This window comes from Lepidochelys kempii, chromosome 15 (assembly GCF_965140285.1).
Source record: "Lepidochelys kempii isolate rLepKem1 chromosome 15, rLepKem1.hap1, whole genome shotgun sequence".
In the NCBI taxonomy this organism is placed as follows: domain Eukaryota; kingdom Metazoa; phylum Chordata; order Testudines; family Cheloniidae; genus Lepidochelys; species Lepidochelys kempii.
The window spans coordinates 20,587,427-20,831,219 of NC_136394.1; the positions used below are offsets into that span (position 1 = coordinate 20,587,427).

Sequence of the window (243,793 nt, forward strand, 5' to 3'; positions counted from 1 at the left end):
CTATTGATTTAAATCAGTTAGATGCCTAACCCTGTCAGGTGTTTTTGGAAAAAAATCTCCTCAGAGGATGATTACATCTTTAAGTGCCCACATATCATTAAAATCTGAACCTGGGTGACCACATATGCCAAGTATCAGCAGAAAATATTCTGGAAACCTATTATGGATCTGAACATTCCCCTCCCTGCTCTTAAAAGTACACTGCTTTCCTCCATTGGGAGGGAAAACGCCATCGACAGCATGATTTGTTAATTCTCTCTGTTTCTGATTAAGAGTTAAAGCAATCCCATAGGTTAGCATTGCATGCACAGGGATGCTAATGGTGTGCTCTGCTTACCAATAACCAACCAGAGCTTGTCACTAAACCTATTATAAGTAAAATGATTATGGAATTCAGGACATACTGAGCATAGGAAGTTATTGTGTTTGGTTTTTTCATCCCAGATTATAGACTCTGACCATGAAAACACGCCAAGCATGACTCTTCAATTGGAATTTTGTTTTGGCTAAAGATTTATGGTGCATATTTAATATTTTCATATGTTAATTAGAAGAGATAACACAAAATTATTTATCCCTCATGTAATGGATTGGAACCAAGGCAAGCTATGCTTTTTAGGACATGCACCATATGTTGCAGGTACATCTCTAGCCTGTGAAGGATATGACATTGCTGCAATGGAATAGCATTGACAGTGTGTGAGAATAGCCTTGTAGGTGAGTGGGAGAGATTAAAAACAGCTGTCACTCCTCCAGGCTAAGTCTACAGTAATACTGGAGTCACTCCCTTCCTGCCTCAGGGGCATTGCTAACAGATGTGTAAAGGCTTCTGAGCTTGGTGGTGGTATTCCTTAGGGAGCTTAGAAGAGAGACTATACTTTCCCATCTGCTGTCTTGCCCTCCATTTCTGTTCTTAGCTCACTAAAAGCTCATGCTTGGTTAGTTATGTCTCTGTTAAAGGAAATCATTTTTATTTATATAATTTTTTTGACAATTTTGTCTCAGTGTCATGCCTACACTGCCAGAAATATGGCCACCTCTGGGGTGGAGAGTGGCATTTAAACAATACACTGGCATATAGTGCACTAAATATGAGTGAGGGGAGAAGTTCTGGCTCAGGACATTAGGTCAAACCTCTTAATGAAAAGAGCTGCAAGATCATTAATTCCCATTCAGAGCAAACAAACATGTTTTTTAAGGTCATCCTCAAAAGTCCTAGATGCAGTGAACTTGAGAAGGGTGAAGGGTTGAGATAATTGCCTTTTATGATGAGATTACTGGTTCTGTGGATGAAGGGAAAGCAGTGGATGTATTGTTTCTAGACTTTAGCAAAGCTTTTGACACGGTCTCCCACAGTATTCTTGTCAGCAAGTTAAGGAAGTATGGGCTGGATGAATGCACTATAAGGTGGGTAGAAAGCTGGCTAGATTGTCGGGCTCAACGGGTAGTGATCAATGGCTCCATGTCTAGTTGGCAGCCGGTGTCAAGTGGAGTGCCCCAAGGGTCGGTCCTGGGGCCGGTTTTGTTCAATATCTTCATAAATGATCTGGAGGATGGTGTGGATTGCACTCTCAGCAAATTTGCGGATGATACTAAACTGGGAGGAGTGGTGGATACGCTGGAGGGGAGGGATAGGATACAGAAGGACCTAGACAAATTGGAGGATTGGGCCAAAAGAAATCTGATGAGGTTCAATAAGGATAAGTGCAGGGTCCTGCACTTAGGACGAAAGAACCCAATGCACAGCTACAGACTAGGGACCGAATGGCTAGGCAGCAGTTCTGCGGAAAAGGACCTAGGGGTGACAGTGGACGAGAAGCTGGATATGAGTCAGCAGTGTGCCCTTGTTGCCAAGAAGGCCAATGGCATTTTGGGATGTATAAGTAGGGGCATAGCGAGCAGATCGAGGGATGTGATCGTTCCCCTCTATTCGACATTGGTGAGGCCTCATCTGGAGTACTGTTTCCAGTTTTGGGCCCCACACTTCAAGAAGGATGTGGATAAATTGGAGAGAGTCCAGCGAAGGGCAACAAAAATGATTAGGGGACTGGAACACATGAGTTATGAGGAGAGGCTGAGGGAGCTGGGATTGTTTAGCCTGCAGAAGAGAAGAATGAGGGGGGATTTGATAGCTGCTTTCAACTACCTGAAAGGGGGTTCCAAAGAGGATGGCTCTAGACTGTTCTCAATGGTAGCAGATGACAGAACGAGGAGTAATGTTTCTCAAGTTGCAGTGGGGGAGGTTTAGATTGGATATTAGGAAAAACTTTTTCACTAAGAGGGTGGTGAAACACTGGAATGCGTTACCTAGGGAGGTGGTAGAATCTCCTTCCTTAGAGGTTTTTAAGGTCAGGCTTGACAAAGCCCTGGCTGGGATGATTTAACTGGGAATTGGTCCTGCTTCGAGCAGGGGGTTGGACTAGATGACCTTCTGGGGTCCCTTCCAACCCTGATATTCTATGATTCTATGACCCTGCCAGGATGTGGTACCAAAGCAACCAAGTATTGAAATCTGATGCTTAGAACACAACCAGCTGTCCTGCTTACAGGGTATGATGCATTCTGACTATCTTATCCATCTTCACCCACATCAGTGGTGGAAGCCTCTTTCTCCTTGCTGCTCATGTCCTTGCCGCTTTTCCATCTTTCACCATAAATATGTCAAGTGTGTGTGGGGGAGGGGGATTCAGAGAGGTTGCTAAATTCTGTCTCCCCCTCCCTTTTCTCCTGGAGGGGGTGGTACATAAACTACCTCTCTCCTCTTGTCTCATGTTGCATCAACAGAAATGTTCTGTGATGGCCACCCTCCTAGTTCTGCTGGTGGATGCAAACAAACGTTTGTGAAATTTCACCTTTTCAAGCCCTCACCCTACCACCACCGCATGATTGTTTGCTTCCTAACTTCTTGTTTATAGAGTGAGTTGCATGTTAGTAATGCTTGAGGCAACATAATTCCTGAAGTGAAATTCTGCAAAGATGTCACAAGTGTTACTGTCAATATTTGCACAGAGCCAGTCATAATTCTGAAATTAGACTGGTCTAGTGCTTAAAGTATGATTTAGTTGGGGCTGGTCCTGCTTTGAGCAGGGGATTGGACTAGATGACCTCCTGAGGTCTCTTCCAACCCTAATCTTCTATGAAAGTAGGAAATGGGGGATCAGAATCCCGTGGTTATCTTCCTGACTTTGCCAGTGTGACACAGGAACTCGCTTAACTTCTCTGTGACTCTGGTTTCCTCACCTGTTAAATGGGTATTACCATAACACTGACCTATGCAGTGAGGCTCAGTTAATCGGTGTGTGTAAAGTGACTTGAGATCTTCAGTTGAACAGTACAAAGTATTATTATAATGATATAATGGCAAGGGTTTATCACAGGTTCCCTGGCAACAGACTATGCTGTTTTAAGAACAGAATTATAGTTTCATTGTAGGATCAAGCAGAAAAAAGCTGGACTTCAATTCAAAGACTCAGGTAGCTCAACAGTAGAAAAGGGAAATTTGGAAGAATACTAGCTAAGTACCCTTGTTTGGTAGAGCTTAAATATGAAAGTCAGCTGTTAACGCAGTCCCTAGAAGCAGGGATTGTTTCACAGCAAGGAATTATGTACAACACTCAGATTAGAGCAGTGGGCTTATAGAACCACTGTGTAAACCCCCCCCCCCAAAAAAAAACCCAACTCTGAATACAAGAGTCTGGGCAGGAAGGAGGGGGGAAAATAACTGACACTCAATATATTAGACAGTAGAATCCAAAAAGCTAAGGCAACTCCATTAGAAGCATGTTAGCAATTTAAAATGAAATAAGTATTAAGAACAACCTGTACTTTTTGTAAATAATTGCTTTCCCACCCCCAAACAAGAGTAGAAATGAACCTTGCTCATTGCTTTGTAATTGCTGTTCACTTAGTAATGTGTGCTCTGCTCTGAAGGTAGCAATTTCAGGCTGCCATTGGTTTGGTGACAATGCCTGAAAACTCTGAGTGCTTGATTGACATTAAAGGTGGGTGCAAAGGGCTATGGGAATGAATGTTTACTCACTGGATGACTGAGAACCTAGTATTTAAAGAAAAGGAGGACTTGTGGCACCTTAGAGACTAACCAATTTATTTGAGCGTAAGCTTTTGTGAGCTACAGCTCACTTCATCGGATGCATGCCGTGGAAAACACAGTGGGGAGATTTATATACACAGAGAACATGAAACAATGGGTGTTACCATACACACTGTAGAGAGTGATCAGGTAAGGTGAGCTATTACCAGCAGGAGAGCGGGGGGGCGGGAGGGGGTGAGGGGAAGGAGGAGAACCTTTTGTAGTGATAATCAAGGTGGACCATTTCCAGCAGTTGACAAGAACGTGTGAGGAACAGTTTGTGGGGTTGGGGGGATTTAAAGTATTTAAAGGTTTTTGCATTATGCAAGTAGAGCACTATATTTGACATTGAGCATTCTTATTGTCCTATTTCTTGGAAATGTGGTTCCCCACCACACATACATTCCCCAGTCCCCATTAGGTTGATGAGCATATTAAAATGCAAATCAAAGAAAATCTCACAGAAGAGTTGATTATCTCATCATATGTGAAACAGCTGATTTAGAAGCATAATTGAAACAGTCCTAAAAAGCTTCTTTAATCTGAAGGGAAGAATTCTCATACTTAATGGTGCAAGAGGGTCTTTTTTCTCCTAGCATAGTAAAAATCAAAGTAGATTACATGTACTTTGCACCTCATTCTGTTGTCCTTTCCTTGAGTAGTTCCATTGACCTCACTGGCACTGTTTGCATGTGTAAGTTCCACGATGACTGGGACCAAGAGTGTTTTTGGGGTTTTTTTTCCCCTGATCAGTTCTTCTCATCAGTAAGCAGGAGGTGAAGAATCAAGCACTGTGTGTACGTAAAATATAGCTTTGGTTTACTGCTGTTAAGAGGTGAGGATCATCCACATACAGGGTTAGACGTTAAAGAGCAGAGGCTACTCATGTGATGTCTCATCTTGACTAATTGTTACCATTTTGACACATGGAGCTTGATGTTCTGAAGCATATCTTTCAGTATGTCGAGGAAGATGCAGAGCTCTTCCTTCCCCTTCTTTCAGCCCCCCACCAAACTGTAAAACACCAAATACCACACATTTTAAAAATGTGCCTGTGAGCAATATGGGTTTAAAACTTTTACCAGACCTTTTTTTGTGGCAGGGAGGGGAAAGGAAAGGGAGGGATGCTCTGGCTTTCTTTAAGTGGATCTTGTTTCCTTAGATAACTTTCTTCCAGGGTTAAAAGATTCATAGGCATACTGAACTTAAAATCAATGAGATATGGAAACACTATAAAATCATGGCTAAAACTGAATCCCATCCATGTCTGGATGCTAGCTTATTCCACTTAGACCTATAGTGTTTAGTTTGGCTCACCCACCCTCTAGCCCAGGGGTGGGTAAACTACGGCCCATGGCCCCTGCGGGGAGGGCAGAGGGCTCCACGCGCTGCCCTTGCCTGCAGGCACTACCCCCCGCAGCTCCCATTGACCAAGAATGGGGAACCACGGCCAATGGGAGCTTCGGGGGAGGTACCCACAGGCGAGGGCAGCATGAGGAGCCCTTTGCATCCTCCTCCTCCAGGGGCCGCAGGGACATGGTGCCGGCCGCTCCCGGGAGTGGCGAGGGGCAAGGGCAGGTAGGAAGCCTGCCCTTAGCCCTGCTGTGTGCCTCTGCCATCCTGGAGCCGCTCCAGGAGAGCGGTGCAAGGCCAGAGCCCGAACCCAACCCCCTGCTCTAACCCCCCTGCCGCACCCCTTCTGCACCCCAACCCCCTGCCCTGAGCCCCCTGCCACACTCTGCACCCCCTCCTGCACCCCAAACCCCTGCCTTGAGCTCCATCGTACACCCCGCACCCCTTCTCTTCCCCAACCACTTGGCCACAGCCCTTTCCTGCACCCCCTCCCACACCCTGCATTCCCTCCTGCACCCCAGCTCTCTGCCCCAATCCCTACATTCATGGCCCTGCATGCAATTTCCCCACCCAGATGTGGCCCTTGGGCCAAAAAGTTTGCTCACCCCACTCTAGCCACTTCAGAGCAAGTAGCACCATGAACAGAAAACACGGATGCATTTCACTATCTTTGCTGGGGAGATAGTTTGCTTGTTGGCTACAAAGAGGGAAATGTACATCCTGAACCTGGAGGTTTGACTTCTGGCAATCAGTGACTAGGACTGCCTGGCCTATGCAGGGATCTGGGATTGTCCCGTGGAGATGTATTAGCAATTCCACGTAGAGGTTCTAGTTCAGGAAAGCACTTAAGCATGTACTTAAGAAAGCACATGCTTTAACTTTAAGTGCTTTCCTGAATTGGGGGGCTGCTCTGGACTGTGTTACAAGTCCACAGAGTTAGACCAATAAGAGAGGGGAGCAGTTTGGGATTAGGTCCCTCATTTGACAGGCAGCTATAAAAAGAAGCTGTTGAGGCAGAACATTCACTCTTGAAACCTGGGTGTGCCTTTGGGAGGGCTGGAAAATAACATCCCTCACGTGTAGTGGGAGCACCTGCACCATTGTCCATTTCTCCCACAGGAACAGGCTGTGCCAGGGATACACACCATTGTGCCCCAGTTGCCTCCACCCCAGACGTGGAGGTCTGAATTGGTGTATTCTTCCCTTACCTGCATTTAGCAGTGGTGCCTCAGCAGAGGTCACTGGTCTCGTGGGAAACTCTTGGGATCCAAGCAGGTGCAAGGCTTCCTTGGTGAAACCTCAAAGTGCTACTGGACACCAGCCTTCCTGGGGTGGGGTCCAGGTGCCACGGTGTGCATGCAGGAGTTTTGTCAATAATTCTCTGCCAGCGTGTGTTCAGCTTCTGTAAATGCCGTGTGGCCTTGTTCATCCCCTAGATGTATCTGTTTGTCTTTCACTGACCACCTTCCCTCAGCAAAAACACGCTGGAGAATTGTCAGCATGTATCTGCAGTTTGTATCCAGCCAGTCATAATGCATTTACTCTTTGTGTGTTTCTGCCCTTTGGGCTATGACTGAAGTTGGCTAAATGGGGCTGAGTGAGTCGACACTTGGGTGGGAGGTCTCCAAGGAACACTTTAAGTCTTGTGGGAAGTGGGTTTTGCGGAGTTGGTGCTCATCCTTCTAACTCAGTACTGAGCCAATATTCCAGCAATAGAGGACAGAGGGCTGCCACGGGTGCTGTCTTTTGAATAGATGTAAAACAGAGATCCATTTGCATTCACTAATGATCCCATGGCTACTTGTAAGATTCACAGGGTTTGAGGCCATTAGATGATTAGTCGGACCTGCTGTATAACAGAAGCCATAGAATTTCACCCATTTCCCCCTGTTTTGTGTTTGACTAAAGCATATTCATTGTGTGTGAACTTTGGAGCCCTGACTAAAGTTCATCTTGAGTAATATCATCCTACCTATTTCCTCTGTGTGTTGTAGTCTCAATTTCTTTGCACACCTGATCTTCAAACATCAGTAGGGCATAAAGGGCATTATGGGAGCAGTTCTGAGAGGATGTGTTCTTGAAGCCTGATCCTCATCATGCTAATAAGTCACTTATTTACAAGCTCCATTGTCTGGTTTCAGTCCACGAGGTGGGAGTAACTTGCCTGCTATGCAGCAGCGTTCTCATTAATGCTGTACGAGGTTTGCCTGCATGTATTGTCCTACCTAGTGCACACATTTGCAAAAGGTGAACTAAGTGTAACTATTCAGCAAAAGCAAACTTCCAATTAACTATTCTATTATAATGTTAGAACTTGGAGCTATGTTGTTTGGTTACATAAATGACCCAGTCAGGGAGCAGGAATGATGTACAGTATGTAACTTACCACCACTGCACAAATTTAAAATATTTGCAGTTGAATTATTGATGCAAGGGAAAATGTGTTGCACAAAACAGAGTGAATAGTATTAGAGAACTGAGAAATTTGAGCAATACTGTAACCTGCTCACAAATGTCTGACACGCTTGAAAAAAAAAAAGGAGAAACTCAATGAGTAAATTGTTTGTTTGCTCAACTCTAATAATAAAGAATGGGAGCTACCAGTCAACGCTTTATGGACGTTCCTGAATAACGTAAAGCTACAAAGGAACTTTCCTCCAAAGGAAAGTAAGTTAGGTTAATAGCTACACTCTGAGCTCTGTGAATGATGGAAGCGCACAGAGATATGTCGTTGATTAGTAGAACTAATACATTCAGCATGCCCTTTTTGAACCATAAATGGGGAGTGACATTTTGCAGTGTGGTGAAGTGTTGTATCTAGCAATTGTTATCTAACCTGTCATCTTCCATCAGTTGCTTATAGAACACATATGGGAAATGTTTTGAGGGAACGGTGTATAAGTTGCTAGGGAAACACCATTTGCCACTAACTAGTAAAAGGACAGAAAATGAAGATATCTCTGAGAACTTGGCAGCGAAAGAGCTTTTTAATATGAAACAGCATCCATTGTTAGCATTAGGCTCTGCTCCAGTTAAACTGAATCCTATTGCAAAATGATGCAGGGACTTTTTCTCATTTACATTAAGGTCCCTTCCCATTAGTAGGGAAGTGTAAATGGGACTTAAAGTGGGCACTTTTACGCCCCCTTTACATTGGCAGAGCAGTGTAAAAGGAGACTTAATATATATGGGAGACAGGCCCATGGTGTAGTGATACAGCAAGTGTGATCCATTTTTGAGGGCTATATCCCCATGGTTAGAACATTCAGCTGTCTCTTGGTGGCAAAGATAAAGACCCAGATTCAGGAAAGCACTTAAGCTTATACAATCATAGAACTGGAAGGGACCTTGAGAGGTCATCTAGTCCAGTCCCCTGCACTCAAGGCAGGACTAAGTATTATCTAGACCATCCCTGACAGGTGTGTGTCCAAGCGGCTCTTAAAAATACCGAATGACAGAGATTCTGCCACCTCCCTAGATGATTTATTCCAGTGCTTAATCATTCTGCAGTTAGGACGTTTTTCCTATTGTCCAACCTAAACCGCCGTTGCTGCAATTTAAGCCCATTTCTTCTTCCCCTATCCTCAGAGGTTAAGAAAACAAATTTTCTCTCTCCTCCTTGTAATAACCTTTTATGTACTTGAAAACTGTTATCATGTCCCCTCTCAGTCTTCTCTTTTCCAGACTAACCAAGCCCAATTTTTTCAATCTTCCCTCAGAGGTCATATTTTCTAGACCTTTAATCATTTTTGTTGCTCTTCTTTGGACTTGGTCCACATCTTTCCTGAAATGTGGCGCCCAGAACTGGACACAATATTCCAGTTGAGGCCTAATCAGCACGGAGCAGAGCAGAAGAATTACTTCTTGTGTCTTGCTTACAATACTCCTGCTAATACATCCCAGAATGATGTTCATTTTTTTTTGCACCAGCATTACACTGACTCATATTTAGCTTGTGATCCACTATGACCCCCCAGATCCCTTTCCTCAGTACTCCTTCCTAGGCAGTCATTTCCCATTTTGTATGTGTGCAACTGATTGTTCCTTCCTAAGTGGAATACTTTTGCATTTGTCCTTATTGAATTTCATCCTATTTGCTTCAGACCATTTCTCCAGTTTGTCCAGATCATTTTCTATTTTAGTCCTATCCTCAAAAGCACTTGCAACCCCTCCCAGCTTAATATCGTCCTCAAACTTTTTAAGTGTACTCTCTATGCCATTATCTAAATCATTAATGAAGATATTGAACAGAACCGGATCCAGAACTGATTCCTGCGGGACCTCATTCATTATGCCTTTCCAGCATGACTGTGAACCACTGGTAACTACTCTCTGGGAATGATTTTCCAACCACTTATGCACCCACTTTATAGTAGCTCCATCTAGGTTGTATTTTCCTAGTTTGTTTATGAGAAGGTCATGCGAGACAGTATGAAAAGCCTTACTAAAGTCAAGATATACCACATCTACCACTTCCCCTTATCCACAAGGCTTGTTACCCTGTCAAAGAAAGCTATCCATTTGGTTTGACATGATTTGTTCTTGACAAATCCATGCTGACTGTTATTTATCACCTTATTATCTTCTAGGTGTTTGCAAATTGATTGCTTAATTATTTGCTCCATTATCTTTCCGGGTACGGAAGTTACGCTGACTGGTCTGTAATTCTCCAGGTTGTCCTTATTTCCCTTTTTATAGATGGGCACTATATTTGCCCCTTTCCAGTCTTCTGGAATGTCTCCCATCTTGCATGACTTTTCAAAGTTAATTGCTAATGGCTCAGATATCTCCTCAGTCAGCTCTATTTGACACTGGTGAGGCCTCATCTGTAGTACTGTGTCCAGTTTTGGGCCCCACACTACAAGAAGGATGTGGAAAAATTGGAAAGAGTCCAGTGGAGGGCAACAAAAATGATTAGGGGACTGGAAAACATGAGTTATGAGGAGAGGCTGAGGGGAACTGGGGATGTTTAGTCTACGGAAGAGAAGAATGAGTGGGGATTTGATAGCTGCTTTCAACTACCTGAAAGGGGGTTCCAAAGAGGATGGCTCTAGACTGTTTTCAGTGGTAGCAGATGACAGAACAAGAAGTAATGGTCTCAAGTTGCAGTGGGGGAGATTTAGGTTGGATATTAGGAAAAACTTTTTCACTAGGAGGGTGGTGAAACACTGGAATGCTTTACCTAGGGAGGTGGTGGAATCTTCTTCCCTAGAAGTTTTTAAGGTCAGGCTTGACAAAGCCCTGGCTGGGATGATTTAATTGGGGATCGGTCCCGCTTTGAGCAGGGGGTTGGACTAGATGACCTCCTGAGGTCCCTTCCAACCCTGATATTCTATGATTCTATGATTCTCTTTGAGTATTCTAGGATGCATTTCGTCAGGCCCTGGTAATTTGAAGGCATCTAACTTGTCTAAGTAATTTTTGTCTTGTTCTTTCCATATTTTAGACTCCTGATCCTACCTCATTTTCACTGGCATTCACTATGTTAGATGTCCAATTGCCAACAAACTTCTTGGTGAAAACTGAAACAAAGAAGTCATTAAACACCTCTGCCATTTCCACATTTTCGGTTATTGTCTTTCCCCCACTCATTGAGTAACTCTGTCCTTGCTTCTAATATATTTGTAGAATGTTTTCTTGTTTCCTTTTATGTCCCTAGCTAGTTTGATCTCATTTTGTGCCTTGGCTTTTCTAATTTTGTCCATACATACTCATACTTAACTCTAAGCTAGTGCTTAAATTACATTGACTTCAGTGGTACTTAAGCATGTGCATAAGAGCCCTTCCTGAATAATTATGCTTTCCTGAATTAGGGCCATTGTCTTAGTGTGGTTGAATTAAAAGACAATACACAGATGTGTGGCCATTCTCTAATATATTGTAATTTCAGCCCAGAGGATCAGAAGTGATGTGTTCAAAGGTTTGTGTTTCCATTTGGAATGGGGCAGATAGGTGTAGAGGAGATTGATATGAGACTAGGAAGACACCACCATCTTAAAGATATTGCCCTGGGATAAAATGCTTATTACTTTCAGCTGTGTGCAAATGAAAAAAAGTGTGTGGAGGGGCCAAATTTATTAGGGTGCCTGAAAGTAAGCCAAATTCAATACTGTCTCCAATGCTTAACAGATTCCCTTCCCTAATGAGCCAGGTTAATGTGAAATGCTGGGACTTGAGCCAAGATATCCATAGATTTGGAAGCAAAGGCCAGAGGTGAACAAGCGGCCACTGCTTGGTCTAATATATTGGAAACTCAGGCTTCTACAAGTTGGGACCAAAAATAACAATACTGAAGAATAGAATGGTTAAAAAAAGAAAGCATAGTTATGTTTCTCACAGCATTCAGAACTGATTCTGCCATAGGGGAAGGTTTTGAACTAAAGAAAATAAAACCCCAACAACAGAGTTTGTCAGACAGATTGAGGAAACCGGTGATGATGGAAGAAAGAAAATGTTTAAGAGTCACTTTCCTGTTTATGGGTCTCCCGTAGAAAATGGCAATGTCTGCAAGCAAAAAACGATCAATTTCCATCCTGAATCGTGATGAAAAGTCAAAGATGTGAAGTTTTTCATGGGAAGGGGTTTCTGGAAAAAGTCCATTTTGGGAAAACAGAAAAGGACTTTTTCAGTTTGCACCTGCCTGCATGGAAGGCCCTTGTCAATTTCACTCAGTTTGCCTTGTCTCCAGCTGATAGGCTCCCTCTTTCTCCCCCAGCCCTGCTGGAGAGGCAGAAAGTGAAACTGACAGCCTTCCAGGAGGGAAGCCAAGGAGCTATCAGTTTGATTTTTTCCCACTGGAAACATCAACATGTTTTGGAAAAACTGAAATTTTCCAGAAGAAATATTTTAATTTTATTTTATTTTATTTTTTATTTGTTTGTGAAAAGAACATTTTCCGTTGGAAAATTCCTGACCAGCTCTAGTCTACTGCCATGTGGGGTGTACTGTGTAAGAGTGGATGACTTTGGTCAGATACAACTCAGATAGCAGAACTACTGATGTTTCAGAGTGAGATCTCCAGTCAGCCTGTGTGCCAGTGCAGGGTACTAATTGGATCTAATTTAGTATCTCTGTGCTCCCTTGCATGGGCTATGCGTATTGAGGAGAAGCAATATGATTCTATGAAGCAGCCTTTGTGGGGCTGCTACTTTCTTTCCTGCATAGGTCGGTGAGGAGAGGTGAGCAGAGTTGGGAAGGGGACATAGACTTGCCTTGCCTGTCCCTTCCAAATATTAGGGTTGCCAACTTTCTAATTGTACAAAACTGAACATCCCTGCCCCACCCCTGCTCACTCCATTCCCCCCTCCCTCCATGGCTAACTCTCCCCCACCCTCACTCGCACCAGGGTGGGCCTGGGGGTTGGGGTTTGGGAGGGGTGAGGGATCCAGCTAGGGGTGCGGGCTCCAGGGTGGGGACAGAAATGAGCAGTTCAAGTGTGGGAGGGGGCTCTGGGCTGGGATGGGGTTGGGGTGCGGGCTCTGGGAAAAGGCTGGGGATGAGGATTTTGGGGTGCAGGAGGGGGCCCCAGGCTGGGGCCAAGGGGTTTGGATTGTGGGAGGGGGTACATAGTGCAGGCTCCAGGAGGGAGTTTGGGTGCAGGAGGGGGCTCAGAGCTGGGGAAGAGGATTGGGGTAGGGAGGGGATGCGGGGTGCGGGCTCTGGGAGGCAGATAGGGTACGGGAGGGGGTTCTGACCTGCGGCAGGGAGTTCAGGGTGCAGGCTCTAGCCTGGTGCTGCTTACCTCAAGCAGCTCCTGGTTGGCAGCACAGCAGGGCTAAGGCAGGCTCCCTACCTGTCCTGGTTCCACTCAGCTCCTGGAAGCGGCCCGCATGTCCCTGCAGCCCGTAGGTGCTGCCCCTGCAGCTCCCATTCGCCGCAGTTCCTGGCCAATGGGAGCTGCGGAGGCGGAGCTTGGGGCACGGGCAGCATGTGGAGTTGCCCTGATTGTCCCTGCACCTAAGAGCCACAGGGACATGCCAATTGCTTCCAGGAGCTGCCTTGGTTCCGCTGTGCCACCAACCAGACTTTTAATGGCCTGACATAATTTTGTACTGTAGACATGGCCTGAGCCACATTCTGTTCTTGATATAATCCTGTGGCAATGCTACTAGGTGCTGCCTCTTACTCACAATTAAGCTTTTAGTCAGTAACCTTTAGGGTGGCCCCATGGAAGGGGGCGGGGGCATAGGTTTTGTAGAAAGAAGGGATACTTGGTTCTGTAGTATAAAAAGCTTTAGGGAGTGCTTGAATCTTTCTGTGCCTGCTATAAAATGCCATTTTGCTCTTACTACACTAATACTAACCATCAACGTAAATGGGAACTGAAAAACTGCCTTCTAATGTATATAATCAGGCTTGTGTTAATTTCTTATGTGGATTTAAAGGAGATCAATATATGCAGATGGGGATACAGTGCTGAATCCATGGGGAAAATTCCCAAGTTGTCACATGAAAATCGTGTTGCTCTCTGCAATTACAGTAAGTGCTTTACCTTTTCATTTTGCACGTCATTTGTCAGTTGATAAATGTGGATAAGAGTTTCCCACTCTCAGCTGTTTGGATTACAAAGTAGAAGCTGGCATAGCAGTATGTCAGTTGTTGAAGCCTTTATAGGCAATGCCCTTAAACCTATGAACTTTTTTTTTCTTCAAATAGCCTCTTCGTTAAACCTAGACTCCAAGAGTAAAGAAAGGTCTTGAGCAATAAGGTTTTCATTTAGCATCATGCTGTTCTTTGATTTGCTGTTATTGACTATGGTGGCACTGCAGGGATGAGATGGTAATGTGGGTATGTTGACATTTAACAGGTGCTTTGTGAAGTGAGCTTTAGGGAAAGCTACAATAGAGCACAGACTGTATCAGCAACAATAGCTTATTATTATTGTACTACAGTATAAGCTATATTTCCCAATCAAAATCAGGGTCCATTGTAGAAAACACTATAGCATGAGACAGTCCCTGCCCAAAGAGTTTACAGCAGTGGTGGGCAACCTGCGGCCATGGGCCACATGCCGCCCATTAGGGTAATCTGATTGTGGGCCATGAGACGTTTTGCTGATGTTGACCATCCGAAGGCACTGCCCCCAGCAGCTCCCAGTGGCCATGGTTCTCTGTTCCCAGCCAATGGGAGCTGTGGGGAGCAGCAGCCAGATTGTCCCTGTGGCCCCTTCACCTGCAGGCTCTTCCCACAGCAAGGTGTCTGTAGCAGAGCCAGGAAATGAATATAGATCTCCTAAGCCCCATTCTATTGCCTTAATTGCAAGAACACATTTGGGATGTTAACCCTTCTTGTCCCACAATTCTCTGTTCAGGGACATTGATTGAAAGGGCAACTAGGGATCCCACTGTAAACCTCAGCCCAAGCACTAAAATGAATATGAAATTTTAGAAATCTTGTGAATTCTATATGGAGAAGTTTGCACCTTTACTTCCCCAATCCTCAGACAGACTCACCCTGGCTATGCTCATATCCGCTGCAAGACTTCAGCAGGCTTAATACAGAGCTGCATTTCAATTTCGCACACACGTGTTCAATGATGCAAAATGCAGGAGCAGACTGAAATATGGAATTTCCAGCCTGCAGAAAATTCTGGTATTTTGACATTTGTTTTCCTCCCAAGTTGGGATGAAAGTTTGAAATATTAAAACATTTTGTGGAATGCTGAGCTGAGAAAACGTTTCCAAAATAAATTTTATTTTTTATTTCATTTTTAAACATTTTGGCATTCCTGAAATGGTTCATTTTAGTTTATCATTTCTGATCCTCCTCTGTATCACTGATGCCCCCTAACTTTATCATCAGAAAGTTTCATTAAAGCGCACTCACTTTTTGTGCCAAAGTCATTAATAAAAATACTGAACAAGATTGGTCCCAAGATTGATCCTCAAAGAAGTCCACTAGTAACTTCACTCCAATCCTATAGTTCACCTTTCAGCACAACCTAAAGCCTTCTCCCTTTTCATTGGTTCCTTATCCAACCTACAATTCTTGTTCTAATCCCCATCGTCTCAAATTTAACTAATATTTTCTCGTGTGGTACTGTGTCAAATGATTTTTGGATTTCCATAAAGATTTCCCTTATCTAAAATAAATCAGTTGTTTTATCAGAGGAGGAAATCCATTTAATCTGGCTTGATCTACCTTTGGTAAACCATGATGCATTACATCCCCTTTTCCATTTACTGTTTTGAATTTAATTATTCTTTCCTTCACAATTTGTTCCAAAGTCTTGCATACTTGAGATTATACTAATAGATCTGTAATTGCTTGGAACATTTTTTCCCTTTCTTAAATATAGGTACAATATTAGCTATTCTGCGGTTAGATGGTGCTATCCGTGAATAAATGTATTAAGAATACTTGCTACCAGACTAGCAGTCTCATGTTCTAGTTCTTTCAGTATTCTGGAATGGAAATTGGGTTCCCCTGACTTGTGTCCTGTACATTTTGTCCTTATTTTTCCTTCAGCTCTAGTCCCTGGCTATCTCCATCATCTCTTCCTGTCTTCTGGGCAGCCTCATCTTTTCACTGCTTGGTTCTGGAAATGGTCGGTCTTTGTGCAAGACTCTGTCGTCGTCTTTCCTGAACTGACCGTCCTATTCAGAAAAAATATCCTGTGCATAACACACGGTCCTCATTCATTTCTGTTCCGTCATCCACTACCACCTTTGTAGAGAGAGGGTTTTGAATATTTTCTGTCAGCTCATTCTTAATTGGGTGCCCAATCGAGCTTGTCATGCATGGTGGGCATATTTTATCCACTCTTCTAATAGTAGAAAGCTCAAGCATAACCCCATAGGAGCATTGTTGGCCTGAACTGATATTTGGGATAAAGAAATTGGAACTATGAATGGGTCAAACAGAAAACAATATTTGAATAAATTAGCAGAGATCCTACCAAGAGGATAGGGGTAAAACATCTGTATTAAAGTGCCTGCCTTATCTTATGGTCCAGGAAATCTAGATACAGAGCACATAGAGCAAAATACAATTTAGACCTTGATCAAGAGCATCATTGTCATTTAGCTACACTCAGACACTGAGAGTCAGAAGCTAAGAAACTCACCCATATTTCTTGAAGCTGAAATTGTTTTCCTACAGGATGTGACTAGAAAGATATTGAGGAATATTGCTTTGCTGGGACATAACTCATGCACTGACATGATTTCCATTTTGAAAAATTTAGTAAGCAAAAAATCATTCCACAAATTACTGTTCCGAGTGACTCTTTTTTTTGGCATAGCTTATTAAGAAAGGACAGATTGCTGCAGAAAATAGGAAACTAAATACTTACAAATGTTGACAAATGGTTTAGCTACCTTTTTTTTTTTAAAGCCCTTCTTGGGAGGGCTGGTGGGGGAGCACTTTTATTTACCCATGCCTATCATTTAATTCTCCATCAAACATTGATGGTAAGCCAAAAATGCTGAAATCACTTCCCAGTCCTGCAGATAGCGGAGGATGGCGTGGCCTAGGATGTGACTAAAACCTAAGTACTATAGAGACACTCTGCGAGACAGGCTGTCAGTAGTAGTTTGCCATTTCTTGATGATGCAGAAGGGGTTCTTTCCTACAGGATCAGCTCATCTCAGTTACAAGTGCTTATAGAGAAGTTATTTGAAAACATTGGTGTGTATTTAATAGAGCAGGAATAAATTCTACTGATAAGAGTGAACCAGGTTATTTACATAGTCACCCCACAACACTTCAGGGTATTTGGCAGGAGCTACGTGGTAATTATATGGAAGCTCCACTGGAAAAAATGGCAACTGTGTGTTAAGTTGTATTACCGCTGCTGATAATTATGTAAATAACTAGCATCGCTGAGCTTTGATATTAAGGGAAAACTGCCATGCAATTGAAAGCATATTCTGATCACTACATCTAATTACAATGAAGGGTGCATTACTGAAAATGTTTAAGTGCTAATTCTTTTGTATTATATTTAAGATAATCAGTGAGTTGTCATGTTTAGCCTGTTCTAGAGAAGGACTAAGAATAATGAACTGATTTTTGAATCGTCAGTATTCTAAGATTCTTCCCTTGTGCCTTCAAACTCCCCCCCCCCCCCCAAAAAAAAACTAATTGACCAAAACCACTTTTAAATTAACAACAATTTTTCTTTAACCCTTCACCCATTTACACATACTACTTATAAGTCCTCCATAACCTGTTCAAATAGGTTTTGCATTCTCTCTAGCCTGCTTTACACCAGATTGTGAAGATGGTAGCTTCTTACCATACAAACATGGTTACAGATTCCAGGAGGGTGGTGATATTTATTATCATTATTACAGACGTACCTAGAGACCCCAATGTGGTAGGTGCCGTACAAATACAGAGTAGCATACAATCCTTGACTGAAAGTGTTTTCAGTCTAATGCAGGGTTAGAGTCCTCACCAAACATGGTTCCAAACTCTGTTAAAACTGTGATCTGAAGCCATGCTATAGTCAAACAGTGCACTCCCTAGGGTGCTTCAATAGAATACGTTATAATGTTAGATAATAAAGTGAGTCAGGGAAGGAGTGTTGGTGGTGAAGTGTGGAGAAGACACAAGCACCTGAAGCAGATACAGCTGCGCTATAATGGGGACCTGGGACCTTGCCAAAGTAACCCACCCAGAAACTCAGCCAGCAGAGTACAATGGGGCCTGATCTTGATTGGGGTCCCAAGATGCTAACTAATACAAATAGTGTGATGGCATGAGGAGGGAGATGACCTACAGAAAACCACATATTTAAGTCTGTACTGAATTCATATTCAATCTGTAGTCAAACAAACTCCTCCAAGTGCATGGATTGCGCCCTCCAGGCACCCTCAGGGGCATTCCACATGGATGTATAGGAGAAGGGGGGTCATACCCCTGCAGCCCCAGCCTGTGGAGCAGCAAGTGGATTGTACTGCATTATCTGATGGGGCTGATGCAGCCTTGGGTATCCTCTGAGCACACAGTCCCTGCTGGGGCTGCCCAAGGCATGGTGCAGCTCTGCACTGCCCACTATCCCTGCATGAGTCCTGGGCCCATAAACTATCATTTACATTTCTTTTCCAGTTTTGTTTTAAGTTAAGAGTGTGCGGGAGGGGTTATCCTACAACCTCCACCCCCAAAAACAAACCAAAACACCCAGCTGATTTTACACTATAGGAGGCACTTGGTGCAGGAATCCTCAGATATCCACCTGCTTCACTTCCCTCCCCTCCTGCTGGCAACCGACAGGATCTTTCTTTGCCATCTTCCTGTGTCTTCCCTGTGGTGTTGTGTGTGTGGTGGGGTGTTCTCCACTTTTACACAACTGTAAGCTCAGAAGCTGATCTGTGGTTGTGAAACTGGCAGACTGTGACCCAAACTAAATAAATTGAGGTTGTGTTGCATAGTGGATGGAGCACTAAACTGGGACTCAGGAGATCTGGATTCTACTCCTGATCTTCCACAGGCCTACTGGGTGACCTAGGGCAAGTCACTGCACCTCTGTGCCTCAGTGTTTACCTTTTATAAAGTGTTTTGATATCTACTGATGAGAAGTGCTATGTAAGTCTGAGGGGGTGGTATTATTATTATTCTCTTTAAATCTTCTCTTTAAAACTTTCTTTCTGTTATCCTACAGTTGACTCTCTCTCTCTCTCTCTCATACTGCGCATTATGAGAGTCTCTATCAATGCTTTGCACAATTTACATTGTAGGGGCTATGTAGTACTTTTGCCACAAGTCCCAGGAATGTTGCAATGTGAAGCTTCACTGCCCCAAGTACAGGGGATCAGATGGTGACACCTGGGAGCCATAGTCTGGTGCCAGGTTTCTTCTTTGCTCCTTTACTTGGCACAGCTTACTGTCACTCTGCACCTGCTCAGTTGTGCTGGCTGGTGCAACCGGGATAGAATCAAGGCTTCTCCCTACATGGAGAATGGGATGCAGCTGCCCCACGGAGGCTGTTTTGTCCCACATGGTGCTGCCCACAATACAGATAAATTATTACAGTAGTGCATGGGGGGCTCCTTGCACCCTGTTAATCCCCTGTACAAGTGCATTGCTGGAGTCAAAATTATGTCTCAGGGGTACTCCTGCCCCAAATGTATTTGTGCCATGTACAAGTGCAATCAGTGCATACTATTAGTAAAGCCAAATAAGAGTGAGCCCCAAATCATTTCCATTGATCTGAACACCCTGAATTCAAATCTGGATTTGATCTCTTTGGAATGGTCCCATCTCTAATGTGTATGTGTTTCCCATAATTCAGAATTTTGCTCTTTAACTTCATTTCTTGCCCCACCTCTGCAGAGCACAGCTTTCAAGATGTTTCTTAATGAAGCAATACAACTTATTTCCCCTCTTCTTGTTACTTTCTATTGACTCTGTAGCAGATTTATTTGATGCTTCTTTCATTGATCTTTGTCTCTTTTCTGCGATCAGTTGTCATATGGAAGGAAAAAGTTTTGTTTGCTTAGTAAAGTCATTATAAATATCGTACTTTGCTCCATTTTTTTTCTTTTGTTGCGACAGATATTCTGGAGGTTTACAGGCTAGTGGTGCCACCATTTTGTCAAATGGTCATAGGTTTTTTTAAAAAAAGGAATTGGCAGGATTCTACGTCTAAAACACAATCCATAGATTCTCAGATAAATTAATGGGATAGTGCATACACAAATGTATTGTTACTCCTATATCACATTTCCCTTAGAATTAATCACTATGTCTTTACTTCAGCAACTTTGTATAAATAAAGTTTATCCCACAAAACTCTTACATGCCAGGATTGTCATGGTGTGGACTAGGCCCAGAGGTCCCCTGCTGGAGGCCTCACGGTTCTGCCACACCCATCCCAGGGAAGGAGCAGTGGAGAGGTCCAAGCAGGCTAAAGTGGCTGCAGAGGAAGTAGCCAATCAGGGCCCAGGAAAGCCATATAAAAGGAGCTGCGGAGCAGTAGTTAGTTGTTGGTTGGAGTAGGAGAAGAAAGGACTGCAGGCCTGGTGCCTGGAAGAGCAGCAGGGCTGTGGACGGTTTGCTATCAGGCACCGGAGGAGCATTGAGGGAGCGCCTGGCTGGTTGCTAGGACTGAGTAGGGACTGAGCCTGGGGAGGACTGCAGGAAGATAGTGTCTCCAGGGAGGAAGCCCTGGGGATACAGCCCTATATACCATGGCTGGACTTCTTAAACACCACAGCGCAGGGAAGGCTGGGGAGAGACACCACCAGAGGGATACTAAGATAGGCCGTGGTGAACCGTTTACCACGGAAGGGGTTTGTGCTGGTTAACATGCAGACAGTGTAACTCAGCCAGAGCAATGTGTTGTTGACAAACCCGCCTGAGAACCACTGAAAGGGGTCACCAGAACTAAAGAATGCAGACATGCCCAACCAGAAGGGGGCACTCACAAAAAGTGGGTGCCAATGCCGTTACAAGGATTCATATATTTACGTTTTGCATGCTACTTACTGCTATTCCGTTTCCTCCATGGCTTATGTGTGCAATTGATTCCTCGTGCTGGTATCCAGAAAGGGAAAAGTGTCATTGGTGGTGTTAGTCCACATGGAGGCTGCCCTTTACCTCAGCAAGTGCAGATTTAGTGCATATTGATTATAGGTTCTCAGAAAGTACCGGTTAAACAAATCCCGCCAGACCATTTTATTAAAGTCAATTTGGCAGCTAAAGGTCAGTCAGTGTTTTAGAAGAGATCATTAAAGCCACAGGAGTCCTCCTGCAGTCTATCTGCCAGCAGTGCAAATTCAAATGCTGCTAGCTAGCAGGGCCCCGGGAGCTGAATTGCTCTTGAGCAGATGTCTCTGGCTGTGTGGAGCAAAATCCCTGTGGCTGAGCCATGGAGTGTGCCTTCGAAATCTGGATTAGCCTCCTCAGCTTGAATGAAGTGCATGTTGGTTTGACAAAGAGGGGAGGGCCTTTGCAGATAGAAAAAATGTGGGAATGGCAAGATCCCAAATTTCTATTCCCTCCCAACTTAAAAAACTTTAAATATGTGCTGGTAATGATCAGACTACTGAGAAAGAATAGCCACCACATGTAATAAATTATAGCCAGATTTCCTGATTCTCCTTAAAACAAAGCAAAATTCTTCTTCCATGCTGAATCTCGGCACCGAAATTGGTACTTCAGCCCTTAAATACCACTATTATTAGGCTGTAAACTAGATCTTGTTTACCAAGTAACAATTTACCTGTTCAAATGACACTTTTGGGTAACCCTAAATATTGATCTTAAAAATCGGCCTGTTGTGTGTATATATAGCCTAGTCAGGAGAGAGTGAGATCTCCAAAGTTTCCTTTTTATTGGAAAAAGGACAAAAAGTTCATGAAAATAACTGGAAAGAAGAATCTAACAAAAGTTATTGGCTAACAATTGCAGCTTGATTCAATGGTGTACAAGTGCATACATGGCACACTTGTTTGTGTTATTGTCCTTTACAATATTTCTGAGGAAACCTTGGAGAAGTAGATTAAATTCAGAAGCAAACAGAAAAATTTTTACAAGGCAAAGCTGAAATAGGGAGCTACAAGAAATTGTCCTAATTTTTATGAGAATCACATCGAAGTGACTGCAAATGGCTAATTTTAATTGGCAGATACATTATGACATAGGATTTCCAACCAAATAAAGAGAGCATATAGTGGCATTTATGCTACGCTTTTGATTTCTGGCTTTATTTATTCATTAAGTTAGATGCTTGTTGTGAGAGCACTGTGGTGTAGTGATGCATGTGTAATCAGGTATTGTTCACTTTTATTTTATGAAATGAGAGTATGCGTGAAATGAGATAAACAGGTGGGGGAAATGGGAAGCCTTCAGTGGAAAGCAGCCAAACTCCCAATACTGAGTGTAGAAGCTTACTCAGGCATGGAATAATTAAAGCTTGGTGAGGTACCAAGCAAACCAGCGTTCAAGGCTGGCATAGTCTGAGCTGGCATGCCAATGATTTGCTGAAAGCAGGACAAACCACTTTAAGAAGTTGAGAAGATGAGGACAAGTCAGCAGTTCTGGATAATTGTCACTGGTTTGTGAGGGCTTGTTTTTTGTTTTTAGCCTAAAACTAAAATGGGGTAGAATAGTGGAAAATGAGAGAAGTTCATATGTCTAGTTTTCTAGGTCAATGTCACCTGAATTGCAGACAGCAGGGACTTTCCTCTGATGCAGCCAGTTCTGCCAACAGTCAGACACAGGATACCTGGGTCCATTTAGTATAGTATCTCATCTGACATGGCAATTCTTATGAATGCCAACAATGAGGGATCTGGAGTTCAGTTCAGATGGTTACCTGAGACGTACCCAAGCCACCTGAACATCTTGGGGCTGGGAATCTCAAAAGAAAAGGTTTTCTTTGTGGTTTTCTTGTACTTCTGCTGCTAGTCATTATGGCTTCGGCTGGATCTTTATGTTGAACAGCATGGCAGAAAGGTTCTTCCTTTTAAAAGAATTGCTTAATCAATACAGGAAAACTTATTCTTTCATCTCTCTTTGATAATTTTGCCCTTTTTAGTTTCTGTCTGCAAGACTCCTCCTCCTACCCAAATCACCACAACTTTGTCATGTTGTGTGGTAATAAGCTCCAGCATCCTGGGAGCATAGCTTCCTATCGTGTTCTACTTTTACCTTGAGTATAAGCATTACAAAGGATGCTATCCCCTTCCCTTCACTTTAATTTCTTCCTCCTGCACTGCTCTGTAGGGTTGCGAGGGGGGAAGATGTGCATGACAGGAGAATGTTTGTTTAAAAGGGATCAAGAAAAGTAAACGCTAAAGTGAAATTCTGTGTGTATTATGGAGTACGGTTTGTTGAGTAATTGACAAATCAAAGGACTGAGAACTTGTTAACTGACAAGAATCCACTTTCTTTCTTGCACTCTGAAATAGAGGCTGACACTTCTAAACTCCTTTGGGGAACAAGAAACTATTTGCTTTAAATTTCAAATGAAAAATAAATTTAAATAATGTGAAACATGTAACTGAAACTTAGCCTCTAGACAAAAATCGCCAGAGAATATTTATCCATAGAGAATAATAAGGCTGTCACTTTAAAATTATATTCACACCGGAATAGTTTGCCTCTTTAAATACTTAGGCAGCTTTTCATTGATAGATGACACAGAACAATGGTAATTGTGATTATCTGAGCAGAAAATTAGATTTTTTCCACCCCCCACTGAAAATTGATCAGCAGAACTCTACTCAGGTGGATCAAGTTGTTTTTTTTTTTTTAATTGTTTAACATGAAAAGACTTAAAGGGATCCTGTCAAATTGAATTCTATTCAAGAATGAAATATGAGTAAAAAATGTTAGGTGTTGTCATGATACATGAAATCTCAGCCTGCCTCAAACAGGAGGCATTTATTAAAGACAACAAATACAAAATAGACACACAAATAGGTTTGCTTTACAGTTTCCTTTCCTTTCTGTCTCCTTTGTTTCCAGAGACTACATCCTGCCTGTAAATCTATTCAGCATGCACAGAGACATCTATGGGCTCTCTAACATACTATAATTAAACATATCACAGAATATGCTCTAAAAAGAAAGCTCAGTATACACACCTTAACATACTTAAAACCACCTTCTCCAAAGAAGGACACTGTCAGAAAAGTAGATCGCATCATGGAATGGGCCAGACAAATACCCTGAGAGAACCTGTTTCAATATGGGGGGGAAAAACAACCTTGGATTGCAGATCCCACCATTGTCACCTACCACTCCACACTGGAACCCCGATGGGGTATCATTTAAACAATTACAACCCATATTCAATGAGGACCGCATCCTGTAAGAAATCTTTCCTGAACTCCCACTTTGGCCTTCAAACAACCCGCTAGCCTCACCAAGCTCATCATCAGAAGCAAACTCCCCAAGGACCAGAACGCACCAACGCCCAGTGGCAGCAGAGCCTGCCATAACAGATTCAAAACCTGCAAACCTCTTCTCTACTACAATGATCAATACCCCCTACAAAATGCCTTTCAAGATCCATAGGTCCCACATGTGCCTATCGCAACGTGTGGTATACCTCATCCAGTGCACTAAATGCCTCAACAATTGTGTGGGTGAAAACAGACAATCACTATGCTGTTGAATGAGCGCATACAGAAAAACAATAAGATAAAAACACCATATCATCTCTGGGCAAACACTTCTCACAAAACGATCACTCTATATCTGAGCTCTGTCTTTGTCGTGAAAGGAAACCTGCACAACACCTTCAAAAGACAAGTCAGAGTTTAAATTCATAATTTTGTTAGATGCTAAAAATCATGGACTTAATAAAGACACTGGATTTATGGCTTATTACAACAACCCACTAACCCTCTTTTGTCCTTGGATTGCAGAATTAATGTCCCACTTCACCTTGAATGGTCTCTTACAATATGCTAACTCCTTATGGTAAACAATCTGTTCTACCTTGTATTTAGCTGTTGATGTGCTGAGTACCTTTCCCAGACCTGAAGAAGAGCTCTGTGTAAGCTCTATAGCTTGTCTCTTTCACTAACAGAAGTTGGTCCAATAAAAGATATTACCGTGTGTCTCAATATTATGAGGCCAACATGGCTACAACACTTCAAATGTCATTACACACATTCCTGTTTGAGTTCCCCTGCCAATTTTTGTGATTTTTAGCCACTGACATGGGGTCTTTCACCACACTGGCACCTCTTGCTGGGTGTTTCAGGAATTAGTTCAGCCCCACTGGGCATGTCCTAAGGTAATGGTGGCTGTCCCGTCTTTGTCTCCAGACCTGTTATGGCTCCCTTCTCTCAGCCTCTGCTTCATGGCACAGCCTTCCGGCCGTGTCACCATCTGGTTTTCTCTCTATGCCGGGGGACTCCTCCAACAAGAGTCCAGCCACTCCTCGCAGCGGCTTGGCAGACCACAGCTGGGCCACTCCTTCAGTGGCAAGTTGAGGGGTGGGGGTACCCAGGCCTGCCCACTACTCCAGGCTCTGGCCCAGGGACCCTGCAAACAGCAGCTTCCTGCTGCCTTTTCCTTTCAGCTCACTGTCTCTATTCCATGGGCCACTTCCCCACATCCTCAGTTCCTTCTGCACCTGCCTCTGGCTCCATCTCCTTTACTCTTTTCAGATGAGACAGCTTGTACTTAGTCCAAATTCCTGGGCCATTGATAGTACTGATATTAGCCACTAATATTCATAAGAAGCGTTTGTTAGATCATTGCATGTTGACTCTTCCCAATTAGTTACTTGCTGAAACCTACTACTGACTGGAGACTTCCCATCTTTAAATGTGTCATAAGACAGGTTGTCGTCTGAGACACTGGATCCACCTGATCAACACATTTTCACTTAGGCCTTGTCTACAACAGCAAATTGACTGGAATCAGCTATTCCACAATACCTGTTCTGAAACAGTTCTCTGTGTGGACCCTCTGTTCCAGGATAAAAAATATTGTATTCCATAATAATTATTCCGCTTTGGAAGTGCATTAATTATTCTAGGAAAAAAAGACTTTGATTGTTGAAGTGTGTGTCTACTCAAGGAGCTTATTACCTCAGTAACTATTCCAGTTTATTTCACGATGTAGACAAACCCTTATTTAGACCCTTTCTAACTGAAAAGGAAAAGAAAAACTATATCACTTGTAGTGTGAATACATGTGTGTGTGCCCAGGCATGTACACTGAAGCTATAATCTTTAAACCACAGTCCTCAGCATGAGAGCTGACTCACAATCTTATCTCTCAGCTGTGTCTCATTAGTAGGAACAACACTGATTTTTAGTTCCCAAATTTATCTGCCTCCCACACAAATCTGCTGCTGTTTGCTGTTTCCCCACTAAATTATGAACATCAGAAATGCAACATTTAAGAAACAATTTTTTACAGAAATCTTAGTCTCCGTTAAAATAATAAGCCTCTCAAATTTCCTCCTGTTGTTTTTGTATCTGTGTACTTCACTTTGTGGTTTTTGTCAGACACATTAAAAAGGCCAGTGTCATTTGGGATTTGGAGACTCGAGTTATGCTCTTTGTCTTTAGAGCTATGGAAATATATATTTAAATTTGCAGTCAGAGAATCCATTAGAGAGCTATCATTTGATCATATTAAATTCAGTTTTTCCTACAACTGACTTTGTGATGTGTTTGATAAAACTGCCCCTCTGGACCTGCCCTGGCAAAAAGTGTTTTAATTAATAAAATAAAGGCACATATACATGGGTAAAGTCCATTATTTAAAAACAGCTCTGCTACTTACACTGCTTAGTTCCTTTTCAAGGGACATATATAATTCTGTAAAGTAAAGGCAGTTCCTTTCTGTTCTAAAATAGATTTGAAAGAAAGGACAGAAAAAGGATTTTTGAGCAGGGCATGAATGTGTGGCATGACTGGATAAATGATAAAGGACTGAAAACCTGATTTTCAAAGGTACTTCGGTGCCTACAGATGCAGATAGGCACCTAGTAGGATTTACAAAAGCACCCAAGCAGGTTAGGTGCCTAATTCCCATTGATTTTAGGGAGGTGTTGAGAGCCCATTATGCCCACTTAAATCAACAAGCCTGGAATGTGTTTGGTACCTCTTGAAATCAGGCTCTTAAAAACTGCACCCCCCAACCCCAAGAAGGTCAAGCTTGGTGGTTGTCAACCTTTTCCTTATGACTCCATGCTACAACAGTAATTACTTTTGTGGCCGCATCTCTAATGTCCCAGATTGAGAGAGGGTGGTCTCATGACCCCTTGGTTGAAAACCTGGGATTCAACATTCTGAGGGTTTTGAATTGGTGGGCTTTGATGTTAAACAGAAGCTACCAAAGTGAGACATTTTTAAGTCAGCAGGTCCAGATAACTTGCACCCGAGTTTTCAAAAATCTCTCTGAAGAGCTATCTGAACTATTAATATTGCTTTTTAATAAGTCTTGGCTTGCTAGGGAAGTTCAGAAGACTGGAAGAAAGCTAATGTGGTGCCAGTTTGTAAACAGGGGAAACAGGATTACCTGTGTGGTCATAGGCCTGTCAGCCTGACATTGATCCCGTGCAAGATAATGGAGAGGTTGATTCAGGACTTGATTAATAAAGAGTTAAAGGAGTGCAATGTAATTTAGTGCAAATCAACCTGGGCTTGCATCTACCCTGGATGGGGCACTTTTCTTCAGCTCATCTCTGTAAATGAGGGAGGTGGAAGAAAATTGGGTTTTTAAAAATATTTTTTTATAATAAAAGGTTTGAAAAGTAAATGCAAATGAAATAGCCAGGAAAGCTAACACCTGGGCAGAGGGTTAAAAAAATAGGCTTCGCTGAGTAGTGACAGATGTAATAAAAGTTAAGGATGATGATTAAATATTGATATAGTGACATAACTTTTCATGGTGCTTTTGTAGAGAGTTAAAAAAAGAGACTGTCCCTCTTCAAAAAGCATACCACGTACATCAAGCAGAGCTAGAAAACCAAAGAAAGAAAGCAAAGGAAGGGAAAAGGAAAGTAGTGGATGCATAGGTGCCGACTCCGTAGGCCTGGGGAAAAAGTGGTGGGTGCTGACCACCCACTGGCAACTCCCCTATCAGCTCCCCTCTTCCCCCCCCCAGCATCTTCTGCCTGCCAGCGGACCCTGGCGATTAGCACTTTCCCGTCTCTCCCTGTACCTCCCACCCGCCGAGATCAGTTGTTTCACGGCATGCAGGAGGCTGTGGGGGAGGAGAGGGGAAGAGGGGAGGAGCGAGAGTATGGCATGCTTGGGGGAGGGACCAGAACAGGGCAGGAAGAGGCAAGGCATGGGTGTAGCGGGGCTGAGAAGAAGTGGGGCAGAGGAGTGGGGACAGGAAGAGGCGGAGCAAGGGGTGGAGTTGGGGGTGGGGCCAATGGCAGAGCTGGGGTCGAGCTCCCCCCGGCACATTGGAAAGTCGGTGCCTGTGAGTGGATGGAGGTTTGAGTAATAAAGTGTGGCCCAAACTCCGTCTAAAATTTTTTATTTAGAGGAATAGTCTTCAGTGCTGAAAATGTTTGGGTCAGGAAATGTAGGGAGTTTAACAGTGTCTCCCAGGGAGAAACTTGAACAGAAGGAGCCCTTTTCTATAATCACGTGCATCATCTATGCTAAAGCATGCTAAATATAGGAATTGTTGTTTACATTAATACACAGGATTCACAAATGCTAGAAAAATATCATGATATCATTCCGGCTCACACCTCCTGGTACTGTCGGTGGCCAGTGATTTGTTCGATGTAGATGTCCCTGGACCATTGGATGCTGTCCGAGACCAAAAGAATGTGCGGGAAACAGAGTGAGAAAACATTCAAACCAGCCTCCCCCAGATATTTGTTATTTGTCAATAGATGGTTCCTACACTAGCTGTTCAGTCTTGAAAATCAGGTAATTAAACTGCTGAGTATCCAGTAAGTTTGAAGTAATCAGTTTATCAAAGATAGATCTTGGGGAAATTCAGCAAATTACAAAGCTAATCTTGAAAATTAACTTATCAATAAAAAGAAAAGGAGGACTTGTGGCACCTTAGAGACTAACCAATTTATTTGAGCATGAGTTTTCGTGAGCTACAGCTCACTTCATCGGATGCATGCCGTGGAAACTGCAGAAGACATTATACACACAGAGACCATAAAACAATACCTCCTCCCACCCCACTCTCCTGCTGGTAATAGCTTATCTAAAGTGATCATCAAGTTGGGCCACACACACACAAACTCACTCTCCTGCTGGTAATAGCTCATCCAAAGTGACCACTCTCCCTACAATGTGCATGATAATCAAGGTGGGCCATTTCCAGCACAAATCCAGGTTTGGCCCACCTTGATTATCATGCACATTGTAGGGAGAGTGGTCACTTTGGATGAGCTATTACCAGCAGGAGAGTGAGTTTGTGTGTGTGTGTGGCCCAACTTGATGATCACTTTAGATAAGCTATTACCAGCAGGAGAGTGGGGTGGGAGGAGGTATTGTTTTATGGTCTCTGTGTATATAATGTCTTCTGCAGTTTCCACAGTATGCATCCGATGAAGTGAGCTGTAGCTCACGAAAACTCATGCTCAAATAAATTGGTTAGTCTCTAAGGTGCCACAAGTACTCCTTTTCTTTTTGCGAATACAGACTAACACGGCTGTTACTCTGAAACTTATCAATAGTAAGACTTAGACAGATGGTGACATGACTGGTACTTTGAAAATAATAAGATACTCAATATTTAGAAACTGCAAATATTTCTCTCAATTATTTTTAAAGGTCTAATTTAAATATAACAAGGCATTAAAACTGAGCAGGATATAGTAGGGATCTGCGATTATGTTGTATTTGTACGTGTGTTTCGGTGCTTAAATATACAATCAGCCTCGAAAATGGGATATTGGAATTTTAATAAAATCATTCAGATAATACCTTGCGTTTACATCAGTGGTGGGCAACCTGGAACTTGGGGAGGATATTGAGACAGTCTTGTGAAAACTGCTGTAGGATTTGCAATGACCTTAAGTGGTCAGGTCCTCATATTTATGTTTTGTCTGAGATCCCCCTTCCAGAAGCATAGTTCTGTTAGTCATGTACAGTTAGTTATTGCTCATTATGTCAGCTCTAGTGTTTTCTAACACTGATTTTTGGTGTTAATTTCTTTTATAATGGGATTTTAATAAATAGAAAGCAAATTATCTCAGTGGAAGTGTTTAAGGATTTAATCTGTCCGTATAAAATGCTCATCATCTCAGCCATTCTTAATTTTTATGACTATTTTTAAGGCATTAACTTTTTGTGGTTGTAACTGGGAGTCTTTGGCTTCAGTTTGGAGTCAAGGCATGTAGACATTCGGATAAACTACAATATACCATTTCAATTCATTGTGATTAGTGTTTTGCAACCATTTAATCAGGAAGTTGCAAGTGCAGTAATCCATATTATGATCTATCATTCCAATAAGTACCTAAAGATATTGAATCAATGCTTTTGCTACTTCACATAGGAATGGCTCTGCCAAATATGTATGCATGAAGATATTTAATATAGCTATAGATATCAATATAGAGTTTCAAATCCACATGGTAAACAATGCCCAGTATATGTGTTGGCGTGCTAAAAAGTATGATGGAAAATTTAATTGTACAAAGCAGCTGTTTTTCTTTAAACCACTATATTTTGACTAGTTAAATTCTTAGAACTGAATACTCCAAATGCACAAGGCTATACTATCTATCCAGTGTAGCTACATTTCTGAGACCATAGAATACTTAATAGTTGTACAGGGTACGTGATAACAGTAAGAACTATTCAGTGACTTAGCTACCTGGTGTGAAGGTAGACCATCCATGAGGCATCTATAGAGACCTGTAGTGAATCCCGAGGAGGAGACCATGGTCATGGTATGTATCGCTACCAATAATACATGAAAGTGCAAGAAAGAGGTACTGAAAGCTAAATTTATAGTCCTAGGAAGACAGCTGTTCCATTTTTCATGTATAGGGTAAACTGGACAGGATGAATTTTAATGTTTCAATCCAGGGATAAGAAAGAAGCATACGGAAGGAGTTAAATCTGTTTGGTACTGGGTAATTCTTTGGGAGACGCTGTGCAGAAGGGACGGGGCTTCACCATAAGAAAAGTGGAGCTACACGGCTGGCACATTGATGATGTTTGGGAGCATGAAATTAGGACCTGGGGGCTGGTTGCAGAGCATCAGGAGTACTCTGGTTGGATGAAGCCATCTGTTAAGGATATCACCAACAAAATTATCTCCCTCTCCAGCATTAAAGGATAGGTTAGGAATTACAGCTGGAGTGAAGGAGGAGACAGCATTGGACTGGAAACAAATTATGGAAAATTTAACACTCTGTCAGGCTAAGGAGTCAAATAAAAGTAGGCAAATGGCCAAAACTGTGAAGGTCTTATCCAAAGCCCATTGAAGTCATTGGGAGTCTTGACTATGTTGACAAGATTTGCACTTGCTTAAAGCCATTTTTTTAATCAGCTAAATGCAGAACTTCCACTGATTCGATCACCTTTTAAAACTACTTTTCCCCTCACCTTTCTTTCTGGTATCTTGCTGTTGTCTCTCTCCCTTCACAATCAGGTCTTGGCCTCTCTACCTAGTTGGAAAAGTGCTGCATCATTTTTTGTGTGACTGCCCGTCATGCACAAGAAAGCAGAGAGAGAGCATTGAGTACTGTGTGTCTGAACACTGCTAGCATTCTCTCCACTGGGGACTGAGATTCTTCTTTCAAACTCATTCAACTGCTGCCAAAGCACAGAGCAGAATGCCACTGGGGAAGCAACTATTTTTAAAAAGGAAATCTTGTACCTGTTACCTCAGACAACATTTATGAGTTTGTATCCCTTATGGACAAGTCCTGTAGAATGTAATGGGATGAAACCAATAAAATTTCCTGCAAATTTATTTACTTTTAATAGTGTATATACCCCTTCATTCATTTTTTGTAACCATGTTTTAGAATTTAATACCCAGAATATAATTTTTGATTAAATTTGATAGGATGGATCCAAAAACTTGTTATTGTACAGAATATAGAATAGAAAATAATACATGTCCTATATATACAAATGTATAATACCTTATTTTTATTCACTTTACACCCATACACATTGGCGTATGTATACTAGGTGCGGCAAATTGCCGGTACGATTATCATGGGTCCTGCACTTCCTCTTCTTTGGAGGTGGGAGGGGGTTCAGGGCACAGTTTCCTGCCCCCTGAACTAGGGTATTTACTGTCCCACTAGTAACCCAGAGAAGGGTAGTGGAGAGGGAGGGACCCAGGCCCGCCCTCTACTCTGGGTCCCAGCCCAGGGGCCCTAGGGATAGTGGTAAACCACTTGAAGTGCTTCCTTCCCCTGGGCTACTTCCCTTTCCTGCTCTTCAGCTTGTGGGGCTTCCTGCCATCTCTCTCTGCACAAGCTGGGTGTTTCTTTACCTAGGGTCTTGGTCTTCTAGCCAGCCACAGCACTTCTCCAAACTGCACTCTGCTCCAACTCCTTCCCTGGCTGATTGAAGCAAGGGGGTTTTAATCAGGTGACTAGCTTCAGGTGCTCTAATTGGCTTCAGGTGCTTTTAATTAATCTATAGAAACCTTTCTTCCCTCTATAGGGAATAAAACTTCTTCTCATCCTGGGACTTACATATCTGTCCTAAATCACTCTCCTGCTGCCTTGTGGTCACATAGGGTAGATTTTACAATTGCTTAGCCTACAACTAGGTCAAATTTTTCAAAGAGCTCAGCATATTGGGTTTCAATTTCTTTCTAAAGTCCAGTAGCTTCTGTAGATGCCCAGTTGAGAACTGAGCTCTTGAACATCCGGTCTTTATAATCTAAACTGAATTCCTAGAAACTTCAGTGTATTTTGTTAAACCATCTGTGTGGAAAAATTCTATATAATTTAATAGAAAACATTATTTCTAAGTTTTGATGAACCATGCTGTAGAATTTAAGGGAATTGTATCCCTGCTATAGAATTCTCTGGGATGATTAAAATATAGAAGTTAGTCTCTATTAAGAATAATTTCTGTAGCACCCTATTGGTCTGCATGAGCATGTGTTTACACACCCACACACACCCACACACACAAAACCCATAGGTTTGTTAGGTTGGTTGGGGGTGTTTGTATACACACAGAGTGAAATATATTATATGAACTATAAAAAACTCTTCAGATGTAAATATGAACGGTTATGTAAGAATATAAATTACATACATAAGATAGATTAAAATCTTGATTATATCAAGGATGACTTATAAATAAAGTTTATTTTCACCCAAGTATAAACCCAATTTCCAAGACAGGAAAAAAATACATTTGTAAGTATTGAAGGGCTCAATTTCAGACACAATGAAAAGACACTATATTTGCAAAATACTGTAAGGAAGGCTTGATTAATGCTAGAAAGCCTTAAAACACTCTCCTAATCAGCTTAGCAAACCTCAAGGGAAGTTCTACAAGTGTGTACAGTGCCACTGCAAGCTGAAGAGGATGGCTGCCCTTTTTCAACCCAAGCGCTAGCCAAAGTTTCGAGCCCTGAGAATGTTCCAGTTGGGAGTAGAAACTGGTGATGGCCAGGTATTTCTCTTGCCACTTTGTTTATTTACAAAGGCTGTATGAAGACCTGTGTTTCTCAACACAGAAAGAGTCAAATAACAGAAAACTGCTTTATTTTTGTTCCGGCACCACCAGCCAACACCAGATCCAAAAGCTCTCACTCTTTTTCCAGGATTACGCTGTACTCACAGGCTGCTGCTTGGCTTTCTTCCTCCTCCGAGTTTCTCTGTTTCCAGCCTCTCTGTCTGTTATTCTCTCTCATGAAATACTCAGCAAAACCCCACTGCCCACTCTGTCCAAACTCCTGGGTGGATTCACAGTCCCTTTTTGTCTTAGATGGGGGAATTGCTTTTGATGAAGTCATTCTGGCTGGCAGTAATGTTACCTGGAGGGTGCATTCCCTCCCACCCAGTCTGAAAGAGGTTTGTGATTCAGACAGTCACCAGTACCTGTTGGCATAACACTGCCCCTTACGTTAGCTCCACCCATCACCCCGATGGCATCCCAAATGGTGATGCTCTGTGTGACCCATCCCAAAGAAAATAAACTGTTTAGCCAACTAAAAATTATACAAGTTTAACTATCTACAAAGGTACAATATCCTTCTGTCAAGATGTTTTCATATCCACAACCCAAATTGATTTTTATACCCACCCAAATTCCTGTGGGATCTTATGCTCCCAGAGGACTTTTTCAATCACCAAGGAGCCGCCCCTTTCATTCAGCCCCTGAGGAAGAGCTGTGGATTCTGTGGAACTTGCTGGCTGAGGCAGACCCCACCCATTCTGTCTGAATGGGGTATTCATCTCTGTAGCAATTTTTCTAGCCTCAACTTCCACAGCTACAGCCTCAGATTCTGGGGGGCAGCCAAACTGAATTTTTGTCTCCTGAAGTATAAGCACTAGCATCTGTGCCCAATATGAAATGGGTATTGAAACATGGATAGGCCAAGACAAAAGCAGTCAAAGAGCCTTTTTCAACTTTGAAAGTGCTAAATCAGCCCCTGCTGACCACTGAAATGATTTCCCTTTCTTACTCTTTGCTGCTTATCAGAAACATTCAGCAAACGCACAGGGATCGGTTCTTGTTTGGCATCCACAAAAGCGTTAGCAGCTAAGATTCCCCGGAGACCGTGGATCTCAAAACAGGTTTCAACCACTCCTCATCTCTCCCTCTCTCGAAACCTACCACAGCATGTAGCTGTTATAATGGTTTCTTCTGACCGTACTTTTTTCTCCCAGGGCAGGACATTTCATTCACAGCAAACCAGTTGCTGAAACCATTTGTCCCACCTTTAAAGGGAATTTCCATAGACTGAATTTGTAAGACACCTTTCCTGGCATTGATTATGCAGTTATTAGCCATAATGAAGTCCAACCCAATTATTAGCTTATCCACTATTTCAACCACCCAGACTTCCAGCACTAATTCCAGATGTCCAATTTTCAAACCCAATTTTTAGATGGATGCCCTTGCCCCAGTCACTGTCTCCATTTGGGACCAATTAGGTGGTTCAGCTTTGGATCCCCGACCTCTAGCCTTTTAGCATGTCTGGTTTGATGACTGCTATGTTTGAGCCAATGTCAATCACCACTGTGCATTTTACAGATCATATTATACACTCAGTAGCCAAACTCCCATTATTGTTGTTGAACTGCCTAGATCTAAACAAAATCTGCGGGGCTGACCCTTGTGCCTCCAAACATTGCCCTTTCAGCTTGGTGTTTCCCCATTTCCCAAACTTAGCAAGAGACTATCACTAGAGATTTGTGACACCCTGTCTTGATCTGTCTTAAATTATTAACAATTGTTTTTGTGGCCAATTTTGTTACAGTACCAGCATTTAACTGAATTGCTTTCTTTAGTTTATTGCCACTTTCCCTTCTTTTGCAAACTAAATTTATCATTTGTTCTAATTGTTCAATACAGTCATGAACCAGATTAGAATCCCTTCTTTCATCATACACATTAGAGACAGTTGTACTTACAGGACTTATGGCAGTCAGTTTCCATCTTCCTCATTAGCAGCTGCTTCCAGTGAACTATTGGAAGAAAAGATTAAAATTCTGTGGCAAAATCCACAGACTCTGAGTGTCTTTGTTCACCTTTTGCTGATCTGTTCCTACAAGCCGAAGTCCAGCATCTATACGTTGGTCCATTGCCAGTCTATCCTGGAAGGCCTCAGTAGTTTCTGGGTAGGCCAGAAGCCCAGGTCTCCACAGATCCTCTTCCAGTTCAGGTGGGTTTTCTTCTTTCCCGCTCCTCTACCTCTTTGCTGTGCCCTGGCCAGCTGAGATTGATGGCTAGCTCCAAACTTAATGTCAAAGGCTTGTACCAGGTCTGGATAACTCCATCTCTCCTTTGGGGGGGTAATTTCTGCAGTGCTATCAGTCCAGGGACACCCAAATTGGCTGATAGAAACCCCCCTTTCTGTCCTTCTTTCCAGCCATTCATTTAATGTATAAAGTTGAATTAAGCCAAATAAGCCTCCCAGAGTTTTTGCATCACTTGAGCTGTGACAACCTGGCCTCTTCCTTCTGGGTCCCTATAAATTACAAATGGAGTAGAAAACTGTTGTCCAAGTCCTCTGATTGGCCCAATTCTTCATTCAGGCAGCTGCCATCCACTGTGGTCTTGTGACCTTTTGATATCCTGCAGCTGAAATTTTAGTTCCTTAAGCTGCAACCCATCTTGGTTAGCAGGTTTCAAACTGGTCAAAGCCTGCTTGGTCTCTGCTATTTCATGGAAGATCTTCTAGTCTATGACAGTCAGGTTTGTTCTCATCTCATCAATCCATTTTACCATTCCAGCCTGGTATGTTGCAGTTGGGTTTCTGAATCTGTCCAGGCACTTTGTAGTTGCTGCTCCAATAGAGATCTCATCTCAGCTGGAAATCCTCTCTGAGCCCTTTCTGGAAAACCTCCAGTTCTTGTTTTAATTTAGGTCATGTCTTAATTCCTTTTGTGAAATCTCCAGCTCATGTTTTAATTCCTGTTGGCCATTTCTGATTTCTGCAAATATCTCTGTTATTTGTTCCATCTTGTTCAACAGGAACACCAGGCTTACAATCTCTCTCCTTGGAAACTGGATCCCACTACTGGCAATAATGTTGCCCCATTTTGACCCAAGCAACTAGTCAAAGATTGCGGTCCTGGGGGTGTTCCAATTGGGAGTAGGAATTGGTGATAATCAGATATTTCTCTGCAGTTTTGTTTATTTACAAAGAATGTACAAAATCCTATGCCTCTGAACGCAGAAGGCATCAAATAGCAAGAAACAACTTCTTTTGTTCACATCACCAAGAACACTCTTCAGCTAACACCAGACGCAAAAGCTCACTGTCGTAAGCTTTTTCCAGGGTCACACTATGCTCACAGGCTGCTGATTGGCTTTCTTCCTCCTACAAGTCTTGCTCAGTTTCCAGCTTGTCTTTTACTTACATCCCACCCATGCAACAAAACCCCTCCACCCACTCAGTCCAAACTCCTGGGCCAGTTCACAACCCCCTTTTGCCTGGGGTGGGGATGAGATTCTAATTAACTCACCCTGACAGTTATATTAATTGAAGTGTCCAGCCTCAAAGAGGTTTGTGCTTCATGCAGTCACCAGTACCTCTCAGCCTACCAGGGGACTTGAGACCAGAACAATATCTTCTGGGAGACCTGCAGTTCTTAATTGTGACTGATATCTAAAATAAATGAAAACTTTAGGCCATGTCTATGCTAGTGAACTTACAACTGCACAGCTGTACCAATGCAGCTGCACTGCTGTAAGATCGCTCGTGTAGCTGCTCTATGCCGATGGGAGAGAACTCTCCTGCTGACATCATAAAATGACCTCAATGAGTGGCAGTAGCTATGCCGGTAGGAGAGCTTCTTGCTTACAGACAGCCCCCCAACCTGAAGTAAATACTCACCAGCAACTACACACCACACAACAGAACCACTAACCCAGGAACCTATCCTTGCAACAAAGCCCGTTGCCAACTGTGTCCACATATCTATTCAGGGGACACCATCATAGGGCCTAATCACATCAGCCACACTATCAGAGCCTCGTTCATCTGCACATCTACCAATGTGATATGTGCCAGCAATACCCCTCTGCCATGTACACTGGCCAAACTGGACAGTCTCTACGTAAAAGAATAAATGGACACAAATCAGACGTCAAGAATTATAACATTCAAAAACCAGTTGGAGAACACTTCAACCTCCCTGGTCACTTGATTACAGACCTAAAAGTGGCAATACTTCAACAAAATAACTTCAAAAACAGACTCCAACGAGAGACTGCTGAATTGGAATTAATTTGCAAACTGGATACAATTAACTTAGGCTTGAATAGAGACTGGGAGTGGATGTGTCATTACACAAAGTAAAACTATTTCCCCATGTTTATCCCCACCCCCACCCCCCACTGTTCCTCTGACGTTCTTGTCAACTGCTGGAAATGACCCACCTTGATTATCACTACAAAAGGTGTCCCCCCCACCCCCGCTGGTAGTAGCTCACCTTAAGTGATCACTCTGGTTACAGTGCGTATGGTAACACCCATTGTTTCATGCTCTCTATGTATATAAATCTCCCCACTGTATTTTCCGCTGAATGCATCCGATGAAGTGAGTTTAGCTCACGAAAGCTTATGCTCAAATAAATTTGTTAGTCTCTAAGGTGCCAAAACTAAATAGAAAGATTTTTAGGGATTAATGTAGCTAGGAACGCTGTGGGGAGCTGTGCTGAAAGATTCAGGAGAAAAGCTGAGTTGGGGAAATATTGTTGTCTTTGCTTTGCAAAAGTTCTGACCCTCAAATTTTAAAAATTACTGAGATGGTTCAGCAAATGCTGAGAAAATTCTCAGACTGATGGCTAGGCACGAAAAAGTCTTGCCATTTTAGTTGCTTGATGTCTTGAATGGGAAACATTTTTGCATCTGAAAGTTTAGTTTAGGTCTCATTGATTAAAATTGAATATTTAAACTAATGTTTGCAGTGTTGTTGCAGCCATGTTGGTCCCAGGATGTTAGAGAGACCTGGTGGGTGAGGTAATTTATTTTATTGGACCAACTTCTGTTGGTGAAAGAGACAAGCTTTTGACCTGAAGAAGAGCTCTGTGTAAGCTTGAAAGCTTGTGCCTTTCACCAACATAAGTTGGTCCAATAAAAGATATGAATTTAATAATATCTTAGTTGATGGGGTCATCATTAACATCTATCTTGCTCTTGATTTTTGCAGTATCTGCTTCTATGCCGCTGCAGGCTTCATCTACCCATTCTTGGATAGAAGGAATCTGCTATGCATCCTCACTTGCCCTTTCTTATTAAACCTCCCCATACTTGTTAAACTCAAAAATTACTATTCCCCGTAGGCCTTTTCTGGAAGCAAGGAGATAAGATCTGTCTTTGAACATTGTTCAAGGGCACCAGGTTACTCATCTGTTCAGATGGGATATGTGTGGCATAAATAGACAATGGATACTGGATCCAGAATGCAATATCCATTACATGACAACCTGTTATGTTATATTGTACTCCTGTTTTAGGATTCAAAAGAACAGTGTCTCAGTTATAGTCTGTAACAGATTATGTAATTAATGGAAGCAGGCTGAGCAGCTGCAAATAGCCTTTCAAGCCCGTAGTATTGCGCTAGGTGGGGAGAGGGTAAAATGGGAGTTATTCAGGACCACCTTTCCCGTAAGACCTGTGGACCAGAATTGTGCAGGGGAGGACACCATGGGGGCACCAGAAGCCATACGGCACTTCTCCAACCCCATGCCATGTAGGCTTTGGGAAAAACACTGCAGGAGGGAGCCAGCCAGAGACTGGAGCAAGCAGAGTAGCTGAAGCTGCAATTTAGCCAGGACCGTAGAGCACACATAAGGTCATTGGGCTGCTTTCTGCAGTTACCACTCCAAACATTCTCTTCCCTGTGGCCCTTGGCTGTTCCAACTCTTTACTTTCCCCTTCCTCATGGCCTCCAGCTTGCTCCCTTCCTCTGTTTTTCCACCCAGCTATCCAGAGTGCAAATGTACATAGGTGCTGTGGTGTTGGGAACCCATGTGGATAGATAGTATTTTTAATATTAAAATAATTAATGGTGTATAAAGAAGGATAAACTTCTGCTTATATTTACCCCTTCCTATAATACAAAATAACAGGGCACTTAATCCAATGAAAATTCATTACATTTTAAATGGATAGAAGGAAATGCTTTCTTGAAGTGCTTGATCTGTGGAATTCACTGCTGCAGGATATTACTGAGTTAATGTAACTTGATAAATTTCAGAAATTTACTAAACTTTACAACAAGGGTCAGAAGCTTACTTTTACTGATTCCAATGAGAGTTTCACCACTGACTTCAATGACAACAGTATCTGGTCTTTACTAGATGTGGAAAAGAATATTGTGTACTATGATACTAGCAAGTATAGCTGTTTTAAGGGCTGTCAGTCCCCATGCTTCAAAGCTTAACGTGTTAACTTGATCAATTTAGGTATGATCTACAAAGTTGTTAGAAAGACTCCAATTCAATTTAAGGGGAGATGGACTGAGGAGCTTCCCAACATTGGTACAATATTATTCAGTTGGGTACATTACTGGGAGGAGAGGGGGATTAGGACCTTCTTTTGGCTACTCAGAAATAGGATGCTGGACTAGGTGGGATTAAATTTATTATGGTGTGACAATTCCCAAGGTAAGACTGCCATCTGTGTGGTATTTGTAACTCATATTTACATCAAATGAACATGAACAATATCTTTTAAAAAAAGAAATAAAAGAAATTCAAGCCAATTCTATCCAGCGAAAGTTTGTAGCCCTGTAAATAAAGTAAAAGAAGCTGCAAGCTGCCTTATATTGCCCTCACATCCTCACCAAATAGTCCTGTGGCAAAAATCACCATTCAAGTGTCTTAACCTTTCACTAAAAATTAAACCAAAACATGTAATATTCAGCCTTGAACTTGTCTTTAAGTTTCCAAACATGGAAGGAAGGTCTCACAATCTGTTTCCCAAATGCCATGTAAAATAAAAGAGGGTTTTTTTAGCACAGTTTTTTCCTAAGATAATGAAGCTACATCAGATGAATTCAATATGATGTAATAGAAAGTCTCCTTGCCCTTAGCTGGATTCTGTAATTTAGCTCTTCTTTTTCAGGGCATGAATAGTACTGTCTGAGCCCCTTTCAGAACTTTAAAGACATAGGAGTATGATTTAAACTAAATGGTTTTGAAGAAACCATGGTTTAAATTCTAACTGCCTGATTCACATCTCTTTTTAAAATCTGTTTCTGTATGGTACTATATGGTGCCTATTGGAGATCATTACCTGGTTTTGTTAATTTTTTATTTGTGTAGGTTCAATGTCAAAACATCTCTTCTCATCTCAGTGTGCCTAGTTTCCAGGCGACTGATCTCAGACCCCCACAGTTAATGGCTCTTGAAAAGCCCAGGTTCAGCCTCTGAATTGTGACTTATTTGATATCATAGATGATAATCTAATAAAACTGCTTTTATTCTGAAGCTTCCCAACCTCACCCCCAAGGAACAGCCAAAATCCCTACAAGGAACAAGTCTTCACTGTTCATAAATGTTTCAGGATAAGGCTTCTTTTAAGTCAGGCATAGTTTGGTTTTTTTAACTTTGTTTTGTTCAAGCACTTCCTGCTTGAATCAGAATATGGGGGAAAATGCTATGATAGCCACTGGCTCTCATTCTCCTATGATCTTACTGGTTTGTGTACATGTGTATCACTGCCCTCTGCTGATCGTAAATAAGCAGGTCTGATATTCATCTATCAGCTGAACAAGGAAGCAGACACTTGACTAGGTAGGAGCTCAATCCTCATAACCTTACCCATGGAAGAAATAGGACCGGTGTACTTGCACTAATAAGAATTCCATGATCAACCCTAAAAGTCCAAGTTTTTGAAAGCAGGAGTCTTTAGTATGAATCTCATTATCATTTTTAGAAATGAGTGATACTCCCTCCTCCTTCACTATAGTAACATATATTCACACTTAAGATAATTAACTGTCACGTATATATTAGTTGCAATAAGTACAGCCACCTGTTTGTCCTTTGGCATAAGAAGCAGGCTTATGAAAGGAATACTAGAAATCCACTGTGCACAGATAATTAAATAATAATAATGTGCAATCTGTGAGCTTTAATGCATAACTCTGACCTACAGCTATAACATTATAATGTTAACTGTTACGGCATAGTGATGCATAGTACTGAGGTGTACTGAGACACCTTATTTATGACTTCCTCCTGATGGGATAGCACAATTTGAGTGAAGTAATATGGGCAGGTGTAGTAAACATGGGTCCCAAAGGACATCACACAACTTCAATTCAAAGGTCATCACTCTTGCTTTGAACTGGTCTAGGGCCTGAGCCAAAGGCTATTGAAGTCACTGGAAAGGCTCCCACGGGCTTCAGTGACCTTTGAGTCAGGCTCTTCGTAACACAGAACAGATGCACACAGACCTCAGCATGATAAACAGCAAAATGCATACTTCTACAGCCATCCTCTGACCCAGCGGCTGTTTCATTAACATCTGCCTGAACCTACAAGACCTTCTACCAGTTATTGGCTTCTAATATGCATATACAGTTTGGGGTTTCTTTTGGCAGCCCCTCATGTCTTTTATTATGCAAATTAATGTCCGTCAGATTCCATTGAATGTGGTTACATTCTTTTCCACATACCTGAGGAACACGATTCAGCTTCTACAGAAATGGTTTCAGTTTCTTCCCTTTGAGAGGTGATGCATTGCCATTCTGTTCAGTGTTGAATCCCTGGCTGCTGAAACACACATTTAAAAATCATGTTAAACCATATTTCAGATCATGTCTTTGAATCTCCATTACTTCCAGGGGGATTTGTTACTTTGGCTTAATTTATGCTGTTACACTGTGGGCAAAATTCTCCTCTCATTTACACCAGTATGATTCTATGTTGATAGAGTGACATCGTTGTTAGGTGGGAAAGGAATGCAGCTCTTTGTGACGAGGCTAAGGAAATACTCTGAAGGAAACTACTATGAAACAGCTAAGGGCTTGTCTACAAGGTGGGGCAATGTGCACTACTGGGGTGTGATTTCTAAAGTGCACTAATGTGTTGCTCATTAATTGGTCCAGGTAGATCCTGATGGTGCACACTAAATGTTCCCTGCTGCACTTTATCTAGTGCTGTAGCGCGCCAGTGAACATTTAAAGTATGCGCCAATTAATGAACAACACATTCGTGCGCTTCAGAAATCATACCCTATTGTGCGCATTGTCCCACCATGTAGACAAGCCCTCAGAATAACGTAATCCAGAAAAGTTGATTTGCAATGTTGGTTTGACGAATGCTCACGCAAAGTAAAGGCGCACGTGAAACATAATGTTATAATGGATTGTAAGCGAGATGCGTGTTGAAAGGAAACTTCCGTCTGCTGCTGATTAAATAATATTTAAGCTTTTAGAGCTTAATTTGTATTTGCCTTTTAGTATTTAAGCCACAGCTGCTTTCCCTTCCCCCTTTCTCTGGCCCCCCGGGATAGAACAAGTGTTTAGAAATATTTATAGTAGAGCTTTCTGAACTGAGCCATCTCAGACACTGGAGAAAATAACCATCCTAAAGGAAATTGGAGTGCAGATGAATAGCTGTTCAGTTCCTTACTGCCTTCATCTACTTTGTGTCTGAATCATGTTCCATCTTGAACTTTTGTATTTCAGGGTACATTCTTGGCCCCAGGAACGACTTCACAAATCATAGTTGTAGGTAGCTGTACACAAAGCAATCCAATCTATTCAAGTGTCAACGTGTACTTCATATTCAGAACTATGGGACTCTCCGGATGGTTCTTGATACAATAAATGGATAGTCACTAACTCCTGGAAAGGAAGAGTGTAAGGGTTTGAAGGGTGGGAGATGTTCATAAGGTTCTCATAGGCCTTGTCTGCAATCCCCTGCAGTTCGGACTATGGGGGTATGAAGAGCAGTCTGCACCAAAGTGCTGTGCTGGCAACTCCCCTATGTGATGCTGTGGGCGTGAACTAAAAAGTTCCTAGTCTGCATTAGTGTAGTCCTCTTCAGACAGGAACCAAACCCCCAAAATACCCCAAGCAGAATTTTTACCCTGAAAAGGGAAGTGATCCAGAAACTCCTTGAAACCCACTAGGGACTTCAGTATTGCTTATGATTTTACACGGAAGGCACTCAGATACTACAGGATGGGTGGCTGTATAACTCTGAAGAGAGAGGTACTGGTGTCTTAGGAGTGGAGCATCTTTCTCATTCTGTGTCAATAAAATCTCAGTCTTCATAAGGGCTGACTTTTCAGCCCTAAATGTACCTACTGAAAATCAATTAATTGAACTTCTTTTATATTGTATTTTTTTGTTCAAGTGGAAGCATAAATTATGTATAAAACCTTTATTCTCTTCTCCCAGTAAACACGTTTGCAGCAATGTTGATGGTGAGAGCACGTTTACCAGATTCACATTTTGTCTCATTTCTGTGCTGTGTTTTTCCACATATTGTTTTTAATGTCTATGTGTGGACTAGAAAACCTTCTAAAATTTTGTCTGGAATACTGATGCTGAATTAACAGTTCTTGCGTAATCATGCAGTGGTTATATTTTTATTACAGTGGTTTTATATATATATAACAGTGGTTATATTTTTATATATCCACAGAGTGTATATATTAATAGCACACTGTCACTTTAAGAGCTGAAGTGGTTACTTTTGATATTGTATCCACATTGTTTTTGCAAATCATCCCAATTTTTGAATGATTTCCTATGCAAGTGATGTTCAAAACTCCCTAAAGGTTTATGCAACACAAGAAATGGGTTCAAGGTTCGCTAGTCAAATATTGTTTGAAATGTTTGAAAGGAGGAAAAGTAGAATATTTCAGCAGATACATTTGAATGATGATGAAAGGTATTTCTCTTCTTCACAGAGCTGGGTTATGGTGATAAATACATTGAAGATTTTGAGGCACTCAAATATGATGGTAATGGGGGCCATATAAATATCTAAGATCTACATTTAGCGCGAGACCTCAAGCACATGCTTAAGTGCTTTCCTGAATTGGAACCAGAATCAAGATGCCTTACAAAAGACTTCCTCCAAGTGCCTACATCACTTTGGAAAATATTTAGGCTCCTAAGTCACTTAGGTGCTTTTGAATATTTTGCTTGCTATCTTTCTCTGAATTCAAGTGGCTGTGGGCTTATAGAGCAAATCTAGTTATCCCATAATGTTCTGCTTTGGGAAACAAAACTGGTGGCTCAGTCCTATCTATTGCAAAGGCACAACCATGCTGTTTTAAGTACAGTGCTTAGGCTAGGCTCCTAATGAAGGTAGGAAGCAAAAGCATCTTTGAAGTTTGTACTCATATGAGTAGGGAAAGGAAATGCAAATCCAATTGCTCTATGCAGTGCCCCCCAAGAGGGAGACTATGGTATGTCATGGGACATGTAGTCCAACCAGGGAGCCTGGCCTATAATGGAAAATGTGAACAGAGGCACCCAAACTACAACTCCCATGAAACACCATTTCTGAATCTAAATATTTTGGTTTTCCATTTTTCACCAAAATGGCAACATTTTCCATAAGGATGGGGGAACATTTTCCAATAAGTTTCATTTAGGAATCATAGTAGGAATCGGGGTGGGAGGTGGAAGGTAGGGGGAGGGACTACTGTTTGCTTAAAAATTGCTACTGTTGCCTTAAAAATTCTCGAGAAATTTTTTTTTTTAAAAAGTGTTCTATTTTTCTTTATGTAGTTGTTGTTTATTATTCTGCATGATTACAAGCCTAAATATATACTTCCCGGCTTATATGTATGTAATGAACCATGGCTGCATATATAGAGCTATCATTTACAAGGATTGAATCTGAAACTATCAATACTAACAAGCTAAGCTAAGCTTTTACCACTAGAGCTCCAGGGGAACACCTTTAGCTTGAGAAAATAGCAGGCTGTTATAGTCACTGGGGACCATAATTAACAGGAGAGATATTCACATGCACTGGACCAGTGTATTATATGGATTTTAAAGTACATGTCTGGCAGCAAAGTTAATTGGAAGACGAAAGTGGTAGGAGAGGTATCATTTACTTTGGTCATTTGTTCTCTTTCCGGGCTATTATATGGAGACTGGAAAGTAAAAAAATTAAGAAATCTGGAAAATCTACACTTGCTTAACCAAATATTAACTTGCTGTAAGCAGGAGCAGCTGTGATTGATGGCATGCACTCACTCTAGGGATGAATGTGAACAAGGGGATCTCTGTGGATGTCTTTTCACATTTTAAATTGGTGAAATTTTCTGATACAGATTGCTCAATATTTATGATTTTTCACCTGCCTTCGCATGAAAAGGGGAGAAATTTAAAACATTTAAAAGTTTTCTTCTTAGGCTGTAGTGTAGACATAGCTTATGTCCTCTAGGGTGTGAAAAAACTACACCCCTGAGCAACTTACGTTACACTGACATAAGTGTCGGTGTGCACAGCACTATGGCAGGAGGAGAGCTTCTCCTGTCTACACAGCTTCTGCCACTCGCGGAGGTGGTTTTATCATGCGATGGGAGAGCTTGCTCCCATGGGCATAGAATGTCTTCACCAGATGTTCTGCAGTGGCACATCTGTATTGGTACAGCTGCACCGCTGCAGTGCTGTGCCTATAGACATGGCCTTAGTTTCTGCATTTTTAAATGTGGACTTTTAACTGTGTCAACCTGAGGCTCTTTAAAAGCTAGGTGACTGTGTCATATGAGTTAAGCCTAGTGAAAAGGAGTTACAATTTCCAGGCTGAACAAATGATCTGACTCTGATAGCTACGTTTTGTGAGATTTTCCAGACCTCTGATATAAGGCCAGCTGATACCCAAAAGAAAATGAGGACACACTTATTTTGTTACACAGAAAACAAGAAATAGTATTGGAAATTCAGGAACTGCAGCTGTAATGAGATCTATTGTATCCGTTAAAGCAGTATCTTAAATGTGAGGTTATTTCAAACTAGAAAAGTTTTCTGATCCCATTATGTTAGCTAGCTTGGAGAATTGCTGGCTACCTTTATTATTTATTCTCTGCTAGCTAATTGAGGGATAAATGATTGGGATTTAACAGCTTTTCAGCACAACATGTATTATTTATTATTTTTATTACCATAGCACCTAGGAGCCCTAGTCATGGACTTGATCCAGCATTTGCAAAGTGCAATACAGAGAAACTAAATTACCCCCCCGCCCCCAAATCAGTTTAGTTTTAACATCATTTGTAAAATCCTCACTTGCTGTTAGAGGCAAATGGGCTTTCTATTTCTCAGAAGACTAGCTTAAGGGGAACAGAATTGGAAAAGAGAGGCAATATGTTTGGGACACTTTCCAAAAATGAGTGACTGTTTGCGTAGAAGCACACCTTACAATATTGCAGTCCAGTGTTTGGAAATCTGAATCATACATGCGATGAAAATGTTAGGTAATGCAGGTAGCTAATGTTGTTTTTATAGAAGGAGTTCTGAGAATAAAAGCTTTGGCTCGACTCTGTAAAGACCCATTTGTTTGCTAGAAGCCACCCTAGATTGTTGGTTCAAATGCTAGCAGGTGGGCAAGTATCAGTGAGAAGGGGTGAGTTGAAGCTTGCAAGCTAGAAGTTGATTTATTTCCAGGATATTGCTGAAGGTGCCAGGACTGGACTAAAAAGACACCCCAGGCAAGTCTATATGGTACTGTAGGAGTCCAGGCTACTGACAAGGTGGCACTGAGACCATGTTCAGCGGACATAGGATCCAACAGCTTCTGAGTAGAAAGTCTGAACTGGGATCTATAATAAGACTTTTCTGTGCTTGAGTGGGTAAAGAGGGTACCTCTCGATGAATGGTAAATGAGTTAGTTCGTGAGTGTACCTGTAATAAAGTAAGTGTTTGATTGTTACTCAAATCTGGAATGGAGATGTGGTGACTGAGTTTTCCTGCAGTGGCCTAGGAAAAGACCCAACATTTTCATCAACGAGCCTCCCACCCTTGGGGTCAGTGTCTTTGCCATAAGGGGGAAGAATGAGGGGTGACATGATATAAAATTTCCAAGTATGAAGGTGGTGGTGGCAGCAGGTACCTAAGCCCGGAGCGTAGCAAACCTGAGGTCATGAGTCATGACACATGTATTATGTGCATATTGCGCACAGATTAATTGGGATATAGTGTAAATATCATTTTGCTAATATTAATCTTATTCCCCATGTATAACTGAATAATTTAAATATTATTGGCTCTTCACTTTGGGAAGATTAAATTAAGACAGGCAGAATATATGTATATGTTGTTTTGTTACGACTGATAACTGCAGCTGTTCATGGCGTCAAGTGTGTTGCTTACATATCGCAATGATGGGGACTGTATTGTGGTGCAGAGAGAATCAGCCTGTGTGCATGCAGGGGCAATACTCTGTTTCATGCAATGATGCAGAGGTCATTTGGATTTTTGCTAACATTTTTGCCTCATTAAGATAACCAGTCAGCTGTGACACGACTACTTTGTGAGGAAAAAGACAATGTTCAAGGTACATTTCCTATTCTTATATGTCGGATGGTTTTATAAAAGGCTGCTCAGTCATCCAGAACGTTGCCACTTCAATCCTCCACTGGGCTCCTAGATCATTTTATTTTGTTTTGCATATGTAGGACCAAACCCCCAGATTGTTATTCAATCCTTGCTCTGGCAGACTCTCCCTGGTTTCCATAGGAGTTTTCCAGAGTGAAGAACTGGAATTTGGCCCCTAGTTTGCAATAGCATCCTCACTGGCCATTTAGTGACGTGCCATACTGGAGTTGGCCAGTCTAGAGATGCGATGATCAAGTGGGGCTACCTCACTGGCCTGAATATCTGTGACTGCATCAGAGAACCTCAAAATATGAAGCATTTCCTGCGATGCCAGCTGCTTGAATGCAAATTATTTTCCAGTGACCTAGCAGAGTGCAATAATAGGGGAATGACATGCACATGCATGTGGTGGGAAGCAGCACGAGGACATGATAAGAAGTAACTCATCCGTCTCCAATGGGCTTTCAAGCCCCAATTCCATAATTACATTTTCCAACTGTATGTGAATGGATTGGCATAGGGTAGCTGCTGAGCTGAAAAATTATCATCCAATTAAATTCAAGATCACTTGAGGAAAGTCTAGAAGTCTCCTAGCAAGTCCATGTTTAGGACCAGTGCCATGAGTGACACGCAGAATGTAATGCTAGCAGATGGTACTTGTCTCTTGCAGAAGTCCCCCAGCAAGAGTCTTCCTAAACAGACAACATACAACCAACGTCACTAGTGACTTTGGTGCATTTAGCTGAGTCAGTGGAACAGATGGTGGCACAGCTGTTCAAGCAGTTTCAAGTGAGAGCTGGACACCCGGTGGAGATGAATGTGGGACAGTCCTCAAGTGGTAGTTAATTCTGTAATTCCGACATGTGTAGAGTGCTTTCCTACTACATGTGCATATGTCTACATAGAGATTAACGCTGTTGTTTTCAGGCAAAGGATAAGTAGGCTTCCAAAGTTTTGGTGCTTGGATTCTGAAACTGATAGTAACACTATAACTTGTATTTCATTTTAATTGTTCTCTTAATAAGTGATTGAATCCTTAATACTGCTGCTTTAGGATTCAATTAAGTACCTAAATAGAGCCTTGAGAAAAAGAATAAGAGTTAAACTGTAATGGAAATATTTGATCAGATATAGAGGTGTTTCACATCTTATTTAAATTTGGTTTTGTTTGTTGTAAATTTTATGAGTTTTGTAAGTGTTATGTAGATTTAGTTGAATATGCAGTGCTTTAAATTCTTACAGGAATTACATCATCTGAAATACAGTGGTGACTGAGGCATAAAAACCTCCTCTTAATTAAATGGGAAAAACCATCTCCCTTCCTCCTTTGCATTTGTCTGTTAAGCAACAAATCTTGATAATTTAATTTCTTTCTATGTGACTACAGTAAATATAAAAAGCTTTTAAGAAGCAGCAGTCTATCTTGTTTTGCTTTAAAGATCATCAAATTTAAAAAGTAATTTAATACATATAGTAGCTGGACTTGATATGCCATTTTCAGTTGTTCTCACTGTGTTATGGATAGCCATGACGTATACAATGCAGGACAGGGAGCCAGTTCCTATTTTTGTTGTTGTTAAAGCTGATCTGAGGAGACGAAAAATGCTGCACATAGTCTGTTGAGAGAGAAGTCTGAAAAGCCCAGTTCTGAAGAGCTCTTTACCTAGGGTGTGCAAAGATTTTGGTGTGAAATCTCCATAAAAATCAAGATCTGGGTGTTGAGGCAAAAGAACATTTCTAAATTCATTCTCTTCTTGATCCGACCCGTAAAAAAAAACCAGTTTGATTTTTAAAGTTATCAACTTTGCTTTTGAAAACAGATGCTCTCTCTTTTATCACTATATCTTCTCCAACTACCTTAAGCTGTGATCACAACAGATCTCACAAGATGAGAGTGGAGTCCGATAAATGCTTGGTTGGTGCTTCGGTGGAAGACCTTTGAGGAAATATCAAGGCGCTACAAGAAGAGGTGTTGGTGTCACTCTTTTCTTTTGGGGCTATATTGATGTATGTGTCCCAGCTAGGTGTGCAGGGGACAGTGTGCTGCTTGAGGCTTTTTTTGGGGAAGAGGTCCATGTCCTTGTCAAGTTCCTGACCACTTGATCATGAAAGACACCTGTGGCCCTTTTTGTGAGGGGGATAAAAATTGCAGTTTTCTCTATTGTTTTTAGCCTATGTATATTTTTCATAGCATTTCAGCTGAAAACAGAATTCTTTATTGTGTTCTAACCTATTATAATGTCCTGCTCATATTTTGCAGCTTGCAAGGAGGAAAGAGGATGTCCTCTTCTGTCTTGTCTCCCCAAACTCTTTATTGTTAACATTAACAGTAGAATCTGCACAGTTTATTAGGTGAGTGCTTGCCACCAACTTAAATCTTCATTGAGGGCTTCAGCATTTGTTGAGGGCTCCTGGAACTGGGTTCTCCTGAGATGTTCATATTCAGGTCCAGATACATTTAAAGGGTTCAGTCTTGCAAAGCACTGAGCACTCTGACTTCAATCCTGCCATGCACATCATCATATAATTAATATATGTGAATACTTGGTTCCACTGAAATCCATCCCTTGTGCTTTAAAACTTTCCTGGGTTGGGGCCAGAGAGCTCAGCATCTTGCAAAATCAAATCCAGAGGCACTACTAGAAAGGGGTTAAAACAAAAACTACCAACCTGTCTGTAATGTTTCTGCTTCATGTACCTTTTTGGTTCATTGCAAGTGTTTTATGAAGAGTATATTTAAGGTGGAGTTAATTTCTCTGAGTTTGGTAATGGATTGATCTTCTTGTCTATGTCCTTCCATGCTTCTGATCCTAAAATCTATTAAATGGACCCCAAAGAGCCCTATTGCCATCATGTCTGTTAGGGATAAAGAATACCTCTGTTTAAATACTGAGGATGCTTGCTGCCTGTTGAACAAGCCATCATCTCTAATTACAAGTTTTGATTAGAAGGGGCAGATGTTTCGAGTGTTCAGGATACAATTGGATTACCCATGTTTATTGAATTTCATTCTTAGAGTAATGTATATTCTGGGGGGAAAAATGCCCACAATGATGCTGGTGTCATTTCCAGTTAGGTGCAGAATGCCATTATGTACAAGGCAACTAATGGACATCCTTAAGAACAGACTTACAGGAGACCATAATTGAGGCCTTAATGATCACAAGGACAATACTAACCATGTTAACTATGTCATTTGAACTCCTAAAGGGAAGGGCCAGAAAGCCATTGGCAGGAGAACCGATTATATCTGCTGATTTCAGCTAGTAAAAGCTGTATACTTGCTTAAAAGGGTAATTTATCATAGGATCACTGACTCACAAGGTAGCATCTGTCATTTTCTACCACATAAGCTCAGTATTAAATCATCATCACTTAGATTTTGCTTTTTCATAACCAACAACATTTTCTCACTCTTGCAGCAGGAGTCCTGAAGAGATGCCTAATATTAAAAATAAAATGCTAATGGCTGAGGAATTTGAATATAATCACTTATTAATACAACTGTCTAACAGAGACTGATGAAAGTCTGAAAATTAAGGTCCAAAAAATCTTCTTTGTAATTAAAGGATTTAATGAACCTGTACATCTTAAGAATAATTTATACAAGAGGAAGAAGTGCCAAAAAAATTCTATAGGAGAGTGGAAAGTTGCCCCCCACTTTTTTTTTTAAGCTACATTGTGGATGGAGTAAGTTGCATGCCAAGATTTTCATGAAAGAATGTCTAACATTTTTCTCCGAAGTCCATATTTAGGAACTTATATATGTGACCCAACACTCCCAAAGTGCTGAGCATCCAGAAGGTCCCATTCGTGCCAGTGTATGTCTACTAAAGTTTAACACGAGGCTAGTGTGTAAAATCTAGTTTAGACAGAACTCAAACCTTTGTACTTATGCTGCAGCTTAGAATTAAGTGCAACTAGAAACAGACATCTGTGTCCCGTCTACAGTAGAATTTGATTTTGTGTGTGTTAATACAAGTTAAAAACATGATTATAATGTCACGGGTAGATATGGGACTTAAGAACACAAGAGCCATTGATTTTGAAAGGGGAACTGTGCTCTTAAGTCCCTTAGAATCTTTCTAAAATCATACCAATACCCTCACTGAGAGTTGCTGGGTGCCTATGAAAATCAGGCCACTCACTTAGGCTTCTAAATATGGATTTAAGAGCCTAAATTTGAGCCCATGAGTTTAGAAGAACCATATCCTGAATCAGATCAGCTAAATACTTCGGTAATACAAAAATAACATTTCTGCCACAACAGGATCTCATAAAGCAACGACTGAATCAGGAATCATTAGAAATGTTGCTTTCCCCCTCCTCCTCCTTTTCAGAATCTGAGCATATAGTGCCATATAAAGAAAAAGGTTCCCTTTGTCCTTGAAATGCGATTATATTTGCTAATATACTTTTGTCTGCATACTCTTACTTTTCTTCTGACCTCCAAGCAAGCAGACTGTTGTAAGCCCTCCAGAAAAATAAGGGTGTTGAATAAAATTGCATTTACTTTGTGCAATCTCTCTCCATATTTATGGTGTTCCTCAGCCGTACATTCTCACATATGTTCCAATTATACAAAAAATTGCTTAAAGGAGTTTATATATTTTTTAAAAGGGCAGATGAAACATCACATACAATATTATCAGAAGCTACCACCATCCCCTCAGAAAAGAATAAAAAAATCTCTATTAAAATTGCCATAATGTTCCTGGGAAAAGGTTCATGCTGATAGTGCATTCACCTGTATTAACTACCAATCTTTGGCTATTCTGAGGTGAATGTCTGTCTCTTCCTTGTTTTCACGAATAACTCTCTGAAAGGTTTTGGTTTTGTCCTGAAGTAGAATAGGGGGGAAAATTTAGAATCTTGAAAATTTTCATGGGATGGGAAAACCTTTTCCTGCCCCGCTATATTAGTTATGTCTCATGTGTGTGCTATTTTAAAACATACAGTTTTTACTCCATGGTACATTGTTTGCTTTAAGTACAACTGGTATGGCTAGCAGCTTTATCATATCAGTGCAAATCTCTTCAGGGCTTATGCCACAGTAATAATTTATTTTTACATCTTCAAAACCCCACAAAGTTTTCAGACCAAAAATGCCTTATATTTTTTTATTTGGCGAAGTTTTTTCTGATCAGTTCAGCTCCCAAGGGCTATTGATCCCATGCTAGGATAATATGTTAGACCCCATATATGCATAAAAAAGGTATGTCTGGACCATATCTCAGAGAAGACCCATATGAAACTGTTATGAAAAAGTGTACTATTGCCTTAGGTATGTGGCTGGTTGAGCGGATTGGGCAAATTGCTTCACCTCTATTTTCCCTCCTAGCCTTTGTCTTTTCTACTTAGATTGAAAGCTCTCTTGAGCAGGGACTGCCTTTTACATTTGTACAGCACTTGGCACAATGGGGCCCTGATTTCAGTGGTGACCTCTTGGTACCCCTGGAATACAAATAATGACAGGTAGGAGTTGGGAAAGGTCCTAGGCAGAAGCTCTACTGTGAGGACGTGGGGAGGGGAGAGAGAGAGACTGTAGCTTTAAGCATATTACATTTTCTTCTATGAGAATAAAATTCCTTGTTCAGTGTTAGAAGAAAATGATTTCCTGTGATTCTTTACTGTTTGTTACCTAGTTATCCGTCATCTGTCCTGTTTTCTTTACTGAAACGGTCAGCGGTCAACAATGCAGACTCCTCCCTTCCATTCCAAATGCCAAGGGCAGGGAAGCTATATTTTTAGGAATGCAGTCATGGTTTAAAAAAAAGGCATCCAGATAGATAACATTGGCCATATTGGCAGGTAGGAAGGCATGGAAATAAGGTTGCCCACATATATAGTAGTATGATTTTTGTGGTTGAGCAAAGGGCAGATAGAAAAGATGATATAAGAATTTGATTCCACCAGGGCAGTGTTCAGTCAATTGAGAGTGAACGACGAAACAAAAGACAGAGGACAGCACCACCTAGTGTTTCTGGAAAAGTCTAAATAAATGTGCATTTCATGAACTTGTCTAGTACATTTTCCGTCAGTGTGGACGTTTAAATACATTCTTTCTAACATGCTGTTGATCTACCCATAGAAAAACAGTAGGTCAGATCCTCCAATGTGTTGGGCTGCTTTGCATTGCCCCATTGGCAGACAGTGTCTGCATCATTACCTGGTGCAAGGGGGGATGCTCTGCTGGAGTACAGCCAGGGTAGAGGATCCTTTCCAATACCTCTCCCTGCTGCTGGCATATGGGATATTTCATGGCCAAAGTGAATGGGGTCGGAGAGCCCCAATGCTACTCCCCAGTTACCATTTCAACCTCTTAGGGTTGTCCATTGGAACCTGTGTATTCATTACAGCAGTCCTTAGGCTGGTCTGATTTATACTGGGGGATAGGCCCTATAGACTCTTCAGTGCTGAGACAGTACAAAAGTAAGATTTTATGCAATGTTTGCACCACTTTGCGACTCCTCCCCTACACCTCAGCCCAAACTGCACTTTTCAAAGTTTGGCCAGACCCAAGGATCTGGTCCCAAAATCATGCAGTATCCTAGTAGCATAGTTAGGTCCCCCAGCAGACTCATGTAGGCAAATCCTCATGACTGTTACCTTTGTAGCTAGTGATGCTTTATTTTCTTGCCCAGAATGCTTAGGAAAAGGAAGCAGAAAAAAATGAGCTAAAAGCAAAGCTTCAATCTTGTCTTTGAATGTCTTGCTTTACTGTAGATCTGGGTGTGCCGGATGGTGTGTGAAAATAACCCTTTGCATGTAAATGCCAATATATTTAGTGGTGGCTTATTGGGGGTCACATGACTGTCATGGTAGAGTGAGGAATTGGACTCTGTGAGCTCTGACTCACCCCTTCCCTAATTTTCAGCAACATTTGCAGCAGAGACCTGCCATGGGATCTAATGCCTCTGATTAGATCTGAGGGAGTCCAGGAGAGCAGGGGACAGGTGAGAATAGAGTGTAAGGGGCAGGACCAGAGAAGATCAGACTAGGGTGGAGGCCTTTCCTCCCCAGCCACTAACTGGAGCTACACTGTCAGCGCTGCTGGAGGCGAACAAGAGGCCCACTTGCAGCTGGGATATATAGGGAAAGGCAGTGGTTTCACCCCCGCCCTTACCTGACAGTCTGGTAGCAGGACTCTGAGACAAGCTCTCCCTGTTTGCTGGGAAGATTTAAAAAAGAAGTGAACACATGGCCCATCTCCCTCCACAGGACTGCAAGGACTCTCTTCCCCTTTTTCCTCCAGAACTTCTTGATCTTGCAGCCAGCAAGAGCCTGCTTTGTTCTCCTGCCAGAAAGCTGAGGAGTGGAGGGACTGGGAGGTCTACCCTACTTGGAGATTCCAGAGAGCAGCAGCAGCTGTGCCAGAATATATAGAGGGTAGGACTGAGGGGTACAGCAGGTGGCCTCACAGTTAACATCTATCCCAGAAATGTGGGCAATGGCTGGCAACTCTGGAGGAAAAACACAAAGAAGGAGAAAGGAAAGGAAAAGAAAAGAGGATAAATGTGAGCCAACGTGTCGGAGCTAGAAGAAGATGACTCAGCAGCCATGGGGGTTGCTAATAAAATAGTGGCACAGATTACTGCCAGCCTAAGTGTGGTGCTGGAAACACAGTTCAGCAAGTCTGAAGAGAACGTAAAGGACAAACTGCACACAGTGAATAGTCAAACGAGGAGTAGCCTTTGCAGACACGGACATTAGAATCACCGGCATTGACGAGGACAGGCAGAGTCAGGAGGACAGATTTGCTATCAGTCACTGGAAGGTGGTCACTCAGGCCTAGTGGTCAGAGCAGGAGTCAGCAGTCAGGTGCCTGAGCTAAGAGTCAGAAGCCAGAAGTTGGACCCCAGAGTCAGAACTGGGATCAGAGGCCAGATGCCAGAGACAAGGGTCACGGCCCAAAGTCAGAGATCAGAGTCCAGGGTCAGGCAAGACAGGAGCGGGGCGGGAGCCAAGCTGAGAACAAGCAGGCACAGAAGCTTTAGCAGCCATGGACAAATGTTCTGAACAGCTACTGATCATCTGCTACTGCTGGGCTTAAGAGACAGTCTGCAATCAAACCTTCAAACCAATCAGGTGGTATAGCTAATCAGGCAGCCTACTACAGTCCAGCTGTGCTTGTTAGGTTGCCCAGAGCCTGGCTCTCATTCCTGAGACTTGCAGCCCTGGAGTCTCAAGTCAAAACATTGACTGAAAAAGTGGAAGATCTGAAAAATAGGGGCTGTAGAAAAGATATTAGGGTTGCTGGAGGGGGGAAAAGGCAAATATCCCATAGAATACTTTGAAACATGGATCCTGCAAGCTCTGAATCTGTTGGTCAAATCAGATAAAATTAAGATTGAAAGGACACACTGGATTGGGGATCAGTGCACAACAGAAATTTGACTAGCCCAGTTCCTGTCATAGTATGGCTATGTGACTTCAGATTCTTGACACAGCCAGGAAGTTGAACAACTGGAGGGCAAATGAGTCTCCTTCTATCAAGAGTAATCTATAGGTGTACAGAGGAAAAGGCTGATTTATAGAAGTCCATAAATAGCTCCTTAGGGGAAAATCTGTCATTTGCATTTATTTTAAAGCAATCCTGAAACTGTAACAGTGGCTTATTGCACTGATGGCTAGCAGTGCGGCCATAATAGGGTTGTGGAGGAGCAGAGGACTATGAACCTCCTATCCTATGTTCTAATCTTGTTTGTCCTTCTGTATAGCTTTGATCAAAGCAAGGCCTGGTTTTCAGAGTTGTTCAGCACCTGTAACTCAACTGCAATTGGTGGGATTTCAGCACTTCTGAAAATCAGGCTGTTATAGGCCAGCTGAGACATTGTCTCCACTGCTTTGCATCTTATGTAGCCATTTCCACCAGGGGAAGTGGCAAAACTACCATTCTAATCCAGTTACTCGTGCTTGGCCTTTGCTTTGCACAAATGTAAATAATTAGGCAAGACGCAAGGCAAATGAGAGTGGCAGTGTCTGTTTCTTCAGACACAAAATGAGGATAGTGACTGTCACAGAATGGAGATACTTTTTATGAAGATTTTCATCCAAAAATCTCCATTTTTTTCCTCCTGTTGGAAAAACTTCAAAATTTGGATTTTGGATCAACTCTAACACCAACCTCCTGGGAGTGTTTCAAGGCTGAATTAATTCGTATTTGTTCATAAACACTGAAGAGTTTGTGCACAGAGTATTAGTATTAGCTAATAGGCATGTCAGGTTCTTTATTCCAATCCCTGTTCCTTCTCCTATGTTTTTTTTTTTTTCGAACTCATCCATTGGTAATATTCAGTCCTCTTGGATTTTCAAGTACGCATCAAATGCAGAAGAAGCATTAGCTATGTGACTCTACCCACTTAACAGCTCAACCCTGTGTGTCATTCTCCCATCTGTCTGCTGGTAATATGCACATGATAATGAAGCAGCAGTGGAAGAATGCCAACCTTCAGACTTTAAATTTAAAGAAATGAGATGAAATTGAGGTTTCTATTAAAGTGTTACTAACATAGTTCTATCCTGTCAGCAACAGAGAGAGCAGAGTAGCGTATCTCCCAAATTGGCTATTGGACTTCTTTCTCTGTGGTTAAAGACCAGCTGTTACTCTTATATGAGTGTGCCTCATCTACTTAGAGAGGAATGAATCAGAATTAGAATGAATGCACTAAGAAAAATTAGGTCACCTTTAAGTGTTGTGCTTTTTAATGGGTCTGTTTAGAGATGAGCCCCAGTTGAAACCCTGACTCAAAGCACACCTCAGCTTGGAAGTTTGGTGCCAGATCAGATCATTGTGGCTAGTCCCTCATGGGCTGAACCAACCTGTGCAGCCACATACCTTGAAACTCTGGGAAAGAATAAATTTGATGCTGAACTTTTTTCCTTGAGCTTCTCTTTAGTCCTGTAATCCCAGATAAGTACTAGAGACGTTGCTCTTCATTACCGAGCCCCGGAGTAACACAACAGACCACCATGGTGTAGTAATAAGCGATGAGTGAAATTCACCCCTCTGCTGAGGATCAACATTCATGTGCCACTCAAATCCTGATCATGCCAATATTTGAGGGCTTAGGATAGCTGTGCTGACCCCACTACAAAGGCATGAATTTAATCCGTAATCTTCAGTAGACCCGTCTGAATAACAACAACAAAATGACTGGATAATTTTGCAACTAAAAGTGCTGAGTTCAGTTTGCTGTGCTTGATGGAGGACTATTATTTGGGTTTTGTGAGGATTCTCAAGACCCCATTTAATTCAGGAAAATGTTTGTGAATCCCAATATCTTCATAAAAGTTAGCAATGAATGGTTATTCCTACAAAAATTCTTAGCTATTCATTATTCTCCCACTTAAAAAGTTTCAGCCATCCAACCAGAGGGCAAAAACAACATCCATGTGACTTGGGTGATCAACTGCACAACACAATTAATGCATAGCAAACAGCCTAAGTGACCAGTTCACATACAACTCATGGTCTGAAAATTACTCATTCAAAACACTCGGTGGACATATGAGGATAACAAATATATTGGAGGACCAGGGAGGATCAGTGAACAGCTGGCTAACAAAAAAGGCTAAATTAGCACTGCAACATTTCTAATTTCATATTAATGATTACAGATGAAGTCTCCTTTTTCTGTTTGTTTGTAAACTCTATGCTAGCCAGGTATATTGAGGCCTGATTAGAATTTCAATGAATTGATCACTTCAGTTAATTGATTTTAAAAAACAATAACAACAGCAAAAGCCAATGAAACTTGCAAACTAAAAAGAAAGAGAAGAAAATACTGTCTGAAAATTTTTCCTTTTCCTAAACTGTATAATACTGCCTTAACTGTTCGGTCTTGATCTCTAAGCAAGTAGACGCTTTGGTAGACTTTGAGAGATGTTAATTGATTCCCTTTGTTGTTGCTTGATTGTTGAAATTCATTATTTTTAAGTTTTCTGACCTGTGTTGTTTACATTTTGTTTCTGTTTGCATTTATCGGCACACTCTAAGGCACTTTCTAAGGAAGGTACAAAATGTAAACCACAGCATTAATCAAAAGTAGTCAAACAAATGTGAAAAAATAGACTGCATGGAGGAACCTCCTATACCCTGATGAGCTCCAAGCCCTAAAAACGTACCTCAGGCAGCCCTCTCCATTTCCCGCACCAGGGCTAGGCAAGTTTTGCATCTTCATTAGCAGCTCATGGGGGATGAATGGGGAAGTTGGCACCTCTCAAAGCTGCTGTCCCAGACTCTCTGCAGCCTCATTTAGACTCCTGTGCATCTGTTACAGCTGGTTCATATTTTTTCAGGTGTTCTTCACCACTGCAACAGCTTAGAGGCTTACAACTGTAATGACAGCCGAAGTACTGGAGAACAAGACCGAGAGGTGCCAGTTGAGTCTGAACCCTGTTGCAGGAAGGATAAGAACCCATTCCAGGGCCTGCTCCATCAGAGGTATGTGCTGGGGTTTAATACCTCTTATTGTTTCCATGTGATCTGTGTTGTATGGAGGCCTGGCCGAATCTTTGTGTTTGTATTTTGTGTGGATTAAAGATATTGTGTCAAATCCTTGGATGGTACTTAGGGTATATCTGCTCTGCCATTGGAGTTGTGATTGTAGCTCAGGTAGACATACTCCTGCTCGCTTTCATATAGCGAGTGTGGTTAAAAATAGTCGTGAAGAAGTAGTGGCATGGACCCTGCCGCAGGCTATACAAGCATTGCTAGTCCACTCTGGGGTCTCTGCTGCCGCATTTTCACTGTTATTTTTAGCTGTGCTAGTTAGATTAAAGCTAGCAGCAATCACACCTCTGATTGCAGTGTAGAACTACCCTTTGAGCGTGGGTAGGTGCTATCTTAAATTGTAATGAACTAATTTCATATACATAGCAGTACAAATATCTGTCTTGTCACTTTTGGTCACTTCAAACCTGGCTGGACTTGAACCAGCTTAATAGATTATTACTAACTTCCAAAGTCAGCCAATCCTCTGCTCTGTTCTAATTGAAATTTGAATGTGTTTGAGGCTAGCAATTGTGCTGTTTTATTCCCTTTTGGTTAAGGAATCATCTTCCTTTTCTATACTGGTGAAGCTGGATCTGTTCTAGAGTGGTGGTTTTTGTGGTAGTTTATTTTTAAAGTAAAAATTGAAAAGGTATCTTGGTGTTTGCTGCTTTAAGCTGCGTTTGAACTGCAAAGCACCTTGGGTCTGTCTCTGAAGAGCACTGTGTAAACGTAGCGGTTTATTATTTATTTATAAATCACAACACAGCACTGACAAGCTACCTCCCAATTACAACAGTAACCAATCTACCTCAGCACCCTTGTCATTTCAGTTTCCCATATATCTCTTCCCTATGTCTTTAGTCATGTCTCCTTAGCTCACTGCTATGGTTGCTTGGTAACATTAAAGTTATCAGTCTGGATCAAAGGTACCAAATCCACCAATGCAAGCTCATTCACCTGTTAATTTCCGATCGTTTAACACAGAGTTTTCAAGTGCCACTTTTTTTTTTCTTTCCCATGAGAATTTTGGTGACCCCTGCATAGTCTGTTTACTCATTTCTATTCAAAATGTGCAGGGACATTTTAGTCCTATGTTCTATAATGCCAAGACTGTGTTCCTAATATGACATTAAAGATTTACTGTATTAGAGATTTGCCATTGCAGCCTAGTAATTTATCATATTACACTTCACTTCACTTATAATGTGCATGATTAAAGCAGACAATAGGTTAGAGCAGACAAAAAACAGATTTACCAGACTAATGATTGGAGGTGCTGACTGGGGAACTAATTACATGTGAGTGACATCAAAGTGGAGAAATGCTTGTTGCATAGAGGCAAAGAGATCCAAGAGGTATGCCTTGAACTTGGCTGAAATATTAGTAATTCTGCTATTCCACTTGAGGTTGTAGAGATTCTTTAGGCAATAATCAAATGAGTTTCAAAGATTTCATGTACTTTTTATGAGTAAAGGAAGAACAGTTACCATATCCAGCTTTGGGTTTGTCCTTAAAGCAAAGTTCCATGAATCTCCTTTTAATTGAACTCAATTATTCCTCGTGGAGGATCATGATCCACAAATTGTTGGGAGTGGCTGAGGCAGGGATAAGGTTATTCTTTCAAAGGAACCATGGGCCCTGTAAGATGATGAAATGACCCAGAAGGAAAAAACATAGTGGCATTCAGCAGGGTTTTCTCCTTTAAAGACTGTTTAGATCAAGAAAGCAAAGTAAGACTAAAATAAACAAAGAACAAATGCTCCACTACAGGGTTCAACGCACTCCTATCAGCCCAGGAGTTGGATTTCCCAAAGGCATTGTTGTTGCTGTGTCTCCCAAGCTTTCACTGTTATAAACCCTGCACTGAGCATCTGTCTGCAATCCCTTATTCACCAAGGAAAACTTAATGCCTCTGCACTGTCTCCCTCTGCCACGCTATGCTTAGGGGGGTAAAACTTTGGGGAAAGCCATGGAGTGTCACACGGTGAAAACTGTCTATGTATCATTTCTACTCCTCCCCCTCTTGACCTTCCTGTGTACTTCCTATGTGCTTTGAGCAGGGGGTTGGACTAGATGACCTCCTGAGGTCTCTTCCAACCCTAATCTTCTATGATTCTATACTCTAGCTCGAGCCAAAAATTCATGAAGTCAATGGGCTCAGTGGGTAAACTCCATACTCCCCAAATGGGAAATGGGGGAACTCCATTTCCTGTCAACTACACTACTGAATGGGCTGCATTATAGAAAGGGGCACAGTTTGCTTCCCTCTCTTCTGCAGGCTAAATCAGCACAAAGACAAAAAGATTTAATTTATGCTGTAATCATTGGATAACTCCTTTGCTGGTCACACAGTTGGCTTAGCACCTCTGCTTTTATTGTACCAGCTTTCTGAAGTCAAGACTCAAGAACCTACAAGTTTAAGCTTCAAGATCAACATTTTTAACTTCTGCTCAGCAACATTCCAGATCCAGCCAGTTAATGTATCTGCCTAATACGACTGGCCATAACTTGGATCTCTTGATTTCTGTTGCTCCCAGAACAGATCCACGTTGCAGCAGCAAAGAAGGCAGTTCAGATAGTCTTATTCCTTAGTTTTAAATTTGATTCTGATTGCCACATAGCCATAAAAAATATAAATCCTACAAAGATTATGTAAATTGGATTTAAGTTTTAAAAACTACTGAATGAGCAATAAAACTTCTAATTTAAGCCCTGGACTTAGTAACATCTTGTAGCACTCGTATTACATAAAACATTATATTGCAGTATTAATTCTTCCCAATATAGTAGAGCATTTCCTCAGCAAAATTATTTTAGGAATTTTGCTCTGCATAATAATTATACTACATCGCTGTTCATTGCTATCGAAGCAAAGTTAATTACACAGGGAGTCTTATTGCTCTACTGGCTTTTCATAATGTCACAATTTCAGAAAAATTAAAGGAGGTGTTTCACATTATACTTTCCTGCTAAAAGGAAGCAAAAGGTTATGGAGTTACAGGCAAACTGTATTATTACTGTATGGAACTATCTAAGTCAACTGGATGTGGTGAATAGCTTTGAACTATTACTTCCAGCTTTCCAGATTGTCGTGCTGTAGTGCCCAGGGTATGAGTACAAAGTTCCACTGGATATTATTTGGCAAAATTGAGACTACTGTGAAGAGAATGACTTGGAACGATCAGGAAGCGAGCTTTTGAAATGAACTGCTCTAGTACTTGTGTGAACCACTTTTTGTGGTATTTGCCTCTCCCGCTATTAGTTATCTGTAACACTCAATGCTTTTCTCCAAACGTCGACCTTTATAGAAAAATAAAAGGGGCTGAACACCTAAGCCTAAAGATAAGCGTTGGTGCATGTTTGCTGATAAATCTAGCTGAGATTTTTAATGTTTGGTAATATAAATAAACCATTTCCACCATTACAAACAAAGTACAACTGTGCGATCAGTGTTACCTGCAAGCTAAAGTATAACTGTTCTTTAATAGACTGTATCCACTGTACTTCACAGTACTTCAGCCAATTTAGAGAGAACCTTTTCAATAAAACTTCTGGCAATTAAACTTTAATAGAAATTGTATCAGACCTTTACTGGGCTAGGTTTGAGCTGTCCTGAGGGCAGACTTTCTTTTTTTCTACTGCAGATGTTGGAAACTCATTGGAATGGAAGGATCAATGATATTTCATAACTTTGGTGTTTCAGTTCCTAGTATAGCCATCTGCTTTGGAATTGAAACAAAGCATAAAACAGCTTCTGTTGGCACTGCCTCAAACATCAGAGAGTGGTTGTAGTTAATTCTTAACTCAATTCTTCTTGAAATAAGACTTTAATTATCTGTTATACCACAGGTTTCAGAGTAGCAGCCGTGTTAGTCTGTATTCGCAAAAAGAAAAGGAGTACTTGTGGCACCTTAGAGACTAACCAATTTATTTGTGCATAAGCTTTCGTGAGCTACAGCTCACTTCATCGGATGCATAAAGTGGATGAAGTGAGCTGTAGCTCATGAAAGCTTATGCTCAAATAAATTGGTTAGTCTCTAAGGTGCCACAAGTCCTCCTTTGTTATACCACAGAGTCTGCACAGGCCACAGTCTGTGAAAGAAAGACCTTTAGCAACTAGCCAAATACAGGTAGAAACTTTTTTTTTTGTTCTGTGTTTGTACAGTGCCTATACAATGGGGTCCTGGTGCTACTAGGTCCTACTACAATATAAATAAGAATAACTTAGCATTTCTGTGGTAAAACTTTCAGGAAGGCAGCAGAAGGCCCAGGAGATGGAAAAAATAAATCCTATTTTCATATCTGTGACACCATATCTATAAATGACTTTATGCACAGGGAAAACCTAAACAACTTTTGTATTTTAACCAACAGGGTTGATGTATGTAAATAAATAAAATAAATGCTGATTATTTGCTTAGCTGTATCTCAGGACCTTGCTCCTGTCTCATAGTCAACAGCAGCAGCTCCATAGCTGTCATGGAAATAAAAAAAAAAGTACATATGAAAAATCTGCCAATTCTTGTTCCTCTAATAAGAAATGCCTAAGCGATAACATTTCATACAAAACTAACAAGCATGTGGAAGAGTAGGGCACACTTTGTGCTGTGGATGTTTTCAGTCAAAATGTTTTTTGTGTAATATCTTGTATGATCTTTCAAACTTAAACAGACAAACTGTGAATAAGGCTGTAAATGCATCTAGGTCCTCATGACCTCACAAAACTATTCATTTGTCACTTTTTAACTACTCTAATCTATTTTGGGGGTTGGTTTTTGTAGCCATGTATGGCATATTTCCACTGCAGAGCTAAACCAGGTGTTCTGCACTTGGTGTAATCAGCCACAGTACAATGTTCAAATCGCTCTGTCCTCACCGGCACTGCACTCACCTCTGTGTATCACTAGGACTCATGGGGGGTACATCCTATGGTTCCTCATGCTGCAGTAATCTGAATTGCTTTGATTCTTTCCCAGTGAATTGTGGGAGGACTTGTCTGTCTTTCTGGGCATATGGGGTGGATTGTAGGAAAACGATGGAAGATCAGAACTTGAATGATTTTAGGCATGATCTACACTTAAAAATTAGATCAAAAGCTATATTGCTCAGAGCTGCGAAAAATATTATGCCCTGTGCGATGTAGTTAGGTCAACCTAACGCCCACTGTGGACACAGCTAGGTCGATGGCAGAATTCTTCAGTCGACCTAGTCACCACCTCTTGGAGAGGTGGATTACCGACATTAACAGGAAAAAAAAAAAACCCTTCTGTCAATGCAAGGGGAGCTGCAGCACCATAGCTGTGCTGCTGTAGTGTATACATGGCATTAGCCTGTGTCCTCACTGCAAATTGGGGGTGGGGGGTGAGGGGTTAACCACCCTGAGGGAAAGCAGAACCTCGGCATTAGCTTATAGCCTTGGACAAGCTTGCTGACTCAGGTGGAAAGCACCATCAAACTCGCCTCAGAGGGTTTTGTTTGTGGCTGAGAGGTCGGGCTAGGGATAACACCTGAGTAAAAGCCCAGACTAACTCTGCAGTGAAGACTGATCTAGATTGCGCTGAAGCATCTAGAGCTAGCTACTGTAAAGAACACGGTGAACATACCTGTACATTGATTCTGTCACGGTAAATTCAAATGAAGTCCTGTGCAGGTAGCGTTGGTAGGATTTTTCCCCCTTGCCTTGGATTCACTTCAGCATGTTTGTGGAATAAAGACTGAAAACTCAGTCAGTCTCAAGTCTCGAGCACACTTGAGAAAAGGTCTCAAAATACCCAGACGAAAGATAGCATACATGGCGCTGATAAGAAGAAAACAAAATGCATAACAACGTTGAGAATACTCAGTGGCCCGAAACTCCCCTGCAGCCAGCATTGTTAAAGCTGATTGAGCTTGGGGGAAAAGGTCTGCCTTGTGTACAGGTGCCTACTCTTGCTCTTTAAATAAAGAATTTCCAGCTCACGCGCCTCGGGGAACAAATTAATTAAAACCAACAAAGGATTTAAACATGGAAAAATTAAGGTGATGTGAAATAATAAAAACATTTGGGGCCAGACCTTCAGCTAGTTTAAACCTCCCTGGAGCTATGTCAATTTCTCACCAGCTGGGGCTCTGGCTCTTGCAGAAATGTTCGGGACAAGCATGTTGCTGTTCAACACTGACTCCAGGGTTGTGATTCTGCATGTCAAGTATAGGAATTGCCTGGTAGATAACCGTTTAGATTAGGGATGTATTTGAACCTCACCTACAGAGCTAGATACAATTTTTCCAGAAGTTTGGGTCTAAGACCTGGGACTTGGGGGTCATGCTTTTTCTAGGTTGGTGAAATAATCCTTTCATCCCCCTTTGCCCCCCCGAGAAATGTGAAATTCAAAATGTTGCATGGCTGTGATGTAACAAGAACTGATTTCTTTCCAAAGTTAAATTTTCATATTTTCGAATGCAACGTTTTGAATTTTTTTGCAGTCAAAACTTAGAACTGATTTCCTAGTTTGTTTTTTAAACTAAATTAGAACATCTTTGAAAATATAAAATAATATAAAAACTTTCTTTGTGAGAGTTTCTCCTTTTTGTACATTCCTACTCTGCGGTTTTCCTATCATTAATGAATGTAGTGTGTGCGAATTACCATCAGGAAATATGGGCCACTACCCTTTGAACAGCAGAGCATACTACCATATGCTTGGTCACTTTGTGTAATGTTGCTGACAAGAAAGCTAGAAATGCTCCTTCAATAGATGTTTGTTAGGGTTCGTTCGTTCTTTCTTTCTTAGCCAGTTACATTAGACAGGATCAACAATTGGTAAGGGATATAAACCGTGATGCTTCAGGGTTTCAAGCATCCGCTAAACTGCCTGGGATTAGGTAGAAACTTTTTAAAAATTGTAACCAGATTCTCAGTAATGTAATTTACTGCAATATCTGGTTTGTGAGAGACATCTCTGCAGTCATTCTGGCCTGTTGAGTGCTGCATTTTACAGCACTGTGGGATTCTCATTAAGAGGGTTCTGTCCTGTGTTATACCTTCCTGCCTTGAACTGACATTGCCCCCTGTGCTTATCACTGTCAGGGTCAAACTGTATCAATATCTGCACTGTACAACCAGTAGCAGCAGTTGAATCTCTGAGATGAAAGTGTCCTATGTTTTACCTCATTAATATTGTGTCCATTGTTTCCATATTACTTGCTTGTTGGGTTTGTGCCACTATTCCCAGCCCTGCTGAGTGTTGCAAAGAAATTCTGGAGGAGGCATACCTTGCCTACTTTGACAAGGCAAGCTAAGTGTCTTGTTTCGGAAAGTGTTACACAGGGGACCTTCCTATGCTGGTAGCATTTTCTTGTTCCTTAAGTAGGCTTCCAGGAAGGAGACAAGGAGCCTGATGTTTGTTTTCTGAAGGGTATTTTTGACAAGTACACTTCAGTGCCTCTTAGCTCTGCCCTACAGTTTAGAAGAAGAGGAGGAGGAGGAGGAACTACTGGATATAAAAGACAGCAGGGGACAAATGAAGATGGCTTGCTTGTTCTCATCTTTTTCACTATCCTTCTCATGATCCATTGCTATCTGGGGCAGCAAACCACTACTTCATATATTGGCATTCCTCTATTTTTGTCGATGGATATTGTGAGGAAGCAATGGTTAAATACCACTTAGAGCACAAAGTGGAGTTGTACTGTAGAAGATAGACTTTGCAAAAATTTGTACATGTAGCAGCTTTGTGGTGTTTCCTGGGGGAATCCTCCAGAATCCAGAAATACAAGTGCCTCTACTGTTATCAGCTCCCTGTCTTCTTTGAGATATGAATCCAGATGTCAAACCAGCAAACAGATGTACTACAACATATATATATATATATATATATATATATATATATATATATATATATATATATATATATAAAACTTACAAGAGCTACATAATTAATATCAGAGTAAATTCCCAGCTCCGTTCCACCCTACCTCTGCCATCTCGCTCTCATCCATGTATAAATAATTTGCTTCTTCCTTTAAAGAAAAGAAAATCCCATTGCAATAGCTCACATTCTTGTACTCCAATGTCTGATTCTTCCTCCTAATAAATATTTTGTATAAGGCAATAGAACACTGCTGTTCAGAGGCAACATCTGGATTATACAACAGATTATTCCATGCCATCACTACCCATTTGTCTTTACTATTTATAGCATTCCAATATCTTCTGTGAACTATTTCCAGTAAAGACCGTGTTTGGCACCTTAGTTCCTGTCTTACTTTTATAAGGGTAGCACAACACAGGGAAAGTTTGGTCTCATCTTAGCTGTTCATTTGAAAGGCTGGCAAACAGTCGGTACTCTACAGAGGCTGTAGTAAGGAGAGAGAGCCTGGTATGAGGCCTAAGGCCTGAACTAAAGTCAGGTCCTGCTAATATAAAGCAAAGTTAGCAAGAGTCAGACTATGAGCAAAAGTCAGGCCCTGTTACAAAGCAGATGTCTGCTTGCAGGTTCACTGTCCAGTATGTGAACTTGGCACAGGAACTGGTAACATTGCTAAAACACACTGAATATGTAAACACATTCTAACAGGCTAGCACAAGTACACCCCAACCTAGTGCGAGATAAAATGGTTTGACAGAAGTGATGAATAGGGATGTTTCATCTGAAACATAAGGAGAAAGGTACAAGGGGAGGTAACAAAAATGTCATGAAACACGTAAGGTGGGATGTACGCTGTTTATCCCAGATTGAGACAAATAATCTATAAATGTTGGGATGCCTTGCCTTAAACCTTTGGCCTAGGGGAGAACAGAAAGTCCCACAACTTACTGAGTTTGTCCATTGTAACGGGCATACATGTCTTAGTATAAGGTGCTATTACCATGTTTCGTTGACAATAAACCTGGCTGAGCGCATTGAGCTTTGATAAAAAGGCAGGAACTGAACTTCCAGGGAGAAAACCTGGGACTGGAAGGGTTGGCTTGCTATAAGAGCCAGAAAGAACTCTGTGGAACCCAGAAAGGAGCTGGGGAAAAGATCCTAGCAATAACCAAGGTAGGAAGTCATCCAGGGAAGCAGCAAGGAATATGAGGGAGCAGACCATAGTTGCTTGCTACAGGTCTCTAAACTGGAACCCAGAGCAGAGGGAGGGCCTAGGTTTTCCTATCAGTCACTGAAAAAGGTGATGTGAAACCTCCTGATATAACGGGATAAGGGCTATTGAAAGCCGAGAGCAAGAGCTGTAAGGAACCCTGGGCCCAGACTTGGCGTAAGGTTCTTGGGTCGTTATTTGTGGGACTCTGTTATCCCAAAGGTGTGGGACTGAATGTGACCTGACCACATGGCCAAGAAGTAGATGACTACCACAGGGCCAGAGTAGCTATTGGCAAGGGGTGCCAGAGGAGGAGAGCCTCAGTACACCATGCCCAGCCATGAGGGAGCATGCCAGCCAGGGACATACTCTTCTACAGAGGGGCTCATTCTCCAAAAATGTCCTCCATTTTTGAATTCCCTTCTCTTTTCTAGGTAGGGTCAGGTTTCTTTATTAAATCTGCTCTCCAAGATGGAGAGTTTGGGGTTGACCAAAACTGCATTTTTGGCAATTAAACTACTCCAGAATTTTTTGCCCAGCTCTGTTAGGTTTACTTGCCCTTGCAGATCATTAAGATGAAACAAGGTCTTAGCTCTTTCATACCTACTGTGTGTTCTTTTTTTGGAAAGTTGTTGTTTGTTGCTTTCAGTGTGTGAGATCTCTGTTATTTTGCTTCTTATCACTTTGGCTGTGTCTCAAAGCATTTCATCTGTTCCCGTGCTGTTATCATTGTTGTCTAAATGGCCCCGCTGTGTAGCTTTTAGATCATTAACATTACGAGGGTTTTGTAGTAAAATTATTTCTCCACCTAAGTATCGTATCTTGCTGGTTTTTTTCAGTTAATGAGATTGATAGTTTTATCAGGGCACTGTCTGATATTTTAATGCCCTTTATTTTAAAATCTTTTACCCTGTGTGTCTGTACTTGATAGGTTAGTAATAGATCTATTCACAAGTATAGGTGCAGAATGTGAATATACATTTCAGGCTGTAATGAAGCCTTGCTTTTTAACATATTAGATAATTAAACTCTTATTCATTTACTTTTGGCTCAGAAGGGCTTCTTTTTGTATTCCCAACTGATAGAACTTGCAGAAAATATGCTTCTCTCATTAACTGTTATAGCTACCTCTTTTTGCTGTCCTTCTGGGAGGTGGAGGGGGGTGGGGAAGCAAAAACTAACCCAAGAAAACTATCAAGTAGTGAAGGCACAAAATGTATGATGTGTAATAAATCCATTCCCATCAATACAGTCACTTATTTTTTACAAAAGCTACTGTGGCTAATATTCAGATGGTTTACATTAATATCCTACTAGCATTTGCAGATGTATCTAGTGGCATGTTCAAAACTTCAGGTACTGTAATGTGCCTACCTGATGGCACTGATGCTCTCGTGTGGTACACCAGAATTATTTCACATGCAGAACTTGGTAGCATACCATGTGTACCATGACACTCAGGCATCAGCTAATAGGCCCTCTATGTTCTAAAACCTAGCAGGCTCTCCCAGTGAGCGCTAAGATGCCTGGCTCAAATGAATGGTTTGCTTATTAGGTGTAGCAGAAAGAAAAGGTTGATAATACCTACCATATGTGGCTCCTATCACCATAGTGTCTGAGAACTTCACAATCTTTTAATGTATTTATTATCCTCACACCACCGCTGTGAGATAGGGCAATGCTATTTCACCGTTTTACAGAGGGGAAGTGAGGCACAGACAGGCTAAGTGGTTTGCCCAAGATCACACAGGAAATCTGTGGTGGAGTGGGAACCTGAATGCAGATCTCCTAAGAGCCGAGCTAGGTCCCTAACCACTGGACCATCCCTCATATCTATATACCGTAAGTATCCTAGGTACAGTGGCTTAAACAGAGTTAAGACAGTGATTTCTAAGTTGGCCTCTGGGAGGCAGCCTGTAGTGGAGTATGCATACCCCGTCCTGTTTCAGGGTGAGGTGGAGCTGAGATATCACTGCGACTACTATCTTTCAGACGATCCTTAGGCTGAAGGCAGCATTGCTCAGTGGTCAAAGCCAAGATGGCTGCCCTCAGGCAAAGGGCCTGATGGCCTAATTTCTGGACTCTATATAGCTGCCCTAGTGGCCAGAGTAGTGCAGCTGCCCTTGAGTTCAGGGCTGTGCAGCCTAATGGCCAGAGTCAGTGAGGTGGGCCCCCCACCTAGGGGTAGGTGGTAGCTGGGGTAGGGGAACCTGGGCCCTCCCTCTCCACTGGGCTCCGGCCCAGGGGCCTGTCGGCAGTGAGTGTGGTCACCATCCAGTCAGTGGGGATACTACCACAACACGCTGACTTTTGTCGGATGGGAGATGCCACTCACTCCACCTCCCTGGGCCACTTCCTACGTGAGTCCTGGAGCTGGGGTCCATTCGTCATCGGGGTCTCCGAGCTTCCCAGTGCTGGTAGTTTGTTGGGACTCTGAGTCCTGTCGGCTGGCTGTAGGCAACCGGTCTCCTGTCTGGGCCACAGGGTCTCTGGTTCCTGCAGTCAGAGGCTGAAGTGGCTCCTGGGATGGAGCCTCCATTGAGCATCCTTTCTCCACAACGGTCAGCCCAGAATGAGCTGGGCTTTTCCCTTTTATACAGAGGCAGCAGCTGGAGCATGCCCAGCATGGTCTGAGGGGCAGGACTTCCACTGCCTATAATGTGGGATTAACGCTATCTTGCCTAGTGCGGGGTATGCACACCCTGTCACACAGCCCAAAAGATGGTTATGGCTCCTGAGGCCAAATACTTTGAGTGCCTCTTTTAGTCCATTCCTCTGTTCAAGGATACTTAGGAATCACCCTGAGGTCCCACTGACCAGCGTCAAGTTCTTCACTCTGTTAGTTTGTTCGGCGCCTCTTCAAACGGCTATCCAGATATAGCAGCTGACACGTATCTCTTGCCTGAAGGCTGCTTTCCCTGTGGTGACAAGTCAGCTGCAAGCCCCACCCTACAGTCCCTGTTATGGATGCCCAACACATTGGCCTCTTTCCTTAGGGCCTCATGTACTGTCTGATCACACTGACACTTTCTAGATCAATCCCCTTTGTTCTCTTGGCTATCTCAGCTTATTTCCAATAACTGCCCCTTTAAGAGCCTTTGAAGGCTGTTGCCTATGTGCTCCTGTGAACCCCTTTCAGGACTAGTCTTTTCAGCGGTCTGGCTCCATGGTCCCTGTCCTACTCTCTGCTGCTTCTTCACAGGTTTGTGTTATATGGCTGGCAGAAGCTGGTTCCCCTGCTCTGCTATCATTTTCTCATCTGGTCCCCTAGGCTTAGGCTGCCTCCTGTTGGTACTGTTGGATTCCCAGAGAGATTTCCCTTCCTATGACAGAGCCTTTTAAAGCATTTCCACCATGCTCATTCTATGGCTGGATCCTGATATGACCCTGGGTTGTGAAGGGAGAAAACAGAGTCTTCTGCTCAGCAGATTCATCCAATATGAGAGAGAGAAAAAACAAAAACAGAGTATTTCTGTCACCTTGGGGAGTCAATCCTGCAATTCCTTTGTGCACAGACCTCCTTTTGTCAGTCCCACCAGCTGCTCATATTTGGATTTCCCACTGATGTTAATGGAAGCCTTTCATTACCTTTTACTCAATTCCTGCAGGTGTTAGTGACAAAAGTAAGCCTGAAAGTTCTTTTTTGGGAAAAAGACTACAGGATTTGTCCCTACACAAGCAGAAATTGTAACGGCCAAGCACAGTCATAAGTACATAAATCTGTGGAGTGTGTGTGTGTGTGAAATATTTGAACAGTTATATACAATTTTAGGAAGATATAGCACAAAAGCTAAGGGTTGGATTTCTTCAGGTGGGGAAGGATACAGCCACATGTCTTCCCCTTGTTGACCTTTTGGATCTTCCTGGACAGTTCATATAATAATTCGAATACGTTAATTTAAAAAAAAGTCCTCTTTAGTCTCCTAAATTAATACATACATTACTATTTTGCACATGTCCCATTTCCAAACTGTTTCCTTTTAGATTGATTGTCCTGTATAAATTCTTAATGTCTAATGGTGTACTGTGAAGAACATGTTGTGCAGAAGATTTTTTTCCCCAATAACTTCCGTAGATTTCTATTTTTATTCACCAGGAACCATTGCAATTACTCTATTACATTAGAGAAAAGTCACAAGAACCTAATCTATTCAGAACTGAACCTGTGATTAGGCAATTTAGGTAATTGTATGGATTATCTTGAGTTAAAGGAATGTAAAATTTGAGGTGGCTGTCTAATTCACCAGTATAACTGTATGTTGAACCCAGCACAGGTACTGTTGATTAAATTCTGCCTGTAGTTATGCCTGTGCAACTCCCTGGATATCAATAGGGGTTTAATGGTTGTAAGTGAGAGCCAAAACTTGGTCCTGGGGGTCAGACTAGTGAGATTTGGAAGAAAAAAAAATGAAAGAGAAAATAAGCTTCAAGCTTTGCAGCTCCATTTTGGATTCATTAACCTCATATTTCAGATCAATGGAGGAAAAGAAAGAAACATTCATTTAAGCACCTCTTTATTTCATATCCCTTTCTTTGCCTTTCATTTATGTCTGTGTGTGTGTGTGTTCAAACAGAATATTGAATTGGAGATTTAAGTAACTGTGAAAGACCTAGTTAGGGAGAGAAGGAGGATGAAGGATGGTATCAGAGCTGAATGACATTTATAATTTTGGTTTGTGGAATTTTCCACAAAAGTTGTTCTTGTTTTTGCATGACTTTTCAGCTCCTCAAATTACCTTTGATTCACAATTCCAATGATATAAGTGTTTTGGTATCTAACGTGGACATATTTCTGCATGGTCTTTAGTGCAAAAGTAACTTTTGCTTGAAAAATGGATCAGTTTGTGCGAGAAGGTTGTATGATGATTTGGTTTTTGTGATTTATTTTCTTCAAACATTTCTATTATTTACGGAAGATTGTTATGGAAATCATTTCTGCGCTGGGTGATGAAATACAGTGAATCTTTGGTTTTGAATAGTTTTGCATTTTGTCATCAACATTCCACATCGGTCTAGTTGGGATATGGAAAAAGGTGGAAACACCCCCAAATATACAAGTAAACGTCCAGATTTTGTGAGGCTTATCTGAACCAAATCCTTTGAGGTTTGCACTTTGCTAGGGCCACTGGAAATCTGTGAAAAGATTCTGCAGACTTTCTTTTCTGAAGAAAAAATAAATAATACATAAAATTGAAAAGCCTATGGGATTTTTCTTCTTTTTTATAAAAAAGAGCAGATCCACTCCAAACCAATGGGGGACTGATGCTACAAAATTCAGCTCAAGATCCAGGGTCAGTGGAGTTATATCGACAGATAATTTTGCTCCAAGATTCTGAATTCTCCAAGAAGGCAGAGCAAACCTTCTGGCGACTAAGAGTCATGTTTTCAGTTATTTTGTTTAGTTTGTGACCTTTGTTGTAAACAATAAATGGTGCCCTGAGGAAAGGGTCCTAAAAAGTATGTATTCAAGGGCTCATTAATCTAGAGGAGAAAGCTAGAACATGACCAATGGCTGGAAGCTGAAGCCCAACAAATTCAAAGCAGAAATAGTGCATAAATTTTTAGCAGTGAGGGTGATCTAATACTTAACCTGCCAAGGGAAGTGGTGAATTCTCTATTGTTGATGTCTTTCCATCAAGACTGGATGCCTTTCTGGAAGACTTGTGTAGTGGTCCTATTTGGCCTTAAAGTCTGTGAATAAAAAGGACCTGGGCACAGAGTTGCTTCCCTTCCCTGGCTAGTGAAACATCCACCAGGCTATGTATAGCCTGTCTGTTTTTTTTTTAAAGAATTTCTCCCCAGCCTTCATTGAACTCTTTCATTTTCCTCTTTGAGACGTTACTCCTGAAATCTTCTACAAGTCTATTACCAGTCCTGTGTTCCATCTATTTTCACCTCTTGAACAGAAGTCAAATTCAACAACTCCTTAATTTGTGCTTGCTGACATGCAGATTTGTGCATGCCGAGTAGGAATTCCACCTTCACTATTTTCAGAGACCCCCTCGATTCTGAATTTGTTTCTTCTCTCTCCATTTTCTGTATTGTCCATTTGGAGCTGCAGATCCATTTCTCTCTCTGCTGTTTCTCCCAAATCAGTTTCCAGCACAGTGGGTCTAACTTTCTTTTCACACTTCTTTGTGATGGTATAAGTGCATTTGTGCCAAAGAAGTTACTCTGGTGTAATCAAAAGGAGCATCCAGCCCAGATACTCTATCCTCCTTCTCTGCTCAAATCTTGTATTTAGAGATTACCTCCTTGTTATCCATTTCAGTGGTCAATCAATATTCTTTGGCCTTCTCAGTTTTGTCTGTTTAAGCAGCCAAGCCTTCACTGGCAAATGGACAGGCTTCTCACACTGCAAGCCTGAAGCACTCTTGTGTGTGAAATAACTTTTTAATTATTTTCTTGGGACATCTGTCTGCTAGAAGTATATATCTTTGGGGAGAGGAGGTGTGGTTTAGGGGATCATTGGAGACAGATTCTTCTGCTGCCTGCACAGGCCTTCATCAACCATCATACAGCAGGCCCCACCTTTTTTGGTCCCCCTCAGTCTTTTTAAAATATTGACTTTATGCCATGTGCAAGGCTTTATCATCCCTGTTGTCTTGGATAATCATTTCATTGCTTTCCAGTGTTGCCCCAACTCTCATGACTTTTACTGCAAGTCTTTTCATTTTTGGTATTTTTTCTTTAAAGCCCAGTTCCTAGAATTAGGTAATTATGTGAGGATCTGAACTTTTTGTTTTAAAAATATCTAGCCCCCATGATTTCAGAGAGAACGTTGAAAATATGAACATTAAATGCTCAAAAACCAGAAGGCAAATAAAATCTATTTTAATGCAATTTCATTATTGGGGGAAGAGCTGATTCATGGTGTTTGAACTCTTGGGATTGGCAAAAACCTAGGATCACTTGTAGGGAAACCTTATTTGGTGCAATCACATCCATCACAAAATGTAAGCAAGGTATCTGAGCCTGGAAAGCTTGGCAAACATTAGGAGACCAGGAAAAATTCCCCTGTGCACAATATTTTTTCTTAAGAACATGGCACACTATATTCTCTTTTAACTACTGTGTCAAGGCAAATTGTATCATCAACTCAAAGAGCCTTTGCGAAGTGTTTCTGACACTATTCACTTTATAACTACAGTGAATTCACTTCCCTTTGGTTCACACTGATTATTTCTCCCTTCCATTTTTCAGAATAACGTTATAAAGTAAAGTTGTGCTCCTGGGCCTTCCAGTGGGTTATTATTGCCATGATAAATGTTTGCTGGCATCTGTCTTGGAAATGTAGAATTATTAGAGGCAACCACCTTCCTAGATGTCCTTATAACAAAATTTATGAAAAATGAAGAAAGAATTTGTTCTTGAAACAGCAGATGGTATAATTCAAGACACATTATTTAGGGACAAATAATACATGAAACAAGTGATCTTTATGCTTCATTCGAGGATCATTTAAGGGATTGTTCATTTCTTCTTTGAGCTCCACCATACTGTGAAGATCTGATGATGGAATTGGCTGTGATGTGTAATACACCTAAAAGTCTAGCATGCGGGCTGCTTGCTATTATCACTTAATTCAAAGGCCAGTAATAAGATACCAGTGAAGTTATGCAGTAGTCCCATTAGAGTTTGCTTATCAGCTCGAGGGTACTAAACACTTGTAGTTCCCGTAATCTTTTAGCATGCAAATAGTTCTACAAGGTTATTTGATTAAAGATTAAAACTGTTTATTTTCAAAACCCAACAGGAACTGGTGAACTGACTCCATTGAAATTCCTGCCTATTGAAAATGAAACCTGACTGCAACCCCGGCCTTTGCAGTTGTCAGGGAGCCAGCTGCAGCAGGTGCAGTCTCCTAGCAGCACACTGGACACAGCTGACCCTTACACAGGCTGCGCTTGCTAGCTGCTCAGCATGTTCCATGCCCCCAGTGGTGCTTGCTCCTGCTTCCCGGACCTGCTCCTGCCCCACTAGCTCTTGTGCCTGCTTCAGCCCCTACCCTTCTCCAACCTTGACACCAATGGCTCTGACCCCTGGCTCTGCTTCCTGACCAAGTCTCCAGCTCACTTATTGGCCCTGGCTTTCTGCTTCTGATCCTTGGTTCTGGCCCTCAGCTGTGCTCTTGACTATGCCCACAGGTGTCCCACGGCCTTCCATGACTCCAGGTCAGTTCCACTCGAACCGCCAAGCCCGACTACCCCCACAGCTCTGACCATTAAATCCAAACACCAAGGTCCACCTCGTGCCCTGGACAGTAACCTTACTGTTCATCAGAACAGATCCTTATCACATTGCTCTTCAGCTGACATTTTCTCTCCTTTATCATGAGTAATGAAATCTTTCCAAGAGTGGTCTGGTGCATCATCTTTAGTAAGATATAATAGCAAGTGGCAGCGTGGAATTAACGTGCCCTGGGTGCCCCACTAAGTAGCAAGCTGAAGAAATGTTTAAAAAATTGCAGAGAGACCAGAATAGTACAATGAATATAGGAAAGGGTCATATTTATTTACAGAGGAATGAATGAAGAAAAACAACGGGGGGGGAGGGGGGGGAGATAGGAAGAGTGGTAAAACAGGATCGAGGATCCCTGGGCCCAGTGGTACCATGATATAAAAGGATAGATGTTGAGCGCCGTGTCTACTCTCAGAGTTCAGGAATCCTGGGAAGAGTTCCAGTCCGGCTGTAAGACTTGGGTGCTCCTGGTCGTCTTTGGCACCAGGAAACTCAAAAACATGATTCTGTAAATGGGTGCGGATTTGGTGTAGGGAGTAATATTGCTGCTCTAGCTGGTTTGCCCTGTCCTTGGCCATGACTCAAAACCGGCCGTTCAGTGTTTGCTGTGTGTGAATGTCAGTTAGGGCAGTACCACCTTTTAAAACTAGCCCAGCTAGGTCTGCATTCTCGCTCCTACCGTACAGCTTTCCACCCACCACCCCCAAACATTTGGCTTCTCTCAAGTCTTTTCCTGAGTATTTAACATCTTCCCTCTTTTCCTGTCATGAAAAAGGTTTTGCTCTCTATACTATCTATTATTTGGTGTTGTTTTTTTTCACACTGGTGAAATAAGGAAGAATTCTTACTTCATGCTTTTATGCCCAGAGCAAAACTGTCTTAAGTTTGAGACTCTCACGGTTGACCCAGTCCTTTTGAATACTTTCCTAGCACTTCTCTGAAGAGTTTGAATATTCAGAAATAAAGTGACTCTGGCTTTAACTCACAGTAAATTAAACAAATGTGAGACCAAAATGGAGAGCTTTACCTCTTTTTTTTTTTTTTTTAATACCGACTGGGACTTTTGCACAGAGCAATAGAAAAATCTGAGGGTTTTATTATTAACACATTCATCCATATGCCATTATTTTACATCTGACGTTCTTATCGCCTAAATGGCTTAATTTATCATACTCGTGTAAAGGACACAGTGATCTATATCACAATTAGTTTGAAGCCAAGTGAGGCTACATATTAGCATTTGGCACTCAGAATAAGTTGTTAGAATAGCTTCCAAGGTTACAGGGAATTTCATGAAGTGAACTTTACGCAAGAGACGCATTACAATCCAAAGGTGCCACAAGTACTCCTTTTCTACTTGCGACAGTGTAACCGGAACTAGCTTCATGCTGTATTGTTGAAGACATTATCTAGAATAGATACTTTTTGTTCCTCTCCTTGGAAATTAAAATTCATAAACTTTATATAAATGGGTAGATTCCCCATAGCCATTTTCTGCCTTGCATATTTTGAAACTAACCCCATTATATTAAATTTAAAATAGAGCTTGAAACATGTCTAATTTAGGAAATATTTACATATAATCATGGAAATGTGACTGGGGAATGCTGTCAGCATTGTAAGTTGGTATTGGAAACCTTGCTAAGAGGACACAACTTGCTTAGCAAAACAGTTATATGACTTCATATATTGCACATAGAAGAAGCTAACAAATTGCATTGCTTATCTATTTTCCATCCTGATCATTATTAGTAATATTATGTGGATGCTAGTTTTGCTCATTTAGAAAATTCACATAGTCATGATTCAGTACAGCAGCCTGTGCCTAAAATGGATATATTTAAATATTCACATATTTGAGGGGGGCGGGGGAAATAAACTATAATCTTTTATAGGTTTATATGGTACTGTGTACATAAAAGAGGAATACACAAAAAAGTTGTACGGTGACACTTGCTGCTGCGCAATTAAAATGACAAAAACCCAGGAAATGCAGAAGTTTACTTTAGTGCTTGAAAACCTTAATTTGTTTGGGTTGTACATTGTACAGTATTACATTCGAGGGAGAATTCAAGTCTGGTAGCTTGTGACTTTGCGTCATCACAGACTTCCTGAGTGATCTCGGGCAAGTGACTTAGTCTCACTGTGCCTTAGTTCCTATCTGTAAAAATGGGAATAATAGCACTGCCCTACCTCACACGAGTGTTGTGACGATAAATACATTAAAGATTGTGAGATGCTTAGATGCTGCAGTAATGTGGGTTGTAGAAGTACCTAAGATAACCCCGAGCTTAAAAAGTATACTAAGACTTTTTCCACTACAGCTCCAAAAAAATCATTGTGGCTTCTTGCTGCAGCTCATCCTATCCCTTGTAGAGGATTATAGGGTGGATTTTGTGGTTAAAAAATAAATGGCTGGCTTTGTGCACTGAGTAAACCATGGTATTTTTGGAACTAGTGTTGGGTTGAGGTATAGGAGTTTGTTGCTGAGTAAGTGGTTGATTGGCAGTATGTGGGGGTTGGAGATTGGTGTTTGGGACTAGGTGCTGGTTGCTATCTGGGGTGTTACTATTCATGGGGCTTCTCCCTTCTCTCTCTCCACTTTCAGTGGTGAGGTGTACCAAGAATCTGGGAAGGTGGATGTACAGACTCACAAAGAGCTGTGGGACAGCCACAGTTGCTGAACTAGGTCTGGTCTTTGGTTACTAATTTCAGTTGGGCTCTGGTAGGGTCAAGAATTCCTCAGTAACAGGGTTAAGATCAGTTTGGATGGGATTTGATTTCCATCCATCTCTAATATATGTACATGATTGTAACTTTCTGTAGTCTGTGCCCTAATTCTTCAATGTCTAATTGAGCAACACAGCTATCTTATCCCTTCCATTTTCTCCAGTCTCAATGGCACACAAGCGTAAAGGGATTTAATTTACTTCCAGGTTACATTTTATTAAATACAGTTATGTCATTCATAAATCTAGGAGCCTGATACTTCTTGGACAACTTCCACATTTTTCTTTAATGCTGTAGCCTACCACAAGCCTTTATAATTTGTGAATCATTGCCCATGAGATGTGGATTGCTTGTTATTGAAACTAGCTGTGAAAATAATAATAAATACAGCACTCGCTTTGGGATGGATGCAGTTTATTTCCGTTTGCTTTTCAGCTATCCATATTTTTCTTTTCTTAGACATTCAAGTATTCATTGGCCACCACAGGAAAGAGATGATAAATGAAACCTTCTGGCTCCCATGTTAAACAGGGAGCTCATAAACCTCCTCTTTCTCCCACTCCCACTTTTTTTTTTCATTTTAAATATTGATACGAGCAACATTATTTGTGAGCCAACAGCTAAAAGTTCTTTTCACGTAACCTGGTGAGAACCTATGTGGCTGCACCAGCATGGAGAACAAATAGAGTCTCTCTCTTTTAAAAAAAATTTCATTTCTGTGGTTTTATATGTTTAATATAAAGTTATTAAGCTATCAGGGGTGAAGGCAGTCAGGGTCGGACTTTAAAAACCAATAAATCTTAATGTTAGTCCAAACAGAAAATTTAATATGTAGCACCTCTGTCTATAGTGAGGCATTGACTGGTGCATAAAGGTTGCTTCCAGTGATAGAAAACAGTACAGTTTTCTAGCAGAACTGTGGTAATATATAAAAGTTATTCCTTGACTGTAATTTTATCTGCTGTGGATTCATGAGTGTATTAATCAAAACCGAGAAGATGTTTCTGTTCATTTTACCATGTTAATTAAGATCTCCTTTTGTGACCTGGGATCAGGTCCACCCTTGTGCCTAAATCCCTAAGAATTTAATGTTGATGAAACCCATGGAATTCTACATAAATGTAATGGCATTCTTTAGAAATTACCTAGAAGAGCTATATAATTTAACTGCGAATAGGATCCATCAGATACTCTATAGGTTATTTGAACCATCTAGAATTCTATAGCAAGGATATAAATGTCTAATAAATTCTATAGCATGATTTTAAAGCCATTGTAGAAAGTTTATCATTTTCTGTTAATTTCTTCACAGCTTTTTCCATAATTGTACTAATTTGGATGTCACTAAAAAGGAGATTAGTGGCCTCAAACATTTTCACAGCCGTAGTGCACCAACTAAGCAAGGTGAGGCTAACAAGAGGCACTTTTCCTTCTCAGTTGGTAGGGAATGGTGCTCTGTCCTGAATTGGGAAACACTACACCTTTACACATGTGTTTTGGAGGAGCTGAAAGACTAACATACTAACTGTTGGTGGGTATTAAAGATACAGGGATCATTGAGGAAAGAGCAGGGTTTCAAGTCCTGGGGTGCTAGTCCAATTTCAGCTCAGTTAATTAAATAGTTGCTACATGTACTATACCTCTGTGATTTGAGTCTGGATATGGCATCCCTTCCTGACCTAAGCTGCTCTGTAATGTTGCTGCATGCTGTTAAACAGCTTCTGGGTTACTGTTTCCATCCAAGGGGTGGCTGAATGCAGTGGGCGATAGATTTCTCTCTGCACTGTGGTTTGTATAGCAGTTTGTAAGAGCCTTTGGGCCCTGTGGGGTTGGCAATTCTGTGTAAAATGGTATTGCTGTAGCCTCTAATTAATAGTGGCACTTGCTCCATGTCTCCAAACCACTGCATTGTTTGTAATAATTAGCAGTCTCGGCTTCAGGGATGCTCAGAGCCAGCAGAGCACAAGCTTTACAGGTTGGTTTAGGTACCTCAGTGGAATAAAATGGGGAAGTTTTGCATCATGGAAATGTCCATGCTATGCCAGACTAGACTAGACGGTTAGCTCCATTTTAACAATAGATGGTTTCAGACCATTCTCAGCAGGATGGTTCTTTTCCAGTTTTAAGGAATGATGGGTAATATGAGTGATTAGGAGTGCACTTCATTGTTCTCCACATCAAGCCCAACTAATCCAGGCTTCGTGTGTGGGAACCCAGAGGTTTTAGGAAAGTGAAATCCACCCTGCCAATTCAGAGGCAGTGCAGTCCCTGTGTCCCCACTATTCCAGTATATAGGCTTCCCATAGTTCAGACCTCCAAATGCCCCTTTCCATACCCCAATTATACTACTGGGGATGAATGAATCTGCACAGATCTGTCCCATTAAATCTTTTCAGGACAGGGCCTGTGCCTAACCTCCAGGTTTGTACAGTACTTAGCACAATAGGGCCCTGATCCTTACTGAGGACTTGGACTCTACTGTAGTACAGTATATGAATAATAATAATATTGTAATTTATTCATGCACATTTATACCACACTTATTTAAGGAAGCATGGCATAACCTCCAATTGTACACATTTTTATAAAAAATGTCTTAAGCTGTTATTCCATGAATAGAACAGGATATATAACCAGGCAGTGTTGGGCTGAATAGATACAGAAAACTCCAGGCACTTGTACTGCAAACTATGGTAATATATGCACAGCCTACATATGAAGACCAGTCCCCATAGACTTGACAGACTGGGATTAGAATTGAAAGAAGGAAAAAACACCCAAAACTTTTTATAGGGTGTAGGACCTGTGCCTGGTTGACTGCCTGGCAACTTTTGTAAGACTGTCTCAAGTACTCAGATGAACTGAAGGCATAAAAATGAACACTGGGAAGGGAAGATTCCTTTCCACTTCTACATCCCACGTGCCAAAGCCCCCAGAAATTTCCTTCAAAAATTATGTTGACTAGAAGGCCTTCAGGGCAACTAGAGTGTTTCAAAGGACTGCTAGTTATTTAGGACTGTGATGGCAGCCGGGTGTGTGGCCATGTTGTTTCAAATGGAGGATGATGCTTTAGTCCTACTGACGTCAATGGGAACTTCACCATTGACTTCAACAGGGTCAGGATTTCACCCCAAAGGCTTATTTTACAGTGTTTTTCCAGCAGGCCTTCGAGGCCTGCTCTAGGTAGCAGTGATTATTTGGCCAAATTAGGGGAAGAGTTTGGGTTGACTGATAACTTAAATCTGAAACAAATACGATTATTATCTTTTGCACTCACCCTTAGATCCTCTACTCTGTTGTTCTTGGCAGATATTTTTCCTCATCCAAAAAAATCCCCAGTGACTACACAGTTTGACATTTTGGAAAATATCTGCTCATGAAAGGGCCAACATCAGAATAGCACCATTTGTCAGATCAGACTTGAAGTGTATTAGTAGTGCTTGAGTGGTTTGCATTATACTAACAAAAGTCTCAGGTTAAATTTACACACATTTTCAGATCTTAAAGAAGTAGCTGTTTGTTTTATAACTGAGTTTTTATGAGAAAATTTCAAAGTATGTCTGGGTGTCGCATTTAAAATAATAGGTCATCTTCAGCTGATATAAATCAGCATGACTCCAATGGAGCTCTGTGCCAGTTCACAGTACCGGAGGATCTGGTTCATCATTTTTAAAACCTCAAGATTTTCTATAGGTAAATGCTGCTTTCATGCAATGTTAAGAAGACCAGAGTCATTTGCTTTATGCTTTAGCAGTGAACACTCAGAAAAGAAGCATAGTAAAATTGGAGTAATAAAGTCTGAAAGGCTAAATAAAGTAATTAAAATTTCACTGATAGCCTGAAGAGTTCCTGAACTGTTTATTATGAATGGCCTTTAACCAAGATAATTGAGAGAAACATCCATAATACCATCTGAACAGGGGTGACATGTTTTAATTAAACCATTTTTATATTGCTTCAGTAATTGATTGTCGAAGTGAAAGGTGGTGCCACGAAAACAATATGAACAGCAGGAATGTTGTGTGTTCCTTCCTAAAATATAGGATATCATCCTGAGATGCCCAAGTACCTGGAACTCTCATTTAATTTACTGGCAGTTAGATGATGCCTAGCAATTGGGCCAAGTTCATTAGGTTGTAACCCCACGGACTTTACGGACTCCACTGGTTTCAGTGGAGTTACACTCTTGATTAATTTAATAATCGAATCTTAGGCATTATAGCCCCAATTCAGGAAGTCATTTAAGCATATGAAACATGTGGTTCTTAAGCAGAACTGTTAGAAATTATTTGTGTTCTGCAAGAAATTCCAATATTTCTGGAGGAAAATAAATTAGCTCTGAATCGGAATGAAAAGTTGAAATTTCACAATTTCCTGAGAAATGAAAATTCCAGAATGTTTTGATTTGGGGCCACTGATATGTTTCATTTAGACCTTTACATTATATTGAAATAGTAAATACAGTACCTGCAACATATAATATTAAAATTAATAATATAAAAGTATAAATTAATCAAAACATTTCAATAAATCAACATGGTCCCATGAAACATTTAGATGAAACTGCATTTTTGAATGGAAAACCGTTCCATCAAAATGTTTTGGTGAGCTCTAATTTTAAGCAGAGGCTTAAAGTTAAGCACATAAGTGGGTGGCATTTTCAAAAGAGCCTAATATAGGAGCACAAGTTCCTTTGATTTTCAATGCAATTTGTTGTCACAGATCTATTAAGTTCCCTCTCTTGGCCACTCACCAGACTGTGGTGAGGGGATCCAAATGCTGAATCCTCATGTACTTTAGATCTCCAGAGTGTGAACAGACTCCAGGCACTGTCCCTGACATGGGGTCTCTAGGCACACTCTTGGACTGCAGATCCTCTATCTAGCATCCCCTTCTGAGAACCTCCCTCTGCCACCCCCCATGATCCAACTGCCTAGCCCTGGGACAGTGCTGACTTTCAGACGCCCCCACAGCTTAAACACATCCTCTGGCAGAACTCCAGCTCTGTGGGTGCTCTGGTTTTACAGTTTACCTCTTCAGGGACATAGGATAGTGAAAGTAACTAGACACAGAGTTTGCACAGGATTCTAAAATACCTTTGCTCTTTACTTAGCAGAACAAGAGAGACAAATCTAGACAAAACAATAAAAGCGCAGCAATATGCATTTACCCTGCCTGAGTTTCCTCACCACTCTGGAGAGTTCTTTGGGCTTGGGCAGGGTCTTCTGCAGTGCCCAAGATCCTTCCCCTGCAGCTGCATAACTTCTCTCCTCTTCCAAATTATGGAGCCTTTTCTGGTCTCGGTTGATAAATAATTAAACAGGACCTGCCCCTATGCTACAAAAGCCAGTGCACCTCTTTCCTGCTTTTACCCAAAACTTTCTGTATGACTCCATGAGTGTTCCCACGACCCATCCAGCCTATGCGGTTGGTGAAGGCTAGCATCAACAATTTGGTTTCTTTGTCCTGTGTTTGGGGATTTTCCATTCTCCAAATGGTAGACCCCTGCAGAGAGGTAGGAGAAAAGTGTTTCTCCTAGGTTTGAGTTCATCCATTGTCTCAAGGTGCTTCCACCTGAAAAAGTGGCCAATAAGTGTGTAACAACCCTTCATTGTGCATGGACTGAAAGGGACGTGACCCAGCCCTTGTCAGCAAAAGGATGGATTCCACATGCACATAGAGGCAATTCATTTGTACGGCAGTTTCATAAGAACAATTTCATAGCATCAACCAGCATTCATAAGTTGCACAGACTGGTTCTCCAAATCATCACATGTGGGTTCTTGAATCCCTTGGGTAGTTTTGAAAATCCAGTCCTTTGTTCTGTGCCTGCTGCTCTTACGTGTTGCAGCAACACATGCCTGTGGACACTTTGCTTTCTCAGCTATATGAATGATAAAGTTAAAATCATGTTTAATTACGGAAAGTGTTTTGTGAAACCCTCTCAACTGTCAGATACTCTCTACAAGGACTCCAGCATTGCCGTTACATTCACCTGAAACCTTCCATTTTATATTTAAGTATCCTGAATATTTAATATTTACTGTTTGTTTGAAAGTTTGGTTTCTTGTTACTATCGCTCCATCCTGGCATGACAATACTGTAACGGCATGTTATTAAGTTATTGAGAAGAAGCAGTTAAGTAAGTGAGACTGTAGAACTGTGAAAGCTTAGCCAACAAATAACAGCCATGCAGGTTAGTTAGGAAACGGTGACATTTCAATTCCAAATGTTCGTTGCAGTGAATTGTTGATTCCTATTATTGAGTAGGAACTGATCTAAGTAACAGATTGACAGATCCGGCATTCCTGGGTGACGACAGCATGCCTTGGTTGGCATTATAGGCCACGGAGATAAAACCATGCACCTTATTTTTTTTTCATCATTCAAAAAGGTACAGTCCCATTCAGATTTTGAATTGGGCCTAAATCAAGATCTTGGATCCCCCACCCCCAAACTCTGGGGCAGTTCAGATCCAGAGTTCGTATTTGTTTAGATTTATAATGCATGCGTATCATTTCGTGTAGCCTAAATCTAATATCAATATTACCTCTTCTGCAGGGGGGTTGTGAGGATTACATAATACCTATGCAATGCTTTAAAGAAGCAAAGCGCTAGATACGGTAGCAGCCAATCATTGTAATTATTAGTTACTGTCAGGACTTGACTTGACTGGGAATAAAATATGCAGAATACCATTTATTAAGAAAGAAGCCATTTAATAGGGACAGTCGTCAGGAGGGGAAGTTCTTTGGGTCAGATGTCTGCCATTTTGGCCCCAGGGCCAGATTTACAAAGGGGTTTGGATACCTAAAGATACAGACAGACACCTCCTGGGATTTTCAAAAGCAGCTAAGTGAGTTGGGTGCCTAACTACCAATGACTTCATTGATTTCCAATGGGGGTTAGGCACCCAACTCTTTTAATCCCACTACGCATCTGTATCTTTATTCACCTTTCTGAATCTGACCTAGTCAGGGGCCTAATCCTGCTTGTATTGAAATCTATGTCAATTTTGCCATTGGGAGTAAGGTCAGACCCTTTATTTGTGTCAGATTGCAAAAGCTTCAAAGTTACCTCCCACACTTACCATAATAAAAGTCCACTCAATACATTGGTGCTCCTGGCCGAGGCTCTCACCATTGACATTGAAGAGCTGTTCCTCCTCAGTGCGCAAATCACCTTCCAATGAATTATGGAGGGGTCGCAACTTTTCTTTAGCTGGAATCACTTTTATTAAAATGCAAACACCATTTTCCTCCCTTCCCTCTTCAAACAGATTTAGAGCCAACCTGGAAGTAATCCAGGCAGCTTCAGTTTTGCCTGAACTAACAAAAGGGGTGAGAGATTGCCTCTTTTAAACTGTAATTCAAGTCTGCTATTGTTTAGGTTCCTGAGGTAACTAGAGAGGGTATATTCAGTTAGTAAATTATTTTGAGAATCCAAATGAGGCAGCTGGAAAGAGATCTTTAAGGCTACTTTCCTAATAACCTGTTGTAAGTAAAGTATAATATAGTACAGTAGGACTAGTATTTCAAATGTGTATACCCCAGGAAAAATCACTCACCTTTTTAGCAATAATTAAGTGTTGATAGTGTGTTGGTTAGGATGTTAATTGTCTTCTCTTCCACCAAAATAGCAGGCCAAGGTGTTTATCAACTCTCCCCAATAGTCTGTCTTACAGCAATTCCACTGAGTGTTCTATTATTGTTTAAACACTCAATGGGAAAAATAATTACGTTAAACAGTTACAAGAAATCCTTTAGCGGCTCAGTAAGAGCCAGCGAAAGGAGTTTCATGCAACGTTCATCCATTTTCTGCTCAAGAAAAAAATCTCTTTGCAAAAAGCAGAAGGCTTAGCAGCCAGAATAATTCAGAAAGCCAACTTTAGAAAACGGGGAAAAAATGTCCAAGTCCCACAGCTTCTGGCATTCACATAAAATTCTCCTCCATTTGTTTGTACTGGACACTGAAGCACAAAGAAACCAACACAGAGGAGATAGCTCCAGAGAGTCAATGCAGGAAAGCTTTTTTATTAATCAAAATGGATCAGAAACATGAACTGATCCTATTCTGTAAAGTCTCTTCCTGACGATTTTACATGCTATAAATCACAACTTCTGTTTATTCTGTTTAAAACCAAAGTGAGGAAAAAATCCATAAACTGAAATCCAACAGTAAATAAAGTGAAAGAATTAATGCTTGGAAGACATATCATAGTTGTCGTTCCCTTTCTTGCAAACATGTAAAACAATTATTTTGGGAGACCACTGTTTGTCTTTCTGTCTGCTGTTGCCAATTTTCTTGCCTAGAGAAGCCAAATAAACATCAGCAGATAGCTTTTCCCTTTATTATAATTTATACTTGCTATTCTCTTCATAACCTTTCAATAATGTTAAAACACATAGTAATAGTTCACCCACTGCATGAAACATGGTTACTGTACTCCATTAGCGTGAAAATATGTAGATATAAGAGGTAATCTTTTATGCCTGTAACAGCAAACACTTCATGATAGCGTTATTATTCAGTATTTAATGCAATTAAAAAGCAATATCAGAAAAGGGCGTAATAAAAGTAATCGTTTATACTATTTAGGAATGAATGGTAAATTATTATTCTTTCACTGAGCACCAGAGGTGCTGTAGAGCCAAATTAAAAAAATACAGGTTGAAATTGCAAATGTTTCTAGGGGATGTAAAGACTAAGGGTTAGCTTATTGATTTCAATAGAGCTGCACCAGTTTACACCAGCTGAGGATATAGTATGGACAGAAAGAGGAAGGGAGATCGATTAGGATGCTAACCTGGGATTTGAAAGACCCGGGTTCTGTTTCCTGCTCCACCACAGATGTCCTGTATGATCTTGGGCCAGTCACTAGGTCTCTCTGTGCCCCATCTGTAGAGAAGGGATAATAGCATCACCCTGCCTCATAAAGCTGTTGTGAGGCTGAATACATGAGAAGATTGTGAGGCACTCAGACACTTTGGTATTGGGGGACCATATAAGTACCTGAGGCAAACAGATATGTAGATATCTTTCTTTGAAATTAATGGAAGGTATGTGCCCAAATCCACTAATTTGTTGTTTGTATAAAATATACATATAAGTATATTTAAGCTGAATAGAATGGAGGAGGCAAGATGAAGGGGAAGAAGGTTGCAATGGGAAGCTTATTACGTTACTTAGGTTTATGGCTCAAGTAGCGTGATCAATGCCGTTAGTTAGGATTTTGAAGAACAGATATGATAATAGTTGCTGCTTTTTTATCTTCTCTGTGGGCATGTGGGGGAGAAAGGATAAAGGGACAGCCTTGGGAGTCGGCAGAGAAGGAAAGGATAATGAGGGAGTGGAGGAAATGGATGATGGAGGCATTGGGGAAAGGGGTGAGGTGGACAGAGAGCTAAGAAAGCTGAGGTGGGATAGCAGAGGGGTCTCTTATTATGTAACAGGAAGATGATGGTGACCACATGCCTTAGGTGACATCTGGAGGGTAAGACTATGGAGAATTCCTCTCCCTCTGCTTCCTTGTGCTGCTGCTCCAATGGCTGGTGGCAGAGGTCTGGGATAGTCAACAGTCTTGACTTGTCCCTGGGGCTGTTTCCAGTTGATTATGCACCATGACGGGTAGAGAGTGGGGTGGCTTCTGAAACGTTTGCTGCCAATATCAAATATTTCCACATGTTGATTTCCGCACAAGCCACATAGTAAATGAGACGTGAGAGGGAGAGTGGGGAAATGCCACGAAGGGCCTTGAAAGTGAAAACAAGTAGCTTGTTTGATGCAGTAGACAGGGAGGACCCAATGGGGGGGATGAAAAGAGAGGTGTGACACAATCAAAATGATGGGCTATCTAAGAATGATCACTGTAGTGGCATTCTGCATGGATATGTGTGAGGCACAATTTCATTTGTCAGTGCCAGAGAGAAAGATGTTGCCGTAACTGAGACATGAGATGATGAATGCCTAGACAAGAGTTATTCACCTGTGTGGATGGATAGGAATGGCTGTATCTTAGCGACATCACGCAGAAAGAATCTGCAAGATTTAGAGAGATATCTCACATCCAAAAAAGAGATCCAAGTCAAAGATGATACCTAGTGTATGGGCCTGAGTGATAGGCAGGATGGTGGGCTTGTCCACCATGATCAAGGAAGGAGATAGTGGGGAAGAGTTGGTGGGGGGGGGAGGAAGACAAAGAGCTGAAATGCTCTATACATTGGCAGATATGCATATAAAATAAAAGTAAATCTTCTTTGATCTGGAGATGACAGATTTAAAGCAAGATTAAAACACTGATAGGTTTGCTTGTTTGCATATCAATACCTACTTTTTTATTAAAGGTTTCATTGCCTAGTACTAAAAATAATCATTCGGACAAACTTGTACCAGTGCTGTGAACTCAGGATATGTAAATGACAACTGTTGGTTCACGTGGGGCTGGAAAGAGCTGCCTTGGGCTTTCATAAATGCCTTTTTGTGTAATCTAATTTGGGATATGCTTTTGTCTGAGCATGGTGCTGGTTTGAGAGGCCCTTGTCCATCAACCAGTGAGTGAGTCCTGTACTTAAAAAGTGCCGGGAGTGCCATAAGGTGCTGTCGCAGCTCCCAAAAACAGTGTTAGACTGGCAGGCTTGATCACTGCCGTTAACAAACCAAGTAAAGCCTGGGCAGCAACCGTGTAAGCTCCTCTGGGCTGAAGACAGTCTACCTTAGCAGTGACCTGGAGGTACCACCTCTTAGAGCTATCCATGTTATAGTCTCAGCAACAGATTCTTGGTGTGATTCTGCCAAATGCAGAGTACCACCTGCAAAGTGCTGAGCTCCGTCATCTACTCATTTTAACTATGGAGGGTGTCGAACACATTTCAGGAAACAGTCAGGGCTCCTGAATGGGTACGGGGACTCAACCAAGATGGTACATCCAGAATAAGATTAAAGGGCAATCTGGGTAGTCTGCCCTGCTGCTGAATGTGCTGCCCCTGTTCTGTTAGTTAAAAGAAAAAGCTGTCAGTTAAGAACTTCTGAGAACTTAAAAAGGGGGCGGGGGGTGGAATCGCTTTTTAAATCAAACTGTAAAGGTATCTGAATTCTATAGACCCCTTTGGGCAAGCTAGCTCTTTTTGCAGGCTTCTATTTTCACCTGGGAAATGGAGCTGAACATAAAAATAAAAGGAACAGATGTAAGTAAAGGGGGTAATGAAAAAGAAAATAAGGCCATGTCTACACTACGAAAGTACTCCGATTTTACAGAAGTCGATTTTTGGGAACAGATTGTATAAAGTTGAGTGCATGCATTCACACTAAACACATTAATTCGGCGGTGTGCGTCCACAGTACCGTGGCAAGCGTCGACATTCTGAGCGGTGCACTGTGGGTAGCTATCCCACAGTTCCTGCTGTCCCAGCTGCCCATTGGAATTCTGGGCTGAGCTCCCAATGCCTGATGGGGCCAAAAATTTGTCGTGGGTGGTTATGGGTAAATGTCATCAGTCAACCCTCCCTTCCTCCATGAAAGCAACAGCAGACAATCATTTCACTTGCTTTTCCCTGGATTGCCTGAGCAGACGCCATAGCACAGCAAGCATGGAGCCCTTTCAGCTCACCACAGCAGTTATGACCATTGTAAACACCTTGCGCATTATCATGCAGTTTATGCAGAACCAGCACCTGAAAAACCAGGCGAGGAGGCGACGGCATCGCGGTGATGAAGACATGAACACAGATTTCTCTAAAACTGCGGTCCCCAGCAATTTGGAGATCCTGGTGTTACTGGGGCAGGCTCATGCTGTGGAATGCCGATTCTGGGCCCGGGAAACAAGCACAGAGTAGTGGGACCACATAGTGTTGCAGGTTTGGGATGATTCTCAGTGGCTCCGAAACTTTCGCATGCGTAAGGGCACTTTCATGGAACTTTGTGACTTGCTTTCCCTTGCCCTGAAGCACAAGAATACCAAGATGAAAGCAGCCCTCACAGTTCACAAGTGAGCAGCAATAGCCCTGTGGAAGCTTGCAACACCAGACAGCTACCGGTTAGTCGGGAATCAATTTGGAGTGGGCAAATCTACTGTGCAGGTTTCTGTGATGCAAGTAGCCAACGCAATCATTGAGCTGCTGCTATCAAAGGTAGTGACTTTGGGAAATGTGCAGGTCATACTAGATGGCTTTGCTGCAATGGGATTCCCTAACTGTGGTGGGGCTATAGACGGAACACATATCCCTATCTTGGGACCGGACCACCAGGGCAGCCAGTACATAAACCGCAAGAGGTACTTTTCAATGGTGCTGCAAGCACTGGTGGATCACAAGGGAGGTTTCACCAACATCAACGTGGGATGGCCGGGAAAGGTTCATGTCGCTCGCGTCTTCAGGAACTCTGATCTGTTTAAACGGCTGCAGGAAGGGATTTACTTCCCAGACCAGAAAATAACTGTTGGGGATGTTGAAATGCCTATAGTTATCTTTGGGGACCCAGCCTACCCCTTAATGCCCTGGCTCATGAAGCCGTACACAGGCACCCTGGACAGTAGTAAGGAGCTGTTCAACTATGGGCTGAGCAAGTGCAGAATGGTGGTAGAGTGTGCATTTGGACATTTAAAGGGTCGCTGGTGCAGTTTACTGACTCGCTCAGACCTCAGCAAAATCAATATTCCCATTGTTATTGCTGCTTGCTGTGCCCTCCACAATCTCTGTGAGAGTAAGGGGGAGATGTTTATGGCGGGGTGGGAGGTTGAGGCAAATCACCTGGCTGCTAAATATGCGCAGCCAGACACCAGGGTGGTTAGAAGAGCACAGCAGGAAGTGCTGCGCATCAGAGAAGCTTTGAAAACCAGTTTCATGACTGGCCAGGATACTGTGTGACACTTCTGTTTGTTTCTCCTTGATGAAAACCCACCCTCTTGGTTGCCTCTAAATTCCCTGTAAGCCACCCGCCCTCCCCGCTTCGATCACAACTTGCTTGCAAAGGAAATAAAGTCACTATCATTTTAAAAAAATAGGGAGATAACTCACAAGGTAGCCTGGGTGGGGTGTGGGAGGAGGGAAGGAAAACACCACTTTAAAACTTTTTGAATGACAGGCTTCTGTTGCTTGGGCTGTCCACTGGGGTGGAGTGGTTGGGTGCCCTCCCTCCCCCCCACCCCCGCGCATTCTTGGGCATCTGGGTGAGGAGGCTATGGAACTTGGGGAGGAGGGAGAGCAGTTAAACAGGGGCTGCAGTGGCAGTCTGTGATCCTGCTACTGTCCATGAACCTCCACCAGACGCCGGAGCACGTCCGTCTGATCCCGCAGTAGCCCCAGCGTTGCCTCATGCCTCCTCTGATCTTCCTGCCGCCACCTCTCTTCACGTTCATCGGCCACTTTCCTGTACTCTGCTATTGTTTCCCTGCACACATTCTGCTGAGCTCTGTCAGTGCCGGACGACTGCATGAGCTCAGAGAACATTTCATTGCACATGCGTTTTTTTGCCACCTTATCTGAGATAGCCTTTGGGACGGAGGTGGGAGGCTTGAAACATTTGCAGCTGCTGGAGGAAAAAAAGGGAGTGAAGTATTTAAAAAGATACATTTACAGAACAATAGCTCCACTCTTTCACGGTGAACAACGCTATTCACATTACACAGCACATGTGATTTTGACACAAGGTTGCATTTTGCATCTTATATTGAGTGCGTGAGGCTTTGGTGTTAGAGATCACACACACAGTGCCGGGCAACAGAATTCAGCTTGCAGGCGGCCATGGTAAGCTATAACGTTTTGGCTTCTGCAACCTTCATAACAGCAGCGCCCTCTTCTCCCATACCAAGCAAAGCCCATTGAGTTGGCCATTTAGTGTTGCAGTTTTCCTGATAACGTGGAGCAGCACAAACCAAACTAACCTCCCTGCCATCTAGTTCTCTGGGATGATTGCTTTACCCCTCACCCCACCGCGTATCTGGTATCGGGGAAGATCCCTGCTAGTCAAAGGTGAACAGCTCAGTGCCAATGCCCCCCCACACACACACCGCGTTGCTAACTGTGGGGAGGATTTCTTTTCAGCCACAGGCAAACAGCCCAGTAGGAACAGCCACCTCTGAATGTCCCCTTAATTAAATTCCTCTATTTCAACCAGGTTACCATGAACAATATCACTCTCCTAAGGATAACACAGAGAGATAAAGAATGGATGTTGCTTGAATGCCAGCAAACACCAGGACCATACGCTGCCAGGCTTTGTCATGCAATGATACCAGATTACTTGCTACTAGCATGGTGTGGTAAAGTGTCCTACCATGGAGGACGGAATAAGGCTGCTCTCCCCAGAAACCTTCTGCAAAGGCTTTTAGAGTACCTCCAGGAGAGCTTCACGGAGATGTCCCTGGAGGATTTCCGCTCCATCCCCAGACACGTTAACAGACTTTTCCAGTAGCAGTACTGGCCACGAATGCATCCCAAGTCCTCAGGGCTACTTAATCATTAAAAAATGCTTGCTTATATAACATGTATTTTATTTAAAAAGGTACACTCACCAGAGGTCCCTTCTCCGGCTTCGTTGGGTTGGGAGGGTATTTCAGTCAGGGTGATAAAAAGATCCTGGCTGTCGGGGAGAATGGTGTGCTGTGTGCCCTCCTCAAGCTTGTCATCCTCCTCCTCATCTTCCCCGTCCGCAAAATCTTCAGGCATGGCAGAGAGTACCCCATCATCAGAGTCCACGGACAGGGGTGGGGTAGTGGTGGCATCCCCCCTAGAATTGCATGCAGCTCAACATAGAAGCAGCATGTCTGGGGCTCTGTCCTGGAGTGTCCGTTTGATTCTTTGGTTTTCTGGTACGCTTGTCTGAGCTCCTTAAGTTTCACGCGGCACTGTGTTGTGTCCCTCCTGTGGCCTCTGTCCCTCATGGCCTCTGAGATTTTTTTGAACATTTTTGGCATTTCGTCTTTGGAAATGTAGTTCTGATAGCATGGATTCCTCTCCCCATACAGCGATCAGATCCAGTACCTCCCGTTCGGTCCATGCTGGAGCTCTTTCTTGATTCTGGGACTGCATGGTCACCTGTGCTGATGAGGTCACCTAGCCAAACAGGAAATGAGATTCAAAAGTTCCTGGGGCTTTTCCTGTCCACCTGGCCAGTGCATCCGAGTTCAGAATGCTGTCCAGAGCAGTCACAATGGTGCACTGTGGGATAGCTCCCGGAGGCCAATACCTTTGAATTGCGTCCACACTAATTCTAATTTGAAACAGTGATGTCGATTTCAGCGCTAATCTCCTCATTGGGGAGGAGTACAGAAATCAGTTTTAAGAGCCCTTTATGTGGAAAAAAAATGGCTTCATTGTGTGGACGGTTGCAGGGTTAATTCGATTTAATGCTACTAAATCTGACATAAACTTGTAGTGTAGACCAGGCCTAAGACACACTTGCCAGGTTCCACTGAGAAACAGATAAACAAAAGCAGTCCATTGGAGATGTGACAAGAACACTGCGAAGAAGGATTTGTCCAAAGCGATATCTGGGGGGGAGGAGAGAACACACAGTCTCCACTTCCTGGCCCAGTAAAGCAGAGAATAGACTTCTGAATTACACCAAACAAGGACCTTCATTGTAGTTTTGTAATCTTAGTAGAGTCTCTGCCTTAGATTTAGTAATTCCTTTATACTGTACATAGCACCTTAGGCCATCATTAGTGGGAAAATTCACATGCCAAAGCATCATCAGCATTGGGGACTATACTGAGTTTACAGTTTTTTAATATTATTAAACCTAGAGAGAAATTATCTTTTAGACGAGCAGCTGAATGGTTCTGTTCTGAAGGGCACATACAAATCTACATTGGCCTCCAACTTTTAGTTAGGGGTCAAGATTGAATGTCTACACTTTGCATTTCTGAACCTTAAAAATATTTAGACTTATTGTACATTTCATTTTGACTGAAGTTCTATGGTTTGTAATCTTATTTTGGGGACAATTACAACATTTTTATAATTATTTTTGGCCTTGAAGTGACTGATACGTAATCTCTACTAGAGTTTTTATTTTGCCTTGGGAAAGTACAAGTAGGCAGGAACCACTGCACATCATTGAGTTTATTCAGCTGTCCTCATCTCACTTAAGTCATCTGAGTGCAGTAACAGAGTCAGCAAACTTGGAAGTGGTTTTCTTTTTCTCCTTTGACCCTTTATCTCCCTTGGTCTGAACTGATTGCTCTTGCTGTCAGTCCTGCTTCAGAATGTACAGCAGTAGCTGTTTGAACTCCCTTCCTTATTCTGCTGGGGCACGCTCATGCACACTCTCTCTCATAAAGAAAAGGAGGACTTGTGGCACCTTAGAGACATGCATCCGATGAAGTGAGCTGTAGCTCACGAAAGCTTATGCTCAAATAAATTTGTTAGTTTCTAAGGTGCCACAAGTACTCCTTTTCTTTTTGCGGATACAGACTAACACGGCTGCTACTCTGAAACTCTCTCTCATGCGCGCCTCATTATTTTAGTTACCTGCTTCCTGTATGTCTTCTTCCCAGCACTCTTCAGATTTTCTCTCTTCATATGCTATATCTCCAGCCTTCAGAATACCTGTCTAATCTATGTTTCCTCAGTGTCTGCTTTTTCTTTTCCCAACCCTCTGGCTCGTAATTTCAACTAGCTTTCTGGCCCTGAATTTGCAAATGGTGGTGAGGAATGAAGTTTAGGACTCGGTATTTGGCAGGTGAATGCTGAATTATTGCATCCTCCTCCTGAGAGCTCTGAGCCCCTGGAGTTCAACCAATGAACAGTAGCAGAAACTATGTTTTGACTGCCTGAGCCCTAGAGCACGGTAGCTGCTATATATTGGAATTTGAGTTGATAGTGCAAAAGTGAAGAAAAGCTGTTTTTGTGTCAGAGCTGCGAATATTGCCAGACACCCACATATTTTCAATTCCAGAATTGTAAAAATGTATCTGTTTAAAGTTCTCTAGTGATGAAGTGCTCAAGTTAATGACTATTTAGTTCTTCATAGCCTGGTTAGCTAGGAGCCCAGGCTTGCAAGATGCAGGCTTGGTATCTCACTTAATGCACAATAGGAGGGTGCACAAATACTCCAGTGATGTGAGTGATGCAAGACACTGGATAAGATAGAATAGAATGGCAAACACATGTGACAAATCATTCTCTACTGCCCCCTGTCATGTCTCTCTGTCTATATTGCTATTTTTAGTTGTGTGGTGTCCCACTGTCTCCCTGATGCTGGAGTCTTTCTCAGCTGTGGGGAAAGACTCCAACTGCGGAGAAAGGCTCTGCCAGCTCCCTGTTGCAGGAGCCTTTCTCCACATCATGGAAAAACTGAAGCAGAGGGGAATGAATCTGGCAGCAAGGTGGTACTGAAGACTCTCCCCTGCTCCAAGAGCTTTTCACTGCCATGTCCAGCCACACACTGCTGTGTGGGCACAGTGTGCTTTTCACGGACGTGTAGAAACACCTAGACTACACGTCGCCACTAGGGGTAGGTGGTGTAGATGTAGCTGTAGTAAAGCATGGTTCATATTAGAACAAAGAGTGAACATTAGGATAGAAGAACTTTTTTAGTTTTAACTCTTGAATTGAAATAAAGGATGCAATTATCAGGAATAATTTTAAGGAGCCAATTTCTTTAAATGGTAATGAATTGAAATCTCTACAGTGCATGGCATTGATAGCTTTTTTTTGCAGGTAGCATTGGCCCTTTCAGACTCATGTTCTTTTCTGTTTCAATATCTTGCTAATCTACAGAATCAGTAACAAATTTATACAACACATCGACAAATTTTTTTCAAACGTGGCTTTTTAGTAGATCGCATTGATACTTAAAAATCAATTCATGTGCAGGTGTGTATATGTTATAGTGTGATAGTAGGTATATAACATTTCAGTTTGCATTTTCTGCTTTTAACAAATAATGTACAATGACAGAGAGAGACCATATGTGAAGGCATAAGCACAAGGAAGTACTGCAGAGTTAAAGCTGAGCTTTCAAACTTGAATTCTTCACTTCTTGATGTTTGAATTCTTAACTTGATTGTCAAATGAATACGCTTATTTTTTGTTCATGAAAATTTAATACAACAAAAATTACTGATGCACATCTTTGCAAAGTTAATAAACCTCAAAGCCACTGGGAGAATTAGATTTTTGCAGATGAAAAGTAAAATCTCTCCTTGATATTCAAGGTTTAGATTTAGAAAATCACCATACAAAACACTGGTAGATGATTATACAAATAATAAATTAAGAGTCCCCTTTGGCCATCTAGTACATATATTGGTGTACCAGGGTGGCAGGTTCATTTGTTTTGCTTATTCAGTTTGGTATCAGTGCTTGAACCATGTATATTTTTGCAGACTCTGATATAAGGTCAGATAGGCCCTGTTTATTCAAACCCAGGAGTATAAGGGTATACACTGCAAAAAACACAACCCTATGGCAGAGAGTCTCAGAGCCTGGCTGTACAGAGGGCTTGGAGCACCTCTTTGAGGCAGAACTAGGGGCAGTTAGGAAGGGATCCTGCAGAGAAACCCAGGAGCAGCCAAGTGCACAAGAAAGCTAATGCTGAGGTTCGTGTTTCATTGTTGTTTGTTACCTTTAACACAGTGAAGAGAAGATATTTCAGTTTTACTGTTAGGTAAACTGGCTGAGGCCAGCCTATACTCCTTCCTGGGTATAGTGCAAAATAAGAGAGGAGAGGACCCCCCCCCCTACATGCCCCTAGCTCTGCCTCAGAGAGATGTTCCAAGCCCTCTTATACTCCTGGGTTTGGTATCTTAACAGGTAGTTATATAAGTGACAGCCAGTTAGTGCTGTGTTTTGTGTTAATTGTATGCATTATTCTTGCATTGTCTCCTAATGGATACAAAGTAATTGCATAGCATTTTCCATGCTGATCTGCCTTGCAGTAGAGGTGGTTGTTACTGTTCTAGTGCTGGGGTTTATCCAAGGCAGTGTCACTTCTCCTCTGGTGACTGTTCCACGCCTTCAATCTCATTGCAGTAGTGCAGGAAACTAAATGGGGGTTTGTAATCTCTCAGCATTAGAATACCCTGTCTATGCTGGGCATTTGCCTCAGTGGCAGCCATCAGTGGCCAATACTGCTTTAGCGGTAGGGGCGTAAATCCCTAATGTAGATAGGATTTATATAGGATAATGCAGACACTTTAGTCCTGTGCATACTGGAGCTCCGGGTTTCAAGCAGGAGTAAGCTCCCAAGTGCCTTTCGGTATAAAGTGTGAGCACTGGTGCAACTGTATGGATGGCTAGAATTGGGGCAAATCCCCTAGGTACACAAGGCCTTAGCAATAACAGTGTATTTCCTTTCCCCTATGTGAATTCATAAACACAGGCTTTACCTGCGTGGCACATCTGATCCTGATAATGTGTGTGTGTGAGGGGGAGAGGGGTTTGCCTCTCTCTTCTTCCTCAAGATTGACAGGAAATGCAGCCAAAATGGCAGCTACCCTTGGAAAATACAGGCCCAATTATTAAAATTACCACAGCTTCCTGTGGTTTGAGCAGTAGTGTTTTATAGTGGAAAATGAGACATCTCAAAACTCACTCCTTTCTTCTGCATTCCATTGCTAATCTTCACTTCAGGCTTCCTGAAGATATATATCTAATCTATTATAGGCAGAGTTGAAAGACATGTGGCAAATTTCACAGGATATTGCTTTCCATTAATCCAGTTCCTGGGGATCTGTTCCATCTCTCCAGACCCCTGAGCATCTTCACAAGGTTGCTCTTTGAAAAACAAACCAAAAAATTAACTGCTAAGGGAATGCTTTTGCCTTCTTCCACAAAATGTAGAATTTCGCAATCCCCTTCTTCCACTCCCCCCACAAATTACACTTGGGTGAAACTCTGGGAAATTTCAGTCTCAGGCCGGAGTCAAAGTTCTCTAAAAATACAAAATATCATTTTTTTTAAAAAGTCTGAGATCTGTTGACGGGTTAGAAACATGAGATTTCACTATTGAAAAGAAGAGGTTACATCTTTCTAATGAGTCACACAGTAATGAGCAGTTATTTCTAGCCCTAGAAGCCCCCAGGGTATCAGCCTTTTAAGTCGTTGCATTTTTAGGTAGAGCAAAGCTATTTGAGGTCACTTTCAGAGGTGTTTACAGGGCTCAGAGAGAAAAACTAAAGCTAGTATAGTTGGACTCATGGTAACTAAGGCACCTGATTTTGTATGCAGTGGGATACAAGAAATAATCCAATAACACTTTTTAAAAAAATTCTCTCCAAAACATTCCTCCAGTTAGTTTTTCAGTGCCATGTGGCATAAACAAAGTACACAGCAATATAATGAAATATAAAAGTTTTCTGTGCCCTGGTGAGAGACACCTGCACTACACAATCATTCCAGTCCATTAAAACTCTTACAACTTTTCACACCCACAGTCTCTCCATGCACATAATATAAAACACCCATGAACCTTACATCAAAATAAGAATCAAGTGCAAGAGAAGTAACAGATGTTATAATGACATGCACTGTTATCTGAGACTTACTGTGTCCAAAGTCCTATGCAATGTTCATTGGAAAATATTTCTTCAAAAACATCCACCTTGAAATTCTTCTCAAGCCATAAATGCTTTTAAAGAGAATGTGCTGGATGCCTTCTAATTCATAGCAGGAATGATAGAGCCATTAGTGAGATATTTTTAGTCATTAGAATGAAGTCAGACTTTTGTTTTATGATAATATTTAAAATCAATATAGTGCTTTTCATCTTTAAGATGGTTCCAAAACTTCATCCACCATTTAAGTAACCTTAGACTTAGTTTATTTTTTAAAATAAACTAACAATAGCAGACAGTTGTCTTCACTATTCTTCTATCTCTGCCTCCTCACTTACCATTCTCAATAGGGGGAAAATATGGTTCATGGACCACCCATCCATTCCATATTAATAAACATGTAACAAAGAGACAATCTCTGCCCCAAAGAGCTTACAGTTTTAGGTTTCCCCATGTGCTTTGACAGAAATCTAGACTGACTGGCATTGTGAAGGTGAATTTGTATTTTTGCTGGTGATATATTGTCAGGTACACCCAGAGAAAAAGAGAGTGAAAAACCACTTTACAGACCTCTGCATGTGAGTTTGTATTATTTTCCTGTTTGCTGCACCTTCAGAATTAGTTTTCGATATATTAGTATGTTTGGAAGATGGATGGATGGAAACTGAAATGCTAGCAAGGGGTAGATTAAGGTGTTGTTAATATCAGAATAGCTGACCTTGCATGGCTATGCTATGCTGGAATGCTTTTGCTTCCAAAACCTGGAGCTTGAAAGGATTAAATTTTATCCCCAACCTGTTAGCATTTTTGTTGCTGTGACACCTTTTCCCAGACATGCCTCTTTGATGGATGAGATTCTGTGTATTATTCACACAAACTAATTTGTAGCTGATCCGCAGGTAGCATTGTACTGCAGGGCATCCATAACTTATACATTCCTCTTGTTACTGATCATGCAGATTTTCCACATGGAAGTGTTCTCTGCGGGACTGGATGGCTCATATATTAGTAATGGCATATAAAACCTTTCACTGTGGTCACTCGTACAAGTCCAACTCATTCAGTTTGCAAGGTTTGTGCTTACAATTTCTTTGGTTTGAACCACATGGGGACTCATGAACCAAGTTTTGCTTTGAATGTTGGTTTCAAACATCCCCAAAATCCCCAAAAGGAAATTGAGTCCCTTGACCATAACAGCAGAGTGATGAGGAATATAAGAGTTGTGCAAAATATTTCCACTAAATCCTGAACCTGTATGAAACTTGTCTGGATTGTGGTTTTATTACAAGTTCTGAGTAGGGTGAATGGCTCGCTAAGATCTGCAGACCAGTTAAGTTTATGGCATGACATCAAAATCAGGTGAATTCAGCAGTTTGGACTCAGTTTCCTTTGGGGGGTTTTGGGGTTGTTTGAAACCAAAATTCAAGTGAAACTCAGTTCATGAGACCCCCATCTGATTCAAACCAAATAAAATGTATGCACAAACCTTTGTGAACCTAGGCAAACTCTGCAAAGCTCTAGCCAAAACCCCCTGAAGTTCATAAATAAAGATTAGATACCTTAACAAATCCATGTTCCAGTAGGCACTTCATGCTTGTCACAACTCTGCATGATATGATCACTGTGAATTTGAGGCTGCAATTCTGAGTTCCAGATGTGGGTCTCCCATCCTTTAAATCTAAATCTAATATGGTAAAAAAAATGAAAGCTGGGCACTGAGAACTTGCCTGTACAGGGAGAAGGAAAGGGATTTCAATTTATGTAACACCTAATGAATTGTGAATCTCAAGAGTTCTTCCTTCTGGATTCTTATCTCAAGCTCAACTGCATTAGCTTAAACTTCTGAGTTTGCAAAATTGGACTTGAAATCTCATGACTCCCCAAAAAAACATCCCCTATTCCCCCTGTAGGCTACAGTAGTTGCTGTAACAGCTTGTGTTGTAATTGTGGGTGTGTAAGAGAGTGGATTCACATTTGGGACCAAATCAGCTGCTTTCTAGTTGGATACGTTTTAAAGCAACCCCCCCCCTTTTTTTTTGCAATAAACTCTCTCTTCCAGTATGTTATAAACTGTTAATTTACACCATTAAAATGTTTTTGTTCAATCATGAAATAGTCTGTTGAATATTGATGAACCATGAAAGCAAACCATTTTAATATGCAACTTTTAAAACAGTTTTAAATCCAGGTTTTCTCACCCCCCCCTTTTTTTCCAAAAACCACACACACAAACTCACCTGGATTTGTGCTGGAAATGGCCCAACTTGATTATCATACACATTGTAAGGAGAGTGATCACTTTAGATAAGCTATTATCAGCAGGAGAGTGGGGTGGGAGGAGGTATTGTTTCATGGTCTCTGTGTAGATAATGTCTTCTGCAGTTTCCACAGTATGCATCCGATGAAGTGAGCGGTAGCTCACGAAAGCTTATGCTCAAATAAATTGGTTAGTCGCTAAGGTGCCACAAGTACTCCTTTTCTTTTTTCATTATGCCAGTGTTTCTCAGCCTGCAAAGAGCTGAGACAAGGAATAGTTGAAATGAGACGGTTAAAGGCAAGTGGAAGTGGAGTGAGACTAACAAGGTACTGTATAATTTATGTCAGGGGCAACCAGATGATGCTGTTATAGGTAGTCATATAAATTCTTTTTCTAAGCAGGCAGGCAGAGTGCTATCTTTTGAAGAAGGGCTTGTGGTCCTGTTGACTTGGTGATATAGTTTCTGTGGGAGAGCAGTGGCAAGCATCAAGGGAGGTTGCTCTTTGCTTTAATTTCCCTAACTAGAGTCAATTTAGGGGGCAGAATTGCTCCCTGGGAACTAGGCTTTGCTGTTTGGGTTCTATTCCAGAAAGAAGAGATTGCCTGCATGCTATTTGTGACCATTCTGTTCAAGGACTGGTGTATATGCTTAAAATAAACAAGTTACACAAAGAATATACTCAGACTCCACATCACTGATTTCTCCTCCAAACTAGATGTCGACCTACCAATCCCAAATGCCTGCTACCAACGGGCAGAAGGGAGACAATATGAAGGACTTTGGGTTGCTCCTGTTCACGTGTGAATTCCTTACAATACACACCAGGCCACTCATTTCACCTGTGAGATCAGCATTTCCTATTCTAGTTACTCTGACCATCTTTCTGAATAGGGTAGAGCTTTGTTTCTGGGAGATGACAAAGGCTGGATGCACTGTGCACTGGATGAGGCAGGGGTCCTGTAGAAAAAGAAATAGCACGTGATCATGTAATTAAAGACCGCATCAATATGCGTATATATAAGGCTACGATTTAGTCATAGGTATTTTTAATAAAAGTCGTGGACAGGTCATGGGCAATAAACAAAAATTCACAGCCCATGACCTATCCATGACTTATACTAAAAATACCTGTGATTAAATCTTGAAAGGGCCTGGGGCGGTGGGGAGGGAGGCGATGCTGAAAGGGGGGCGCCCGGGACCAGCGGCACCAGCTGCCTGGGGCTGCAGTCCATGACTGCTCTGGCTGGCTGGGGACCACTGTCCAGGGCCACTGGAGCAGTGGCTGGTGTGGCTCTTCCCAGGGGCCACCTGAGCATCTGGCCCCGCAGCCAGCTGCTTGGGTGGCCCTGGAGTCAGCCACACTGGCCCCTGCAGAAGTCACAGAGGTTGCAAAAAGTCACGGAATCCGTGATTTCCACAACCTCTGTGACTGACATGGAGCCCTACATATATATAATGGGACAGAATTAAGCTTGCCCATGCAACCTTAATTTTGAAATTCCTTGCTTTTGAGTACTTCATTTTGCAATGTTTATAATGATCTTACCATGAAATACTGTACATGAGATAAGTACACAGCTAAATCTATGCAAGAGGTGACTCATATTAATCTACTTTAAGACTACTGCAAAGAATCTCTAAACATATCAGGCCAAATCCTTCGCTGGTGTAAATCAGCACAGTTCTGTTGTCATGAATGCAACTACAGCAGTTTACATCAGTTGATAAATCTGACCTGGACCAATGAGTTCAGTCCTGCTCCATTTTTGTTTGAAGGCTACCTCCATTAAGCAACCATTTTTCTTGGTCTCTTCTGGGATTGCTTAAGACAAGTTTCACTGTATGTAAGATTCACACACAAGCCTAATATAATATTTGTTTTATTTTAAAGTATGAGTAAAGCATTTTTAATTAAAAACACACACACTTTCTGTCACAAAATCTTAAAATAAAGAAACATTGAGTCTGACTCAAAGCCAGACAAATGTGCTGGATACACAATGTTAGAGAAAGATCCCACTCCATGCAAATCAGAAGTGATAAAAGTTAAACTAGTAGAAGGACTGCTTATGATGCAATCATACTGAACTCCACTGTGATTACAGTGTGTTTTTTAATGCTGTTGATGGTTGAGGCCAGAGCAGAAGATCAAACAATTCTCAGCCACTTTATTTTTTATGTCAGGATGACGACAAAACCCTTTGCAATATGAGTATGGTATGGAATAAATAGAATTTTTATCCCTGCTGAGTTCCTGAATTTTCACAAAAGGAAGAACAGTTTAATTCTGTGTTACATTTTGATCTGCTTATGTTAATAAGGTAAAGAGCTGAGACATTAGATCGCAATCTTAAGAGTACCCAGCAAATCACAATTTTTCCCCAAAGTTAAACATCTAAGGACAGTGACAATTGCTTCCTACAGTTTATCCTGATTACTTGTTAATGAGGGAGAGAACAGTGTAAGGTAGACAAGACACCTTTGAAATTACATTCAATGTCATTGCTACATTGCAAAAAATACAGTTGTAATAAAAAGGAATTTACACTTGCTCCCGAGTAATTTTGAAAATACTTAGGTGCAGTTGTGACCAGTGTTCCATCTGGACCTCTGTGAATACAAAGGATTATTCACTCTAATAAGAACATGGTTTTTCTCCATTATGCAAAATATTCTCCCACATTGACACAAACCCATGTCAAGTTAAACTCACAGCTAATTATTGCACATCAATAAGGTTCAATTAGCTTTTTGCTGAAGAAGCTGTTGCCTCAATGAAAAGCTGAGGGTGGATGACATCCATTGAACAATATATTCAGATTTTAATAAAATTCAGAGGTAAAAACCAGAGCATTAACTCCCTTGTGTCTGCTGCTTCATAAAAACAGGAGGTCCAGGTTGGAGTTTCTTAGTTTCTCCTGCCTATTACTCTCAGGGTGTGTGATTCTGATCGCACACCCATTTTATCCTGGTGTAACTCCATTAAGTCCAGTGAATTACAGGAGTGAGAGAAGAGACTCATGGTTGATCATCGTAACATTCATTCATTAAAAGCAAACAGTACTATCAACGCTTAGGTGACTCTGATCATTTGTGGAGAAACTTGTGGTACTTGTAATGATTCTGATTAACCAGACATCAGTCTGAATAGTCTGAGATTTGCCAACAGAAAGAATAGAACTGCAGTCCTATTAGCGTTATAAAAAGAAGAGTCAAAATGCCTGGCCAGCTGCTCTGTTCCGTTTCAGAGAGAAAATCCAACCATTAATCATTTTTATAAAAACTGCACTTTAAATACTATATGCACATTAGTCTAAACAACCAATCGTCACCTGTGCTACAAAATGAAAACTAATGATTTTAGGCTTTGGTTCTTTATGGTGTGAATAAATCCACTACATCAGAGAAACTATTGAGCATGAATCAGCTGATCAGAAAAACTGCAGAAACTGCTACTGCTAATGGAGAAGGCTGCAGATTTAGAACTAAGGACTCCAGAGCACTTACATTATATTTAATTGGAAATTGTACAATTTAATTTAGTCATGCTCATTTGCGTTTTAGAAATGCAGATGTGCTTGCTTTAAGTAACAAGCTGTACTGTAATTTTGACACTGCAGAGAAAAAGGGATGAAGTGTTCTGACTGCAGAAGTTGAAATCTGCTGATAATATCCCAGCTATGATAGACTGCCTAAGACCTTGACGGATCTGAGATGCCTTGTTTCAAATTGAAGCTGATATTTTGAAATAACTTTTAAAAACAGGCTCATCCCCACGAACGACAAAACTGCTGGCAAAAGAGCTATTTTATTTCTTTTGATTCTTGGTAATGCTGAGCATTCCCAAAATCAGCATAGGATATGACTATTACCATGAAAAATCCCATCCAGTTTCTTAGCGTCAACTAACCTTTAGCATCTGAAAGGCCCCATGTGGATTACAATTGGTCTTCAATCATAACTGCATGCTGTACCACACACCAGAGGTGATAGGTCACACATTTCTGGCACTGTTATTCAGTCACAGCATCTAATACCTTTTTTTTCATAATCCCTTACAGTAGCAGCTTCTCAAGGATCAACAGCCACAATAAAAGGATAGTTTGAACTAGCATTAGCACACCTGTAGATGGAACTGGCAGGGTAAAAATAAAACGATGCCATGGTCAATAATTTAAATACCTTTCAAATCCTGATTTACATAGGATATGTGTGTCAGAATCGGTCCCACTATTGCTGAAAACACCAAGTATAAGTATCAGCTAGACCAGCACTGTAATAGTTCTTCACTGCTCCTAAAACATTAAGGGTGGAATTTTCAGAACCCCGTTGCATTAACATTTAATTTAATGAGAGTTTGATCATTGACTTCACATGAGGCCATATGAAAACACTTTGGACAATCCCACCCTAAAATCATTTGTGCCCAATTCCAAAGCCCTGTGAGAGTTTTGGATCAGGACCTTCATAAAGTCACTATTTATCATCCTGACAGCTGGAGTTGTTAGGTTAGTTACCTGAATGTTGTCATAACTACTCTCCGTGAGATGAAATTTACCCCTTTGCAGAGGATCAGCCGGCCACCATTAAAGTCCTGCTGAAGTTCTATTGGCCTTTGGTTGTCCCTCTGAACAGGGTGAATTCTACCCAGTATGAACCAATATGAGAACTACTGTGGACCTACACTGACCTTTTGTTTTATGAAAGTACAGAACATTCTACACGTTTGTCAAGGTTCTTTCCCCACTCTGAATTCTAGGGTACAGATGTGGGGACCTGCATGAAAGACCCCCTAAGATTATTCTTACCAGCTTAGGTTAAAAACTTCCCCAAGGTACAAACTTTGCCTTGTCCTTGAACCCTTTGCTGCCACCACCAAGCGTGTTAAACAAAGAACAGGGAAAGAGCCCACTTGGAGACGTCTTCCCTCCAAATATCCCCCCAAGCCATACACCCCCTTTCCTGGGGAAGGCTTGATAAAAATCCTCACCAATTTGCACAGGTGAACACAGACCGAAACCCTTGGATCTTAAGAACAATGAAAAAACAATCAGGTTCTTAAAAGAAAAATTTTAATTAAAGAAAACGTAAAAGAATCACCTCTGTAAAATCAGGATGGTAAATACCTTACAGGGTAATCAGATTCAAAACACAGAGAATCCCTCTAGGCAAAACCTTCAGTTACAAAAAGACACAAAAACAGGAGTATACATTCCATTCAGCACAGCTATTTTACCAGCCATTAAACAAAAGGAAATCTGACGCATTTCTAGCTAGATTACTTATTAACTCTTTACAAGAGTTCTGAGCTGCATTCCTGATCTGTTCCCGGCAAAAGCATCACACAGACAGCCAGACCCTTTGTTCCCCACTCTCCAGCTTTGAAAGTATCTTGTCTCCTCATTGATCATTTTGGTCAGGTGCCAGCGAGGTTATCTTAGCTTCTTAACCCTTTACAGGTGAAAGTGTTTTGCCTCTGGCCAAGAGGGATTTTATAGCACTGTGGACAGAAAGGTGGTTACCCTTCCTTTTATATTTATGACAACGTTAAAGTTTTTTATTCTGTTGAGTTTTTTTTAATCTATGGAGTTAATAGTCTTTGCACTGCTACTAACGTTTTATTAGACTAAAAGCTAGTTGTGTTCTGATTTGCATCTGAGGGAGAGGCAATCTCACTGGGAAACCTGGTAAATGAAGTTTAAACTTCTGCTGGAAATATAAGCTGTGGGGATTTTCGGTCCAGTGGGTCAGGATGGCACTGAGTAAATTGCCTTGCAACTTGGATGGAAATGTGCTGTATGTGGCATAACTGCTGACTATGACTTAAGAATAAAAACAAGCCCAACAGCCCTTTCCGGTCACTTCTGCTGTGTAGCTTCTCAAGAAGACTTTAAGAGAAATACCAATTTATCATGCTGGTTTAGATTTTCACTTATGCTAAAATGTGGTATGTGGGATGGCTATTTATTGTGCAGCAACAGCAAAACAAAATAAAATTACAAGGATACCAGGATGTGCGTGCGGTCTCTCTCTCTCTCTCTCTCTCTCTCTCTCTCTAGCAGTGATAAGAGTAATAAGTAGGTCCATATGAAATTGTTTTTCTCTCCATTAATTTTTTTAATCAAGTTTCACTAATGCAGACACTACTATAAATAATTGCCCATTATTTTTGGTGGTGGTGCATACATAAGAATGTATTCTGGAATAGCTGAAGGGCATGTTTGTGTGTGTTTAAAATGTACTTTTTGTCATTACATTCTGGGCTTTGCAATGGATAGACTGGGCTTAATTTCTTGGCACAGATGGCTGAAATCATTTTCATAGTAGCAGTGGAATATTAGATATTTTACTTTGTAAGCAAATTAGACTTTTCAAGCATTAGTGCATTGAATGTAGACATTGAATTGGGGCACCGGGCATGGGTGTGTAGTTTGCTGTAAATTCTGGGATAGGTCTAGCAAGGTAAACCTAGGCATATTTCTTATATATTGTTTATTTCTTTTGAGCACTGTAGAAGCAGTTGGATTGACCATTCACACATACAAAACAATTTTATCCAGAGATGGAAAAAGTCAGAATTAAAAAACATATGTTTATCTATGTACGGATAAATATAGAGGTTCAAAAGCAATTTCCTTTTCAATTTTAAGTAGAAAGAAAAGGGAAAGCTTTGCAACAGCAAACAACTGGATTAAAACAAATAAGATTACTCTGAGGTGTAGCTAGATAAAGATGTCTCATACACAAAGTTGTATTGATTTTTCTCTTTCAATATCAGCTGCCTCTGATGTTTGGTAACAAGGAATGTGTAAGTTAAAAGCATAATGTTGCTAAGGGGGCCAGAAGGTTAAGGAATACATTGCTTCTGTACCTTTAAGACAATTCTGTGTTAGGGTAGCACATTTCTTTTTTACCCTTCACTATCTGTGTCATGGCTTTTTCTTTATTCCCAATGAGTAAATTCCCTATCCCGTGAGTTGTTTCTTTTGTGTGTAACTTGTTATTCACAGACATTTTCCTCTTTTGTTTGGCTACACTGGGTGATTACTGTGCATTCGCTTTTCTTCAGGCAGTTATTGTACACATTTCTAATTTTTTTCTGTTGAAGTAGTGGCCAAGCACTTATAACAGGTCGATTTCCTCCAGAGCAGTAGTGGATGTGGGGAGTGTAACTATTTTGATGGTGCTTGTGTGAGATTTTCAATCCCAGCCAATAATGATCTTTCCCTCTACTATGTATGTACTGGGTGAGATGATGAGTTGCAACCAGAAGACAAGCACTAACATGGTAATTTTTCTTGGATCAGATAATTTTAGCTAAATGAAGCACATCACTCACTAAGAACAGATTACCAGTGTGAGTTCATTTTATTAACCTGTCTCTGCACTGCCTATCTAAATAGCTGCTTCCTCTTTTTGTTGGGTAACTGCTGGCACGGCTTCTCGTCTCCTTACCCAGTGATGGAGGATCCATCTGGCTGACCCTTATATAAGGCAATCAACCTTGTGGGGATGCTGTTAGGGGGAGGCACAGAGCATGTGCAGTGCCTCCTTTGTCATCTCAAGAGGGAGATAGGTTCTGCACTAGCTGACTGATAGTGAGCTCAATGTTTGGGCCATGCAGCCCCACAGTAGGCAGCCCTGAAATGGGGAACATTGTGCTGAAATCCTTTCTCCCATCTCCCCACCCTGATAACCAGGGGAGGTGGGAAAGGAAGCCCATTTCAGTGATGCATGCCTCACGTTCAGGAGGCTGTTGAGTGACATTTAGGAACCCCCTTGTCAAGGTTCCTCCCCCACTCTGAACTCTAGGGTACAGATGTGGGGACCTGCATGAAAAACCTCCTAAGCTTATCTTTACCAGCTTAGGTCAAAACTTCCCCAAGGTACAAAATATTACTCCCGTTATCCTTGGAATGGCCGCTACCACCACCAAACTAATACTGGTTACTGGGGAAGAGCTGTTTGGACGTGTCCTTCCCCCCAAAATACTTCCCAAAACTTTGCACCCCACTTCCTGGACAAGGTTTGGTAAAAAGCCTCACCAATTTGCCTAGGTGACTACAGACCCAGACCCTTGGATCTTAAGAACAATGAACAATCCTCCCAACACTTGCACTCCCCCTTTCCTGGGAAATGTTGGATAAAAAGCCTCACCAATTTGCATAGGTGACCACAGACCCAAACCCTTGGATCTGAGAACAATGAAAAAGCATTCAGTGTTTTACAAGAAGACTTTTAATAAAAAATAGAAGTAAATAGAAATAAAGAAATTCCCCCTGTAAAATCAGGATGGTATATATCTTACAGGGTAATTAGATTCAAAAACATAGAGAACCCCTCTAGGTAAAACCTTAAGTTACAAAAAAGATACACAGACAGAAATAGTTATTCTATTCAGCACAATTCTTTTCTCAGCCATTTAAAGAAATCATAATCTAACACATACCTAGCTAGATTACTTACTAAAAGTTCTAAGACTCCATTCCTGTTCTGTCCCTGGCAAGCGCAGCATACAGACAGACACAGACCCTTTGTTTCTCTCCCTCCTCCCAGCTTTTGAAAGTATCTTGTCTCCTCATTGGTCATTTTGGTCAGGTGCCAGCGAGGTTACCTTTAGCTTCTTAACCCTTTACAGGTGAGAGGAGCTTTCTCCTGGCCAGGAGGGATTTCAAAGGGGTTTACCCTTCCCTTTATATTTATGACACGCCCCCCAAATCTCAGCTAGGGTGAAACACTGGCTGGGATTTCTTCCTGGAGCTCTAGGAAAACAGAGTTAATAAGACACATGCATCTCTAAATATACTACCAAGTACATAAAGACTAACAATATTTTCCACATCTCAAGGACGATTTTAACCAGTTGATTCTGGGAAACCTTCACGGGAGAGTGCATCAGCCACTTTGTTAGAAGCTCCTGAGATGTGTTGGATGTCGAAATCAAAATCTTGGAGAGCTAAACTCCACCGAAGAAGTTTTTTGTTAGTTTCTTTGACGGTGTGAAGCCACTTTAGTGCAGCATGGTCGGTTTGCAGGTGGAAACGCCATCCCCAAACATATGGGCGTAGCTTTTCCAGAGCGTAGACAATGGCATAACATTCTTTTTCAGTGACTGACCAGTTGCTTTCCCTCTCAGACAGTTTTTTGCTGAGAAACACTACAGGGTGGAATTCTTGATCAGGTCCTTTCTGCATTAAAACTGCTCCCACACCACGCTCGGATGCATCTGTGGTTACTAGGAACGGTTTGTCAAAGTCTGGGGCCCTTAGTACAGGGTCAGACATGAGTGTCGCTTTAAGCTTGTTAAAGGCCTTCTGACACTTTCCGGTCCACTGAACAGCATTTGGCTGTTTCTTTTTGGTTAGGTCTGTCAGTGGGGCAGCGATTTGGCTGTAGTGCGGTACAAATCGTCTGTAATAACCGGCCAAGCCTAAGAAGGATTGAACCTGTTTCTTTGACTTTGGGACAGGCCACTTTTGGATAGCATCCACTTTGGCCTGTAGGGGGCTGATAGTTCCTTGACCCACCTGGTGTCCAAGGTAAGTCACTCTGTTTAGGCCTATTTGACACTTCTTAGCCTTAACAGTTAGTCCTGCCTCCCTTATGCGCTCAAGGACTTTTTGTAGATGTTCCAGGTGGTCTGCCCAGGAATCCGAAAATATGGCCACATCGTCAAGGTAGGCGACTGCATATTCTCCTAATCCCGCTAGGAGACCATCTACAAGTCTTTGGAAAGTGGCGGGTGCATTTCGCAGCCCGAAAGGGAGTACATTAAATTCATACAGCCCGAGATGTGTGATGAAGGCTGACCTTTCCTTGGCAGATTCATCTAGCGGTACCTGCCAGTACCCCTTGGTTAAGTCCAAGGTAGAGATGAACTGGGCCCTTCCCAGTTTCTCTAATAGTTCATCTGTGCGTGGCATGGGATAGTTGTCTGGGCGAGTTACAGCATTTAGCTTATGTAGTCCACGCAAAAACGTATTTCCCCATCTGGTTTGGGAACTAGAACTACTGGAGATGCCCATGCACTTTCAGAGGGGCGGATTACACCCATCTGTAACATATCCTGGATCTCCCGTTCTATAGCAGTTTTAGCTTGAGGAGACACCCGGTAAGGTTGGACCCTAATTGGGTGAGCATTACCTGTGTCAATGGAGTGGTATGCCCGTTCAGTCAGTCCTGGGGTGGCTGAGAACGTTGGCGCGTAGCTAGTGCACAGCTCCTGGATCTGCTGTCGCTGCATACGCCCAAGGGTCATGGAGAGGTTCACCTCTTCCACACCACCAGCACATTTCCCTTCGTAGTAAACACCTTCAGGCCACTCAGCGTCGTCTCCTCCCTGGGCTGTAAACTGACAAACCTTTAATTCTCTGGAATAAAAGGGCTTTAGAGAATTAATATGGTACACCTTAGGCTTTCGGTTGGAGGTGGGGAATGCTATGAGATAATTAACAGCTCCCAGGCGCTCCTGGACCACGAATGGCCCTTCCCACGATGCTTCCATTTTATGGGCCTGGAGCGCCTTTAAGACCATGACCTGGTCTCCTACTTTGAAGGAACGCTCTCTGGCATGTTTATCATACCAGGCTTTTTGCTCTTTTTGAGCATCCTGTAAGTTTTCTCTAGCAAGGGCTAAAGAGGTTCGGAGGGTGTTTTGTAGGTTGGTTACAAAGTCCAGAATGTTAGTTCCTGGAGAAGGTGTAAATCCCTCCCATTGCTGCTTCACCAACTGCAATGGCCCCTTAACCTCACGGCCATATACAAGTTCAAATGGGGAAAACCCTAAACTGGGATGTGGTACAGCTCTGTAGGCAAAGAGCAACTGCTGCAATACTAGGTCCCAATCATTGGAGTGCTCATTTACGAATTTACGTATCATGGCCCCCAAAGTTCCATTAAACTTCTCCACCATGCCATTTGTTTGATGATGGTAAGGAGTGGCAACCAAGTGATTTACCCCATGAGCTTCCCAAAGGTTTTTCATAGTTCCTGCCAGGAAATTAGTCCCTGCATCTGTGAGGATGTCGGAGGGCCAACCTACCCTGGCAAAAATGTCTGCTAGTGCCTGGCACACACTTTTAGCCCTGGTGTTGCTTAGAGCTACTGCTTCCGGCCATCGGGTGGCAAAATCCATGAAAGTCAGTATGTACTGCTTTCCTCTGGGTGTCTTTTTCGGAAAAGGACCCAGAATATCCACAGCTACTCGCTGAAATGGAACTTCAATGATGGGGAGTGGCTGGAGAGGAGCTTTGACCTGGTCTTGGGGTTTTCCCACTCTTTGGCACACCTCACAAGACTGGACATAGGTAGAAACATCCTTGCCCATTCCCTCCCAGTGGAATGACCCCCCCAAACGGTCTTTGGTCCTGTTCACCCCAGCATGGCCACTAGGGTGATCATGGGCTAAGCTCAAGAGCTTGGCCCGGTATTTAGTTGGAACTACCAACTGTCTCTGAGGATGCCAGTCTTCCTGGTGCCCCCAGAAAGAGTTTCCTTGTATAAAAGTCCTCTTTCTACAACAAACCTGGATCGATTAGAAGAGCTGAGAGGCGGTGGGTTGCTCCGTGCCGCCGTCCAAGCTCTCTGGAGGCTTTCATCTGCTTCCTGTTCGGTCTGGAATTGTTCCCTTGATGCTGGAGACATCAGTTCCTCATGGGATTGTGGACCTAGGCTTGGTCCCTCTGGAAGCGATATAGGGGATGGAGCTGTTTCTGTTGACTGTGAACCGCTCTCCGCTGGTGTACTATGTTGGGATTCAGGCTCCGGCTGAGCCTCTTGTGTAGGGTTATCGGCTGCTGCCAGTTCAGGTTCGGTGGGGCCCTCTGGTGTTGAGGTTGCAAGTACTGGATTCAGTGCTGACACGGGGTCTGGTGTTGGTTGTTCGGCTGGTTCCGGTTCTGGGACTGGTTCCGTCTGGGTCTCTGGGACTGGATCCACTACTGCTGTTGCAGACATTGGCCTGGGGTCCAGGTCCATCACCTCTGACTGGGTCCTGATAGAAGTTTCCGGAACAGAGCTAGGCCTCACGGCTTGTTTAGCCTGGTTGCGGGTGATCATTCCCACCCTCTTGGCCTGCTTCACATGATTGGCCAAGTCTTCCCCCAACAGCATGGGGATGGGATAATCATCATAGACTGCAAAAGTCCACATTCCTGACCAGCCCTTGTACTGGACAGGCAACTTGGCTGTAGGCAAATTGAAAGAGTTGGACTTGAAGGGTTGAATCGTCACTTGGATCTCTGGGTTGATTAAATTGGGGTCCACTAAGGAAGCATGGATAGCTGACACTTGTGCTCCGGTGTCCCTCCACGCGGTGACCTTCTTCCCACCCACACTCACAGTTTCCCTCCGCTCCAAGGGTATCTGGGAGGTATCTGGGCCTGTGGACCTCTGGTGTGATTCCGGTGCAATGAACTGTAATCCGTTGGGGTTCTTGGGGCAGTTGGCCTTTACATGCCCCAGCTCGTTACACTTAAAACATCGTCCAGCTGACGGGTCACTGGGGCGAGGAGGGTTGCTGGAGAACGGGGTGGTGGGACGATAAGGGGTCTGGAGGGTTCTTTGGGAGGTAGGTGGGGCTTTGGGCGGCCCCCGGTAATAGGGTGTGGTCTGGGGTGGTCCCTTCTGGTCTCCGCTCCAACTGCGACCAGTTTTCTTCTTCTCTGCCACCTCCACCCATCTGGCTCCAATCTCTCCTGCCTCAATTACAGTTTTGGGTTTCCCATCTAGGATGTATCTTTCTATTTCCTCAGGAACACCCTCTAAGAATTGTTCCATTTGCATTAGGAAGGGCAAATTTACTGGAGATTCAACACTTGCTCCTGATATCCAGGCATCCCAATGTTTTACAATGTGGTAGGCATGTCGGGTAAATGACATGTCTGGTTTCCACCTTAGGGCTCTGAACCTCCGACGAGACTGCTCGGGTGTTATCCTCATTCTGACTCTCGCCTTGGATTTAAACAGTTCATACTTGTTCATGTGTTCTTTAGGCATTTCAGCTGCCACCTCAGCTAAGGGTCCACTGAGCTGCGGCCTCAGCTCTACCATGTATTGGTCAGTAGAGATGTTGTACCCAAGGCAGGCCCTTTCGAAGTTTTCTAAGAAGGCCTCAGTATCATCACCTGCCTTGTAGGTGGGGAACTTTCTGGGATGGGAAGTGGTACCTGGAGAAGGATTGCTAGGGTTTGTTGGTATATTCTGCTGGGCCTTTATCCTCTCCATCTCCTCCACATGCTTCCTCTCTTTTTCCTTCTCCTCCTCCACATGCTTCCTCTCTTTTTCCCTCTCCTCCTCCACATGCTTCCTTGCCTCCATTTCCCTCTTGTGGGCAGCCTCTTGGTGTTGTTCTGCCTCCCTTTCTTGTTCCTTCTTCAGCTGCATGAGTTCTATCTGTCTTTCATGTTCCCTTTGTTTTTCCTCAGCCTGAAATTTGGCTAATTCCAGCTGTAGTCGAGCTGAGGATTTGGCCATTCTAACCTCTCTGTTTTTAACTAACTTTACACCCGAGGTTTAGAAATAAACAAACAAAACTTGGCTGTAAAATTTTGCTGTGCTGGAATAGAATACCTATTCTCTGATAGTGATTGTCAGCCTACAGAAAAAGACAATTCCCTTGTCTCTGCTCTGGGCCCAAATAAAAGCAAAAAACCTCCAACTACTTGGAAACCTGCTTACCCAGCCCAAAGAAAAAAAAATTTCTTTTCAAACCTGTGCTCCTTGTAAAACAAAAAAAAAAATCAAAATCCTAAAAAAAACCCTGCCACTTTTGTCTCCAGGCAAATGGGTAGAGCACACACCCCCTATTTACTTTTAGGAAGAAAAGAAAAAAAAAAAAAAACCTCTGGGTTGGAAGACTGTGAATTTCCCTGCAGGAGTTAAGTACCCTGCCTCCAGGCAAAGAAAACCTGCAATTCACAAGATAATCCCCTTTTGTCTCTGCTTGGCCACAAAGCAGAGAGAAACCAAGCTGCTTTCAGTTTCAAAGCTGCCTTCTGGACTTCCTAAAAATTCCTTTTTAAAATCTGTATTTCTAGTTCAAAAAATCTCAACTGGATCTCAAAATGATTTCAGGTTAATCCCACCACTGTGCCACCATGTCAAGGTTCCTCCCCCACTCTGAACTCTAGGGTACAGATGTGGGGACCTGCATGAAAAACCTCCTAAGCTTATCTTTACCAGCTTAGGTCAAAACTTCCCCAAGGTACAAAATATTACCCCCGTTATCCTTGGAATGGCCGCTACCACCACCAAACTAATACTGGTTACTGGGGAAGAGCTGTTTGGACGCGTCCTTCCCCCCAAAATACTTCCCAAAACCTTGCACCCCACTTCCTGGACAAGGTTTGGTAAAAAGCCTCACCAATTTGCCTAGGTGACTACAGACCCAGACCCTTGGATCTTAAGAACAATGAACAATCCTCCCAACACTTGCACTCCCCCTTTCCTGGGAAATGTTGGATAAAAAGCCTCACCAATTTGCATAGGTGACCACAGACCCAAACCCTTGGATCTGAGAACAATGAAAAAGCATTCAGTGTTTTACAAGAAGACTTTTAATAAAAAATAGAAGTAAATAGAAATAAAGAAATTCCCCCTGTAAAATCAGGATGGTATATATCTTACAGGGTAATTAGATTCAAAAACATAGAGAACCCCTCTAGGCAAAACCTTAAGTTACAAAAAAGATACACAGACAGAAATAGTTATTCTATTCAGCACAATTCTTTTCTCAGCCATTTAAAGAAATCATAATCTAACACATACCTAGCTAGATTACTTACTAAAAGTTCTAAGACTCCATTCCTGTTCTGTCCCTGGCAAGCGCAGCATACAGACAGACACAGACCCTTTGTTTCTCTCCCTCCTCCCAGCTTTTGAAAGTATCTTGTCTCCTCATTGGTCATTTTGGTCAGGTGCCAGCGAGGTTACCTTTAGCTTCTTAACCCTTTACAGGTGAGAGGAGCTTTCCCCTGGCCAGGAGGGATTTCAAAGGGGTTTACCCTTCCCTTTATATTTATGACACCCCTTCTGAGAGCAGTCCTAGGGCTGTGCTTATGGGGTCTCCTAGGCCTGTCTTCCCAGAGGAACCCTTTATGCAGCAGGAGAGAGAAGGCATTTGTGGGCCTACAGGAGTTACATCTACCAGCACTGTAAGCCCCAAGATGGTGAGCTAGGGGTTCCAGTAGCTGTCTTGCTGTAACCCTATCACTCTGACTTTGGTTTTCCAAGTGAACTAAAAGGGCACCAATTCTCCAGTGGGCACCCACAGTGAACCCTGCTGAAGACAGTGCTGGGGCTGGGACATTGTACAGTAATAACCAGCTTAATCTGTGGGCTTCCTGAATTGTCCTGCTGTACTTTTAGATGTGCTTTGGTGTGTGGCAAAAGCAATTATAACCAGTTGTTTTAGAACTCAAGTGCTTCCATTATAAATATTGCCAGCAGAGTAAAACACAGCACGGCAGAGTAGTAGATGGAAATTATTCATTCTCCTTTGCGAACAACATCATTGTGTATCTCCAACACTTACAGAAGGCTTTATAAGTGAGAGTTTGATAAGATTCATTCCATATATTCATGTAAAAAACATGAGCCAGATTTCTCAACCTGGTTTTGCATAATTTCACCTAAATTTTAATAATAAAACAGAAAGCTCTTTAAGCTCCTGCAAACACCATAGAGTTTTATGAGAACAGGGTGGTATGTCTACATTAATTCTGCTGAGAAGCTTCTTCATCTCTCAAGTGTTCTTTCTCAAAAACAGATTTCCCCTGGCATAACAACTTGTAATTTTCTTTTAAAGGAATAATCCCCAGTAATTTTTGTTTGTATTCTTCAATGACCATTAAGAGTATAGGCTGTGGTTATGATGGTGCTGTATCAAATCCTTCAGGAAAAGATTGACTTGAACCTTCCTAAGTGAAACATCAGAACAGGAACATGGAATGTGAGCAGTATGCATGAAGGGAAGCTCACTATTGTGACCAAAGGATATGAAAGTAAATATGAATATGAAGACAGTAAATTCAAAAGTGCTAGAACCCTCTCGGACCAAGTTAAGGATCCTTCAGAAACAGTTAAATTCATTCTGATTCTTTATTCCCAAAATATTTATAAAAGTGTTTAACATCAGGTAATTTAGTTCTGATCATAGGTCTTTGGTCTCAGGTTGTTCGGCCGTTTGCACCATTAACAGCTTTCACTCCTTCCTCTGATGGGATGCTATACATGCAGAAATGGCATGCCAGATTCTGTTGTGATATTTACAGCAAATCATGATGGAGGAAGCATTAGGAATCTTGCAATCAAATAGATTTCTTGTGAAACCTTTAGCTGAATTTTTGCACCTTAAGAGGTTTGGATAGAAAAATTGATTCATATACAGTGCTACCGAAAGCCTATTGAATTCAACAGACTTTCAGACAAGCACCTAAATATTGATTGCTTATCTTCAGTAAAACCTGTGACACTATTAGCATTGTCCGTCACCAAGCAGAACAATCCATGAAGTCTGAATTTTCTTAAGTGTGACCTGCACTCTCCGTGAATAATGAAATTGTACTGCAGAAAAATTGTTATGAAAAATACTGCTGTTACCAAACACATTAGCTAATTATTCACCATTAAATATTTCTGGTGTTTCAATCTTTTTTTTTTTTTGCCTTGAAATTGCTTAAAAGGCTTGCTGAACGCATGGAACACTGCATTTCTATTTTTCGTTTGTTCCCATTAAAGTTTTTACACTGAGAGTTTGGCAAAATATATGAGTGAGCCCTGTTCCAAATGATGTTGTCGCAGCCTCTGAGTAAAATGTAGCTTAATGGATTTACTATTTTTGTTAATAATAGTAATTCACATTTGTGCTGACAATTTCTTAATACCAAGTTTCATTCCAGTGCAATTCAAAATGACAGAGATACTAGCGGTCTCAAAATGAAACTTGATAATAGAATAGCTATGGCAATATGAGCTGCAATTGCGGCCAAAGTTTGAGGTAGCCTGTTCAGTATTTCTAATATATTCTTTTTACTTTCAATATAAAAATAAATTATCCTTTGCTGAATTGGACAAGATCCAATTTCACTGCAAGGAAGGAGAAAGATTCCCAGCTGGATCAGGTCTTTAGCATCTTCATGCAAAAATATTTTACAGAATATGTTCTCCTTTTAATGATACCATGGACCAAAATTGGATTTGGTGTAATAGGTAAGTGCTACTAACTCTCTAACTAATGAACCTAGAGATTTCAATGGCAATTGTGCCTGAATGCTGTTTGGTCAACTATGTATCTTCTGTGTAGTGATCAAGTCAGAAATGTTTCATTTTCAATAGATGTTATTCTCCAGGTTTGATGTAAAAGGTGAAAGTCAAACAGTCTCCAGCTCTCCTAACTCTCAATCATCAGAATTCAACACTGGCAGTACTTTTGTGTGTAACTTGTAATCATAATCTACAGAGTGATCACAACGCAAAATGGGCTTTTAAAGTTTTGTAAACAGTTTTCAAATACATTGTAAATGCAAAGGCTTGGCTAGAGTCTCAGTTGGTGTAAACTAAGTAGCTCCATTGACTTCAGTGGAGCTACACCAATTTAGAGCAGCTGAGGATCTGGCCTCCTGGAATGAATGCCCATAACTAACCTTGAACTTCTTAAATTCTGCTGGAACATTTAAAGTTTATGCCATTAGAGTGTTCCATGAAATTGACTTAAGCAATCCACTAGAACTCCAAGACATAAAAGCTGAGGACAAGCCAGCTGGTTATGACAGAAAAAAACACTGATCTTTGGCTTTTGCAAACTTAAAAAATAAAAATCTGAACATTGCTTGAACTTCTAAAAAACTATTGTAAAAATAAAACATTAGGATATATTTTCAGAGGCTTTTACACACATGACTAACTGGACATGTGAAGTAAATGGGCCTCCTTGAGTATAAAGGTAAATACATGAAACTGATTGCAGAGTCATGGTGTCAGGATCTCACTCTTGCATCATTTAACTGAATGGAGTTTTTGTCATTTGACTTTGGTGTGATTGGGATCAGGTTTGCATTACGCAGTAGCTAAAAGTCTGCAGGCAAAGCATGTGTTAATACCCACAGAATGCTTCTAATGTTGAACATGAAAAAAAAGAAAGGAAGTTGAAATTATCCAAACTGATTTCTATCTAAACTGGATGAGAAAGACTGTTACTCTTGAGTTTTAAGAAGTTATACCCTTATGAGAATTTAATAGAAAATCATAACTTTGTAATTGGTTTTGTGGGGAACATGTAATAGAATTTAATAGTTTTATTCCTGCTGTCAAATTGTATAGGATGGTTCAAAAATCATTCTCTATTAAAGCAAGCAGGTTTTCAAAGTACTTTCTACAGAACCTTATTGGCTTCATCCCTATTAATTTCTGAAGGACTTATTCCTTCAAGGTAAATATGCAATATTCCCCTTTCTCCTCTCCACCCCCAACGACAATATAAAGCTCCAGAAAGCTGGCTTTTATAATACGATTGAGCCCCAAACCAACTTCTTCCTCTTCCCCCTGCCCCACACTCCGAACACCCGCAAGTCTTTAACGTTTCAAAATCTGAATTTGGATTTAGCAGCCAAGGCTCTCTTTAGTTTGCAATGCAAATCCTGACAGACCTTTAGCTATTGCTCGCTGTTGCTATACAATTTACCACTTTACTTCTCTCTTACATGCTGCGGGAAATAGACAGTAGCTTTTAATCCCAGAGACAAATATGTGTAACACTCAGTGCCAGCACTGGACGTGATTTGTAATTAGCAATGCATGAGCTCAGAAAGAATTAACAGTTCAAAAAACAACTTTGAGTCACAGCGTTTAAGGCCAGAAGGGACCTTCAGATCATCTAGTCTGCCATCCTGTGGAGCCACCGACGCCACCCAGCATCTGCATGCTAAACCCAACAACCAGAACTAGACCAAAGTATTACAGCCCACAGGAGACTAGACTATTACGTGACACAGGCAGGGAATAGGAGGGTCTGAGTTGCACCAGTGCCCGAGATCCCTGTAATGGCAGGGAAATGATTGCGATATATCCAGATAATTCTGGCAAGTGACCACACCCACAAGCTTCAGAGGAAGGTGAAAACCCCAGAAGGTCACTTCCAATCTGATTTGGGGAAGATTCCTTCCCCACCCTGCATATAGCGATCACTTAGACCCTAATCTAATTACCTCTTCTTGTAATATCTGCATTGTCCATCCTTCCCTCTCCCCACTCAGACAGCTGTTTTCCCCAAACCAATTGTTTCTTTCACTTGTCTCCCAGTTTCCTATCTTGGACCCTTGGACGGGGCTCCTATATTTGATGACTTTCCACTAGCAGAATAGGGAGGGTATATTAGTTCCATTGTTCTTTATGCTGATCTCTTCCCTATTGCCTATTTCCACTTCCTCATACCCCAGGGATTGTCCAGATCTGATACACCCCACACTGACTGGAGGCAAACCAACACATTTGGAATTTGATACAGGTAAGCTCTGCAAAAGCTTCCAGAGTTGCTATCAAGTCACAACTCTGACAGATTTTAGTAAAGGCACAGCATTTTCTGTCAGCTGGTGGGAGATTATTAAAGAAAACTATTTTCGGGATTTGCGTCAAGATTTGGGCTGAGGTTGGGCCAGTCCACCCTGACCTGCCCTGTTACACACTTTCTTCAATGCCTCTTCTGAAGCAGTTGAATCATGAATGGTTTACATCAGTTTAAGAAACTTAAGGCTTATACAGTCAGCATTGAAACATGCTTTGGATAAATAATGGCAGGCGGTGCTAGTCTGATTAGGAGGCCATGTTCACTCTCTGAACTGTGGTAGGGTCTATAAATCACAGGGCTGATGATGTCTATAGAGCCCCAAAAGTGAATTACAGTTTTGTAGTCACACTAGCCATGTATTCTTCTGCACAAGGAAAGTTTTAGCACATCGTTATGTTTTCAAAGCCAGGTGTAAAAATTGTTCTTGGCCTGTGATCAGGGCTAGCTTTTGGATTTGAGGGAGGGGGTGGCATCTCCTCATTTTCTCTGTCATCTCCTACAGTCTCTCCTATTTTCTCTGCCTAACAGAGGGCTGATTATTGTCCTGAGCAGCAACAGCCCCAGGTCCCTTATATATCCCCAAATTCTCTCTCTCTCTGGCCCAGCCAAGTTGTGTCCTGGAGACCTCCTTGGGGCTGGAGTGAAAGGCGTCCACCCCACAACCCCAGACCACAGAAACAGGCTACGGAAAGGCCACTAGAGAGAGTTGCAAATTTTTCAACAGAAAATTTTTTCCATTGGAAAATGATGATTTGTCAAATTCAAAACATTCCACAGGAATGTGTCAATTTCTAGGAAATTCTGATGGAAACCAAACAGGTTTGCTACAGCAACCTGCCTGCTTGGTTTCCTGCCAGCTCACCTGCATGGCTTCTTGGCAGTCTTCCTGGTGGGCTGATAGAGAGCTGAGAGCCTGGAAACCTGGGCTTCCCTGTTCTTGGCTCCTCAGCAGCCCAGGGTCCCTGGCTCTGGGGCTGTCTGGTTGGTGCAGTGTCTGGCGTCTGGGGGCTACTGGGGCTCCAGGCAGTCCAGGGATCCTTGGAAGCATTTCAGAAAGATGAAAATTAATTTTTCAAGATGAAAAGTTTGGAATTCCTGTTCTGCAGGAAATCTCACAGTTTCATTTTTCTTTGTTTCAGAACATTTTTTTTTTAATTTTTGAATTTTCTGCTGAATGGGAATTTAAGTTTCCAGCCAACTCTAATCCCCACTATTTCAGCTGCCGGGCTTGGAATAGCCTTTGTGCCAGCTGCATCACCCATCCATGGGGGGACAAAATCCAGTGGATGCATGTCACTGTAAATCCACCAACCCACTCACCCACACAAGTACTCTCTATGTGGCACACACAAGGTATTCACACACCTGCTCTGGCTCCACAAATTCTTCCTGACCCTGCCTGGTAGAGCTGTCAGCTCCACTGTCAGTAGGTCCCTCCATAACCCTGCAGAGTAGGGGACAGGATCGTCCCTTAATTTGCGGCTATATCACATGTGGGAGATCCCATGCGGTTGCGGAGGTAGGCCTTAAACACAGATCTTCAGGTGCCAAAATCCAGCTCAATTGTATATTTTAAAAAACCCACACTTTTCAAAGAGCATGCATAACAGAAATTTAAAAAGCATCTGGCTTCAAACAAAGCTGTGTATGAGTGTGTGTGTTAGAGAAAGAGATTGTGTGTGAATTGGGTGGGAAAGGAAAGACTAATTTTTCAGAAGTAATTCAGTAAATGCACTGGGGTCAATGCTCCCACATAGCTTTTCTCCACCACAAACATCTAACCAGAGGCAAAAATGCATTTAAGTGCCTATTTACTGTGAATCAGTGGCTGAATTATAGTTATTACAATTGCCACGTAGTCACCATGCATGTGGTGGTAGCACTGAATCAGATCAACATAACACAGGGTAACTCTGTAATCAGATGTTGCTTGCTAAAGGCTGGGTATTTCCTTGGGCATAGCATTTGGTCTTTTGTCTCTAACATTTCTGTTGAGTCAGAATTATTGATATTCATTCCAGGACACAAGTGCAATGTGCAGGGGAAAGGGTAGAGAGATCAGCACTCTCTAGGGCATCTAGGTTTTAGGTTTGGGTTTGTGTTGCTAGGAACCACGCACACAAGACATTACAGCTCCTGTCCCAAAAGGTTTATAGCTCTTTTCATTATGAACTACTTCTTGATTTGATTTGTTTTTCATTAAAAGATCCTTTACGCTCAGCTAGTGTGTTAAATATTTATAGAATCATAGTACTGGAAGGGACCTCAAGAGGTCATCTAGTCCAATCCCCTGAGATCATGGCAGGACTAAGTATTATCTAGACCATACCTGACAGGTACTTGTCTAACCAGCTCTTAATAATCTCCAATGGTGGAGATTCCACAACTTCTCTAGGCAATTTATTCCAGTGCTTAACCATCCTGACAGGCAGGAAGTTTTTCCTAATGTCTAACCTAAACTACCCTTGCTGTAATTTAAGCCCTTTGCTTCTTGAAGGAACAAAATATGGACACAGGGTAGAATCAAGCACGTGGGTTTATTACGCACAGTGCTGGTGGAGTGTCACCTTGCTTATTAGGCTCAGAGACACTGCCAAACAATTGATTACAATGGATTATATGGATTTTCCATGGGCGGAGGGAAATGACGGGGTAGGCAGTCCCAAACCCCTGGATAGGTCTAGTAGCAAGGCAAGATAATCACAGTAGTCAATGGTCAAAAGGTTACATAATGTCTCCGCCCATGGTTTCAGGTTAACACAGGACACTTAATTAGTACACAGGTGTTTTCCTTTAAACAATATATAGAGTGTGTTAGTATAAAATATATACATTGAATTCTGATTTGGGGTCCATAGGAATGAAGTAGCTCCCCTGATTGTCCGACAGGTACACACCTAGGAGTTCAAGCAAAAGGAAAATGAAAAGTATATAGCAATAAAGATTGTCTTTTAGTTCATTTGTGTTTCTAAGGCAGGCAGTGGCAATGGCTTGGAGGAGAGGTGCACATCTGTGAGAGGGAGGATATCATATCTCATACTGACATGTTTGAACCTCTTCCATAAACTCAAGGTTGGTGTGTAGGAAGGCACCTCTTCTACAGAAGAAACAGGGCTTCTTTCATTCCTTAGGTCTGTTTGCAACTTTGAGATAAAGCCCCCAATTATAATTTGCACCTGGCTTCTTGCTGACCAAGCTTATCTTAGCAAAAAGCAAGGTTGTCCTTTGTTTGTTCTGCTTCTTAGCTAATATTGTTCTCTATTTGCTAGGCCTCTGTCTTCTTGACCAAACTCTGGATTTTGGGCCTGTAAAAAGAGCTGACACTGTCTATATATCTGGTTGTAACATAAACAGCATATGAATTTTAGCCCTTCACTTCTTGTCCGGTACTCAGAGATTAATGAGAACAATTTACCTCCCTCCTCCTTGTAACAACCTTTTAAGTACTTGAAAACTGTTATCATGTCCCCTCTCAGTCTTCTCTTCTCCAAACAAACTCAGTTTTTTCAGTTTTCTCTCATAGGTCATTTTTCTCGACCTTTAATCATTTTTATTGCTCCTCTTTGGACTTTCTCCAATTTGTCCACATCTTTCCTGAAATGTGGCACCTAGAACTGAACATAGTATTCCAGCTGAGGCTTAATCAGTGCAGAGTAGAGCGGAAGAATTACTTCTCGTGTCTTGCTTACAACATTCCTGCTAATACATCCCAGAATTATGTTCACTTTTTTTGCAAAAGTGTTACACTCTTGACTTGTATTTAGCTTGTGACCCTCAGATCCATTTCCACAGGACTCCTTCCTAGGCAGTCATTTCCAATTTTGTATGTGTGCAACTGATTGTTCTTTCCTAAGTGGAATACTTTGCATTTGTCCTTATTGAATTTCATCCTATTTACTTCAGACCATTTCTCTAGTTTGTCCAGCTCATTTTGAACTTTAATCCTATCCTTGGTATTGTTCACAAACTTTATAAATGTACTCTCTATGCGATTATATAAATCATTGATGAAGATGTTGAATAGGACCAGACCCAGAACTGATCCCTGCGGGACCCACTTGTTATGCCCATCCAGCATGACTGTGAATCACTGATAAGTACTCTCTGGGAATGGTTTTCCAACCAGTTGTGCACCCACTTTATAGTAGCTCATCTAGGTTGTATTTCCCTAGTTTGTTTATGAGTAGGTCATGTGAGCCAGGATCAAATATCTTGACTTCAGTAAGGGTTGCCATATCTTCTGCCTCCCCCCTCATCCACAAAGCTTGTTGCCCTGTCAAAGAAAGCTATTAGGTTGTTTGACATGATTTGTTCTTGACAGATCCATGCTGACTGTTACTTATCATCTTATTATCTTCTAGGTGTTTGCAATTTGATTTCTTAATTATTTGCTCCCTTATCTTTCTGAGTACTGAAGTTAAGCTGACTGGTCTAAAATTCCCTGGGTTGTCCATATTTGCCCTTTTTCAGTCCTCTGGAATCTCTTCCATCTTCCATGACTTTTTGAAGATAATCACTAATGGCTCAAATATCTCCTCAGTCAGCTTCTTGAGTATTCTAGGATGTATTTCATCAGGCCCTGGTGATTTGAAGACATCTAACTTGCCTAAGTAACTTTTAATTCTTTCCCTATTTTAGCATCTGATCCTACCTCATTTTCACTGGTATTCACTATGTTAGATGCCCAGTCACTGCTAACCTTTTTGGTGAAAACTGAAACAAAAAAGTCATTTAGCACATCTGCCATTTCTATATTTTCTGTTATTGCCCCCCTCCCCCATTGGGTAATGGGCCTACCCCATCCTTGGTCTTCCTCTTGCTTCTAGTGTATCTGTAGAATGTTTTCTTGTTACCCTTTATGTCTCTAATTAATTTAATCTCATCTTGTGACTTGGCCTTTCTAATTTTGTTCCTACATACTTGTGTTAGTTCCTTATTTTCATCCTTTGTAATTTGACCTAGTTTCCACTTTTTGTAGGACTCTTTATATAGGACTCTCTATATATTGTATAAGACTCTGTATTTTGTAGGATTCTTTATTGTAGGACTCTCTATATTTAATGTATGCATTTTATCACACTTTATAGAAATGATAAATGTGCTATGGCTCCCTTTAATGGCTGATCCACATACAGGCTATTTACCTGCTTCTGCTCCTGCATCAGGGTTTGCACATGCTGACATTTTGGAGATTTGATGTTCTCAGATTTATTCCTGGTTCTGCTGACAGTTGATGCAACTTTGAGTTAATCATTTAATCTCACTGTGCCTGGGTTAATACCTCATGTTAAATGGGAATAGTAATAATTACCTCATAGAGATGTTGAGGCTAACTTCCTATCTATTAAAGTGTGGTGAGATCCTTGGAGGGAAGGTGCAAATTTCTCCCTCACCCTGCCCAGCTGTAATATTATGCAAGGTTCTGGGCCAAAATAACATTAACATTCTGTTGAGGGGCTCACAATATCTGGAGTCTCAGCAGAAGCTTGACTAAATGACTTCCATTGCCATGAGGGTCAGAGTCACTTATGAGCAGTTTTACCATTAACGGGATTCAAGTGGCTACATATCCCTAAGAACCATTGAAAAACTTCCCTGTGAGTTGGAACAATGATTTCTTATGGAATGAATGAACAGACCAAGTAATTTTTCCCTTATGTCAGCTCTGCAGAGGCAGTTCTTATTACAGGCACAATTCTGTAAAATGAGGTAGAAAATGTTTTTTCTCCCTTTTCCACTTTCCTTTGTTGCTCTCTCCTCGTGGTAATTTATCCCTTTGCCCTCCTTCTGTTCCTCTCTTCACTGCTGTTCTCTCTCTTTTCTCTGTCCATTGCACATCCATGTTCTCTCTCTTATTTCCTGCTCCCATTAGCCATGCTCCCCAACTACTTCCAACCAACAGTCAGTCAACTTCAACATGTGCTAGGAACAAGAGGGGCTACAGAGAAGCTTAGTGAACCAGATTATTTGCTGTGATAATCATTAAAGAAATTATTAGTAATCAGAATAGGATCACTTTTCAGGATTTAATTCCTTGTTTTATTTTACGTTATAAATTATAATGTAAAATAAAATTCAAAATTGGAACAAAACATTTTGATTCACCTGAACTAATTTTTTGTTTTCAAATTTGCTGTTATAGGAAATCTTTTTAAAAATGGTTTTGTTACACTTCGGAATTAAAACAAATTTCAAAATGTTAGAATTTCACGTGGAATGGAAATTCTGAGGTTTGACCAGCTGTTCCTATGACACTTAAAATACTTCCATATCTGTATTGAAGTAGGGTAGAGTAATACAGTAATCATGTAAATAGATAAGTTTTAAACTTCAGGGTAAATCTTGCTGGCCTTAGATTCCTTATCAATCCATGGGAGCTAAGCTAGAGGACAGACAAAGTACCAAAAAACAGGATTTGGTCCTTTAAATTCAGAATTTGTTTTTTGTGTCTTTAAGGTATTTGAAATCTGTTAAGGATCACCACTACATAATACCATTCTTACCTTGGTAAGGCATTTAAAATGTAAGATACTCTGCCCGGTCTTGAAATCCACTGTACTAAACAGCTGTGCAAGGAGCTGATGACTTTGACATTCAGAATAATCATCACAAAACATTTTTGAATGAGAAACTTGAGAGAATCAACTTTAAAACATTGTTTAACAGAATAAACTCTGTGCATCCACAGTAGTAGTGGTAGTGGTAGTAGAAATAAAAATACCCCACCCCCCCAAAAAAACAAACAGAGACCACTAAAACAAACATTATCTGCAATATATATTTCTTGTCAGAGTTTATACACATATAATTAATAACACAGTGTGAAACTGTGTGAATACAAAACCTAATATTCCATAACAAGACTATTGCATATAACAGCACATTAGCTTTCTGGGATGCAATAAATAGCGTATAATTTTAATTTAGATAATGAAAGTCTTGTCTCTTTAACCCATTTACATTTTGTAGAATGGCAAAAGAAATGATAGTTTTACCAGCTTGACTTATTCTGATGGAAATTTAGCAGTGCTGAATTCTTTCTCTTTAATCCCAAAGCTTTTTGTCTTCTTTACAAGTTCAGCATCATAAATGGACCATTTATGCATTTAGGCCTTTATTTTAGGGTCCCTACTCAGGCTTATTATTCAGAGAACACTTCTATTATATTTAGTAGGAGTTTTGTCTAAGGAGATCAGGACTGCAGGCAACTCTTCCTAAAGCTCCTCAATCCCATTTTCAAAAGTCACCTAGGCATTTGGGACCCTGGTCTAAATTTTCAGAATTGCTTAGTGATTTTGGGCCCCTCATAACTTGGTTGTCCAACCTGAGATACACCAAGATGCGTTAAAGGGGTTGTTTTTTCCCCCAGAAGGTGGGTGCTTTTAGAAGTGTCTGAAGCTGGGCCCCACAAACTGAGGCAATCAAAAATCACCCATCATTTTTGAAAATCATGGCCTTCTTGTTGAAAGTAAATGGGGTTTAGACTCCTAAGTCTCTTGGGTGCTTTTGAAAATGTTAACCTGGGACCCTAAGTGGAAGAATGATTAGAATCAGAATAGACCGGGACATTGCCCTCAGTGTAACCTTTGGTGTGGCATTGATGTCCTTCCCCTGCTGTAGACAGACAAATAACAGTTCCAGTAATTTACTGGCAGTGTAGGAGTCCTAGGTACATCTGCTGTGATTCTGTGAACAGTGTCTGTAAGAAAAGGAATTTCAACAAAGAAAGAAAGGAGAATAGTATATATTGAATAGCCACAAAAGCTTATACTTCTCATTTCAGGGGAAATGAAACAATAAATTGTAAGAGAGAAAGTTACTCTAGAATCAAATTATTTTAACAATTAATAAGTACACAGACCCCGGTTGACTTTCTATGGCTCACGTGGTTACATATTTTCAAAGCCAGTCATATGTTCCTATGGCAAAACCCACTTACATAGTGCAGATAGCACTGAAAGTAGGTGTCTTTTTTTCTGGAAAGTAACATGAGAATCTTGTGGAGATAAGTCAATGATTTTGATTAATCAGACCTGCAATTACAGTGCACTGTATATAATAGTGATACTATAGAAGGGAAGTGAAATGTAAGCAGAAAAAATAACTGTAAGATAAAAATCGATAAAGAAGGCAAAGCAATCAAAAACACAATGATGGGAAAGCATGGCCATCTGGTCTTATTTTTAATCCTAAAATTAAAAAAAAAAATCCCAACAGTAACAAATGAAATTGAACAGAGGGAACTTTAAGATAATACAAATATGTATCTAAGTAGAGATCTGAAAACTGCTTTCCATAATCAGAAAGAGAAGAAATAAAACACGACAATTGCTGAGAACCTCCAAATCTTTAAAAAGCAAAAATAAAATATAGTTGCATTTTGATTTTTATATTGATGGCCATCAGTATAAGAACCGGGGTAGATAGCTGGCTAGACCACAGAAAGAAAATGCATAGGATTTTTTTTTGTGAAGGAAAGGAAAATTTATGATGCGTTCCAACAGGTGCTATATTAAAGATTAATTCTCTGTGGGTATACATCGACTTAGCTCCATTGACTTCAAGTCTCCAGTTCTGCTTGGTGACTTCAATAGAGCTGTGTTAATTTACAGTAACAACGAATTTGGTCCATTGTTTTGTCTAACAAAGAATCTAGCCCACCATATCTAAAGAGTTACCTGTTAGTAAAGTGATGAGCAGGTACTAGAGTTACTGTAGATTTTACACATACCTGTAGCATTCCATTCTTTGTGCCATTCTGTCCTTTATTACTTAACAATAACTCCTGTTGACTTCATTAGAAGATGTGATTGAGTATCTGAGGTCACAATTTGTTCCTAAATGTGTTTCCCAAACTTGCTTACTCAGCTGCAAAGTACAATCCATGATTGTTTTGCATATTTGCAGCGCACAACATCAGTTCAGCATACTGGTAACTTCTTATTATCTGTGTTTCTATTCCTTGTTAATGAACTGTTTCTCCTCTCTATTATATCAGCTTTACATTGGCTTTAATAGAACATACTCCTGATTTTCACTGATGTGAAAGGAGAATCAGGCCCTACATTTCTAAGCAACCATACAGTTCATAATGGCTTTGTTTGCTAACAAAATAGCATGATAAAATCTCTTTTAAACAAAATTAAATAAATTAAACAATTTATAATACTCTGCGCATTTCGGCGGCGACGCTTCTCTGGCGGGGTGTCCGGCACCCGCCACAGTCTTCTGGGAATAGCAATATGCTATGTTGGGGACCACTGCTCTAATGTATCCCATAGCTCCAAAGCACTTGTATATCCTACAGTTAGAGAGCTGTAATACATCATTAAACCCCTGTCATCTACGAGCCATGAATTTCTACCATAGTTTTAGGGGGAAGTATGAATTAACCAGTAAAGAACTACCTCCCAGATTTTTAAAAGCATTTAGGCATTTCTTTGGTCAGCATTGCCTAAGTCTCATTTTCAAAAGCGACTTAGACACTTAAGTCTCCTAAGTCTCATTGATTTTCAATTCATCTTAGGCTCCTAAATAAAGCTGGGCAACATTTTTCAGATGAATAGTTTATTTTCCAAAAAATGGATTTTTGTGTCAGCTGAAACTATTTACAAATTTTGGTTTAATGTGGTGAATTGTGTTGGCTGGGAAAAAATGAAAAACTTTTTAAAACATCAGAATGTTTTGTTGACATTTTATAAATGAAAGGCTTTGATTTTTCATGTCAAAGTTTAGCTGGTTTTATTTTTAAAAAAACAAAACGATAAAAAAAAAATTGAAAATGAGACAATGAAAAATCTGACAAAAAATAATTTGAGGTTACACTAAACATTTTCATATGTTTTTCATATTCTTTGTTGGCAAACAAACTGAAAAATCCTTTATTTCACTGAGCTCTCCTTATGTGCCTAAGAGTTTGTCTGCATGGCAAATTAGTCCACAGCAAACCAGGGTGTGAATCTACAGTGCACCAGTTATTGCCACTAACGTGCCATGTGGACAAGCTGCACACCAGAACTTTTATTGCACTGAAGCATTATCCACATAGTGAATTAGTACACAGTGGCTGGAGTGCTGGTTTCGGACATGGGAGAGACAGGTTCAATTCCCTATTCTGACATTGACTTCCTGTGTAATGTTGAGCGAGTCATTTAGCCTCTCTTCACCTCAGCTCCCCATCTGTAAAAAGGGGATAACAGCATTTCCCTGCATCACAGGCACATTGTGATGTTAAATATGTTAAAGACTGGAGCACGTTGAGATCTGCTGATGAAAAGCACTAAATACAAAATTGACATCATTAAACATTATAGATTCACATTCTGTCTTGCTGCTCATTGCAGCATACACAAACCCAAGTGTGTAAGTCACATTTGAAAGTGGGATTTAGCCATCTAAATCACTTATGCCTTGAAATGCTGAGAGGAGCAATGCCTGGGTTACCTTTAGAAATCTGGGCTTAAGTGACACACCATTAGAAAATAGGAAAACCTTCTGCCGATGCTGCAATAGTAGTGCTGAACACTCTCAGCTCACGCTGTCCTCAGCTGGATGTGAGACTGCACATCCCCTCCCAAGATCAAACCCAGTATTAGCTCTTGTTCTCTCTCATTGCACTGTAACAGGATGAAAAATGTCAGGGCAGTGGCTTTTGGATAATCAGCTCCGAGCCACAAGCTGCTCTATAATGATAATGAAGGCCACATATTATAAAATTATCCTACTGTTAAGTTGTTTCCAGCATTTACAATAATTACGTGTACCTTATTAATCAATAAAGCCACTCTCTCCATTCAGTCCCTTTGCTCTAGATCTTTCTGTGCTGGACAAGGGAGGTCACCCTAGTGCTTTGTAGATTGTAGCCATATGGGCATTTGGCAGCTCTGCTAGACAGTGCTAGCAAAGCCTTGACCATGCTGACAGAAACAACCGTGCGTGCTCTGTAGAGGAAGGGTTTCTAAAACCCAATGTCAATTCCATTTATTTCTGCAGTGCTTCTTCCCATTGTGAGTTCAGTCCGTGTTGCAATGAGAGGTGCTTTTTACCTGATTTCTGAAACAAAGTGGAAGGAGAGAGCACAAAAGCCAGCTTTGGAGCTCATAACCCAAGGCATAAAGCAAAAACTAATTTAGAGATTACAATCCATTAACCTTGAAAAGTGAAGGTCAACTCGCTGGCAACTCTTTTAATATAAAGCTGTGTGGAAAGAGAAGTGCAGTATGTCAAGCCAGTCACCAACACATGAAATATCACAATCATTTTGCACCTCAGTAAACAGTGCTCCTTAAAGAATTCTCTTTAATAAATAAATTGTCCTGAATGATGAGGGAAGATGTACAATGCTCATGGATAATAAACTGCTCCTAACAGTAATGTGAGGATATATTGATAAATATATAATATTACTAGGCATAGTATTACTATTACTAGGCATTTTCAACCAACTAAAATGGAGTCCATCATTTATATAATAAGTTAATCCACTCATTGGTTGAATGACCATTGCTGGTGTACTGACTTATGCTATCATCATGGGTTGCTAGCCATCCTGGAACATCAGCACTGGCCCATGTTGGAATCTGACTTTTTACTGATCTTTGAAAAAAGACGGGTACAGTTCCATGGCCATCCACCATTCTTTCAAACAAATCTATCCTTCAGTCTCATTTCTTCCATGAGGCTCCCAAAGGATTAACCATTTTAGAAAGAGATGCCTCCACTCCATTAAATAAGATAGGAACACAAACTGTCATGGGTGGGATTTTCAAAGACACTTATTGGATTTGGACACCCAGTCGCCATTAATTTTGAATTGGGTGACAAAATTCCTTACGTAGCACTGTATATTTCAGGCTAAGGGCTGACACTGAAGTCCTGAATCCTCCAAAGTCTCATTTAGTTCAATGAGAGTTGCAGCTGGGCAGCATCTCTTAGGAAACAATCAGTGCCTTCAGCAATCAAGCCCTAAACTAATGCATCCTCTGGATCTCCCTGTACATTCGTCTGTTGTCTGTCTATTTAGATTACAAACATCCTGGGGCCAGGGTCATATTCCTTTGTTTTATACATATCTAACCACACACTCAGCATTAAACAATAAATTAAGAGACTCTAAAACCAACTAATCCTGCTTGGGAATCTAAAACCAACTACTCCTGCAGGGGCTTGTCTTGATTATGTTACTTACTTTGCAATATGTTTTCTCTGTGGGCTCTTTCTCAACAGAAAAGTGGTAAGGTTAAAGGAAATGGAGATTTCCTAGTTTTCTGTGAGACTGCCCTCCAAAAAGTATCAGAGGTTTTAACTGAGTATATCGGTGCGACAGCTGCCAAGAGAAAAACCATCATTTTCATTTGATGGGGTACCTCATGGGTAACATTAAGCATTCCCTTGGCGAGTGTTCATTGTGTATTTCCAGACAAAAAACAACACGAGGGTGGAGTTATGGTTGGGAGTATGTAGCAGTAATTTAAGGGTAAAAACATTACAGGGATATTGTAATTATCCCGAAACCAAGCATTACAAACCAAGGTAATTCAGAGTTAAAGTTACATGCAAAAGTAAACCAGACATGCTAAGGTAGGAAATGCACAGCTAAGACACCCACACAAATTCAACTCTGTCCTAGAGTGATGACATGCAATAATCAGACAATTATGATTAAGGCATTTTAGTGTTTTTGTAATCCCAAATTAGATTTAACTGATTTTTAAAGAATCATTCATTTGGTTTTCCCTTGTAGCATCATTACAGGACAGCTTTGGAGCATCTCTGTAATACATATGCACAAACCTTTGTGCCACTGGTACATGGAACTAGACAGTTATGTTATTTTTGATAATGTGGATGTCATAGTTTGGCAATAGCTTCCTTAATCTCCATATTTTGAGGAGATGGATAATGCAGCTGCTGCACCAAATACAACAGGACAGCTCATCAGTTAGGATAACAAGTCATTGGAGCCATCTGATTTACATCAGGTAAGCATGTGGCCCATTGTATAATATACCTGATGTATAAGTCACCTTGTTGCATAATAAAATTCTAATAAACAGAAATGCCTTGAACCACATCAAATGTAAAAACCAGAGTATTACTTGCCATCAATCTCTGTATGTCCTGGATGACAAGCTTGCTGTGCAGAAGAAAGCACAGGGCAATGACTGTGATTCACTGACATTGTAGGGCTAATTGGCATAACTCCTGTTTAGGATATGATTGGAAGGTGTTTGCTGCCTTGGTTGATTGCTAAGTCAGTGTTATGGCCCATTACATAAGAATATACAAAACTCACCCCGCCCCCCTTGATACTTTTCAGGGTTACCCAAGGTGTCTGAAGGGGAATGACTGCCACCTGCTTACAGTGTGAGAGTACCTCATCTGTGCTCACCAGGGGAAATCCTCCCAATTCTGCTGGTCACTTGTAGCCCAGCCTGCCATACTCTCAGGAGCACTAACATTAACTGTCATTAGGGCTGCCAGACATACTTTAGGCAAAGTATAGTCTCAGCTACTAAAACATAATTTTCTGTCAGGAAAAAAAAATCCACAATCAAGCTTGTAGGCCGTGTCTGTGTATATGTAGGTATGTGTACACAGACACAGACCATGTTATATTGTGATGTGCCAATAGCAATGGAGACTCCCTCAAAATTTTATAGCAGCTGTTGATCTTTTACTGGCAACGCCAGCGCTGTCTGCTCCTCCATTCCCGTGACCTGCTTCGGAAAAAAACCCAGCAAGCACGAATCCCTAGATTAATAATCTTGCCGAAGGGGGAAAGATCTGTAATAATTGGTTGATGGGTCATTGCTAATGAATGGATGTTTGGTGACAGAGGGATGTTTATTATGCATTAGCTGCAGAACATGTTTTAAGTTTTGCCTACTCTGTGGCTGCACCTTCTCTTGTTTTGTTTTACTGAGCGTAAAGACCTAGCACCAACACCGGAGGAAAGTACCCTTACAAAATGCTCTGGGTCATTAGTAAAAGTGACTGGAGATTTGGGGTGTCTTGATTTTTTTTTTCTTTTTGGTGGGGTGTTCAACTTGCCCATCAGCCAGTGCTGAGTGCTTTTGAAAATTACACCGTGTGTCTCTACTTCAGGCTTTTTCAATGACTCTCTAGTTTCCGTAACCTAACCTCTTTTTATGTTGCTGGTAGTTAATTAGTTTATGGTTTTTCATTTCATCAATGCATCTGAATTGCCTCTCCTCTTGTCCAGTCTGTATCTTTCAGTGTTTGTGAGAGGCATTCCTCCACTCTTTTAGAGATACTACTATCTATAGGATAATGTTTTTGGCTTTTGAGCTGTCTATCCTTCAGTGCTATTGCTCTCATTATATTTCTTTGCTGTGAGAACCACCATGGATTTACAAAACAGCTTGGGGATCAATGCAATGCACAAACAGCTGCGTGAAATTAATATAGGTAAAATGTATTATTAAATGTGTCTGCATTAAGAGGGAAATTAAGGTAATAAATAATCTATAGCTTTTTAAATTGGGATGATACATAATCTAAACCATTTTAGTATTGCTCACATTGCCTTGAGATGCATTATTTAAGTTAACTGTATCTGGTTATTAAGAAACACACCAAGTGGCTCATCTAGTAACAGAACTCCGAACATCTCAGTTTTCTGTTAATATTACACTTTTTCTGTCTAACATGAGAATTAGTTCTATATTACCAATAAAATAATTTGGGCGAATATACACAAATGATGCTTTGAAGCAACTTTTGAATAGTTCAGTAACACTAAGGGTTATTGTAGATACACCTCAGAGCCACAGTAGCTCACAGCTACACCCTTTTTGTAATAAAATAAGTTTCTAGAAAGATTGTGTGGTACACTTCTCAGCAGTCCGCTCTTCCCTACTTAAGGCAGCATGGCCTAAGCAGAAATAAGGGGACGTAGGTTCTATTCCTAGCTCTGCCATTGATTTGCAGTATGATTTTGGGGCAAGTAACTAAGGCAGGGGTGGGCAAACTTTGTGGCCAGAGGGCCACATCTGGGAATAGAAATTGTATGGCGGGCCATGAAGGCTCACAAAATTGGAGGTTGGAGTGTGAGAGGGGTTGGGGGTGCTGGCTCTGGGGTGGGATTAGGGATGGGGAATTTGGGTTGTAGGAGGGTGCTCTGGGCTGGGATTGAGGGGTTCAGAGGGTGGGAGGGGGATTAGGGCTGTGGCAGGGGTGGGGGAAAGGGTGCAGGTTTTGGCTGGGGCTGCAGGCTCTGGGGTGGGGCTGGGGATGAGAGGTTTGGGGTGCAGGAGGGTGCACCAGGCTGGGAACGAGGGGTTTGGAGTGCTAGAGGGGGATCAGGGCTTGGGCAGGGGGTTGGGGTGTGGAGAGAGGCTCAGGGGCGCAGGCTCCGAGCAGCGCTTACCTCAAGCGGCTCCCAGAAGCAGTGGCATGTCCCTTCCCTGGCACCTACGTAGAGGCGCAGCCAGGCAGCTCTGTACACTGCCCCATCCGCAGGCACCGCGCCTGAAGCTCCCATTGGAGCACATAGGAGCCGGAGCAGGGCCATGCCACTGTTTCTGGGAGCTGCATAGTGCAGCCCCCGACCCTGCACCCCAGCTGAAGCGCCAGAGCGGGGCCAAGCCGCGTGGTGCGGCCTTCGCCCTGGCCGGAGCATTGGAGAGGGGTTGAGTCACGTGGTGCGGCCTGTGCCCTGGCTGGACTGCCGGAGCGGGGCCGAGCTGCATGGTATGGCCCCCCACCCAGCGCCCCAGCTGGAGTGCCGGAGCGAGGCAAGCCCCAGACGCCACTCCCAGCGGGAGCTCGCGGGCCGACAGCTGTAGTTTTCCCACCCGGAACTAAGGCCTACATTTTAAGAAGTGTCCCCAAATTCGGGTGCCCAACTTCAGACGTCTAAGGCCCGACTTTCAGGGATGCTGAACATCAGTAACGCCACTGAGGTTTACAGCAGCTGCAGGAGGCCGGCACCTCTGGGGAAAAAGGGACCCACAGTGTCTCAGGTTGGCCATCACAAAACTGGGAAAACCAAATCAGTGATCATTCTTTGAGGATGTGTGCTTTATCCTCTGTGTGTCCCCATCTGTAAAACATGGATAATCAAACCCTTCTTCTTAAAGCACTTTAAATCTTTTAATGGAAACTGCTATGAAAGTGCCACAATTGTACTTTCTTACATTACATTTTGTATTTTGCTTGATTTTCAGCCTCTGCTTCTTAGTATCTGGAGGCGTTGCAATCTGAGCTGTGCAAAAAGTTTGGTTGGCAGAGGGCTATGCAAACTTTTTTTTTTCACTTTTAATATTCTTATTTTATTCACAGAATAGATTTGTACAATTAACTGAGAGCACAAAAAGGCACAAAAAAAAGCCTTTGTATAAGGTTTAGGTCACTGAATCAGAAATCTGAAAGAATGCCATGCGACTTAGGTGACAAAGAGCAAATATTCATCGTAATCATTTGACACAAACTCCATAGGTGTAAAATTGGTTCATATAAACTACTTTTGGTTTATACAAACTATTTTTGAACCATTTCAGATAATAAACCAGTCTTTAAAAATCATAACTGATGGTCAGTAAAAGGGCTATGTTTGAGGACTAAGTTGTTCACTGCTTATAGTTCATCCAGCCCATAAGTTTGGGGCATTCAGCATATAAAACAGGATTTTTTGCAAAACCAGTAGTAAATGGAAAAGAATTTGATAGGCATGTACATGATGGCTTGGCATAGACAATATATCCTTTTCTTCATGTTCAGAGAAATAAACCGGTGGACAAACAATTTGCATTATAAGCTTCTATTCAGAAGTGTATGTGGATCTCCTGGTGTGTAAAAACATTCTCAAAACTGACACACATTTTAGAGGTAAATGGATGCCTGGAGAAAACAACCACACTATCTGAAAAGACAAGTAATGTGACAGTCACAGCTTGCTGCAGAACTCATTTGGTCATTAATGGGAGAAAGAAAGGCCAGGATAGAAAGAGAGCATAGGTAGTAGGGAAGGGGAAAGACTGGGAGGGGAAGGGAGAATGAATGGGGAGATAAAAGGGGGACAGACCTATGGTCAAGTACTAAGTGAAGAGATAGGAACAACTTTTATTCTGGCCATGTGTATTTTCCCTGACAATTCAGAAGGAAAAAATAAAAATAAGCCGACAAAAAACACACAACAACCCCACCATGATTAGTTTCATCCATCTTGCCTAGCTGTGCACAAGGAAGGAATGCAAGTATTTAACCTCCCTTCCTGTTGTCTCTACCCCCCCCCCCATTAGTGTTTCCAGCACACAGCAATTTAAATTGAGTTTCTAAGGGAGAGACTAAAACATTATCTCCACGCTACCTCTTGCTAAGGTCAGGAGCATGCTTTTCCTTCACTGTGTTCATTAACCCTGTTTTGGATTATTGCAAAGTCGCCATTAATGGTATCTGTCAGATGTGGGAGGTGGTGACCCTTCCTTTCAAACCTAGTGAATTTAATTAAAATCACTGGAGAATTTAAAAGAGAGAAATGGGCAAAAAAATCTAGTGCAGGAACGGAAAGAATAAAGCAGCTGCCTACTCGCAGGGCTTGATCTCTTTTCTTTCAAAGTTTGTTTTTTTTTTCTTTCCCTTATTTCCAGTGAAGGTTCCATGCATTAGCATACAAGTTCAGGAAGATTAATCCCTGAAATCTTCCATTCCCTATATGGGTTGAGGATCACTTTGTTCTTCTGAATGTAAACTCCAAGGAAACAAAGGAATATATGAAGCTCGACTCCAGCCACCACTGCTTTCAGTTACTGGGTGCACTATGAGGCACTTGGCTCTACAGTGAGCCCTAGATAAGACACATAGCTAAGTAGGTGGGAATTGATGGCTTTGTTTCTTTTTTGCTGTCACCTGTGAAATAAACAAGAAAATAACAGCAATTTTCTCAAAACCCTCTGGACTGAAGTTCCATTAGGTCTCAGATTACACTGAAGCACTAGCCCCAAATCCTCCTTCCTAGCACATTGTTATAAAGGCAAAAATCATGCTCACCACACTCATGCAAGCAGTCCAGTTCACTTCCAGGAGTGCTTGCATAGGTAAGGGGAGGAGGATTTGACCCTAGCATTGCAAAGCCTGGGGCACCTGCTGTTTTGTTTTCTTTCCAAAGATCCAATATAAAACAATCTAGGATTATTACAGGTAACTGAAATTGGTATTGCTCAATGCTGTTGCTTGCTACTTTAGGCAACATCCTGCATTATATTGTTAGTGTACGCCAGTCACTGTGCTTCTGAGACATATACCTCATCTTTACTGATTTATTTGAAAGTTCTTTAAAAATGTCTTTACATGTAGTCCAACCAATTCCTGCTGGAGCAAAATTGCACAATTGCCATTGTGCCCTCTTTGGACCATGTTTTTTTAGTCTCAGGCTTTTGGAGGATTACTTTGGTTCTCAGAACTCTTGGTGGTGCAATAAAGAGATATAAATAGGCAATTAATAGAGTAGAGAGGAATACAGAGACAAGGTAAGTTTCAGAGTAACAGCCGTGTTAGTCTCTATTCGCAAAAAGAAAAGGAGTACTTGTGGCACCTTAGAGACTAACCAATTTATTTGAGCATGAGACAAGGTAGACCACAAAGAAGTCAATACTTAAGTTAGTAGGTCACGTCGTTGTCTGAATTCACCTAAGTAAGGCATAGTTTATTTCCTGATTTTTTTAAAAAGTGGTTAGATCTATCTGTCTATCCATCTATCATCCTAATCTCCAAATGGTAGAGAGAAAACCAAGGGTTGGGGAGAAGCCAACTGAGAGGAAAATATCTGGCTTTTCAAATTCCCTTTGTCAGCCTATATTGTATACCTGTGAGTCTCATAAAAATGAGAAGTATATCTCCTCAGGCTTTCCTAGTGATCTAAACTTTCAAAAAATATTAAGGCACAAAGAAGAATTGGTATCATGGCTGCTATTTTCAAGACTTCCTGATTTATACCCTTAGAGAATGTCATTTTTATTATCTATTGGTGCATTAAAATATTGCAAAGATATAAATCAATTCTTGGGCTTAAATAGTCTTTAGATACCTATGACTGAGCCATGTATTTGTTTCCCTTCTCTTACATCCTCTCCATGTCCCAACCTTCAGAAAAGTTTGGAGCCAGAAAGAAGAATAACCATAAGAAAAATTCCCGAGATTGTAATTAAAATGAGGGCAGCACGGTCAGCAGCAGTGAGCACAGTTAAACATTATCCGAAACGTTTTAATTCAATTAATTGAAATTCAATTCAAATGACATTTCTCTCACACAGAGAGTGAAATGGAGCCAGAATGAGTCAATATTAAAAGAAAAAAGGAGTTTGGTCTGACTACAAAGACAGTAGGTCAAATGATGGGCATTGCTTATTTTTATTTTCCCTCTAGATATTGAACTTATGTACAAGAGAAAATAAGAACTCCGCCTTCAGAGCTGTTAGGTTTATGGCACTGGTACTGAAATTTTTTATGGCAGTGGAAAAAGTCTGCCACTCCCTTGGGATTGTTACTAGTGGCTACAATATCTGCTCTAAATAAGGTTGTGTCCAAGCTGGAACTGTTCCGGAAAGTTCCCATGTTGTGTTACCACAGGTGCAACTCCCCACAGCTTACCGTGCAGGTGGGACCATGCGTGAAGACAGAGTTCAAACACTCTGACCCCTGTGCTGTGTAACCCTATTTGGGTTTTATATCTGATCTAAAAGACAGCACTTCCCCAATCTAGTGCGGCACTTAAGCACATGCTGAATAGCCCTATTGAAATCCATGGGAACACTCATGTACTTAGATATGCATGCTCTCAAGCGTGCTGGATGTTGCCATAGCACTCAGACTGTGAAGCACTGATTCTGACTCAAGGCCACCCGCTGAATCACCAGCGTCACTGTCCGCAGCACACGGGTTGCCCTTGGAGATATCTCGTCCAAGTACTGCTGACCAGGCCTAACCCTTAGCCCAAGTGTGTGTGTTATGTGGACTTTATGCCTTCCAGCACTGACTGTAGTCAAAGACTGGATACCAGACTGGATAGCTTCTTGGTCTGTTCTAGCTCTAGAATATGAATTCTGTCGGTGATAATGGTAGAGGTCCGTTCTAGGCATTCGTTTTAAAGAATACCATTTAGATATTCAGGGAGATGAAAAATACAGGAAATTAAGAACCTAGCACATACAATATATTGGCTTTAGCCACATTATTAACTAGCAATGGATAATAGGTAGCAAAGTATAGTGGGAAGTTCCTTTGGCAGGTTCTAACTAAAGAGCAGTCTGATCAGACAACCCAATGATTTGTTCATGCAACACGAATACACAGGACTTGGTTCACGACAGCATTATCCCTGTTCTACACTGGAGCAACTCCATTCAAATCAATAGTTATGCCACCATATACCTTGAGTAACACACTGCTGGATCAGACTCTGAAAGTTTTCCCCACTGTCTTACTACCAGTGTACTAGAACCAGAGCAAATTGTACAATTGACACAGGAAGATGCAAAAAATCATAGAATCGTAGGACTGGAAGTGACCTAGAGAGGTCATCAGTCCAGTCCCCTGCACTCATGGCAGGACTAAGTATTATCTAGACCATCCCTGACAGGTGTTTGTCTAACCTGCTCTTAAAAATCTCCAATGAGGGAGATTCCACAGCCTTCCTAGGCAATTTATTCTAGTGCTTGATTACCCTGACAATTAGAAAGTTTTTCCTAATGTCCAACCTAAACCCCCTAGCTACAATTTAAACCCACTGCTTCTTGTCCTATACTCAGAGGTTAATAAGAACAATTTACCTCTCTCCTCCTTGGAACAACTTTTTATGTACTTGAAAACTGTTATCATGTCCCCTCTCAGTCTTCTCTTCCCCAGACTAAACAAACCCAATTTTTTCAATCTTCCCTCATAGGTCATGTTTTCTAGTCCATCCGATGAAGTGAGCTGTAGCTCATAAAAGCTTATGGTCAAATAAATTTGTTAGTCTCTAAGGTGCCACAAGTCCTCCTTTTCTTTTTAATAATTTTTGTCACTCTTCTCTGGACTTTCTCCAATTTGTACATCGTTTTGGAAATGTGGCACTCAGAACTGGACACAATACTCCAGCCTAATCAGCACAGAATACAGCAGAAGAATTACTTTTCGTGTCTTGTTTACAACACTCCTGCTAATACATCCCAGAATGATCTTTGCTTTTTTTTGCAACAGTGTCACACTGCTGACTCATGTTTAACATGTGATCCACTAAATATTTGTATAGCCTGGAGTTTGTTTTTATACAGCAAGTCATATATTTTAAAAACAAATTATGATTCCAAATTGCTTTCACATTAAAAAGGGTGTGTTTTTTTGTTTCTTGGTTTGCTTTTGTAAAATAGAACCAGAGAGAAAGGCAACAAACTCCCAATCTCATGCAGAAATGTATCAGATGCTGATTATCTAATCCATTAGCATCCTTTTTATGAAGGAAAGAGGAAAGCTCAATTGTAGGTGTCTCAACAACTATCTTAATAAATTCAAGAATTATGGTTCCCCACAGAGAGGACTTGCAGCTCATGCTATGATTTTCAATTCAGTTTTCCATTGCTCCCCAGTGGCAGTGGCTAGTCCATATCATCATTTGCGAGGGAAGTGACCTCTTGAAATGCCCCTGCTGAGACCCAGACCTTCCAGTATTAATCTCATGCTTCAGCTCCCAACCCGCCTCTGACCCACAGAGGATGAAAGTACAGAAGCTCCCATTCAATGAGCCACCTAGGACTTGAGTGTATGGGTTTTTTTTAATAAAATAAAGTTCAGATGAAATTACTTTTGAGTGAAACTTTCAAAAAGCATATTTAAGATGCCTGGGGCCATGTTCCCAGCTACTGTAAAGTGGTTTAGGTCTACTGGCGTCAATGCAGTCACACCGATTTATGTTTGCTGGGGATCTGTCCCTAGAGCTAAATCCAGAGAGATTATATGTAAGTAAATCAGGGTGAGTGCGTGTAACTTCTGTAAATTGGCAGAAAAAACAAACAGCAGGAGGATGTAACTCACTGTGTGTGTGGCTGAGGCTGTGCTAGTGGGAAGGGGATGCTGCTTACCTTCTCCTATTAGTTTCTTTTTCTGTTACGGTCTGTGACATTTCCTGGGAGTACCCAGGCCTGTGAGGCACCTCACTACCACCTGCCCTTAGCATAAGAAAGCCTTGTCTGTGCCTGCTGGGGGTCAGGTCCCCAACTCTACCGGCCACAGGCAATGCAAGCATCCTCCTCTTGGCCTAGCAGGACCCACAATCCCTCTGCGGGTTAGTGATAGGCACACTCCAATGCTCAACCCCATCCAGTGTCCCCTTGGAGTGTCCAGCCCCCGGTCCGCTGGATACTCACAGTATTCACTGAGCCGTTGCTTCCAAAAAATAGTGCATCCCCTAGCTTGCCAGTTCCACCTCAGATCACTGCTCTGCTGAACTCACAGCACTTAGATTTATTGTGAAATCAAATATACGTTTGTTTAATAAAGCATAGAGATTCTGAGGGCAAGTAGAAGTATTGGAAACAAATGGCTACGTATAAAATAAAATCGTGACATGCATTCTAGAGACTAGGCTTAATTAACAAGATATTCTCAAATCTAACCAGGTATTGCTCACACATACAGAATCCCCAGGGGCACTGCCTTTAAAGGATCCTTGTAATACTTTAAAGCCAGGTGGGTTGTGACCCTTCTTTCATAAAACATTACTCTGTCAATTTGCTTTCTAGGTGAAGGATTCTGTGTCTCTTTGCCCTCCAAGATATACCAGGCCAATCCATTGTCTTTATGCATAAACAATACACTCTACCGCTGTTTGTTTCATCGTGTAGATTTCCTTTCTTGTGGATTTTGCCATCTCTCAGTTCACGCCTGGCTCAATATGTAAATAGGCATGCAGCTTGAGCTGTACAATGCACAGTACCCAAATAGCCAGACAGGGGTCCATTTCCTCCTGCCTGAAAAGAATATTTCCGAGGTACGTCATCTCCTGGTGACCTGCCTTAACTCCAAGACTTTAAGGGCATAATTTTCAGTATAAATACATAACTCCTTAAATATTATCCATGTACACATTTTTAAATGATTATGATGATCAGTGGGCTACTGGCTCTGAGTAGAAACCTTGCATGCCATCCCTCGATGAACTATTATGCTGCTATCCAACTCAGGGAATCTCTGTAAAACCCTATGTGCCACCTGTGTCCTCTTCTGGTTGGCATTAGAGTGTCACTGGATTGCACTCTACTCGGCCCTGCTTTGCCCCTTCACTGCTGTGCCACCATGTGTATCAATTTATACCACCATTTATGTCACCCCTGAATTTGACCCTACTATTCTTCTCTGTTACACCCATTTAACCCCATTGAAGTCAAATGGGGCTGAATGGGTGTACCTGAGTACAATTAGGCCAGCATGTTGAATAATGCATTAAGAAGAGAAACAATCTTATGTTCTTAATTTCACATCTTCCCTACTGAGAAACCGGGGTTGTTTTCCACTGGAAGCACTGATCTTTGCTTTCTGTCAGGAATTAGGTAATGCTGCTGTACATCTTTTAAAGGCAGTGCCCATGGGGATTCTGTACATGTAAGAAGAGCAGAGTATCTTTTGAAGATGGATTAAGGCAGAGAATTTAGGCCAAAGTATGTAATTAGTGGATAAAGTTTATATGAATCACTGTGATCTTTGGATAAAAGGTATCTGATAGGTGTCAATCATTCTGATTATATTGAGTGAAATAGTAGAGGTGGCGAACCAAAGGAAAGATCCGTGGAGTTGTGTGGAGAACCTGGGACTCTGCTAAAGAGTCCTGGCTTTTTGGGGGTGCCCTTTGAACCCTCAGATTTCACCTCAGCTCTCAACTCCAAGACTAAAGGAAAGAGCCCCTTGCTTGGCTGGGGGAAGGGAAAAAACAAGGAAAAAACAAGGGGAAATAGGTTACCTTGCATAATGACTTAGCCACTCCCAGTCTCTATTCAAGCCTAAGTCATTATGCAAGGTAACCTATTTCCCCTTGTTTTTTCCTACCCCCCCTCTCCCCCCAGACGTTCTTGTTAAACCCTGGATTTGTGCTGGAAATGGCCCACCTTGATTATCATACACATTGTAAGGAGAGTGGTCATTTTAGATAAGCTATTACCAGCAGGAGAGTGGATTGGGGGGGGGGGGGGAGAAAACCTGGATTTGTGCTGGAAATGGCCCAACTTGATTATCATACACATTGTAAGGAGAGTGATCACTTTAGATAAGCTATTATCAACAGGAGAGTGGGGTGGGAAGAGGTATTTTTGTTCAAATAAATTTACAGGGGTAAGAGGTATTTCTTCATGCTTTGGGTGTATAAAAAGATCTTCTACACTGTCCACAGTATGCATCCGATGAAGTGAGCTATAGCTCACAAAAGCGTATGCTCAAATAAATTGGTTAGTCTCTAAGGTGCCACAAGTCCTCCTTTTCTTTTTGCGAATACAGACTAACACGGCTGTTACTCTGAAACCTATGATATCAGTAAGATTTTAAAAGGTTAGTGACAGATAAACCTCAATCGGGATGGAGGTTTTTCTTTGGATATACAGCCATGTGATAGGATACCCACTGCTCCAAACCGATGGAGTGTCCCTATTTCATCCTCTGAAGTTCAAGTCTCTCAAGTAACTGATGGGAAGGCTGTGGCCAAATCCATCACTGCAGCTTTAATGAAAAGTGAGTCCTGTCCTCCCATCCCCTCTTTTTTTTTAACCCAAATTTATAATATATATTTCCAATTTTATTGCAGAATACTACTGGGTAAGTTAGTTTCCAAACCCCAGATGTAATTTATAGTGCTTTTTGCATATTAATATTCCCCTCTTCAAGACAAATGGAAGGGAAGAAATTCCTTTATTCATAAAACTGACAGTTTTAAACCTAGCAGCCACCAGGATAGTGTGCACTAAAGCAGATAAAGATAAGTGTCAAATGGGGGAGGGAAAAAGCTATAGCAATGAACATTGGAGGACCATGTGAACCTGCCAGTGAGACACACCCACTTTTCTTTCCTTGCTCCTTTATCAGGATAAACACTGTTTGTATGTCTAGCGCAGGGGTGGGCAAACTTTTTGGGCCGAGGGCCACATCTAGGTGGGGAACTTGTATGCAGGGCTGGGGCAGGGGGTTGGGGGTGTGGGAGGGGGTGCAGTCTGCCGGAACGGGCTCAGGGCAAGGGATTGGGGCAGAGGAGGGGTGTGGGGTGTATGAGGGGGCTCAGGGAAGAGGGTTGGGGTGCAGGAGGGGCACAGACTGTGGGAGGGAGCTCAGGGCAGGGGGCTGGGGTGCAGGAGGGGTGCAGGGTGCAGCAGGGGGCTCAGGGCAGTGATTTGGGGTGCACAGGGGTGCAGCAAGGGCTCAGGGCAGGGGGTTGGGTGCAGTAGGGGTACGAAGTGCAGGTAGGGGGCTCAGGGCAGGGGGTTGGGGTGCATGGGGGTGCGGGGCACAGCAGGGACTCAGGGCAGGAGGTTGGGTGCAGGAGGGGTACGAGGTGCAGGCAGGGGGCTCAGGGCAGGGGGCTGGGGTGCAGGAGGGGTTCAAGCTGCAGGCAGGGAGTTGTGGGGCGGGGGTGCAGGAGGGGTTCGGGCTTCGGCCCGGCGTCGCTTACCTAAAGCGGCTCCGGGGTGGCAGCGGCGTGCACCTGGCCCGGCCCCGGCCCCGGCCCCGGCCCCATGCCACACTGCTCCGCTCCAGGAAGCGACCAGCACCACATCCCTGCATGGTCCCTGGGGAAGAGGGGGACACAGGGCTCCGCACACTGCTCTTGCCACACCTCCAAGTACCTTCCCCGAAGTTCCCATTGGCTGCGGTTCCCCATTCCCGGCCAATGGGAGCTGCAGGGAGCGGTGCCTGGAGGCAAGGGCAACGCACAGAGCCCTTTTGCCCCCTGACCCCCTCCAGGGCCCCAGGGACATGGTGCTGCCGCTTCTGAGAGCAGCATGGGGTCTGCGGCACTATGGGGGCCATCCCGCGGGCCGGATCCAAAGCCCTGAGGGGCTGGATCCAGCCCACAGGCCGCAGTTTGCCCACCCCTAGTCTAGCGCCTGATTCAATCCAGTGGGGAGGTTGATCAGACCCTTAGCAAACACAGCAATTTATTTTGAAGTTGTCCTATCGTGTGTTGCCGTATTATATAATTCATAATAAATTATGGTGTTTTATTCAGAAAGCTGCGCAGCCCACTTTGGGGCACTTGAGATCCTGGAGAAAACGATAAAGAATAATTTAAAATATACAAGGAAATAACATCATAATAGCACAGCCTCCTGTAATCCAAAGAGATTAACAGGGCAGGGGGTTGTTTAGCTGCTGTATAGCACTTTTTTGTCCATACATGTCAAAGCACTTTACAAAGGATAGTAAGTATCATTGTCCCTGTTTTGCACATAGGGGAATTGAGGCATAGAGAGTTAATGTGACTTGCCTGAAGTCAAAGCTGAGAATAGAGCTTAGGTTTCCTGACTCCTGGGTCTACTTCCCAATGAGAGATCTGTTACAAAAATAAGTAGGGGCGGTACAAAACATGGGTCCAAAATGTTGTCATAACAGTGAACAGTCCTCTGAAATAAGATACAGTAGATACGGCAGTTAATGAGACGCTTTGTGTCATGGTGGGATTACTCACTGGGTTGACTTAGTAGAAGTACTCCATTGACTTGATGGCTTTTCGGTCATGAATAGCTGGTGTCACCCCCTAGGGCATAATCATTTCTTTTATGGGCAGGGAATAAGCAATATACGTTAGACTGCTATGTATCAGAATGAGACCATGCTTACAAAGCTTCTCTTCAAAAAGAAATGCAGGAATTTTTGTACACCATTCTGATAGATAAAGGTCTCATTTTGTGATTTAGAGAGGAAATTATTGTTTCTGCTTAGTGCATGAGCTTGGAGTGTACACCACTGGGAGTCAGGGTTCATGTGTGAGGGTTCCTGCTTGCCCTGGTCTTGCGGTATTGGGCAGTTATACTCTAAAAAGTGAGTTGGTAAAAAGCAGCATGGTGTGGGTGTGTGTGTGTGGGGGGGATTCCACATTATCTCTAGGAGACTCCATTTCAAATCAGGAACTCAGGAAATGCCATAGCAGACCAGGCCAACACTGCATATAGTCCAATATCTTGTCTGGTTTTGGCCAGTTCCAGATATTTGCAAGAAAGGTTTTAAACCCCTTATAATGGACATTTAAGCTGTAACATGCCCATGGGGAAGTTTCCACCTAACCTCAGGCAGCTAGCTTTTGTTGGCGTAAGCCTTGAACCACAAACATGTATATCCCTTATATATTTTTATCCCAATGAATGCCGCTGAGGATATTTGCATTATTCATACAAAGGGCTAATCCTTTTTTGATTCCTACTTGGGTCCTTGTCTCAATATCTTGTGGCTTTGAGTTCCACTGGGTAATTACATGTTGTGTTATGAGTTTTAAACGTGTCACCTTTTAATTTCATTGTGTTCCCCTTTATTTTCCTATTCTGAAAAAAGATGAACAAAAATGTACAAGAGACCTTTTCTCTACCTCTCTTATTTTATATGCCTCTGCTATGTCCCTTCTTAGTAATCAGCTGTCTAAACGAAATAGATCCAGTCTTTAAAATCTCACCTGATGTGGCAATCTTTCTAGGCCTGTAATAATTGCCATTGTCCTCTCTGGACAGCTTCTCTTTCAGTTATATCCTTTTTGAGATGAGTTACCTAGAACTTGACATGCTAGTCAAAGTGATGGTATAATATGGCCCATTGAGAAGCTATTTTCTCAGGATTTTCCAGTTGGCTGAAATTGAAAAGTAACTTTGTGTGAAAGCTTGGTCTGTTGAGATTTCCTTATTGATTTCTTCACTGTTAAAAGATTTAGGCTATGTCTACACAGCCCCACAGTTCGGACCAGGGGATTGTGAATTGCAGCACACACTAGTGTGTTGCACAGTATCTCTCCCTTGTGGCCATTGTGGGTGCAAACTAAAAGGTACCTACTTCACATTAATATAGTCCTGTTTAAAGAGGACTAAATTAATGTGAACTTGGGTCCTTTGGTTCATGCCTGTTACATGCACACTGGGGAGTTACAGCACAGCAATTTGCACTCCCAGAGTCTGAACTGTGGGGCCATGTAGACAAGCCCTATCAGACAGGCTTCCAGACTGTTGGCTGCTTTATCCAAACTGAACTTGTTGAACTTCACCTATCACTCCCCCAAAGAACCCTGCACTACCCGTTTCAGCATTTGTAGCCTAAAAAGAATTTAAAATCAAAATCTCCTTTTTAATCATAAAGTAAACAAATGCTAGAACTATTAACTAGAGCCGGGTGAACCAATTCAGATGATTTATGAACTTGTCCATCTGTTTGCACACAGCTCAAAATGAACTAACCTAAACTTTTGGGGTTTTAACCAGATTGATCCTCTGTCCATGCTGTGGTTTGTTCATCAGTTGTGTCAGAGATGATGCTTATCTGAGACTGTGAGCCAGCCATTCTAGAAACCTGTCATAGTTTCTTTTACAGTCACAGTCTGAAATAGTTACACAAATGAGGTGGTGTCCCTGATGTTCTGCTCCCAATTTCTGTTTCCTATTTAAGCGATGTAAATATTTCATGCTGAAACTTTCTTAGTTCATTTTTAATGTTATGAAAGCTGAATACAGATTAAAAGAATCAAGAGGATAACTCTTATTGTTAAATATTTAACAGAAATGCTTAATGTTTAAATACTTACGTTCTTATGATTGTTAAACTATTTAAATAGGATGGAAACTGTCATGGATGTGTATAAACTGTTCAGAAAGGACAGGGAGGCCAGAAAAGGTGGGGGAGTTGCACTGTATGTAAGGGAGCAGTATGACTGCTCAGAGCTCAAGTATGAAACTGCAGAAAAACCTGAGAGTCTCTGGATTAAGTTTAGAAGCGTGAGCAACAAGGGTGATGTCGTGATGGGAGTCTGCTATAGACCACCGAACCAGGGGGATGAGGTAGACGAGGCTTTCTTCTGGCAACTCGCAGAAGCTACTAGATCGCACGCCCTGGTTCTCATGGGCGACTTCAATCATCCTGATATCTGCTGGGAGAGCAATACAGCGGTGCACAGACAATCCAGGAAGTTTTTGGAAAGTGTAGGGGACAATTTCCTGGTGCAAGTGCTGGAGAAACCAACTAGGGGCGGAGCTCTTCTTGACCTGCTGCTCACAAACCGGGAAGAATTAGTGGAGGAAGCAAAAGTGGATGGGTACCTGGGAGGCAGTGACCATGAGATGGTCGAGTTCAGGATCCTGACACAAGGAAGAAAGGAAAGCAGCAGAATACGGACCCTGGACTTCAGAAAAGCAGACTTTGACTCCCTCAGGGAACTGATGGGCAAGATCCCCTGGGAGAATAACATGAGGGGGAAAGGAGTCCAGGAGAGCTGGCTGTATTTTAAAGAATCCTTATTGAGGTTACAGGGACAAACCGTCCCAATGTGTAGAAAGAATAGTAAATATGGCAGGCGACCAGCTTGGCTTAACAGTGAAATCCTTGCTGATCTTAAACACAAAAAAGAGGTTTATAAGAAGTGGAAGATTGGACAAATGACCAGGGATGAGTATATAAATATTGCTCGGGCATGTAAGAATGAAATCAGGAAGGCTAAATCACACCTGGAGTTGCAGCTAGTGAGGGATGTTAAGAGTAACAAGAAGGGTTTCTTCAGGTATGTTGGCAATAAGAAGAAAGTCAAGGAAAGTGTGGGCCCCTTACTGAATGAGGGAGGCAACCTAGTGACAGAGGATGTGGAAAAAGCTAATGTACTCAATGCTTTTTTTGCCTCTGTCTTCACTAACAAGGTCAGCTCCCAGACTACTGCACTGGGCAGCACAGCATGGGGAGGAGGTGGCCAGCCCTCTGTGGAGGAAGAAATGGTTCAGGACTATTTAGAAAAACTGGACATGCACAAGTCCATGGGGCCAGATGCGTTGCATCCGAGAGTGCTAAAGGAATTGGCGGATGTGATTGCAGAGCCATTGGACATTATCTTTGAAAAATCATGGCGATCGGGGGAAGTCCCGGAAGATTGGAAAAAGGCTAAAGTAGTGCCCATCTTTGAAAAAGGGAAGAAGGAGGATCCTGGGAACTACAGGCTGGTCAGCCTCACCTCAGTCCCCGGAAAAATCATGGAGCATGTCCTCAAGGACTCAATTCTGAAGCACTTAGACGAGAGGAAAGTGATCAGGAACAGTTAGCATAGATTCACCAAGGGAAACTCATGCCTGACTAATCTAATTGCCTTCTATGATGAGATAACTGGTTCTGTGGATGAAGGGAAAACAGTGGACGTGTTATTCCTCGACTTTAGCAAAGCTTTTGACACGGTCTCCCACAGTATTCTTGTCAGCAAGTTAAAAAAGTATGGGCTGGATGGATGCACTACAAGGTGGGTAGAAAGTTGGCTAGATTGTCGGGCTCAAAGAGTAGTGATCAATGGCTCCATGTCTAGTTGGCAGCCGGTATCTAGTGCCCCAAAGTGCCCCAAAGGTCGGTCCTGGGGCCGGTTTTGTTCAATATCTTCATTAATGATCTGGAGGATGGTGTGGATTGCACCCTCAGCAAGTTTGCGGATGACACTAAACTGGGAGGAGTGGTAGATACACTGGAGGGTAGGGATAGGATATAGAGGGCCCTAGACAAATTGGAGGATTGGGCCAAAAGAAATCTGATGAGGTTCAACAAGGACAAGTGCGGAGTCCTGCACTTAGGACGGAAGAATCCAATGCACCGCTACAGACTAGGGACCGAATGGCTAAGCAGCAGTTCTGCAGAGAAGGACCTAGGGGTGACAGTGGACGAGAAGCTGGGTATGAGTCAACAGTGTGCCCTTGTTGCCAAGAAGGCCAATGGCATTTTCGGGTGTATAAGTAGGGGCATTGCCAGCAGATCAAGAGATGTGATCGTTCCCCTCTATTCAACACTGGTGAGGCCTCATCTGGAGTACTGTGTCCAGTTCTGGCCCAACACTACAAGAAGGATGCGGAGAAATTGGAGAGAGTCCAGCGAAGGGCAACAAAAATGATTAGGGGTCTGGAACACATGACTTATGAGGAGAGGCTGAGGGAACTGGGATTGTTTAGTCTACGGAAGAGAAGAATGAGGGGGGATTTGATAGCTGCTTTTAACTACCTGAAAGGTGGATCCAAAGAGGATGGATCTAGACTATTCTCAGTGGTAGCAGATGACAGGACAAGGAGTAATGGTCTCAAGTTGCAGTGGGGGAGATTTAGGTTGGATATTAGGAAAAACTTTTTCACTAGGAGGGTGGTGAAACACTGGAATGCGTTACCTACGGAGGTGGTGGAATCCCCTTCCTTAGAAGTTTTTAAGGTCAGGCTTGACAAAGCCCTGGCTGGGATGATTTAGTTGGGATTGGTCCTGCTTTGGGCAGGGGATTGGACTAGATGGCCTCCAGAGGTCCCTTCCAACTCTGTTATTCTATGATTCTAATGCAGGTGTCACAAATGATATCAGTTTTCAACCACAACTTCAGAAAAACAAGTGTAACTAAATATCTTGGGCCTGATTCTCCACTACCTTAACCGTAGTCATTTAGACTCCAGTTCAGCAAAACACATAAGCCTGTGTTTAAAAGTCCCACTGAAGTCAAAGGCCCAAGTCAAATATTGAAAAGTATTGTTCATCTTAAAGCCAATGGGTCTTAAGCACATACTTCAAATTAGGCTCATGCTTAAGTGCTTTGCTGAGTTGGAGCCTTGCATCTGTGCAAAATGAGTATAAAATGTTATCAAATCAGAATTCTCCACCCATTAGCATTTTAGCATTTTATACCCACTTTATGTATATGTAAAAGACCATCCAAGGTGCAAGGCAATGGAGAATCAGGGTCTTTTTTAAAAAAATATTTGGTGAATAGTACTTTAAAGTGTGAAACTTGCACACTTCAGAAATGGGTAAAATGGGCGCTATTCTCCTTTTAAATAGGTTTTTCTCCATGTACTTTTCTATAGCTTCTATCATTCAGAAAGATACTTTTGTGGTAAGATCATCTTACTTCTTCTAAGAATTTTATATTTTCCCAATTAGAGAGAGAGAGATTTGCCACTGTGGATTTGATGCCACTTCATTTTCAGCCTGATACTGCCTTCCCAGCAAAACTGAAACTACCAGTGAACTCAGGGAACAGCTTTAATTTCCAAACAAAATCCAGGCAGAGCCCAGCATTTCCTATTACTTGGAAGAACCTTTTATATCCTACTTTAATAAATGCAGTTTCTGCCCAAGAGCCAAAGATTTCAGCAGCTATGTAGAGAGAGACAATAGGCCTATATGGGTGAATTTGGCTTAATTATGGCTTTAAGTTTTCCTCACTATGAGAGAATTATCCAAGGTTGAGAAGCATTTTATTACTTAGGTTCTCATTTTGTTTATCATTTATGTTTATCATTTACCAGGCGTGCTAAAATTAAAACACTTGGACTAAACTTCACAACAAGAGGGCAAAAATGGTGACTTTTCAGTGGAAAGTTATTTTATGCATTTAACCTTATGAAACCAGACTCCATTATACAACCTTTTCCTTTTCTTGTGTCATTTTAGTAGGCCGTGATATTTTAGACAAGAAACAAATATGCAATCAGAAACATAGAGGTACCAAATGTTGGTAGTTTCTTCAGTAGAATGGCTACTTTAATTGAGCTTAACTTAATCATAACCACTCCTAAGAATAGATGCTGCTTTTATGCCTGTACCTATAGAGTGTACATCTATGGTTTGAGGATGCAGTTAAAATCCAGTACTTTCCCTCAGCTCCCATCTTCAGATTCTCATCATCCTGTAGTCTCTACCATCTCTATCCGTTATCCTATTTATCCCTGCTGCAATGAAATAGGCTGTCATAAATATAAAGGGAAGGGTAACCACCTTTCTGTATACAAAACTATAAAATCCCTCCTGGCCAGAGGCAAAACACTTTCACCTATAACGGGTTAAGAAGCTAAGATAACCTCGCTGGCACCTGACCAAAATAACCAATGAGGAGACAAGTTACTTTCAAAGCTGAAAGTGGGGAAGGAAACAAAGGTTCTGTCTGTGTGTGTGATGCTTTTGCCGGGACCAGAGCATGAATGCAGGTCAGAACTCCTATAAAGAGTTAGTAAGCAATCTAGCTAGATATGCGTTAGATTCTGTTTTGTTTAAATGGTTGATAAAATAAGTTGTGCTGAATGGGATGTATATTCCTGTTTTTCTGTCTTTTTGTAACGTAAGGTTTTGCCTAGAGGGATTCTCTATGTTTTGAATCTGATTACCCTGTAAGGTATTTACCATCCTGATTTTACAGAGGTGATTCTTTTACTTTTTCTTTAATTAAAACTCTCTTTTAAGAACCTGATTGCTTTTTCATTGTTCTTAAGATCCAAGAGTTTGGGTCTGTGTTCACCTATGCAAATTGGTGAGGATTTTTATCAAGCCTTCCCCAGGAAAGGGGGTGTAGGACTTGGGCGGGGGGGATATTTGGAGGGAAGATGTCTCCAAGTGGTCTCTTTCCCTGTTCTTTGTTTAACACGCTTGGTGGTGGCAGCATAAGGTCCAAGGACAAAAGGTAAAAGTTTGTACCTTGGGGAAGTTTTAACCTAAGCTGGTAAGAATAATCTTAGGGGGTCTTTCATGCAGGTCCCCACATCTGTACCCTAGATTTCAGAGTGGGGAAGCAACCTTGACATAGGCTCAGGAACTTCTTTGAAATTATTGCATCCCTTAATCATGTCTTTCCTTAATCTGAAAAAAGTAAAGCAACCTCGGTCCTATTTTTCTTATCATCTTGACAAAGGACAAATCTTTCCTCCTCTTCTTCCAGAATTGTTCAAATAAGCTACATCTGTTACGAAACTATTATGACTGACCAGAGGACAGTCATTAAAAATACATGGCACATTACAATGCATCATTTATACTTAATATGTGCAGTAGAGTGATCACTTAAATATCTTACTTTGCCACATTTACCTACTGCAGTTACTTATCAAGTGTTTCCTCTTGGAACCACATTATGAAAGCAAAGCTTTCTCTCTCTCCGTCCCTTCACCCCACACCACTAATAAACCATTTGGCAGATGTTTCAGTATCCCCTTTTCTCTTTTTTAGTTTAATCTTCTCTTTCTGATTTCTCTCATTAAATCTCCTCTCAAGGCATTTCAAAATGTTGCTGTGTATTTTTAAGCAAACTTTAACGTCTGGTAGAATTACCACTGTGCTTTCTAGTGAAATGTTCAGAAAGTTTGGACATAAAACTTATTTATGGCAGTGGGTATGAGGTCCTTCCCATCTGTTTTGTATAATATTCTTCAAAGACTCATAAAGAAAAACCACAGCAGTACAAAATTAGGACTTAATAATAAAATTATCTTTGATCTCATTGGCCATTTGAAATGCTTCCGTAATTAAGGAGTAATATTCATTATTGTGCAATGTACAAAGCACTCAGTAGCTCTCTCTTGAGCTTACTTATAAGCAGAGGTCAGTTTGATCTACTTCACTGTGATATGCTATCCTGACACGCTTGTATAGAAGTCCTATATTTCTTCAGAGAGTTTCTAGTCTTTCTGTTTATAAAGAAAGCCCTCCAACTATGTCCTAGTGTAGCACTTGTTTTCAGGCTGCATATATACTGGAACGATGGTTTTAAATAAAGTGTGAAAAGTGTAATTTATCTTAGCGTTAAACTAGAAGCGATAAAGTAACCTATGATACCTTCAGCAAAAACATCCAAGCATTGAAATTGAGGTGGAACTTGAAACTGGTACCATCACTTTCTGTCCCTATTTTGACCCTGGTTAAACACCTGAAAACTACAAAGACAGGTTGTTTTTGCAAGCACCAAAAGCATGAAAACTTCTGCTCTTTTATAATAGAAGTAAATACAAATGGATTGCAAAAATGGTCCAATCAAAAGTTAATTTTCAAACTTGAATGGATATTCAAGAAAAATCTTTTCATCTTTGCCCAGCTGGTTGCGTCATTGGCTGACTAAGTGTTTTGTACAGCAGCTAGCATATGGAGCCCTGATCTTGACTGGGGCTTTTGAATACTAGCAAAAGAACTAGCAATCCATAATAATAAGCAGCAGTAAACAGATTTGCTGTAACCTTGTTGGTCTCTCCGATTATAACAATGGGATCATATGATACAGAGATAATGGAACTACCATGCTGGATCAGACCAGGGGTCCCTCTATTCCAGTTTTTTGTCTCTGTTAGACAGCTGCTTTAGGGATAGGTGCAAAAAACCCTGCAGTAGGCAAGTATCACAAAATTATTGCTAACCATCTATCTTTCCATTACAAGTGCTAGTCTGAACAAATGTGTTCACAAAACAACAGGTGGTCCTTGTGGTATAGAAATAACTGTTAGAGCCTGTAAATACAGTACACAAAGCCTGTTTTTCTTGTTTACACTATACCAGTGCCTACTGGCCAGTAGAGAGGAAACAGATGCCTGTCAAGTTATTTCTCCTGTCAGTCTTGCTTTTTATAACCATATCACTTTCTGTTGTAAAAATACCATAAAGACCTGTTATAGTATAGCATGTCTCAGTATAATTTAAAAGCAGAGCTCTTGCAGCTCTAGTAGGAAAGGAGCATGCAGCATGCCACAGTGCAAAAATACAAATGTTGTTATTACAATGCAAGGAGAGTGTGTAGCCAGTGGTTCGTTCTCCCTTAAAGAGTCACATCATAGGATATTGTCCTTCCGTCCCATGGATGACATCCTTCCTCCAAGCTCTCCTAACTAAAGTGTGGACAGGTCAATGATGTATCAGTTATGCCAGTAGCTTGTCCATAGACGTGGTCTGAAAAAGGAAGAATATAGAATAACTGTCTTATAACAGCAATAGATTACAGTCCTCCTTTGGCAAAGCACCTAAGTACTTAAATCCAGTTGACCACTAGGTGCTGCCTCAATATTAATAGTAAGAAGATACCATGTGACTTAGATGACTCCTACAGCAGAAGCTGCTGCAATGTTTCGGGCCCTTCAGGAGCCTCCAGGGGGATGTCATGGCGTCAAACATGCTACTAGATGTGGGCTCTATAAAGCCATGGTTATACTAACTCCATGAACAGCAATGAAAAATGGGCACTGAGGAAGGGTGAAGAGCAGCAGATTGACATTTTTGATTCTCATCATCTTTGTCAGTTGCTCCATGTTAAGTGGCAGGATAGGATCAGCAAATGAGAATGTTCGCAGCCAAGCCCAGCAATCACCTCCATCAGCACTGGTTTGGTTTCAGGGGCTTTCTTGGTTCAGACGTATTAGAATGGAAGACCAACCAATTCCAAAGCTCATTTACCAAGGAATGCTGCTGCATGGCTGGCAATCATGTGGGCACCAAAGCTTCAGTGGTGAGATAAGATCGCCAGTGACTGACATAAACTGAATACCCATCCAGACCCCTTAAGGATCTAGCTAGAAATCAATCTGGGTGGTGCTCCATCTGCAAGGAGGCTAAGTCACTTTGGGATTTGCCATGAAGATAATCTGATGACCAGTCACACATTGAATAACACTAGCAAATAGCCAAACTGAGTCTCCCATACTCTGAAAATTATTTGTCCAAATTAGCATGCATAAAATTCACCCCATGGACAGGGCCAGCACAGGGTTTATGCACTCCTTAAATTTCTATTAAAGCCATTTTTGGTGAATTTAGGTGGTGCGTATAGACCATGCCCTAGCCCTCTGCACAGGGACAAATTTCACCCAAGTGAACGCTTACAAATTACAAATACATGTGAAGGCAATCCAGATTGCTTAGAGAACCATTTACAAACCCCAAAGGGATTACATTTATCATGGAGAGAGTATCATGACAAATGGCGTGGTCAGCTCTGCATATAATCTGTTAACCAAATATAAAATTATCACTATTGGTCATGATAGGCTGAAAAATACTGACAAGAATTCAATTCTGCTATTTGCCTGACTAAAGCAAATTGACGACTCCAGTTGTAAGACATAATTAATCAACTAGTAGGGCTTCAAGAGTAGTTATTTCTAGAAGGTAGAAATGGTAGAAGGTCAGCCCTGTTGAAAAATACATTCTGTGTCTTTTTGCGTTGATGCTATTCCCCTCAAATGATGCTTTATTAGAAAAGATTAAAGGCTGAGAGGCTGCAGGGTTGTTTTTGTGTGCTGCCTTGGGGGAAAGTAGATTAAAACAAATCTGATAGGTTGCATACTGCAGGTTGAGTGGTGTTGTATTTATTCTATTTCCACATTATCAAGATGAAAAGATATTAGCTTTGTCAGTTCTGCTTCTTTATCCCAGTCAGAATGGAGCAATTCATCTATTGACAGGCTTACAGAGAATTGTAAGGTCTCTACACAAAATAGAGCAAATCATAGAAACTCAGCCACTGTGCATAAGTTGGATTTACATGTGGCATGAAGGAAAGAATGGATAATGCTCTTGGGGGAAAGTATTATCAATCATATTGTACATACAGTGCACAATACACTATTTCTTGAGTGACTGTGACATATTGTGTACTATTTTGGTAAAAATATATATGCATGGTTAACCAAATTTCAATAGTGCAGTGGATATGTATTATAAAGCAGACAATTTATGGCTCCACACCATACATTCTTACCACTAATATTTATTGTTGTACACAGAAAGTATATTTGGCAATGCACAGGACACAGTGAATGGGTTTTAAAATAAAGCACGTGCTTAAGCGCTGTGTTTTGAATCTGGGCCTAAATCCATAGTAACTCAGTTGAAGCTGATGCAGGTACATGAGCCTAAAACAAGAGTGAGAGGAGACCCATGACCCATATGCTGTTTATCTTTAATTATTGCTTTTTGACTCGTTCACTTGTTATATTCTACTCAAATATAACAAAGAAGCTACTCTGACACAGAAGCAATTGTGTCATCGTTTTAAAAAATAATCGGTTTAAGGAATACTTTTTGCCAGTTATCAGCTGTTTTCAGTTCTCGAGCTACGTGTTTGTTATAACCCTCTTGTCTGTAAACTTACCTTCATGGATAATTTATTCCCATCAGGTAGGGGTTTTATTCCCTTAGACAGTTTTAAAATGATCTTTCTGGAAAAACAAAGAAAATGAAAATGGGTTGATTGATGGTTAACATTGGGATTTTCAGAAATTCTTCTGTGACTTAGGAGCTGGGAGTCCCACTGAAAGTCAAAGGAACATCTGCTCCTATATCACTTAGGTGCTTTTGAAAATCCCACCTTCAGGTCCTGACTCAGCAGAGCACTTAAGCACATGCTTAACTCCATTCATGCTTAAGTGTTTTGCTGAGGATCTTCCCCAAGAAATGCTGTTCTTATCAGAAGAGTATTTCTGGCATGTACCAGTGCTGAGAATCTTACAAGGAAATCTGTACTCCTAAGATCTCCAGGACTGACTGGTAAAATCAGGAAGTTGAGATAATATTTGAATAAGCATCCTGTGCTTTGGGTCGTGACTCTAACTGAATCTGCACTTCAGAACTTTTGGGATTCATCCATCTGTGCAGTAGAACGTGTCAGGAAGACAAAAACCCATTCAAGTATATGTGAAATGTTGACTTACAACTAAAAAGGCTTCTGGGAACACTTGAGAGAGATCCAGATAATTAAAGAAACTATAAGCTTTTTAGTATTGCTTGTAGTAATAAGTAATAATGGTCATTTTTTGTATTGAAATGAGATGATTGATGCCTTTGGCCAGTAATGAAAAATGAAGACTAGAAAATATGAAATCAATTACTTTTGTTACTGTTGTGTTAAATGTGATGCCACCAGAAAGGTTGCTTTGCATTCATAATGCATCGAAACTCTCCTCTCAGAAGAACCTCAATTATTTTAGCTGTATGTTCTACACCTTTGCTTTTCAAAAGCTAAAATTTTTGATTGCAGTAATAGTGCAATTTACTATAAACCTCTTTTTCATTCTAGGCTATAATTCGTCAGCATCAATATGTATTAATTCTTTGAAGGTCATACGTTTCAATAATACTTACAACTTATGCATAGTGTACAAATTACTTTAATCAGAGATGTGTGAAGCAAGTGCATAGAGCACTGAAAGCAGTTTCATCTCTTGTCTTTCTCTTTTCACTTCTCTATTTTTTTAAATAAACGCTTCAAGAACAAAAAAATTGTTTTGTGTACTGTGCACTACAAAAAAGAGAGATACTGTCTCTGGAGACAACTATTGATTCATTCCCATAGTACAGTGATAATAATCAGAAGGCTAAAACCAAATAGTGGTGTCAACCTCCCATGAAAATATGGTTCTGTATGTGAGTCCTTCAGAATTTTTGGAATGTAAACTGTATGCAAGGCTCTGTATCATTCTGACATACAGTTCATCTGGCATATTCTAGCTTCTGCTCTGCAATTGATTTCTGAAGGGTTTAGAATACAACCCAAAGGGCTGAATTTCTCTGCCATTCTTCAAACTCACTGGGAGAACAGTAGAGAGTGACCTTGTCAGCTGTCTTTTAACCTTTAGATTAAATTCACTCTCCTAGTTATTTTTAATGTATCTTGATCCATGTTATCAAAGTAATTTAGTTTCTTTTTTAATTCTCACATATTGCTGTCCTCACATCTATTACTCAGATGCTGTTATGTTAAGTACTAGTGTGGCATACGCAATTACTATGCAATCAACCAAAGCATGGCTGTGCTCCAACATTATGACTGTTGTACCTAATACCTTGTATTAAGGGCCAAATTCTGGCATTCTTTCAACACATGTTAATTATGACAATTGTGAGTCTGTGTTCTACCAGCCTTGGTCCCGAGTATGGTATTGTATATTGTGGCCAGCCCTGCCCCATGTACAATACCCCTGTGCAGATTACTCCTGATAGGTGCAGGTGGAAACCAAATAGAGTAGTGGCACGTGGGCTTTGATCAATGGATTCATGTCTTAAAACGTGCAGACTTCCAGTCTGTCCCAGAATGTCCTTTTGCAGCTTCATTTGAAGAACACCTGTGGAAGGGTTGCATAACCACCTCATGGGTCCAACACTTCTTCCCTGTTGTATTTTGTTTTGCAGTGTCTGGATGTAATAAGACCTACAGCATTAACATTTTAAATGCCTTCCACCACTTCCCCCAGGTTTCCCCATTATGCCAGCTTTACACATATGCAATTTGCAGACAGAATCTGGCTCATGGTGTTTCTGTGTTATCTTATGAAACTTTCTGTCCTAACAGGCCCAGGAGTGTAGTGATCATGACAACAATCAAATAGAGAACCATAGGAGGCATCGCTCTCAAAGGGAAAATCTTCTGCATTTAATTAGCAGCTCTGTATCAGAATTAGTTAAGATCAGGCTTTCTCAAACATGCTGAGGACTCAATATTCCCTACCTCTGATTAGATCCCCACTGTTCTCAACAGCATCTAGCATACTGAGCTAGAGAAACTCACAGCACTTTGCTATTAATCACTGACATGGTTTGTAGCTCCACGACTGAAAGTCTCTCTTAAGAGCACGAGGCTGTGCACATGTACCCCTTAGTATTAGAAATCATCAGAGTGGCTATGTTATTCATTAACTGAACTAGTTTAAATTCAGTCACCATCATTTATGTAATGTCTTACAATGGCCACTGTACTTAAATTTTATTAAACCGAACCTATTTACTTCACTATGTTACATTGGTGCGTGAGGTAAGAGGATGATAGGAATACCCACAATGGATCAGGCCAGAGGGAGTTTCAGAGAAAGCTACTATAGAAGCTCTGGATTTAAACCCTTTTCCTAATTATCTAAACAACTCACGGAACCTCTCTTTTACACCTTCCTACATAATTGGTACCAACGTATACCATGACCACAAGCTCCTCCCACTCCTCTAGATGTCTTGTGAGATCCACAACATGATGTTTTGGAGATCTCCCAGACCAGTAGGGCTTCTGTCACCGCCTGCCTTGTAACCTCAGGTGCCTTTATGCTCTGCAACTTTGGTTCAGAGCTCTGATATGAGTAGTCTGCTCACAAATACAAGGTCTCACCTGGACTTCCACCAACCTCATTATTCCTTGCAGGGGGACTCCCAACAGCTCTTCCAGTCCCAGGTCTCACCAAATCCACCCACTCCAAGTTCTTAACTACCAGGCACTCTGACTTTTCCCCTCTGGTTCATCACCAGAAAGGCACGAAACCAGCCCTGCAGACATCAGCTTGCTTTGGCACATACACTTCATACCATTTGCACAACAGAGACCTACTTGGGGTAAATAAACAAAAAGGTCTATTTAATAGAAAAATCACAGATTCAAAGATGAAACATTTGTTGCCTTTTCCTGTGTTGTTCAGTGGATAATTACCTTCATCTGGCTTTATGCAAACACCTGACTTGGAAGTGCCCCCTTACTGCTTCGGGGTATAATTCAAATTGTACCTCAGATTGTAAGGCTATGTTTTAGTCATGGGTACTTTTAGTAAAAGTCATGGACAGGTCATGGGCAGTAAACAAAAATTCATTGTCCATGACCCGTCCATGACTTTTACTATATTCCCCTGACTAAAACTTGGGGCGGGGTGCGTTGGGGGGGGGGCGGCCCAGGGGATGCCACAAGTGCTCATGGGGTAAGGGTGCGGCGCAGCCTAGGGAGGGATGCCGTGGGTGCTGGCGGGGGGTTGGTGGTGCAGACTCCCTACCCAGCTTCTGGGAAATAATGACCTCCAGCTCCTAGCTCCACGTGCTGCCTCTGCTCCGCCCCAAGCCCCAGTTCTGCAGCTCCCATTGGCTGGGAACCATGGAATCCGTGACTTCCGTGACCAACACAGAGCCTTAGTTATGAGCACAGTTTACTATATACAGAAATATATAGATTCATAACTACAGTCTGTATATGTATCTCATGATCATCAAGTTCAGAACATTACAAGCTTTCATAAAAGACCTTACTCAACATATTTTTGTACACAATAACGTATACAACTAGTTGATTCAATTGCTTATTCTTTGGGATTCAGACCTGCTGTTCTCTCCTGGGGGTGTCAGGACTTTGACTGTCAGACACGAGCTTCCTACGTTGCTGGAAAATCACCAAACAGTTGTGCACAGACTCAGTGTTGGACTAATATGGTAAAGGGCCACTCTGTCCAAGAAGGAGAATGTAATTAGAGAGAGTTTGCATTGGCAAGTGTGTGAATGTAGTGGCCATTGCTAGGTTGGGTGCATAAATGCCCAGCTAAATCCCTGACCCTAGGTCCTGCCCTATCACAAATTTTTATAGCATCTATCACATGGGAGTTGAATAGTGGCTACTCTAGAGTTTGAGGCAGGGAGCCCGACTACGGCAGAAAACCTCCGATAACATTATGATGACACTGTTATTGAACTCTAATATAGATATTTTCTGTCAAATCTTAGCTGATCTTAACATAAAATGGGAAATACAGCTGGGAGAGCTTTGCTGTTAAATCAATGAGTATCAAAGTGGGGAAGAAGATGCATTTATTTTACTTTGACTTTATTTTCTCATTTTCCTGAGTGGTCAGTGCCTTATAATGGCAGAACCACTGCTGAATTTTATTGAAGTCTTCACCGCAGAACCAGCATAATAGCAGCAGGATAGGCTGTGTTGTTTCCTGACTTGTGTGCAAATGATTGCTGCTCTCAGAATTTGGAAAGCTGATGATGCATACAGAAGTAAAAACACACCTTGATTTTCAAGACAACAGATGGAGCTTGCAATAGAAAATTTGTTTGTCAGATGGACAAATCTGTCTGATAGACAGCACTCCTTGACAACATTGCTTGTCAGATACAAAAATGTTTTTAGACATGTAAGCAAAATGTTTTTATATTAAATTCTCAGAGAGAAAATAAAATATAGAACCCTATAGGGTAATTCTTTCCAATCCCATTCTTTAATCAGAAATACTGGAAGGGCATGAAATATGTGTAACAAGAGAAGAAAAGGGGAAAACTTGATCTTTTTGCATTTCAATCCTATTCAGAACCATAGTTCTGAATTTTCTGCATTTTACTAATGTTTAATTCAAAAGGGGCCCCTTTTCTATCACATGGGCAAAGTGAATTACTATGTTGCCAATTGAGCTAGATGCAAAATACTTTCAGCAGTTATTCATTTTAATTTTTAAGTGAATTAATTGTGGGCATATTCCTTCCAGTTTTCTTTCCACTTTTGAACATTTCATTCTTACTGACACAAATGATTCTGGAATTTGAATTTTAAAGATCCGTGTGCAAATATTCAGAGAAACTGTATTTTAGGCCCCAATTCGCAAGCCCTTGTTCATATACTTAACTTTATACACCAGTGAAGTCAATGGGACTACTCACAGGAGTAAAGTTACACAAGTGTTTACAGCATCTGGGTCTTAAATTTGTACATACACATATTCACCTCTGAAATGCTTACTTATCCTCTGGACCTAATTGTGAGCTGGTTGAAGTCAATGGAAAGACTTTAATAGACACTGATGATTAATCTAATAAGTACAACTTGAAGGGCAAACACAAATAAAATAAAATCCGTGCAGAGAACTATTTATAAACAATTCATAGATAGAATTTTTTTAAAATGTGTCATAACTTCAAATAAGAAATTCAAGGAAATCAAAGTTTGCTTGCAGATATTCCAGGAGCAGAAAAAGAAGTAAACTGTATTTCATAAATTATTTGTTGCAAAGTATGTATTTGTTCATTGCAAATCCACAACATGAAGAATTATTCCCTTTGCTCCATCTTTATACTTTGACATTAAAAATAGTTGCTGATTTTAAAAACCTTTCAAAAATTCCTTTTATTGATTTTAATTTTACTCCTAAGGGATAGTTTTCAGTATTGACCTTTGATTTAAAAATAGCTTTGCAATTTCATTTTAAATTAAGCTTCTCTGAGGTATATTTTTCTGTTTAATGTAAGTAACTAACTTAGTTGTATGCTTTTAAAGGGATTTACAGTGGTAGATCATATTTTTCCTGGGTCTTATATATCTTGGGATTAGGACATTCTCATTTATAAAAATAACTCACTTTTACAAGGCTGTTCAGTGCATTGGGTTCTATGTACTGTAGCTTGAGTTAAATTATCTGCAGATAATAGTCTTGTTAGATTCCTTGGGTTTTAACCCTATATAATTGGAGCCCATCATAATTGATCAGGACTTCACTGTGAACTGTGCTTTATTCACAGATTTCAAGAGGTCGCTTGATCTTGGGTATGAAGGGGAATTGTTTCAAGGATTTTGAGCTTGCAAATATTTGTCACAATCTATGGGGCGCCAAAATAGTTGCAAGAAAATGTAAACAGAAAATTATCTTCTAATACTAATTAGCTTCTAATAATTCTGAAGTATGCTATTCCTCTAATGAATAGGGGAATTACACCCTACAGGTGTTACCATGGTAACCCATGTAAATTATGACTAAGCAAAAATGTACTGCTTGAATGCAAAAGTGAAAGCAAAATTGCAAAGGGAGAGTCCAACTACCAGGGCTTGATTTCAATAACGTGTACATATACAATACACTATCTCAGTTTTTGGATATCCATGTTTATAAAGCCAAATGTTTGTCACTAATACTGCTTTAAAAGCCAATCCTGCAAGTGCTTATTCCTATTGGGATCCAGGAAGTGGGCGGGCAGAAGCTCGCACACTGCTAAAGGATCCCCCCCCCCCCCCCGAGCCTAAGGGAGGATCCACAGGACCTGGAAGCCAAGTGATTTCGTGGGACAACTAATAAAATAACAGGAACAGAAGTGCGGTCAAAGGGTCAAATGAAGGGAATCTGATTGATGCTTATTACCAGGCACAGTGGTCAGTCTCAGGACTACTCCTGTCCTGTTCAATGGCCCTTAGAGGTTAAATGAGAACCTCAGTGGAGGGTCGCTCTGCTTTGCAGACTCCATGCTTGGGATCAGAGTGTCTCTCTCCTTGCTTTGTTGGTGGAAAGTGGACACAGGTGACTAGGTAGCACAGGCTGGGTTATAGATGCTGTATTATCAACTCAAAAATGGCTTTAATGGGATTTTGCCTGAGTAAGGTTTAGACATGCAGTTCTATTTCAATGTAGCAATTGTTGAATTGTTTTTCACTTACAATGCCTGTCTTAGGAAGTAAAATTGATTGACTGCCTATTATATAATATTGTCTAAATACTACATCCTCTGAACTTATTTCATGTGATCACAAAAGGGGATGAATTTTCTTATTTGAGATGACTTACCAGGCTGAGAAATGCCATTAAATATGAAATTTGTTAGCTACCTTTTCTCATTTAAATGATTCCCAATAAATGCTGGAGCAGGTGTTTCCACACAGGATGAAATGGTTCAGTAAGAAAGATCACATCGTCTAAAGGCAAAATTTTGTGTCTCTGCAGTGGGGTCCAGCACAAGTCCCTCCTAATCTGTCATAGGGCCTGTCTGGATCCTCTGCACACAACAGTGAATTTCAATCAGTATGAGCAATTTCCACTGAAGTCAATGGGAGTTGTTCACTGCCAGCCTCAGGCAACCAGGACACTACAGTGCAGTTTCTGGTGTCTTTGGGGATCTTGGTTATGTTATGGAGTTTCTGTTTAACACAAAATATACTGTTTCAAGCATTCACTGCAATTGATTTCCGTGTGTCACACCTGTCAGCACTGTAATAAAAGGTTGGCCACTTATTGCAAAGGTTTGCTAAATGTTTCTTACAGATTCAAAGCACAATCTGAATGTCCTCATGTACGCATAGATATAATAGTGATGGATCATTCTTATATACCACCTTCCATCTCAGGTTCAGAAAATACTTTCTGTCCTCACTATTGTACAGATGGGGAAACTGAGGTGCAGAGCTGCTAAGGGATTTGTCCAAGATCCCACAGCATGTCAGTATCAGGTATAGTATCCGGAGGTGAAACCCTGGCCCCAATGAAAAATTTCCACTGACTTCAGTGGGCCAGGATTTCACCATAGAGCTTTCTGACTTTGAACCCTGTTCTTGAACCAGGAGCCCTCTCTCTGCTCCCTATATATTCTGAAGAAAGAGCTCAGTTTCCATTTCCAAATTTGGAATAAAGCGGCATAAAACTTCTTTACAAGGAAGCATGTGATTCCTTTACTGCCATTATCCAGCGAGCACTTAGTGTTTTCAAAAGCCCAGGCTAAGTGCCCATGGTTCCCAGGGATACAACCACAGACATAATATTATCCCTTAACTAGCATACTATAAAAAAGCTAGCATTTTTAACAGCCATCAGACATATAACATACCTTGAGAAGATGTATGTCTGTGAAGTTAAAAACATTTTTTGTCTTGGTTGATTAAACAGGCCATAAATCAAATACGTTACCTGTACAGTAACATCTGTATAAGAGATGGCCAGCTGCTGAAATATATCACCTCCCGTTCCCCAACAGACGTTAAGTGCAGTACAGAAGGCCTTCAGATTTGTCTTGATGTCTCATGTTTTGTGCTGTAAAATAATGAGATAATTCCGCCACAATGTCAGTTCTGCTGAGTAGAACTAATGAAAGCTACATTGTGATTAATCAGAGTTCAGTAGCCTTCTGCTTGTCTGTGCAGCTCTGTCCATTCATTCTGTGATCTCCTCCCTCATTGCTAGACTATGTTAATTGATGTTCAGTTCCAGCACCTCCTCCTTGCTTAGCTTTATTATACATGTCCAATTATTATGGCTTTATTTAGGATCCTTCCCTCCTTCAATTTGACAGAACAACCGCACAGGGAAAAGCTGCATTGATTAAAAAAATCTTTTTTTTTAATTGTCTTGGATGTTTAATCGATGAAACAACATTCCATGCAACTGTAAAAAGGCAACTTACCCAACTGAGAGACTGCAGCTCATGCTCCAGTGTTAGGAGTGAGGAGGGGGAAATCTTTTCTTTTTCTCTTTGTTTCTATTTGGATGAATTAAAATATTATGCACAAATTAAACACTTTAGTGATGATGAAAGGTACCAAAATGACAGCACTGGAGTCTGAAGTCCTCTTGTCCACTGATCAGGTGCAGCATTATGCTGCTGCCTTTAAAACGTGGAAGTAAACGTATCATCCTTCAGAGTAAATAAGTGGGAGAGGGAGAACTAATGGTTACAGGACAGGGCGGAGTGTCCAGAGACCAGGGTTCCATTCCTGTCTCTGCCACAGCAGGTTTCTCAAACTGCCTCATCTCGGACCAGGAGAAATCACCAAGAGAGATGGAGCAGTGCTTTAGTCCAGTCTTTCTCCTGTCTGGTGACTGCGAACAAGGGTGCCAGGTGTGGTAGTGTTTTGTGCGGTGAGGGTCCTGTACCACTTGGAATTGGACTGAGGTCACCAAACGTTTCATGTTGTCCAGATGATTACCTCTTCAAGGAATGCATAATTTCATTGATTGAGGAAACTGTAGCCACCATTATCCATCGCATCAGATATATTCAATAATCCTACCTAAATGTTCATTCAGTAGCAAAAATACCTATTACGGGGTGGTGGGGGGGAGGCATAGCTATCTACTTCTTTGTTTCTCTCAACTTTTCCAGCTCAAGTAAAGTGGATTTTGAAAAACAGTATTCAATGTTTTCGGCCTCTCAACTTACAGCTCTGAGCCCGAGGCAGCAAAAGATGATACAGGATACCCCTCCTGAAGTTTGTGCCGTAAGGTAAGTATCCGTGTACAATCCACTCACTCGATCATGTCAAATTTTTCCATTGCCTGTGGCTATGACCTCAGTCAGTGATTCACCCTCTCTCAACTCAGTATGAGTTGCATACATCACATACGTTTGTACAGAGTTTGCTGCTTTCTCGAACAACAGATATCAGTTTGGCCTGCCAATGTGCACCCCACATACTTCCCCACTTGTTTTAAATACATGTACAGAAGGGATCAATAGACACGCAGACCTCCACCTTCCTGAACTGAGGAGTTTGTAAACCATCTCTCCCTGCCCCACTGGGGCATCCCACTGTGCAGTACTTCATTCATGGGGACAGTTGGATGAATTCCTTGCTCCCCTACCTATTCTGTGCACAGTAGTATTACTGAGAGGAAAGAGTATGGCACATTGCAGGAGCTGGTCCATAAGTGCCTGGCTTGCAAAATGAAATACCCATTTATGGACACAAATGTGGGTTTTGAGGGGGTGTTTCTCATGCCCACTTTGAAAATTTGTCCCTTTACAAATCAATCATACGTTAATTAGCATATATTGCTAGGGTTCCCCAACCTTCCCTTTATTTTCACCTCTGATAAAGCTGAAAAATCATGATTGGATGGTAACTGAATTATTCTAAGACAACAATAAGTTATTAAAAAAATTATTGGATCTTCTTCAGTTCCATTCTTCCAGGGCTTGCCAAGTGCCCCTTTCTAACATTAATTAATGGAGCCTCATCATACTTGTCTGAGGTAGGTCAGTATCATCATGATTGGTTTACCGATGGAAAAAACTGAGGCTCAGAGAGTTCGCAATTTGTCCAAGACAATGTGACAATGACAAAGCCAAAAATAAAACTCAGGAGACCTGGTTCTCAGTCCTCTCCTCAAATCACTCCCTTTTGCTGTTGCAGACATGTCTTTCCCGAAAGATCACGATGAACCAAAAATGTAGAAAATTCTAACCCGAGGAAAAAGCGATTGACATGATTTCTAACTATTATAGGCCCTCAAGGGCTGAATGTGATAACTCCAGCAAAGGATAGAGTCACTATATTTTTCAGTTCTCACCCAAACCACAGGTAAAATCTCTTACACTACTCTCTTATGCCACTCAGGGCTGGTTTTTTACTGGTGTAGTTTCATTGCCTGCAGTGGACTTACCCCCGGCTTACACAGAGGAACGTGAGAGGAGAATGGGTTTTCCCATGGTGCTTCTCTCAAATTTTATATATGCATCTCTGAGCTTTTACCCATAAGCCCATTCTATAAAAGTGACGTCAGAAAATAAATTGGCTTTTAGTCATAGATAGAAGAGGCTCTTTCCTTTTGATAGCTGGCTTCTGAATACTTGCGAGACCTTTAATATAATTTTTACCTTGTTAATAGAGAGAGGCAAATGCACCAGATCTGAACCTACAACTACAGAGATAAAAAACATTTGTGATAGTTCACCATGGCTCTGCCCTCAAAGGCCATTTTCATCAATATTTTATGTTTTGTAAAGCTTCAACTCTGTGTGTCCTCCCTCTACGGCAGTACTTCTCAACCAGGAGTATGCGTACCTCTGGGGGTACGCAGTGGTCTTCTGGGGGTACATCAACTCATCTAGATATTTGCCTAGTTTTACAACAGGCTACATAAAAAGTGCTAGCAAAGTCAGTAGAAACTAAAATTTCATACAGACAATGACTTGTTTGTACTGCTCTATATATTATACACTGAAATGTAAGGACAATATTTATATTCCAATTGATTTATTTTATAATGATATGGTAAAAATGAGAAAGTCAACAATTGTTCAGTAATAGTGTGCTGTGCTACTTTTGTATTTTTATGTCTAATTTTGTAACAATTAGTTTTTAAGTGAGGTGAAACTTGGGGATACGCAAGACAAATCAGACTCCTGAAAGGGGTACAGTAGGCTGGAAAGGTTGAGAGCCACCGTTCTCCAGCTCTCTGTGTGTTTGTATGTGCGTTTAGTGCATTTCAGAGTTATAAAATAAAGCCTTAATAAAAGACTGGGGGCCAGATTCTCTTCTCACTTACACTTGTGTATCTCAGGAGCAATGTTCCCTCTAATTTTTGACAGTCCATGTGCTCAAAAAATTTCTTCTGTGCAAATTGTTGTGCTTCTGTGCAAATTTTTGTGCACGTGGTGTTTTGCCATCTGCGCGGGGTTTAGGATCTGTGTGTGCACACACAGCTTAGAGGGAACAGTGGTCAGGAGTAACTCCTCTGAAATCAACGGAGTTGCACTGGCATGAAGCCAGGCTGGAGAGGAGAATCCAGGCCCCTTTGTTATACCAATAAAATAAAAACCAGCAGGATCTTATTAAAGGAGAAAAGGCAAAATGCCACATTTATTGTGAATACAGAAAGAATCATAGTAAGCAGTTAGTTACAGCTATAACATTCCATTCAATTTCATATTCACACATTCATTCGTACACACACAGGTTCTGCAAGTTGTTATCATAGTTACCAGCCTTAGAGTTGCTCTTGCGAAGCCACTGGCCAGGTTGCCTGGACACGAGGAGGGAGCAGGGCCTTGTCAGATGCTCATCTGATGCTTCTGGAAGTTGGTTTGCGGAATCAGACCCCAAAGTTCTCACTTCCTAGAGTCCATTTTTATAGGAATTTCTTCCTATGCCAGTCTATGGGCATTGCTTCATCATGCTGTTGCTGAATCAATCAGCAGATGGCACATTCCTGACGGCTCTGTGCTGCCAGATGTTATCTTGTTCTTTGGTTCTCCCATTCTTGAGGCTGTTGGGTGGATTCCAGTCTGCCCTCCGGGGGTCCTCTGGTTATTTCCACTTGACGCCTTCTTCAGCCGATGGACACTGGATTCTTAGGCTGGCACCTCCCTGATCATTCAGTTATTATCCACACCAAGCATCCATCCACATACATCCTCTAGCTCTATTTTAATCACAATTGTTAACAAAGAGAGATGAATACAACAAAAGGACAGGGAGTCTCTGGATGCTGTTTCTGTTGTTACAGAGTATTGCTTCGAGTCTCTCTCTGTGTGAGTAGTTGTTGTTACAAAGAATTGCTTTGAGAACAGACTGTGTCTTAGAATGTACTAACACAATTAGCAGCTTGCAAGTTTCACACATAGAGGGAGAGAAACAGTACCAAAAACCAAGAGACCTCTTAATTAGTAATACCCTGGAATTTAAACTATGGGGAATCAAACTCATTTGTGATTTTAATACAGAACTTCTTTAATATGATCCAACACCTTTATAGCCTTTATTTGTTGAATAAATGGAGTGGTGTCTTACATAACATGATCTTCATCTGCTCATAAAGCAGCATTTTTGATGGCAGCTATTACTGTATATTCCATACTGTGACATGAGCTCAGTCTGTAGAACTGATTTTCTAATGGAAAATGATAGATGATTGCTTTGCTGTTAAGATTGATTGCACTTTTGGGGCTAGCTGAAATGAATATGTGGCCAATCTGAATGTCATTAATACTGTACAATGAAATGACAGGCCCCAATTGACTACGAAGTTAATGTCCCATACTGATCAAGCATCTAACTGGAGAAATAATCTTTTTTTAAAGCTATAGACATGGAAATCATTTTAATACCAAAAGCAGTTTATTGCCAGCTAATATACATTGGAACTTGGCATATTAACATCAGACATTTATCTGGGTATTTATTGTGAGTCAAATATCCTTGGCAAATTCCATTAACATAAGGTATAGATGTATTCTCCATGTGTTAAACTATAATGGAAAAGTAACTGTTTATCTTCTGTTACTGTTACTGATTTCACTAACAGATTTTTTGTTTGTTGATATGCATTGGAATAATTTCTCTGTCTAGTTAAATTCTGATTCACAATCCTATCCTTATTATTTTGGGATCATTTGACGAAATAAATATAGTCCATTTAGTATAGTATTCAGGGACTAGTATACATGAACTAATGTTCTTAGACTTTTTGTGCAAATCTTGTCAGTCTCCTTTTGTTGAGATTTCTGTGGCAAATTAATAATTTGGGACAAACACAGAACATAATGAAAAAATATTACTTGTACTTGGAGGGATTCGGTCAAATCCTAAAGTTTCTAGTTTGTTTTCAATCTGATTTTACTCTCACTGACTGCAATGGGAATTTTGTCCAAGTAGGGTCAGCAGGATTTGGTTCCATTTCTAAATTGCACATTGTAATCGTCATTACATTGGCATGCTTATCCTTAATCCTAGGTTCAACCTCTTCAGAACTATAGTGAGTAAAATGGAAAAGCTGGCTCCTAGGGCTAGTGTACTGGAAGACATGTATATAGGCATTAAACATTCTCTTCTCTAGTGTTATAAAATCAGAGCACAGTTAATTAATGTAATGAAACTCACTTGACTATGCCTACATAATAATCATATGTAGTGTTTAACATCTTTAAAGAAGTAGACAACCATTAATTAACTCATGCTCACAACAATCCTGGGAAGTGAGATCATTATTTAATTAAATATATCAATTTATAAAGCTAGGCAAGAAAATATAATTATGAACATTGTGTGGATGTGGAAACTGAAATGCATAAAAATTATATGACAGGCCTATGGCTGTCCGTGCTACAGTGGAGATGAGAATTCAGACACAGAGCAAATATTTCCCAAAATGTTGGTAGGTATTAGATCTGATAAGCACTGCTAATTCATTCTGACAGTTTCTAGAACTCTTTTGTTCCCTTTTCCAAAACATTTGTGTGAATGACATTGTGTTCACAAGGATGTTGGATACAAAGGCAAATGTCTTCAAAACACATGGGATTGTGTGTTTGCTTACGGATGATTTTCAGGTTGACTCGAAATTAAAAATTTCAGTTTTTCTATTTGATTTGTCCACTAAGGGGGTGTTCATCCTTTGTGTGTGTGTGTGGTTTTTTTAACTGGCCAAGTCTGACTACAAATGAAATTTAGAAACAAAAAGTCAAAACAAAAAGGCATTTTGAAATAGTCGAAACAAAATATTATAATTTTTTTCAAAGGAAGTCAGTGTTTTTTCAGTTGAAATTATTTGTCTTATTCATACCTAAAAGAAGTCTTTTTTAAAAAAAAAAATCCGTTCACTGAAGTAAATTGCCCGGCTCTTGTATTTTGGGTGCCTCAAATTTTGTATGCTAAATTTGACAGCTGAAAGGGGTCTGATTTTTAGAGTTTGAGGGCCAAGAGCATTCTGAAAATAAGGCCCTTCAATTTGGGCACCCAAAATCATTAGATGCCTTTGACACTAAGAGCCAAAGTTTTTCCACAAAAATGGTATGAAATGGTTGTTGGTGAGCAAATCAGTATAGGAAGACTTGATAGTGCTTGATAAAGTAGAAGTGGGAAGCTGTTCCTGTTAGAGGTAGCATGGAGTAAAGCCAGAAAGTGGAGCTGAAATGGCAGCTAGGATGCAGAGCATAAGAGGATCTTGAACCTGAAGTAAAAGCAAAGCAGCAGCCAATGAATGGTTTTGAGACGATGCCCTGGTACCATAGTGGGCTACATAAATAGGCAGAAGATAATCAAGTAGAAAGCTACACTGATCTGTCAATAATGTTTGATATATAAATCACTAGATAACTTATCAAAATGTAACCAATTTGGGGGAAATGTATAAATTTCATTAGAACAAACACCACTGATACACAAGTTGATGGCATAATGGTTAATGGCATCTTGGGCACTGGCTTGCAGCAGCCTGTGTTCTTTGTTGTTTTCTCTCTATTGTCTAATATTTTCTTTTTCTCTGTGCTTTCTTTCTCAATTGCTTTGCAGATTTCCTCTATCATTGTCTTCTGTGTGTCTGTAGCAGTACAAGTAGCAGTTCTGCAAAATGTCACACCTGAATGAAGTGGTTGGCTATAAAAATAAAGATATTTGGTTTATGGAGAAGATGAGATTAGAATTATATACCAACATATAAAATTGATTTTGGTGCAGTGACTAACATAATTATCCTCCGTTTACATTCTTCTTTATCTTATTACGTTAACGTGACAGCCTAGAAAAGATTATACTCCTATAATATATTTCTTGGTGCTTTATTGTTATTGCATGTGGACATATTTGTAGTTTTATGCACAAAATAATAAAAATATAATTTTAAGAACTGAAATGCCCCATAACTGTTAGACCGTCTCCTTGGCATATTAGGAGGTAGTTACTTAAAATCATATTCATACTTGATGTGCAGCATGCAAAAAATGTGCCATTTTCCTTATACTGAACCCAAAGAGAAGATTCACTCTGTGTGAGTTTGAAGTGTCTTCTAATTTCAAGTATCTTAATTCAATTTAGCACTTAAAGCTTGATCCAAAGTCCGTTGATGTCAAAGATTGCTACAGAAAAAGCAAAGACAGATTACATTTTCAACTGTTGATGATGGGGGTAAAGTAGTAGGACTCGGATGTGTCAGACATAGAAATCAGGGAATTAGAGTGTTCTCAGTGGTAGCTTTCAAAAATATCCTTCCCTAAAAAACTGAACCCCTATATGTACAGCTGAGAGTTTGTTGTTGCTTGACTCATCCTTCCCCTAAAGTAACTGTAGTGGTTATGATGTTAGAATGGCCATCTAAGAGAATGAGATCCTAAATTATCCACATCAAAGGTAAAACATGTCCAAGCTTCCACACATTGCCCAGCCAATGTGTCTCAATCCTACCTGGGAGGGGCCATCTATAGGAGCGAGGAAAATTTGTTCTCCAATCCTAATCCATTCTTGTCCTCTCTGCTGAGATGTTAGCGAGGGTTCAAATAGTGGTGGTGGGTATCTGCCCTTTAGCGTGTGGGCTAAGGCCACCAACTCATTGCACATCGTCCTCAGGCTACAAACTCAAATCCTCTAAATTTTATTGCTTTTGTGGATTGAATCAGACTATTCGAATAATTTAGATGTTTTTATCTATTTAGATTAATAATACATTAGATTATAGAAATTAATTAGAGACATCCTTTGCAATCTAGGTATTAAACACTTTATTAAATGCAAGGAGGAATCAGGGTTAAGTTGAAAATTATGATGTTGGCATGGCATTTATTGATGGTAGAACGTGTCTTAAGAGCTGTAATCCATCTGTAATTTTCTTTGCCTTTGATATTGATTAATGAAATTGTTGATCAAACAGAAATGAAGGTTGCCCCTCAGAGCATGGTCAGAAAGCAGATGAGATGGCAAACATAGACCAAATATCTAGTGCCTGCATTATGACTATGACAAGAAGAGAACAAGACAGCTTGGCTCTATAAGAGCATCAACCCAGCATCAAACCAACTGTTACTATTGGATTGAAGTCAGACAATTCCACCCCTTACAATCATATAGACGATAGTGAGCCTTAACTCTAGCAGGAGTGTATATGGTTTATTTCTGAGCCTATCCCAGGATAAACTAGTTGAGTAAATTTGTCTCCAATGAGAGGCTTAATATGGCAGAGAGCAACATCCCTTTGCTATACTGAAGTGTCCTTCTTCAGATCCTTCCTACTCCTTTGGGTGGGAGAAAAGCCTCCTTTTCAGGATTTCCACACCACACTAGGCTCAATTTTTGTAAAACAAACAAACAAACAAACAAACAAAACCCCTCTCCCTGTGAAGGTTTCCCTCACAGAAAGCTCTTTACTAGTGAATGCTCTTCGTTCCCCCTAGCAATAACCGTCAAAACGCTAGCCCCTTTTATAAACGTAGGGTGGGATTTTTGAAAACAACGGGGGGAGTTAGGAGCATAGCTCTCAATTACGTAAACAGCATCTTAGAACACTAAGCCCTTTGCAAGTGAGGCAGGAAAAGCTGCATGTTAGCTATACTTAGGAAAGGGGCAATAGGGGTAGGGAGTAAAGATTAGGATTTACCTAGGGGCATCAGGAGAGATGCTGTAGGAGGTTTTGGGGATATATATTTCTTCTGGAGAAGTGGAGAGCTTTTGGCTGCAGTCCAGCATGTTAATGCTGACCTTTCAGAGTCTCACAAGAGGGCACTCATGGAAGAAACTGCTCTTTTATTATAGGCCTACCAATAAGCAAGTTAGAGGGCTAGTTCCACATCTTTGCCATTCCTCGATCTCCCCAGAAACAGGGAAGTGTCATGCTCCTGGGTCTTTATCTGCCTGTAGATGCCTGCAACTGACTGTAGAGACTGCCCCTTTGACAGTAAGCACAGGGAGTTTTGTTTAGCCAGTATTGGTATGAGCTGCTGGTACATTCTGTGAGGTTTCCAGTCTCTTGGACATAACAGTTATAAAACAAGTTTAAAGGAGACGACTTTTAATGAACATTTCACTCTGGTGTCATTTTTCTGTGAGGTCACATTTTGTGCCTGTAAAATGCACCTTGCACATCTTTCCTATCTCTATGTCTTTCCCCACTATCCCATTTAGCCCATTCACTTCATGTCCCTTGTTCTGCTTTTAAGGTCAGGTGCTACCAGCATCTACATAACTACTGTTCTTCTGCTAATTGTATTACTTGACAGCAAAACTTGCTTGTTCTCCTTTGCTACTGCTCATTTTTAATGTGCAACAAGACCCTGTAATTGGATTGGGTGGCATCATGTTGGCTTAATTCTGTCATTAGGCAGTACAGCAAGGGTTTGAAGTCATACTCACCAAACTTCGAAAAAAGTTTGGTTGGCTGATAAGTCCAATATGGAACAAACTTGAATGAACTTATCACATAACCTTTCTGATATTTATTGCTCTCCCACAAGCATGCGCAAACACACACGTTATTTGTTCATTTTAAAATTCCAAAGAGGAAAATCAATATGTACATTTCGGTTGCATCCAGTGGGAAGTCAAGCCAGGTAAACTGTGGGGAAAAAATAAGGAAGCAGACTAGGTCTTCCACCAGTATTTATGGGATGCTCAGGGCGCCATCATCCTTCAATGTTATACATCTCACATCTAAAAGTTAATGGCATTATCACTTACACTGAAAGCTAGAGCTGGTTACATTTGTCCCAAAGTAATTTTGTCCCAGTAATAGATTTTGTTCCAAAGATCTTTCTAGATTTAAACTGCAGCTCCTGTGTCAGTCCTCTCCAAATCTCACTGGGTAATTATGTGTAGCACTATGTCAATTCCAGACAGATAATTCTCTGAAAGTTTTTTAAAGTGGATTATGCATTGATAGAAGGTTGATAGAAGGGCTGAAGGCCCTGAAAACCAATATCCTTTATTTATTAACACAGTGGATACATCACAGTTATTGTCAGCACAGGCTTCCTTGTAATGGCCTACAGTTAGAGAAAGGAGCCCAGTTCAGCCCTGGGGTAAACAGCTGCAACTCCTTTTCAGTCAATGGAGTCAACAACACCAGGGCTAAGTCTTTTTAAAATAAAAGCTGAGATTTCCTTTCATGGGGCCCAAAAGCAGCTCTTTTTTCAAGAGATTCCCATGAGCCCCTTCCAGATCATCACTGGCAGCAAATTCCTGATATAATGCATATGTGAGAGCTGAAAAGTTAACACAAAAGGGAAATTGCCATCAGTTGTAGAGGAGCCTACATCTCAAGCTTTGTTTTATAAAAAGAGGGGGAGGGAATCTAATCATTTTTCCCCACTACAATCTGAAAATCTCCTTGTTCTGTTTTGCAAATACATTTTCAGAGATTTGTAACAGTCAGAAGGTGTGAAACTGAGAGGATATTATAAACATCAGCAGCATATACAATCACCTCTGGCACAGTGGGTCATTCAAAAAATCCTTCTGTGCTTGGGGAAAAAAAACTCACTACATCCACTGAATTAATTTGGGATAATCATGAAGGAAATGCAATAATAGTTCCATGTTTTCGTAATATATTAACAATCTAACAGACACCTGACCTGGGCAATGTGGGGCCCAGCAAACGTGTTGGGTCTGGTACTAACGGACTGAGTGTGTCATTCATTATTTCATGTGATATTTTCAGAAGTGTAGAGTAAACCTCAAATACTTGATGGTTCCTGGAGCTTGCAATGAGATATAGATCCTTTTATAGCTGTGCCACTGGCTCTAATGCAGTGACTGAAAGTTGTTCCAATTTGACAGCCGATTAATAGCCTGTGCCTATGTGAAATGAGATAGTGTGTCTTAGTTGAGGTCCGAGTGCACAGGGGTCCAAGTAACAAAATCCACCATCATTACACACATGTCGGCAACCTCAGCAGAGATGCCAGAGAAGATTGAACTACCCTCTCTCATCCCTGAGGCAGTTCTGCTAGTGGAAGGTTGAGGGACACTGGTGGGGCATTTTGTGCACTGCTGTTGCCCAGGTTGTACATGTCATGTGTATGAACAGAAGGCCGTGCTCTCCACAGTTTCAATTTGACATCTCTCATCAGTAAAAATTCAATTAAACACGCTGGGTGTTTGGGGGTCATTTCTGTCATGCACACAAAAGAGCAGATGCATAAGCCAAACTGTCTGAACTTGGATATTCAGCTGGAGATCTCATTCAAACAGCCTTTCTCACAATACTTTCAGGACATCCACTTCCAGTCCCACACCCAGCTAGAATCCAATATAGCAAGGCATAGAGAAAAAGTTTGAACAGCTCCGAACTCCAAAATGAAAAGGAGTACTTGTGCCACCTTAGAGACTAACCAATTTATTTGAGCATAAGCTTTCGTGAGCTACAGCTCACTTCATCGGATGCATACTGTTATGAGTTTTACAAGTGCCATGAAGGTTTAGGAGACTCATTTTATATGAGCTGTAATTGACAGATTTATCAAAGTCCCTTGGAGCCATTAATTGTGTGCTTTCCAGCCCTCACCCCGCCCCCATCATTCTTAGTTTCCCATAAGAGAGATTTTTATTGTTGAAATAACCAATTCTATAACATATGTTTAAATAAGAAATACAACAGGGAACATCATAGCAGATAGAAAACAAAGATATTGTAGCGGAACTCCACTGATTCTCAATATGAATGGGATTTGAGTCTTGGATGAAACATTCTCTTAAACTAACCTTGTAAAAAGGTATAAAGCTACACAAATTAGGGAAAATGACATTTTCTCTCCAGCACGACCAAACGTTGCTAATAGTGATAGTAAAAACAATTAAGGAGCTCCTTTTCAGACTGCACAAAACTACCGCCTCTGGGTCAAAATGTCAGTACAATGTGGAGCTAAGCAAAGGGAACATTCTTCTTGTCTGTTGTCGTGCTCGTGCCAATGGAATGATGACAGCCAACCTCGGCTCATTTCCTACACACGCCCGATCTGTCATGGTGGCCTTGTGTTTTTCAAAGAGGCAGCAATGTACCACACCCCCCCAGTGGCAGATTTTGAGTTAGTGGGGCCCTGTGCTCAGCTTCATTTTTGGGGTCCCTCCTTGGGACTCCAGCCAAGAAAAAGAACATTCTCTCTGATCTCACCACGCTCCCACCGTCCACGTTTTTCATTCTTTTTTTTTTCATCCTCCTCCTATAAGTTATAGGAAGTAAATGAAAATAAAGTGAGGTACCTTGATTGTTTTTGTATTCTAACTTATTTTTTCACAGACCACTTGAAAATCACTGAGGGTCTGGGCGGATCACTTAATGATGTTTCCGAATATTGTTTGTACTGTTAGCTATCTATTGTAAAGCGCTTTGGATTAGAGTGCTTTATTAAAAAAAATGTAAAAAAATGTTGGGGTACAGGGTCTGGCCAGGACTTAGGGTGTGGGAGGGGGCTCAGGGCTGGGGGTGCAGAGTCTGGGAGGAAGTTAGGTGAAGGAGCAGGCTGGGGGTTGGGGTACGGGGTCTGGCCAGGAGTTATGGTGCGGGAGGGGGCTCAAAGAGCTGGGGCAGGGGTTGGGGTGTGGAGCACTTACCTGGGACAGCTCCCATTTGATGCGAGGGGTGCAGGTGGGAATGGGGTGATGCAGGAGCTCCCATTTGGTGCTCGGGCGGTGGGGTGGGGATGTGGGGGGTACAGGAATCGGGGCATGGGGTGTGGGGGGGCTGGGGATGTGTGTGGGGTGCTCCCAGCCCCCTGCCCCCCTGAGTGGCTCACGGCAGGGTGCTGGGGGAGGTATGTGTAGGGGGAGTGTGGGAGCCCCCCTTTGCTCCGCCCTGCCCCGATTCCACCCCCTTCTCCAAGGCCCTGCCCCCACCTTGTCTCCACCTCCTCCCCCGAGTGCGCTGCGGCTCTGCTCCTCCCCCTCCCTCCTATAGTGCCCCGAGAGCTGGCAAACAGCTGTTCGGCGGTGGGAGAGGGGCGGGAATACGGCACGATGAAGGGAGGGGGGAGCTTGGCTGCTGATGGGTCCCAGGAGCTGGATGAACCGAGCTTCTCCCCCTGCAGCTGCCCAGCCCTGGGGCCCCTTGTCATTGGGGGGCCCCATGCCAGGGCACCCTGTGTTTCACTGTAAATCTGCCTCTGCCACCCCTAGTGGCTGTAGCATAAATGGAAGGTGACATGAATGTCCTCTGACTGCTCATGCAGGAACTTTTCCCTTTCCACAGACTTTTAACACTGTTCAGTGCAAAAAGTTAATTGTCAGATAAGCTCCAGTCTTCCAGATTCAATGTGGCAGTTGCAATAGAAATGGATGATGGGGAATAATTGTGATGCTTTTTCGACCTCAATTTTAAAGATTTAATTAAATCTTAGACAAAGACTTTCCTTTTAAAACTTTAACATTCGTTTATCAAACAAGCAGTGGACAGTCTCCATGATGGTGTCTACGAAGGAAGGTTGCTTGTGGGTGTTCCCTTTCTGATGATTTAATTGCATAATTTCTCCAATTAACAGATTTCTTGATTCTCTGAAGCACTGTGTACATAAAATATGCCCCTGAATAATTAATCCCCAGCCATAAATTATTAAACAATATTTAAAATATATTAGAAAGGTCATCTTCAACTGGCCTAAAAATGTTCCTACAGATTAAGACGTTTTCCAATAATATATTTTAGTGGACTTGAGACATCTACTGGTAACAAACCAAAAATAACACTCTTTCTATTCATATTTAAGAAGAGTTACGTATGGCATATGCATTTTTTAGTCTAGTTCTGCAAATCTTCCATTATTTTAATCTGATGAAACAAATAATCTTGTTCATTAGTATTAGGAGAAGAATTACCAAAAAAAAATCAAATATTATCTTTTTATTTATATTCAGGGTTTTATCTTGACTGAGCAAATATATATTAATTCTGTCCTAAAAGGACTCTGGGATGACATTAATCCATGAAAGTATGTGTTGGTAACTACTGAATGGCCCATTTTCTAATGGAGGGAGGGACTGGAGTGCCTCCCCTCAAACCTGACTCTCTATGGAATCAGAATGCCATCTTGTACTGTTTGGGTCAAACCCAACTTTAACTGGAAAGTAATGGGAACCTTTCCATTGACTTTAGTGAGAGATGGATTGGACCCTGCAGATGTTATTTTTCTCCCTTAAGATCATATGCATTGAGATGTTTTATGGTATTTTATGTGACACCTTATGAAAGATTTCAGAGTAACAGCCGTGTTAGTCTGTATTCGCAAAAAGAAAAGGAGTACTTGTGGCACCTTAGAGACTAACCAATTTATTTGAGCATAAGCTTTCATGAGCTACAGCTCACTTCATCGGATGCATACTGTGGAAACTGCAGAAGACATTATATACACAGAGACCATGAAACAATACCTCCTCCCACCCCACTCTCCTGCTGGTAATAGCTTATCTAAAGTGATCACTCTCCTTACAATGTGTATGATAATCAAGTTGGGCCATTTCCAGCACAAATCCATGTTTTCTCACCCTCCGCCCTCCCCCCCCCACACACAAACTCACTCTCCTGCTGGTAATAGCCCATCCAAAGTGACCACTCTCTTTACAATGTGTATGATAATCAAGGTGGGCCATTTCCAGCACAAATCCAGGTTTTCTCAACCCCCCCCCCCTTTTTTTTCCAAAAACCACACACACAAACTCACCTGGATTTGTGCTGGAAATGGCCCAACTTGATTATCATACACATTGTAAGGAGAGTGATCACTTTAGATAAGCTATTACCAGCAGGAGAGTGGGGTGGGAGGAGGTATTGTTTCATGGTCTCTGTGTATATAATGTCTTCTGCAGTTTCCACAGTATGCATCTGATGAAGTGAGCTGTAGCTCACGAAAGCTTATGCTCAAATAAATTGGTTAGTCTCTAAGGTGCCACAAGTACTCCTTTTCTTCTTATGAAAGAGTTAATTTGTGTAAAGGTATTGATTCCACATGGTCATACCTTGGATTAAGGTCAGCCAACGAGAATTTATGTTAATAATACAATGCTTTTAAATTGATCTCCTGCTGGTAGGTGAAGTTTCAGTGGATTGAAATAGATAAAGGAATTCTCCTCTTGTGCAGTTTCTATTAAAATCAGGTTTTATTGTTGTTTTTCTAATTTGTCATTGGACTCTAAAATACTCTTATTTTGACCACAGCAAATATGATGCCTTTACAGGCAGAATTCATTTCATGATAGATTTCATTCCTAATTTTTCATAGAACAAAGACATTCCAGATGGAAAAGACCTTTCAAGTAATCCAGCTCATCCCCTGCCCAGTGCAGGATTACTGCTTTCCTTGTACTTTGTTGTTTTTCTTAGCATTCACTTCTCCTAGTTCTGTTGCGGTTCTTAGTTGAGGAAAATATAGAGCTTTTTCTTTAAAAAAAAAAAAGTAACCTCACAATTAATGTCATCATTTTTGGCAGAAATTAATAAAATTGAGGGGGTTATTTCTGATTTCCTAAGTAGATTTACTTATGATAAAGATAAATGAAGAGTGACATTATATCAGCAACTGATTCTATGGCAATAGCTCATGTGTCGTTCTTCAACATAACTATCATTAGCATTTTTTAATGAAAAACGTCTGATCTTAGCATGGATCAAACAGCACAATGTAATAAATGTCTCTGCTATTTTTTTATTTACTTTGGAAAAGAAAATTAAATGTCCCTAAAACAAATGCATTCTACATCCTCTTTAAACATTTAAAATTAAAAATCCTTGACTGAAGAAAAATATCCTAAGTACATCACCTTCCTGACTCTTTCTTAGTGATCGATTTGTGGTGGTGGTGTTCTGATCCCAGCTAGCAGTGCTATCGTCTTCTGCTAATGTTGCCATTGTAATATAAACCACACTTTTTAGAGGACTCTGTTAAATTGATAGTTTAAAAAATATTTAAAAATATACAAGGGTCCAGTCCAGTAGTTAATTTTTCATTTAAAATATTGAATCAAGAGAAAGACACAGCTCAGCAATTTTCAAGTCATTAGGTGATTTGACATTGCTGAGATATTTAAGGATGGAATGAGAACTTAGAAGGTTTAACAGTAAACAATCAGGTTTTGGTGGATAGAAGATAGATTCAACTTTACCAGACTCTGTTTTACTCTCATATCTCCTCTGGTGATAATGTTCATCATCGTTTTTGAAAAGGAGGGAAAAAATAGGGGTTGCCTGTGGTGATTGGGATCTGGGCTCAGCAGCCCTAAGGGAGAGGAGTCACCTCTAGTTCATGTCTTATGTTCCTAAAAGCCTTCCTCCGAAGCATCAGAGATGGTCACAGCTGAACCTGAAACTTTGGAAAAGGTGGGCCAATGCTTTGATGTCCTGAGAATTCTCTTTCTCAGGTGCTTGGCTAATGGGTCTTGCTCACGTGCTCAGGATCTAACTGTTACCATAAGTGGTGTTGGGAGGAATTTTCCCCCAGGTCAGATTGATAGGGATGGGGGGTGGGAGGGAGCAGAGTAGCCTTCCTCTGCCACATGAGGTGTGAGTCACTTGCTAGGATCATCTGAGCATATCTCACATAATCAATTCCCTGCCATTGCAGGGGCCTCAGACATTGGTGCACCTCGGTCCCTCCTGTTCTCTGCAAATGACACACAATAATTTAGTTTCCTTAGGGCTGGTCCAATTCTGGTTGTTGGGCCAGCGTGCAGGTGACTGAGTGGGGTTCAGTGGCCTCTGATATATACAGACTCGATGATCTGGTGGTCCCTTCTGGCCTTCAATTTTATGACAATGATCTCTTATAGAATCATTGAAAGGACCTGTCAAGGTTCCTCCCCCACTCTGAACTCTAGGGTACAGATGTGGGGACCTGCATGAAAAAACCTCCTAAGCTTATCTTTATCAGCTTAGGTCAAAACTTCCCCAAGGTACAAAATATTCCACCCGTTGTCCTTGGATTGGCCGCTACCACCACCAAACTAATACTGGTTACTGGAGAAGAGCTGTTTGGACGCGTCTTTCCCCCCAAAATACTTCCCAAAACCTTGCACCCCACTTCCTGGACAAGGTTTGGTAAAAAGCCTCACCAATTTGCCTAGGTGACTACAGACCCAGACCCTTGGATCTTAAGAACAATGAACAATCCTCCCAACACTTGCACCCCCCCTTTCCTGGGAATTGTTGGATAAAAAGCCTCACCAATTTGCATAGGTGACCACAGACCCAAACCCTTGGATCTGAGAACAATGAAAAAGCATTCAGTTTTCTTACAAGAAGACTTTTAATAAAAATAGAAGTAAATAGAAATAAAGAAATCCCCCCTGTAAAATCAGGATGGTAGATATCTTACAGGGTAATTAGATTCAAAAACATAGAGAACCCCTCTAGGCAAAACCTTAAGTTACAAAAAAGATACACAGACAGAAATAGTTATTCTATTCAGCACAATTCTTTTCTCAGCCATTTAAAGAAATCATAATCTAACACAGACCCAGCTAGATTACTTACTAAAAGTTCTAAGACTCCATTCCTGGTCTATCCCCGGCAGAAACCAGCATATAGACAGACACACAGACCCTTTGTTTCTCTCCCTCCTCCCAGCTTTTGAAAGTATCTTGTCTCCTCATTGGTCATTTTGGTCAGGTGCCAGCGAGGTTACCTTTAGCTTCTTAACCCTTTACAGGTGAGAGGAGCTTTCCCCTGGCCAGGAGGGATTTCAAAGGGTTTTACCCTTCCCTTTATATTTATGACAGGACCCATTGCACACGTACATCATTGTCCTGCCAGAGCAGCATTTGTTGGTACAATATTTTTCAGTGTTCACAGAATGTGTATGGCAGGTCAGACAAGTTTTCAAACACACTTAACATATCCTTACCTCACATTAATATTAAAAGTGTTGGGTGGAGGGAGGTATTTGAGGACATTTTAAAAATAGGGCAAAATAAGGGAAGGCAGTTAGATACCACAGGGATGAGTGTGAAATAAGGATCTTCATAAAATAGAAAAACACTAACTCAAGGTTGTAGTCAACTGGGAAGTCGATAATATATGTAAACTTAACTAAGAGGAAGAAGTAGCCCTAGCGAAAGCCCCCTGAGAGTCTTTGAACTGTTCATGGTGCTGAATTCCATTTATCAGAGAAGCAGGAGCCTTCCAGGTTCATAAAGCCAAGCAGGCATTGAAGGGCCCCGAATCTGAATCTAAACTTTTCATTGATACTAAAAGTGATCCTTTGTCAACTGCTATTATCAAACCACCAGCTACGTATGATTTGCACTAGACTTAACACCATTTCCACTGGGGGTTTGTGTCACAGTCACTGGCTCTATGCTGAGGGAGGAGCAGGTGCAGGCTGGAGTAGAGACTGGTTGGCATGGAAACAGACTTGGCAGGGACAGGTGGTTGAAACTACCTGTGTTCCTAGCCAGGTAGTGTCACTGAGCAGACTGGAGAGAGACTGCTCCTCTTTGGGACCCATATATCTGCTTTGTGATCATCTAGGTGGGGGTCCATACCTGTGGATTGGCTGAACTCTGGTTGAATGGCATGAGGCCTCCCACAAGATCTGTAGGTAATTGCCAGGGGCATTCTCTGGCACAGCGATAGCTCATCAGGCTTAAGCAAACTCAGGCTCAGTAGTTCAGGGATGAATCACCCGTTTTAAGGAGGCTCAGACTTAGCAGTAGCTCAGGCTTAAACAGGCTCAGGGAGTATCACAGTTGGACTGTCTCTTAGGAAGAAGGAAGCAGCAGATTATTAGGATGAGTTACACATAGTGGAGGTGTGATGGATGTAGAGCGGCTCTGCAATAACTTATTAATACTGTATGTTGACCCAGTTATTGGGATGTTTGCTGTATGCAAACACTGTGTTACATCAAGGGCTGCTGGGAAACAAGCAGGAAGGGGAAACAATGTCTGAAAGTAAAACACCCTCCCGCAGGAAAACACTTCAGGGTTCTTAAGAGACCATGCCCAAGCTACGAGTTGTGATGATTCTATCGCCTGACTCCAGCCAGGTTATAAAACCTGTTTCACCAAGCAGACCTAAAAAACCCAGGAACTGAAAAAGCAAAGGAACTTGGTCTGGATAAAATGTGGCACTCTCTCTTTAGAGGTGAGCTAGTTATTGGGGGAAGAACGCGGTGTGGCACCTTAGAGACTAACAAATTTATTTGAGTATAAGCTTTTGTGGAAAATACAGTAGGAAGATAGATAGATAGATACACAGAGAACATGAAAAAATGGGGGTTGCCATATCAACTTTTAATGAGACCAGTCAATTAAAGTGGGCTATTATCAGCAGGAGGGGGAAAAAGACTTTTGTAGTGATAATCAGGATGGCTCATTTTAAATAGTTGACAAGAAGGTGTGAGTAACAGGAGGGGGAAAATTAGCATAGGGAAATAGTTTTTAGTTAGTGTAATGACTCATCCACTCCCAATCTTTATTCAAGCCTAATTTAATGGTGTCCAGTTTGCAGATTAATTCCAGTTCTGCTGTTTCTCGTTGGAGTCTGTTTTTGGAGTTTTTTTGTCTCAGACCAATGGCTAATTTCTGTTCTCTCCTGAGATGTTTGTGTTTGAATTGTGCCACCTGCCAGTTTTATTTCTTAAAAATAAAAAAAGTTAACCTTTGTAAGGTGCTCAATAATTTTGTAAATACGACACAAAGAAAGAGCTGCCATTATGTATAAAATGTTGATAGTGGTGCATTAATGTTTAAAAACCATTTCCTATTGCTGTTCACTTATGCCCTTATTTCCTAGCTTGACAAATGATTCATGTTTAGAGGGTTTTGGGGAGTGAAGAGATGAGCGAGGAATGCCAAGGACAGTGGGGAAAAGTAAGATATTGTTTTTAAAATAATACATGCATGTCCAACGGAGCTGATCTTCCATTTTTTATCCTGACAATTTAAATGCATGCTACAGTGACACAAAGGGTTGTTGTTAAAAACAAACAAACAAACAAAAAAACCAACTCATTTTAGGCAAAGCCCAGGAAAAAATATTGAATTCTTGCCTCTTTAGCAGAAGCAGAAAATATATGAGTTCATGACCCAGCAAAACACTTATTACGTGTTTAACTTTAAGGATGTGCTTAACTTTAAGCACTTGAACACTTTCAATGCATTTAATGAAATTGCTCATATCATTAAATGTTTGGGTGGATCAGGGTCTTATTCAGGTGCATTTTTACACATATCCACTGCAAGGAAAAAGGTGGGGGGATTTGTATATATTTATTTCTTCTCTCTACAGATCTGGACACAAGTGAGGTTTATAGCAATCAAGGATGGGCAAAACAGTTTGGATAGGATACGATCTACACCATCTATTGTACAGTACCAAACAAATTTTTTTGTTTAAGTTTGAAAAGTTTTGTTAATTGTTTGTTGTCATTGTAAATGGACCACAGACTGCTGCATTTGTTGGTTTAAAGCATGGCAATGTCATCCAAGAACCTATTCTTACAGAACTACATTTCCTACCCAGTCAAAATAAAACCAGTGTATATTAGAAATCCTCATACATACACTTCTCATGAGATTCCAGCCAAAGGAATTTCAGAGAAGCTTTGAATAAGGACCTGACCTTTTAGATGTATTTGAACTGAAACTCTCCCCCTCACCCTTTTCTGTTAATATCAAGGGGGTAAAAAAAAAGACACAGAGGGTTAGATCTTCAGCTGGTGCATCTCTACATATACCCATTTACTCTAATGGAGATATGCCAGTTTACACCAGCTAAGGGTCTGACCCAGAAATAGTATTTTTAAAGTGAAAACTTGCTGCCCAGAAATATTTAAAGAGTGAGGACCAGAAGAATTTCTAGATTATTGAATAGCTGTCAAGAAGTTTTAAAAAAATAAACTTGTAAGGTGTAGAAGCCTTGCAGAGGTGGAATGAAACTGGTAAGGAAATAACTAAATCATGGCATGGCATTTCATTGAAGAAGCAAGAGATTTGAAAGCTAGAACTGCAGCAGCATACATAAGAATGGCCATATTGGGTCAGACCAATGGTCCATCTAGCCCAGTATCCTGTCTTCTGACAGCGGCCAATACCAGAACAGTGATATCAAGTGATCTGTCCCCAATCGTCCAGTCCCAGCATCTGGCAGTCAGAGGCTCATGGGCTCCTAGAGCATGTGTTTGCATCCCTGGCCATCTTTGCAAATAGCCATTGATGGATCTATCCTCCATGAACTTATCTAATTCTTTTTTGAACCCCGTTATACCTGTGGCCTTCAAAACGTCGCCTGGTAATGAGTTCCACAGATTGACTGTGCATTGTGTGAAGAAGTATTTCCTTATGTTTGTTTTAAATCTGCTGCCTATTAATTTCATTGGGTGACCCCTGGTTCTTGTGTTATGTGAAGTGATAAATAACCCTTCCTTATGCACTGTCTCCCCACCAGTCATGATTTTATAGACCTCTGTCATCTCCCGTCTTAGTCATCTCTTTTCCAAACTGAACAGTCCCAGTCTTTTTAATCTCTCCTCCTACAGAAGATGTTCCAAACACCTAAGCACTTTTGTTGCCCTTCTCTATACCTTTTCCAATTCTAATATGTCTATTTTGAGACGGGGCGACCAGAACTGCATGTGATATTCAAGGTGCGGGCATACTATGGATTTATATAGTGGCAAGGTATTTGCTGTCTTGGTATCTATCCCTTTCCTAATGGTTCCTAACATTAGCTTTTTTGACCACTGCTGCACATTGAACAGATGTTTTTGGAGAACTATGTGACTGCAAGATCTCTTTCTTGAGTGGTAACAACTAATTTAGACCCCATCATTTTGTATGTATAGTTGGGATTATGTTTTCCAATATACATTACTTTGCATTTATCAACACTGAATTTCATTTGCCATTTTGTTGCCCAGTCACCCAGTTTTGTGAGATCTCTTTGAGTCCCTGTGCAGTCAGCTTTGGACTTAACTATCAAGTAATTTTATATCATCTGCAAACTTTGCCACCTCATTGTTTACCCTTTTTCCCAGATCTTTTATGAATATACTGAACAGCACTGGTCCCAGTACAGATCTCTGGAGACCGCTATTTACCTCTCTCCATTCTGAAAACTGACCATTTGTTTCTACCCTTTGTTTCCCATCTTTTAATCAGTTATTGATCCATGAGAGGACCTTCTTTTTTATTCCATGACTGCTTACTTATACAATCAGTAAATTGTGTTTAGGTCCATGTAATGCAGTGTGAAAAAAATCAATTAGGGCCCAATCCAAATCAGATTTGAAAACAATGGAAGAACACTATGGAACTTCTGTGGAAGTTGGATCATGCCTTTAATGCAGTGTTGTCTGAGAAGGGTGCCAGGGTCCTGTAGTTATACAATGTGTTTCTTAACACACATGACTGAGCCTTTGGCAATGTGATTTGGGCAATTCAGAAATATGTATACTATAAGTAGGCTTGGAAGGATTCCATTTTAATCGGTTAATGTCAATATAGGTCCATTTTACCATACACACACAAACCAATGAAAAAATATTTCTATCAGTAATAATCAAGATGTACAGTGAGACAAAGTAAGAAAAATGCTGTTGAGAACTCAGAGTTTGATTTAGGGATATTTAATTTGTATATTTTAACAGATAATGTTAACATTTTGAATCTCAACATCTACTGTCATTAAATAATTATTGCCTAATCCCTGAATAATTTCATGCAACTGTGAAAATTTAAATTGATAAAAATAAAGAATGCTTAAAATAAACATGGATATTATCCATAAGAATGATAAAAGAATAAAAATCAAATTCTACCAAGCCTAGCTATAATAATCCATTATCATCATTAATGTGCATTCACTGATCCTTAGTGTGGATGCCTTGTGGAAGTGAAAACACTGAGAAAACTGGAAAGCTATAATAGAACAGAGAAGCCTCATTTATGTGTCATTGCTTCCTAGTGACTTCTGTGATGATACTTTTGATCACCAGCCAGCAGACCCTCTTCATTTGAGAATAGCATCCCACTCTTAATTAGGAGTTGTACAGGTTCCTGGATAGGTGAAATGCATCCTTTGAATTATTAGACCACAAATCACAGGTCATGATTACTGAGTGAGACTGAACCCAGATCCCTGCCAGTGAAACCTTGGCAGAGGTCTCTGCAAGAAAGTCCATTTGAGAAGGAGCCTGAGTAAGTGCAAAGTAGCTGCAACTTGCCTTCCATTGGCTTGGTAAGCAGCCATCACAGCCTCTGAGACAGATATGTTTGTTTCTGCTGGCAACATACCAAGTAGATTGGACTGAGTTCCTCACTGTCAAGATTTGTAGATCACACTTAGTTTTCATGTGATACAGAAATCATGACCAGATACTTCAGACCTTCCTCACTGAGGAACTTTTTTTCCCTGCAGTTTTTAAAGACACCAACTAATCTCATCAGTCACTAAGTGCTCTCCTGTCAAGGAGACAAGGAAAAGTTATTTATTCTTTCTTTGGAGCATACTGTAATACAGTGACTGAAATGTCAAGACTAATAAGACAAAATGATGACGCAACTCCCTAAAGAAAGACATACAAAACCATTTATGTGTAATAGAATGACTTGAGGTAATTAATCCAATTGTCAGAATGATTGCAAATGGAGACAGATATGTTCACATTTTTATTTCTAGAAAACTAACCTACTAAACTACAATTAGTTTAAACTGAATTGCATAATTTAAATTGGGTAAAAAACTATTTTGTCAAACTCTGTTTTGAGTATTGGCTAATAATAATGACTCTAATTTTTGAAGCAAATTTTAGTGTATGTTAAAACACAGGCACATTGTGAGCAAGAAGAAGTGGCTGCTCATGAAAAAGCCCACAGTTTGGGAGTCTCCAGAAAGCTAGTAGTGTCATACTCCTAAGCTTTAGCATTTTCCTAAAAAACTCAATGGGCCATATCCCGGGCTGGTGAAAATTGGCCTCGCTGCATTAAAAATGGTCAACTTACACCAGTTGAGGGTCTGACCCAACATTTCTTTCATAACTCAAAAGTTGCTTTAGTTTGGGGTTTCTGTCAGTCTGAAAAAAAAAACAAATCCATTATGTTCTCTTTATTAGACTTTGGATTTATTGGACTTTGAACAGAACTTGAATTTTTGCTCCTTGGGTTTTAGAAATCAGAATGGTAATGTACTCACTTTGGACTGGTGTAAATTATTATTCACAGAGATACCAGCACTAAGGAAGTGCTATCTGAAAGAAAACTGCAACTTGACATGCTGGTGGTACTCACAGATAAATCCACCTATTACCCTCTCTGTAAATGTGCACACCTTTGCTTTACTTGAGAAAACATCACTAACTTTTTATTGACCTTAAAATCTTTGAACAACATTAACCATTTCAACTACTTCTACCTTCATGCATGTCTTTATATAGCATTTTTAGACATTACCCTATATATTATTATGCCATCTGAAGTGTTTCCTGTTTGTTATGTCAGTTTCATATAGGGTCTGATCCAAAGCTCTTGGGAATATTTCCATTCACTTCAATGGGCCTAGAGTGCTCAGATGCCATGGTGAAAGACTCTATATTTGGGGTTGCGCGGGGGAGGGGGTTGGACACCTACAGCAAAAGTGTTCCTTCAGGTGAAATGACTAGCTGGCACATGAAGTCCTATGCAACTCATCACCTATGATTCTTGCTACATCTAACATTGTATATACATCATGCTTTTTGTACAATATATTTGTAATATATGTATGTATATTTTTACAGCCTCTGGCTTTTGTTGCTGGAGCTGTTTGTATTGAATGTGTTTATATGTGGTCTTTTCTCACTGGATTTTTCTGAATGCTTGTGCACAAACAAAGTGGGATAGATAATTTAAATGGAAATGCACTACATAAGCTATCTGCCTTCACTGAGTTAAGATGTATAGATTAAAACCATATTATACCTTTTGGATGTTCTGAATGTGCACCCAAAATAAACATAACCCATCACTAAAAACATGTTTGTTCTCATAATGGGCAATTAGCGGGCTGTCTTCAACATGCCAAATCACAATTGCAAGAGAACAACTAGAAAAGGCTAAAAGTGAGACATACAGCATACAGAATAAGACACAAAGACAGAGGGCTTGGCCATCCTCTCACTTTATCTGAAAGGGAGCTATTTCTGGTTTACCCCAGTGCAAGGAAGAGGTCAATTAGACCCAGAAGCAGTTTCGTATACCACTGTGAAAATACGTCCAAGAAAAATACAGAAGAAATAAAAGTAGGACAGGCTCCAGATATTGCTATATGACAGTCATAATAGCAAGGGAGCAAGTCAGAAAATGCTGTAGTGAAGGAATCAAAACATTCTGTGTAAAACGTGTTCTTTCCATCAAAATTTTTGATTAAGACCAGGCAGGTAGACAGACTGACCAGTTCCTGCCAGCTTGTTCCCCTGATATCCCAGTCTCTCCTTGCAGTCTAGTTCCCGAGGTTGCTGGTCAGGAAATTTACAAAAAAAAAAAAAAACCTGTTTCAATTCTTCCAAAATGGAATTGTTCAAAAAATTCTGTTCTGTGGAAAATGTTGCTTTCATTACTTTTTGGAAAAGCAAATTTTTCCCTGGGACAGAAATTCTGATTGTATCACAGATCTAGTAGCGATCTAGCCATTGAAATCCTAGTTCACACATGTCCCAAATATGTGCACTTCACAGAATCACCATATAGTTTGGCACAAGGAAGGTAGCCTAGCAAGAGTGCTGCAGATCAGACACTGGACTGGCAGAGCAATTGTTAGGGCTGACGGAGAGTGTTGGGGGGTTGGGTTGGGTTGCGGGCTGGACTGTAACTGGGTAGTGGTGGTAAAAATAAGAATCACAGTGCTTTGGCAGAAATGGGATTGGGGGAGCTTGATCTGGCTGTTTGTTGTTTTATAAAAGTAAAAATTAGTGAGATAACTATTCTCTGAAAACGGCAGTCTGATGGATGTATACTGTATTTTCATAGATGTATTTCAGTGCCTAAAATAGGAATTATTGACTACATTTCCCATTTCATCAGTGATACCCAATGCTAATTTGTGGTGTGACTCCATGCAATATCTTATTCTAAATCTGTTAATTTTCTTACAGATTCCAGTAAGAAGCAGAGACCACAATACAGAATTATACGTAATAGCACATTATTTGATGATTAAAGCTATTAGCAGTTTGTTTTAAGTAATCAACATTGGAATATTTATGCATGCTCTGTTAGAAGTGACAGCAACACAATATGCAGCTATCAAATATGATAAAATAACAAGTGCTTTGAGACGCAGGCAATAAATAGAAGTTACAGTATTTCTTTCCCATAGAATGGGAAATTGTGATGCAATTAGATAGCTTCACCTGGCACAAGTCCCTGTCTAGAGCAGAATAATATTTTAGAGAGAATGTATTTGGCCAGCTTCAGCCCTAGTATGAAAAATATCAGTTTCTTTCTCAGAAATATAATGCTGTCCTCAAAAAAATAAAATTGTCATCTTTCACCTCTACATCATCTTTTCAAATACAAGCTAGATCTGTAGGAACCTAAAGTCATTACCATATGGTGGTCTATGACTCATGGGTGGTGTGTACCATTTAAACTGAGGTAATTATGGGCTGCATCTACTCTTTTGTTAAAATTTTCTACTTATCCTCCCATTGGAGAGGGAGGAGGTCTTGTGTTTAAGGCACTGGGCTGAAATTCAGGAGATCTGGATATAATTCCCAGTTCTGCCACAGGCTCCTTCTGTGACCTTAGTCAAGTCACCTAAACTCTGCGCTTCAGTTTCCCATCTGCAAAATGTGGGTGGTAATACATCCCTTCTCCTATCTTATGCATGATATATATTATTATTAAGGCTATGTTTTAGTCAAGAGTATTTTTAGTAAAAGTCATAGACAGGTCACGGGCAGTAAACAAAAATTCACGGCCCATTACCTATCCATGACTTTTACTATATACCCCTAACTAAAACTTTGGTCAGGGGGGCGGGCTGCGGGTGCTCTGGGGGGGTGCTCTGGGAGCGCCGTAGGTACTGGTGGGGGGTGTTGACCCAGGACCCCTGCTGGTGCTGGGGCAGAGGTGAGCGGCGGCGCACAGCCCGGGACCCCTGCTGGTGGGGGGAGGGGTGGCTGGCAGCCCAGGACACCTGCTGGTGTGGGGGGAGGCTGGCCATGACTCGTGGTTCGGGACCAATGCTGGTGCTGGTGTGGGAGGGCTGGCTCCCTACCCGGTTCCCACCGGCATGTCCCTGCAGCTCCAAGTGGGAGGCGTGGCCATGGGGGCTCCACGCACTGCTCCCCCCACAAGCGCCAGCTCTGCAGCTTCCATTGGCTGGGAACTGCAGCTAATGGGAGCTGCAGGGGCGGCGCCTGTGAGCAAGAGCAGTGCACTGAGCCCCCTGACCCTTCTGCCTAAGAGCTGCAGGGACATGCCAGTGGGAGCCCCCTCAACCCACAAGGTAAGCGCCGCCCTGCATCCCAACACCCTGCCCCAGCCCTGATCCCCCTCCCACACACCCAAACTGCTGCTGCTGCTGGCCCGGGACTGCCCAAGGGGCAGCCCCTGAATCAGCCACACTGGCTGCTGCAGAAGTCAGGGAGGTCATGGAAAGTCACAGAATCCGTTACTTCCGTAACCTGCATGACAGACGCGCAACCCTAATTATTATACATTATATATACGCACACACACAGTTGTGAAGTTGTTAACTGAAAGTATTATGCCAGTCCCACAATTCTGTTCACCCATGTCAAGTATCCCACCATACTTTGCAAAGATCAATTCAGCTTTTCTATTAGAAAATTGGAAAGCTGTCAAAGACAAAATACATTAATGTTCTGCCATAGGTATAAACTTAGGAGATACCCTCATACCTATTAGTACCTGGAATGCTATGGCTGCAACAAAAGATGAGATGTACACCATGGTATCTGAGAAACAAGTTGAAATTGGTAGGTGGAATTTTAGATGTGAGAGTTCTAGCTTGTAAACAACCCTATTATTAATAGAGGTAGTTTTGGGGGTGCAAGGAGAACTGAACCTGCTTCCTATATGGCTCCTATTACAGTAGTACCTAAGCATTTCAGTCTTGTATTTATCCTCCCAGTATCCTTGTGAAGTAGGGCAATGCTATTATCCGCATTTCACAGATGGGGAATGGAGGCACAGAAAGAACATGGTGATTTGTCCAAGGTCACACAAGCAGTCTGTGGCAGAACAGAAAGTTGAACCAAGGTCTCCAAAGTCCCAGGCTAACACGCTAGCCACTGAACCATCCTTCTCCTCAGTACATGAGACCAGCCTCATTATGCCAGCTCTTTTTTCAACTAGCTCACCCAAAGTATTCCTAAATGCACTGTGTACAAATGTGCTCTGCCTTTATTAGAAGACTCAATTCTGTTAGGCCATCAACTCTGTAGATCCCTTAATTCGGTACTAATCAAAAGTGTCCCTGTGTGGACCAAATCTACAGTTGGTGTAACTCCATGTCAATCAATGGTGCTATGCCAGCAGATCATATGACCCTCATATTGCAAGTGTGACAAACACCAAGTGCCATGTACAGCTCAGATGATGGGCCAAGTCTAAAACACTGGAGTGGTTAGTCTCCCTTTAGGTGCTGAATGAATCAGCAAACCTCAGTTTACCCGAAGTATATTTTTCTCAGACTGACACTCTGCTGTTTCAACCAGAGCTCTTTGATACCCCTTTGTTTTTGAATGACTAGTTCATGTTGTTTCAACATCCTTGTGAGAGAGAGAAAGGTTAGGATAGTAATGTTCCATCTCAGAGATTGAATGATATCATTGGAAGGATAATTAACTCATTCTAGGTTCACAGGAATCATTGGGTCACAGAAATTAGTGAAGCTGAAATCATCTAAATTCCCTCCTCCTACCAGATGCACTGAGATGTAAATGTAGGGCAAAGCATTGCCTATCAGCTGAATCATTTTTATTTCATCTTAATGCACAACCATTAAGAATGCCTAGCTTTGAGAGCACTGGTATGATTACTGCTCCTAGCAATACTGTAACCATTTAGTGCACAGTACTGAATAAAATCTGTCCACAATTTTATCTTTAGGATCTTCATCTAACACACTGGTGGGTACTGGAGAAAGCTCCAGTTCAATGCTAATTAGCTTAAAGGGAGTGTGAGGGAGTAGCCCAAAGGTTCCCTCAAACGGCAACATGGCTCAACATTGGGTCACAAGCTCAACAAAGATGTTTACGAGATAAGAAAGATCCAGAGAGCTCAGGACTCCATGTAATTGAACATGGCCAGGGTCTTGATTTAAAAATTAAGGCTATTAAAAGAGCTGCTATCTCCTATATCTGTTGCAGAGTTACAACCGAATCTCTCCATGATTCATTATGTAGATCAATACTTACCTACTCTGACTTGTCAGTAGCCATATCTCCTTTGAACAAGCTTTTATGTACTGCAGTTGTCAGGATTTGGGACTTACTTAAAGAAAAAGCCCTTTAGAAAGGGAAATAATTCAAGTTCACACTCAAAACCCACACATGCGTAGACTATAAACTTCTGCAGCCCTCGACGGTGAGCACTTTTAAAACTACAGGGCTATACCCACCAGGGGAGCTGCAAAATGGTGCTAAGGATGTACTGGGTACCGCCATCCCTCCGCTCCCACTTGCAGCTGCCAAGTGGCTGAGAGAAGAGCAGGATACTGGTGACCTGCTCCATTTGCAACACCCAAGATCTTCTGGAGGGAGTGGGACAGAATGTTCTTTTTCCCTTCCTGCAGCTCTGGTGGTGGTGAAGCTTAAAATGTGTAAGATGCCCAGTAGCCAGGGACTGATACAAAAGAATGAGCTCTGAGACAGGGTATTGGGAAAGAGCAGAAATGTCAGCACTTTCCCCCTTCCAAAGTGGTAGGGAGGAAAACAGGGTTCCTCATTAGAGGTGAAATTGAAACGCTCTCTGAGTTAACATTTATTCCATAGCCCCGAAAGAACAAATTTCATTTATCATTAACTCCCTTGCTGTTGAGTTGACTTGCTGATGGCTTGAAAACAAAAGGCGGTGTGTCTGTGATGCTAAATTTTAACATCCAGCTTAATTGATATTTGTGGTGATTGTCTGAATACTTCACACCAGGGTATTCAATTGTCCTGATCTTTGTATAGTTTGATTTATATAAATTGAAGCTCCTCTTCCCTCTAAACACAAACATCCAAGCAATTGCAGGCCTAATTAAGTGAGCCCCAGCCTTTTGCAAAAGCAACAAGATAGGGATGGAGATGAAAAACTGAAACAGCAAATTAATGATGGATTGCAAGTGAGGGTGTGTGTTTGTGAGAGAGAGAGAGAGAGAGAGAGAATATATTTGCTTGGGCTTTTCTTCTCTACTAGCTCAGCCAGTGATCTGGGTATTACAGTAGCGCTTAGAGGACCCAACAAAAGTGGGGCCCAATTGTGCTAAGCACCATACAAACACATAATGAGAGACAGTCCAAACAGTCTAAACAGATGAGGCAAAGATATAATATAAATAGATAAGATGTGGGCAAGTAGCAGAGCCCATATAACCTAGAAAGAAAAGGAATACTTGTGGCACCTTAGAGACTAACAAATTTATATATAACCTCGGTCTCCTGATTCTTAGTTCAGTGTCCTATTCACTATACTGTACTTCCTCTCTAACTGACCTCCAGCTACATTGACTTGGATGTTTCATAGAGCTCTTCAAATGCCAGAAAATTTTGCTCACTGAATAAATTAAGGAGAACAATTAATTAAGTAACATATTAAACCACCTCTAATATCCTATACATGCTACATCTTTGGTGTCTGCACTTTCAATTAAAATTAATTAAAATCACAGAATGACAGAAATGTAGAGCTGGAAGGGATCTCTAAAGTCATCAAGTCCAGTCCTAGGTGCGGAGGCAGGATCATCCCTAACAGGTGTTTGTCCAACCTGTTCTTAAAAACCTCCAGTGATGGGGGCTCCACAGTCTCCCTTAGAAGCCTGTTCCAGAGCGTAACTATTTGTACAGTTAGGAAGTTTTTCCTAGTCTCTAACCTAAATCTCCCTTGCTGCAGATTAAGCCCATTACTTCTTGTCCTACCTTCGGTAGATATGGAGAACAATGGATCACCGTCCTCTTTATAACAGGCCTTAATATATTGGAAGACTGTTGTCAGGTCTTAGTCCTCTCTTCTCAAGACTAAACAGGCCCAGGTTTTTTAACTTTTCCTCCTATGTAAGGGTTTTTAAACCTTTTATCATTTTTGTTGCTCTCCTCTGGACTGTCTCGATTTGTCCACATCTTTCCTAAAGTGTGGTGTCCAGAAGTGGACACAGTACTCCAGCAGACGCCTCACCAGTGTGAAGTAGAGCAGGACAAATACTTCCCATGTCTTACATACAACATTCCCATGAACACACCCCAGAATTATATTAGCCTTTTTCACAACTACATCACATTGTTGGCTCATATTGAATTTGTGATCCACTATAATTCCCAGATCCTTTTCAGCAGTACTACCATCCAGCCAGTTATTGTAGTTGTACAATTATATTGTAGTTGTACATTTGATTTTTGTGCATTTATGATTTTGTGCATTTGATTTTCAGGAGGGAGAGTAAATCAGGAAAGTTCCCATCTCTAAATTGTCTAATCCCTGGCTCTGAATTCTATCATTTCTAGTGCTTTATGTAGCTCAATATAAAAGACATGCATATAGTGCAGCTGCTGTGATTTCAGGGATTCATGGAAATAATGTATTTTGTCTTCATTTGTGGGGACTGGCATCTCCCAATTTCACTTTGAGTTTCAGCTTTAAGTGGAATCAAAATCTCAAGGTGAAGCTTGTTCAAAATAATTGACCACAACACTAAAGCATTAATTAGACTCTCAAAACTACAACTTTTCCACTTGAAAGGTGCAAGGACTGCTGTGAAACTGTTAATGCACCCATGATGAGTTTCAGGTTAGCAACAAAATCTGAAGGGAGGTGTGTTCCAGGCAATTTAGGTTCATAATAAAATAACAGATCTAGCTTTAAATGACTCTTTTTTTAATTCTTCAAATTAATAGACCCCAGGATATCTTCCATCTTTTCTAGGGGGATAATGAGATCAACCTTTATACTTTCAGGGGACATGAAAATCCAGTTTGAATTCTTGGAAGTATCAGTGGTCTGTTCAAGGATCAGCAGTTACTTGTTAAACAAGAAACAGTGGGCCAAATTCATCACTGGTGTAGATTTCAGTGCTGTTATACTACAGATTGAATTTGGCTCAGTGTTTTAAAAAAATCAGAAAGAGGAGAGATGCAGAAGGAACATTATATGCCCCAGGGGAATTGATAACTGAAGAGCGCAAAAAAAATCCTTAACTATGTCACAGACAAAGATCAAATACTTTTTCTGCAAGCTGCTCTTCAAGCAAGGGGCAGTTTTTTCAGGAGAGAATGAAAGAAATTGGCTTGACATAAATTTCTTAGAATTCCTGGAAATGCTGATAGAAAGTCAGAGGGAGATGGAAAAAAACTTGTTTATCTGAAAACAAGCAGGTTTCTAAAGCAATTGACTAAATTAATTTGGCCAAACCAGATTTGTCACAGACCCCTGCAGCCGATAAATTGGCACTAACAGCAACCATCAGCAGTATCACCTAATCCAAAAAGAACAGAACCCAATTTTTAAAATATATATATATTTTTATTCTAGCAATATTTGAATTGGTTACAGCTGCCACAATTCAGATCACAAATCTCCACCTTAATCTTGCAAACAAAGCAAACCTAAATAGTAATTCAGATGAACAGCTCTGACATTGTGTTACACGATGCATGTATATTTAGCCAGTGTACATTATGGCTCTTGGCTATGTGTTGTTTGTGCATCCACATGGCAGTGAGGGATCAGATCTGTGCTATTTGCCTCAACAACATTTCTACCTGACCCTTCCAAGGCTTATATATGGAGTCCATTGCTTCAACTTGCTGTTCCTACTCAACATATTGTCTAGCATGCATAACAATTAATTGCAGCTACAAAGTGATATTTATGGGTTTGCATAATGTCCTTAACACACCTTGCTAGCCACATAGGCCAGCAGCAAATGACTAAATCCCTGAGCAAAGAGGAAGCGGGGAGGGAAGTGTGTCTCAGAGGGTATGTGTACGCTGTACACTTCTTACATACACTACGTGCCCCCCTAGCATGAGTATAAATAGCAGTGTAGGCAGTGAGGCACTGCTTGCGCAAGTAGAATAAAGACATGCCTGCACCCTTAAAGTACATACCCTACTTGGCCCTACATACCCAAGCAGCGCCTCCCCCATCCACACTATTTTCAGCAGTGTAATGTCATCATCTCAAAACTAAAGGCAATAAATTTGATTAACTTTGCCTGGAAAATATCTTATCTTCTTGACAAGTAAACACTTTATAGTAACTTTCAAAGGATCATAAACATAGAAAGGATTTTTTTAAAAAACAAAAGGAAATGTATCATATTTCAGGAACTGTCCGGCATTCAGTGCCACGTCTTCAGCTGGTATAAATCAGCCCAGCTTTATTAAAGTCGGTGGAGTCATGCTGACTTTCACAGGGGAGGATCTCACCTTTTATCTGTATTCCAGGAAGGTTTTAGATATAAATGTATCCCTGTTCATGCTTTTAAAAAATCACACATAATTTTGAACCTAAGTGTGACCTTTTAAAAAAATCCTCTCTTTTTGTGACCAAGAATTTTTATTAAAAAGGAAAATAAAACTCATACAAGTAACCTTCATTGTTTAGGTTGAACCTACAGTGCTTTTCATTCAGCTGCTGCAAAACGAGTGTAAGTTAATTTAAAAAACACAAATTATTTTAAGAGCCGCAATGTTGCTGTTGTAATACCAACAAGCAAATAAACAGAAATGTCATGTTAATTTCAAGTTTCATTAGATACTGGGGAGAAAAATCAATGACTGCCTAATGGGAAAAGACTATTCAAGAGGAATTATGCCCTACACATAGTACTACAAGAGCTAAAGATTCTCTCGATAGAAGGGTGAATTTACAGATTTGAATAAGCATTCTCAATGCTTTAATCAATGAGTTGGCTTAAGGAACATGACTGAAAAATCAAAGGCAGCGTGGTGACATTTATTGCTCAGATGCTGCAATGCATGGGTTATAATGTACTATAAGGACCCAATCTTATGTCTGATAGAGATTGGGAGACTCTTACACCCATGTCAATTCCCATTTAAGTCAACGGCTTTTCGCACGGGCAAATGAAGTCTCCTGGGTGGATTTCAAACTCAGTTTTGAAATAGGGTTACAGATTTTAGTCCATGAAGAGTAAAACTTTTAGCCTGATGGATAGGAATAATCATTATGGGTAACTTTGAAATATGTGTTAACTACTTATGCTAAACAATCTGTTCCACCCTTGTATTTAACTGTGGCACTTTGAATACGTTTCCCAGACCTGAAGAAGAGCTCTGTGTAAGCTTGAAAGCTTGTTTCCCACCATCAGACATTGGTCTAATAAAGTATATTACCTCACCCACCTTGTGTCTAATATCTTGGGATCAACATGGCTACAACAACACTGCATACGTCTGCTCATATGAGTTGTGGTACAAGCATTAAGAGGCAAATCCTGCACCAAACCCCAAGTAGATGGACCCAACTCACAGGCATCAGAAGGTGAAGAATCCTCCCCACAAGCTGTACCAGAGCTGCAGTAGTCCCTAATGACTGCTGTGTTCCCTCTTCAGGGGGGAAAATGGCTGCCCCACCCCTAAGCTTTCTTTTGTAGCACTGCAGAAGCGCGGCCACGCATAACTGGACTTCACAGTTTAGGGTATGTAGTATATGAACCTGCCAGTAGAGTGCAAACATCTTGCCCCCTAGCCACATACAATGGAACTGCCCCTGTTCCATTGTCTCCAGAGCTATCTGTACTTGTTAAAATGTAGGGGATAAAGGCGGTGCAAGATTTGTCCTTAGGGACAGCTCATTGCTTCAGAGCAACAGGTCAACCCTCAGAGCAACAGGTCAAAAACTACCATTGCAATGTGAGGTTGAGACAAAGATAAAAACAGCATAATGAAGTATTAAAGCTCTTCAAGAAGGTGAGAAACTTTACACAAATGAGTAATGTGAATGGGTCTCTTCATGTGTTTAAAATTACTTGTGTCAATAAGTGTTTACAAGATCAGGACCAAAAAAACAAACAAACTTTATTTGATTATTAACAGTGCAGATCAGAGCCCCTTGTGCATTTCATAGAATCATAGAAGATTAGGGTTGGAAGAGACCTCAGGAGGTCATCTAGTCCAACTCCCTGCTCAAAGCAAGACCACCCCAACTAAATCATCCCAGCCAAGGCTTTGTAAAGCTGGGCCCTAAAAATCTCTGAGGGAGATTCCACCACCTCCCTAGGTAACCCATTCCAGTGTTTCACCACCCTTCCTAGTGAAATAATTTTTCTTAATATCCAACATAGACCTCCCCCATTGCAACTTGAGACCATTGCTCCTTGTTCTGACAATCTGACACCACAGAGAACAGCCGAGCTGCATCCTCTTTGGAAGCCCTCTTCAGTTAGTTGAAGGCTGCTATTAAATCCCCCCTCACTCTTCTCTTGTGTAGACTAAATAAGCCCAGTTCCCTCAGCCTTTCCTCATAAGTCACGTGCCCCAGCCCCCTAAACATTTTCTTTGCCTTCCGCTGGACTGTCTCCAATTTTTCCACATCCTTTCTATAGTGGGGAGTGCAAAACTGGATGCAATACTCCAGATGTGGCATCACCAGTGCCGAATAGAGGGGAATAATCACTTCCCTTGATCTGCTGGCAACGCTCTTACTAATGCAGCCCAATATGCCATTAGCCTTCTTGGCAAAAAGGGCACACAGTTGACTCATATCCAGCTTCTCGTCCACTGTAATCCCCAGGTCCTGTTCTGCAGAAGTGCTGTTTAGCCAGTTAGTCTCCGGCCTGTAGCAGTGCATGGGATTCTTCCGTCCTAAGTGCAGAACTCTGCACTTGTCCTTGTTGAACCTCATCACATTTCTTTTAGCTCAATCCTCCAATTTGTCTAGGGCACCCTGGACCCTATCCCTACCCTTCAGCATATCTACCTCTCCCCCTGGCTTACTGTCATCCGCAAACTTGCTGAGGGTGCAGTCCATCCCATCATCCAGATCATTAATGAAAACGTTGAACAAAACCAGCCCCAGGACAGACCCCTGGGGCACTCCGCTTGATACTGGCTGCCAACTAGACATTAAGTCATTGATCACTACCCATTGAGCCCAACAATCTATCCAGCTTTCTATCCACCTTATAGTCCATTCATCCAATCCATACTTTTTTAACTTGCTGTCAAGAATACTGTGGGAGACCGTATCAAAAGCTTTGCTAAAATCAAGATATATTGTGTCCACCGCTTTCCCCATATCCACAGAGCCAGTTATCTCATCACAGAAGGCAATCAGGTTGGTCAGGAATAACTTGCCCTTGATGAATCCATGTTGACTGTTCCTGATCACCTTCCTCTCCTCCCAGTGTTTCAAAATGGATTCCTTGAGGACTTGCTCCATGATTTTTCCAGGGACTGAGGTGAGGCTGACTGGTCTATAGTTCCCTGAAATCTCCTTCTTCCCTTTTTTAAAGATGGGCACTATATTTGCCTTTTTCCAATCATCTGGGACCTCCCCCGATCACCACGAATTTTCAAAGATAATGGCCAATGTCTCTGCAATCACATCAGCCAACTCCCTCAGCACCCTCAGATGCATTAGATCTGGACCCGTGGACTTGTGCATGTCCAGATTTTCTAAATAGTCCTTGGCCTGTTCTTTCACCACTGAGGGCTGCTCACTTCCTCCCCATACTGTGCTGCCCAGTGCAGAAAGTCTGGGAGCTGACCTTGTCTGTGAAGACCGAGGCAAAAAAAGCATTGAGTACTTCAACTTTTCCACATCATCTGTCACTAGGTTGCCTCCCTCATCCAGTAAGGCTCCCACACTTTCCTTGACCTTCTTCTTGTTGCTAACATACCCATGAGAACCAGGATCTGTGATCTGGAAACTTCTAATAGTTGTCCGAAGAAAGCCTCGTCTACTTCATCCTCCTGGTCTGGTGGTCTATAGCAGACGCCCACCACGACATCACCCTTGTTGCTCTCGCCTCTAAACTTAACCAAAAGACTCTCAACAGGCTTTTCTCCAGTTTCAGACTGGAGCTCTGAGCAATCATATTGCTCTGTTACATATAGTGCAACTTAATCCACTGTAATCCGAGAAGGTTGTTTCTTAGAGAACTTTTGGTTTTTGAAAGGGATATAGCAGCCATACCTAAGGCTTTGCATTTCTCATCAGTGGAGAAGATTATAAAAAGCAGAGGTGAGTTTTCCTCAACATGTGCCAATGACAGCAGGCTGTGAAGGGAAGAATAATATCATCATGTTTTCATTTAAAAATTTAAAATACCTTTAAAAGTTACTACCTATGTATGTATCCATTAGTGCCTAGTTTAATGTGAAACTACAACATTAATTTAATTTCTTTAATGATATCATAAAAGATTAATATGACCGCTGCTATGGATGGAAGCTTCCAGATAAGCTGTAAAGCCTGACTGCTAAAATTGTGTAGCTTCTTTCAAAGGATTATTTTTAAAAAACAAAAAACAATTCAGAATATTTCTAATTCTAAATGACACCTTAAGTTCATTCTCCACACAATAAATGGGGGGGAGGGCTTGGGCTCATTCAGGAAGAGGCTGCCAGGGGCAGGGCTGGGCTGGTCTGGTCTGTGGGTTCCCCCCCAGGCTGCTCCTGTTAGGCCAGGACCTCCAGCCACATGGTCCAGTCTAAGGCCTCTGCACATGTGTTAATGCACACACTGTGTGCACCCAGCTGATGTGCATTAAGAGTTTGTTAGTGCACTTTGATCTGGTTGCATTTCAAAGAGGACTAGATTAAGGAAATGTTAATGCATGTCAGGGTGCACATGGACAGTTAGTCAATACCCTTGAAAGCTAGTGTGGGGCAGGTCACACCCCATATTGCTGTGAATCTGCTGCCCTGGGCAGCTGCCTAGCTTGCTTATGCCTAAGGCAGCCTCTGTGCATAATGTGTTTGAAAAGGCACCACTCCCTCCTGCCCTTGCACCCTATTAGCACCACCACTGGTGAGGAAACTGAGGCAGAGAACTGGATGTAGGCCTTTATTATTTTTTCTAGATCTGTATATTTCTTGTGCAAGCTGAAGTAAAGAGTGACTGATTTGGAGGGAACCTTTCCCAAGCTTGAGTTTCTGTGTGTTTCACTAGTACATATCCCTGGAGAGCTGAACTCCCACAAGGCAGGAAGTCTGGCAAAGGCTGTGCTTAAGCTAGTGGGGAGTCAGCACTGGTCCTGAGGCCTAGGGCAGCTGGGTTGTTTGGTCCCATTTTGGTGAAAAGGTAACAAATAGAGCCTGTGCCCAGGAAACATGCCAGGGAGACCAAGAAAAGACAGTGCTGTAGCCTATTCCGACCAAAGGAAGTATGAGAGCACATGGGTCTAGCGAGGTGGGACCCGAACACAGCAGCCTGGTGAGTGTCCAGCTGGAAGAGTGTTATCAGGGCTGTGTGACACAGTAGTGCCCATATTGTGCTCACCACTGCCCAGACATCTTAGAAGACACAATCCCTGCCCCAAAGTTCTTTCTGTCTAAGATGACAAGAGATGGACAAAGGCTGTTTTCCTTGTAGGTGTCCTGGTTGAAGTGGATTTTGAAGAAGGAGAGATTATGTTCTTCTCTTTAATCATGTTAATTCCCATTAATGTTAATGGGGGTGGGGATTTGTGTGTCAGGATAGATACAAACACTGACGTGTTTGAAATATCTACATTCCATGTTTCTTTAAAATGAAAGAATCTTGAATGCAGACCAACAACTAAAGTGATTGTGTCCTCTATCAACAAACTCTGTGTATTCAGTTTCTCTTCCTTACAGTAACAGCATCCACTGGCGTCATGTGATAGGATGTTTAGCTTTTGTTAGGTGTCCCCTCTTTTAGGCGACTGAAGCCAGGAAAAAGAAAATGAGTCTTTTAGCACCCATAGTGTGTGGAACTGAGAGAGTGATTTTCCCAAGGTCATGCAAGGAGCCTCTGCCAGAGCTAAGCATTGATCCCAGATATCCCAGTTCAGTGCTTAACTACAAGACCGATCCTTTCTGCTCAGAGACCATCCTTCCTCTGTTGGTCTTTTCCCTGTAGTAATGGGAGAGTATTCCAATGTTTTCTTTCCGTTTGAGGAGGAAGAGTCATCATAGACATTGGATGGGAGATGCTATGAAAGTGTCGTTTATGATGATGATGGAGAATGTTAGACTGTCTGTCTAGTCCGTTGACAATCTATTTGCAGTCATTATTCTTTCATGAATATTCATAAAGGGTGTAGCGATAGAAAGTATGGTAGCTGTCATCATTTCTGCAGTTAATCACACATTTGGATTCTGCTGGTGGTAATGGAAATTAAAATTCTCAAACTGATTAGAACAAGGTTAATATCCATTAATCCATCCATCCATCTATACATTATCCCTGTAGCTATCTATCCTGTTGAGGTATTTAAAGGCATTCATCTGTGCCTTTGAAACTAGAATAGCTTATATTCTTTTTAGCTTAGTTTGAAAAGGCATGAACTCCTTAAAATATAAGAATATTTATTAATGGAAAGGATTTGCTTGAGTATAGAAATTAATTTCTAAATCTTTTAAATATAGAATTGATGCTTCGCAGGCAATCATAAGTATTTAATAGCTTTCCACTATAAAGAAAAATATCCCTACTGGACTGACGAAAGAGAACAAGTTGTTTGCAGTGTTGCTATAGCAGTGTTGGAAGATTAGGTCAAAACATGTCTGAGAGATAGAAATTTCATTTGAATAAGATCAATATTTATTACTCAGTTTTTGACAGAACTGTAAACTGAACTTCTTCAAAGTTACCGTTTAACTGACTTCATATTTCTTCCTTCCCATCCCTTGTGCTGTAGCATTTATTGATAGTTTTTTATTAAGGCACAATCTTGGGGGGAAAAGGAAGGTGAAGCACACTTAAATTTCATGATCAGCTGCCATTAGCATAGGGTGATATAGAGTGTCTGCCTGACCAGACATCTGTTCCTGCTCCTCTTGTCACCTTACATCTGTTTCAGAAAGGCAAGGGATTTGCAGCAGAATTTGGTGCAAGTGAAATACTATATTTCTTGAGTTTTTGTTTGTTGTTTAGAACTGTTGTCAGGGAGGAAACAAGAACGATGGTGGCAAAGAGTGGTTAAAAACATTCCCTGCAATGTAATTCTGTTGTATTTGAATAGACACTACTGTGGCATTGATTTGAAGTACCCTTCAGAATGACTGTTCACCCTTCCCATAGCCCTGAGAGTCCATTTATTTCACACATCAATTACACACTTGACATTTTAACACTGTCTCTCTGATTTTAATGGGTTTTAGGAGCTGCATTATGATTAGGAGAAATGCTTCATTCAGGAAAGGGGAGGCCAATCACTTACATAAAGAACAGAAACATACATTGCAAAAACATTTTTAAAAATGTAGCTGAACTCAAGAAAAACATTTAAAAATACTTAGAGAATCTCAGTCTACGAAGATCTGTTTCCCTTGTGTATGTCCAAAAAAGCGGGTGGTGTTTTTGGATCTCCACCATTCAAAATAAGATTTCCCCCATAGTTATTGCATGCTGCAGCCGTAATCATCATATCAAGGACAATTCAATGAAACCAGACTGTGTCTGAGATTGCTGCAAATGTTCTAAGTTAAAGAAACATGCAAGTGGCAGTCTGATATTTTGATAGTTCTCCCCTGTCATCAAGTTTGAAGTGTCAAATGTATGTGATTAATACTTTAAATAACCTGTTTAGCCCAAATGATTAAAATAAAGTATTTATGCTAGGATTGAGGGGGGGGGGTGGCAAAGTATTTTCAGTTAGCAGCAGTAAGTGCAGATCAAAGGTAGCTTTTCATTACGGGAAAGGTGTTTTGGGGTTATTTGAGGTTTTGAATGCAGTTTTAAGTTATTTGAGTCATAAACACTTCACAACCCAGCCGTTGTAGTAAATCTCATTGATGGTTTCTCTAACAGCTGACTTGCGGCAATTTTACTACTGACAACAGGACGTGGTAACTGCACATTTCTCCTCTGATGCGTGAGGTAATGTACGTTTTTAAGTGAAAATTCAATACACTGTGCAGGGCTTAGTAAAGACTGGAGAAGGGAAAGCTTCGCAAAACTAGCCTGTTCAAGTTAGCTCCCACCTGAGCACAGGGTGCAATGAGTCATCACTGAGCCTGACTACTTGAGGGCTCCACGGCAATCCACCAGGGCTTAGCCAATCCACAGACACAGAGCTTCAGCAGGTGAGCCCAAGGCCCAATGAGAGCAGCCACTCTCATCTCTTCAACATTGCTATCTCACTGGGAATGTCCCCTGCCACGTGGTGGTTCTGGCAGACTGTTCCTGCTCCATCCCAAGCCCAGCCCATTCTCACTCCTGGCCTAGCCTTGTTTTAACCCTGTCCTTGATTCTTGCTCTGACCCCTGGCTCTGGTCCCCAGCCTGAGCACTCGGCATGACCGCTGCTGTTCCAACCGCTTGGCCTGACGGCTACTGTTTCATCCCCTTCTCAGTTTGACACAGGGAGACCATAACCCAAGTCAGTGAGATGCTAAAGAGTGGAATAAGGTCCCCACTCTCCTTGTTTATCTTTTGCTCTCTTTCAGTCCCCTCCTTTTTTTCTTTCATAGTCATTGTGTAATACAGGGGTTCTCAACCTTTTTCATACTGTGACCCCGTGTTCCGCAGAAAAAGAATTGGGACCCCACTCCCACCTTAATTTTTTGAAGAAAACAAAGAGAATGTTTGTGACCTCCTGAAACATGCTTTCCCCCTCCCACCCAGCCCTGGCAGAGTCCCTTTCTATGATACCTGTGGTTTTATTGTTTGTACTCAGTACTGAGTTCTGTCTTGTATGAGTTTGGCTTCCCATTTCCATGGCAAGATTAGGTGACCCATAAAGAATTTGGAGAAAGGAACAGCTTTTAGTGGACTAATTATTTCTATAACAAAAAATTAAACTCTATTTTAAGGAGTCTGCAGAAGTAATCCAGGGGCCATTAGTAAGTTGAGATAATCATAGGAAGTGGACCTTTTCTGCTACATTTGAGTAATTACTCCACCTTCTCATATAACTAATTGAAAACAAATTTACGTTAAGTGCCAAATATCCATTTAATTTATATTGCACTGGTATTTGGATGCACAAAGATTTTATACTGCACTGTACAAAGATGCACACTGCCTGCACCTTGTGAAAATATAACCCACAAGTTGGAGAGAGAAGAGAATGAAATATTATTAAATCTTGGTGGCATTTACTTTCTTACAGCTCCCAGCTCTGAATTCATGTTCAGTCCTCCCTGTGCTGCTTCATCTGTGTTGTCTGTAACTTACGGAATAAGACATAGACACTGTCCATACAACTGTTGCATTTTTATAACTTGAAAGTCATAATTTTGAGTCCATATTCTGTTCATTGATTTTGCATGATGTCTTCAGATATGCATGCACAATTCCCATCAAAATCAGTGGAAAGTGGCATATGTTTGAGGGCAGGAGCTGACCTTGTATACATCTAACGTGTAGCATGTGTAAATCTCTTTGCACACTGGTATATTATACTGTTTACACAGCGTTTGTGGCGATATTCCCATGGATTATGTTGTCTAGTTTATGTATGGGGCAAAATCCTATCTACAGACCCAAGTATGTACCTCTTATTGATTTCAATAACAGCTGAAGACGGAATTAGAAGTTAATGAGAGGAGTGTGCATGTGTGTATTTGAAGACAGAAATTGGTCTATAGATTATTTAACTGACATCTCTCAAGTTATTAGAACAAAGAGAATGGGAGAGGGAAATAGATATTTTTTTACTTTTTATCACTTTATAGAATTATACATTTCTTCCTGATGCATGTTTTTCTCCCTAACTGACTATAAAGCTGACAAAGGCATGCTTTGTACTGTCTCCCAGTAGGAATTTTTGCCTAGAGTAACTGATTGAAAGAAGCAATATTCTATAGAATTATTAAATGTGCAGTGATGCAAACTGGGTATTGGACAGGGGATATTGTCAAGACCTGCTCAGACTGGTTCTATAGAACAAAGCAAGAGAATGTAGCCCAGTTATAATATATGCACAGTATGGACCCGATTCAGTAAAGCACTTAAGCACATGATGATAATACTTAGGTCTTATACAGTTTCTTTCAACAGCGATTTACAAAAGGAGATGGGTATTGTTATCCCTGTTCTACTGGTGAGGAAACAGAGATAGAGAGGAGGGAAGGGCTTGCCTAAGGTCACTCAGTATGCCAGTGGCAGAGAGAGGAACAGAGCCCAGGTCTTCTGTGTCACAGTCTAGTGCTCTGTCCACTACACCACACAGCTGCATGTGTATATAGCCATGCATACATTTAAACACATGAGTAGGCCTATTGACTTCATTGGAACTAACTCTATGGTTAAAGTCATGCACATTACCTTGCTGAACTGGGGCTATAGAGAGATGGGGGAAGATAGACAAAGAGGTATGCGATCCTTATGTCTATCTGGCTCTCCTGTTAAATAAAGAGTTTTGAACAAATCAAAATTTTCAAAAACTTGAACCCTAAAATTAAAAGCCAATATTGTAAAAAGCCAAACATTGTTATTAAAATTAAAACTGTAAAGCGATCAAGAAAAAGGGATGGAAACCCATCATGCAAGATAGTTCATTGTCTCTGTCAGTCATGAGTCAATACACATGTACTCTGATGGTCAAATATTCATTCTGCTTGATATAAAATCAAGCATTTTTTAAAAGCCAACCTTCAATTCTCAAAATGCATTTAAAGTGATACAATCAGATATAGAATTATTGATATTCAGTATCCAGGGTCTGGTAAGAGATGTCATAGTTTCCATCTGCAGGCAATTGCAAATGATCAGAATTGTGTCTTAAGTAATGACGGATAAGCCAGTTTGGGCAGAATAACAAGCCACCCAAACCTTTCACTGAACTGAATCAACAGAGTCAAGTGTTTTCTAAGTTCTAGGTTGTACCCTAACTGCACACCTATGATGGGGCATAGTGGGGATTAGGAACCTTTCTCATGCCCCTGTGTTATATACTCTAGCCTTGGGTCCATGCACAGCCACTACTCCCCTTCCCAGAGCAGATGGAGGGGTAATGAAGGATGGAACCTTTACTCTGCCACTCCCCACAGGCATCAGACAGTAGCAAATTCACTACCCTCTGGAGCAAGCGGAAGAACAAGAAGGGAATTGTAGCATTCCTGGGGTGATGCACCATCCAGTATGCTGTCCCTTACTATGGGCAATGTCCTTGTGGCACAAACTAGCCCTAAATATGTTTTACTGGACTCAAATCAGGAAGTCTTAAAAACTCTGTTCAAATGAAGAACTCTGGTCTTTAAGATTTCCAGCTTTGTCTATTGTCCCTAGAGGTTGGTTACCGAATCAAACAGAATCAAACATTGGAAGCTTTTGAGATTGGCTCATCACTAGTGTTAAGGCTTTATAGATGGATGCTGTACAGTTACTTACTTTTCAAAGGTCTCAAAGTATGGCTCTGATTCAGGAAAGCATCCCTATTCAGGAAACCATTTACACATCTGCTTTACTTTGAAGTCAATTGGAGTTAAGCACATGCTTGAAGTTGAACATATACGTAAGTGCCTTCCTGAATACTCTTCAGAATGCATCTTAAACGTTTTAGGAGAGATTAATGGAACAGTAAACATCATGAAATGTCCTTGTTGGTTATTAACCAAAGGACTGAAATATACTGTTCATAGTTGTTGTTTTTTTATTTAAGAGTAAACTTGGTTTGTCATTCTTCTTTACCAGAGGCCTGATCCCATGTACACTGAAATCAGTGGGAACCTTTCCATTGACTTCAGTGGAGACTGGATCCAAGCCCAAATGTCCATTGTTGGTAACTGTAAAGAGCAGCTAAATAAAGATGGGGGCAGCAATCTTCCATGACTGCCCCTTAAACATGCTACCAGGATATCAAGAGAGCTCTGGGTAAAAAGTCTTAGTCCTGAAAAATTAGGCAAATAACAAGGCACCGATTATCCCCCCACCCTGTCCCGATGTTTCACATTTGCCATCTGATCACCCTACAAATATGTAACAATTATCTACCAGTCTGTGAAAGCCTGGATGGGTGGAAGAAAAGATTTCTCAGCTTCTCCACTGCAGTAGCCATATATAATTATACTGATTTATATCCTTAAGAATTATATCCTTAAACCCTACATTACAAACACTCCTATCTATGGAAAAACCACAGTATCTCTGAAACTCATCAACGTTAATCAATGCATTTTGCTTCTGTCATGTTGCTAGTCCCTTGGTGGCTTTTAGCATACAAGATCGGTGCTACTGGTTCTCTGACAATTCTTACTGCAAATTCTGCAGCAATTTCTTACTGCAAATTTTAATCTAAATATAATGTACTGAACACTTTCTTTAACACTAAATTTATGGATCAAGGATGAAATTGGAATGCTAGTCTCTGAATTGTGTTAATTAATTCTGAAATATTTTTGTTTATCGGGACAGTTGTATAGACAGATTTCGTGGTTGTGTTGTGAAGATCTTGTTCTCGTGCGTGCTTTTTAACATTTCACAAGTAGTATCCAACAAGGAGCCCTTTGAGCTCTGGTGGAATTATTACGTTGCTGAGCCTCCCCTCCTGAAGAGAACTAGAAAAGATTCTTTTTTGTAAATTATCTAGGGTCAGATTTCAAGGTTCTTGTTCACACATTGATTATTACTTTATGCCATAAGTGGTACCACTGGTCAAAATTTACTAACCATGCTCACATTGAGTAATACCTGTGTCTGCTAGGAGTTCCATTCCGATCCAAGAGACCTTGGATGCATCAGAATCTAGACTGTAGGCTTCCATAGGACCACTTGCACAGTAAGATGGTATTCGTCATGAATGAGTGTATCAAGAATCTGGCCCATTTTAATAAAAAGGACTATAGGTGTGACTGACTTCACAGTACTTAGAGTTGTTGTAGCTGTGTTGGTCCCAGGATATTAGAGAGACAAGGTGGGTGAGGTAACATCTTGTATGACCAACTTCTGTTGGTGAAAGACACAAGCTTTTGATCTATACAACAGCTTGAAAGCTTGTCTCTTTGACCAACATAAGCTGGTCCAATAAAAGATATTACCTCACCCACCTTGTCTCTCTGCACAGTATTTACTCAGGCAAAACTGTCATTGATTTAGTCATGCAGAATCTGACCCAAGAATTTCCTACCAGGGTCATGAAAGTTGGCTGGGCTGCTTTCAAATGGTTGCATGTTGTTTATATATATATATATATAAAGTGCCTTTTCCCTATTCTGTTATACATAGCTCTATCTTATACCTGGACTACAGAGTGAGAGGTCATGTTAAAGTCCCCTTCCAGGTGCTTAGCTCTTCCTTTCAGACTGAAACGTTCCAGGCCTGGCTTCTCTTTATGTAAAATTTGAGCTAAAATGGCTCAGCCTGTTTTGAGACTGAGGAAAATGCAAATGCTTACAGCTGGATTTTCAAAACAGCTCAGCACAGAGTGTGAGACAGTCCCTACCACAACGAGCTTGCTGTTAAATAGACAAGACAGACACAGACTATTATTATTATCTCTTTTATGAATGGGGACTGAGACGCAGAGAGGTGAAGTGATTTGCCAAAGGTCCTATAGTATGTCTGTGGCAGAGCCAAACATTGAACCTAGTTCTTCTTACCCCCAGCCCTGGGTCTTAGCTGCAAAACCATCCTTCCTATTGGAAGTATAGCTGTAGTTTACTAGTTCAAATTGTAATGACTCTTGTTTAGTCTTATATTTCTAAAACAACTTGGCCTAAAAACTCCACATTTCATTTGTTGTGTAGCTGTTGCTGAGGAATAGTGCCTTTTTAGTATTTTTTGATAGCATTGGTTGGGGGCGGGGAGGAAGAAGTTAAAAAGATACAAAGAGCTCTTTTTAAGTGAATCAAGAGCAGTGTTTATAATCCAAATATTTATACAGCCAATCTTCCTCTCCACAAGCATTACACAACACATATATTTAGTTAATTTTGTGGAGTTGGTTTTCTATCCACAGACTTAGATAATATTGGTTTATGTTGTTTATCCAGTCACTGAGCCCTCTAAAATGTGAACTATACATTTCAACTCTTGCCTCTTACATCTGCCAAGTCTGGGAATTTAGACTTTAGAGCTGCCAGTGAACTCAGAGGACAACCTACATTTGTGTAATTGGGATGTGAAGGTCAGAGGAGAGGGAAAGGGGGAAATAATTCCAAACCCCACTCCATAGCTGCTTTGTAGCCACTACTTACAGCTATAGGTCCTCAGTAACTTTTGCTCTGGTTTTACATCTCCACTCCAGGGAGGGAGTGGCTGGTCCTAGATCCAGTCCAAGATCCACTGAGCTTACTCCCATCCTTTCCTGGGGAGAGACTGGTCCACTCCCTGCCTCTATCAGTGCAGTGCGCTAGAGATGCTTACTCCCCCATGGCCACCCCTCCAAAGAGGAGCCACTCCAGTTCCAATGCAGCGAGCGCCTTGTGCACTGTAGAGCTGGATTTACCCCATAATGTTAACAGATATGATAAATGCCATTGAACCCATTTAATAAAAACCAAGAAATTGGTCCCTGTAGCCATGCAGTTGGTCTCATTGTTCACAAGTAATAATAATATCTGTAATAAACACCGAGAGAACTGCCTGGCATCTTGAAGGCGACGTTTTATTCTCAAGCAGCAGTGCATTTTTCTCATCCAGCGACTGAAACATAAATAATTCAAAAAGTAATTCTCCTTGCCATTTATTTAGGACTAAATACTGGGAGGGAACTCTGGTGCCCATAAAAGTCAGAAACAGATCACATGGTCAAAGGAAAGCCATTGAACAGATCTGTCAATGTCCTTTGCTCCCAACATACATCATCCCTGCTATTCCAGCCTTGGACTTTTCCTGAACATAGACTGACTGTGCCAATTTGGTTTGTGCAGCATCATTATTTATTACTTGTATTGCGGCGGAACTCCAGTCACAGGCCAGAATGCCGTTGTGCTAGAGGCTGTACAAACACAGAAACAGTCTCCGCCCCAATAGTACAATCTATATATAGGACAACAGGTGGATGCAGACAGGTAAACAGGGGAGCACAAGGAAACGGTGAGACGCTATTGGTCCGTCTGACAGTGTTGGTCAACTAGCCTCCAAACTTGAGCTAGGTTTGCACAGAGTATTGTTTACCAGGTGATCGATATTTTGCCCGAAACTAGGGGCAATATGTAGTTGCACTGCTCCAGGGGCAGACCAGGAAATGGACACTGAGAATCAGAATGATCTCTCTGATTCCTCTTTTGCTCCAGAAGTAAATGGCTAGTAGTTCATACCAGGAACAAAGTACTTCCTCCTCCACACAGGCTCAGCTGCGCTGGGCAGCATGTTTAGGGTTCCCTACTCAAACCTTTTAAATCCCTCGTACTCCCCTCTATGGACTTGTTGTCTAAGTCTAAGTAACAGTCTAGCACTCTGTGACTTTGGAAGCTGACAGTTACTATGCAACATTGATATGGAACTTCTGCGGAGCAGCTATTGGAATCTAGGCCACACACAGCCCCTTTCAGCTTCCAAGTTCACAAAGGGCTAGGCGGTACTTGGATGACATGCCTATGAGAGGAATTAACATGCACACTGGGCTACACTTCTAAAACATATCATGATGTTTAATGACTGCAGGGGCTCAGGAACTCGGTTACCCTCTGATCTGAAAGATGGCAGCACAGCCACCCTAACATGCTCAGTCTCAATGCACAGGGAAACCGCCACATATTCCAGGTGTTCCTCAAAGATGGGCCAGGGAAATCCTGACCCACCACTACCTTGGTGACAGTTTAAGATGTGAGTGGATCTCAGCCCAAGTTGGTATGGCCGCAGGTACACCAATGCAGCAAAGACATAGTATTCTTTCCATTCATAGTATTAATCTATGATTAGTCAGGAGATAAATTCGATCCAAAATATTAGAATGGATTTTTTTAAAATCATCCACCCCTTTATACTATGAACAGCTGCAGAAGCCTCTCCACCACCATCACGTCCCAGACCAAATCTATATACAGTGCAGGACAGCCAGCTTGAAAACTTTGATACTCAATTGAGCCCTAATTGCAAATAATATGAAGTGAAATAATGCTCTGGAAAGAGGTGCAGAGCTGTGGTTTTATGTTTGCTTCATGCAGTGGTGGTTCATATAAGGAAAACTACACCTTTGCCATCATGGTAATTGTGTGTCTCTCTTTTTTTTAACATAATTCCCAGAGTTCAGTACTGTATAACATTTGAGTTAAGCTATTAAATTAATCAATAGTGTCACTGCAGATTGTTTTATTAATTTAACATAATATGAGAGGGGTGGGTGAGGATGTGGAATGATTCACTTTGGCGCACAGTCATAAATTAGCACAGCTAACTCTTGCTTGTGTGTAATTTTGCACTTCAGCAGAGGATTGTAAACTATAATTGCTTAGAGACTGAATGGCAACAACATGATGTTACAGAAACACACAGGTTCAGTGGAGTCCTTAGTGCAAGCAGTAACAGTTGTGTTAGGAAAAACACTAGCTGCCACTTGTTGATGTCCTTAGAAAAACACCTGCTTTGGGGAATGAGTTATATGTGAAATGTAAGGTTCTGAGGATCAGAGAAAGAAGCCAGCATATACCTCTTATCTCCCATCCTTGGTCTGTTTTGCTAATTCAGGGCCAAATTATTCCACTCTTACTCACATCAAGTAGTACTTTACACTACAAAGAGCCTCGGTGAAATTAATGGGGCTATTCAGAAGCATGGTACTAGTCATTGTGAGTATTGGTGAATCTGGCCCTTAAACTGTAAACTCTGTAGGGCAAGGTCTGTTTCTCACTATCTGTACATACAGTGATGAGCATAAGTGGGTCCCGATATCAGTTGGTGCCTTTAGGTTGGCGCCTTTGGTACTGTACTGTTAAAAATTGGAGAGGAGGGATGGTTCAGTAATTAGGCTGCTACCCTGGGACCTAGGAGACCCAGACTCAATTCCCTGCTTGGCCATGCCAGTTAGTCTATCTTTCTGCTTTGGTTTTCCATCTGTAAAATGGGAATAATAGTACTGGGCTGTCGTGAGGATAAATTCATTTAAATAAGTTTTTGAGGTACTCAAAATACACGACCCCCAGTTACCGTACTAATTACCTCAAATTAGAGAGGGATTACCATAATATGGCTACTATATATAATAATTTATTAATACTGTTCTTAAGGTTCTCAATTCAAAATTCATCTAGTATTGCTCCAAATGCTAGTCTCAAGATTTTGAGGACCCCAAGCTCCATCACAGGTCAGGTCACATGTAGCTGAAGGGGATGCATTGGGGAAATGGCTGGCATGGCTGAATGTTAGCCTGGTTGCCTCGATCCCCAGACGGGTAGGGTGCTGTTGCTATAAAGCATACACCATATTTGAAGCAAGCCGCAAGACTCCACTTCCAGATCAAAAATGACAGAACCCAGTGATGTGTGGGGCTATTTCATTGTTACGCTGTGTGTCAAAAAGTAGCGATGTTCAGAATACACAGGGCTTTCTGTTTGTAATCAGTCAGTGCCCTTTGGATGTTCTGCAGAGCTGTGTTGCATCTGCATGGTATTTACATTTTAAATTGCATGCTATGTGCTCCCACTCGCTTATTTTAATTTCTTAATCTCCTTTTCATTATTCTCATTTCCTGACATACCTTGTGCTACTTTTCTCCTTTCTAGCTGTTCAATTCTGTTTTCTCCTCAGCCGTGTTTACTTCCCCATTTATTTCACATCCCTTTTCTGTACGCAGGCATGTACATTTCAGTTCCTCTCCCTATTTGCAGATTAGCTTGGGTTTTTTGTTTGTTTGTTTGTTCTTTCTTCTTCGTCGTCTTTTAATCATTATACATTGCCAGGGGAGATGGGAGGAGGGTATTTGTTGTGCTGAACCTTTAGCATTTCACGGTTTATTTTCATTGATGCAGCTGCTCATTAAATCACAAACCCCTGGTTACTTGTGGCACCTTAAAGACTAACAAATTTATTAGAGCATAAGGTTTCATGGGCTACAGCCCACTTCATCAGATGCATAGAATGGAACATATAGTAAGAAGATTACATATATACATACGGAGAAGGTGGAAGTTAGCAACAAACTGTAAGAGGCTAATTAGTTAAGATGAGCGATTATCAGCAGGAGAAAAAAACTTTTGTAGCGATAATCAAGATGGCCCATTTAGACAGTTGACAAGAAGGTGTGAGGATACTTAACATGGGGAAATAGATTCAATTAGTGTAATGACCCAGCCACTCCCAGTCTCTATTCAAACCCAAGTTAATGGTATCTAATTTGAAGTGTTCTCCTACCGGTTTGGCCAAACCGGACAGTCTCTACGCAAAAGAATAAATGGACACAAATCTGACATCAGGAATCATAACATTCAAAAACCGGTAGGAGAACACTTCAACCTCTCTGGCCACTCAGTAAAAGACTTAAGGGTGGCAATTTTGCAACAGAAAAGCTTCAAAAACAAACTCCAGCGAGAAACTGCTGAGCTTGAATTAATATGCCAACTAGATACCATTATTGGTCTAATTTACTCCAAAATTTAATCCTCCCCTATTACACAGTTTGGGAGTGGCCTCTACTCTGAGAGAAGGAAAACTGGTTTGTAAGCTCGCAGTGGATCTTTCACTGACAAACTAACTCCCTTTATAGGAGCATTTTATATTTCTTTTTAGTGGGGGAAAAAAACTCCTCAGTAAATCATTCTTTACCTTCCTCTATAGTCAGCTGCAATGACAAACTATAAATTGGCCATCAGGCAGCTGTTACAATCCTCCCCCTTTCCTGAGACACGATTCAATTTCATGACAAACTCATCCTTCACTGGATCTGTATTAAGTATTCTGAGTCAGTTTATGAATTGACTGTCCTGAGGTTACATTATGTTCTTTTTTTCCAATAACAGTAGTTTTGATGGGGACATCTCTTCGTGCCCACCATTGATTAGAATAGACCTGTTTTATGGGGAACAGCTTAGTTCAGCTTGAACATGTTATATACCAAATACTTGTTCTGGGTTTGCTATCCTAGCGATGGTGTCTTTTTTTTTTTTTCTTTTTCTCCAATGCCACTTGCTGCATTTCAGGAATTTTCACTGTAGAAATGAAGATGCATGGCAAAAATAATACGTTCTTGACTTTCTCCTGACAGATTCAGTTTTATGTCATTTTTGAGGGTAGCTTTTATAGTACCTATTTCTGTTTCTGGATTTAATTATTCTCTCCTGTATGGTAAAAAGAAAAAAACCTCCCAGTATTTCACAACCATAAACAGCAGCTACTTTTATGCACCAGTTATATTTACAGTTGGACTACCCTTAAAAATGTTTTGTTTGCCCTTCCTTGTTAAATTTGAGCAAAAATTGGTGGGCAGGAATGTTCTGCACTATTATTTCTGCTTAGTTTACAGCCCCATGAGACTTGCCCACAAGCTCATGTGACTGAGTGTGATGTACGTTTTTATTACCATAGTTATGGGAGAGAGGGAATGGATTGTGTTAGGTTTTATAAAACCTTGTCGGTTGGGATTTGGTTTTGTTCCAGTCATATTTTAATTGAAGTGGGGAGATTGGGATAAATGGCTTGGATTTATCTGTAACTTTTTATGGCTAAAGGATATAGGGCCGGAGTCTGATTTCCTGACTCTCATTGAATAGTATATTATGGTCCCATTTAAGTCATCGTGTCTTGTTAGCAACATGAATAAAGAAAGGGGGAGGTGGGAAATTGTTGAACCTAACAATATTTATCTGCAATTAAGGTTAGCCTGGTATAAACACTGCAGTCTAGTCTGGTAAAAGCTTCATGCTCAGAGCTTCCTTTGATAACCCTGCTCTGCATCCTCCTACCCCAGCAGCCTCACATACAAGCAGCAAATTTGCAATAGAACAGAGCCATACTGAGCACAGCGGTAGGTGATCAGCCAGAGAGAGCACAATCAAACTGTGCCTACAGATGCATTGTGATGCACACTCATTTAGTGAACAGCCCAAAGGTTAGCAAAGGGTTGATTGCAATGCAGAGGCACTAATGGGCTGGTCAGGAAGCATCTTGCCTCACAGATGGTGGTTCCCCAAGGATCAGAGGAGAATGCCATTTCATGTTTGTGGTTTGGTCAGGTATGCTGTGACTTTGCAAACTCTGGGTTTTAGCCACTTGGTGCTTATACACCAAGGTGATCGGTGCCTATAAATACCTAAGATACATAGATATTTTGAACCTGGTTTTCATTTATGCAACATCCAGTTTAAGATCCCTTTACGCTGCCAGAGAGGTCTAAAGGAGCCTTTGTTTAAATAAGAATCAAACGCTTTACCTTTGTCAGATGTATTTTTGACCCTCATTATTTATACCCAACCCATCTGTGCTTATTGATATTAATATAGTACTTAACACTATGATATTGAAGAGCTGGCTACTCTCCTTTTGGAGTGATTGCGCAATTTAAAAAGTGGACTTCCTGCATTTTTGAGCCTCTGGTTGGTCTCCCCAAGCTCATTGAAGAAGCACTTTCTAAGTAAATATCCTGATCCAAAAGCTTGCTCTAGGAATTATTTTGGGGAATCTCTATGGCCTGCGTTATACAGGAGGTCAGACTGAATTATTGCAATCTATGAATCCTGCAAACACTCCATCTGTGAAACTCCCACTGAGGTTATCCTTTCTCACATGCATAGTTCCTATTGCTTACTTGTTCAGCAACAGGTGCTGTGGGGCCACAAACTTAACTGCTTGGCAACCAATCTTGTATGATTTCCATCTCCAGTTGCTGGGTCGAGCTGAGTGGCTACCATCTTGTATGTCTGTTCTTTTGCATCCCTTCATCCTTGTGCCATCTTACAGTGCCCCAAAGAACTTGTCCTCTTCCTACCTGCATACAGAGAGTTTATCCCAGCTTATCAGGGGTGAATGTCATCTGTAGGTCATGACTCTCATTAGTGGTACATCTTTATGCACATCTGCTTACTTTTTTGTACTAAAGAGGATGATAGAGGCCATAATGATGAGAGAGAGTGAGCCTACAAAAATGACAGATACATTTTATCCCTAGTCCTAATGAGGAGCGATTAAGACAGAGTGAGTTCATGTAGTCAATTTTCTCACTATTGCAGAGTTTCCACATGGAAACATGGGGAGAGAGAATAAAGGAGATAATAAACAGAGAGTAGCACTATTAGACAGTCTATTAATATTCACAACAGGGTCTGCTTCCCCAGACATGGTGGGGGTTTTTTAATAGAGTCATATGGAGTATTTCTGGAAACACATTCAATTAACATTGATTTTTTTTCTTTTTTAAATTTTCAGGAATGGTAGTACTTAAATGAGAACTCAAGATGTATTTGTCCTACATTATTAATATGAATTCTCCAGAATCACTCTGCTTTAATGTAGACAGAATATCTATCTATCTATCTATCGAGAGAGAGAGGAGTTGTTATACATATTTTCTTTCCTATACTTCCAACCCAACCCCCAAGCTAAAGTAAAACTGAACATGTCAGTATTTCTGAGCCAGTGGTGATTAACTCACTTTTGAGCACCACTGAAATGCTCACATGCCTGCAAAACCCTTTTGTTACTATTATGTATATTGTGGGAATGCATCATGCCTCCATCGTGCCAGGCACTGCACAAACACAAGGAAACAGATTTTCAAAACAGCTCAGGGCTGGATTTCCCTGGGTTTTGCAACCACAATTGCACCCAGATTTTGAAAAGATCTCAGTTGCCATTCAGATATTTAAATAAGAGTCAGATACTCCAAAATTCCCAGTACCCAGCAGCTCCCATTGTGACTCCTATGGCAGATTTCAAAAGAGCTTAGCTCTCAGTGGGTTCATCTACACTGAAATAAAAGACCTGCTGCTTGGCTGTGGCTGGCCCAGGTCTGCTGACTCAGGTTCATGGGGCTTGGGCTGCAAGGCTAAAAATTCCTTTGTATAAAGAAAAGGAGTACTTGTGGCACCTTAGAGACTAACAAATTTATTTGAGCATAAGCTTTCATGAGCTACAACTCACTTCATTGGATGTATCCGATGCATCACGAAAGCTTATGCTCAAATAAATTTGTTAGTCTCTAAGGTGCCACAAGTACTCCTTTTCTTTTTGCGGACACAGACTAACATGGCTGCTACTCTGAATTCCTGTGTAAATATTCAGGCTTGGGCTGGAGTCCAGGCTCTAATGTCTACACAGCAATTTTTAGCTCCACAATCCTGAGTCAGTTGACTTGAGTTAGTCGCGGGAGTTCAATTGTTGCGTAGACTAACCCAGTATACAGCCATTGTGCAGTTTTGAAAATTTGGCCCAGAATAACAGGCAGTCCCTGTCCTGAAGAGCTTACAATGTAAATAGACAAGATAGACACAGGGTGGAAGAAAGGAAGTATCTTCCCCTTTCTACAGATAGGAAATTGAGGCACAGAGTGATTAAGTGATTTGCCCAAGGTCAAACAGAGAGTTTGTGGCAGAGCTAAGAGTTAAATCCAGATTTCAGGGATTGCCCTGGCAGGTGTGCCAACCATGATTTCAGAGGAGTTTTTAGAACAGTTCTCTGTTTTGAATTCTTTTCCTCTCTTTGTCTCCCTCTCTGGATTGCTGACATCTCACTGAAGGCAGAGGCAGGTGAAGCTGTCACCAGTGGTGTCCTGAGAATTAGCCAGAAGAGTGCAAGTGCCATGACTCTCTTCCTCTATGGAATGAGCTTCCATCGGTGCAGAACAAAAAGCACGTCATGGCTATTCACTGGAGTTCCACTCTGCCCTTGGCATTTGAGGATCCCACGTCTTTCAAGGGGAAAAGAAAATTCTGCTTTGAAAATATATTGGCCAGGTCCAAATGGCCTGGAAGAAAACTGGGGTGCAAAATGACTTACTCCACACTGGCTAAGAAAAAAAATCCAGCTTCAGATAAATGCTTTTGTTTTTTAAGCATAACATCCTTTGTCATCTCCATGTATTTGGCTCTTAAAATCTTGAGAGGGTTGTTATGAATGACATATTTCGGATTTTTAGGAGCTGTATTCCCACTTACATTTGTTTCTCTCCCTTGTCTTATTTATGTGGGGACTGAGGCGCAGAGTACTGCAAACCCAAGAGAAAAAGGCCAACTCCTTTCTGCATTTCAAATCTGGATGAAAAGGAATGCACATAATTTGAATGCTATTTTAAGGTTCACAAAGATAGCCTTGCAAATTAAAACAGTTCTCCTGGGATAATGAGTCTGTCATTGTTTCCAGAGAGGTGTGGGGGTGGGGAAGCGGGAGATGCAGAGGCTTATTTTGTACCAGAAACTTTCAAAGGAAAAAACCCAATCTTCAGAAGATTGAGATAAAATTTTTCATGGTCTGTACAAACAAAAGTCCTTCATTTACCATTACATCACAGCTGATTGAAATCTACATTGTAAAGACTGAAGGACATGTGCCTTGTCATTTGTTAATTGTTTTGGTGAACTGTGATGGTGGAGGTGAGCTAACACACTGAAAATGTTCAGGTTCTCGTTGTGCTGTCGAGCAAAGAGAGCTGGAAACACTAGATCCATAACCAGAACTTTTTTATCACAGACTGAAATAGATGTCCTGAAGTAATGGAGCCGATTCTCCTGTCCCTTCCATCTCTGCAAACCAGGAATAGTTGATCAGGGGATTTACAGTGGTGTAGGCGAGAGAATCAGGCCCATAGTCTCTCAAGATGGGGTTCCCATTGCTTGAGTCATTTGTTCAAGAAAGCATTAGAGACTAAGGATATAAATTTGCATTGGAAAGGGAATGGACTAGATGATCTAAGAAATAATTTCTGTCACTCATACTGTGGTGCTGTGAAACCGTACACACTAAGATTTTATGGGAGAACCGCCACGTAGCTATGAGAGACAACTTTATCTGCAAAGCTGAGAACTACCTGATTGAAAGAAGTAAGCATCACAAAGCTGAAATAACTCAAGTTCCTCTCTTAGAGCAATTTATTTCAGCTTCATTTTGCTTTTGTGGTACATTGCGTCAAATGAAAAAGCATTAACGTCAAATTCCAAAAGAGTGGCCATTAGATAAAGACAAACCTTACACTGCGGTAATTTGCATTCCCTGAGAACTTCCATTTTGATTAAATTTTCCTAAAGCCCAGGATGAATGTTTTGGTCAAAACCAGGGAGAGAGCCCCACCTCAAAATAGCCGAAAGCCCAGTGGTTAGGGCGCTCACCTGGGAGATAGGAGATCCAGGTTTAAGTCCACTCTTTGGTATGAATCAGGCAGAGCAGAGATTGCCCTAAGCACTGGGCTAGAGAGCACTCTCTCTCACTCTCTCTTTCTCTACCCTACTGAATATTTAATTATTTGTGCAAAGTGGAACAGCTCCAATAGAAGAGAATGACAGAGGGAGAGTCTGACTCTATAGACTGGTGGTTAAGGTTCACTTGGAACATGGGAGACCCTGGGCTAAGTCTCTTTTTTGAATTTTTTTGTTTACAAAAGAAAAACAAAGGCCCTAGATTCATTCTGCATTGGAATAGAAACAAAATGTTGAAACCTCAAATGAAATTTTGTTTTTTAGCCCACGCTACTTGACTCTGATATGCAAAAAAACAGTTCTAAAGGTGAGTCTCCCTGAGTCATGGTTAGGATGGGATTTGGACACCTGGTTTAATTTTAATGGAAATTGGACATCCGAATCATTTAGGTACAGTATCCTTGAAAAATTTAGCCTTAATACTTTGCTAAGATTGCCAACAAAAATGCCATTTCTAATGGTGGGGGTTTTGTGTGTTTTGTTTTGTTTTTTTTGGCAGTGGGGGGGCTGGTGTCTGAAGATCTGACCACTGGAACTGGACTGGGGTAGACACTTCCAAAATATTCAATATCTTTATGATCTTACTGCAGGAGATTCAGACTGAACACCAGAGTGGTCATCTATGTTTCTCTGCAATAGCATAGGTTTCTTTCAGGGGTCGCAGAAACTTAATTCCAGATGTGAGTGTATTTCTTTGAAAAAAGGGCAGTTGTTGCTGTAAATAGATTCATCATTAGATCCTGAACTTTTCCTAACTGTTGTGGTGGCATTTCTAATATTTCTCGGAGGCAGGTACAGCAGCTGCCACAGTAATACTTTTAGTTAAATGTGGCAAGTGAATGAAATTCATTCTTTGCATCCCTCCCAAGGACTATAACTTTCTCTTCACAATTACCGTGGTCCTTGTGCTGCTCCAGCTTTTGGGCCGCCACCTCTCCTGACTAACTGACTTTCCCTGTGCATGGTGGTGATTGTCTTTTGCCAAAATTTACCTGGTGCCTTACACAGGTGACTAACTTTAAGCACTTGGATCCTCGTACTGATGTAAATCAATCAGTAAGTGACTCTAGTGGAACTATTGCTATATTTGTTTTACAGGTTTCAGAGTAGCAGCCGTGTTAGTCTGTATTCGCAAAAAGAAAAGGAGGACTTGTGGCACCTTAGAGACTAACCAATTTATTTGAGCATAAGCTTTCGTGAGCTACAGCTCACTTCATCGGATGCATACTGTGGAAAGTGTAGAAGATCTTTTTATATCATATATATATATATATATAGTATTACAGTGATTCCTGTCACTGAGATCAGGGCCCCATTGTGTTAGGCCCTTTACAAACACATAGTGAGAGACAGTCCCGGCCTCTGTGAGTTGACAATCTAAATAAACAGTACTGACAAAGGGTGAGAGAGGAAACTGAAGTAAAATGAAGTGCCCAGTTTCACAGAGCAGGTCAGTGCCAGGAAGAGATCCCTGATTTCCTGACTGCCAGTCCAATGCCCCCATTCTCCTCTGTGGGCCAGGCTCCTTGGCCAGACTACATTTCACATGTTGAACCATCTTGCTGAGCCACCACAGTGCATCATGGTACTCATGGTACTCATCATGGCCGTGGTGCATCATGAGAGACATAGTCTGTCAGGGGAGTCTGACCTATAGGAAGAATGGGGGACCAAGGCTCCATAGTGGCATTTTTTACGCAAAAATTTTGGTTTTCAGCCAAAAGTGTTTGGGTTTTGACTAAAAACTGTTTGATTCCTTATTTTGACAAAAAGCAAAATTTTTCTACAGAAAGCAGATACTTTCCATGAAAAAAGTTATTTAGTTGAAAATCCAATTTTCTGTTTTTTTAAAAAAATGGAATTTTTTGACCTGTCCTAGTGCTGTGACCTACTTCTCAAAAACCCCAGGATGCTAGAAAACTTTACTATGCCATATGCTTAATGTTTGGAAGATATCTGCTTGCAGTTGGTCACACTGAGCAAGTATTTTGCACAGCTAAGGCCTTTCCTTCTACCTGCAGACAGCAATTGTAGAAAAATCAATGGTGCTAGATTTATTTTCGCAGAAAACGTTCTGGACCGTTGATTTGTTTGTTTGTCTGACACTGTTTTAAAACAAATTGAAACCTCCTCATTGATTGCATTTGTTTCCTTGCCAGGCCCATCATATTTATCCCACTAGGATTTGACATGGGGCATGTTTGGGGTCACCCTTTTGGAGTGTTTTTTCTTAGAGCTCAGAGATCGCTTAAGTATCACTTTTCTCTAGCCTTTTTTTATTCTTCTTTATCAGATAGCAAATTCAGCTGGATCCCTCTCTGTGAAGCTAACTGCTTTGTCGTATCTGTGGGCCTGATTTTCTACAGCTCTGTACCCAAATAGTGAAAAAAGAATGGTAGCATTGCACTTTCCAGAGGGACAAATGACTATGTAAGGTGGAAGACAGCTTTGCGTATCTGTGTGTGTGTGAACTAGAGAGCTGGTGCACATACGTTATAACCACTGCTGTTTCACCAAAGCTCATGCTGAATCTTATTTGATTCATAACATCATTTTATTTTTAAAGTTTGTTTTTTACTGTCTCGTTTGTTCCTCTACACTGGTCATCGTCACACATGTCCAATGCTTGAAAGCTTCCTATGTGTTCATGTCTCCCATATAATCAATCTGCATCATCCCATAACTAACTGCTGTGGAAACAGGATTTTAGGTCGCCTTCTTAAAAACAAATTGTGACTCTGCAGGGGTATTAACATGACAGATGTTTAGAGCTTGAGATTCTGCCATGGCCTGTTACGTTTTTGCTGAGTATTTAAGTTGGACAGACAGATTAACCAAGATTTGACCTATCAGGTTTGTCCATTAGACAACTTTTAAGCTTGCCTACAAGTTAAAGATGATTTACAACAGTCAGACTGCAATAGATAGCTGAACTTTTCTGAAGTTTTGGGGCTGTTTGGACCTAGAGTTTTGATTTTGTCCACTATAATGATTTGGATTATACAGGAAATTAGGATCTAGCTCCAAATCTGAACTGCCCTGAAGTTTTGCTTGGGATCCATCTATGTTACAAATATTTAATTTACCAGTGGCTATGCTGGGTGTTTGGAATTGCTGTCTTCTGTGATATCACTTACAAATACCACCACAATACCAATTCTTTCAGTCATAACATCATATTTCTGACTGCATAAAAGATGCCTATTGCCATGACATACGCTATCATTTTCAAAGATAATTAGTGTATTGATCTTACAGAGGAGTCAGATTTCCAGTCTTTTTTGCAGATATAGATAGGTATCTCTATGTGGGAAGGTGCCCAGTATCACCTGAATTAGAAAGGTCTATAATTAATGTATGCTTCCTACATTTGAGAATTTACAGCAAGGTATTACAATGGGCTACAGAGATTAACAGACAGTGAGACACTCTTTGGATACTGAATTCGTTGTCTTTTTTTAGTTTCAGAGACTCAAATATCATTTCAAATGTAAGTCTTCATACAGCGGAGGCAACTAAACATGGAAATAGACTGAAAGCTCAGAGTACTACTGGGAAGAGCTGGGAATACTCTATTTAGATTTTTACTCTAATGGAATAGTTCTGAATCTTGAGAATTGGAAGTGCTTTTGCAGTTTGAAAACTAATTTTGTTGTATTTTAACGAGTGATATCTTATTAAAGACATTTATGCTGGTGAAATGCCTAATACTAATAATAAGAAAAGGAGTACTTATGGCACCTTAAAGACTCTAAGTTGCCACGGGTACTCCTTTTCTTTTTGTGGTACAGACTAACACGGCTGCTACTCTGAAACGAATAATAAGATAATGTAAGCATGGAAAGGATCATTAGAAAGTAAAATACAGTTTGATAACATTTTTTAGGGTTTTTGAGAAGCGCTATGACTTCATGTAAAGCACTTGGATTCTGTATTAAATTAACAACAATTGCTGCTCCAAAACCTTAGGGACTATGCAATTTAAATTCAGTGATTACATTTATGCTGTTTTATAAGTGAGGTTGAGACTGAAATTAGAAACTGGTAGTAACCTATGAGTGACAGGGGACTTGTACCTAAAGTTGTTTTGATTTTGATCAAGTCCCTTTACGGAGTTCCAACATACGTTTTGAAATACTTGAGAAGAATTAATTACAGTGAAGGAACTACTTCTTGTGTCCCTGTGGTGTTTGCAGTGGGCACAGCCTTCCTTCCTTTTCCAAACTCAAGCAGTCAGTGCCATTCTGAGTCACGTAGTCAATGCCAGCCTCAAATGCATCACCTCTGCAAAAGTTTGGATTTATGTTGCATGGGAGTTTTGGTTTAAATAAGCACCCAAAGGTCTGGTCAGGTTTGCACAGCTGATTTAAACATGCTGGAAATCCACTGAGTATTTCAGCACTTCCAGTTACAAGTCAGAACCTTTAAAAAATATTTACTAATGGAAATACCAAATGTTGAGGGCAGGCTGTTTATTTAGAAACCATTTTTTCCCCTCCGTAACTTACTATTCTTAAGCTATACTGTGCTATAACAACGGCACTGTGGTCTGTGCGAAGTACTTCTACTCTACAATATATGTATGCTTGTTTGGCTCCTTTGAAGCAAGTTTTACCTTGATACTCAGGAACATGAAGCTGTTGAACATAGCACTTCTGCAGGGCCCATAGGAAAAACAGGAGTTGAAAAATTAATAGTCATACCAAAAATACTTGGCCACGCTCTGGTGCTTTACATGCTTAAAACACTGTACACACGACTCCTGAGATACAGGTATCATTTTGCCCAATTTACAAAAGGGGAACTGAGACAGAAGAGTTACATTATTTGCTCAAGGCTTGACAACAAGTCACTGGCAGCCAAGATTAGATCTTAGATTTCCCTAACTTCCCCTCATCCCCTCCTCTGATCATTCCTCCCTACTATGCTGTCAGGTATTATCAACCTATGTGCTTCATAGCGGGTTGACTGAAGAATTTTACAGTCTGAAGTTGATTTGTATGTGTTTCCGTGCATTGTAATATTGGGGGCTTTCTCTAAATTGTCTAAAACAGCGAGCATTTGCTGGGAAAACAATATGAGCTTCCATGAATATTGTGAAGTCAATAGCATCAAATTCTTATGACTAAGGACTTATTAAGCTAAAAATATTTTGCTCAAAAAAAAAATTACATGGTGACCTGATCATGAAAAACATGTGATTAAAGGATGAACAGGTTTAAAATGGCCTACAAAATGATCTATTTATAAGATGGCATAGGAGAATAATTTGGGGGCTATGAACTGAGAGCTAGGGAGGAGAGATTGAGAATATATGGCTGAATTCTTTGCTGGTGTAAATTGATGCAGTTTTACTGACTTCACTGGTACTTCAGTTTATCCCATCAAAGAATTGAGTGCCAATATAGTAAAACCTTTGTTCACTAATAAAATGATTAGCATGTGGAATGCTCTACTGTATGGTATAGTGATAATGGTACTGCAAGCAAGTGTGAACCCAAACTAGCTGTTTAAGCAATAGTAGTATCACAGGGACCACCTACTAAATATGGGTTCTTGATGAAAAAAGAAGAGGAGGATGGATCCTTGGTTCCTTCCATCTTGAATTTTCAGAGCCAAGTTTCCAAAGAGTTTCTAAAAAGTTACCGTCAGGGTTTGTGGCCACATCACTTTGCAGCTCTTAAGCCAGCAATTGCTCATGCCCAAAGTGGGGATTTTTCATATATATTGGCCCTTTTGTATTTCAGTCACGCAATTACCATGCTTAAATGCCTCCATTGTATGTAGTTTGTGGCATTCTGCATACACAAATGGGTCCACCTGCGAATATCACAATGGCATTTTTAAATGTGTGTGTACTCTGTGTACGTGGGATGGGATTTTTCAAAATCATTCAGCATTGGCCTAACTCTGTTCCTGTTGAAGTCAATAGAAAATTCACACAGAATGTGTGTTGAAAGGTCTTGGAATGCCACATACATTAGAGTATTGTTAAGTTCATGCAATATGATTTTATGTACTGCATATTAAAAAATCCATTTTGGACCAAGTTTGAAAAATCCAATCTAACCCATAGGCAACCAATCCAAGATAAATGGAGCAGCTAGCCCAAAGAAGAGGGAGCTACAAAGGGTTGGCTAGGTTAATAAACTAATTATTGTTATCTGGCCTTTTTGGTTTTTTCAATTATCTTGATTCATTTTGGTTAATTCCATCAGTCTCTGAAAGTTGCCTTTTCCAAATACTCTTTTTCAAGCTGCTGCTCAATGACCACATCTTTACAGTCTTGCACATTAACTGCAGCATTCTATTTTCTGTGTCAAGAACCTGAGCAGTTTTCTTCCTTTTTTATTGAAACTATATTATAAAAGATGGCAGGCTACTTTCCTTAGCTATTCCTTGCGGACAAATTAAAAACAAATAGACAAGTGCACAGCAAAGAAGAAGTTAGAAAAATTGCCTATATCTTTAGGTATGCCAGAGCACTCCATTCAGTGCACAGGGTGAGGGAGCCACTTTTGCACACTTCTGATTTGGGGGGCCAGTTCTGCCCTAAATTCAAGTTACAGCAGCCTCGGAATTGCTCTAACTTGTGCTCACTTGCAATAATATCTTAGGGATCTCGCATCTGTCACACCTCCCCCATAGTGGAGGCCCAGGATGGAATTGCTCCCTTTGTGCTGCAGGAATGGTGCAAAGGAAGGAAAGCCGAGGCCAAAGACTTGGTGCATAATTTCTATGCCAGATTGGACTAATTAATAACATCGTAATCATATAGCAATTAGACCTTCTATAATGCCCTCCGCTCCATCCAATAATCTTAAGGCAGTTTCACAGGCATTGATGGATCAAGCTTCAGAATGCCCCTGTTGGGTCCTGGCAAGTATTGTCTCCCTTTATGGATAGAGAAAGTAAGGTGCAGAGATGCCCAACAGTAACAGAAAATCAGAATCAGAGCCAATACCCAGGATTAATGAATCCTATCATGCGGCTTCCAATGTAGAGGGCCGATTGGCTACCAACCATGCTGTCAGGAATGCACGACAATGCTATCCTATAATTTGTTCACCTAATCACATCAGAGATATTAACACACCCAAGAGACCAGAAATATTTTGGTGGTATGGAGGATTCCAAAATTAAAAAGGAAATGAACGATTACATAGAAATTAATTTCTGTGTACTGTTATGGAAAACATAATCAATTATGTATGTGAACAAGCCTCAGACCTGCCAGAAAATAATAATGCTGATGAAAAAAAATCAAATTGATTGGGAGGCTGAATAATATCTGTTGAAATGGATGAGCTAGCGGATGACAGAAATGAAAAAAATAAAACCAGCAAAAGCCACAGTTGTGTAATCTCAATTTGAAATAATTTGTTAAAAGAGAAGTGCACCATATAAAGCCTCCATGCTCTGACTGCATTGTGAGGTTAGTGGGTCAGAATCAACCTCCCCTTTGGCCTGCCCCTAAAGGATTATTCTTTTGCTAGCGCTGGAAGTAGAGATGGTCCAATGTTTTTGATAGGACAGTTTTCCACCAGAAAATGCATTTTCATCCAAATTCAAATGTTTCACGGAAACATGTCGGTTTAGACAGGAAAAGTTCAAATGAATTGTTTTGACTTTCTCGTTTCATTTCAATAATGTTGAAGCATTTTGTTTCAATTTTGTTTCAATTAATTCCATATAGACTTTTTCGATGGTTCCAAAAAGAAATACTTTGAATTTTTGTGCTGCAGGAAACTTCAGTATTTCAGCTTTTTGTTCCAGTTGGGAATTAAAACAGATTTTGATACGTCACAATTTCCTGCGGAAAGGAAACACCTTTTTTCAGATGATCTCTAGTAGGGATATAATAACAATACTTGCTGTAGCAATTTACAGACTTGAATGAATTCAGCCTCATGGCACCCTTGTGAAACTGGTGGTAGTATCCACAATAGAAAGGTTACATAATTTTCTAAGGCTCGCTCAAAGAATCTTTATCATGGCTGCACTTCTGATGGCTACCATGTGATGCTCTATGGCATCTGGGCGACACTTGAGGATATTATGAATATTAACATTAAAAAATTGTAATGAGTTATGCCAGATAGGCCATGTAAGGTATCTGCAAAAATGTTATAATTTAGCAGATATGATAACCTCATTTATGTGGTTGTATCACCTTTGTATTATGAGTTATAGATATGTATGTCTGTATTTCAAACTTGTGCTATGCTTCTGGGTGACACCCACAGACAGTTTGGCATTGGCACTACCTAGCCTGCTTGATGGCCCATTAAGGACCATCAGCTATAAACTGACCCATTGAGAGAAGGCAGATACACCTTATGACTCAGCAAGGCATGTAGGGGCATGCCTATGGAGAGAATTCTAAGGCTTTCAAGCCATGTGCTTGAAACAAAGGAATCATAGGCTGCATGGCAAAAGACTATAAAAGGCAGCTGCATCTTCTCCCTTTGGTCTTCAATCCTGCTTCTTACCTCTGGAAGAACTTTGCTACAAACTGAAGCTCCGAACAAAGGACTGAATGACCCACCAAAGCCATGGATGTGTTCCAAAGGGACTTTCAAGCCAGCAGACTCACCAATACTGCTAGGAACCTGCTATATGGACTTTGAAGTCTTTGTACGTATGTGACTGCTTTACCATTTAACATCTCTCTTCTCGTTCTTTCTTTTTTCTTTATAATAAACCTTTAGTTTTAGACACTAAAGGACTGGCTGGCAGCGTGGTATTTTGGGTAAGATCCAAACCTATACTGACCTGGTAATGTGGCTGACCCTTTGGAGTTGGAAGAACATTTTGTATATGTAAGCAGAGTTTAAAATAACTTCTCACTGTACTAGATCTAGGTGCTGATTGGGAGCCAGAGACTGGAATACAATAAAGAGAGCTGTGTGATATCTTTTTTTTTTTTTTGCTTCTTGATTACCAGTGTGAGGGATAAGAAGCACAGTTTGTGACTGGTTGAGGAGTTTAACTTCAGTGTTACCCATCATTCTTGGGAGTATCTGCTCTCCCTTTTGCAGCCTGCCCTGACCTTGGCATTTCCAGTGCAGGCTGCCTCAGATACAATGGGTCACATACTGTGTAGGCTAATATACCAGAGATTGAACCTGGGACCTTCAAAGCTGAAAGCATGAGTCTCTACAACTTCAGCTAAATAGACAGTGTCTCTGGAAGACAGCTGGAGGAAATTTGCATCCTCTGTGGATCTGGTACAAGAGAGGGACACACAATGCACACTGACAGTGGGTTTCCACAGTCATTAATAGTTAGCATTTATATTACTCTAGCATCTAGTGGCTACAATCAGGAATAGGCCCCATTGAACAAGGTGCTTTAACTACACAGAATTAGACCCAGTCCGTGCCCAAAAGGCTTAGCATTCAGGCGTTCTAGGTTCCTGATCCCACTCTTGGATCTTTATATAACAGCTCCATCTTGACTGCCCAGGAGACAGAAAGATTCATTAGGCCCTGCCTTTCTGACTGGTGGGGTTATGTTTGAATTATTTACAATCATGTGATGCAGAGTAAGGGATTACCATTTTTGCTAGCGTTTACACTGCAGTGCTATTAAAAAGTATAAGAACATAAGAATGGCCATACTGGGTCAGACCAAATGTCCATTCAGCCCAGTATCCTGTCTACCAACAGTGGCCAATGCCAGGTACCCCAGAGGGAGTGAAACTAACAGGTAATGATCTAGCGATCTCTCTCCTGCTATCCATCTCCACCCTCTGACAAACAGAGGCTAGGGACATGGTTTTAGCAGTTGATCTGGGAAGTGCTTGATCTCAGGGATGTTGCCTGAAACTCACGTGAATTTCCAGATGCTCTTTGCTTGGTGTGTTTTTAGATGCTCAACCAGCAATGTGATCTCTTAATGCATTTGCCTGGAATCCCAGTGTAGTTGTGGCCTTTGACATGAGGGTCATATACACGTGTAACTGGATGTCCTGCTCCTTTGAGGGCCAAGAGACTTTTGGTCAGTTGGCCCTGTTCAGTTAACCCCACCCACTTCCCAGGACAGTGTGTGGGACATAAAAAGAAGAAAGCCCCGCAGTAGGTGGTGGTAAGGGTGGCAGAGAGCAAGAAGGCGCCTGCAGGAGACCCTGCTACACCAGTGGAGAAAAGACTGCAGTGAGGTGGGCTAGTTGAGGGCCAGGAAGATGGCTGAGGACTGTGGCTAGCTGGAGCCCTTTGTAGGGGGTTGGGCATGGAGCCTGGCTGGGCCAAAGAATCACTTGGTTCTGCATTTTGTTTATTGGACTGCATCTAAAGGACTCCATTACCTCAGAAGGGGTTAAATGCTTTAAGGAGACTTGACTGGAGGGTCAAGTCACTGCTATGGTTAGGCCAAAGGCTGACTAAAGGGAAACTGAGGTAGAGCTGCTGCAGGGCCCCGTGATGCTGTGAGGGAGTGCACTGGAGCAGTGAGTGGTGTACGCAACATGGTAAGATATGTGGCAGCTTTAATAAAAGAAACAATTGTCAACTTGCTTATGAATTAAACCCTAGTCATTTCAATGTCCAGATACCACAGTCCTTCAAATAACAATTGTCACAATACAATGGAGTAGAAATGAAGGCCATGGCCGCACAAAGGAGTGGGTCATTCAACTGTAAATGCAATACACAAATTGCCTCTATAACCTTTCCCTTTTTACTCTCTGCTTCTGCATAAAGTCACCACAAGGCTGTGAGATGCATGCTGTGCTCTGTTCCTGCTGGGAGATCCATACATGCATTGACATGACAGAACAGTGGTAAAACTTTCTTTTTTTAATGTAAGAGTTGGTCATTTAAACAGCAGTTGCAAGTCTCTTGAAGGAGAAAGAGTATGTGGCTACAGTGCTTGTCTATAAACTATAAGATAATTGTATAGTTCCTTCCTACACTGACCAGAAAAAAAGTGCCAATGCCTTTCTAGTAAGAGATGTGCCTATATAGGATTCACTGGAAAGTTGTATAACAAGGCGGCAGTTTTGTCCTGAAACCCCCTCCCTGTTAGTATGTGTGATCATGCCAGGAAAGGGTTACGTTGGTTTGCTGATGCACTAAGGCAGAACACCCCCCTGGAGATAAGGGAGGTAGAGGGGGTGCTTTGGAGAGAGAGTGAATCTAGTAAGGCCAAGCCTTAGGAAGGGAATTCTAGAAGGAGCCACCAGGGGTGTAGAGGAGGTTTGAGATAAGCTTTCATCTTACTGTTGTTTTCCATGTTAATGAAGTGAAGCTCCAGAAGGAGTTTGGACTTTGGATAACATGTGGACTGTTTGCAGAGAAGGCTGGGAATAGTGTCTGCTTGCCAGGTGATAGCAAGGGCCTGACTCTGGGAGGTGCTAGGAATTTCATTGGGAGTTATGGGCTTAGCCCTGCCCAAGGTCAAGCCAATTGTTTCTAAACTCGGTGTTCACATGTGTGATTTTTCTAAACAGCTAGGCAAGCAAATAGGTATGGCGTAGAAGGTATATTCAAAACTACCCAGTACATTGTGATTTTTGTTAAGACTAATGTAAGGGTCCGAAGAATTTAATGACACAATTTCCAATCGCTCTGGTTGACCATTACTGACATTGATGCAACCAAACCAGTAAAACTCTTAGCCACATGCCTGATGGAGCTAACCCATTCAGGGAAGGTGAGTGAAGTCCAATGTCTAAAGAAGCTCTGATTGGCCTGTGAATATGTTGGCATCTGGGATTCATAGATGGTAAGAGAGCACTTAAGCGCGCAATAGTTCCGCTAGTGAATTATGTGCGTTGCAATTCAACAGAGATTCCACGCACAGCTTTGTGCTGGATGGCAGGGTTACTCCCTTCTCAAATTGCCATTGAAAGGTAGCACAAGTGGAAATACAGTGAGCTTTATCATAAAAAAATGCTGCAACGTTTAACAAGACTGGCCATGTATATAGATATCGAGCATACCCAGAGTTAAAACGGTAAAAGCAAAAAACATCTGGGAAGGAACATAACAGCTCATACTTCAGTGCATAAGCCAACCCCTAACTGTTAAAAGACTCACTCTTCCTTGAGGCATATTATCCCATAGTTGTCAACCGATAACTGCAACTGCAGGGTTGCTTGAACCTACCTGTGAAGCATCTAGGGCTGGCCGTTATCGAAGACAAGCTGTCTAGACTAGATGGACCACTGGTCTAATCCAGAAAAGCAATTCCTACGTGTCAGTATGTCTACACAGGGTGAAGTCCCTTGACTTCAGTGGGGCCAGGATTTCATACATAAACTAAAAAAAAAGGAGTACTTGTGGCTTCATCCGATGAAGTGAGCTGTAGCTCACGAAAGCTTATGCTCAAATAAATGTGTTAGTCTCTAACGTGCCACAAGTACTCCTTTTCTTTTTGCGAATACAGACTAACACGGCTGCTACTCTGAAACCATACATAAACTAGACTTTTGTATGTCTATGTACTTGCCTTCCTCTGCTTTTCAGATCACTCCAGTTGTTAAAATTTACTATATACTTGCATCATGTCTATAATTCCATAGGTGAACATAGCAGTTAATGAGACAGAGTTGTACATCTTGCTTCTTTTCCTTCAAAGCTTCCTACAACTCTGAAATGTACCTCTATACATGGTCCTTTGTCCAGGACTCATTTTAAGGGGCCTTTCTGCATCTCCAAAGTCAATAAATCATCACTAATGAATAATAATATTGATAAATATTAAAGGATACAAGACTTCACATAAGGTCTTCCAAAGTCCACAGAAGTCATTGGAGGACTCCTGTTGACTTCAGTGGGCACTGAATCCGGTCCTGAGGGGAAAAGCAAGCGTGAGAAAAGGAACAGACTGATTCCTCAGATGTCAACTGCATCGATTCTCCCTTTCAACAGCCATTTCAGCTAAATCCCAATGCACTTTTGTTTCCATTGAAGAAAGCTACTGTAATGACCCACTAGTTACTGTTTACAGGTGTTCAATCTGCTTTTCTTCTCTCTTCCTTGGTAAAGGATCATTTTAGAATTTTCTGGCTTTTCATTTTTATGAGCTAACATTCAGCTGGCGACTGTGACCTTCTGTTTTAAATTCTAAACACGATTCTGCTAAATTCATTGTCCCTGGTGTAAGTCCAATTCAATTTATGGATTTACAAGCAAAGATTAATTTGGACTGCTATGTTTAAAGATGTGCAAGAGGGGGATTACTCTGGTTTATAACTGGACACCATTTACTGTACCTTTTACAGATTTTAGAGACAGTGGATAAAAATAACTTATAGCAAGGTCAGTGCTATGTGGACAAGTGCCTTATAAACTCACCACCCTATACTGACAAAATACCCTTGCAAAGTCCAGGTATGTTATGCAGAACAGCACGCACAGGAATAAAGCAGTAATTGTAATGGACATTGGTGTCACTGAACAATTTATCTTCCTTAAAAGGGCTTCACTTTACAAAAGATGCTAATTTAGCCTGGGAAATTAAATTGATAGCCACGTGGGAACATTCGTCTAATTCACTTAAAGAGTTCTATCATTGGCCATGATTGTTTGATCAATATTTACATGAGAGTAGAATTTGCTCAGATGACAGATTTCAGCCTTTCTTTATATATAATAAATAAAAGAAGATTTTTTGGTGGGTGACCTGTAGTAACATCCACCTCGTGGGGAACCTGACAAATAATATGTATTGCTTGATTTTTAAAAACACAGTACTACAATGAAATATAACTACCTGCTGTTTCTCAATAAGATTCAACTAAAGCAAGGGAAGCGTCTGGCTGATGCTATAATACTAATCTACACCAGCTCAAAGAGGTTTTGCAGTAGTGTCACAACATTAGTGCTCAACAACTGGAAAGAAAAGTAGCAATAGCTTAGTAGAGGCTTTGTGTGTAGCATCCTGTAGTGGCTGAACCGCAGAAGTTGCTGGAATTACTACACGCTAAAGGTATACGAAGTCTCCTTGCTTCTTGGGTCATTTTATGGAGTAGTAGACAACACAATCCTGAATTTTTGTAGTGGGGGCTTTAAACCCTTGAGAGAGGAAATATTTCCACAACTCTAACTATAATGCTATAATTCTTTATGCCTCTAAGAAGAATTTCTTTCTCCTACATGCCTATTCACTAGATTTGCTCTAGTTTCATTACATCCTTTCTCCTTCTTATGTCTATTTTGTCGATAACAGCTTAATCCCATATGGCACTTCATGAAGATGTCTATTGCATTCCTGGAAGCTGAACCTGTACCATACATGTGTATCAAAGGAATCTCTAAATTGATATTAGATTATTTGGGTCAAAAATAAATCCTATTTGTCTAACACCTTCATACCTACGTAATATGGAAGACCGTCTATCTATGTTCTTAGAGAAGCCATTTTTTTCATATAAGTTTTCATTCAAATGATTTGTATCCAGTATTCCCTCTAATTTTTCCCCACACATGTGCAGAATGAATTTTGTTATGTGAACCAATATGGAGGCGATATGTGACACATCACCTCCACATTTGTACACATAAAAAAATTCATGTGGCGGGGTGGGGCCGAGGGGTTCGGAGTGTGGGAGGGGGCTCAGGGCTGGGGCAGAGGGTTGGGGTATGGGGAGGTGAGGTCTCCAGCTGGGGGTGCAGGCTCTGGGGTGGGGCTGGGGATGAGGGATTTGGGGTGCTCTGGGGCTACAGTAGGTAGAGAGGACTCCCCCCAGCTCTCTCTCCCCACAGCACATGGGCTGGGGGGGGGAGGCACCCCTCCCCCGGCCACAGCAGGTCCTGACCAGGGCTGGGTTTGGGCCAGGGGAGGGGTGCCCGGCCGTGGTAGGTCTAGCTGGCGCTGCGTTCAGGCTGCCCCTCACCCGGCCACAGCAGGTTCCGGCTGGGTGGGTTCTCTGAGCGCCTGCATGGCGCTAAATAGGCTGCTGTGTGACCATGCAGCTTACAGGGAACTTATATCCCTAAATAGCCAACTTTATGTTCCCTTTTCCGTGCATCACAATTATAAATCATTTCAAACTGCTTCGCTAACCAAAATTCAACTTCACCTTATTTTTGAAAGAGTTTATTAATAGATTGTCTCAGATATAAAGAAACTAAATGTATAGCCTGTAGTCAGAAATAGGAAAAACAGGTTTTATAAGGGAGATTCTTCCTGTTACAGCTTTTAGAAATCTTATATTTGTCAGTGTCAACATTTCAGGGTTGTGCTGCAGCTGAAGGGACACAGAATATATTTTCTCACTAAATCACAACCTTATACTGAGGTTGTCAGATAATTTTATGTCCAAGCATTCAGATTACTGCCCCAAATGGCTCTCTATATCAGAATTGGACCTAGCCCCACAATTTAAGTCTGGATTTGGATTTTGGGGTGGTTGAGCTATGGGGTTTTGGTTCAGATCTATTACAGAATAAATACCCAGAACCTCAGCTGCTATAAATTGGGATTGATCCATTGAAGTCACACTGATTTATACCAACTGATCCCTCCTTCTCCCCTTATAGAAAAGTCTCATAGAATGGAATAGAAAATCATAACCTTTGTAGAAGTTGCTTAAAGCATTCTGTAGAATGTCATCCCTGTTACAGAATTCCAGAAGATGTCTGTGAAACCTACAGGCAAGGGATCATACTTTATGTAAGGGGACTGTTGGCCCCTTGCTAAAACTCAGCGGGGTTTTTTGGTCTGGTTAGCTCCCAGTACCAAAAGAAAAGGGAGGGATCGATGGGAAATCAGGACCCTGAGACTGACAGTCCCCAAGAACAATGAGAGGAGAGGCCAGTGAAGTCAGTTAAATTATTTCAGATTTATACTGGTGACATAGATACTTACAGATATTAAGGTCAGAGACATTGAGATCAGCATCTGTATATCCCTTCTATTTCTCCTCAGAGGTGCCTAATCTTCCTTCTAAATTATGGATTTTCTTCTCTTAAGCCTTTTTAAAAAACCCTATATTTACTGATAAGAGGAGAGCTGTTACCTTTGAATGACAGGTGATTCAGAAATGTGTCCTCCTTTTCTTCTCTCTCTTGACTTGTCTTTACTTGCTAAAAATAATATATTTTTCCATCTATATAATTTTATGTGCTCCATAAAGCACCATGCAGATAAACATAAAATACAGGTAACAATATACATCATTTGCCAATTGTCATGACGTTTAAAGTCTGAAGCACAGCTGTTTATTTGAAATATGTCTTTTTAAACGGTGTTTTCCATTTTGTTGTTTTTCTCATGTTATAAAAACACTTTTTAAAAATAATGTACTGATCTGTTGACCAAATGTTGCAGTGTTTGGCATGTGAGGCCCATTTTAGTCATGGTAGGACATAAAGGGTCAAATCCTCAGCTGGGGTAAACTAGCATAGCTCAATTGACTTAAATGGAGCTATGTTGGTTTATGTGAGCTGAGGATCTGGCTATTAGGGTTAGTCTGTGACATGAAGCAGAATGGGTGTGAATAAGCTTCACTGTTGCTCATAGACATACTGATTTCACCCGCACATCCTCCTCGCCCCAGTAATAGAGCAGTAAATGACCACCCCTCCTGCTCTGATTAAGGGACTGTGGTTTGTATGGGAATGGGTATAGAGTGAAGCAAGAGTTCCATACCTCCCTGCCCACCTGATCCAGGGAGGGAGTAAGAAGGAGAATAAGCCCTCTTACTCATACGTGCTTGCATCTGAGGCCTGGGTAGCGCAGATAGGGATGCAGAGGTGGGATCTCACTCCCTTGTGCAGATGTTCAGTCTGAATCTCACACAATCTAGCCCTTTGTTTAAAAAAACCCACCACAGTGTGTCACAGAACTGATTCTCATTCATATTATTTGAACAGTTAGGTACGTAAGGATAGGGACTCTGAGTGTGCTCCCTCAGTCTTCGCATTCATTTGCTTTAGGTCAGTGTACCATGCAGTATCTACTCCAGGATTTCAGGTAATGGATTACCATATGCTTGAACTCGTGACTTTAATGAAACTTGTCAAATTGACGCTCTTGAGAAGTGTACTTCTTTTGATTTTTTTCTATTTTCTTTGATCCTTGCTTTAAAGTAGGAAGAATGGAGACAGACATGGTGATAGATTTGACAGGTGACCTATTACTCCCCAGGAAAATGGAACCATGATGGAACTTTTCTAATAAGAATTTGAAAGGTATTAATGTCGCTTTCAATCTAACCAATGTGTGACCTTTATTATGGCTTTGCTGTAATGATAGCTGCTCATACTCACTGTTCAATTTAAATGCTTGCTGAAAAATGTTTGAATGTAAAAATCACACAGAATCAAGGCAGAGTATTCAATAAATTGCTACTGACTTCAATTAATTAATTTAAATGCCCAAGGTCTGAATCAGCTGGTGTATTTTGAAAGCAGGGATCGAAGGGGCTGAAAATCCAGAGCATTGAACTGTAGGAGGATTTTTACTTTCTTTGGGAAAGTGTGCTAGGTGAGCTTTACAACTGATGACAATGAGACAGATGCTGTGATAGTTAA

General features: G+C 41.3%; 1 long non-coding RNA gene across 1 annotated transcript; it reads left to right on the forward strand.

Moving 5' to 3' along the window:
• The first annotated feature begins 50,317 nt into the window (after nt 1-50,317).
• LOC140898620 (uncharacterized) lies at nt 50,318-243,407 on the forward strand. The gene is made up of 3 exons (XR_012155042.1): nt 50,318-50,386; nt 59,336-59,480; nt 243,350-243,407. It is a non-coding gene; the product is annotated as an uncharacterized LOC140898620 (long non-coding RNA).
• The last annotated feature ends 386 nt before the right edge of the window (nt 243,408-243,793 follow it).